Raw genomic sequence first — 245,722 nt, forward strand, 5'->3', positions numbered from 1 at the left:
TGACCTTGGGCAAGTTGATTGTGCTCTTTCCTTGCATGAAGTGTCTGGGCAGTGCCACTCAGACACAGGACATGGGTGGGTACAGGGCAGGAGGTGCTGGAAGGACCAGCAGGATGAGGTTATGTGAAGGGAGGGCTGAGATGACAGAAGCAGGGAAGATGACATGGAAGTTTTGCCAGCGGTTGGACCCTGAACCACCTGAAGCTCTGAGAGTGGGAGCTGTGAACCCTGTCATATCCTGAAGCTGGCACTGGGCAATATGCCACCTATAGCCCTACTGATGGGCTTGGCAAGTCAGGTAGCACCCAGGAAGCTGAGCTTGTACAAGAGTTTCACAGTTTACAAAGTGCTGTTTACACTCCCTGTTTGCCATCACCCCACCATCGTTAGATGGCTTTCAGTGCTGCTAACCCTACACCCTGGGACCAATATAGCCAGAGAGGAATTGACACCAGGGGAGAAAGCCAGACCCTGGGCTGAGCAATGATTTATGAAGGGCTTGCTTGGGGGCGCTGGAGGCACATTCAGCAAACACATGGGTGGTAGAGACATGGGGGGTTAGCGTCTATGTATTTCTGGAGGACAGAACTGTGAGTCTCAAAACAAGCTTAACAGGTTAGAAATATGAACCTCGGTTTTGACAAAGGTCAGGTCCAGCACATGTGTCCCCAAAACCAACTGAACAGAGAGCAGTTATATCCCTCAGGACAGGAAAATGATATATGGGAATGTATGGGTATCAGTTCAGGGTGACTCAAAAGAAGGATGCATGATGCTGATCATGGGAACAAGGCAAGTTATTGAAGCCCTCAGACCCAGACAAGAAGAGTCCTCAGGGCCCAGGGACGTGCATGATCTGAAATCCATACTATCCTCTTCCAGACCATACTGGGTACCTGGAACCCCAGAATCTCTTGTCGAAATGGCCCCACGCCTGTTTCTCCAGCCATTTCCCTGAAGGATGGGTTGCAGAGGCTGAGGGGTGTGGAAAAAGCTGGAACATGTGGACTCGGGTATCCTCATGCATGTTCCTAGTGTATCTTGCATTGAAGGTGGAGGCAGGCCTAAGAGGGAAGGGAACCAGGCTGCAGGACCAGGCAGCAGGGCTGATTTCCCAGCCCTGCCACATCCTGGGACAGAACTCCAAATTTAAGAATCCTAAATGCAAGCTCAGCCTTCCAAGACATTAGGAAAGTATGAAGATCAAAGCAGAACTCATTGAATGGTGAGCTTGAATGATAACCTGTAAACTTCCAGACATGGGTCTGCATTTGTACTCCAGCCCTGGCTGTGTGAGTTCTGGGGTGGGCCTGAGGTAAGCAGCCCCTCTGCGTTCATGCCTAGAATACAGAGAACCCTTCTAGATCCATCCAGGATGTTCTGAGAAGGGCACTAAGAAAACCAGGGGCCAGGAGAGCTGTCACATGAGGGATGTCTGAAGGGATTAAGAGAGTCAGCCAGCAAAAGAGAAGGTTCAGGAAGAGCATTCTGGTTGTCCTTGGGTCCTGATTCATTCTAAGTGCTCAGAGAATAGAATGAGGACAAGGGGATGACTCACAGAGGCCAAAGGGCTCAACTGAAAGTGACCCATTTAGCAAGAACGTGGGGAAGTTGGCAGAAGAAGAAAATTGGACTGTGGTGGGAAGCCATAAGAGCCTTCTTGGTGATCTTAGAGAATTTTCTAGAGGTGATTTAAGCCACAGATAGGTGACCAGGACTTGCTGTAATTAAGCTCTTCCCTGACTGACTGACTGAATGGAGGAGAGGTGCCTTACCAGTCTCTCACAGACAAGGCCTCCCCTCCTGCTATCAAGCACCTGAAAATTCTTTCTATTCTCTAGCAGGGCAAATTCTGAGGTGCAGAGCAGGGAGGTCACAGTAGTATCCAGCAACCCAGCTTTGCCCCACTATGCTTCAGAGGGGACCTGCCATCTACTTCTGTGGGCCATGCTCTCCTCTGGTTTCTTGTGGGTTTGGCAGGGTCTCTGGGGGGTGTGGCAATTCTCACATGGACACATCTTCATGGATATCAGAGTCAGAGTCCTGCGCCAGGTGCTTGGCGGGGCCTGGATGGCCATAGGAGCCAAAGGGAGCTCTTTTTTCCTGTGGGAACTCACTCCAGTTGCCAGAAGAGTGAGGAACAGAGCTGTGTCACTCAGCTTTCTGGTGGTTACTCCTGGCAACCTTGCTTGGCCTTGCCTTGGCCTTGGACAGGGACCCAGTCTACCCCAGGGCTTCTATTTCTCCATTTGTAGAACAAGGGTGAACTTCTGCCCCAGCTGGCCACAGAGCCAGCCAGACCAGGAAGCATGCTGTCCTCTTTGAGAGGGTGAAGCAACAGCCAAGGGAAAGACAAGTGAGAAGCAGGACCTGCCGCCTCCCAAGAGAGGCCCAATTAGGACAGTGAGCAGTTCCCACCAGAGTCTCTGGCCAACCCTCAAAGCCGGCCGCGTGGGCAGGCAGCCGCGGGCTGTGTGATTAATGATGGCAGCTCGGGCTGCCCACTGGGCTTGGCCTCAGGAACTTCAAATGAGCACATGAAGTGCCAAGGGGGAAGCGGGCCAGGTCCCTTTCCTCTGCAGGGAAGCGATGAGAAAGGGCCAGCGTGAGAGCACCCAGCAACAACAAGGCAATGCCAAACAGGGGCCATGCTTTTGCCGCCTAGTGGGACTTCTACACAGGCCTTCCCTGGGGACCCCAAAGATGGGGCATCATCAGGGATTCAGAGATGGGTTCACTCCACAAGCCCCAGTTAATACACCCTGAGGAATGCTCAGCCCTATTCCAGGCCCAGGGCTGTGGATGTAACAAAGAATTAGAGTCTACAATCATTCACTCATTCGTGCATTCAGTAAAGACTGCACCTACCTGCAGTGCCCTGGAACCACTGTTGTGAACAAGACAGGATCTCTGCTCTCAAGAAACAACTATTCCGGGGTGCCTCGGTGGCTCAGTGGTTGAACATCTGCCTTCGGCTCAGGTTGTGATCCCAGGGTCCTGGAATCAAGTGGGGCTCCCCTGCAGGGAGCCTGCTTCTCCCTTTATCTATGTCTCTGTGTCTCCATGTCCCTCATGAGTAAATAAATAAAATTTAAAAAAAAAGAAAGAAATGATTATCCCATGTAAATCAGACAGAAAACAAGTACCCAAAAGTGAAAAACCAGAGAGGTAACAGTGGTGATGAGCACTGACTCTGGAGTCAGAGGGCCTAGGCTCAAATCTCACTTCTAGCTCCACCTTCAGATCAGGAAGAAGGTATTTAACCTCTGTGCCTCAGCTTGCTTCTCCGGAAAGTAGGGGTAATAAAAGCATCTATTGTATGGAGTAGTTACAAGGAACAAAAGAGTTAATATTTGTAACATACTTCAAACTGTGTATGGCATTCAGTAAATACTCTATAAATACTTATTAAATAAAAAATAAAAATAGTGTCCAATAGCGATAAATGTTATGAGGACCCTAATGGGGGGCATGTGTGAGAGGGGAGCACATTAGAGAAAGGGAAAGTTGAGATGCTTTTGGCTTCTAGAAACCTAGAGGCTGCACAGCTCCTGAACTGGCCAATTTTTTTTTAATTTTTATTTATTTATGATAGTCACAGAGAGAGAGAGGCAGAGACACAGGCGGAGGGAGAAGCAGGCTCCATGCACCGGGAGCCTGGTGTGGGATTTGATTCCGGGTCTCCAGGATCGCACCCCCGGCCAAAGGCAGGCGCCAAACCGCTGCACCACCCAGGGATCCCTGAACTGGCCAATTCTTATGCTCAGTGATATTTCTAAAGAATCAGGCACATGCCTGATTGGCATGTGTGGCATGGGTGGCTCAGTGGTTGACTGTCTGCCTTTGGCTCAGGTCATGATCCTGGGGTCCTAGGGTCGAGTCCCGCATGGGGCTCTCCCCACAGGGAGCCTGCTTTTCCTTCTGCCTATATCTCAGCCTCTCTCTCTGTCTCTTATGAATAAATAAATAAAATCTTTAAAAACACACACGCACACACGCAAAAGAATCAGGCACATTCCATTTCTCTGTTTTGTTATCCTTAGCCTTGTCCTCAGGCTAGTGTACCTCACAGTCTCAAGTGGCTGCTGCCATGCCAGGGGTCGCATTCAGGCACAACATATTCACTAAAGAGACCATTGTTTCTTGGAGGTAGGAAATTTTCCCCAGAATTCATCCAGCAAACTTCCCTCATTTACCAGAGCAGCATCACATGCTCAAGCTTAAAACCAATGAACGGCAAGGTGACAGGGATCACCTGGATTGGCTTGCCAATCAGGATCTACCCTGAAACACGGGTATCTAAGAGGAGGCATAATGATGAAGGTTCTTAGGAATGAGATACCATGACCAAGTAGGATTCATCCCAGGTATGCAAGGGTGGTACAACATCTGAAAATCAATTAATGTAATGCATCACGTCAACAGACTAAAAAAGAAAAATAATATGATCATATCAATAGATACAGAAAAAGTATTTGACAAAATCTAATAACTATTCTTTTTTAAAACAATTTTTATTTTATTACAGTTTAAGAATATAGTTGAACATTTTATAACTTAATAAAAGATAACCAAAATTCTCTGTACCACCCTTTTATAATATCTAGTTTTCCTCTTTGTATTAACTTTTTTTGTTTCAAGTTTTTATTTAAAATCCAGTTAACATATAGTGAAATACTAGTTTCATTAGTAGAATTTAGTGACTCATCACTTACATACAACACTCAGTGCTCATCACAACAAATGTCCTCCTTAATACCCATTGTCCATTTAATCTATCTCCCTGCCTAGGAGAGTCTCCTTTATGGTTTGCCTCTCTCTCTTTCTCTCTTTTTAATTTTTCTCCTATGTTCATCTGTTTAATTTCTTAAATTCCACAGATGAATGAAATCATTTGGTATTTGTCTTTCTTTGACTTATTTTCCAATGACTCTTCTTGATAAAACCTCTCAGTAAACTACAGAGAAGAACTTTCTCAATTTTATAAAGATTATCTGGATAGCCCTGGTGGCCCAGAGGTTTAGCGCTGCCTTCAGCCCAGGGTGTGATCCTGGGGGCCAGGGATGGAGTCCCATGTCGAGCTCCCTGCATGGAGCCTGCTTCTCCTACCTGTGTCTCTGCCTCTGTGTGTCTCTCATGAATGAATAAATAAAATCTTAAAAAAAAAAAAAAGATTATCTACACGAAACCTACAGCTAACATCTTATTTAATGTCGAGACATTTGAAGATTTTCCTCTAAGGCAAGAAAAGGAAATAAAAGGTATGCTAATCGGGACAACTGGGTGGCTCAGTCAGTTAAGCAGCTGACTCTTGGTTTTGGCTCAGGTTGTGATCTCAGGGTCCTGGTATTGAGCCCCATGTCAGGCTCTGTGCTCAGAGGGAGGGGAGTCTGCTTAAGGATTCTCTCTCCCTCTGCCTCTCCTCCACTGTCTCTCTCTCTCTCTCTGTCTCTCAAATAAATAAATAAATAAATAAATAAATAAATATAATTTTAAAAAAAGACATACTGATTGGGAAGGAAGATATACAACTGTCTTTATTTGCAGATGACATAATCATCTATGTAGAAAATCTGAAAGAATCAACAGAAAAATGTTTGAGATTCATAAACTATAGCAAGGTTGCAGAATAAAAGGCTAATGTACAAAAGTCAATTGTTTTACTATATACTAACAATGAACAAGTGGAATTTGAAATAAAAAACATAATACTTTTATATTAGCACCCCCAAAAATGAGATGCTTAGGTATAAATCTAACAAAATACATATGATATCTATATGAGAAAAACTATAAAACTTTGATGAATAAATTCAAAGAAAATCTGAATAAATGGAGAGATAGACCAAGCTCGTGGATAGGAAGGCTCAATATTGTCAAGATGTCAGTTTTTCCCAACTTGATTTATAGATTCAATTTAATTCCACCATGTTATTTTATGGATGTTAACAAACTGATTCCAAAGTTCCTATGGAGAGACAAAAGTCCCAGAATAGTCAATACAATATTTCTGGAGAAGTACAAAGTTAAAGAACAGATGCTATTCAATTTCAAGAATTACTATAAAGCCACAGTAATCATGACAGTGAGAAATTGGCAAAATAACAAACAGATTAATGGAACAGAATAGAGACCCCAGAGATAGACCCACATAAATATAGTCAACTGATCTCTGACAAAGGAGCAAAGGCAATACAAGAGAGCAAAGATAATCTCTTCAACAAATGGCACTGAACAACTGGACAGAAAAAAAAGAAGAATCTAGACAGATCTTACATGCTTCATAAAAATTAGCTCAAAATGGATATGGATCGTAAATTGACATGGAAAACAAAAATGTAAAACTAGAAGATGGGCATCTGGCTGGCTCAGTCAGAAGAGTGTGACTCTTGATCTTGGGGTTGTGAGTTTGAGCCGCATGTTGGATATAGAAATTACTTAAAAATAAAATCTTAAAAAAGTTCTAGAAGATAACATAAGTGAAAACCTAAATGACCTTGGGTATGGTGATGCCTTTTTAGATACAACACTAAAGATATGATCTCTGAAAGAAATAATTAAAAAATAAGAAATAATTGATAAGCTGGGTTTCACTAGATGAAAAACTTCTGTTCTGCAACAGACAGTATTAGGAGAATTAGAAGATAAGCCACAGACTGGGAGAAATTATTTGCAAAAGATACAAATGATAAAGGACTGTTACCCAAAATATATAAAGAACTCTTAAAACTCAACAATAATTGGGGTTGGGGGCTAGGAGGATTAAAAAAAAATCTCAACAATAATTTTTTAAAATCTGACTTAAAGGGACACCTGGGTGGCTCAGCAGTTAAGCGTCTGCCTTCGGCTCAGGTCGTGATACCAGATATCCAGGATTGAGTCCCACATCGGGCTCCCTGCATGGAGCCTATTCTCCCTCTGTCTATGTCTCTGCCTCTCTCTCTCTGTCTCTCAATAAATAAATGAAATCTTTAAAAAAAATCTTATTTAAAAATGGGCCAAAAACCATAACAGACATCTCACCAAAGATGTATAGGTGGCAAATAAGCATATGAAAAGTTGGCCTATATCATGTGCCAAAAGGGAGATATGAATTAAAAAAATGAGATACCAGTATATATCTATTAGAATGGCCAAAATCCAAAGCACTGACAATGCCAAATATTGACAAGGATGTGGAGCAGCAGGAACTCTCATACGTTGCTGGTGGAATGCAAAATGGTATCACCACTTTGAAGACAGCTTGGCAGTTTCTTACAAAACTAAACATACTCTTACCATATGATCCAGCAATAGCACTCCTGAGGACTTACTCAAAGGAGTTGAAAACTTATGTCCACACAAAACTCTACACAAGGTTGTTTATAGCAGCAGGAGGGGAGAGGAGCTGGAGATTGAATTAGCTAATGGTTAATGAGGACTATGTCAATCAGGACTATGCAATAAAGTCTCCAAAGAGAGAGAGAGAGAGAGAGAGAGAGAGAGAGAGAGAGAGAGAGAGAGAGAACAGCTTTTTGGTACTTTTTTGGAGAGTCCCATGCTTGGGGAAGCAAAACACCTCTACATGTCACCAAGCTGGGCCCCAAACTCCACTGAGGACAGAAGCTCCTTTGTGCAGGAATTTGCCCAATGTATCTCTTCATTTATTGATTCATATCCTCAATCATATCCTTTAATACATTGGTAAACGTAAGTGTTTGCCTGAGTTCTGTGAGCACCTTTAGCAAACCAGTCAAACCTAAGGAGAAGATTGTTGGAACCTCCAATCTGTAGCCAGTCGTCCAAAGCATAGGTAACAACTTGGGTCTTGTGAGTGGCATCTGAAGTGGAGGGTGGGGGGAAGCCTTGTAGGACTGAACCCTTAACCTGTGGCATCTGATGCTATCTTGGGTAGATACTGTCAGAATTGAGTTGAATTCTCAGACATCCTGCTGGTGTTTGAGAACTGCTTGGTGGTGTGTGTGAGCTCCCCACCCTCACATTAGAATTGGGTCTGGGAAACCTAAAAGATGACCCAATACATTTTATAAGGCTGAAATAACCATGATACCAAACACTTAACAAAGATAGTACAAGAAAGGAAAGTTACAAGTCAATCTAACTCAGGAATGTATATGTGAAATTTCTAAAAATATATGTTAGAAAATAGAGCCCAGCAACAAATTGAAAGGTTAATGCATCCAACCAAGTTATAGTTACTCCAAAATTGCAAAATTGGTTTGACCTTTGAAAAGTCAATGTAATTTTATCTATTAAGAGGATAAAAAGGGATGCCTGGGTGGCTTAGCGGTTGAGCATCTGTCTTTGACTCGGGGTGTGATCCCGGAGTCAGAGGATTGAGTCCCACGTCAAGCTTCCTGCATGGAGCCTGCTTCTCCCTCTGCCTATGTCTCTGCCTCTCTCTCTCTCTGTGTCTCTCATGAATAAATAAATAAAATCTTTTTTTAAAAATAAGAGGATAAAAGACAAAAATCACATGATTATCTCAATAGATGTCAAAAAGCTTTTGATAAAATTTAACACTCATTCAAAGTAAAAACTTCTAGCAAAATATGAATAGAAGGAAGCTCCTTTAATTTGATAAAGGAAGTCTGCAAAAAGCCTACAGAAAACATTATTTTTAAAAAAGATTCTATTTCTTTATTTGACAGAGCGAGAATGAGAGAGAGAGAGAGAGAGAGAGAGAGAGAGAGAGAGAGAGAGAATGAGCGGGGGGAGGGGCAGAAGAAGAGGGAGAGGGAGAAGCAGACTCCCTGTTGAGTGGGAAGCTTGACTCAGGGCTGGATCCCAGGAGCTTGAGATCATGACTTGAGTTGAAATCAGATGCTAAACCAAGTGAACCACCCAGGCGTCCCCAGAAAACATTATTTTTAGTGATGAAAGGTTGAAGACTTTCCCTTTGAGACTGGCAATGACACAGGGATGTCGACTTCCACCATATCTATTCACAATATACTGAAAGGTCCTGGATTATGCAATAAACCAAGAAAGAGAATTAGAATGTATAAGAATTATAAAAGAAGGGGATCCCTGGGTGGCTCAGTGGTTTGGCGCCTGCTTTTGGCCCAGAGTGTGATCCTGGAGTCCTGGGATCGAGTCCCACATTGGGCTCCCTGCGTGGAGCTTGCTTTACCCTCTGTCTGTGTCTCTGACTCTCTCTCTCTCTCTGTGTCTCTCATGAATAAATAAATAAAATCTTTAAAAAAAGAATTATAAAAGAAGGAAAAAACTATCACTATTTGCAGATTATATAATTGTATACATAGAAAATCTAAAAGAACCTAAATGTAAATTATTATAAGCATGCTTATCAAGGTTGTTGAATATCAAATCAATGTTAAAAATAATTATTTCTGGGCAGCCCTGGTGGCTTGGTGGTTTAGCGCCACCTTTGGCCCAGAGCATGATCCTGGAGACCAGGGATTGAGTCCCATATCGGGCTCCCTGCATGGAGACTGCTTCTCCTTCTGTCTGTGTTTCTGCCTCTCTCTGTGTGTCTCTCATGAATGAATAAATAAAATCTTTTAAAAAATAATTATTTCTGCATAAAATACAAAGAAAACAGAAAATTAAAAATTCTGAAGATGTCACTTTAAAAATATTTTTTAAGATATCACTTATAATACTGTAAAAAATTAGGTACCTGTTAAGAAATCTAACAAATATATTTCATGCAGAAAACCATAAAACAATATTTACAGAAATTCTAGAAGATTTTGTAAATGGAAAGATAGACCATGTTCATTGATTGGACAACTCAATATTGTAAAGATCTATTTTCTCCAGAATGACCTGCAGATTCTACCCAGTTCCAATAAAAATCTCAAGGATTTTTGTTTACTTTTTGTTTTGGTGGAACCTGACAAGCTGGAACTAAAGTATATGTAGAAATGGAAAGAACTCAAAGTGACTGAGACACTTTTGGGAAAATGTGAGAGGGCTCAGTATACTGGATATCAAGGTTTGCTGTGAAGCTAGGAACACAGTGTGGTAGTGGCACAGAGGTAGACAAATAGACCAAAAGAACAGTGAAGATCTCAGAGACAGACTCAGACAGACTCATTCATATAAATACATTTGAATAATGTAAATATGATAGAGCATTGGGAAAATGAGAAATGGGAAAATGAGAAATGGTAGCCTTTTCAGTAAATGATGCTGGGCCAACTGGATATCCATTTGAGAAAAAACAAAAAAAACAATGAAATTGCACTCCTACCTAATATCATTTACAAAAATCAATCCTACGTGGATTACAGACAGCAGTGTGCTGCTGAATATTTAACAACCAGCTGCTCCCCAAGGGGAATGATCCCTGACTGTCAATGTTGAGCGAGTTCATGGTGTAAATACTCCTACACTGGCTGACTCTAAGCAACCAAGGTAAGGTCACTGAATGCAGAGAAGGAGAAAAAAAAGGGCAGATAGTGTACATAGATGGTATTTCTAACATATAGATTCAACTGACATAAATAACCTCAATAGCAGAGGTAACAGTAAAATTAGTAGGAAGTGATGATTTTTGAGTATTACCTTGGTTTTAAACATAATCTATTTAATTGTAAGTTTATATAGTTAATTTTTAATAATCATTGTATTTAACAATTGGCTTATATGTTGGCAAATTGAACTCCAATAAAAAAATTGGCTCAGAAAATACATGAAAATTGAACAAATTTCTCCTGAGCCAGTAAGAAGCAGCTCTAGCACACCGCAGATTATAGACCTAGATGTAAAAGGCAAAACATAGTTTTTATTTAAAAAATGAAAGTATTCTACAATTCTAAAAACTTTTTAAAAGATATATATTTTAAGTAATCTCTACACTCAAAAGGGGGCTCAAACTCACCACCCTGAGATCGAGAGTCACACTCCTCACCTACTGAGCCAGCCAGGTGCCCCAGGAAAGTGCTTTCATCATCTTAAGAACATATATATATATTTTTGCTTTTTTTCTTTCTTTTTTCATTTAGGTTTGTTGAGATATGTGCAGAAAAGAATTAATGTAGCTAACTTGAGAAAGAACTGCTTAAAAGGTTGGTCCATGGCTGGTGTCTAGGAACTCAGATTTCAGAAGGGTTCTCACCACTCCCTCTGGTAAGTGGTTCACTGTGCCTACAGGGTTTCTGCAAATGATGTGGTTTACGCTGAACACCTGCTTGCCTTCTGGGAGACTGGAATCTTGGTATGTGATAAGCAGTGGGTGTCTACAGAACCAGTTCTCGATAACAATTCTGGGCAGTGAATCTCTTTGCACTTCCCTGATAGATGACACTTCAAATCTGTTGTCGCAATTCATTGCTAGAGAAATTAAGTATGTCCTGTGTTGACTCCACTGGGAGAGGATTCTTGGAAGCTTGCTCCTTGTTTTCTCTGGACTTTCCCCGTGCCTTTTTTCTTTGCTGATTTTGCTTTGTATACTTTCACTGTAATAAATCTTAGTTGTGAGTGGACTACATGCTGAGTCTTGTAAATCCTGCTAGTGAATCGTTATACCTGGGAATGATCTTGGGGACTCCTGACACATGGTGTATAGTTCACCTTTTCAAAATATACAGTTTTATGGGCTTTGACAGCATGTGCAAGTTGTGCATCCACCAGCACCAGCAAGTTATAGAACATTTCTATCATCGTGAGCTTCCTTATTCATCTCTGCAGTCAACTCTCTCCCTCTATCCTCAGACCTTGATGGCCACTGATCTATTTTCTGTCCCTATAGCATTGGCTTCTCCAGAATGTAAAACAAACAGAACAAATAGTAAGCAGTCTTTTTTTTTAAGTGAATTCTACACCCAATATGGGCTTAATCTCATAATCCCGAGATCAAGAGTCACATGCTCTACTGATTGAGCCAGCCAGGTGCCCCAATATGCAGCCTTTTGATTCTGACTTCTTTAACTCAGCCTATTGTTTTTGAGATTCATTCATATTTATTGTGTGTATAAGTAGTTCATTCCTTTCTGTTGCTAAAGAGGGTCTCATTGTATGACAGTTTATTTGCTCACACTTGGTGTACATTTGGATTGTTTTCTGATTTTGGTGATGATGAATAAAACTGCTATGGACATATACAGGTCTTTGGTTTTTTGTTTTGTTTTGTTTTAAAGATTTTATTTATTTATTCATGAGAGACACAGAGATAGAGAGTCAGAGACACAGGCAGAGGGAGAAGCAGGCTCCATGCAGGGAGCCTGACGCAGGACTTGATCTGGGGTCTCCAGGATCATGCCCTGGGCTGAAGGTGGTGCCAAACCACTGAGCAACCAGGGCTGCCCATATACAGGTCTTTGTATGGACATATGTTTTATTTCTGTTGGGTATCTAGGAATGAATTCACGGATTGTATGTATGTTTATTTTTTTAAAAAGATTTATTTATTTATGATAGACATAGAGAAAGAGAGAGAGAGAGAGAGAGAGAGGCAGAGACACAGGAGGACGGAGAAGCAGGCGCCATGCAGGGAGCCTGACTGGGACTTGATCCCAGGACTCCAGGATTGCGCCCTGGGCCAAAGGTAGGCGCTAAACCGCTGAGCCACCCAGGGATCCCCCTATGTTTACTTTAATAAGAAATTGCCAAGCTGTTTTCCAGAGTGCTTTCTCAGAAGTAATGCTTGAGAGTTCCAGAGGTCCGCATCCTCACCAGAACTTGATATTGTCAGTCTTTTTACTTTAAAAAAAAAAAAAAAGATTTTGTTTACTTATTTGAGAGAGAGAATGCAAGAGAGTACCAGCAGAGGGAGAAGCTGGTGGGGTGGGGAGCCCTACGTGGGACTTGATCCCGGGACCCTGGGATCATGATCTGAGGTGAAGGTAGATGGTTAACAGACTGAGCCACCCAGGGACCCTGCCCCAGTCTTTCCAATTTCAGCAATTCGACTAGCTATCTAATGATATCTTACTGTAGGTCTAATTTGCAATTCCCTAAAGACTAATGATGCTGAGTATCTTCTCATGTACTTACTTGCTACCAAAATATCTTTTAAAAAAATAATTTCTGGGCAGCCCCGGTGGCTCAGCGGTTTAGCGCTGCCTTCAGCCCGGGCCGGGATCCTGGAGACCCAGGATTGAGTCCCAGGTCGGGTTCCCTGCGTGGAGCCTGCTTCTCCCTCTGCCTGTGTCTCTGCCTCTCTCTCTCTGTCTCTCATGAATAAATAAATAAAAATCTTAAAAAAAGAATTCTTTCTAAACAAAAAAATTGCAGGGAGCCTGACGCAGGACTTGATCTGGGGTCTCCAGGATCATGCCCTGGGCTGAAGGTGGTGCCAAACCACTGAGCAACCAGGGCTGCCCATATACAGGTCTTTGGTTTTTTGTTTTGTTTTAAAGATTTTATTTATTTATTCATGAGAGACACAGAGATAGAGAGTCAGAGACACAGGCAGAGGGAGAAGCAGGCTCCATGCAGGGAGCCTGACGCAGGACTTGATCTGGGGTCTCCAGGATCATGCCCTGGGCTGAAGGTGGTGCCAAACCACTGAGCAACCAGGGCTGCCCATATACAGGTCTTTGGTTTTTTGTTTTGTTTTAAAGATTTTATTTATTTATTCATGAGAGACACAGAGATAGAGAGTCAGAGACACAGGCAGAGGGAGAAGCAGGCTCCATGCAGGGAGCCTGACGCAGGACTTGATCTGGGGTCTCCAGGATCATGCCCTGGGCTGAAGGTGGTGCCAAACCACTGAGCAACCAGGGCTGCGTTTATCTTTTCTTTTTTTGTTTCTGAGTGTGGAATAAATAATATTATAATAATATGTATTATTATTAATTATAATTGATAATCATATTATATCAGTTATTAATAAATAATATTGTGTATAAAAGAATAATGGAGGTTGAGGTAAATAGCACTGATGCCCAAAGATGAGCAGGTCTTTTTTTCTGTTAGGTGGTCAGTTTAGGGATCGAGTCAGTCAAGTCAGTAGTAGAGCTGAGTCTGAGCTTTGCTGTTGCTACAGCTTCTCCAGTGGCAAGGTGCTGCTAACCTTTGTTTCATGTGAGGTGTGAGATGCTCGAATATTTTTCCCGGTGTTTCTGCATTCCACTTTCAGTGGGTTGTGTGTGCCTGAACCTCAGAGAAGGCGGGTCTCTTCATGCATTTCCCACTTCCCCCACAGTAAACTGCTGTGGTTTGTTAATCAGGGCAGTTTTTCTCTTTTTTCCTGGTTCAGCTTCACTCTTAGGTAGACTTTGTACCCCTGAGTCTCAAGGTAGGGCTTCTTTCCCCTTCTCGCCCTTCCCTTACTTGCCAGCCAAACTCTGATTTGTATCTGAGGACAGGCTAGAGTGGGAGCAAGCTTTTAGATCCCACTCCCCACAGTGGCAGCAGACCTTTGTATTAGTGCAGGGTCTGCACCTTCTTCCCCCAGAGGAATTGTTCTTGCTTTTACCCTTCCCTCATACCTTTGCTTGGAACCAGTGGCAGAAGGATTTCTGTTCTTTCCTCAACAGGTATTGGAAATGAGGCTTATAGTGGGGAGAAGGTCTTCCTGCCTCACCTGCCCAGGTATGTGGCTTTGTTTTACCCTCTCAGAGCCAGTTCATTTTTCCTGGTTGTGGGAAAAGCAAAATTTCCAGAAGCTTAAGTCTTTCACTTTGATTGCTAGAGGAGTCTGGGAAGTGGGTGTTGTTTTGTCCCTACACACCACTAACTGGGGTGCTCTCAGGTCTCATGCTTCCCACACCCAGTTTTTCTTGTGAGCACCCAGTTGAGGTTTGTGAAAAGGGCATGTGAATTGCTGTAGACAACCTTTGTGTCTGGAGCTTACAGAGATTCTGAACTGTCAGTCTAGCTAAACTTTGCCTTTGTGAATTCATTAACATATGGCTGGTCTTCTTTCTCACTTTTATGGCGCTGCCTCTTCCTCCTGGGCTCTGCCATGGAAAAATTCATGCGTTCTCTTTTTGAAGGGGCTTGTCACCCCTTGGAATTTATCTGGCTGCCTTGTGACCTCGGTTCCATGATGAGCCCAAGAAGCTGTGATTGTGGAGTTACTTACTTTATTCCTGCTATTAGGATGTAAGTGATGTCTTCATGTGATTTTGAGCACCCTAGGTGGAAGTAATTCTTCAGGAATGATTTTGTAACCAGAAAGGAAGATTGAGAAGTTTGACTACATAAAAATTAATTTTAATATTAATTTAATATTAGGAGTATGAAATTATAAGCCATAAAGTGGGAAAAGATATTTGCAACACATATGAGCAATAAAACAGCTCATAAATGTGATATAGGTAGTCTAATAGAAAAAACAGGTAAAGGGTCAAGTAGATGCTTCACAAAAGGAGAAATGTAGATTAATAATCATATGGACAGGAAAAAAAATAATCATATGGACAGGGATGCAATGCACTGATAATTAGGGAATGCAAATTAAAGTCACAATTAATACCATTACATACCTAAAGAAATGGCTAGAAGTGAAAATGTGAGCATGATTTTTTTAAAGATTTTATTTTAAGTAATCTCAACACCCAACATGGGGCTGTAACTCACAACCCTGAGATCAAGAGTTATGTGCTCTGCTGAGCCATCTGGGTGCCCCCAAAATGTGTGAAAATACCAAGTGCTGATGAAGATGTGCAGTAAAAGCAACTCTCATCCACTGTTGGTGGAGCTGTTAATTGATAGAGCCACTTCTGACCTTATCTTGGAAAGGTCAAGGTAGGCTAAATTCCATCCTAGCAATTTTGCTCCTAGATACATACCTCAGTACTGCATGCAGTGTACACATAGGGAGCTGGCCCTGGTGATTGACACATTCTTCTGTTGGCTTTGGTAAACTCTTGGCCAGGGTACTGCTTAGTCTGGCTGGCCATCAAATCCCTTGGGGTAACTGTGCCTACTTCACTCACTTCAGTACACATTATACTTTGTGTAATCTCATGGTGTACTCAGGAGACAGTATTACCTCCATGTTCATTTTGGGAGAGACCCACTTCCCCAGAGTCTCTTCTATACCTGTGATGAGCTCCAGGGCTGAGGGAAGAGCCTCTGCTGCAGTTCTCAATGATGGTGGTGTTCACACACCTCACTGCTTGCTTGACCAATAATGTTGCCTTTATGTCCCTTTCCCTTGAGTTTGGAGGGTGGGTTTGTACAGCCCCTTCCATTTCTCAGCATACATTCACATAGTTTACCTTGAATGAACATCATGACACTGGGATGTAAGCTCCATCCTGCAGGATTCCTGGTCCATTTTGTTCTCTGCTATCTCCCTGCTGCCCAAGTAGTCCTGTGAAGAGGTAAGGATTTTATAGATGAAGAATCTGAGGTTCAGAGAGCCCATCTAACTCTTCAAAGGAGAGGCCTTCTAGCTCTGAGTCCAAGTGTTAGTGCTGTTTTTCAGAGCACAGGCTAGCCTTTCATTTCATTTCTTTTTTTTTTTAAAGATTTATTTATTTATTTATGATAGACAGAAAAAGAGAGAGGCAGAGACATAGGAGGAGGGAGAAGCAGGCTCCATACCGGAAGCCCGACGTGGGACTCGATCCCGGGACTCCAGGATCGCGCCCTGGGCCAAAGGCAGGCGCTAAACCGCTGAGCCACCCAGGGATCCCCTAGCCTTTCATTTCTATAAATTATAAGAGAAAGGACAAAGAGTTGTGTCTTTGGCGTGATGTCACACAGAGGAAAAGATACTGAAATAGGAGTTTGAAGTTTGGGTTCTAATACTGTGACTGATGCTTTCCAGTCTTAAGACCCCAACTCCAGGCTCCAGTGAGGATGTGAGAAGACCACACATATGAACTGTATTGTGTAGGTAGTAAAGTGTGCTTATGGGTTGGACTGAGTCTCACTAAAAAGATATGTTGATGTCCTAACTCTCACTACTAGTGAGCATGATCTTATTTGGAAATAGGGGTTTTGCAGCTGTAATCAAGTTGAAAGGAGGTCATACTGGGTTAGGATGGCCCTTAAACCCAATAACTGGGGTCCTTATAAGAAGGTCTGGTAAAGGCACAGAGACATAGACACATGCAAAGGGAAGACAGCCACCTGAAGCTAGAGGCAGGAGCTGGAGTGATGTAAGTATAAGCCAAAAAGAATGCCAGGGATTACTGGCAAACACCAGAAACTGGGAAGAGGTGAAGATGGATTCTTCCCTGGAGTAGTCAGAGGGAGTACAGCCCTACTGACATCTGGATTTTAGGACTCTGGATTTCATAACTGAGAGAGAATGCATTTCTGTTGTGTTAGCCCTTTTGTTTGTGCTCATTTGTTATGGCAGCCCCAGGAAACTAACACAGGTGTGTTGTATGTGTCAAAGAAATGTCTTGTGGAGACAGATGGCTCGGCACTGCATGTGCACTTCTCCTAAGCAAAGTGATCCATCAGTGCTGGAAGGCCCCCAGACAAATGAACTTCTTCCATGATGCCTATATTTCCCACATTTTTGGTTTGTCCTTTCTTTAGAGAGAACACAAAACAGGCTATGGAGAGGGGTGGAAAAAGCAGACAGGAGAATCTGGAGACCATCACCTGACAGCACCAGGGTGCTAAAGAGGGTATCTCAAGCACTAAATAATCACTGAGGGGTGAATGAGGGAGTTGACAGCAGAGCTGAGGTCCCCAGAGAGGGTGCTGGCTGGCTTTATGGAGCACAGACATTGGAGAGGCACAAACGCCCTAGCAGGAAAGAGGCCCAGCACAGACAGACATCAATATATCCTATTTCAACACAGCAGCCTCTTCATAGGGTCAAAGACTCTTGGCAACATCTGGTAACTCTATTCATTAGGCCTGCTTTGTCTCCTGCTCCCCTTCTGAGCCCTTATGCCTGGATGGGATTTAGAACTTACAAAATACTTCACATACAATCCCTCTTGATTGGGCCTCCTTGTGAAAGGAGCCAGAGGTGCCTAGCCATGAAAGACAGGTCTGTGCCCTGATTGAGAGTACAGGAAATCCAAAGTAAAACCTGCCAAACTCTCCAAAGTGGATAAGCATCAGGTTAGGAAACCATAATACACAAAGGCCATAACCCAACATCCTAACTAGCAGCCCTGTCCAATAGCAAAGAGCAGACTGAGCTCATGGAACCAGCTGAATGCCATCTGGGCAAAAGTCCCAAAATGAAAACAGAAGACTTCTGTTGTTAGTAAATGAGAGACTAGGTAAATTTAGACCAACCCTTCCACTAAGGACAAAGATGTACAAACATCTGAAAAGCATCAAAGAGCTAACAAAATACTGCAGAATTACAAGGCTGATATCCCAGAGAGGACAGGAACTCAGACAGGTGAGCCCAGCATTCAGGGCCACTTCTACCCTGGAGGGACTCACCCATTTGGAAGAGGGGACTAGAATAGTAAGTTGTGTTTCTGAATGTCTGGGGGTGTGTGGAGAGTGGAGTTGGAGTACAGGGCCTACCAAAGGTGGAAAGCTGGTAAACCACTGTCGGTTTCAGGCTGTGACCCCAGAGGATTGTGCCCCTAGACGTAAGAATGACCCAAAAGCAAACCAGCCCTTGCATAGTCTGATAGGCCTGTGGACTGGTTTCAGTGGCCTGGGAAGTCTCTGACCTTGATCTGGAATAATGTGATCCCAGGATTCTAGTGCCCCTGGGCACCTGACAGAAGCAAACAAAAACCCCCTCTCTAAAGGAAGAAATCATCCTAGGCAAAATATTTCAATAAACTATTTTCTAAATACAATGCCCAGCACAAAATAAAAAGTAATGAGGCATTTGGGAAGACAAACCAGGGAGGACTAGCACAAATTAGGCAACAGAAACACACAGGGATTCCATTTATTGGAATTATCACAGACGGAATACAGGCAAAGTTCTAGAAAACTCTCCCAGTAGGAATGCTGGCCATTTGAGCTCCTAATTCTCTCTCTGATCCACCCTCATGTGTTGCCTGCATTGCCTGGATCTCCATTCTGTCTGCCTTCACCACCATCCCCAGAGGTATCTTCATAGAAAACAGATCCGACCTTGCCTTAGCCATGTTTAATGGCATTAAAGGCCATTCACAATCTGTCCTCAATCGCCCTTTCCAGCCTCATCGCCAGGACCCCTCTCTCAAAATCTCTGGTCATATGGCAAGACTTTTCTACGAATATCCTCCCTCTGCCTTGAATGTCCTCTCCTTCCACGTTATCCTGAAAAATGCCTCCTCATCCCTCAAAGTCCAATTCAAAGCTTTCTCCTTGAAGCCTTTCTGAACTCTCACGGCTTTGTATTATAATAATACACACAGTGTATTGACACAGTGTATTATATTTATTTTTTGAAAGACTTATTCATCTCAGAGAGAGAGAGATTGCGAAGAGGGGGACGGGAAAGGGAGAAAATCCTAATCAGACCCCATACAGGGCTTGATCCAGAACCCTGAGATCATGACCCAAGCTGAAACCAAGAGTGGGATGCTCAACCAACAGAGCCACCCAGGTGTCTCTCTAATTATTGGTTTATAATTCTCTTTCTCAAGTACACTGAGGTTAGGGTCTGTCTTTTTCATCCTGAGTTCCTGGCATCTAGCATAATGCTTCGCTAAGTGCTCAATAAATATTTATGAAAGAAGGGAAGGGCATTCTTTTTTCTTTTCTTTTTTCTAGTAAGCTCTATACCCAGTTTGGGACCTTGAGTTCAAGGGTCACATGCACTACTGACTGGGCCAGCCAGGTGCCCCTGGGAAAGGGTATTCTTTCTTCCTTTCTTTTCTTTCTTTTCTTTCTTTCTTTCTTTTTCTTTCTTTCTTTCTTTCTTTTCCTTTCTTTCTTTTCTTTCCTTTCTTTCCTTTCTTCCTTTCTTTTCTTTCTTTCTTCTTTCTTTCTTTCTTTTTTTCTTTCTTTCTTTCTTTCTTTCTTTCTTTCTTTCTTTCTTTCTTTCTTTCTTTCTTTCTTTTTCTGGGAAAGGATATTCATAATAAATCAGGTGCTACAGACTTGTGGACTGAATTGTGTCACCCCAGAAGTCATGTTGAAGCCATAACCCCTAAGTGTGACTGTATCTGGAATAGGGCCTATGAGGAGGTAATTGAGGTTAAATGGATCCTAGGCCAATAGGACTGGTGTCCTTATCAGAAGAGGAAGAGATGTGCACAGGCAAAAGGCCTTGTGAGGACACAGCAAGAAGATGGCTCTTTGCAAGCCAGGCAGGGAGGCCCTGCCAGAAACCAACTCTGTTGGCACCTTGATCTTGGGGATCCAACCTCTATTACTGTTCAAAAATAAATTTCTATTGCTTAAGCCATCCAGTCTATGATGTTTAGTTATGGCAACCCAGGCTAATACAGAGAGCACTTCCAGGATTTCAAACACATATAAATATACATCTTTAGGGAACGTAAGAATTCAACTCAAGCTGACAAGAATGGGTAGGAAGTGGACACACTGATGGAAAATGGCTTTTTAAAAAGTTTTATTTCAAGAACTTTGTTTTTTAACTCTTATTTCAAAAAAAGGTGGGTCAAAGTACAAAAAAAAAGTCAGTTGAATAACAGCATAGGTTTAGAAATCACAGCAGCAGAAGCAATATACAGACAGCACAGACGAAACAACCCGGTGTATGCGATTCTGTTCAGGTTCTTTGCTTATTTTGTGTTTTCTCCCTCCTGTACAAAATACATCAAGGCATGCCATGAGACCAGAAAAAGAAGAGAGTTTAACAAATGGTTACAAGAAATAGACTCTGTACAAGAGGAGGTCATGTTTCTTCCCCTGCCACCCCCCACCCTCCCAATTCCCTCTCTTCTTGCTCTGCTTTAGGTGAGGTTGTTCTGAAGACAGTTCACCTCCAAGTCAGCCTGGTCACCTTTGCCACCCTCCAGTTTGGGGGACATGGAGTTCTGGATGTTAAATGACTCCTCCTCTTTCAGGCAGGACTTGAGAACCTCCTGGATTTTGTGGGAAGCACTGGGATCATCCTGGAAGAGGAGAAAGGGTGAGGGAGGGGGCGGGAAGGAGACAGTGGATAGAGGGGTCAACTAGCCACCCCAGGCTTGAAAGAAAGAAAGAAGAAAAGAAAGAAAAGAAAGAAAAGAAAGAAAAAGAAAGAAAGAAAGAAAGAAAGAAAGAAAGAAAGAAAGAAAGAAAGAAAGAAAGAAAGAGAAATCTCTAAGACTTGAATGAACCAAACCGATTCCTTAGCAGTGGCTTTCTAGGAATGTCATCCTATAAAACACTGGCCAGACAGAGGTGAACACTTGGCAGGTAGCCGGGTTACAAAGACCTTTAATGTAGGCCAGGGCAAGGTTCTCCCTCTGGCAGACACTAGGGAGAAACGTGGGCTGGCCCCTCAAGTCTCACCTGTTGGTGAGCTCCGCCTGGCCTGCCGGGCTGCCTCCCGGGGCCGCCTCTCCCACTGAGTTCCACTCTCCCAGGAAGGTCCTGGTCATGGAGTATGTCTTGTCCGTGCGGGCAGCGGGGCATGGAGAGGCCTACGGTCAGGGATGGAGTGGCTCCCAGCAGAACTAGGGCCCCTCTCCTCACGGCAGATATACATCCTCTGATGAGAGGCCAGAGGTGCGTGTGCCCCTTGCTGGCAGGCATCTATCTACCAAAAGATGCTAACTTACAAAAGTGTTTCCCCAGTCCAAGCCGGGGTGAGTCCAGCTGCCTCCATGGCCTGCCGTACTTTGCCTCAGACAATACTGGTACTACTGGTTCACCCCACTTCTGCGTGTACCAGCACCCTCCTGCCTCCCCAGGTATGTTGCCTGCAACCTCTGGACCTTGACCTGAATTTGCTGGTTAAAGGTTTTCAGGAGACCCACATTGGTCCACAGTCCCCCAGTTGTGCATCCTGGGCATTCAGAGAACGCTTACATCAATGCTTGCCTTCCCACCTTCCCAACTCTTTTCCTCCAGAAACACCTGAGGATTATAGGCACACCTCCTTTTACTGTGCTCTGCAGACACTGCACTTTTTTAAAAATACAAATTGAAGGTTTATGGGAACCCCAGGGTCGAGCAAGTCTATCGACATCATTTTCCAACACCCGTTTGCTCACTTCATGTCTCTGTGTCACATTTTGGTGATTCCCACAATATTTCAAACTTTTTCATTATTATTATATTTGTTATGTGGCCTGTGGTCAGTCATTATGACTCACAGAAAGCTCAGATGATGGTTAGCATTCTTTAGCAATAATATATTTTTAAGTTAAGGCATGTATGCTGTTTCATTGTACACTTAGCAGACTACAGTACAGTGTAGGCATAACGTCTATGTGCACTGGGAAACCATAACTTCCCTTTGATTTGCTTTGTCTCGGTATTTATTTATTGCAGTGGTCTGGAGTGGAACCCACAATATCTTCAAGAGATGCCTGCATACCCATGTGATCTGTGGGCCTCAATTCTTTCTTAGGCACTCCAAATAGCTATTGCAAGTGCTTGGAACTCTACTGGTCAGAGACTTGGGTGGCAGGAAGGGTAGAGAATGTTGCTATCTAACCAGCTAGCTCAGACCTTTCTTACTTTGATCACTTCTGAAATTGAAGGTAATCTTCAGGTTGAAAGAGCTAGGCCTTCCCCAAGCAACTGTGATGAGTTCTTGTCCGTGCTGACTGCTACTCAGTTTGACCCGTAACAGCGCTAGGTCAGGGTAGTGACTGGTTGGAAAGAGAGTAGGGAAAGGCCGCAGGCTTACACAGGACACTACAGGTGTTCAAAAGTACTGGGCACACAGAAATCACCATCACCTCACCCATCTCCCAGCCTCACTTGGCACTTTTCCCAAAGACCAGCTTGAACCAAGCAGTATAGTAAAGTTTCAAAGACCTCAGGAATGATTTCCAGGGAACCCCAGGTGGCTCAGTGGTTTAGTGCCCGCCTTCAGCCCAGGGCGTGATCCTGGAGACCGGGGATCAAGTCCCACGTCGGGCTCCCTGCATGGAGCCTGTTTCTCCCTCTGCCTGTGTCTCTGCCTCTCTGTGTGTGTGTGTGTGTCTCTCATGAATAAATAAATAAAATCTTAAAAAAAAAAAAGGAATGATTTCTAGACAGCAGGGGAACACATGTCCCCCATTCCCTTTACCACAAGAACAAGAAGAAATGAACTTCATACAGTACTGAGGCAGATTTCAAGGACTTGGTAGTTTCTATCACTGCTGGGAGAGATTTAGAAAAAATGTCAATAATGTAAATTTAGATGTAGTGAGATGGAAAGATGTCCATGATACATTAAGTATGTGTGTGTGGATACACACACACACACACACACACACACACACACACGCTGTATGGAGAGGGAAGTGGAATGAGGTTGAACTGCACTTTTTAAGCCATGTACTTTTGTGTTGTTTGGGGAGAGACACTTGGCATGGAGGCTTCAGAGTTGGGCCTTTACAGATCCTGGGTAGAACAGACTTTGGATCGCAGCAAACCTGGAATAGAACAGGCTGGCCTGTACCTGCCAATCCTCTTACAAGGATGGGACTCACTTTGGTGCTGTTTGGTACTGCCACCCCACCGCCGACATCACACAATCTTTGGGGGCAAATAGGCATTGTGTGAGGAAAAGTAAATTTAGGGGTACTTCCAGACCTGGGCATCAAAGCTGTGATGCCATAAAGGTGGGGGCCCAAATTAAGCCTGGGTCATGGGATTTGATGAGAAAATGGACTTCTGGGCCACTAGATGGGATAAGATGAAGGTGGAGGCCCAAATTAAGCCTGGGTGATGGGATTTGATGAGAAAATGGACTTCTGGGCCACTAGATGGGATAAGTATATCTAAAAATTAGGGACACGGGTGTCCAAACAATGCTATTAGACAAGCTAAGTACTTTCAACAAATAGGATAGGTGAGGGAGTGTCTAAACCAAGACAGAGCTATCCTAATTCAAGTGTCTCTTCCAGAACTCAATCCTATTAAGCCTAGGGTTGCTGAATCCCTCAGCAGAAGGCCCATCTGCCTTTGATTTGCCAGAAGTGCCTCATCACAAGGGAGCTGGCCTTCCATCTGGCCTAAGTCCTGGGAACTGCTTGGCGTCCCCCCTTCTTGATATTCCGCCCCAGCCAAATGGGCATCCTTCATTCCAGGAGCCCCACTTGTCCAGACACAAATCCCTATCAGAAGGCAGAATGAAAGAAATAGAGCCTAAGGAGGAAGAAAGATTTCAAGGGGGTGGTGGGTGGGGAGGGGCAGGCAGAGAAGCAAGCACTAAGGGACACCATGGAGAAGTCCTAGTAATTAATGAACTGAAATGCTGGAAAGTCTGTCAAATCTTAGAAAGACAAAGTCATATCCAAGACATTCCTTTGACAGCACAGATGTGAGATCCAACAGGGGAGCTTTCAGTGTTTGCTCGTGGGCTTCAGGTGACTTTACTTAGGCTGTGCTTCCCACACACTAGCCATTCCTCCTGGAAGACTCGCAGGCCTCCACAGCTCGGGTGGAGGAGCACAGGCTTTCCCTTTTCTCCTGATGCTCCTTTCGGGGGCTGGCTCACCAGCTGCAGAACCCAGGTGAGGAGAGACACCAGGAGATTGCAGCAGTGGTGAGGCAGAGAGTGCCACCAGGCCAGGCCCAGAGCAGCACCATTTTTGGTTTGAAATCTTTTCAGAGTGTGACTTGTAGAGATTACTGGAAATGGGTAGGGAAATGACCCACTCAATATCCTTTACTTGTGTAAAAGAAATAACCCCTCTATTGGGATAAGTAGAACTCTTCAAAATCTTTGGAGACATCTATACCACCAAGGACACTTCAGGGGTGAGGGGAAGGGGATGGGAGGGACTACATGAGCAGGCTTGACTTGGATGCCCTGCAGTTCCCCTCCCAGCTCATCTGGAGATTTCCTGGCTTCCAGCCTGCTGCTAGCATTACTTGTAAGCAGTCAATGTGGTGGCTGAAGCAAGAAATAGGGCTTCACTTTAAAGTGGCAGTTGTCTTAACTGCCAATGCCCACAGATCTTGAATATGACCAGGTCCGACTTTTGGGCCAGGTGCAGAGAATTAAGAGCCAAAGGTAGAAAATCCAGGAGGGTACACCCTGTTGAACAGGGGAATCATTCCCTCTCATACTCAGAGCTCCGGCAGAGAGGACAGGATATCCCCTGAGGCACAAATTGAGGGAAAGATGCCAGGTGGAGATGACCTGCAAGATCCAAGAGGTCCCAGAGACCACCAGAGCCTCATCTTCATCCTGCCTCTTCACTGAGGGACGTTCTGAGTGCTACCCAGACAACCCCACAGCCCCAAGGCAGAGCCCACCATAGCTGCCCATCCCTTGCTGCATTCTATTTTTAAGGCTTCGTATTCTGAACCCAAGGTCACTGGGAGCATTCATGGACAAATGCCATGCTTTCTACAAGAAGAATTGGAAACCTCTGTATTGGCTCATGCAACCAAGACCTCCAAGAGGAGCTATTTCCCTCCCCTCCCCTTTTGGGAAGAGGAAAGGTGTCTGTGTACACCTGGGAGACCAGAAAATGTACACATCAGAAACTTTCCTAAGGACTCCTGCACTCTGGACAATGAATACCCTGACTGCGGGAACTACTGTATAGGTCTGACTTGCTGCCCCACGCATACAATGGAACCAGAAGACCCCACAGAAGGCCATCATTTGCCAGTATTCCATATATGGCAACTACATGCATACTACTTTGAGGGGCCGGGTGAGGTAGGGGTGGAGTGTACAGAGATGAGGAAGATTCTTCCTGCCTTCAAGGTACTAATCTTATGGGGTGATTACTGTGTTTATCAATCTTGAGGTTTATAAGACATCTGGTGTCCTGGGTTATTAGATCCATCTTGAACTTACTAATATCTTGGTGTAAAAATCAAGTAAAATCATATCTGTTACTCTCCCCTTTGTACCAAAGACTTTACAAAATGATCCAAAATTAACCTCTTTCATTTCTTCTTTAAAGCCACCTCTTTGCTCCTCTTCCACCAGGCCAAGGTCTTCCCTGGGGTTTGGTGAACAAGGTCATATTTACTATTATTCTCTCTTTCCCCTCTTGGGGCTACACTGTCCCCATCTATAAAAGGAAAACAATGGTCTAGATCTGTGTTGTTTCACACAGTAGCATGAGCCACTTTTCAGAGAGATCCGCAGCTGCAGGTAGCTTGTGGCTGCTGGAGTGGACTGTGCAGACACAGGACATCTCTATCTCATGAACATTCCACTGGACAGTGCTAGCCTCGACTGTTGAGACCTCTATGAGCTCTGATGGTCTGTGCCCCATTATTCCAAAGAACTTCTTCAAAATTTTCTCTTATCGTCACCGTGTCCATCTGAAGAGTGTGCGTTTAGCTCCCTTATCTGTGTATCAATGCATTTACCTTGTGGTATGGAGCCTGTGTCACATGACGAATTCTCAGGCTTGGATATAACTGGTTTTTGCTTTACTTATGGAATTTTCTCTGACAGTACCCAGTACTTTGGTTACTTTTGGTTAGTCTGGTCCAGATTACACACTAGAAGGCCAGGATCTTTAGAAACTGATCTATTGGGATCTTCTATTGAGTTTTAACTGATATTTATGAGCCCATCCTCCTAAGAACAGAATTTACTAGACTTACTATCGACCAGTGTTTTGTGCTCCCGTTATCTCTAACCTGCTCGTTTTTCGGTCCTCAGTGTAAAGGACACTGTTTTCCCAGCCATCCCAAAGAGCAACCACCATTCACTTCCATGACCACCAGGAAGTACCCTCATGATGAAAGCAGAGTCTTTCTTCTTGATACAGAAAGTAGAAAGACACGGAGAAAGACAAATCGTACTTCTACAGTCTAGATGAAGCTAAAAATCACAAGTCATCCTAGAAAAAGGTCTTCAGTACTACCTGTAACTCTGCTTGTCAAGGAAGTGAAGCACTATCCTGTCCCTAGTCCCATGTCACCTCCCCAACTGGTCACTCTAAGCTGACCTCCAGAGCTTTGAGGAGAGGCTCCATGCTCTGAAACAGACTACAGGCCAGGGCAGGGGCGGGGATGTGCCTGTGGATAAGGGGGCTTGTGAAGAAGACAAGTCACCTGACAGATAAGTTATCACAGAGAGCCAAGGTGCCGGCATAGTGGGAAGGAGATACAGAGAGTGTCGTAGTTTCCTTACGTTTGGGTGAGAGCCTTCGGCAATGGTGGAGAGGGAGAAGTTATCGTTGTGGAGCTCAGACGGGGTCCGGAATTTGCTGGTTAGGACATAAGAGAGCAGGGAAAAACATGAGTGCAATGATCATAGCAAAACCTGACGAAAGTTTCCTGGGTCAAATGCTTATTTCATCAAGTGCCACAGAACGTAATAAGATGTGCCGTTATTTGATGCACCACAGAGAAAAAACTTCTACCATTTAAACCATGATCCAGTACTTTCTTATCACCAAGAATTTTTATCATATCCTGGAAGTCACTCATTGAGACTTTAGATTAAGCACTGACAACGATATGAACATCTCTGGCCAGGATCGTGAATGCTAGGCAATTACAACTACATCACGACTGCCATCTGGCCAACAGTGGAAGCCAGTGATTGTAAGACACTGGTAAGTACTTTGTAAGACAACAAAGTACTGGCCAACATAAGAAGCCAGTGATTGTAAGACACAATCCAATTTCAGAGACGTTAATATGTGGTGGGGAAAATGTGCATCTTAGAGTCAGTAAACCATGGCAGTAGCTGGAGTGCATCAAGTACGGGTAGCGTTCTCAGAGCGGTAACTGGGCTTGGGAAAGAAAGCAGGCATGCCTGGGGAAATGAGGCAGCTAGCATCAGGAGCTGTGGGGCCGCGGGGGCAGGGCTCTGGGCAAAACACACAACCTGCTGATGAAGGATGGCTGGGACGGAGGCCCCGTCTCTGGCCACCGCTCTCGTTTCTCCACTCCTCAGCAGCTATCCTGATGGGTGGTCAAACCCCCCCCCCCCCCGCCCCGGGTGCAGGCATGAGGAACCAAGGGTCCTGGCTTCTGATCACATGCACAGATCTGGCCCTCGCTTCAACACACAGTTACAATGGTGAGGCCCCCTCGGCCCCGGGACGCTGAGCTGAAAGGTTCCAGGCGGCTGCCGGCATCTGCACATGGCAGGGCTTGACCCGGCAGAGGAGCAACAGATGGCGTTTTGTCCTTTTCCCAGGACCCAGGGAAAGTCCTTCAGTCGCACTCTCTGGAGGGAGTCTCAGGTCAGCGGGGAGGGGAGTAAGGGGGTAACAGGTCAAAAGGGAGGTGGGGGCAGTTCTGTATAAATTGTCTCTTGGACCCCAAGGAAGCTGAACTGCAACCTCCTCCTTTTGTGACTCCTGTGAAGCTTCAGAACATTCCTTACTTTGCTCAGTGAGAGTGATTCTCTCACAGTGTGTAAGGTCACATCCAAGTGTTCAAGGCATGGACTTAAAGGTAAATGTGTGTGGATTCTCACATGCACACAGCAGTCTCTCCTCTGCTAAGAGAGAAGCTGAAGTGAGACTCTATTCCCATCTGGCCCTTAAAGTCCACAGCAGAGGAAGTTGAGCCTGGGCCCCACCATCCCCTAAACTCAGGAGAGGTAGAGAGGACTTCCCTAGATTCCTTGCACTTCTGTCTGGACCAAGGGTTGAAAATCTTGGACCAGCAATGCCCTGGCGGACCCTTTCTCCTCAGCACTCACTCAGTAAATCTGAGGGAACTGGGGTTACTTCTTGTGATTTGTGAGCAAAATCCCCACAATGGCCGTAGCCACCAAACACCCAGAGGAAGCAGGTGCAGTCAGGTGGTGGAGGGCTGAGCACAGTAACTTACACGGGGGACCACAGCCAGGAGGTCACTGGGTGCCTTTTCTTTAAGCACCCTCTATCCCAGGCTGGGGGGTGTTGGGAATGGAACTATACAGCCACAGCATGCCACAGGGGCTTGGCCTCTGCGACAGTGCCAGTGCGTTCTGTGCAGGAATGGATAAACTCGGGTGAGACTTTGGTATGAAAAACCCAACTAGGGATGCAGAGCAGGTGCCAGGAACCCTGGTGACAATATCCCTGGATCGGATGGAGGGGTGCAGCCATAGGGTCAGGGTGGGGCTGGCTGACCGACTCACTTGGTCCTACGCAGCTTGGTATTCTCTGTCTTGAGCAGATACAGCTTCTTGGCAAAGAACACTGTCATCATGAAGAGCAGGAGCAGCACGAGGGCGGCTGAGCCTACAGCCACGCACATCACCTGGAAGTCGGTGATGATGGACTCGCAGCGCATCCCCTTGTGCCAGATGTAGTCCTGTGTGTTACACCTGTGGCAGCGACAGAGTGAGACTGAGGTGACGGGCGGTAGCCATGGCCACGGCAAGGCTAAGCCCCCTGCTCACGTCAACAGTTTGTTTCTACGTGTCTAGAGGAACTATGATGTCACTGGTCTGTGCAGACCTCATGGTAGAGATTGTGTGCAACCAACCGATGCAGTGAGCAGGACAGCTCTGAGGCCCAGGATATAGATGAGATAACCAGGGAGCCGAGAAACAGAGTGAACTGGTCACTCACATGACTGTTAAGTGACCACAGAGGCTGGGAACCCTGGTTTTCTACCTCGCAGCCTCAGGGAGGACAATCACAGGATTTTCTCAGCTTCCCCTGACCTTGGCTCTGGGTGAAAATACGACAATACGACCCTTGGCTACAAAAGGAGTCAACCCACTGCACACAGAAAAACCGATCTTGCTGTTCTGCAGTCCTGTCTAGCTCATGAGGCCACCCAGACACTGAAATAGAAGGAAGTGACAGACAAGGATGAACACAGAGATGGATGTGTGTTCTCCTCCTATCTCTGCGGCCCCCCAAATTCTGCCCCTAGAGTGTCCTGTCCTATTATCATGAGAGCTGTCGGTCGTGAAAGCACAGTGAGAATCAACCCTCTGGGTGGGTTTTAGTCCTTTTGTTGAGTGACTTTCTCTTGCCCTTGGGGACATTCCCAGGCTCCAACTCTTCCAATGACATTGCTGTTTCCATGGGAACCAGGCTGCTTCAAAGAGGAAAGATGTGGAAGGATACAGAGGCAGGCAAAGGAGGGAGGACATGAACCCCAGGGTGAATGACAGAGAAGAGAAAGGGGTCCAGAAAAGGGGAAATTATGCGTCGGAGAACTGGCTACTCTGCACCCAGAATAGAGTGAGGAGACGTGACCAACGGGAAAGTCTTTCTTTTCCAACTGAGCCTCTGCAGTCATGAGAGGCTACCTGTTTGAAGTCAGGGTTGGGAGGGGGCAAAGATACCGTTAACCCACTGTTCTAGAAGACTTCTGTTACAGCTCTGATCATTTCCCTGCAGTGGGTCAGAGTGACAGAGACAAAGGCATGCTGCAGTCTGCAACTGAGGGCTCGGCAGACTCCTGTGAGCAGAATGCAAAACAGTTTCTGAGCCACAGCCGAGCCTGGGGAGCCTGGGCGTACACAGCCGGAGGAGGAGTTTCTGGGAGGGAGGCCCAAGCATGATCCTGGGAGAGAAGGTGAGCAAAGGGAACCGGTAGGAGGACTCATGGAAAAGCCCTTCTGATGCAGGACCCACCGGAGGATCCCTGGTCAGCACAGCCATGCAGCCTACTGAGGACAAGCTTACTTTTCTACTCAGGAGTCCTAAGGGCTCCAGGAGCTTCTGGGAACTTTTCTAGGTCTCCACAGGCAGCAAGGGCTCTACATTTCATATGGCGATGGGAAGATTACTTGGAAGGTGAAAACTCAGGCCTCCAATAGGACGAAAGATACTGGTTTTGCAGAGATTTCAGCACTCCCAGGCTAAAATCATCACTACAGTCCCACTAACCAAAGCCTGTGGAGCAAAATCACAGGGTTTCCACAGATTTCTGGTAGCCCTTAACCAACTGGCAAGGTCTTGTTGCCACAATTTCTTGATGACAGTTCCTCCTTTCAACAATAACTGGACCCCTCCAATCAGAACTGTGTGGACACAGCCTATATGATTGACCCTAATCATTTCATGATTGTTTATAGGAAAGAAGAAACTGGAAGTCAAGCTTTAATGCCAAAGGCATAATATTCACGCTTTCTACATATTATTCTTCAATTGGAACATCAAGACTTAGAGAATCTGAGTGCTTCACATTCCTCCAAAAAATCCAAGAAAAAAAAAAAATATCAGGAATGACACAGAGACACCCAGATTTCAGAAATGCTCCTCCTAGGACCAACAAACAAGTCCCAGAGGAATCTGGGGGTTCTATAAAGGAAGGAGACAAGCTAAAACTACACAGATCACCCCTGACTTGTGATTCTTCCAGAGTAAGCCAGTGAACTCTCCAGCAGGTTAACTACCTTGCCATGAGGGCAGTGTGTAGGTATTCCTAATGAGGCATGGGATGGTAGGTTGCAGACAATGTCATTAGGGACACTAAATTCTCTGGGTCTTTAAAACATGCTGTGCTGGGGATCCCCAGGAGGACAAAAAAATCAAGGTAGAAGGGAAAAAGCCATAACCTAAAGTTAAGAAAGCCCACCACATCTGCTCTACCAAGAAAGATACTCTGCTTGACTTGACCTACTTGAGCGGCTGCTCTTGGGTGGGCTCCCAACGAGGAGGTCCTCACTGTGACTCTACATGCCCACCCTCTACGCATGCTCTGCAGGTCGAAGGGGTCTCCCTCCCACTACACATGTCTCAGAGAGAGTGCTCAGCAGCCTTCTTTCCTCCAGAGTAGGTTTATAAGCCTACTCTTTGTGCAAGTGTAGCCAAAACTCTCCAACAAAAGCCCTCAAGACAGTGAAGGTGGCTTTCCAAAACCCTTAGCAAAGTCCCTTCACTATTTCCTCCAAGCATGAATAAAGGACGCATGCTTGGAGGAAATACAAAATCTTACTTCTGGGGAATCTCTCCTAGTGATGAGATCACAGGAAGTACATTTAAGAAGTAATTCCCCATAGAAGATATCTGCATGAGCATCTCTTGACCTGGGAATCCCAGGATCCTCTTGGCCTGGGAACGCACCACCTCTTGGAAGTTGGGCCCATCATGTCACCCTCTTTGTTGAGTTGGCCTCACATAACACTCTTTGGGAGTTCTTTTAGAAGCCCCTGTGCACCTGCCTGCCACATCCTTACCTGCAGAAGGCCCCTATGTTGTCCACCAGGTAGCACTGGCCGCCATTGTGGCAGTAACTTGGGAAGAGGTCGCACACGGATCGGCAGGAGCCGTTATGCCGCACAAAGCCGCTGCGGCACTCAGTGCCGTTCTCGCTCGGCGCCAGGTCCCTGCCCGGCTCTCCCGGACGGGGTCTGAGGGCGATGCTGCTGCCAGGGACCAACCCCAGAGTATGCTGTGGGGGGACAGCATGCCACCGACTGGTGGGCTGGCCAGGCCCTGGCCTCAGCCCAGGCTTCTCAGTGGGCGCCAGAAGGTCACTTTCATCTTCCAGGTCTCCACCTTCCGCTGCATCCTTGTCGTCATCCTCTTCCTCCTCCTCTTCCTCCAAGTCATCATAGAAGGATGTAGTGGGGTAGAAGTCAGATTCATCAAAGGGAGTGAAGTCATCGTATAAGTCAAGCAGGCTCCAGGAAGGGGTCTCTCCCCCAGTGTCGGGGTGGTGCTCTGAGGTTCCTGGCGACACCGGGAAGCTCCCCAAGTCGGCGCCACGGCCCTCACCATCCAATCCTTCGAAGTAGTCGATGTCAATGATATCTGAGGCCGGCCGGGGCTCCAGCGTGCCCTGAAAGGGGAACGTGGGCTCTGGCCCATGCGGGTCATGTGTGCTGCCTCCCAGGTTCAGCCACACCTCCAAGGGGCTCTCCTTGGGGAGTTCGGGGCCGGGGCGTAGCTGGTCGCCAGGAGTGGGGGAGGGTGGTCCGCGGGCCTCTGTCGTCTCGGGGGTGGCGGGGGCCACCGATGCACGTCGGAGGGCCTCCTCCGGAGTCGGGAGCGTGGCCGGAAGGGCCTGGGTGTCGCCGCTGCCAGCCTCTACGGTCGCTCCACCCAGGCCCGGGCTGTCAGCCTCCAGCCAGGCTGTGCCGGTCACGGCCGCGGACGCCTCCAGCGCCTCCTCTGGCCCGACCCCAGGCCCCACCACGGCCGGCTGGCCGCCAGCTGCAGTCCACGAGGTCTCCTCCTCCCCAGCAGCTGGCGGGCCAGCCTTCTCCCGCGTGCTGTTGGCACGTGGCTCCCACGCCAGGACGCTCTTCACCTGCTCTTCGGCCTCGACGGCGCTTCCGGCCTCCCGCGCTGCGGGCGGAGAGAGGGGGCACTACGTCAGGGCCCCGCCCAAGGCCACGCCCACCGCCAGGCTCCGCCCCTCCCCCCGGGAGCGCACACCCGGCCCGGCAGTTCCCGCTCAGGCCCCGCCCCCGACAGGGCCCGCAGTGTAACCGGGCGGCCCCCACCTCCCGCCCAAGGCGGAGGTTTTACCCTCAGACTCCACCCCACCTCCAGACCCGCCCCGAAGTCGCACCCTCAGGGCCCCGCCCCGCCCCGCGCCCCGCCCCCAGCTCTCAGCCTCACGGCCCCAGCGCCTCCTGGTCCCGCCCCTTAGTCTCACCCTCAGGCCCCGCCCCCCCAGGCCCCTCCCCCAGCCGGCACCTCGGTCCGCACACCCCGGCGCGGCCCGGGCCCGCCCCCCACCTTTCGGCCTCCGCCAAGTACCCCAGCTCCTCGCGCGCCCCTTCTCCCGCCCCAGTCGCTGGCAGGGCGCTGCCCCGCCCCCTTGCCACAGCTCGCGAACTCCGCTCGTCCCCGAGGCCCGCGGGACCCTGGCCCAGGGCGAGGCGCGAGAGCCGCTGGGGTCCCGGTCGCAGTCGGTACCTACCCGGCGCGGCCCCCGCGGCGAGGACCAGCGTGGCCCCCAGAAGCAGCAGCAGCGGCGGCGGCCCCCGGCCCGGGCCCCCGCCCCCGGCGCGGCCCATGGCGCGGCGCCCCGACCGCTGTCCGCGGTCTGCCCGGCTGGCTGCGCCCTCGGCTCGCCGGCCGCCGCGCCTCCCGCCCGCGCTGCGGCCGTCTCAGCCCACGATGGGCAGCGCGAGAAGCCGCATGCCGCCGCCGCCGTCCGCCGCTGTCCCCGGCGCGCCGCGCCTCCCCGCCTCCCGCGCCGCGGCTGCCGCGCTCAGCGCCGCCCCCACCCCGCCCGCCGCGCCCGCCGCGCCCGCCCCGCCGCACGTAGCTCTGACGCTTGCCCGGCGCGGTCCGCCTGCCGGGGACAGACGGACCCCCGGCTCGGACGCCAGGACAAACGGACGTGAAGTAGCGTGGGTGCGGAGCACAGCGCCGTGCGTGGCGCTAGTCGACAGGTGCACGGGCGGGAGACCTGCGGGGCGGGGCGGGGCGGCGGGGCGGGGCGGGGCGGGGCGGCGGGGCGGGGCCCGCCCTCCCGGTGGAGGGCTGGCACGGGCCACCCCCACCTGCGAGGAACCCACCCGCCACGCGGCGAGCACGGAGGCGGGGGCCCAGACGCCCGCAAGCTCGGGGCGGGGCTCCGAAGGGCCGCAGGGGGCGGAAGCCCGAGCTCGCGCTGTGGAAATGAGCCGAGTCCGGGGCGCGCGGAGCCTCTCGGATTTCTGCGCCAATGCGTGTTCGGGGCGGGGAAGGGTCTCTGGGAGGTATGCGGGTGCGCACGGGGCGGGGCGGGGCGGGGCGGGGCGGGCGCCGGCAGCGCCAGGCAACTGGGCGAAGCCGAGGGCCCAGGCCCTAATCGGATCAGACCTAATCCGTCCACAGCCAAAGCCCAGACCCCGCACAGCCAGGCCCTCCGCGACGCCTCCCAGGGTCAGGGGGCCAGACCTCCCTGAGACTGCGGCTACCCCGCCTTTCTACTCCTTGGCTTCCTTGGGACAGCCTGGCTCCTTCCTCCCAGGATTCATCATCCCCATGTGTCCCAGGCTACCAAAGCTCAAGGTCCTGGGCAGACCCAAGCAGCCTAGATGGCAGCCTAGGGACGCGCGGGCTCCAGACCCCGGCGCTAGAGTAGTCTGCTCAGCCAAGGACCCCTCATCCCCAGAGCCCTGCTTGGTGGGGGGTTGTGGCTAGTCACCTAGCTTATCGCCCAAGGCAGCCATCCACATCTTGGTGTGTTATTGACCCAAATGGTGACATTCGGGGTCACCACCTCAGATGTGACACCTACGGTATCTGAAAGGCACTCCCATTTCTGTCCCTAGGGAGCCAGCCACAAAGACAACCTAGTTGGGGAATCTATCTCCTCACGTCCTAGTGCATGTCTCTGGATGGGATTGCCTTGGTTCCAAGTGTGTTCCCACTGCAGCAGCAGCCTCTCAGGCAGGCTGGCTGGTATTCCCTTCCTTGCCGGTCAGCCTGGCAAACTCAGTTCCTGTCAGTCACCTTTCCCCTCTGCAAAGTCTTCTCAGCCTGTCCCTGAAATTGAACGCCCTCTACCTCCTTCTCCTAGTTTCCCTCTGGCCTGCAAGGCACATTATGCACAGGGCAGGCACAGGGGGGCCCCTGGAGGAAGGCCAGGAGCAGCATGAACGAATGGATGGCAACCAGGTACTCCCACCCCGGAAACCTGCCTCTGTAGCTTCCTTCACAGGGGCTGACTTCTTGAGGCTCTTTCCATGGCTTCATGCTGCCTCTGGGGGACAGTAAATACCAGTTTGGAATACAACCTTCTCTGAGTAGAGGGCCGGGCTGGGCTTTGTACTTGCTGGTGGGCCACAGAGGCACTGTCCAGGCGCCTTCCAACCCCATCTCTGAGGCTTATCTCCATAATTTTTTTTCGAGCTGTGTACAAGTCTCTATGTGTTCCTTTGCTTCTCTGTGTCACCTTGATTCTTGGGTGGTGCTGGTTGTCAGAGTGGAGGATCTTGGTGCCTACTGTCTCCTTCCCCAGACCCAACTGGGAAAGAGGCCTCATGATGGGGCCTTGACGGCTGGGACATGACTACTGCCATGATTTTCACAAGAAAGGTCTGAATGGGGCCCTTCTCCTATTTCTTTGTTAAAACTCCAGCTACTCTAGTTTGTTCCTCATTTTAATATATCTTATTAAATATTTAAGTATTCTTTTAAATTCAATTAAAAAGATTTAAAGTAGGCTCCCACACCCAACATGGAGTCTGAATTCAGCACCTTGAGATCAAGAGTTGCATGGTCCACCCACTGAGACAGCCAGGCTGGCTGAAATTCAATTTTTGAATTATAACAAACATACGGTAGAAGGTAAAACATGAAATGTCACTTTCCTCAACGACCTTCTACCCTACCTTGGAGACAAATTCTTTCAACCATTTTCTTCATTTTGGGGTTTTAAATCAATGGTTGCCATTCACTTTCATTCTGATCCTCCCTAGACCTCACCAGCAGTTTAAGAACTGAGCACAGCACACCTGTGGAGTTTGGAGACACCTCCACGAGACAAATGGGAGAAGCTCCTCAGGCAATGGAGTGTGACAGGAAGAGCAGGATTCGGCATTAAATCTGCATGATGTTGGAGTCAGTAACACGTCTCATTTATGAGAAAGTGGTAATCATAGTGTCCAGTGACAGTAGTCCTTTTTCTGGGCACAGAGGTTAGGATGGGCTAAAAAGGGATCTAAGATGTAGGAACTGCAAAGTGAAAGAAAGGGAAATTAACTTGTCTAGAGCTTACACCCATGTTCCCCACATTTGAGTCTCGTGCATTTGGGCATCAGGGATGCTTTGTGAGGCAAGGGCTTCTACATGCCTTAGAGGTTCCTATTGGGTTTGGCAACCTGCCTCCAGTACCAAGGCAGGCACAAGGCCCATTGCCATGGCTACAGCCCGCCTCTTTGTGCATAGGAAGCCTCTAGCTTAACTAGGGGCTGCTGTCCAGGGAAGGGGCTGCTCCAGTTGCCATGGCTGGGGGCATACTTCAGTCTGGACAGGAAGCAGCATGTTTCTGGCTTTAAGTCCTCAGTAGTAACTAATTAACATTTTTGTGAATTTTTAGTTTTCCTAGTACTCTAATTTGTCCTGTTCTTCACAATCCTGCTATATATCTTACAACTTTGCGTATTTGCAAACTGACACTGAGATCATGCTAATGATGTGGTAAGGCCGAAACTTGATCTAAGATCTTGATTTCAAACCTCTTCATTCTTGCTTCTTAATTTCAGAAGAGGAATCCAGATGCAGAGGCCAGGCCTCACTTGGCAGAATGGAAGCCCTGCCTCTCTCCCCAGTCCCCACACCTGGGCATTTGAGTCAACGCCATGATTTCTTAACAGGCTACATACAACGTGGCAAGAATCTAGACTCATGTCCTAGGTCAGAGTCAGAAAGGGCCATCTAGTATGGCCTCTCCCCAGAGGGGATATGGACTATAGGGCAGTCAGCTCTGACCATTTTTGATGATGGGCTACTGCTAGTGGACCTCCTTGTACCATTACTGGGAAGAGGGGAAGAGCCAAGAGTCAGGGGCCCTGAGTTATTTGTGCTGACAAACACCTCCCTGCTACATGAACTCTGGACTCTCCATTGCACACTCATCCTAGAAAACTGTCACAACCTAGAGGTGGCCATCTTGCCTGGGCAGTGGGTCTGCTGCAAAATTGGAAAAGCCCCTGAATTTCATTATCCCAAAGCCAAGCCAGTTGGGAGAAAGCCACACAGCACAAGCCAGCACAGCCTCAGACATGGTGCAACTAGGCTTGTATGCAGGAGTCCTGCTGTCTCAGCAGGCAACCTCTCCAGGTGGTTCTCAGGAAACCCATAGGTACACACAATAAGCAGACCAGAACAAGGAATGCCAGTCAATCTGGATGACTGTGGGAAATCCAGTGTCAGAGCCAAGCCAACCACAGAAACCAGCCTGTGCAAAGTCGCTGTATTACCCTCCAATGGCACTGCTGCTCCAGGACTACCTGGTCGTGAGGGCACCTGAGGTGGCAGGTTGCCACAGGAGAGTGGGAGGGATTTTCTTTCCAGTCTTGGTTGTGTTAAGGGATGCCTATTTTGCGTAAGTCTGCAAAAGCTGTACCTTAAGGGTCTGTAGTGGTAAGGTGGCTGCCAGAAGTGTCACCTGACTGCTCTCCATGGGTTTGGAAGGGTATATAAAGGCCTCTGGGGACAGTAGGGAATAAAGCTGGTTTCAGTTCTCCAAGGCAGGCCAAGAGCAGGTAGAGGGGATCAGACAAGTCTCTCTCTCCTTGGGGTCCCATGAGTTGAAAAGGGCTGGGGGTTGAGTCACAGGACTCTCTCCCTTAGGCCCTACTGTCTCAGCTCGAACTCAGGGTCAAAGGTGTTTCCTAGTAAGAGAGGTGGGAAGCCTAAAAACAAGCCACAGGGAAGTCAAGTCCAGGGGAGCTGTTCACAAGGAGATCCAACATTGAGGGTCCCAGACTTCCATTCCATTCTGCAAGGTAACTTCCTTAGATGGAGGTAATCCATTAACAGGGGATCAAAGTGCTTTCACCTTGTTCTCAGTAAATCTTTCTTCAACAAGACCAACTGAAGTCAGCTATGCTCCAGGAGTGGTAGAACAGAAAGCAGGGGCTTTACAATAAAGACCACAGGCAGAGAGGTTTGCAGAATGAAATCTCTGGGGCTGGCACTGGGCATCCAGATAAAAGGGTGCTCTGATTATTCAGATGAGGTTCTCCTGGAACGAAGGGGAACCCTCAGGTTACCACACCCAGAACAGAAATCACGTAAACACATCCAATTTGCAGACTATTTACATTACCCCCCAGAAAACTACTGATTACACCATTTCTTTTTCTTCATGAACACTTGGCACGATCTAAGATAATATTTATTAACTATGGTCTTGAATTCCCCCTCACTCCTCAAGAATGTGAGTGGCCTGGAGCATAAGGGTCTTGCTTACCTTATTCATAATTATGACTTCACTGCATGCAAGGTCCAATGCCTGGCATGTGATAGCCTCAAATGTTTACTGTATGAACGGTCAGGAACCATAGATCTTGCTCTACCACACAACGTTCCTAACTAGTGGTTCTCAAAGGATGGTCCCCTGACTAGGTGCATCAGGGTTCCCTCTAGAAATCTATCAGAAATACAGAATTTAAGGGGTGCCTGAGTGGCTCAGTCGGTTAAGCCTCTGACTCTTGATTTCGGCTTAGGTCATATCTCAGGGTGATGAGATTGAGCCCACGTGCAGCTCCATGCTCAACATGGAGCCTATTTGAGACTCTCTCCTGCTGCCCACCTCTCTCAAAAACAATACAACATTCTGAGTGTGGGGCTCAGCAACTTGGACATGAACAATCCTTTAGGTGACCCTGATCTGGACTGAGGTTGTAGAACTACTATCCTAGATCACATGTGGGGGAACCACTCCACAGTAAAGATCTGAGAACCTGTGAAAGACTGGCTGATTATACATGTCCTGTTATGCTTTGCAAAGAACTTGCAACCAGTCTTTAGTTGGATTGGGTCAAGGGTTCACCTTCCTCACCCTTGGGAAGTACAGGAACTCTGGGAGACCCTGCCTGTCCCAGCACCCTTTACTAGAGGTCAGAATTGGAATAGGTCCAGAAAACAAAGCACAACCCACCCAGCACACTTCTGTGAGGAGCCAAACATTCACCTCTCTGCCCAGAATCCACTTCTTTTGCTTTGCTGGGATCATAAGCATCTTGAAAGCAATGGTTTCTTCCTGTTTTCTGCACAGGATTTACACCTGTGGATGCTCAAAGGTTGTCCTTAAAATAAAGGTTTACAGAACCAACCAACCTCAAGGCCTGCCTCCAAATTGGGGCTGTCTATACTGCATCCTGCCAAACAAAACTACCCATTCTTCTCTTGGGGGTGCCAGGATATTGGTCACACTCCCTTCTTCACTTTGGCCAAGGCACATTTAACTGTATGCTCCTAAGCATCATGAAGGTGGTCAGTCAGGAAGCCCTGAATCCCTGAACTCACTGCTGACCAGGACCAGGTGTGGCTGAATATTTAGGCTCTTCAGAGGACACATGAAGAGACTGGTGTGTGAATGCAGAGAATGGGACTAGAATCCAGAAATGTTCCATTTATTCGATGAAAAAGAGGGAGATTAGGTCTTCTTGATCCAATTTCCTCCATCTCCCAAAACTCCCTCCCTTCGTTTCTCTAAAATAACAACACACTGAGAAACAGATTTGTACAAAAACCACGTATTATTCCCCCCCACCCCCCCACAAAATCGGGTGGCTGTATTACAGGAACGAAACCAGATCAAAGACATGAAAAGAAAAAGTCACCACTTATATTGAAACATAACAGTGTTAAGAATTCAGGTATTCTGTAGAATTGTTACCAGCATAGTAAAAATATTTCCACCTGGATCTTTTAAATTTGAAAGTGATCACATTAAAGACCTGAGGTTACAAGGGACCACAGTATGAACCAGAATTCCATTTTCTTTCTAAGACCCCAGTGGAAAAGATAAGTATTTGGAATGCGTTTCCTTTGGGAAAGACTGGCAGGAAAGAGGGAAAACCCTGGCCATTGTCAAAAGGCACTGGGATCTTTCTGGAGGCAAATGCATTGGAACTAAACTCCAGCAGGAACAAGCTCATTTCCACTCCAAGAGTCCAGAACACACACACACACAAGGAACAAGGTCTCCTGGGCTCCAGTATTCTGATGGTGACCAGGGCCACCTGGGTAGAGGCAACACCTGAGGGTTTGAAAGGCAAATCTTAATTGTGGCTTTATTTATTTATTTTTTGCTTTCTGATACTAAGGAAAAAAGAACTGAGGTGTTTTACAAACACCTCCTTATACCCTCTCTTATGTAAAGCTTTACAGAATATATAGAAAAAGATATGCAAAAGGTGTTCCGCTTTGCATTCTAAATAATGAAACTGCCACTTGAAAATGTGATGTGAAGAGGCCAGGTACTTTGGAAATCAAGCTCCACCAAACACAGCCTTCCCCCATCCATGGAAGGATAGAGGGGACGGAGGAAGGACAAGAAGAGAAAACCAAGAATTCTCAAGTCATTCATCAGCAGGGGTAGAAATGAGCTCAAGTTAAGGCATTTTTGTGGCTCCTCGTCTGGAACGGCATTCTGATCTCCCAGTCTGAGTACCCCAAAGTTCAAAGCATGATGCTCTGATTGCCAACTGAGTTCCTTGGTGCCCCCAGAATCTTCCTGATAACCTTGCGACAGATGGAATGTGAGATCTCAGGAAGGGAAGGGAGAAGGTACGAGAGGCCCTTGATCCTGCCCCACTTCTCCAATCCCGTCCCAAACCTAAAGTACCGCTTCACTAAACCCCACTCACCCTGGACTGCAAGAGGTAGTTTGGGGACTTGAACCCCCAGCCATCCTAACCAACTTCCATGAGCTAAAATGTTTAGCACTATCTACTCACTTTTTTTTTTTTTTTTTTACGTTTTAGAGTTTTTTTTTTTTTTAAAGGGGGGGCAAAGAATGAATACAAAGCAGTGACTAGTGGACTAGACTCACTGGGTAGTCATTGCCATAGGCTCTTAAAATGTTCCTGGCTAGTCTAGGGAACAAAAGAATGCCTCCCCCAAGCCCCACCCCTAATCCAACGAAGCACCTGCATAGAAAGCCAGAATCGGTGGGCCTGGGGAAGGAGTGGGTCTGCTCTAATGCTTGTGCGTACCCCTACCGGGGACTAAAGGGGCGTGTTCTGCCACATGGGGTGGATGGAGGTCCTCACATTCCTCACCAGGAATAAAATCAGTGGGGTCCCGTCCCCATCTCTTTGAATTTTGGTGCGTCTATGTGGGGCAAAAGTCTCATGCAACTTCGCCTTCAGCACCAATCTTAGCTCAGATTAGCAGAAATAAGGTCACTTATAATGCCTTTAGGTTTGTCCCCTCTGGCTATTCCCTCTGCCCATCACCATTTTTTGGTTCCTATGAACTTAGGATGCTCCCATTTAAAGCAACAATGACAAAAGAAAAAAGAAAACATAATGATTATAAAGCATTATCCACATAAGCATAAGACAAAGCCAAAAACTGCAGGAGAGCAAAAACAATAGACATAAAATTCAAATGTTGATAGGACCTGCAGAGAAACTGTCAGTATACCCCACACCAGGACACGGGGGGGATGCAGGTTACCATTAGGATGACCAGGGCGCACTGTCACGGCAGGCTCCCCGCCTCCCGGCAGGCCGGCAGAGGACCTAACACAAGAGGTGTGGGAGCACGGAGAGGGGTTGGCAAGAGGAACGGGGAAATATGGGATGCGTGCTTGGGGCCGGGAGAAGAAAAAATCCTAAAAGAAACCCAAGGAAGCTGAGGAACTCAAGTCTCATCATCTGCCCGGCAGCTGGCGGCGCTGGGCGTGGACGCTGCCCCCGTCTTCCAGGCTAGGGGGCTGCCGACGCTGGAGGGCCTGGAGCAGGAGGCGGAGGGACTCCATCTGCAGGCGGTGGTGGTGGTGGCGGCGGCTGCTGCTGCGGTGGAGGGGCATCTGCAAACACATCCAAGAGGGACTTGTCATTGCTGGAAACAAGGGCTTGGGAGAGAGCCCATTCAGAGAAAAGTGATATAGGAAGGCATTTTCTTTATGGCAGGCAATAAACGCAGCCTCTGAGGCACTGCCGCTACCGCGGCAGGCCATCCGGATCAGGTCCACGCGAACCTCCGGGTCTCGGCTCACATGCTGAGGTGTCTGAATCTGTCCCAACCTCCTTCGAGGCCCAGCCCTTCCAAGAATCACTCCAGACCTTTTCAGAACTTAATTATATTTTGATTTTATTGCATTTTAATGGTTCTAATTTTATTTCTTCAGTTAAATGATAAAGCTCCTTCCTGGGCAAGTTCTGTGTCTTCTTTTCTTTCTCTCACAGTGCCTGGCCTAGGTGGGCACAAAACAGATTATCAATAACTTCTTGCGGATTAAGTGTCTCCACCAGGGTCAGAGAGCTTCACTCGAGGCAGCTGCTGACAAGTTGGACAGTCCTGGGAGGCCCCACAGCTCCTGAACTGCAGTCCTTGGATTTTTGGCCAAAACTAGGTCAGGTCCTGAAGGGAACAATTAGTATGAGTGTCTGGGGCTCTTTCCTATTTTCACTTTAGCTGCTTAATGTACAAAGGAACCCTAGAGATTATTTAATCCGGGGTTCTTTAAACCTTCTGATTTTGTCAGAAATGAAAACATATGAAACAATTTAAGTACGGCCTTGCTTACCAATCAGTTCACCCAACCTTTCCCCCAGGAGATTTCCATCGAACTGCTAAAGCTCTTCAAAGCATTCTGAAGCCCACTGATCTAATCCCTTCCCTTTCCAGCGAAGGAAATCTCAGGCTGGAAGAGGGGAACCACCTCACCCAATGAGGCCTACCTGGGATCTGAGAGCCAAGTCAGCGGCTCAGAATCCTGGAAACACTCATTTGTGGCAGGAAGTGGGGGAAGAGAGCACCTGAAACTCAAACCCTCCGTAGTCTCAAGGTACTGCTCCAAGTGCCCTTCAGGATGAAATCCTGGACAGTGCTAAAGACCAAGGATATTGTTTCTGCAAGGGATGGCAAACTGGTTAAACCCTCTTGGCAGGCTAGCATGTTTGCATACTGCCTGGAAGGCAGCGAGGTTAAGTGTTCTCTTGCCAAGGAAAAGAAGTATCTGCTAGACTTCAATCGCTAAGCAATGACTCAAGGGAGATCATGTTTTTCTACACCCAGCTATACTGCTGTCTCTTCCATGCACCTGCGCTGTTCTAGCCCCTAGGGTCCAAAGAAAAATGAGATATGTCTGTGTGCAGAGAGCCCGCCTCCTGGTTCTGGGAAGTCTCCCAGAGTGCTACAGTGTATGCAAAGCACTTCAGAGTCTCACGTACCTTGTAAATCCTATATAGTAACATCTACTTGTTCATTTCTTGTTTTCCCAACTAAAGCCCCTGAAGACCAGGAATTCTTGAGTCCTAGCTCTCTGTTCTGTGATAGAAGCTAACTCCTTGGCACATACATGAACCTGTAAATGAATCAGGATCACAGATGCGTTTGGAATACTTGCATCTTGGGATCATTCTGAGAAGATCTACAGGAGTAAAGGGCAGGGCAGAGCTTCTGAAGTAGGCCTCTGGAGACTATGATTGGGAAAGACCAAGGGGTCTACTGGAGGAAAGACCTGGCTTCACACATACTGTCAGATAGACACGGCTCAGTAGCACCTGTGCCTTCTCCACAGAGCCTGCTAGGACCTCCACTTCCTTTTCAACATAGCCCCTCAATACTGCTTCTACTAAGTCGCTACTACCAATATCCCAGAGTAGCTACAAGAAACTTGTTATTTCTGCCTTAAACCGATTATTTCCTTCTCTGCACCCTCCACTTTTGAACCCTGTGTCCATAACAAGCTCCTATAGGAAAACAACCAGCAGCTGTGTGTATCTACCAAGATTCAAGATAGACGGGCTTAAACAGGAGTGGGTGAGGAATGTCTTTCTGGCCTCCCCACAGACCTCAGTGTTGAGAGTACACAACATAATGGCTATTGCACACGAGGCCAAACAACTGTAAGTATTTGCAGTCATCATCTGTGCACCTGCTCTTCAGGGGTGCTGAAGAGCCCTAATCACAAACCAATCTTCTAGAACCTACTGTCACAGGCTGCACTGTCCATGGACCTGCCAAACTATAAATCTAGAGAACAAAGCCCCATCTCTTGTCTCCAGCCCACCCAGAGAGATACAAGGATAATGTTTCCCCCCATCCATCATACTACTTACACATGCCATTAGGTGCCGTGAGCGGTACCCGGGGTCCTAAGATATTTCCTGGCATGGGAGGCATACCAGGAGCGGCTGGGCCACTCCCAGGGGGGTGGATGTTGGCTGCAACAGTGGGAATCATGCGGCCTGGAATGGGTTGCCCAGGGATCATGGAACCTGGACCTGGCATCTGACCTGTGGAAGGAGATTTAAAGTATTATGGTAAGTGTACTAGGAAGAAAGAGATCAATTCAATGCTCAAGACTGCTAAATACAAATACCTAACCCTCTGAAGGATTTGAAATACCAACAGAGCCATAATCTGTAATAATCTCTATGTCCAGATTTTCTTTTCTTTTTTTTTTTTGGAGGAAGAAGGATAATGGGGCAGTCTATGGAGTCAAAGAATACCCTAAACCCTGGTATAGGCAGGTAGCTGTAAGGAGCAACTACAAGAGCACCCTAAAAGAAAACATTTGTTTTGGTTACTTTGGGTGGATAGTGGATTGTTATACATCTTCCTGAGGACACAAAATGCCAAGCACTGACCACAGGGGATGGAGAGGATCTTTACAGCAAGTTAGTGTGCACTCTGATGATAGCAGCTCAGTTAAGTCTGAGCTTCACACGGGGGTGGGGGGTGGGTGGGGTGGGTGGGGTGGGTGGGTGGGGGTGTAGTAGGCAAGAAAGGGTATTGGTCACAACTGTGAAATCAACATTATAAAGGAATCCTAATCGGATTTCCAAGTCCTGTTGAAATAAAAGTCTCTCCTAACCCCCACCATGAAGCACTGGCCCTGGAGGAGCACAGAGATGGTGGCTGGTGGGAGGTAGGGGGCAGAGCAAGAAAAATGGACAACCCCTTCATCTCTTCCCATTGATTTGAGATTAATGAGAGGAGACACTAGACACAAGAGCAGTAAAATACCTCCCGACTGCAGTTTCACACTGAGCCTTTAGGATTTTTAGCAAACTTTCTCTGTAGAGCCAGACAGTAAATATTTGGACCTTGCAGAACATATGGTCTCTGTCACAGCTATTCAACTTTGTCACTGTAGCATGAAGGCAGTCACAGATGACATACAGGTGTCACAGATAACAAATATGTGAGACTGTGTCCCAATAAATCTTAATTTTTATTTATATAAGATTGATTATTTATTAAGATGATAGATAGATTGATTGATTTATCCATTTATGAGAGACACAGGCATGGGGAGAAGCAGAATCCATGCAGGGAGCGCGATGTGGGACTTGATCCTGGATCCTGGGATCACGCCCTAAGCCGAAGGCAGACGCCCAACCACTGAGCCACCCAGGTGTCCTGAGGTTTTATTTATTTATTTATTCATGAAATACACAGAGAGGCAGAGACACAGGCAAAGGGAGAAGCAGGCTCCTTGAGGGAAGCCATATGTGGGACTTGATCCCGGAACTCTGAGACCATGCCCTGAGCTGAAGGCAGATGCTCAACCACTGAGCCATCCAGGCATCCCCCAATAAATCTTTATTTATGGACTCTATAATGTGAATTTTGCATAATCCTCATGAGATATAAGTATTCTTCTTTTGAGTTTCCCCCAACCATTTAAATTGTAAAAACCATTCTTAGCCTACAGTCCACACAAAAACAGGAGATGGGCCAAAGTTGGCCCACAGGTTGTAGTTTGCCAATCCTACTTCAGATATGAATATTTCTTAGTTCTTAACACTCAGTGGTTTGGCTGCTAGGCTTGGTTTTCAAGAACTACATCCAGAGGAGAATATTTTAATGGGCACAGATCTAGGCTGAAATGTATGCATGTGCTTGCTTTTTTTCTCTCTCTCCTCCACCCTCAGCAAATTATACTCTCTACAGAATAAGGAAAGAATCTATGGTGTTTCGTTGTTATTATTTTTTTAATCTAGGGATTTCAGTATCTCTGTAAAGGTCAGTTGTATGAAACTAAATACGTTTCTAGACATAGTTCTGAGACAGCTGGAAGAAAGAATGCTTTAGGTCCAATCTTGGAAAATTTGGGAGATGGGACTGATAGTTACCAGTCAATTACAACATATAAAGAAGTACTGGAGAAAACTTAAGGGGAATTCTCTGTCATTGTTAGAAAAAGGCCTGTCTTAAGGGAGACACATAAAGTTTCAAGCCTCACACCATCTACTGCCCGTGTCTGTTTCCTGACCCAGGCCCTTCACTACTGGGGGGTTTTAGTGAAAAAGAACTCCACAAGTTCAAAAGTTTGGGGAAGAGGTGGTCTACTGCCTTTCAGGGACAATTTTTATAAAGCAAAATATATCAACATTTTACCTCAGAATAAATAGGACAGCAAGTCTGGGGCCCTCAGGCCCACCTTTCTGGGCTCTATAATGCAATCATGGGAAAGCCCAGCAGAGGAGTCCCCTAGACCCATCCACTAGAGGACAGCTTGGTCAAACTGCTTCAGAGAATGCAAGAGCAAGTACTGGACTCACTGCTGGGCTAACACAGCCACCCACTCTTACACCAACTGACCGCCAAAGCTAGAAGCTGTTGGGTGCCTGTGCCACAGTGCTAGGACACATACAGGCAGTAGTGAAGTCTATCAACCTAGGGAATGACAAGGGGATTAAAGGAACAACTATCTATCAAGTATGTTATACATCATTCCTCCCACAGATGTACAGCATGGCAGGCACATCAAGGGAAAACCACAGAAGGAGCAAGCCAAAAACCTGAAACCTTCCAGTCAATTGAGATAAGCTTGTAGATGACTTGGGATTTTGGATGATGTGCATCAGAGTGAAGAAGGGGGTTAGAGACACGACAGCAGCAGACTATCCTAAGCACAAGGCCTCACCTGAGTTAAGAAATCAGAAAATAATACAAGTGTCACTCCTGTTATTCCTGAGAGCTACCACTTCTTGTGGCATCTTCATACTCACCACTCTCAGAGGTAGGTACCTGCATCACCTGGTTATCTGTCACCTGCATTTCCTGAGGAGCAAGAAGCTCAAAAAGGTTCAAAAAAGCATCCTCGTAAAAGCCACATAATCCACAGTGTGTCTACAGCAGTAGGGCTGGATGAGCCCAACACGCAGAATGGGGTTGGGGGCTTGGTGAAAGGTTCTAGAGAAGGAAGGAATGTGGGACTGATGGCCTGTGTGATGGAGAGCTTGAAAAAGAGATGCAGAGGAGCTGGAGCCTAGAGCAGAGGCAGAGAGCTTCTGAAGAGAAGCAGGGGCTACATGAGGGCAGCTTGAGTAGACAGCAGTGGGAGCTGAGGGGTGAGGGGCAGCACCCCACAGGCAGCCTAAGAATGGGTGAGAGAGCAAGGCAGAGAACTATGCAACAGGAAGGAGAAAGAATATGACACGCAGAGCACAGTGAGGATGAAGTGGAAATGATGGACAAGGACTCCTGCTTTGGGAATGGAAGACACAGGACCAGTCAATGGAAATCACGCACTCGGACCAGCCAATACAGCCCATGTCTATTGGGGTGGTGCATACTGCCTCCTTCTTCCAAATTCAGTCTAGACAAGAGGACTTGAGAAAGTGAGGAAGAATATTTTGCCAGCCCTTCTCAGATCTCTCTCCAGAAAACTGAAGAGAGTAGTAAAGCATGCCTTTACAAACAAACAAACAGGCCAGGAATGAGTACTGGGAAGGAAGGAAGAAGGAAGAGCACATCAAGTGTGTGCTCACATAAGTGGAATGACACACAGCCATGCAGTCCCAACTGCTTCTCATTTTTAGCAGTAAGAAAGAGGTTTATGCTCTGACGTGAAAAGCAAGGTGTGGGTTGCTGTAACTCCTGGCTCAGCAGTGGGCACCCCTATCAGTGACCATCATAGTATTATCCTCAACAGGGAAAGTACAGATGAACTAACCAGACTGGAAAACTAAACAGCGTCATCTTACTTCCACTTCACACCAGCCAAGATGCAATGTTCTTGGGCAAGTCACTGAGGATGCCCAGAGCCTAGGTTTTCAGATATTATACAGAATGAAACTAGATTATCTGCTCCACTCCTACCCTATGGCTTTCTGTATTATCAGGGAAATTGTTTATTATAGTGCCTTATTACATCACTGGCTCCTCCAACATGCTATGAGAGCAAGTTATTTTCATTTTATAGAGAGAAAACAGAAGCTCAGAAAAGTTAAGGGACTTCTTATAGTCACAGAATTTCTAAGAAGTATCAGATCCAAGTCTTCTGACTCTAAATCCAGTTCTCTTTGTACCACGCTATTCTGTGCTCAAATTAAACAGTTCATTGTGAAATGATTTAAAATAATAGCTAGCATTAAAAAAAAATAAAAAAGTGCCTGAGTAGTACAGTCTGTTGAGTGTCCAACTCAAGTTTTGGTTCAGGTGGTCATATAGGGTCACAAAATTGAGCCCTGTGCTGGGCCCCAGCTCAGCAGAGTCTGCTTAAAACTCTCTTTCCCTCTCTGTCCCTCCCCCTGCTTGCACTCTCTCTCTCAAATAAATCTTAAAACAAAAACAAAAAATTAAAGTATATACTTTAGTTCCAGCCACCCTGTTTTCCTCTTTCCTGTATCAGTTATAAGATTACTCTGCTTTCTGCAGTAATTTTTTTAAAAAAATCTGTTGGGGGAGTGGGGCATGGGGATTGAGCACTCGCATATGAGTAGGAGTGGGGCAGAGGGAGAGCATTTTCAAGCAGCTCCATGTGGGGCTTAATCCCATGTCCTGAACCAAAACCAAGAGCGGGACACTTAACTAAGCTACCCAGGTGCCCCTGAAGTAATTTTTTAATTTAACAAACATAATGGCACCCTGCAGTGGGCTGGATGGTGACCTACCCCCTGCAACCCCGCAACAGATACGTAATACATGTTCTAATACCTGGAACCTGTAAATGCAACCATATTTGGAAAAAGGGTCTTTGTAGATGTCATTAATTTCAGGACCTTGAGATGAGGAAATCATCCTGGATTATCTTGGTGGGCCCTAAATCCAATGACAAGTGTCCTTTTAAGAGACACATGACCGGGCAGCCCCAGTGGCGCAGCGGTTTAGTGCCGCCTGCAGCCCAGGGTGTGATCCTGGAGACCGTGGATCAAGTCCCATGTCAGGCCCTCTCAGCATGGTGCCTGCTTCTCCCTCTGCCTGTGTCTCTGCCTCTCTCTCTTATTCTCTATGAATACATAAATAAAATCTTAAAAAAAAAAGAGAGACACATGACCATAAGCCTAGGAATGCCACTAGTCACCAGAAGCTGGAAAAAGCAAGGGAACAGAAGATCCCCTAGAACCCCGGAAGACAGCAAGTCTTGCTAGATAATGAACTTCTAGCTCCCAGAACTGAGAAAACACGTTGGTTGTTTTAAGTCACCAAGTTTGTGAAAGAGGAGACAGGCGAAGTTACTTGCCAATGTCATAAAGTGTAAACAGGAGAGCCTAGATCTGATTGAGTACCTTGGTTCCAGAGGTGGTGCTTGTAACCACAGTGAACCCTGTGGATAAGGGTCTGGAGGAGGGAGTCCACAGATGGTAGTGCAAACCCTGTTGCCACTAAAAGGATGGGTCAATTCTTTGACTCCCATCCAGCTCGAGAAACAATTCTTTGACCAGCAGCTTAGCGTGGGGGAGTTCCAGTGGGGAAATAAACTATTCAAGAAATATTCTGGCAAAGAGGAGAATTAGCTGCAGATTGACAGAGACCCATGAGGTGATGCCTATCCAAAAGGCACCGGGCTAAGCCTGAAGGCTCTTGCTGGAAGGCCCAGTGGGGCCATTTCCAAAGCTACGTGCTCAGTAGCTGTGGCCTGTTTACCTATTTCCCTATATCTTTATGGCAACAAGCTGTGATAGGGCAGCTTTAGGGTTTTCCAAGGCTGTAAGCACAATGGCTGCACAAAACTTCTTTTTCTCGCTATAAATTCCAAAGCCTTTTGAAATCCAAAGTATTCCCACCTTCCTGTCATAACAGGACAATAAAACCACTGGGACATATGTGTGCAGTATACAAGAAAACAGTGACTCCTTAGGAGAGGTAGCAGCAAAAAGGAAGAGCTAGAGAAAAAACAATTTACTTCTGGTTATGGGACTCTGTACAGGCAAACACTTCTCAGGAAAGCAAGGAGCACTAAGAGTGGGTGATGTTCCCATGCCACTCAGAGGTGACTGCTATCACATCCTATACGACTCACAGTGCTGAATATCTAGGGCAGTGGATTTAGGGAACAGATAACGAGGAGACAGGATATCATTCTGAGTCAGGGCCTGCCATTTGCCAGGCAGTGAGTTATTTCACTGAATCCTCTAGGTTGTTGGGCAGATTGTGAGACAGGAAGAATCCAGTTTCAAGATAAGGAAACAAAGTCTCAAGGGACTGGGTAATTTGGCCTGAGTTCCCAAGGAGTAGAGACTGAGTTGAGGTTCAAACCCCGGTCTGTCTGCCCTGAGGCTCATTCTCTTTTCCTTAATACCTAAACCACCTTGCCTTGAAGGAGCAGTTCTCTCCTTCTAAGAGCTCATTGCTAAGGATCAAATTTGAAATGGGGCAGAATTTAAGAGGGCTGGGGAGAAGATAATTAATTTCTCATAATGCAAACTCTGTCCATTTCAAACCTAAACATTCTTGTGTTTTTTTCTAGTGTCTGACAAAGGTCTCGCCACTTTAATAAGGATGACAATGTCTGAATGCCCTGCCATGATCTCTTACTAAACATGAAGAAAGCCACAGGAGCAGACCTTACCAAACAAACTGAAGGATGTATCTCTATGTTCTGCCGGTAAAAAATATAAAAATAAAAAATAAAAAAAACAGGTATCTCCTTCCCTGGTAGAAAGGGAGGTGAGAGAGGGAGAGAGAGATGAAACATGGCTTCAAAACTGTAGCATCAAAGCAAAAACTGGTGGGAGTTTGACCTACATACAAGCTTTAAAAAAAAAAAAAAAAAACAACCCAGCAGGCATCTGAGGCCTGAAAAATGGAAAGGTTTGCTAAAATTAGGTTTAGCCTAGTGGAAAAATCCCTCACACTCTCTCAGGTTTATTAGATCTTTCCCTAAAGCATTCCGCCCATCACGCCTGGTGGAATATTTAAGGATTTTTATTATTTGGGATGGGAGAGGCAGGTGGGAAAAGAACATGGAACTAGGAAAGGGAGCTTGTGAATTTCCAATCTTGAGCACATTTCATCGCTCCCTTTCTAACCGTCCACAGCACATCCTCTGGCTGAGTGCCCCGGAGAACGGAAATAACACAATCAGGGCCAAGTGAGGGGAAGCCCAGGCTCCTCGGGGACTGCTCCTCCCGCAGTGGCTTCCGGGGGGGCGCCCGCGACAGACTCTCTTTGTTGAAGACTGGGCCCTCACTGTTCTCTTTGTGAGGGTAACCTGCTACTCCGGAAAGTGGTTCAACAGCCTTGTTATCACATGATGCAAGCAGGACCAAAGGCACAGCAGATAATAAAAACTTGGCTTTTCCCTTTTTGGTGTAGGGCTGTGAGTCCAGGGGGTGGGCTGGGAAGGGATTACTGTCTGGAAGCATGGTTTCCCACGGGTAGAGTTGTGTAAGTGGGTTTAACTTGGGGGCTTAAAAGCCAAGTGACTAATGTCTTGGTTGAAATTTCCTTAAACAACCAACATTTTACTAATTCTAGTTTTATCATTAAAACATCATCTCTATGGAGTGAACACCTGGGTGGCTCAGTTGGCTAAGTGTCTGCCTTCAGCTCAGGTCATGGTCCTGGGATCCTGGGACCGACACCATGTTGGGCTCCTTGTCACGGAGTCTGCTTTCCTTTTCCCTCTGCCCCCACTCCACCTCGCTCGTGTTCTCTCTCTCAGATAAATAAAAAAATAAAAAATAAAAAATCATCTCTATCATGTCCAAATTCTCATCAATTCAGATCAATCCCTATTTTGTTTTTTTCAGTACTTCTATAAATTCTACTATTAACCACAAGGAAACTATAAAGGTACAGAAGCCAACATGTCCTTTTCCTTCTGGTTTTCACTGAGAGGCTTCCCCAAGGCAGGCAGCTCGCTCCAGATCCATGACAACTCCAGAGTGCCTCCTTTACTCTAAATGCCCAGCGGAGGGCAGAGCTTCGCTGGACTCACATAGTAGATTTCTGTCATTTCCTTTTTTTTTTTTTTTTAAGATTTTATTTATTTATTCATGAGAGACACAGAGAGAGAGGCAGAGACACAGGCAGAGGGAGAAGCAGACTCCATGCAGGGAGCCCGACATGGAACTCAATCCCGAGTCTGCAGGATCACATCCTGGGCTAGAGGCGGCACTAAGCCGCTGAGCCACCTGGGGCTGCCCATGTCATTTCCTTTTGACTCAACTCATTTACCGGTTATGTTCCTGTTAAGAAGGGGCTGAGGCTCTTTGGAGGACTGACATGAAAGAAGACCTCCAGGAATCAGAGGTGTCTTCTCGGCTCAGGTGAGCAGCACTACCAAGAGCACCTCAGGAAGAGGCAGCCACGCCAGGCCACTCTCCTTGCTTCCCCACGTGCTGTCATGGATACTATAGCCCAGGGCATGGTTAAAGGATATATGCATATGCTCACGACTGTTCACCTTGTGCCATCTGGAATGATAGTTTTACAGGGAGGACTAGAAAATGATTAATCTAGAAATCACTTAATGAAATCAGTCTTCCAATTTAAATGAAAATATAAAATGCAGTGGTGTGTATTTTATCAAGATTAGCAAAACCTAAGGGCTATAGCTACCTCCAGTGTCCATTTGCTCACCATACACAAGAAACATACCACTACTGTACATCCTTTGCCTTTCTGTTTGGTAGTGACAGACCAAGCTGGAGTTCCCAGGTTAGAAGCCCAAATAATAAGAGCCTAGGAAAATAAGTGAGAACAGCATAAAGACAGTATTCTCTATACAAGACTTTAAGTATCGGAATGAATTAAGGGGTGGTAGAAGAGGAAAGCTGTGGAGGTACAAACTAAACAGAATATATACTAGTGTTGGTTTATACCAGCCATTCTGGGGCCCAGGCCCACATATCTGCCTGGCAGATTTCATGACATTGAGCCTCTATTTAAATGGGCTCTCCCACTAACTGATGGACAGTTTTGTGGAGAAAAGATTACATGGGATAGATCTATGTAATTATACTAACTCTAAATCAGAGAGCTGGATATATTAACTGCTCAGTGATAAATTTGTCTTGACCTTCTAGCCAACTCCCCAACCTTGCTGACTTTTCAGAGGCTGACTTCCCCCCTTCCTTCATTCACCATAAATTCTGGCCAAATACCAAAAGCTAGCCAAATGACCTGGATAATTATCCTCAGCTCCTAACATAAATGAAGTGTCCTATATACTTTTCTAGAATTTAGGAAATAATAGTTGGAAGGACCAAATGCAAAGTTCTTAACTGACACCCATAGTAAACCAGAGACTGAGGTTGAACTTCACCTAAAATCCTATCCATTTCCTCACCTGTCCTGCTTTGAAAGATCCCTTTAAGCTGATTGCCAGAATATGGCACCCTAGATTCACCTGTTAACAAGCAGCTTTTCTATTGGATTTAATTTTACATGTGAACTTCAAAGCACCCCCACAAATGGGGCAATTATGAAAAGATTACCTTGAGCTGCTAGAATGCTCGAACATTGCAAGTATATAGATCTGTATGACCATTCTGGGACAATCTTGGCAGCATCTACTAATGTAAACATATGCATATCCTATGACCCATTATAGATACTTTGATAGACATAGGCATACATTTCTGTTGTGTGTGCTCCAAGACATGTGCTCACATATGTTCATAGTAGCACTTACTAAAACGAAACCAAAACCTGGAAACTAATCAAATGTCCATCAACAGGAGAACAGACTAATAAACTGGGGTAGAGCTCCACAATAGACCACATACAGCAAACAAGAGGAATAAACTTGCAACCACCGACAATAACGTGGATGTATCTTACATACCAAGTGTTGAGTAAAAAAAACTCAGAGTAATCACTGTGTGATTTCCTCTAGACAACATTCAAAACCAGCCCAACTAGGGGGTCCCTGGGTGGCTCAGCGGTTTAGCACCTGCTTTCAGCCCAAGACGTGATCTTGAAGTCCCGGGATCAAGTCCCACATCAGGTTCCCTGCATGAAGCCTGCTTCTCCCTCTGCCTGTGTCTCTGCCTCTCTGTCTCTCATGAATAAAAAAATAAAATCTTACAAAAAACAAGAAAAAACAAACAAACAAACAAACAAAAAAACCCAAAACCAGCCCAACCAGGATAGTTGTTGCCCTCTGGAGGAAAGGAGATAGGATAGTGGGAGCTTCTGGGTATCAGCTGCACAGGACAGTTCTTTTTGTTAAAATTTACTGAATATTCATGATTTATATTTTTTATATGTACATTATATTTAAATAAAAAACCTTAAGAAAAAAGATGAGCTCATCACACGTTTTAGTCTCATCATACATTCAATGATCCTTTTCTTTAAAATTCACTAAAGAAAAGCTTATTTCTGTGAGAAAGTAAAAAGAGAAAAACACCCTATTTCTATTCTAAATGCTATTTTTACGAACTCTCGTTTCATTGGCATGGTTTCCCTAAAAGAATAGCTGTATCTGAATCTGCTGTAAGTAACCTCTTAGTCCAGTGTCGTGGGGTAGTGTCACAGTAACACTTTGGAATCAGAGCCCAGCACAAATCCCGGCTCCATCAGGCAGCAAGGCTGTGTAGTCCCTATTATGCACTGGTTCTTCACTTTACAGTTGGGTAGGTGGGTGACTGGCCTAGCATGCAAATGCTTGTCCTCACCAGGATATAATTTAGGGAAAAAGGTGGAAAAATCTCTCTTATCTTTTATAAGCTAAACACAGATGTTGGAGCTAAGAGTTCTTTGTGAACAGTTACTACAAGATGCCGCTGCTTAATACCAGCCAGAACTAAGCATCAAGTAGCCAGAAGTGAACTTCCCCCATAAACATTTATCCCAGTAGTTTAAGGAATTTTAAAAATAAGCATTGTTTCTGAAAAAAATCACTTTGTGATCTTCAACTGTTAAGCATTTGTATCTTTTGAAAGCTTAATTGTTTTTTTTTTTTAAAGATTTATTTATTATTTATGATAGACACAGAGAGAGAGAGGCAGAGACACAGGAGGAGGGAGAAGCAGGCTCCATGCTGGGAGCCTGACGTGGGACTTGATCCTGGGACTCCAGGATCACACCCTGGGCCAAAGGCAGGCGCCAAACCACTGAGCCACCCAGGGATGCCCGAAAGCTTAATTTTGAAGAAAATTCAGTATCATACAGAGAATCTAAGATCTGCTCAATCGGACAGGCAGAAAGACTCCTAAGACTCTATTTGCAAACATCATTTAGATCAAGTGGCAAGTCTGATGGCAGTCCTATTTCCACAGCTGTAACTTAACAGTCGCATGTGTGAAGTGAATGTTCCCAATTGAAGTAGACCAAGCCCCAGTTTTGGGTAAAGTCAGGAAAAATTAATACCTAAAACATATTTTGGGTTATGAACTAAAAGATCCATGTTGATAAATACAAGTTGTCAGATCATAGTTTTTTCAGTCATGGCCTTCTCAGGTAAACATGCCTGAATATTTCTATGAGCAGATCTAGAAAAACTGTCATTTGAGGAAGTTAGCTGTTATTATTCATGTTGTTATTCAGGTGTTCCCTGGCTTGCAAGGGTCTGTCTTACCTTAGTTCATTTCTATGTGCCTTGGCCAGAGATTTTGCATCCCATACCAGGAAGCACAAACTTGGGCTCTCCTAGACACCTGGTACATTACAACAGAGTAATTATGAAAATCTTATAGGGGGATCCCTGGGTGGCTAGGTTTGTCACCTCCCTTTGGCCCAGGGCATGGTCCTGGGGTCTTGGGATCGAGTCCCGCCATCAGGCTCCCTGCATGGAGCCTGCTTCTCCCTTTGCCTGTGTTGTGTATCTGCCCCTCTCTGTGTGTCTCTCATGAATAAATAAATAAAATCTTAAAGAAAAAATCCTATAGAATGAGTGTTACTAGAGCAACGTAATACACAGCACACACCCCTACACATTAATGAAGGAAAGGAACATGGTGGGGAGAAAAGCTGAAATTAAAAGTATGTTTTATATTTTCATGATGTTGGTAGGTAGGTTTTTGTTTTTGGTATTTTTTTTGGGGGGGTGGGGGAGGTAGTTAAGTTTGAAAGGGCTGTGAGATCAACTTTCAAAGTGGTTAAAATGTGGTGGTTAGTTGCCAGCTTTAACAGGATCCCATGAGCTAAAGATAGGACAATCTGAGCATCAAAAACAATAATGTCCACAATAGACTGAAACACATAAAATATACAAAACTATGTAAGTTCACAATACTAAAAACATATACACACAAGAGAAAAAAAACTCCTTACTGGCCACGTTTGGTGTAGGCAGTGGTTAGTAACTCATTATTCAGGTAACTGATAAGAGAAAGGATGAAGCCTTTATTCACTCTTCCCTGTAAGGAACTCATTTTCAGAATAACTGAACAACTGATAAAGGTTTTTTTGTTTGATTGTTTTTTAATAAACGAATCCCTGCTAATAAATAAAGAACAAATAGAAATAAATGCAGAAGGAAAAAAAAATCAATGGAGATATCTCACCACTTTGCAATGCCCGATGAAAGAGCTGATCTATGAAGCAATTCTCTTAGGTCAAACCCCTGAAGTCTGATGGGGAACTCTGTAATGGATAGATCGGCCCTACCACCGCCACAGCCACTGACCAACCTTAATGTCACCAAGAGAGACAACTGAAATTACAGTAAAAAAGCCAGCAACCACAAGTGAACCTGAACACCTGGTACACATCCAGAGAAAGCCTCTGGTTTATGTAAGATGTGTGGGAGAGAGAGAAGTGGGGAGAACATGTGGAATGACACCATGTACCTTATGGGCACATTTGGGCACAGTCACAGGTGAAAACTCTAGTTTCTTCAACAAATGAATGGAGGGGAGGTGAACTGTTAACACATTAAAACAGGTTTAAGAGAACTATCAGCAAATGCAGTGTGGGTAGCTTATCTGAACACCGGTCCAAATAAATGAAATGCTCAAGGACATTTAACTAATGGCACTAGAAATTATGGTTACTTTTGCTGGATATGATAATAAATAGCAGTTATGTTAAATAATAAGGTTTCCAGTGTTTAGAGATATAATTTGAAGTTTATATCTCTTGCCCCAGAGTGAGGAGGAATAGACAAAATATTGGTAATTCTGAAGCTGTATAATAGGTACATAATATTCCCATAGGGGGATTCTTACACTATTCTACCTTTGCCTCTGGTAGATGATTTCTTCTAACAAAAAGTGAAAAATGGCAGGAAGGTGATGGGTGTTGATGCTGGGTCCTAAGAGTTCACTGCACTATTATTTTTGGGTGTGTCTATCTTTAAAAACAACAACAACAACAACCTGTAAGTTAAAAAAAAAAAAAAGTGTAGACAATCCAAGGATGAATTTTTAAGGAACTCTGGGATATATTGGCTACTTGGAGGCTGACCAACCTAAGAAAAGGCATCACAGGGCAGCCCCAGTGGCGCAGCGGTTTAGCGCTGCCTTCAGCCTGGGGTGTGATCCCGGAGACTCGGGATCTAGTCCCACATCGGGCTCCCTGCATGGAGCCCGCTTCTCCCTCTGCCTGTGTCTCTGCCTCACTCTCTGTCTCTGTGTCTCTATGAATAAATAAATAAAATGGAATGGAATGGAATGGAATGGAATGGAATGGAAAGGAATGGAAAGGAAAGGAAAGGAAAGGAAAAAGGAAAGGAAAGGAAAAAGGAAAGGAAAGGAAAAAGGAAAGGAAAGGAAAGGAAAGGAAAGGAAAGGAAAAAGGAAAGGAAAGGAAAAAGGAAAGGAAAGGAAAAAGGAAAGGAAAGGAAAAAGGAAAGGAAAGGAAAGGAAAGGAAAGGAAAGGAAAGGAAAGGAAAAAGGAAAGGAAAGGAAAGGAAAGGAAAGGAAAGGAAAAAGGAAAAAGGAAAAAGGAAAGGAAAGGAAAGGAAAGGAAAGGAAAGGAAAGGAAAGGAAAGGAAAGGAAAGGAAAGGAAAGGAAGGGAAAGGAAAGGAAGGGAAAGGAAAGGAAAAAGGAAAAAGGAAAAAGGAAAAAGGAAAAAGGAAAAAGGAAAGGCATCACATCAGGAATAGAACATGGCTAGCATTATGTGGTGATGGCTTTACAACCAGATCTCACTTGCCTACAATTATCTGGATGACAATGGGCATCCTAGTCATAATCTTAGTCCCAAATCACCAATGGTATGGTTAGCTCCTCTAATACTGTGCCACAGGGCTGACTCCAGCCTCATCTGTGAGCAGAGCTTGCCTCTCACCTGGCTGCGGTGGATGAGGTGGTGGCATCTGGTGGTGCATAAGAGGGTAGGGAGGGGGCTGCTGATGAGGCATCATGCCAGGGTGCCCTGCTGCTCCGAGTGGTGCCAGGCCAGGTCCTCCTGAGTGCTGGTGTGCCTGCTGAGGGTTCTGCCCATGCTGCTGCTGTTCCATTTGCTGTCGGGCTCGCAATTCGGCATATTTCAGCTGTTCCATGTGGAAGTTCTGGCGTTCAGTGAGCAGCTGCTGCCTCTGTTGTTCTAACTGTTAAGAAAAGGAAGGGGAAGAGAAATGACACCAAGAGAGGTTCTCAGGAATGGGTGTCACCCAGGACATCTACCTCTACCAAAGATACATGGCCACCTTGCCTCCTGCAAGATCTACAGTGAGAAAAGGCATTGTTTCTCAAGTAGCATATTTCCACTTAGACACCAGTTACCAAGGTCAAGGTCTTTTCTGTATTATGCACAAGGTCTGCCTTTCATGTAACCTTCACCCAGTGGGGTTACTGTCCTCTGAGCCCACTCAGTACACACAGAATCCTCTCTGTCTGGAAGGTCTTCAGATACATAAAAATAGATTTCAGGACTGCCAAGGTAAAAACCTCTTTTCTCCTTTTAAGAGTCTCTCAACTGCTAAAATTTAAAGTCCACACAACTTTCCCAGGTGCCCTCTTCTGGATGTGATTCTTTGGATACTATTTTAGAGCTGAGACAGAGTTAAAGCCTCTGGATGAGCGGACATGGCCTTAGTTGCAAATACGTACATTTTTCTATGTGGAGCTTTGGCAGTGCCACCGTAAATCTTAGCTTTCAAGTACCCAAAATTATACTGGGTGACACATTCACAGAATATTTTAGATGCCTAAATAAAGATTTGCATGAATCTTGGTTTGAAGAATATAAGTATTTCAATATTCGAGATAATCTTTCTGGGACCCAAATTAAAATAAAGAGAAATAAGCTATTATATGTGCCAGGAAATCCAGAAACCATATGCCTGACAGTAGTTCAGAGGAAGAAGCCCACCTTAAGTGCTATCAAAATTAATTTAATTCAGGCCTGAAAAAAAAAATCACCTTGAACATGAAGGAAAATAAAAATCTAGCCTCTGGAAGTAAGAAGTATAAAGATTATAAGGAGGGTTAAAAGATCTCTATCTTTTCAATATTGTTTGATCCTACCATTTTCAATGGCAAGATCTGAGTTACTGTGAGACATTTTTAAAGCTTTTCTGTCCAAGACAGCAGATACAAGCCACACTTGAAATGTGGCTAATCTGAAGTGGAATGTGTTATAAGTATAAAATACACACTGAATTCTGAGGACTTAGTATGAAAAAAATTAATTTTTCATATTGATTACATGTTCAAATAATATTCTGTATATACTAAATTAAATAAACATTATAATTTCACCTTTTTAAATATCGCTACCAGAAAACTAAAAAATTACATATATGGCTTACACTGTATTTCTGTTGGATAGCACTATACCAAGGTATTTAATAGATTTAAAAATTATAACACTTTAGCTTTTAGGAGCAGCCAATTCTACAGATATATACTGCATACTATCACCAGCAAAAACTGGTTGGAATATGCATGAGAGTTGGCCTAAGAATATGGGCTCTCAGCAAAGGGCTGCCTGAGAAGACCCTGTAGAACCAAGTGAGAAGCATTACAGATTATCAGGAACAGTGACTAGGGAATGGTCATGAACGGAAAAGGTGCAGGAGGACAGGCCACAGACAAGAGTGATGAAAACAGGCATGACCAGGTGAGGAGGAGGAGGAGTGGAGAGAATAGATGATAAAGCTTATGTCTCAGGCTGGTTAGCTAGCTGGCAGACAGTTTCCAAGGGAGGAGGAGATTTTCTGAAACAAATGATTCTGTGAGTGGTTGAGGGCATCAGGAGGGAGTGCAGCGGGGTGGTCTGGGCTCTTCATTTTCTGAGGAGGGTGACCTGAAGAGGCTAAAGCCTGGCCGGGTTTCTCTCCTCCTTGTTTGTATAATGAGTGGGGAATTGCAAGATGTAAAAAGCAAGAGAGTTCTCTGGAAGTCCAGCTCTGCAAGAAGATATTTAATTAGTGAGTAAGAGGCAGACTGATTAAAAAAAGGGATCTAAAAATTCTGACTACAGGTCTTAAGATTTGCTTTCTTCTAACTATTCTTTCTAGGAAATTTCAGACTCTGCTGAGGTTAAACGTAAGAGGTTGCCAGGAAAGAACCTCTTATCTATGTTTTGGTCAAGCCACTACTGGTCTAGATGGTTTGGCTGAAGTCCTACAGTTATGTAAGAACTATAATTTAGGTCAAGATCTGTTTTATAAAGAAGCTGAACTGTTACTGGAAAAGATATTTTGTCTCTGAAGGGAAATGTTAGTCTTTGCATTACCTGTCTCAGTGGTTTCATTTTGTTTTTTGTTTTGTTTTTTAAAACTTTTTAAATTTATTTATGATAGTCACAGAGAGAGAGAGAGAGAGAGAAGCAGAGACACAGGCAGAGGGAGAAGCAGGCTCCACGCACCGGGAGCCCGACGTGGGACTCGATCCCGGGTCTCCAGGATTGCGCCCTGGGCCAAAGGCAGGCGCCAAACCACTGCGCCACCCAGGGATGCCTTCATTTTGTTTTTAAACCAAACCAGTCCTTCTTTTGGAGCTGACCTTACTCTCAAGGTATTAACCTCAGACAGAAAAATCTGCCCAATTTTCCATGTCTACCAAATGTACTAATCTTCATTATTTTTTCCTTGAGCTTCACGTCAGTTCAAAACATAGAACGTAATTAAAAGAAAGTAATTAGAAAAATTAAATTAGATGATTAAACTCTCTCTCCCCCTCTCCTGAAAGAGAATGAAGTTTAAACTAAAGCTCCAACATGGACTAAAAAGGTCCTGTGAGGTATGTGCGATGCCCAGACAGCAGGCTACAACTTGGCTCCAAGAAGGCCATCTCTGCTCTGCAGCACACTAAGCAGAGCTGCTGGACACATCTTGGCCTTATCACCCAACAGACATACCTCTCTCATTGTGGGTACCTTATTGTTACTGTGTTCAACTGAAGACTGCATTCACTTCTTGACAATCAGAGACCATGTAAACTGGCAGTTTTTGAGGAGAGTTTGACCGTACTGACCAAATTTTAAATGTACGTAACCAGTGATTCTATATCCGGGAATCTGTCCTAGAAAACGACGTATGTGTGGCTAGGGATAGCCTTTAAGTGCTGTTTTTGACATACAGCTGTCTGAGATACACTGAGAAAAAAAAGCAAACTGTAGCAACATTTATTACATAATCCTAATTAAAAAACAAACTTTGTATTCACATACACACATTATATATACACAGTGGAAAATATCCTAGAAGACCCCAAACTATTAGGTGATTATTCCTAAAAATGAAATTGAGGGTAAGAGAGACTTTTTAATTTATTCATTTCTTTCTTTATTGACAACTTTTCCACCACACATATTTTTGTTAAAAAAACAAACCACTAGGGTGCCTGGTAGCTCAGTTGGTTAAGTGTCTGCTTTTAGCTCAGGTCATGATCCTAAGGTCCTGCGATGGAGAAGAGCATCAGGCTCCCTGCTCCTTCTGTCCCCTTCCCCACTATTTGTGCTCACTCTCTTTCTAATAAAGAAATAAAAATTTTTTTAAAAGATTTTATTCATTTATTCATGAGAGATACAGAGAGAGAGGAGAGACATAGGCAGAGGCAGAAGCAGACTCCCTGCAGGGAGCCGAACGCAGGACTCAATCCTAGGACCCTGGGATCACAACCTGAGCCAAAGGCAGACACTTAACCACTGAGCCACTCAGGTGATCGTAAATAAATAAAACCTTAAAAACACACACACACAAAACAAAACACACACACACACACACACACACACACAAAACATACATACACACACATGCCCCAACAACACTAAAAGCACCCAAGTCAGTCATCATATGCTATAGATAACTTGATTTTTCTCTTCTCCATTTTCCACTTCCTAGAACTGTAGACAAAGTCCCAACAGTTAAAGCTGTTTACGTGTTGTACATTCATGTAAACAGGATGTTAATGATCTGTTCATTTTCTCTCATGGCTCCAATCGGGCTCTAGGGCACCTGGTTCCACACAAAGCTGCCTGTAGCCCCACTCTGAAGACATACCCACCGCATTCAAACTCTGCCTTCCTCTCCCCCTTCACTGCTACACTGTGTGTGCACAAAACAGCCTGAGTTCAAGTGCAACCTGAGCACAAGAGAGCACTTTTCTGCAGAACAACATATGCAGACACAGCTGCAATGTGCAGCCAAAGCTCACACAAAGCTCTTCTCCCAATTTAATGTGCACAGAGCAGGGAGGAGGGGAGAAAAGAGTAAAAGGTGGGGCCAGACAAGTCCATCTACATTGCCATGGCCCGAAATATCAGCCAAGACTTGAAGACTCTGACTACCTGACCTCAGAATTAAGTAAATCATCATACCTTCCTTTGAAATGTTTGGCATCAGTGACCAGACATCCATTTACAAAAAACCAAGTCCCAAACAGACCTATTCATTCCTTCTTACACTTGTGGAAAACAGAACATCACAACTGTGTCCTGTGCTTACATGTGTGCTTCTGAAGGCGAAACCTAAAGGGGCGGCTGCACATCGCTGGGACTTGTCATCCTGTCCTGTTGCCTTGTGCCTACCTCCTGAGGCCAGGCCATTTTTGATTCAGAACTAAACCTACAACTAAGTACAGCTCTCTTCAACTCAACTAAAACTACCCATAAAATAATGGTGCATGTCTAATAATACATTTGGTTACATGACAGGTGGCACAGAGCTGCAATATGCCAAATTCACAGAAAACAAAGTGAAATGTGCTTCTCCTGGAGCAGGAGGAAATTCACTTTCTGGCTGTTTGTTCCTTCTTCCTTAATTTGTCTCAGAGTACAACAAACTTTCCTAAACCTATATCCTATGTGTGATGAGATCTTATTAGCAATATCTTGAATACCTATCCAGAACCTGACCCATTTCTCTCTGCTTGCACAGCTATTGCCCTGGTCCACCACCATCTCACGCAGGCTACCTGGACAGCCTCTCCACCAGTCTCTCCTTTTTAGGCCTTGCCGATTTGCAATTTCCTCTCTACAACACAAGAAGTGCACTGATCCCTGTGAAACTGTAAGGAAGATCAGGCCAGCGCTCTGCATTTAGTCTCTATTTTTATGGAATGCATAAAATAGGTTCTGCAGTTTTTCCACACTTTAATAGAGTAAAAGGAAAAGCCTCTGGATGGCTCACAGGGACTTCTGTGATGAGGTCACCAAATCTGACTCTACCCTTTCACCTTCTCCTCATTTGTGCTCCAGCCCAACTATCTACTCCTTAGTTAGCAAACATGCCCCTGCCTCAGAGCCTCTGCGCTGTGTCTGGACCTTAGAAGCCAAGGCCCATTGTGTTTCTCAGTAGGGCCTTCTCAGACAACACCACTGGAAGGTGAAATCGCTCCCTTAACCCTCCCCTACGCCCCTTCCCCAGCCTGCTCCATACAGTTATGTAGGTACACACAGCACAGAACATCACCTGACATCCTTCATTAATTAGTTCAAGCTCTACCAAGGCAGAGTTTGGTTAGGTTTTATTCACCACTGTATCCCCAGTACCATACACATGCCCAGAAAAAAGCAGGTGCATAATAACTATCTGTTGAATGAATAAACGACCTCAATCTCACATCACCCATGGGGCAAAAGCCATCAGCTCCAGGCAGGCTGACTCTTCAGCCTCTTCCACAATCATGCCTTTCTCATCACATTCTAGACTAAGGCCTCTTTAACAGCTGAGACCAGTCAATCCTCCATTAGGAAGGCTGCCTTGATAATCTCAGCCAACTGTGGCGTCCCCTCTGGATTTCCATTGCCCCATAGCCTCACAGTAGGTGGTGTCTCTACCTTTCCATGTCTCACCCATCCTCTAACCTCCTTGGGGACTGGGTCTGGGATTCCCACAATGTCTCTTCTTTCTATACCAGGTGAATAGCACATATCAGTCAAGAGAGCAGGTTTCCGACATGGGTTACATTGGGTACTGGAGCCACTTGGAGAGAACTGGGGGGTATGGGCTCTGTCTAAAGCATTCCCATTTGTATTACAAAGAAGTAATTTCATGCCAATGAAAATGGATCTGTAGGGACACGTGGGTGGCTCAGTGGTTGCTGCCTTCAGCCCAGGGCATGATCCTGAGACCCAGGATCGAGTCCCACATCGGGCTCCCTGCATGGAGCCTGCTTCTCCCTCTGCCTATGTCTCTGCCTCTCTCTGTCTCTCATGAATAAATAAATAAAATCTTAAAAAAAAAAAAAAAAGAAAAGAAAAAAAAGTAAATGGATCTGTGAGCTGATCTAGTGGACTAAATGCTCTGTATCTGCAGATCACTTGACTAGGTGTATACTCGCAACTCTGAGATTAAGGCCTGAGCTGAGATCAAAAGTCAGATGTTTAACCAGCTGAGCCACATAGGTGCTCCCATATCGGATTCTTAAAGTCTAAGAAAAGATTTTTGACCTCTATTACTATATAAATAAAACTAAATGTTTAATTCAAAAACAGTACGTCTTAGAGCTATTGCTTGTAGGTAAAGATGACCAGAAATGCACCTTAAAGTGAATCAAAGCGATGTGGTGGACAGAGGAATACCAGGCACTGAGTACAAGGCTCTGCTCCTGACTGAGACCTTCTAGTCTCAACTTTCTTAAGTGGTCATAGAGGGGATGGTAAAACCTCGCATATCTCAGAGTCTCTTGGTTATAATGAAATGAGAATGGCTCAGTTCTTTATAGGTTAGGAAATGTTAGATAAAAAAACCAGATTTGACACTAGGCTCTGTCACTTACGAACTGTGACTGGAGATATATAATGAACCCTGTCCAAGCTCCAGTCTCTTCATCCCTAGGAAGGGTCAACAAAGATCTGGCCTTGTATGCCCATTCAGCATCACTGCTGCATTCTTGTCCAAGGAGATTCAAAGTAATCAGTATTTTCTTGCTCATACACATTTTGAGAGATTAAATGAGAAAATCTATATAAAGTGGTTTAACGCAGTGGCTGGTCCAATAAATGACTATAAAGCCAACAAAGGTTTATAAATATAGAAAATATATAATTACTGATTACTGGTGTGCCTAAAGAAAAGGAGGCATGGATGGGGGATCCCTGGGTGGTTCAGCAGTTTGGCTCCTGCCTTTGGCCCAGGGCACGATCCTGGAGTCCCGGGATCGAGTCCCGTGTCAGGCTCCCAGCATGGAGCCTGCTTCTCCTTCCTCCTGTGTCTCTGCCTCTCTCTTTCTCTCTCTATATCTATCATGAATAAATAAGTAAATAAATCTTAAAAAAAGAAAAAAAGAAAAGGAGGCATGGAAATATTTACCGAACACCTACTATATGTTCAAGGCACTATGCAAAGCACATGCCATACTTCTTTAACTCCCATAATAGTCCCGCATGGAAATCACAGGTAGGAAAGTAGCCATGGCTTTGCCTGCCCACAGGAAAGATAGGATAGCAATGCCTGGTGGAGAAAAAGAGGTTATGCCTTCAGTGTGCACAATGTGAATGGGAGCCATTTTGAATTTTGCAGGATTCTCTGCTTCTGAGAGTGAGCCTCCAAGCTGGCCTCAACACACTCACTTCCTAGTATTTACACCTTACCCCTTCCTGAACCCTGTCTACCCTCCAACTTAGTCCCAGAACCAGAGTTGGTCTGGGTGACTGAGAGAACACAACAGAAGTAAAGGGATGGGACTTCCAAGTTGAGGTTACAAGAAGACAGTGTGGCTTCCACCTGGATGCTCTTTCATGTTCTTGCTCTCTTTACTCATTCACCCTGGGTAAGTCCCTTCACGAATAGCACCACAGAAAGGCTCATGTGGTAGGAGCTGGAGCCCCTGCCAACAACCACAGGAGTAAGCTGGGAGATGGGAGCTCCAGTCCTGCTGAATCTCAGGAAGCCTGCAACCTCCTAGGGCCCCATGCCAGAGCCAACTCCCAGAAACCACATGAGACCTGGTTTTCTGTTTTCAAGCACTAAAGCCTTGGGATCATTTTTTTCCATAGCAGTAAATAACTAACACAGCTGTGTTCCTGACAGTCAGTGGCCAGGGCTAGGGACAATACCAGACCAAGGGTTTCCCTGTCCCAAATGCTGACTGAGAGAAGGAGGGCTGGCCACCAAGAGATTTGATCAGAGCAACCTTATGTGGCAGAGAGAGTCAACAGAAATGTGTTCTCATTATACTCAGACACCGGCCACTAAAAGGTTTTATGTGCTCTGATTAGAATATAACAAAAAAAGATTCAAATAAGAAAAACACAGTGTAGCTCTGTAATTTGAGATAATATTTATTACAAATCCACAGCACAAGAGAAACTGTGAAGGGCCAAGAGAAGTGCAGCTATCACACTCTGCCTCTGGGACTCAGTGCAAGAACTGGGAAGGGGCGGAGGGTGGTGCTGATCTAGGAGATAGTTTCCTTGAGAGTTTAAAGAGTGGGAGATATGCAGGTTCAGCCTCTAAAAAGAAAGTGACTTCGAGCTAAGAGCCCCCTGAGAATCTAGACATTGTTCTCTAAGCACCCAGTTAAAGAGTTCTGCCCATTTTCCAGGCTCATACATCAGTTCTGCTTTATGAATGACAGTAAGGCATCTGGTTGCCAGTGGATATGACACAACCATCATGTGAATCCTGCATGTGTCAATAATCCACTGTATTATAACCCTGTTAGTTACCCTGAGTCCACACAAAAAAAATTCATAAATGAATTTTACCACCCTCTCCCTTTCCACCCTCCTCTTTCTGTTCCCACAGGAGCAGTAAACACACACACTGTGCCATCTTTTGTTTACTTGACTGTCTTCCCCATTCAACTAAAGGGTGGCCTTTCCCATTTCTCTAGCTTCTGATGCTGATGCTGGCATCCATTCATTCAATATTCACTGCAACCAGGGCCCATGATGTGCCAGTTCTGTGTTTACAAAGACACTCGATCAATTCTGCGCTCAAAGGGCATATTCTCTGGTACAGGAGAGGAACATGTGAATCAGTAAATACAAAACAGTGTAAATGCTCTGTTAGGCTGCCACAGCAGCAGATGGGGTAGGCAAGTCACCAGAGGGGCAGGGCTGAAAGATGCAGGTAGACGAAGTGGCCTTGCTGGTACAGGAGCAGAATGTAAATAGGTGGCACAGAGAATGAGGCCACAAGGAAAGCCTGAACGTGGCATGGCATGGCTAATACATAGAGGGTGACAGAGATGAGACTGGGGTGGCCAAGAGCTCCTACAGAAGGAGAGAGCCAGTGATGTGAGGGATGCTTACGAGCTCAGGGAACTAGGGGTGGGATAGGGAAGGGAATGGGTAGAGCAGCCTCTGCTCATGAAGCAGCCTCACTGTCCACCAGGGCCAGAATGCCTCCTGAAATGGTAGAGACACTCGTAGAACAAAATGAAAATGGGCTATTTTGTGATACTTACTGGGCTACTCATCCTGAGGAATCTAATTGAATCCAATGTCAAGCTCCCTGCTCAGTGGAAGTGTTTCTCCCTCTCCCTCTGGCCCTCCCCCTGCTTGTACTGCTGCCTCTCAAATAAGTAAATAAAATATTAAAAAAGAAAGAAAGTTACCAATTCCTCTTGTAGTCAACTCATTAAAAAAACTTCTCCAAAAATTACCTTGAGGGGCACCTGGGTGGCTCAGTGGTTGAGCATCTGCTTTGGGTTCAGGTCGAAATCTGGGGTCCTGGGATTAAGTCCTGCATCAGGCTCCCAGTAGGGAGCCTGCTTCTCCCTCTGCCTATGTCTCTGCCTCTCAGTGTGTCTTTCATGAATAAACAAAAATTACCTTGAATAATCAACTGCTCTTCTGCCTCTATGTTTCTTACCTTTTGTTGCTTCTGTCCTCAGTTTTGGCATTTTTCAGAATTCTCTTGACCCTGTTTGGGCCTCATCCGTCTATCACAAGTGTCTAGCCCCTCCCATGCTGCTTAGAGAAGTTCAGCAGAGGCCTAGCTCCACCTGCCATTCACCATGCAGGAAGGGGAGGAAGACTAAGGTCACGGTTGGACCAGAGGAGGGTGTGGTTAAAAGGAGTCCCATAAACAAGACTCCTAACTCAAGATGAGATTAACTCCTACTTACTGAAGAAGACTGGAAATCAAGAAAATTCCTGAATCAGGCCTATATGAATTCTACTTTACTGGCTACAAGTAGAATATAAAAGAAGGCTGAGATCTAACTTTTGGAGAGGGAAGAATTTTATACCATGATGCATCTGGAAAGCTGAGACGTGTAAATGCTGAAGTTTAATTCATTAGTTTTAGAATGAGAACAGTGTTCCTTCTGCTTATCATCAATAATCCCTTTGTTAATCCCTTTGAAAGGGCAAACACAGGAAAAAGGACTAAGAGAGTAGGCTACCATTCATTTTATCTAATTTTTAGTTTATGAAAGGTGATCAGCATTTAATTGTCAGAAAGCCACTATAAACTTCCTCTTACTTACAGCCTCCTTTTCTCTGTCCATGATAGTTTCCAGCTCCTCAAAATGTCGAAGTTTGATCTCCAATTTCTTCATCTGTGTCTCAACCAGGAGGGCCACTAGAGATTTGATCTTTCTCTCTTCCACAGCAGCCAGGTGCTAAGTATAAAAGATCATTCAAATTTTTTAAGAGAACATTTGTTTAAAATACAGTAACAAAATACTGAAGTTGCTATTCAAAGTAGGGATTATATAATTAAGAATGGTGCCCTAGATGACCTTTGTATGTCTCTACCAAACATTTACTTCAATCTAAAATGACTGTTGCTGAATTTCTGGTCCCTATGGGTATACATAACCCTTTTAACAGGGTTGTATTGTTATATTATATATATATATATATATATATATAGTTATTGTTACGTATAATATATACATTGTTATACATAACAATACATATATTGTTATGTAATATTGTTTATTATATATTGTATTACATTTATATATAGTTATTGTTATGTATAACAATACAACCCTCCCATGGTAAACTATTCCTCTCAAAAACAGCACATCAGGAAGGGTTGGTTTAATCAGGGCCCTGATGGGCAAAGAGGAGGACACAAGTAGCCATCTGCCACCCAATTACCTTATACCCTCACCCCTCTACTCTATGTCTCCCCTCACCATTCTTCCCTTCTTAGGAACTGTCCAGGGACAGCAAAGCAGTGGCTTTCCCCCCCACACCCAACACTCAGATGTAAAGCCTCTGCTTTCTCTCTAGTGAGTGGAACTGTGGGGGGAAAGGAAAGGAGGGGGTGAAAAATATTCCACCTCTAAATTTGAGGAGAGGATCTGGAGCAAGAGAAACAAATACACTACAGGGTAAGAAGGTACTCTGGAAGAATGTGCTATTTGCCTGCCACAGGACAGAGGATGAGCCCTATTCATAATTCTTGCCTACTCTGCAGCACACAGAGGAAGGTACCACATTACACAAAGAAGACGAGGGGTTTGTATTTCACTGCAACTACCTAGACCCAGCAGGGGTCAATCCCACCCTCCCTAGACACCATCCCAAGAGCTACACCAACAAACTTCCAACACCATTATGCATTCCCCTTCATTATATCTGCTGAATTTATGTGCCTATTTTTCTTCTATACAAGTGAGAAGTAACCTGAAGCAGTGGTCTTACCAATCTGTTTCAGAGAATCTAGAAGGAGCTAACATGCAGGAGCATTTAATATAGGCTTTTGGGAGCTAAATTAATAGACAACACTTAAATGAGCGTCTTATTTTTCACTCTTTTACAGTTAGAAAAGAGAAATGTAGTTTTATTCAATAGAGATCCATCTACAAGATGCAAAAGTATAAGCAAAAGGTGACAATAAGCAGGTTTTATGAATGAATCTACAGCTGGTTCATGATGCATTTGCCTCCCTAACTATACTTTGAGCTATGTATCAGTAACAAGTTTAAATAAGGATTACATGATTCTAAGCCTGCTATCATTGTATAGTGTTATGCAATTTGTATTTCTAAATAAGAAATGTAACGCAACATAAAATCAGAAGTTTATAAGGAGGCGTCACATGAGAAGCAGGTCTCCCTTTCACGTGTTATCTCCTAGCAACGAGGACTAATGCTATCATTTCCCAAGTGTAATTCTAAGAGAATAGGATTTGTTGAACTTTGATGGCTTTAGTAGGATAAGGGTTTTTTTGAGAATTATCCAGGAAGTTGAGGACATCTCCATGTATTATTAGATCAACATGCCAAAATATTTCCTCTGAAACCTGGAAATCAAGAATTTTCAAATAGAAAGGACCATCAAATAATAAAATAAAAACTAAAAAAATACCCAGCAAGGAGTAACTCTGGAAATTTAAGACCATGAAACAAAGAACAAAAGCAAATAGGAACGATGGAACAAGACTGGCAAGATGTGATAACCAAAGCTGGTGGTGTATACACAGAGAGTCATTACACTATTTGGTCTATTTCTATATATGTTCTAATAGTTTTATAATAAAGTTTAAAAAGGGGGTGGTGGCTAGGTCAACATATAGTTCCATGACAACTGGATATCCAAAGGCAAAATGAATTTGGACCCTATCTCATATCATGTACAAAAAATTAACTGAGTAGGTCAAAGGTAACAGCTAACACTAAAGAATTATGAAAAGAGGGGGATCCCTGGGTGGCTCAGTGGTTTAGCGCCTGCCTTTGGCCCAGGGCGCCATCCTGGAGTCCCAGGATCGAGTCCCGCGTCGGGCTCTCGGCATGGAGCCTGCTTCTCCCTCCTCCTGTGTCTCTGCCTCTCTCTCTCTCTCTCTCTCTCTCTCTATGTCTATCATAAATAATAAATAAATAAATATTTATAAAAAAAAAAAGAATTCTGAAAAGAGTGGCACCTGGGTGGCTCAGTCAGTTAAGGATCTGACTCGAGTTTTGGCTTAGGTCATGATCTCAGGGTCGTGAGATTGCTGCATGGAACCTGCATAAGATTCTCTCTCCTTCAGCCCCTCCCACTCATGTGTTCTCTTAAAAAAAAAAAAAAAGAAATCTGAGAAGAAAAAAGCAGGAGTAAATCTAAATGATCTTGGGGGTGAAGCAAAAGATTTCTTAGATATGATACCAAAAGGTAAAATTGAGAAGTTGGGATTCATCAAATTAAAAACATCTCTGCTTCAAAGAACCGCATGAAGAAGTTCTGTAAAAACACAGCTCACAGGGACACCTGGGTGGCTCTGTGGTTAAGCATCTGCCTTCAGCTCAGGTAGTGATCCTGGAGTACTGGGATTGAGTCCCATTATCGGTATCCCTGCATGGAGCCTGCTTCTCCCTGTCTGTGTATCTGCCTCTCTCTCTCTCTGTCTCTCATGAATAAACAAACAAAACCTTAAAAAAAAAAAAAACAAAAAAAACACACAGCTCAGAGACTGTGAGAAAGTATTTGTAAATCATATGTGTGATGAAAGACTTGTGCCCAGTATATACAAAGAGCTCTTGTAACTCATGCCTTCACTCATCACAGATGAAGTGATGCTGGTTGAGGTATGGGGGAATTCAAATACAAACTGGTCAACATCTCAGACACTTGGTAAATATGGAAGATGCAGAGAGGATGGAAAGCTAAGGAGTTGGGTTCAAGGAAAAACAGAAATTCCTGCAAACTCCCTTTTGAAGTGATAAAAATTGCTTCAAAATTCCAATCTTAAATTCTGCAAAGTCACACCCAAGATCAGGGGTGGTCCTGGAGAAGAATGACCAAACTGCCATCTAGCTTTAACTCAGCCCCTGCCCCTTCTCGTTCTGTTACCACCAGAGAGGAAAGCTGAGTTGTAGAGACAGAATACATCATCACCTGGGCATCTACATCTTATGTATATATATAAAATACCTTTTTCTTTTTATTCGGAGAACAAATTTTTATACATAGTTGGCATTCAATCAAAACAGCTGATCCACAGATGGCACAGACATTGGACTTAGCAAGCTCAAGAATTTTAAAGTATATTAAGATCACTATGTTTAAGAAAATATTGGAAAATATGGATAAAGAGAATTTCAATATATTCAGAATTTATTAATGAGTCAATATACTTGATTGAAATTGGGACTACAATATACGATAACTGAGGGGATCCCTGGATGGCTCAGTGGTTTAGTGTCTGCCTTCAGCCCAGGGTGTGATCCTGGAGTCCCGGGATCAAGTCCCACATCGGGCTCCCTGTATGGAGCCTGCTTCTCTCTCTGCGACTCTCTCTCTCATGAATAAATAAAATCTTAAAAAAAAAAATATATATATATATAACTGAAATAGTAATTCAAATATTAGGTTTAAAAGCAGAAGACTAATGAACCGAAAGGTCAACAAAAAATATTCAAATTGTAACAGAGAGAAAAAGAATGGGAAAAAAACAAAAACAAACCCAGAATCAAGCATAAGAAACGTGAGAAAGAGCAAAAGGCATTAACGTTTCTGTAGATGGGATCACAGGAGAGGACAGAAAATGAGGTAGAAGCCACATAGAGGACACGTGAATAACATATGAATTTGAGCTGTGAAAACCCATTTATACATGTCTTTTCTCTTCCTTATGATTGTCTTAACATTTTCTTTTCTCTAGCATAGTGTATTGTAAGAATACAGTATATGATACATAAAATGTACAACATACATGTTAGTGTTTGTTAATGATTAAGTCTTCTGGTCAACAGCAGGCTATTAGTAGTGAAGTTTTTGGGGGAGTCAGATACTTAACCAACTGAGTCACCCAGGCGCCCTGAACCATAGTTATTTTATTTTATTTACTTATTTTTGAACCATAGTTATTTTAAAACGAAAGTGGGAGGGGTGCCTGCATGGCTCAGTCAATCGGTTAAGCATCTGACTTCAGCTCAGATCATAATCTCAAAGTCCTGGGATCAAGCCCCTTCCTGCTCAGCAGAGGGCCTACTTCTCTCTCTCTTTCCCCCCAGTCCCTCAATCAATCAAATAAAGAAAAATCTTAAAAAAAAAAAAAAAAAAAGTAGAAAGAAGAACATTCTTGTTCAAGGCTACACAACTATCACGTAGCAGAAAAGGGACTTAAAACCTGTTTAAAGACTCTTCAACGTGACATAACAAGGTCTGAGGTAGAAGAGTTAGTGACTAGGTGTCTGTCTAGGCAAATGCTATTTTGCTACTTTATGCACTAAGCATGGTTTAAGTAAGCTGAAATTTTAAACAGGATGATCCTGGGTGCTGGGATTGAGCCCTGAGTTGGGCTACCCACTCAGCCGGGAGCCTGCTTCTCCCTCTCCCTCTGCCATTCCCCCTGCTTGTGTCCTCTCACTCTCTGTCAAATAAATTTTTTTTTTAAGAATTTTATTTACTTATTCATTAGAGACACAGAGAGAGAGAGAGGCAGAGACACAGGCAGAGGGAGAAGCAGGCTCCATGCAGGGAGCCTGACGTGGGACTCGATCCCAAGTCTCCAGGATCACACCCCGGGGTTCAGGCGGCGCTAAACCGCTGCGCCACCGGGGCTGCCCAATTTTTTTTTTTTTTTTTTAAAGAAAGGTGACACATGCAGACTTGGAGGAGTTAACTGGATTATATGCTTCCTTCTCTCTTCTGCTCTTTACTTTTTGATTCTTAAAAATTAGAAATTTAAATCATAGACATGCTAAGAAAATAAAACAAAAACATTTTCTGAAACATTTTCATTAGAATGGGGAATTTTATCAGATTAATGCTTCTGTATTGGTTGGGAACAGCCAGACTCCCAAATCTGCAGATCTGGGTTTTGGTCTTGGCTCTATGACTAGTCACCTAACTTTGGGCTTCTCATTAACTTCTGAGGGTTTGTTCCACATCTATGAGATGAAAGAGTTCAAGAATCTCCAAAATCATCTGTGACATTATGTAGGAAACATCTTTGTCGTTAGGGATTAAATATCTACTAAGGCAGTATTCCATCTATAACATAACTTGTGTAAAAATCAAATATGCAAAAGTGGAATAAATTTATGTATTGGGTATGTAAAAGTTTCATTCCAAGACATGATATGAAACTGTATATAATCCCTTATTCGATCTCACTTGATACTGACTCCTTAAGTTCTATTTCCAGCATTTTTTACATGTTCTTTAGTTTAGTTTGATTTTTCTCCTTCATGACTAACTGTATATCCTAATGGCTCAATCAGAATGTGAGGTTCAAGATTAGTGGGTTGGTTCCTAAGAGGCAGGAACCATCACACATATCTCTTTGGTACCAAACAAACCTCCCAAGGAAGTCAAGTTCAGCACATAATGGACACTCAGATACTGGTTTAATTAAAACATGGCACTTTCCAGCTTTTAGAATGCCTTTTTTAATACTTAATTTGATTCTTATAATAGTCATCTTGTCAGAAAAGCAGATCAGAAAAGCCTTCCAATTCAAACAAAATGATACAAAAAGGCTCAGAAAATTTTAGTTGCCTCAGGTAAATGGCAGAGCTGGAACTAAAAATTAAAACTTGAAATCCAATGGCCTTTTATAGTTATCTACAAACGCCTATTCAGAACAACTGATATTTTAGTGGGCGCTTTCCCTGGGAATTCTTGGAGGGGACTTGTGACGGATTAAAGATGGCCACAAACTCACTGACCTTCCTTCCATGGAGAGGAGGGTCTACATTCCTCCTCCTGAATCAATGAAGGCTCTCTAACTGCCTTACCCAAGAGAGAGCAGTGGTGCCACTCTCCAGTTCCCAGTTTGGGAGCTTCACGTCCTGTCCCATGGAACTTTCCATGTAAGAAGTATGATCAACCTGCTACAAAGACCACAGGGAGCGACTGAGACTCTATGAAGAGGGAACAGGACCCAGCCACCCTTGGCAAGGATGAGGACCTGAAGGATCTGTCTCATATCCCCTGGGTGAACCTACCCGAGAGTACCACTACAATTCGACTCATGCCACATGCTCCAGTGTTCAGGGCTCCAATTCTGTGCAATCATGAGATATAATATAACAGTTGTTTTGTTTAACTACTAAGCCTTGGTTTAGGAAGATAAATCTGGTATCTAGAAACAGGATGCTGTTTTATCAAAAAACTTCAGTGTTGCTTTGGGTCATGCAGTGGGTGCATACTAAAAGGACCTCAAGAAAACCACTGGTGAGAGCTTTAAGACAGAGAGGGAGAGGTTACTGGAGGCTGGAGAGAAGTCAATCTTTATTATACAAACAGCACAAAGTCTGGAAACATTGTCACTTCTAGTAATGTGGACAACAGAAAGGGTCATTAATGAGCTTGTGAATCTGGCTGGAGTGATTTTCAGGCAAAACATAAACGTTCTTTAAGTATTACAAGTAGCCAGAAGAGAAAGGAACCAAAGAAAAACTATTCAGTTTCCAGGCCATCATTATTGGAAGTTAGCAATCTCCTAGACAACTGAGAGCAAACAGAGCAGGAGTTGAAAAAAGAACTGTTTCTCATCGCTAGTTGCTCCTAGCAAGGGTCTGAAACTACCAAATGGCTTCAGGACAAAGATAAAATCCAGAGCACTACCAGTTAACTACTACCTCAGAGTTAACAGCACCAGGTGTGCTGTAAGAGCTTCTGAACCAAGTGCATGGTAGGATTTCTAAGAACCATAAGGTTATATCTGCCCCTTGGACCCTCTCTACTAGATAGGAGGATGTCCAAGTATCTTTAAGAACAGGTCTCCTATGTTCTGTATTACCATAAGCTAATGTTTTCCATCAAGTTGGAAGTTTTTAATCAGCCATAATTCCCCCCAACCCTTCCTTTTTTTCCCCTGTCTCTTTTACTCTCTCCTCTCCTTCTGGGACTCTTCTAACAGGTCAAGAAAGCCCCTTAGCAGCAAAACTGGGCTGTGTTTTTTTTTTTTTTTTTTAAAGGGATGTTATATTTTCTTTTTGTTTTTTGTTTTTTTTTTTTTAATTTTTATTTATTTATGATAGTCACAGAAAGAGAGAGAGAGAGGCAGAGACATAGGCAGAGGGACAAGCAGGCTCCATGCACCAGGAGCCCAACGTGGGACTCGATCCCGGGTCTCCAGGATCGCGCCCTGGGCCAAAGGCAGGCGCTAAACCGCGGCGCCACCCAGGGATCCCTGGGCTGTGTTTTTAATGGAAAAGGACAAAGACTGAGAGGCAGATCCAAAGCCCAGAGTTCCAAGTCAAAAGCTGGAGAGAGTTAAGTCACAGAGGGCAGGACTGGGCCCTGGTGAAGACCGGCAGGAGAAACCTGCACCCGACTAGACTTCAAAGTTGCTGTGAACCACGACTGCTCTCTTGGTGCTTCCCATCTTCACATTTCTTGAACGTGAATGCAGTCTTTTTCTATGCATCCCACCACTGTTATGTCAGAATTTGTTATGTCAAATTCTTCCAACTGAGAATATCAACATGCAAGGAGCTTCACCTATACATGGACTTGATTTAGAGAAGATCTCAGAATCCTCAGATATCATAAACATGAAACAATGGAACATTTACTTTTCAACTGGGAGAAATGTAGGTAATTTGTGACCAGAGGGCAGACTGGGGGGTTTAGGTGGAATGTCTTCCATCTAGAGGTCTGGCCCATGACCCCTGCACCTTGAATCTGGATAGAACTTCTGACTGGTAGAGCTGGGTCGAGGTTATACAGTGCCAGGTTGGAGGCCCAAGCCCCCAAGATGCTGGCAAGTTCCCATTCTCATTGCTCAGGACACTATTCTTGTAACGTTACAGGCTTCCATGTAAAAAGTCCAATTACTGTGATACCATCCTAATATGAAGAAGCCTAAGATTACTTTGTAGATTAGCTGTGTGGAGATGGTGATGCCAGCCAGTCCCATGGTACAAGCACCCATCAGACACAGGAGTGAGGTTACCCCAGGTCCTCCCTCACAGCCCAACCCTGAGCAGACCCAGCCAGTGCCATACAGAGCAGGACTTTTCCAGCTAAGTCTGCCTGAGTTTCTCACTCACGAAAATGATACAATACCAAAAAAAAAAAAAAAGAGAGAGAGAGAGAGAGAGAGAGAGAGAGAAAATGATACAATAAAGTGATGATGGTCTTAAGCTGCCAGGTTTTATGGTGGTTCCACAGCCATGGGTAACTGTGGCAAAAGCACAGCTGCTGATACTTAGGTTATGGATTCCTAAAGGTCTGATAGCAGTGATGACCAGGGACTTCCCAAGAAGAGCTATAGGGAACACCTCTTTTTTCACATACTGTCTTTATGGAACTTAAGAATGACGAAGTCTGGGAGCGTGCCACAGGTGCATGCTATGTGGAGAAACAACCTAAAAAAGCTTAATGATAACAAAGAGGTAACTTGACTATAATAGAGTTGAGGTGAACTTTATATAACAAAGTACGGATTTCAGCTAGTAGAACAGGAGTAGATTCTGTTTAGTCATATAAGGATGAAAGTGAATAGGGCTAATTGTAGGCAAAATGATCAAAGAGGTCAATTTTAACTTCTGTCTTCTCTTCACAGGATCAAGTAAAAAGATACAGTTTCAATGATCAATGTGTATCGTGCCAATCGGTTTCAGTCAATACTTAACTGATAAAGCCTTAGGAACATACAATGAAAATTTCCTATCTCAATAAAGAATTTCAGGTAAAAAGGGAGCAAGTAAGAGTACCACTGAGGGATGAAAAAGAATCTTCCTGTTACTCCAGAATCAACCCTCGTGGTTGGTTCTAGAGGAAACGTCTGTAGTCTTAAGAAAATGTGATCTCAGTTATCTTGGAAGAACCCAATCCTGTTGCTGCTGAAAAAAAAAATATTCTAGTTTGGGGGGTTTCCAGTTTATTCTAGCAATAGTTCTGGACTCTGCCTTCCAGCTAAACCTAAGCACCCAGATGGAAGGGAGGTAGAGCACCTAGCCAATGATGTTCCTTCTCACACCCACACACCACTCTTCAGGTGTATCAATTCACAGCTTGTCAGTAGGTGCAATGAAGAAATGGATATGCTACGGAAGAGTCCCTCATATGGCAAGGATGGGAAAAGCCAAGAAAGCATGCCCACCCTCCCTATGTGTTGTGAAGCTAGATTCAGAACCTATAATTAAGACTCCATGTCAGTGTGACAAACAATTAAAATGTATCAAGGAAAACTCTTAATAACAAAGCTGTTTATAGATACAGAAGAACAAAAAGAGAATAAGAGAAAACTTGGATCGGCTAGATAAGCTGTACTAATTACAGTAATTTCAGTGAATTCCTTACCCTTAATTCCCATGTAGCACAAAGATGATTATGTGTGCTGTGAAATGCATCAGCCCAGCTGTAAGTGGCACTGAACAGTTCACGCATGCCAAGTCATGCATCACACGCATGTGTATTACTCACAGATCTGTGGAAAATGCAGGTGTCATGAGAATAAAAGATCTAAGTTCTCAGTTATCAGAAATAAGAGTGAGGATGAGGGAGTGAAAATTCAGTGACCTGGAAGGAAAATGTCTCTAGATTCTTCTAAACCTCCTACAGAATATCTAAGGACCAGGGCAACTCCATAAAAGCAGTAAAGGAATCAAACAGCTGTGGCAAGGTGGTCAGGAGTGCACAGCACACAAACCTCTGTGCCCAAAGCATTATTAACAGCTACGAGGCCATCATGTTTTCATCAGACATGAAAACATCATGAAGCATCTGTAAAATGTTTATGGAATCTACCATTTTATTTTAGTTCCTTCTCTGGCAACCCCCAGTGAAGCAGACAGAGTGGCAGAAAAGGAAGAAATAATGGAAGGGAGAGAGAGAGAAAAAGATCTCTGTGAGAGGGAAGTGGGTATAAAGCCCAGCTGGAGACGTCACAGTGGATTCTGTCTGTGAGACCTAAAAGCAACAGTTCAGGTCAAACAGACAAGAAATGACACTTGAGAACTGAGAAGGGTCCTGAGCATGAAAAACTCATGAATTCCACAGTGAAGAGTTTAAAATTTTAGCATGAGAGAGTTAGAGAATTTATTTAAGAAAGTATCATGTTCCTGTTTGGATTTTTAAAGATTTTTCTGCATATTGTATGATTCCATTTACATGAAGTCAAAAAAGCAGAAAGTAACCCATGGTATTAGGAGACAGGCTAGCAGCCACTCCTGGGGCAGGGGTGTGGCAGACACAGAACTGGAAGGGAATATGAGGAAAGTTCTAAAGGCTGGAAATTTTATGCTGCTTGATGTAGGTGCTGTAGTGCCAAGCCCATAGGTGGGGGCTCAGTCTGTGAAAAATTCACTGACTGTAGACATATATTCAATAGACTTATTCAAATATAAGTTATACTTCAATGGAAATTTTAAAAATGAAAAAAAAATTACTCGAGCTAAAAACAGAGAATGGGCTAAAACAGGCAACAGATGATGGAGGTCGGCCTAAGGGAGCAGGGAAGGGGCTGGCCATCACCAGCAAAACTGACACACCAGGAAGGATTTGGTGCCTTACCAGCCATGGAAAGTGAAAGAATGAGAGGAGACAGAGAGGATCCCTGCAGGTCTGAAGATTGGGAGGATGGCATGCTGTCTCCTGACAAAAGTCACAAAGGACAAAAGCCCTCCTGGCCTCCAGCTCATTTACAAAATAAGCCCAAGGCAATCTTTAAGGTCCCTAGTAACAGTCTGATCAACCAGAACTTAGCTCAGAGACAAGGAGGTGCCAAAGAGTCCAACCAGGCAGAAGAAAGAGAGGCCCCCAAAATAGCTTCCAATGAAGGAGCAAAACCAAATGAACGTGAAACCACTGTCAAATTGGTGTCCACATGAGGACTCGCTTTGTCAAGAGTGCACCCTCAGTAATTCCAACAGGCAGGGGACGGTAGAGGAGAAGAGAATACCTAATACTGCAACTAAATCACCCTGAAGATCAGGAGGGATCTTTCGAAGAGACTGGGAAGTGTGAACATACAGGACCTCCTGCTACTCAACAGGTCCCGTCAGCCAGGGTAGGGGTCAGGACTGACAGAGCACAGCTGTGCCTGTAAATACCCCTCCATGGTTGGCACCTATGCCCAATGGGCAGACACTCAAAATGAAGGTCTTGTGGTTTTAACTGGGTCATCTGTGGGCTTATTATAAATCATGCATCACAGATTAAACACTTGGAGAGGTAGTCTGCAGCAGCTGAATAGTCTGTGGGTATTAAGGTCCATGAAAGAATATCTTTACCAATGGATTAAGAACAGCTCAAGATAAAACGATTAGGTATGTTCCAGTAAATACTGCTCAAAATGTGGGAACCTACAATGGAAGGAAGCTACTTCTAAGGGTAAGAGATGGAGAAGGGGTGAAAAGGTTTTTTTTTTTTAAACTTCACATACTCATGCCTGGAATGCTTTAAAATACTAAATTAACACAAAGTGGGGAAAATAACATTCTCCTTTCTTCTTAAATATGCTGTGAAGCCAATACTAGGTTATAAATAGAGAAAAACCACCCCCAGAAAAGCTGGCAAATTCAAGAAGGAAAAAAAGTTATTTTAGGTCCCCCTCTCTCCTTTCAGTCTGTAAGAGCAGGGTGAAGTATTTATACAAGGAAACAGATTTTTGTCTTAAAAATCACAAATATTTCAATCAAGCAGAAATTGGAATAATAGCCCAAGACAAGTTCTGCAGGCAAACAAGAGGGACTTTTAAGTTCTGCCTTCCATCTCTGCAGTGTCCACAAGCTGAACTGGGCCGAGAGCTGAGCAGCACGAGGAATGCCTGGAACACACACTCCTCCCACCCAGAGCAGATCTGCAACTTGCTCCCCGCCTCCTGCCTATGAATTCTTAACCTAAAAATGCCGGTCAAGCAGTCATCTCCTGTTGGGTGCAAGGCTCTTTGTACTAACGTTCCCAATAACTGAAAACAAGGAGACCATTCACGGCTGAAGGGAGCCTGGCAAGGGCTGTGAGCGGCAAACCTTGGCTTTGGTTGCAGCGGAGGCAAGAGCAGCTGCTGCGGCCGTGGCCACATTTCCTTCGGAAATTTCGTGCTCTACTTTCTTCTTCCCGAGATCGCTTTCTCTTTCTTTACAAGTATCAGTGAGTTCCTTGTTCTCCTCAGTTTCCTTTTCTTCTGAAAGAAATCAGAAGACTTTATTACCAGTGTGCCCAGTCTCAATAAGCCACCGTACTTCTCACCTCCGTCAGGACAAACTAGGACTGAGGTTACAAAGAGATCTCAGTGCCGCCTTCTTCTAAGATTTTTGCAGAACCATTCCACGCATGCGAGTGTTCCCCTATCTGAGACGAATTTTCTAAATAACATGGTTGTCTCCCGACAGTTCTCTAAGCTCTCTGTGTAGTTCCTGCGGAAATAAAGGGAACTAAGCCCAAACACCAATAAGATCAGTCAATGAAAGGCTCCGGGAAGCCCTGGGGTCCACAGGAAACCAGAAGCTGAGAACAAAGCACTTCCGCAAGCTTTCAGAGCCAGGCATGATGGATCCACTGGCCACTGCCACGGATACCAAAATGGTAGGTCTGTGTGCTGACTTCCGTCTCGCCGAACAACTTGTCTATGTGCTACTGACAATGAGGCATTAGCACTGGTGCTTAGGAGCAAAATAAAACTCAAACTTCAATGGATATTTACTGTTACATTAAGAAATAACCCCAAATGTCTGAGGAAGTATTTCTGTATAATTAAACTGCCCACATTTCTCCAGTGCTATCCAGTTTTACATAAAAAAGTCCAAAGAGGGGCTGCTGCCTGGGGGCTCAGTGGGTTAGGCATCTAAACTCTTGATTTCAGTTCAGGTCATGATCTTGGGGTTGTGGGACTGAGACCAACATTGGGCTCCACACTCAGTGGGGAGTCAGCCTGAGATTCTTTCCTTCTTTTGGTGCCCCTTCCCTTGTTCTCTCTCAAATAAATAAAATCTTTTTTAAAAACCCATTAAGTCTAAATAGTTTCCTTGAATTACCTGATTTGGTATCCTCACTAACTTCACTGTCCTGCTCCTTCTCACTATTTTTTTCATTTTCTCCATCTTGTGCTTTATCACCTTCATCTGTTTCATTTTCCCCTTTGTTTTCTGCCTGAAAGTGGTACAAAAGAGAACAGAAGAGTGAGCAAAAAACAGTCCTTCTACAAGTGACATTACCTTAGAATAAAAAAGACTATTATTTTGGGCAGGAAATGAACTAGGTCCAGAAAGGCGTTGAAGAGAAGAGCTGGAAAAGAAATAAATTTAAAGAAATACCTTTCACTTCCTTAATACCTGAGTGGTCACACGTCAATATGCCTCCAAAACACACAGTCCTTGCCCTCTCTGTGCCCTCTGCTATAAAGCCAGGATGTCCAAAAGATGTCACAGAAATTTGTGTCTATTACTTATTGGTTAAACAGATAAAGGCTTAATAAATAAATGAATTATTGACTACTTGTCCAAAAGGACCAAGAGCATTTAAACTGGACTTTATCAACCGAGAAGCAAGATGGAATGCTGCCAAAATAAAAAAGCGGACAAAGCCCTTTAATCCAGACATCTGCTAATGGTTTTTGGAAAGAGCCACAACAGGGCATCAGTGATGATGCTCTGGGAACTGAAAACTTTAATTCCTCTGGTCAGAATTTGGTTTCATTTACAGATTTTGAAATCCCTCTGACCTCGGACAAATCATTAACATTGTCTATAAAATGAAGAGGGATTATCATCCACTTGCTGAGACTTTTTAGGAACCAGATGAATTCATAAATGTAAAGGACAAAGCATAATATTTAGAAAAGTTTAAGGACTATAATTAATTTTACTGTTATCCTCAACCACTCCTTATTTATATACAATTTTAAAACAATATATGCAATCAAGATCTTAAATCTTAGCCTGTATATGTTCACTCAAATAATGAGTGAAAGCTCATCATGTGCTCCTAATCTTTTTTTATTGAAGTATGGCTGACATACAAGGTTATACTAGGTTCAGGTGTATGACATAGTGATTTGACAATTTTATACATCACACAATGCTGGATCAATCTAGTTACTGTCACCATACCTTATTATAACATTGACCATATTCTCTATGCTGTACTTTTCAACCCCATGACTATTTTTTAATGGGAAATTTGTACCTTAAACTTCCTTCACTACTTTGCCCATCTCTCTAACCCCCTTCTCCTCTGGCAAGCACCAGCTTTTCTCTATATTTAGATTCCACATATAAGTTAAATATTAACAGTAGCAGTCTTTCTCTTATTTCACTTAGTATAATAATCCCTAGGCCCATTCACGTTGTGAATGGCAAGATTTCATTCCTTTGTATGGCTAATGACATTCTTATGTGTGAGATTCACACCACTTCTTTATGTATTCATCAGTGGGCATTTGAGTTGTTTTCATGTCTTGGCTATTACAAATAATGCTGCAGTCAACATAGGGGTGCACATTTCTTTTTGAATTAGTGTTTTTATTTTCTTTGGATAAACACCCAGTAGCAGAATTGCTGGATGATACCATAGTTCTATTTTTAACTTTCTGAGGAAGTTCCACAGTTTTCTAGAGTGCCTACACCAATTTACATTCCCATCAACAGTGTACGAGGGTCCGTTTTCCCCACATAACTGCCAACACTTACTGTCTTTTTGATATTAGCTTTTCTGATTGGTCTCGCTGTGGTTTTGGTTTGCATTTCCCTGGTGATGGGTGATTATTGTGTATCTTTTCATATTGTCTACTGTCCACTTGGATGTCTTCTTTGGAAAAATGTCTATTCTAGTCCTATGCCCCTGAATCTTGAAGAGGCAGTGAAATCTTGTGGTATCTTTCAGAGCCTCTCTGAGTCAGAGATGGGGTCACAAACACAAGAGGCACTCTTATAATGCCTTCTGTACACTGGTTTTTGCATCTCTCCTCCACTAGCAATGGGATCTTTGATACCCTCTCATTTCAATTTTGATCTTTATAGTTCTACCTGCTGTTTAAAATCTACTACAAATATCACCTTCTTATTAAGACCATTTTGATTATTTTCCTGCTGGCAATTAACTCTCCTACAAAAATCCCTTAATCTAGAATTCTCTTCTAGCACGAGTATAGGACCAAACTCTGTAATTCAATATTCATAAAAACCACAATTTTATATTCATTTTCCTAACTGTGCCTGAAAGGGATATAAGAGAAGAGGTTGAGGAGTGGATAAACCTTCCGTGAACAAGTGAAAAATGTCCTATATTATGCTTTGTGAGAATTATACCTTTAAACTGGCGAAGTCCAATGGCTGCTAGAATCATCTATAGTTCCCTAAGAGATATCAAAGACCAAAACCCAAAGCATTATGCTATGAAATGCAAGCTCTTTCTGCATCTTTTCTGTCATAGGAGAATTCAAACGGAGAGGCTTTACCTTTTCAGGCTGCTGACCATCAGTATCTGCTTCCATTTTTTCCTCTTCAGCTCCTTCTACAAGCAAAAGAGCAAAAAAAAAAAAGTAACACAATACAGAAAGAGGCAAAAGCTATCATACAGCTGTGAGTGCTTGAAATACAAGTATGTACGATAACATAGACAACTCTCACAACCCTAAGGCTGAAGTCTAGCATAAAACACAGACTTTATATTAATTTCAAAGTTCAAAAACAGGGATGCCTGGGTGGCTCAGCAGTTGAGCATCCGCCTTCGGCTCAGGTCATGATCCCAGGGTCTGGGATCAAGTCCCGTATCAGGCTCCCCACAGGGAGCCTGCTTCTCCCTCTGCCTGTATCTCTCTCTGCGTCTCTCATGAATAAAGAAATAAAATCTTAAAAAAAAGAACAAAAACCAAAACAGATGGTGGTAATCAACAGTGTTAGAAATCAGGACAGCGCTAACCACAGAAGGGGTGTGCAAAAAGTGGGTTCAAAGTGGGGCCTGAGATGCCAGGAATGATCTGTTTCTTGATCTTAGGGCTGTTTATATGAATCCATTTAGTTTGTGAAAATGCATAGAGCTGCCCACTGAGGGTTCTGTATGTATAAAAATAAAAAACTCAAAAGAATTTTCAGCAAAAAAGAGACCCAAATAATCTATTACTATTTAATATTTAATGAGTATATATTCAGAGTATTTTGAATTGAGTACTGGAGAAATAATGCTAAGCTGGATAGACATGAACCTCTGGAGCATCACATTCTGGCCAGAGAAGACAAAAACCAACAAATTCATCACAGATGTACATGGACGAAATGCTATGAGAAGCACAGAGAGCATGGCTATTTCAGTCAAGGAAGAATAAATGGTTACATGAGCATTTTCTAGGCAGATGCGGCTAGGGATGTGTGGGGAATACAAGTATAGAGAAGGACATTTCAAGGGAAGATACAGAAAGACTAAAGGGTGCGGGGAAAATGTGAGTCCTTGGTGATGACTTGGAAAGGGGGAACAGATAGGAAAAATCAGGAGAAGGGAGATAATCCTGTTAAAAGCCTTATGAGAAAGAGCCTTGAATGTGTTACTAAGGGAGTCTTAACCATATGCTGTGGCTAAGAAGTTAATGATTTTAAAAACAAAGATAACACAATCATATATATTCTCATATATATTTGATTATATGATACATAACATATAATAATACATAATAATATATAATGATATATAATCAAATATATGTGATTAACCAAATATATATATTTATACATATGTATATATACACATACATATGTATATATATTTGGTTTTAGAATTTTATACAGGAACAATTATTTTATATAGGACGGTCTGTTGTGGTTTTAAATAGAAACATTCAAATATCCTACAGCTTAAACTTGAATATTATCCTCTTGTAAATGACAAGACTAATGGTATTTATCTTCAGTGGGACCACTTAAACATATCTAAACAAATATATTTAAAATAATGTTAAAGAAAAAAAAAATAGTGTTAAAGTCATTGAAAAGGAAAATCCTTCTTGCTCTAATTCTTACAGATGGAAGCAGACTGCTCCCAGAATTCTGACTTACCAGGAGCTCCAGGGGACAGGATAGTTTGGGATATCATGAATCTCACATAAGGTAGATTACCACCTTCCAAGAGACTACAGTGCAGGAGGGAGACCAGAGTGTGGAAGAAGTGGAGCCAGATCTATATTTGGATCCTGTACCTGGATCAAGTATTTGGAAAATTGGAAGGGCAAGGTCATATCCAGATGTATTCACTTAGAGTAGCTCAGCACTGGGAAGTAGAATCCTGGACTAACCAGGTCCAGGGCAGACAAATGGGATCTCAAGCCAGTGGCAACCCCTGGCTACTAAGAGAAACAAAATCCTCTGCAGACTGTTTCTCCAACCTCAACTGTAGCCGTCGAAGTGATGAGCTTACAAAGAGCAAAACACCAGGAAAGGAAGCCACGAGGGGATGCCTGGGTGGCTCAGCGGTTTAGCACCTGCCTTTGGACTGGGGCGTGATCCTGGAGTCCCTGCATGGAGCCTGCTCCTCACTCTGCCTGTGTCTCTGCCTCTCTCTCTCTCTGTGTCTTTCATGAATAAATAAATAAATAAATAAATAAAGAAGGAAGGAAAGAGGAAAGGAAAGGAAAGGGAAAAGGAAAAGGAAAAGGAAAAGGAAAAGGAAAAGGAAAAGGAAAAGGAAAAGGAAGGGAAAGGGAAAGGGAAAGGGAAAGGGAAAGGAAAAGGAAGGGAAAGGGAAAGGGAAAGGGAAAGGGAAAGGAAAAGGAAAAGGAAAAGGAAAAGGAAAAGGAAAAGGAAAAGGAAAAGGAAAAGGAAAAAGAAAAGGAAAAGCCACCAGCACAGAGCAGCAACATTAACCGACAGTTTTAGCACTCAAGGATTGCTAAGATGAGATCCGCCAGATACCAAATCTAGCACAGTCATTGATAGGATGGATAATTAAAATGGAGAATCAAAAAGGTCTCCAATCAATAAAAGAGTATCAGAGATGCACAGAGATTTTGTTTTAAATCCAGAAGATCAAAAATTTTTCTAGAAATGAAGGGAAACAATATACCAAGTGTAAAGTACAAAGCTATAAAATATCTCTAAAAGAAATGATCCATACAGAAACCACAAAAATGGGAAATACAAAAGCATAAAAGAAGACAAACCAAGCAAAAGCAAATCCAAGGAACAGTGGCATTTTCCCAGTACTATTACTTAATATATGCATTAAGAGGGATCCCTGGGTGGCGCAGCGGTTTGACGCCTGCCTTTGGCCCAGGGCGCGATCCTGGAGACCCGGGATCGAATCCCACATCAGGCTCCCGGTGCATGGAGCCTGCTTCTCCCTCTGCCTGTGTCTCTGCGCCTCTCTCTCTCTCTCTCTGTGACTATCATAAATAAATAAAAAATAAAAAAAAAAATAAAAAAAAATATATGCATTAAGAATAGAGCATTATTAGAAATGGAAGGTGAAAAAAAAAAAAAGAAATGGAGGGTGACAATGTAATAAAGGTTTAATTCACCAGAAAATTTTAGTTTTTTATACTTTTGGGAACCTAATAAAAGAGAATCAAACTATATAGTGCAAAAACTGACAGAATGGCAGGACAGAAAAGAAAATATGCCTCATAGTGAGGATTTGAATATATTTTACTTAATTAAGATCAACAGTGGGTGTAAATGCAAAAAGACAGTTCAAGTGTGTATGTGTAGAATTCAATGCCCCCCAATCAGAGAATACAGACATATTTAATTTCAAGCTCACAAGTAACATTAAAAAATACTGATCACGAATTAGGTCAAAGAGCAAGAGTTAACAATTAAAAAAAAAAAAGAAATCAATGACACACAGACCAAGGTCTCTCACCATAATGCAAATGAAATGAGAAGTTTATTTATTTATTTTTTTAAGATTTTATTTATTTATTCATGAGAGACACACAGAGAGAGAGAGAGAGAGAGAGAGGCAAGAGACACAGGCAGAGGGAGAAGCAGGCTCCATGCAGGGAGCCCGACGTGGGACTCGATCCCAGGTCTTCAGGATCACACCCTGGGCTGAAGGCAGCACCAAACAGCTGAGCCACCAGGGCTGCCCGAAATGAGAAGTTTAAAACATGTAGATACAGGGATCCCTGGGTGGCGCAGCAGTTTAGCGCCTGCCTTTGGCCCAGGGAGCGATTCTGGAGACCCGGGATCGAATCCCACATCGGGCTTCCGGTGCATGGAGCCTGCTTCTCCCTCTGCCTATGTCTCTGCCTCTCTCTCTCTCTGTGACTATCATAAATAAATAAAAATTAAAAAAACAAACAAACAAACATGTAGATACATTTCTCTATGCTCAGAAATTTAATTTTGGGAATCAGTAAAAATAGCACAAAGAAGGAAATGTAAAGGTTCCTTAAACTTACATCAGAAAAGAAAAACATGCTTGATGTTTACATGCTCTATGTTCCTGAGAAGCAGAAAAAGAATAACAGAATATAGAAGGTACAGAGAAAAAAATAACAATGATAAAAATAAATAAAAAGCAAAAATATGACAGAGTTAAAACATACAACAAAGTCAATATATCCTAAATTTGGTTCTTTGAAATAATAAAATTGATACATCGGTGTGAAAGATCAAGAAAGAGAAAAGTGGCACAAATTAATTATATCAGGACTAGAAGAAAGGTCATAACTAAGGATATAACTAAAGAAACTAAAGAAAGGTCATTAACAAGGAAAAGGTCAAAATAAAAGTGACAAAGTACTCCGAAAAACCCTATGCTAAATAGAAAAATTAGAATAAATGGACAAATTATTAGTAAATGTATATTACCAAAGAGATTCAAGAAGAAAAAGAAGTGCTGAAAATTCTCATAAGAAAAAAAAAATTTTAAAAACTTAGACCAAACCACTACAGGTCCGAATGTTTTTACTGGGGTATTTCTAAAAAAAACTTTTAGGGAACAGAGGGTTACAATCTTAATCTTTTCTAGAGAACTGAAGAGAGAATACCTCATGGAATGAGGCCAGTATAACCTTGATTCACAAATCAGATACAGACAACAGATAAGGTGTATTAGAGCCAGTAGGCTGAATCTCACTCATAATCACAAATGAAAATTTCCTAAGCAAAAAATCTGAAAATAAAATACAGCAGTGTATAAAAAGGTACATTATGACAAGTTAATATAACAGTATCAGAAAGATAATTTAACACTTATAAGTATAGACTTATTTGATCACACCCAGGAAGTATCTGATAAAACTCAGTATCTTTAAAAAAACAACAACAACAAAAAAACAACTCAGTATCTTCGATGACAAGATCTTGGAAGACCAAGGATATAAGGAAAGTTCCTAAGCCCCCAGAAGCCTGTTCTCAATAATCCTACAACAATGTCATCCCTTCCTGGAGAGATGCCTATGGTATCTCCTCCAAAATCAAGAGCATGACATGGTAACAGTATTACCATGTCCCTTCAATGCTGCCATAATGATTGTATCCCAAAGTAGTCAATTAAGAAAACAAAGCAAGCAGTTATTCTATTCTCTATAGAGAATAGAACTGTATTCCTGAAAGAATCTGCAGAAGTTACTAGAAATAATCACACGGTAAGGTAGTTAGCTAGGTAGTTAGCTATAAAATTAATGTGCAGAAGCAACCGCTTTTTCACATGTTAAAAACCAATTCTAAAAATAAAATTAAAAAAAAAAAAAAAAAAAAACAATTCTAGGGCACCTGGGTGGCTAAGTGGCTGAGCATCTGCCTTCGGCTCAGGTTGTAATCCCAGGGTACTGGGATCGAGTCCTTCTTCAGGCTGCCTGGAGGGAGCCTGCTTCTCCCTCTGCCTATGTCTCTGCCTCTCTCTGTCTCTCATGAATAAATAAAATCTTAAGAAAAATATTCTAGATAAAGACAAAAGAAAAGAACAAAACTTGAATATTTTCAACATAACAAAAAGCGTTAATCATAAAATAAAGGACTAACTTCACTCTATTATTTTTTAAAAATAGATTTATTTGTTTGAGAGAGAGAGAACTTGCATGGGGGAGAAACAGGGAAGAAGAAAGAATTTCAGTAGGGAGCCTGATGTGGGGCTCAATCCAACAATCCTGAGATCATGACCAGAGCTGAAACCAAGAGTCAGTCACTTAACCAATTGAGTCAACCAGGCATCCCAACTTCACTCTACTAAAATCAAGGACTTCTTTTCATTAACAGATGCCAAAAAGAAAGTACAAGTAACCAAAGAGGAGAAAACACAGGCAGTACAGCAACTAGAACAATGTATCAAATTTATAAAGCAAACCATACAAACTATTAAAAAGTGAGCAAAAAGACAAAAACTGTTGTGCTACAGAATGAAATATGTATGACCAGAAAACAAGATACTCAAAGGAGTTACAGAGAAGTGTAATTTAAAACCACAATGGAAGGGCATCTGGGTGGCTCAGTCGGTTGGTTAAGTGATTGCCTTTGGCACAGATGGCCAGGTCCTGGGATTGAGGGCCCTGTGCTGGGCTCCCTGCTCTGCGGGGAGCCTGCTTCTTCCTTGCCCTCTGCCACTCCACTTGCTTGTGCTCTCTCTCAAATAGTTAAAATCTTTAAAAAAGTAAAATCACAATGAAATGTCATTTTACACCCACTACATCCACAGAACCCAACACTAGGAAGTGTATGATCAAGTGTTATGATCCAAGTGTCAACTGATACACTCACTGGGGAAAAAACTAAAATCTCCAAAAACCCTACAACTCGCAGGATTAGTCCACCACAAAATAAGAAGTTATAAAAGAATGATCAAGATTCAATGTTCTAACTTGCCTCTACCAAAAAATTCACCTTATGAAAAATCAGTGACAACCAATTTATTTTTTTTTTAATTTTTTATTTATTTATGATAGTCACAGAGAGAGAGAGAGGCAGAGACACAGGCGGAGGGAGAAGCAGGCTCCATGCACCGGGAGCCCGACGTGGGATTCGATCCCGGATCTCCAGGATCGCGCCCTGGGCCAAAGGCAGGCGCCAAACCGCTGCGCCACCCAGGGATCCCGTCAACCAATTTAAACAGAGGACTGAGTGATGCCAACTCCTGGTCTCAAGGAGTCCAAATCGGTCCATCATGCACACTTAGAAGAGTGCTGCATCTAAGTGAAACCCTGGAGAGGTGCCTGTGAGGTAGGTACAAGACTGGACATGCCATATTTGAGATAGAACAGGAACAACCCAAACTGCCCATCCAGTAACAGAAGAATGGATAATTAAACTGGGTTACAATTAAACAACAGTGTATTTTACAGCAGTGGAAAAGCAGGAACTGTGCCTACCTGGACAATGGAACTACAATGGATATGCACTGAAAACCTAAGAGTAAAACAGTCTCAGAAGTCTTTAAAAAAACATGTTCCATAAAGTTTAAAAACAAAATTACACTGAACATATATTAAGTACATTTTTGTGATAAAAGTCACTTAAAAAGTAGTAGAACAGGGATGCCTGGGTGGTTCAGTGGTTGAGTGTCTGCCTTTGGTCAGATCATGATCCTGGGGTCCTGGGATTGAGTCCTATATCCCGCGGAAAGCCTGCTTCTCCCTCTGCCTGTGTGTCTGCTTCGTTCTCTGTGTCTCTCATGAATAAATAAAATCTTTAAAAAACCCCAAAAGCAGTAGAACAATATTCAAAATTAGGATTCTTAGTGCTGGTAGGAAAGTGAAAAGACAAGGGAGAAACAGAGGTGAAAGTTACTGGTAATGCTCTAATTCTTAGTTCAGATGAAATATGTATGCAGCATGCAGGGATGTCTTGGTGGCTCAGCAGTTGAGCATCTGCCTTCAGCTCAGGGTATGATCCCAGGTCCAGGAATCGATTCCCAGATTGGGCTCTCTCTACTTATGTCTCTGCCTCTCTCTGTCTCTCATGAATAAATAAAATCAGAAAAGAAAAAGAAAAGAGGAGAAAAGAAAAGAAAAGAAGAGAAAAAAGAAACGAGAAAAAGAAAAAGAAAAAGAAAAAGAAAAAGAAAAAGAAAAGAAGGAAGGAAGGAAGGAAGGAAGGAGCGAGCATGCAGACACAGTAACGATGAAGAAATCTGAAGAAAAAAAAGGAAAAAACCAAACAGATGGGGTTTTTTAAAAACCTTAACTTCACAAGGTACTGTTAATTGAATGGGCATTAGGCCACCTTTGCTGAGTCAGCTTAATTAACAGTCTGAGTAAATATTATATGGGAGAAATGTGGTATTTTTTTTTCCAAAAGATAATCGGCTTTCAAATGAGGACCCACACCTATAGCTCTACATTCTAAAAAGACTACACACTCACTCTTACAAGGCAAGCCAAATTTGATACTCTTTTAATTAGTTATCAGCCCATGATGTACAGTTACATAATATTAGTGCCTATCCATATAATGATGGTACAGTTAAAGACAGACCCTCTCAAAGGGGAAAAACCTGTGACAAGTGTTCAGGCCTTTAATGAGATGTCTATTAAGAGTTAATCGGGAGTTGTGTGTTCCTCAAGAGGCTATGTGGAGGAGTATGTTAAGTGGTTTCTATCCTACAAAATGTTTTTTCAAGCTGCTTTTAGACATCTTCTTGGAAAAAGAAACACAAAACAACAGCTTCTCTTTGGTCTGAATTCTGGTTGGAACTATAAACGCTTAAGAGGCTGCAGCCCTTCACATATGCCGTGTCGTCTTGTTGATGTCTGTAAACTAGATGGTTGAGAATCCTTCCCTACAAATGTGTAGTCTGACCCATGTCTGCAGAGATAAATGAAGAAGATACTAGAATGAATAAAAAAAAAAGTTCCAAATTTAAGAAGGCACATAACATAAACCAGTGGGCCAATGCCAAACACAAAGGAGGAGAAAATACAAAATCCTCTGACACATAATGGAGCTATGAGAGGAACGCCCGGTCAGCCAGGGGGAAATATCATCACAATTCGTAGTTAGACCTTATAGTAAAGAACAAACCTCTGCAAAGGGCAGACAGTAACTATTCTCAGCTTGGTAGGCCATGTTGAGTCGTAGCCACAACGACTCAACTCTGCCATGGTAGCACAAAATCAGCTATAAAAGCAGCGTGGAAATGAAGGAGTGTGGCTGTGTTTCAATAAAACTTTACAGACACTGAAATGTGAATGTCATATAATTTGTATGTGTCACAAAATGTTATTCTTCTTTTGATTTTTTCTAACCATTTAAAAAACCGTTCTTGTATATTCTGGGCTAAATAAAAGCAGCTGACAACCTGGATTTGGTCTAAAAACCAAAATTTCCGGGATCCCTGGGTGGCGCAGCGGTTTGGCGCCTGCCTTTGGCCCAGGGCGCGATCCTGGAGACCCAGGATCGAATCCCACATCGGGCTCTCGGTGCATGGAGCCTGCTTCTCCCTCTGCCTGTGTCTCTGCTTCTCTCTCTCTCTCTGTGTGACTATCATAAAAAAAAAAAAAAAAAAAAAAAAAATTTCCTACCCCCTGCTCTAGAAGAAGTTGGTGAGTTTTGGATCCAGACTGTCAAACCTTGTCCCTGAATTTATGAGCTGAAGTGACCTCGGGGCAAGCTACTTAGCTGATAGATGCCTCAGTCTGCTTATCTACAAAAGGAGAATAATGATAGTACCTCCTTCATAAGTGCAGTGCTAACAAATTATTTCGTGTAAAATGCTAATAACTGGCTCATAGTAAGTGCTCAACAATATTAATGTTATTAGCAAATTCAGTTGGCTGGACCCAAGTCCTAACTCTCTATTAACATGAGCTCTTGCAATGGCTCTTGGCACTACCTCAGTGACAACAGAGGGCTCTCATTCTGCCCTGAACTTCCAAAGGTCCTTTCCAATCTGAAATGCCATCTGTGACTTTTCCTCCCCATGTGACTTCTGACTTTCCTTTAATGAGTCAGTAGTAAATCACCTGCCCTTGTCCCATTCTCTTAAAATGTAACTAGTGGGCTGGAGGCAGCTGACCAATTTGATTGGGGGTCAGCAAATTATAGCCCTGCTGCCTAATCTTGTAAATACAATTTTATTAGAAGACAGCCATACTCATTTGTTTCAATATAGTCTTTGGCTACTTTTGCACTATAAAGGCAGAGCTGAGTAGTTATGACAGAGACTATCCAGAAGACTGTCATGCATAAGCCTGAAGTTTTTATCATGTAGCCCTTTACAGAAAATGTTTGCCAAACCCTGTGGTAGAAAAGTTCATGCTGTGGCAGTCCTGCTTATGAATAGATACTGTGGAGACATCTAACTCTCACGGTCTTAACTTTAATGTTGGGAATTGAGGGATACTGGCAAATAGGGTATGTGACCAGAACCCGGGAGAAGGCCTATCAAGGTGGCTTGATGCAGCAAGGTGCATGGTGGGAAAGCCTAGGTGGTGAAGAACAGTGGGTGGTCTCTAGTAGTTTAGGACAGCTTCCAGCTAACAGCCAGCAAGGAGCTGGAGCCATCAGATCTACACTGGAAGTAAATTAATTCTAAAGACAGAAGTGAACATGGAGGTGGATTCTTCAGTAGATGAGAATACAATCCAGCCACCACCTCGAGTGCAGCCTCGTAATATCCTAATCAGAAGACCCAGTTAGGCTACACATAAACTTCTGACTCACAGAAGCAATAAGACAATAGATACACCCTGTTTTAAGTCACTAACTTTGCGGTAATTTACTATGCAGCAATAGATAAATATCTATACATCACTGGACTTCTGAATGAAGCTCAACCAAGGCTGAGAGGCAAATTAGCTGGCATCCAAAAAATAACAATATTTTCTCAGACTAAAAACAGGGAATGGTGCAACACCAATCTGATTCCACTCTCTTTCTTGTTGTCTCCTACAGATGCACCAATGATCCCCTCATTTGACTCCAGGCCTCTGCCTCCACATTTGCTCCATGCCCCACCCCCACCTACTTTAGCTATATGTCTCTCTCACTCTTCTTAGAGAGCTGAGCTTCTATCTCCTACCATGCACCAGGCCAAAACACTGTTGCCCGTGCGCACCATATCTTTCTCCTAGCTTCTACAACTGAGTGCTTTTTGGTCTGGTGATAATATTGCCAGCAAAACCAGAATGAGGAGATCTAGAAACCAGCTCCTAAGAGATGAAAAAACTGGAATAGGTAGCTTGGAAGAAAGAATGAAATGCTTGCAAAAATAATAAAGTGAGTTACAAGTATTGATGCTTCCTGGAAAAGGACTATGATTATTTGGTGGGAACTCTTCCACTTCCTGCATGTCATCTGTAAACTGTCTGCAGGTACTTTCTAAAACAGATTGAATCCTGTTATTTCTCTTCCCTGGCGACTTCTTGACATCCACAAGATAAAAGCCCTTCAAATTCAAAGCCTCCTTCCCCACATCTATACAGGAGCACTTGGTCACTGTACCTGTTCCCCACAGACTTCTTGGTTTTAATTTCCAGAATATGCCACATATGTTCATCTTTTCTTCCTTTTTCCTTACTGTTTAAAAGGTCACCTCCTCTATGAAGTCTTCCCTAACTGACCCAAGCATAACTGTTTCTTCCATATGTATATTTCCTCAATCTATAACTCTATTTGTCTTTTTCCTCCTTCTCTTCCTCCCTACCTACCTTTCCTACCTACCTACTTATAATGTCTCCCCACCCGAACTGAATATTCTTCAAGGATACGTGTTTAATTCAGCGATTCACAAAGTGCGGTCCAGGTGCCACCCCCACCCCTGGTGGCAGAAACATTCCCAAGGTCAAAACTATTTTTATAACAACACAAAATGTTATTTGCCTTTCCACTCTCCTCTTCCCCCAAGTGTGGAGTGTGGCTTTCCAAAGGCTACATGACACATGAGGAAGTCAGTTACAGGAACGTGCACCTGTGTACTGTTTTGGTTTACAAGATTCGGTTTTATAATTTCAGATACAGTAAATATCAACTGATATAATTCAAATAAAGCAAAGCATTTTAGGACACTATTATTATTATTTAAAGATTTTAGGGATCCCTGGGTGGTGCAGTGGTTTGGCGCTTGCCTTTGGCCCAGGGCGCGATCCTGGAGACCCGGGATCGAATCCCACATCAGGCTCCCGGTGCATGGAGCCTGCTTCTCCCTCTGCCTATGTCTCTGCCTCTCTCTCTCTCTCTCTCTCTGTGACTATCATAAATAAATAAAAATTAAAAAAAAAATTAAAAAAAAAAAAGATTTTATTTATTTAATCATGAGAGACACAGAGAGAGAGAGAGGCAGAGACACAGAGAGAAGGAGAAGCAGGTTCCATGCAGGGAGCCCGATGTGGGACTCGATCCTGGGTCTCCAGGATCACACCCTGGGCCGAAGGTGGCGCAAAACCACTGAGCCACCCGGGCTGCCCACACTCATTATTTTTAAAGAGCATAAAGAAATCCTGAAACCCAAAAAGTATGAGAACTGCTAGTCCAATAATTTGTGTCTTCTGAGGGAATAGAGAACAGAATACGTAGGAACTCCCTCAACACTTCTGGGAAACTGACCATGTCATTCCCTGTAGTACAGTTCAAGTGTTCCAGAGAGCTGCCAATATACAGTCCCAGCCTGCACCACCCTCTGTGACTCTGCTCCCATCTAGTTATGCATCTGATCTTTCCATGTCCTTATGTGAACTCTGGGTTGCAGCTAACCTGGTTTATGTCCTACCCTCTGCACAACCTTCTGTTACCATCTCTGTGCCTTTGTTCACATTGTTCTGCAGAGCTGAATACTTGCTCCAATCAGGATGAGTGACATCCTAAACCTCTTTTTCAATGTTCAGGTCAAATCTTTTCTTTGTGAAGTCTTCCTTAGTCTAAACTTCCATGTCCCTTTGTGCTAACTCTTACAGCACTTCCCATACTCAGTCCTCCTTAATACTACATATGTACGCTTCATTAGGTCCCCAATCCTTGAACACTGAATTATTTTTTCATATGTGCATAGCCCACCACAAACAATAGTCCCAATTAGTAGAGAGTACTGCTCATTTTTAAAGAGTATCTATTTGAGAGAGCTTGTGTGAGCAAGATGAGGAACACAGGGAGAGGGAGAAGGACAGAAGGAGACTCCACGCTGAGCACAGGGCTCCATTTCACTAACCTGAGATCAAGATCTGAGCTGAAATCAAGATGCTTAACCAGCTGAGCCATCCAGGTGCCGCAAAAAGAGGGTATTACTTATGTCTTATATAGAAGCCCATAGCACGAGATCTCTACTAAGTACCAAAAAGCTAATTTGATAATAGTCTCCAAAGGCATTATATAATTATATCATATAATGGAACCCAATTTCATCCTAAAAATACATACCCTACCATTTAATAAATATGGGTCATTAGGCAGGGCACCTCGGTGGCTCAGCTGGTTGGGCGTCTGTCTTCAGCTCAGGTCATGATCCCAGGGTTCTGGGATCCAGCCCTATATTGGGTTCCCTGCTCAGCAGGGAGTCTGCTTCTCCCTCTACTCCCCCACCACTGCTTCTGTGCTCTCTCTCTCAAATAAATAAATAAAAACTTTAAAAAAAGGGGGGGGGGTTATTAGGCAAGTCACTTAAATACTAGCCAGTATTATTAGCTAATCCTTAAGAGGTTAAATGTTCAATTATGAGCTGCTCAGAAGAGCGACTCTGTATTTCTCTGCCTCTTGAAATAGATCTGAAAGAGCCCTTTAAATAGAATATTGAGAAAGAAAAAAGCTAGAAGCCACTCTACATGATGTAAGTCTGATGATCAAATACTGTCCCACTGTTTAGGTTCATCAGCCTAGCATGTTTTCATGCATGGTGTTTTAGAAGTGCTTGATTTTTTTTTTTTTTTTTTTTAAATTTAGTCGTACCCTTGGTCAGGTCTCCCCACTTCTGTTAGTTCCCAATACAAAGTCACAGGATGTTTTTTTTTTTTTTTTTAAATTTTTTATCTATTCATGATAGTCACAGAGAGAGAGAGAGGCAGAGACACAGGCGGAGGGAGAAGCAGGCTCCATGCACCGGGAGCCCGACGTGGGATTCGATCCCGGGTCTCCAGGATCGCGCCCTGGGCCAAAGGCAGGCGCCAAACCGCTGCGCCACCCAGGGATCCCAAGTGCTTGATTTTTAAAATGTTATGGAAATCCCTGTGATGAGAAGAATGGGGCTATTTATAAGCGATGAATAGTATATGAGGCAAGAACTAGAATAGCCACTTCTGGGCTTTCTGTTCCTAGAAAGTGACCCTTTTGACATTGTTGTCAGGATGTTCTTCTTAATCTCCTAATGGATCAGAGACTAGTTTTTAACCTTCCTGAAAACTAGAAATGATTAATGGAGTCTTCTACACAGAACTGGGACAAATGGCTCAAGATATACTCTTTGGAGTCCTGTATTCCACAGGGTATTAAACGACTCAGTGGACAATCCACTCACTGACATAAAAACCTTCTCCGAACATTCTACTTGTGATTCAATAGCCCCAAAGTATACAGTCAACTGTGGAATAAGGAATAAGCATCAATTAACTTAACCTTTCCAATCTCTCTAAATCAAAATTAAGATACAGACAGTAAATCTACTCAGTAGCAAAAAATTAAAGAAATAAACACTTGAGATCAGGAAATACAAACAGGGGTTACACAAATAAACCTTCGACATACCCTTGAATATGCACACACATTCCAATTCACCACCGGCCTAAAAAAGGGACTAAGATGCACTGTACTGTGACAGTTATACAGGAAAATGTCCTTATTCCTATAAGATGATACATGCTGAATTATCTAGGGTGTCTACAGCTCATGTTGAAACAGTTCACCAACAACACAATAAAAATCATTTAGATCCCTAGATATATTAGTATGGCAAAGTTGAACCTAAATGGGATGCACATGAAATCTCACTGTGCTATCCTATCAGTATTTCAATACGTTTGGCTATAAGTAAACAGGTTATCAGAAAGGCTATTTTGTTTAGGCTCCAGGTCAAGTAAAGAAAAATTTAATAAAGTGTTTAATAAAAGCTTTTGTAATATGGTAAAAAAAAAAGTTATCTTTGATATTCAAATATATTACATAAGTTCTCAGAAAAAAAAATCAATTTAACAATTCCTAGATGGGTAATATCCTCAAACTAATAGAGTTTTAAAAATATAGGTCAGGGATCCCTGGGTGGCGCAGCGGTTTGGTGCCTGCCTTTGGCCCAGGGCGCGATCCTGGAGACCCGGGATCGAATCCCACATCGGGCTCCCGGTGCATGGAGCCTGCTTCTCCCTCTGCCTGTGTCTCTGCCTCTCTCTCTCTCTCTCTGTGACTATCATAAATAAATAAAAATTAAAAATATATATATATATATATAGGTCATAGGCAGCCCGGGTGGCCCAGTGGTTTAGCGCCGCCTTCAGCCCAGGGCATGATCCTGGAGACTCAGGATCAAGTCCCACATCGGACTTCCTGCATGGAGCCTGCTTCTCCCTCTGCCTGTGTCTCTGCCTGTCTCTGTGTGTTCCTTGTGAATAAATAAATAAAATTTAAAAAGATAAAAATAAAAATATAGGTCACACCTTGACACTCTTTTGCTCAAATCCCCCCCATTAGCTCCATCTCACCTACAGTAAACTTTACAATGGCCCATAAGCCCCTCATCATTTCCCATGACCTACTCTACCGTGCAATCCACCTACTTGTCAATGATCTCTCCTTGCTATTCCTCAACTATTCCGGTCAGCTCCTGCCTAGGGGCTGGTACAATGGTTGCTCCCAACGCTTATAGCACTTAGATGTCTGATTACTCCTCCCTTTGCCTTATTTATAGCTTTGCTTGAATGTCACTTTCATGGTAACATACTCCCCGACCTTTTAAAACTGCAATTCCATACACTTCATGTTTATCTTCCTAATCCTGCTTTAAATTTTCACCATACCACTTATCAGCCAACATACTCTTTCTACATATTTAATTTATACAATCTAAGTTTTCTATATCACATATTCCATCTTCTACACCTTGAAAATATACAATGCCTGCAGGCACAGATTTTGGACTGTTTTGGTCACCAGCACCCTAGCACCTAAAACACAATGAAATGACATGGTAACACAACACATTCACAGTCTTATTTATTCCTAGGAGTTAAAAGAAAAAAAAAGAAAAAGTCTACTTTAAGACTGACCTCCCATTCAAGAATGTTTATGTGGTGTAGGCTTGTACACTGAATCACTCTGACTAAATTTTGGCATGGGTTTCTTAACACTCGATCTTGTAGAGATGAATCATCCAGCTGCTCTTCCTAGTAAGTTTGCCTGTCTCCTTATGTAGCTCCTATAGATTTTCAAGAGGACCTGGGTCTTTTCCTACTATATTTCCCATAGGATATAAAGCAAGAGAGTACAATGGAGCTATCAGGTCTTTAATGAACTTTGTTCAATGAATGAACAACACAAAGACATACCAACATACTTTACTTCTGGCAGCATACTACAATAGAAAGAGGTTGAGCTTTAAGATCAGAGATTTAGGTTCAAAATTTAAACAAGCCTATAGTAAGCTGACAAAACTGTTCTCTTGGTTTTACAATAACAACAGTGCTACTTCCTCCAAAGGATTATCAAGGAAAAAATCCTCAAAAGACCAATCAGAAATCCCCTATATAAAGTGTTACAAAGAAATGCTGATTTGCAGCAAGTTCTGGAAAAAATGTTTAAAAATTCTTTTCATTTCTTTTGTCTTAACTTCCCTCACCTTCCCCTATAATGCAGGGCAAATAAAATCTGATAATATTTTTAGTTAAATGTCAAAGGTCTCAAATATCAGTATTATTTTTTCTATTCCCAGAATGGTCTCTGGCCAAACAAAAACAAAAAATCATACAGATTTAGAGAAGTTAGTAGATACATTGGTGAATGACTAGAGTTAAAAAACATGAACTGACAAGCCCCTTCTGAGAAGTGAGCACTCATTTCCTCAAGAATTTCTAGAAGTCTCCTAATGAATATAAGAGGTGTTTCAGATCTGTGTTCATCTACCTTTACTTTTATTTTACCAAACACTACCCCCATTCAAAACCCACAATGAAAACTCAGGTTAATGGGAGAAATCCAAGAGTCCTGTATTTCATAAGGAAATTTATTTATTTTTTTCCTATATTATCATTTTACCATTGTTAATACATATAAGCTAACATGGGCAAAACAGTAAATTAAGTATCACAATAAAAAATATGTCAACTTCCCACTGAACAGCATTATCCTGATAAGGAAAATCCTACATCACTCTATTTCAAATCAATGTGCTATGTGATAAGGCATTATTTTTTATATCAAGTGTCAGTTTAAATGAAAATTTGATACTTCCTTTCCTTGGACTCTCTATCTGGAATGTGGTGGCTCAGAAAGGAGGTACATGTTGACTTCATACCACAATTTTGCTGAGCCAATTCCACAGCAAGAACCATTTGCTGTCTCTTAACTTATTCTATCAGTCACAGCCCAATATAAATCACATTGACTATCATAGACTAGCATTAAGTTACAATTTTATTTACAACTCATTCTAAGATATTCATATTATGCTGGTATTTTCCTTATTAAATGGTAAAAGGATCCAAATTCTGTTGCTACAACTAGTGAGTATCCACTGCACTTCAGAGAGGTCTTCTGATAGGCTGTTTCCAGATACTATGAATGATTTTTACTTTTTGAGCCATTGAAAGAATCATCCTGTCACCTCCAGTGCTTCCTGCAGCAGTCTGACCCAAGCTTTGCACACCGTGGAAACCATACCTTCACTACTCAGTCACAAAAAGACCTCACAAAGACGGAGGTCACTAGATTTTGTTTTTGTCCTGCTAAATTAGAAATGGCTAAGTTTGCAACCGGTTTCTTAACCACTAATGCTTTACAGTATCACCTATCAAAATTTTAAACAGATTTACATGTAAAATCATGTCCCTGATTTTTGCAAAGTACAGAAACTTCTTTGAATCAAACTAAGAAAGCTCTGCCAACCCTTTGCAATTCCATGACCACAGGGAACCAAAAGACCCTGCAAATGAACCAAAACCAAAAGAAAGTAGAGGAAAGTAAGATATTTCCCAGGCAGGCATTCAATAGGCCTAGAGTTCCCCTGCCTGAGCTATGTACTGGCTGGCAGCGCAGAATCAATAACAAGCAAGAGAGATGTGACTTGGCTTGCTAATTTGGGTATCCATCTAAGAAAAATAAGTGAGAGTTTTCAAACTAGGAAATACTGTGTGGGTACTCTGTTAAGATCAAGTCAATGATTTGCTCTGAGGGCCGAAAATGAGAGGTTTGATTAATCTGAAAATCGGTTTCCAGATATAGCTTGCAAAATGAGACTGCTAGATTGACACTTCTAAGAAAGCAGAGGGAACAACAGGAGTAGGGCCTATGCAACATTATGGACACTGTAAGATTTTATGTTTGAAGAGACCTCACTGGAACAGAGCACCAAGACATCAGATGGTATCATCTATGGAATACTGACTAGCAGTTTTACTTTTTACTTCACATAACCTTTATTCTGTAAGGATAAATGAAAGAGACCAAGATAAAATGATTGCAGTTGAAGCATAGTTAATAAATTACATACAAATGAGACAGAGATGGAATTAGGCAAGGTGACAACAAGAAATCTTTAGTTTGGGGCAGCCCAGGTGGCTGAGCGGTTTAGCACCGCCTTCGGCCCAGGGTGTGATCCTGGAGACCAGGGATTGAGTCCCACATCGGGCTCCCTGCATGGAGCCTGCTTCTCCCTCCGCCTTTGTCTTTGCCTCTCTGTGTCTCTCATGAGTAAATAAATAAAATCTTTAAAAAAAAAAAAAAACCAAACCTTTAGTTTGAGTTATTCATCAGAAATTGTTTCATAATGAATGATAAGAAAAAAATTAATGAATATAAGAAATGTTGGGAATACACTACTTATAATTGTATATGAAATATTTTATCTTGGTGTGAAAATTAGCCTTTTAACATATAGGAACACTTGCCAGTTGAGTAGCTAGGTATTGCTTATGAAGATACTTTCCTAAAGTTTTACTCCTCTTCATAATAAAGTAAATAAGGGGGATCCCTGGGTGGCTCAGCGGTTTAACACCTGCCTTTGGCCCAGGGCATGATCCTGGAGTCCTGGGATGGAGTCCCGCATCAGGCTCCCTGCATGGAGCTTGCTTCTCCCTCTGCCTGCATCTCTGCCTCTCTCTCTCTCTCTCTCTCTCTCTCTCCCTGCATGGAGCTTGCTTCTACCTCTGCCTGTGTCTCTGCCTCTCTCTCTCTCTCTCTCTGTCTCTCATGAATAAATAAATAAAATCTTTAAAAAAAAAATAATCGAAAGTCTTTAACAGCAAAAATGTCATCTGATATCACAGACTAGAGTAACTATATAATACATTACAGACAGTACCTAACCATCACTTTCATGTCACACATGAGAGAACTTATAGCTAATGAAGGTAAATAGCTTTTTAAAGTGCTATAGCTATACAAAGAGAACCAAAGGTACAACCCTAAGTGTGCAAAATCCTAAAATCCAAAAAACAATGCTGTCTATAAGAGATCTATTTTAAATCCAAAGACACAAATAGATTAAAAAGTAAATTAATGGAAAAAAGATATTCCACAAACACACTAACCAAGTGAGAGCTGGAGAAGTATGTTAATATCAGATAAAATTTACTTTTAGGCAAAAAAGATTAAAGAGAAAAAGAAAGATGTTATATAATGATAAAAGGGCCAATTCATCAGAAAGACAGAGCAATTATAAATACATATGCAACTAACAACAGAGCCTTAAAATATATGAAGCAAAAACAGACAAAACTGAAGAAATATAGATAGCTCAACAATAATAGTTGGAAATTTCAAGACATCACTTTCAGTGAAGGATAGACCAACTAGAAAAATGATGAAGTAGACAACTTGAACAACACTATAAACCAGACACACCAAACACAGAAGATCCTGTTCAACAATAGAATGCAAAAGGAATGCTCACCAAGACAATATATTAGACAATAAAACAAGTCTCAATAAATTTTAAAAGCTAGAAACCACACAAATTATCTTTCTGAATACAATGGAATTAAAATAAGCAATTGGTAACAGAAAGAAATCTAAAAAATTCACTAATTGGTATATACTAAACACACGCTCTTAAAACAACCCATGGGTCAAAGAAGAAACCAAAAGAGAAATTACAAAATACTTTGAGGAGAATGGTAAAAAAAAATATGTCTGAACTCATGGAACACAGTAAAAGGAGTACTGAGAGGGAAATTTATACAGCTACAGAAGTCAACAGTAATAAAGAAAAATCTCAAATCAATATCCCACCCTCCAAAGTAAGGAAATATTAAAAGAGCAAATTTAGGGGCACATGGGTAAGCCCAGCTGGTTGAGCATCTGACTCTTGTTTTTGGCTCAGGTCATGATCTCAGGGTTGTGGAAGAGAGGCCCATGGTGGGCTCCATGGTCAGCAGGTAGTCTGCTTGAGATTCTTCCCCTCTCCTGCTACACCTCTCTACCTTGCTCTCTCTCAAATAAATAAAATTAAAAAAAAAAAAAAAAGAAGAGCAAACAACACTATAGCGGTGGTAACTTAGAGACCGGAAAAACAACAGGAAAAAAAAATCACTGAAGTCAAAAAAGTTGGTAAAAGTGATGTCTTTATCTAGGTTGATGAAAAAACAATGAGTGGACCAAACTAATTAAAATCAGGAATGAAAATTGGGACATTACTACCAATCTTATAGAAATAAAAAGGAATGTAAAAATACGTTATGAACTTTTTAAACAACAGCTTCACTGAGATGCAATTCATATACCATACAATCAGCCCACTAAAAGATGCATTATAAATTAGATGAGTTTTAGTATATTCCCAGACACATGCAACCATTACCACAGTAAATTTATACAACCCTTCCATCACCTCAAACAGAAGCCCCATACCCTTTAGCTATCATTCCCTTTGCCCGTTCCCCCAGCCCTAAGCAACCATTAGTCTACTTTCTGTCTCTATAAATCTGCCTATTCATGACAGTTCATATAATTGGAATTAAATTATATATTGTCTCCTCTCACTGTTCTTATTTTTCCATCTACAATGTTTTCAAGGATGATCCACAAGGTCACATATGTCAGTACTTCATTCCATTTTATGGATATTATTCCATTATAATATCACATTTTGTTTATCGATTCATCAGCTGATAGACATTAGAATTGTTTACACTTTTGGTTCTTATTTTTGTGTATATGTGTGGCCAACAAATTGAACAATGTACATCAAATAATCAAATTTCTAGAAAGACACATACTACCAAAACTGTCTCAAAGAGAAATATGAAACTTAAATAGACTTGTAACAAGTAAACAGATTAAATAAATTCTTAGGAAAAAGGGGGAGAAAAAAGGGACACCTGGGTGGCTCAGCAGTTGAGCGTCTGCCTTCGGCTCAGGGCATGATCCCAGGGTCCGGGATCGAGTGCTGAGTCAGGCTCCTTAGGGTGAGCTTGCTTCTACCCCCGCCTATGTCTCTGTCATTCTCTCCCTCTCTCTCTCTGTCCCTCATGAATGAATAAATAAAATCTTAAAAAAAAAAAAAAAAAATCAAAAAAAAAAAAAAAAAGAAAGAAAGAAAGAATACATTAAAAAAAAAATTCAGGACCTGGGATGCCTGGGTGGCTCAGTGTTTGAGCATCTGCCTTTGGCTCAGGATGTGATCCTGGGGTTGGGGATCGAGTGCCCCATCAGGATCCTTGCCGGGAGCCTGTTTATCCCTCTTCCTGTGTCTCTGCTTCTCTCCGTGTCTCTCTCGTGAATAAATAAATAAAATCTTAAAGATATATATATATGTAATTTTTAAAAATCAGGACTTGATGGCTTCCTATGTGAATTCCAGCAAACTTTTTTTAAAGATAGATTTCTTTCTTTCCTTTCTTTCTCTCTTTCTTTCTCTGAGAGAGAGAGAGAGAGAGAGAGAGAGAGAGGGAGAGAGAGAGAGGCAGAGACACAGGAGGGAGAAGCAGGCTCCATGCAGGAACCCTGACGTGGGACTCGACCCCAGTCTCCAGGATCACACCCCGGGGCAGGCAGTGCTCAACCACTGTACCACCAGGGCTGTCCTCCAGCAAACATTTTAAATGAATAAGCATCAATAAATTCTTCAAAAAAACTTCAAACTCTTCAAAAATATAAAGAACAATTCCTAACTCATTCTTAGAGGTTAGTACTATCATAACATCAAAACCAGATAAAGTCCCCACAAAAAAAAAAGTACTAAACAAATATCCCTTATGAATACAGATGCAAAAATCCTCAACAAAAGTTGAGGATACTGGGAAAAAAAAAAAAAGTTGAGGATACTAGAACCAAACTAAATCCAACAGAGTATTATTACATGGTTTATTTCTATAATCAATCAAGTGGGCAAAACCATGGAATCAATCATTCCCAGGAATGCAAAAGTACTTTAACAGGCAAGAATCAATCAATACAACATATTTAAAGAAAAAAGTAAAAACACTACGTCATCTCAACTGATACAGAGAAAGTGGTTGGCGAACTCCAATACCTTTTCAGGATAAAAACATTCAATAAATTATGCATAGTGGGAATTTCCTTAAACTTGGTAAAAGGAATCTAGGAAAATCCAAGAGCTAACTAACATCATACTTAATGATGAAATGCTTTCCCCATAAGATCAGGAAAATAATTTCACTTCTAAAAGCATTCAAAAGAATAAAACACAAAGAATAAATTTAACTAAAGGAAATGGAGACTAGGGATCCCTGGGTGGCGCAGCGGTTTGGCGCCTGCCTTTGGCCCAGGGCGCGATCCTGGAGACCCGGGATCGAATCCCACATCGGGCTCCCAGTGCATGGAGCCTGCTTCTCCCTCTGCCTGTGTCTCTGCCTCTCTCTCTCTCTCTCTCTCTCTCTGTGACTATCATAAATAAATTTAAAAAATTAAAAAAAAAAGAAATAGTATTTAAAAAAAAAAAAAAGGAAATGGAGACTAAAAACTTCAAAACAATGCTTAAATAAAGATCTAAATAAATGGAAAGACATCCTGTGTTCAAGGATTGAAAGATTTCATATTGTTAAGATGGCAACACTCCCACTGAATTGAATGCAAGTGAAAACCCACTTCACAAACACATTGAATACTTTAAGGGTGGGGGGACGACAAACAACGCAACAAGACAGGACACACAACTGTTGGTAAGGATGTGGGGAAGTCAGAACATTCCTACATTGCTGGTGAAAACATAAAATGGTACAACCACTATGGATAAGTTTAGTATCTCGAAAAGCTAAACATAAAATTACCAGTTGATTCAGCAATCCCACTCCTAGGTACTGAGAATCAAAAAAATAAAAAAAACCTATGTTTACAAAACATCCTGTAGATCGACATTCATAGAAGCATTATTCAAAATGGAAAAAATACAAATATACATGAACTGATGAATGAATACGTGAAATGTAGTGTATCCACTGACAGACTAGTATTATTCAGCACAGAAAGGAATGAAGTACTGATATATACTAAAACATGGATGAACTTGGAAAACTTTAAGTGAGCAAAGGCAGACACAAAAAGCCCTCATACTGCATGACTCCATTTACAGGAAATGTACAGAATAGTAAAGTCCAGAGAGACAGAACACAGCTAAGTTGTCACCAGGGGTGGAGAGAGGAAGAAACGGGAATACATGCTTAGTTGGTATGGGATTGTCATTTGGGGTGATCAAAGTGTCCTGGAGTTAGAGAGTGGTTGGTGATGGATGCACAATACTGTGAATGTACTAGAAGCTACTAGACTGTATACCTTTAAGAGATTAAAACAGAGAATTTATATTATATGAATTCTGCCTCAATTAAAAAATAACAAAAAAACAACAATGAATAAAACATATCCAACAACATGTAAATTAAAATAATCACTTAAGTCCTTTCAGTATTCTTAACGTCCACATGCTTAAAATCTAGATCTAAAAACAGGCCGACAGGCCTGGCTTGTTCAGTCAGTGGAGTGTGTGACTCTTGATATCGGGGTCATGATTTTGAGCCCTAGTTGGGTGTAGAGATTATTTAAATAAATAGATAAATCTTAAAAACTGGCATGAGATACTTCCCAACTGTGAAGTTATGAACAGTTCTCAGACAACTATTGAATTCTATCTTCCATAAAAGGAAGGAATAATAGAAAAAAAATCATAAACTAATCTTAAGGGACAAGTTATTACTAATTGTTATTCTCCCTTTTAAGTGCAAACAAACCCAATTATTTCAGGAAGCTGACAGGAAAATACAACATCTATTACTCCTGTCCTTGGGGGCAGCCATAACTCACCAAGTTTTTCTGGCTCATCGGGTCCTGTGCCTGCAATACAGCTGCTTTCCAGGCCGTAGGTGGGATCCACTTTCCCAGAGGCTCGTGCTGCTTCTTGTACTTTCTTGACATGAGCTTCAACCAATTCCAATGGGACCTCCTCTCTGACCCGAGAAAACTCCTCTGTTCAAGGATAAAAACGGAACAGTGTGACTTGGTTTTATACAAGATTTTGCTTTAATGTAAACCACTAGAAAATCTAACATATTAGTGTCTTGCATAGTGATCTTTCTGGGGACTCAGTCTTATCCCAGCAAAACAGCAATGCCAAAAGACACAATCATGTATACTGAAGAAATTCAACGATTCTACGTTTTAGCTTACATGTTGTAATATCTTATTATATAAATAACACAGACTTCTAAATTTCCATCAGTAACAATCAAAATTTTTGCCCAAACTAACCTAACTCTGCAGGCTAGACTGATATTAAAGCAAACAGCAAGGATTAAATAGCCAGAAAGTCAAGAAAGAGTTTTTATAGTGTGAGAAAGTTCCAATTACAATAAAAATCCAATAATGCGGGGATCCCTGGGTGGCTCAGCCGTTTAATGCCTGCCTCCGGCCCAAGGCGTGATTCTCGAGTCCTGGAATCGAGTCCCGCATCCGGCTCCCTGGGAGGAACCTGCTACTCCCTCTGTCTGTGTCTCTGTCTCTTATGAATAAATAAAATCTCTAAAAACAAATATTATAATACTTTTCAATATAATAGAGAGGGTAATATGTGATTTTCTTCTGTATAACTGAAATTAACATAGCAGCTGATAACACATAAATCTGAGATAACATATATATGAAAGAAAGCACTAAACCATTATTTGAAACTACTATGTTGCTGACATGCTTCAAACAAGTCCATACCCAAAGCTGCTTTTGCTGCAGCAGATGCCACACGAGGGTCCACCACAGATGCCAAAAAAGCAACAGTGCTCATGACTGGGTTTCCAGACTGACTGAAAGGGACAGGCTGGTAGGCCAGGGGCCCCAGGGAAGCATCCGAATTCTCAAGGTATGGGTCCTCAATAGGAAGCCTCAGAAAGTGGAGGATGCATTCATCCTGAGTACGACTTCCGACGTGCTCTGACACTTTGTTCCAATCATCCTTGTACATCTCCAGGGCCTGTAACAGAAAAAAAAACCCAGGAGCTTTAGGATTAGGTAACAAGGAACCAAGATATGTAATAGTATCAGAAGCCTGTGACTGTTCTTTGGGTGTGTTTTTAAAAAAATAATGAAAATGATTATATGGTACACAAGAAAATGGGTAGGTTTGATTGCTTTCCTAACTACGTTAAATCTCAATCAGGCAAAAAAAATTAAAAGCATACACACATAAAAGGAAGAACTGTCTTTCATTAATACATATAATCATTTATATAGAAAATCCAAAGAAATCTACAAAAAGATACTAAAACTAAAAGGTTTAACAAAGTCACAGGAGAGATGTGGAATAGAAAAAAATTTCAATGAAAAGTTTTAATTGGAAAAAAAAAAGGTATTTAAAATACCACAAAAATGAAGTATGTAGGGAACAAATACATTAAGATATCATCTCTCTCCAAGCTCAGTAACAGGTTCAACACAATCCCATTCAAATTCCATGTCTTTTTTGTTAAAAACTAAGAAACTAATACTAAAATTTATAAAATATATAAATACTCAATTTAAAAATTCATAATTTGTCAGAGAAAAATGCTGAACAACTTTCAAAAAAGAGTAAAAGTAGTCTCCAAAGGGGAGAGAGGCACTACGAGAAAATCAAGGAAATGGATAAAAAGAAGGTATTCAGTAGTTGATCAAAGCTGCTATTCTCACATGATTCTCACCAGGCACAATTTTGCCTCTTTGGGGACATTTAGTAATATCTGCAGACATTTTTGCTTGGCACAACCGGGGAGGTGCTACTGGCATCTACTGAGTAGAGGCCATGGATGCTGTTAAACATTCTACAATGCAAAATAGATCCAGAGCCTGATTTGCTCATCTATGCTATGAGATGAGCTTGCAATGATGATGATTCTTTCTATGTTTATGAAGGTGAATTCTTAACCCAGGGCTCCAACTGCTGCCCCAGGCTTGTCCTCTTACTAGAGAGGCAGAGGACGCCTCACAACTCACATTAGCGAACTGTCTTATTCATTTAATCCCTTGAAAGACAAGGCTAATTCTGGGTTTTCTCTGGACAGCTAGTGGCCTCAGATCGTTCTAGAAGGACTTACTTAGAAAAAAGACCCAGATTGTAACAAAAAAGAAAAATCAATTTCTTTCCTTAGGATCCTCGGGGCCAGAAAGATATAATTGGGGCCATTTTATGCTTCTGATTATGGGGAGATTTTTGGGGATACTATACCAGAGTCTTTTCAAAAAAACTTATTTAAAAATTTTTTCTTTAATTTCCTCAGCCAGAATAAATATAGTTCAGGAAGTTTTTTTCCCAGAATACAACTAAGAAATCCTCTGACAGGCAAAATTCAAGAAAGAATCAGTATCGAGAAAAGCATTAGACAGAGAAAGTGAGGTTCCAAGCCTGGGCACTGATGGTAGTATTACATAACAGGAAACTGAAGATGTTTTCAAACAGAACATGGTGGCAGACTGGCTGGGAAGGAAGGAGAGGGCTGATATATTAGCAAACATTTTATAGTACTACAAAACACCTTCATTCTTTCTGCTATGACCTGGGTCCCTTCACTGCTCCTTACCTGGATTCTTAGAATTCCCTGTTTCTCTATCCTTAAATTCATCCTTCTCCTATTACCAGAATGAGTCATGTTTCACACATGACACTTCTCTCTCCTGCCTAAAACTATAACCTTGCTCATAAATATCTTATGAAATTAAGACCAAACAGGATTGGGGCTCTGTCCCACTCCACCCCGTGCCCTATTCTTTCAAGTCTGAGGAATATCCAGATCCCAAAACACTATTCCTAGTTATTGAAATATTATGAACTAAAGCCAACAACATAGCTGTCCATTCCCAGGAAGCTATCCTTTAAGGGTCACCCAGCCATTGCACAGCCATCCCCCCTGGACATGACTTGTGCTCCGAGTACAGCTCCAAATGTAAAGCTGAGGCTGTGGCACTCATTTTTTGTTTCAACTGCCTATAAGAAAAGACTTTCCTCAAAACAACTGTTTTTAGTGTTTGTTATTAATTGGAAGACATACTCATCTAAAATGTAGTTAAAATTACACAGAAAAAAAGGTATTTCTTCACTGGCATGTAAAAGAAAGCTATCAGGTACATGCAAACCATGAGGAACTCTTTGATGCTTACTATTTTCCACCGCTACTGTTTCTGTAATCTAGCCAGTATAAAGCATGTGAAGAACTCTTCTAGCAATCAGCGTTAATAACCTTCATGGCTTTTATCTGCAGGTACAAGATTTCATTACCACTAATTATCTAAGGGAAAATAAATACATAGCATGAGAAAGCAAAGTAGGCATGAAAAAGACGAAAGTTAACAAAGGAGAACCAGTAAGCTCCCAGACTCAGGTTTTGTCAATTTCAAGGACCAGGAGAACTAAAATGATGAGGAAGACTACTGTTACCAGTTGTAGACCTAAGTACTTGTGATCACTATGGAACAGAATGGCACCATTTCTTCCCCCACTCTGGCACCTTGATCCTGTCAGTGCAATTTCAAACTGATAGAAAAACTGAGTTAGCCTTTTGTGACTTCTTAAACTGGTGATTCATTTTCAGTGAAACACCTGGAATTTCTAACACATTTTACAAATGAAATCTACTTGGACAAGTCTCCACGTTGCATCTTTCTCTTATGCAATATATTTTTTCAAAACCTAATGTAAAGCCTTATGTTGGCCTTCATGTTCACCAACTCAAGGTCTCTTTCAAACTGCATTTATTCATCCAGTGTGTAGATTCCAAGCTGGTTATTTGCAAAACTGAAACTATGCCTCCAATACTTGTAATAAGACAATGAATCAAACATAACCACAGATAATAACTTGCAGCATTCCACACAAGAACTGTGCTCTGATGAGAGACCATATCAAATAACGTTTTTATTTTTTAAAAGATTTTATTTATTTATTCATGAGAGACACAGAGAGAGGCAGAGACACACAGGCAGAGAAGCAGGCTCCATGCATCGAGCCCAGGATCACGCCCTGGGCTGAAGGCAGGCGTTCAACCGCTGAGCCACCCAGGCATCCCAAATAATATGTTTTAAAAAATATAAGCAGGTGCTCTAAGAATAATCTCAAATAGTTGGGATGCTACCTGTGTGACATACCTGTCTAATAAAACGGTGTGATTTGGGGGGAAACTATAAACTTTAACGAATCTTCCAGATTTATACATTTGTTAGGAAAAAATTGACTGGTTTGGGCTATAAATCCATTAAAAGTTTTCATTTGACTTCATATTCTTAAGCTACTAATTACCAATAACTAAATTAGAGAAATAGAAGGTGTTAGTGGTAAACAATGCTGCTGGGGAGCCTCTGTATAATGCAGAAAACACCTGTTGATTCAACTGCATGATTAAAAGAAAAACCAACCACAGGTTCCACCTGCAGGAGAAAAATGCACTATTGTGTTAGGATACTGTGGTTTTCTTGGATATGTTCAGAGTAAACAGCAGCTCAGGCATTCTGTCCACACTCTCTATTTACTATTCACTATTAATATGTGGAAGAGAAGAAAACTTTGAGTATCAGTGTGTAGGAAGAACAAGAACTGATGAGACTGGTGTTCCACCTGGTGTTGCACAATTAAATTTCTCCTCAGAACCCAAAGATTCCCAAAAGGCAATCTGAAAGTTTATTATATTCCAAGTACTGACAACTTTCACGTTAATATCCACAGCAAAAAGACTTGACAAAAGAGTCCTGAAACAAATTAAAGGGTGGCTCAGAAAAGAAGCTCTTTGCAGATCACTGATAATGAATGAGTAGAAGAGAGTACATTAAAATAATGGTAAAAACTCAAAAAAAAGAAATCTTTCTGAAATTTAATCCAGAGAGAGAGATTGTGAATAGAGAATAAGGAAAAGTAGAAGAGGGGTGTAAAAAAGAAAAGGAAGTTGTTAATACACAACTAAAACTTCTTAGAGACACAACTAACTGTTTCAACAACTCGAAAAACCAAATTAAAGCAATATAGAACCAGGTGTCATCAGGTCCAGTGTATCTCAGTGCAGCCTGAAGATCCATAGGGCACATTTTCAGGGGGACCCAGAGATCAACCCATTTTCATAGTAACAACAGGACGTTGTTGCCTTTTTCATTTCAATGACATTTGTACAGTCGGTGCAAAAGCAGTAGTGAATGAACCACCTACTCTCAGTATTAATCAAGGCAGTGGTACCAGACTGTCTTAACAAAATTTTGTCATTTTATTCTTCACTGTCACATACTCACAAAAATAATCCAATGTTACTTTAAAATTATTAATTTTACAAATCTAAACATCAAAGCCCACTTGTTTTCAATATTTGGTACAATGAAATGTGAGGTACATGAGAAGATTAAAATCAACCATCCAAGCATGATGGCTGTCTGAAGGAAAAGCACTGTGCAATCACTTGAGTTTCGAGCTCAACTAGCCATTTTCATAGAAGATCACTTTTACTAGAACAAAGGGCTAACACACAATAGTTTATAGGCACAGATATCTGGCAGACATCTTCTGATCAGTACAGGAATTCCAACCTGCTCCATTTCCCAGTGGGCAAGTTCACCCTGCCTTAGGCATCATGGTCGGCCTCTGTTCTGGGGAGGTCACCATCTCGATGCCAAACGTGATGCAGACACCCAGGTGGCAGAGTGTACTCTTGTGGAGAATCCTGGGCCTTAAGCAATCCTTCTCCCTTAGCCTCCTGAGTATGTGGAACATACTTGCCACCACAATGGCCCACTGCACATTTTCTCAAAAGCAAACAGGACTCTCAAAAATTCACTTCTAGGGGCACCAGAGTGGCTCAGTTAAGCATCTGACTCTTGATCTCAATTCAGGTCTTAATCTCAGGGCCAAGTTTGAGCCCTACATTGAGATCGAGCTTACTTTAAAAAAAAAAAAAAAAAAAGTAATAAAAAATAAAAGGTAATGCACTTCAAAACAAAACAACTATTTGTTGCCAATGATTACATGAAAATTAGAATTCTGAAAAATACGTATTTGCCACAAAAGTCTATCCTACAGAAATATTTATAATTATTTGAAAAGGCCATTGAGATACCCTTCCCATTTCCAAATACATATCCAGGTCATGCCAAATTTTCTCAATATACATAAATTAAAACAGCATGTATGATGGAAAACAAGTATAAAAATCCAGCTGTATTCTAATAAGCCAGACATTACAGATATGGCTAATGCACATCACACTTTTCACTAATATCTTTTATTTTTCCAAGTCTGTTTCTCATAAAAATGTTATGTTAACTTGCAACAGGTTATTGTTATTTTTAAGTGAATTAGTTTTCACAGTTTTAATTTACAACACAGAAAATACCAACAAAAACTCTTTGAAGTCCTTGATATAATTTTTAAGAGTGTAAGAACATCCTAAGACCCAAAAAATTTGAGAACTTCTGACCTAGTCTAATCTTCTATTTGATGCTTGATTTCTAAACTGCAAACATTACATGTGATATACAAGTTTGGACCAGACGAATACTCTACTGAAACGGAGCTCTCTTCCTCTGTCAATTCACTGCTCTAATGTTATAAATGGAGCAAGCACTGTAAGTTACCAGCAGCAATCACCTCCTTCCTCCAAGTTGACCCCACTAATCAAACTAGAAAACCACATGTTTGTTTTCCCAGCATCACTTGCAGTACTTGGTGAGCTGAAACCCATTTTAATCAATGAGGTAGAAAGACTAATGAGTGGGTTCTGATTAAGCTTTTCATTCCAAGAACAGGCTTCAGGAATGCCCTTTCCAATTTTCTTCCTATTTTGAATGGGGATATGAAGCCAGGGAACAAACCAGCCTTCCTGTGACCAGAAGAGAACACATGGGAAACAGAACATGGACATCTAAAGAAAGTGGAATAAAACAATAGAAAAGGCAAGAACCTGATGATAAACTTGAGCAGTGAAAAGAATGCTGGGGGACATCTAAGTGGCTTAGTTGGTTAAGTGTCTGGCTTCGGCTCAAGGGTCCTGGGATCGAGGCCCTGCGTCAGGCTCGCTGTTGAGCCAGAAGTCTTCTCCCTCTCCTTCTACTTCTCCCCATCCTACTTGTGCATTTGCACTCTCTCTCAAAGAGATAAACAGAATCTTAAAAAATGGAACTGCCAATCTAAAAACAGCCAGTTGAACAAAAAACCAGTGTCCTTTTGGTTTGATCTATTTCTAGTTAGATTTTCTGTTCTTTATAGACAAAAGCATTCTTAATAGATTTCACAGTAAACTAACTCATTTAGGTCTAATGTAGATCTCAAATGCACATTCTAACCACAAATACTAAGTAGTGTCAGTCTTCACTTTACCCAATGATTTTTCTATGACAAAAGACAAATGGTCCTTCTTCAGAAATTGCAAATAATTATGGAACCCAATATTCTCTATTTCTTACTATCTAGGATAGAAATAATTGCTAAGATCTACCTGTGTAAGTATTTGCAATAATCTCCAAAGACATGAAGAAATCCAAAAAGCATTCAACAAGCTGAATGACAGGTATCTTGAACTGTCATTGGTTTACCACAGTGTTCTGCATTCAAGAACAAAATAGTTATTTTCAGGGACAGAGGTCTTTATCTACCTCTCTGGGATCCTTTTGAGAAATATGGAGGTTGTAGACTCAAATGCATACATGCACGAGAGAATGCAATGAAGATGACTGAGGTGGGCTAAGTTGAAAGAAAACTGTAATCAGAAGAAACATTCCACTTCAAGGGAACATCTGTTACTAAAGGTCAGCCAATTATTGCTACATGGGAATTAGGTGCCACAATTGCCAGATCTTCCAATTTTGGAGTAAAAATCAGAAATCTAGATTACTCTTACAAAGCTCTAGTATTTGTTTCATAGTGGCAAAGGTTTAAAATAAAATAATCCAACCTGGGCCAAAAACACACACATCCAGTCTTGATCTTCCCTACTGATAGCCAGTACATCACTTCAAGGTATGATATTTAAATAATGATGGTTCAAGAAAATTCTACTGAAACTCAATACATGGTTCAAAAAACTTTAGGACTAATTCCCAAGATGTATTTCAAATGTGAGTCACCCAAACTAAGTACCCATCTCCTGTGTGGATATAGGGTCTCCGCTATCAATGTGCTTACCTCCAGGAGCAGGAGGGTCTCCTGTTCAGTCCATTCTCTTCCGGCACTAGCACCTTTACTCTGAAGAAACAAAACCAGAAGTTAGGTACTCATTCCAGAAGGCTGAATATAGCTTGGCAGGAGTCCCTTCAAAGTATGGGGGCTATTTTGTGCAAACCATCAAATAAATCCCCGAGCAACAGGAATAGAACACTTAAGGACTCTCAACTTCCAACAGAAAGGCAGACCCATTTCAACAGTTTCTTGCTGTCTATCAAGGACTTACAAGACCATTTAGATATATTATTTCTATTGTTTTGACTTTTGAAGATATCTTTTGAAGCTATAAAGGCTATAATATTTTAATGCATACAACAAATTGGCTATATTATAAACATAATGCAAATATCTGGTATGACTTGAAGGAAGTACTTTTTCCAAGATTCAAAGACAAACTGTACTACACATAAATTATTCTGAAGGATTCTTTGTTCCAATTGCAACAAGTTCATATTCTCATTTTTAACACCTCTTGATTAAAATAATCATCAAACGATTCCTTAAACTTCAAATCCCTCTTCCCATAAGATTCTCTTTTAATTGACAGTTCACGGGAGCACAGAAGTAAAAGAAAGCCAACTTTGTGTTATATAAAAATTAGGATTTATCAATTGATTCACACTTCTTGAGTTGTAAGCCCTGCTCCACTCATAGACTAGCAAAGGACTGGATGTGTGGTATACCTGATATTATTCTAACATATCCCTTCTCTCTCTTTTTTTTTCATATCCCTTCTCTGAAAACTATTTGGGAAGATTACAATTTAATAAATGAGAATATTTCTATACTCTGTGATTTCCTTGTTTGTGACAATAAAGCTGCTCAAATTATTCAATGCCACCTTTCTGCATAACTGTGCTACATACCGTGGGTAAAAATTAAATTGTAATTTGCTAGGTTTCTATGGTATTCGATACATATCATTCTGAAATTTTTGCAAAAAAATGTATTAAAAATAACTAGTCCTATAAAGAGGAATCTAAGCATTATAGAATTCAAGTCTTACAGCATGACTCTGCGAGAAGAAAAAATGCATATAGCTGTAATTCATAATACATTGTTCAGTTATTTTTTATGAGATTTTATTTATTTATTCATGAGAGAGACAGAGAGAGAGCGAGGCAGAGACACAGGCAGAGGAAGCAGCAGGCTCCCTGCAAGGAGCCCAAAGTGGCAATCAATCCCGGGGCCTCCAGGATCATGCACTTAACCCAAGGCAGGCACTAAAACTCTGAGCCACCCAGGGATCCCCATTGTTCAGATTACTTAAGGATTACTTTGTAATGATAAATGTTCATCTATTAATCAACCAAGCTCAGAAGTGACAGTCAAGCAGCTCTGGAGCTCCAAGAGGAACAAATTTCATGAACATTTCACCCAAATTCTAAAGAAAGCAAACTTGAATACAGAGAAGATCTGAATATAACCTAAACATGATGGCATTTATTGGGTAGGTGCGCAGCAAGCATTTCTCCACTTCTCAGCCAGAAAGTGTAGTTTTCCCTCTCGATAAAAACGGACTCTGGGAAGAGTATATAATCTCAACAGGGCCCATGAGACGTTTGTGGCCATTTCTGGAGAATTTTAGAAATTGATTCTTTTCTATCTATTGAGGTAGAATGTATGTATAATACCCAAATTTTAGGTGTACAGTTAAATACAATTTCATATATACACCCATATAACAACCACTCAAATCAACATCCAAGGGGTCTCTCCTTTAAACTACAAGTTGACAGAAACTCACAAAAGTACACATTATTCTCAATTCTATAATCACAGGTTAGTTTTTCTTGGATCTGAACTTTGTAAAACCATTCAGTATGTAGTCTGTGGCTTAATATTATATCAGTGACATTCAACCACATTATTCTTAAGAATAAAATTATTTTCATTTCTGTGTTAATATCACACTGTTTGAATAAACCACAATTTACCCATTATTGCTTGATCACTGTTTACAGTTTTTGGCTATCTTAGATAAGGCTGCTAAGGACATCCATGCACATTTATATATTTATTCTTTTTTAAACTCATTTATCTTATTTATTTAGCCACGAGCTTGGTGACTGGGTATACACATATTTAGCTATAATAGTGTTCCCTCCACTTTCATTTCCTAGAAGAGTTTATATAGGTCGGTATTATTTATTCCTTAAATGTTTGGTACAAAAGCATCAGAATCATTTGGGCCTACAGTTTTGTTTTCAGGAAGGTGTTTCACTACATACAGATATAATAGATACAATATTAAGTGCATTAGTTTCCTGTGGCTACTATAATCAAATTATCAACAAACTTAATGGCCTAAAATAACAAAAATTCATTCTCTCACAGCTGAGGACGCTAGAAGTTCAAATCAACACAACTGAGAAAAAAGTCAAGGTGTTAGCAGGGCCACACTCCCTCTGGATGCTCTCAGAGAATTCATTCTATACTTCTCCCGCTTTCTAATGGCTGCTGCAAACTCGTTGGTTTGTAGCCACCTCATTTGAACCTGTGCGCCCAAGATCATACTGCCCTTTCCTCTCCTGTCTGCAAATAATCTCTCAGGGTTCATCTCTTATAAGAATACATGTCAAGGGATCCCTGGGTGGCGCAGCGGTTTAGCGCCTGCCTTTGGCCCAGGGCGCGATCCTGGAGACCCGGGATCGAATCCCACGTCGGGCTCCCGGTGCATGGAGCCTGCTTCTCCCTCTGCCTGTGTTTCTGCCTTTCTCTCTCTCTCTCTCTCTCTCTGCGATATCATAAATTAATTAATTAATTAATTAATTAATTAATTAATTAAAAGAATACATGTCAAGAGGGTACCTGGGTGACTCAGTCAGTTAAGTCTCTGACTCTCAACTTTAGCTCAGGTTATGATGACCTTAGGGTTGTGAGATCAAGTTCTGAGTCAGGCTCCATGATGGATGAGGAATCTGCTTAAGATTCTCTCTCTCCCAGGACGCTTGGGTGGCTCAGTGGTTGAGCACCTGCCTTCGGCTCAGGGCATGATCCCGGGGTCCCGTGATCAAGAAGAACCACATCGGGCGCCCTGCATGGAGCCTGCTTCTCCCTCTACCTGTGTGTCTGCCTCTCTCTGTATCTCTCATGAATAAATAAATAAAATCTTTAAAAATAAATTTCTCTCATTTCTTTTGTGATCTTTGTGTCTTTTCTTCTTGACCACTCTAGAGACTTATCAAATTTATTGATCCTTTCAAATAACCATCTTCTTATTTCATTAATTTTCTATTGTTTTTCTGTTTTTGGTTTCTAGCTTAATTCTGTTGTGATCGGGATCCCTTGGGTTGGCTAGGCGGTTTAGCAACTGCCTTTGGCCCAGAGCGTGATCCTGGGGTTCTGGGATCGAGTCCTACATCAGGCTCCCTGCGTGGGACCTGCTTCTCCCTCTCCATCTCTGCCTCAATCTCTCTCTCCCTCTGTCTCTCATGAATAAAAATTTTTTTAAAATTCTGTTGTGTTCACTCAATGACATTTATATCACATGTATGAAATCATAACAACCATATTTTACAGTAACACTCCTTTAAAATTTCTTGAGACTCATTTTATGGCTTAGTACTAAAGATATCTTGGTGAGTGTTCCCCAAGAACTTTAAAGGAATGTGTTTTAAGGGCGCTGGAGTGGCTCAGTTGGTTAATAAGCATCAGCCTTCACGGCTCAGGTCATGATCTTGGGTCCTCAGTGGGGAGTCTGCTTTTCCCTCTCCCTGCGCACCCACCCTCTCTCAAATAAATAAAATCTTTAAAAAAAAAATGTTTTTACTGTTATTTTGCATAGAGCCTTCTACATACCAAATAGGTCATATTGGTTTACAGTGCTGGTCTAAGTCTTATCTTACTTTCAATCTACCTATTCTACCAATTACTGAGAAGGCACTACTGAAATTTCCAACTATAATTGTGTGTCTGCCTATTGTTCCTTTCTATCAGTTTTTGCTTTATATATTTTGAGGTTTTTAAATTAACTGTATACATATTTAAGAAAATTATGTCCTTTTGATTAACTCCTTTATTATATTGAAAGGTGCATGTTTAATTCTGGTAAAATAACCTGTCCTAAAGCCTAACTTGTCCTAACTTTCGCAATATTAACAGAATGACCCTGGTGTTCTTTGATTAATGTTTAGAAGGTATGCCTTTTCTCATTCTTTTTATATTTCAAGTGGAGTTCTTGTAGACAATGTATGCTTGTACTTAGTTTTTTATGCAATTTGACAATCTCTGCTGCTTAACAGGAATATTAGAACTACTTACATTTAAGGTTATTACTAGCCCTGGAGCCATATGTACACCTACCACATTGCTATTTTCTACTCAGCACATCTATCCCCTGCCTTTCTTCTTCATTCTCTCTTATGGAGTAAAGTTTTTTGGAGTGTCATTATTTTTATCTCCATTATTAATTTATTAGTTACAGATCTTTAAACACCTTATGCTTTATAATATTCATCTCTAACTTGTCCTGGTGTATCTTCAAACACTACTTTACACATGGCATCTAGTAGAAGAACTTTAATACAGTATATTTCCAATTCCCCCTCCTGAACCTTCAGCCATGTTTGTTCTTTAACATTTATATGTTGTAAACCTAAAGATATATTGTTACCATTTTAGTTGGAAAAGTTTTTTTTGTTGTTGTTGTTGTTTTTTTTACTATGAATTAGGAGAAAACCTCTTTTTCACTGACTGAAGTGTTGACCTCTTCTGGCACTTTCACATGGATCCAGTCCTCTTCCAAAATGCTTTGCAAAGTATTACACAGTTTAACCTGAATCAGCATTTTTATCACATTTCTAAATGATATCAGGACTTTTAAGTCCATGTAATTGTCTTCTTTCTGCCACTTTGGTCATTTCTCTAAGGTATAACCCCCCAAAACAATCACCGTTTAAACAGTCCATATTCCTTTATATTTAATCATACTTTCATTCTTTCCCCTGGACCTATTCCTTCCTAGTCATGTGCATCCATCATGGATCAGAGTCCTTCATCCTGAAAAACCTCCCTCAGTTTTCCTACACTGTGTACTAGTAATGCCCTCATCCCTTTATCAATGTCTTTATTGCCTTTCACTTTTGAAAGGTACTTCTACTGGATACAGAACTCCAGAACAGCTTCATTTTCATCGTTTTTAAAGGTTATTATGCTGTCCTCTGGCTTCTGCTGTTTCTGTTGAAAAGTCAGACATCAGTTTTATGACTGTTCCTTTGAATTTAGTGTGTTGTTCTCCAACTTGCTCACTGCCTCAAAATGTGCCTGTTTTTAAGATAAGTTTAAGCATGATATGACTGAACATGGTTTCCTCTGTATCCAACTTTGGATCTGTTCAGACTCTCTTATGAGTTGGTATCTTTTTTTTTTTAATCAAAAATGTTCAGCCGTTACATCTTCAAATACACTTCTGCTTCATTCTTTCTCTTCTTACAGGTGTCTAATGATAATCACGTGTCCCTTGCATTCTGTTTTCTGTCCTCCTCCCTCACCCTGCTGGCTCTACTACCCAGTCTGAGCTTATTTATTTATTTATTAGAAAGATTTTTACTTATTTATTCATGAGAGACACACAGAGAGAGGCAGAGACATAGGTAGAGGGAAAAGCAGGCTCCATGCAGGAAGCCTGATGTGGGACTCAATCCCGGATCCAGCATCACGCCCTGAGCCAAAAGCAGACATTCAACTGCTGAACCAGCCTGGCACCCCCAGCCTGAGCTCATTTAATCCTGTCTTCTGTTGTGCTCAGCCTGCTGCTAAAATCATCCAATGAGTTAATTTCGGGTGTATTTTTTTAATTATCCAATATTCATTTGATTCTTTGTATAGATTCCAATTATGCTGAAATTCTCCACTTTTTCTCATTTTTTTAAACATATTAATCAGAGTTAGTTTAAAATACCTACCATTCTAACCATACAGAAAAAATGGTAAGGTAAATGACTTATTTTATAAAATGTCAACAGAGTAAGTAGAATGTGTACCCTTTTACATTATAGAAAGTTAAGTTTCTTATGAAAAATGACACTTCTTAGGACAAAGAAGAGGACATGCTGGATTGCAGTCCAGTTGTTTCTAGAAAAAAGTCCTTACCTTTGCTAAGGTTTTCTTGGAGTAAATGTCAGTGCGAAGACCAAAGTTCTGCAAATCAATTGGCTTCTCCTTGTTCTTCTCAGGAAAATTTAACATCTGCTGAGCAGCAGGGACCTAGGAGTTGGACAAATGATAGATGGCTATACTAACCTCTACAAAGTCAGGGGTGATAGAAGGTTTTACAGTACTGTTTAATACTGACATGTAAGGAGATTTTATTAAAAAAATAAATATCCAAACCTTTGCCCTACACTTCCAACATTGCAACATACTATATAAGCAATATTTTTCTGCCTCTCTTAAATCCCAGAGAAAATCCCAGAGTAAACAGATTTTCTTTAATATGCTCTACCATTTCATGTAAAGAACAATTCTTGCCCTAGACTCATGCTACTCTAACTTAAGGCTATATAAAATCTGGTTAACATACTCATCTTTTCAAGAATATATGTGTGTGGATATCCACTTTCCAAATGTTAGGAAAGGGAAAAAGTTTCACACATCAATGTATAATCAGTGTAATAATAATGCCTAATACTAGTTTTTTAGTGTAATAATTACTAATACTAAAACTATAATATTAATGTAATAATTAAGTTACCTGAGGTGATCGAAGATGTAGAGGCACAAGCCCAGAGGGGGTATCAGCTAACACATTAAAATGAGGAGTAGGAGGAGGTCCCATTGCCATGGGTCGACTTTCTGGATCCACTTGGTAATTAACAAGACCCCACTGCTCTAAAAAGGCATGAACCCTGGAAGAGTAAAGCTCATAAAGTTAAAATCTAGGGAACGTATCTCATCTCCTTCATAACCATTATCGCATTTCATTAAAAAATAAAAACAACAAAACAAGTAAATGTTCTCTGCAGGCTATGAACATCATAAAGTTAACAATTTTGGTTTGTTGTATGAGGGACAATTTCTGTAAATTCAAAATAATATTGACAGCAAAGCACCCCAAAACCCAGTACAAAGCCTAATTATTTCAATCACAGAAATCAGAGAACAAATGTTCATTGAAGTCCATGGTGAAAGAACTCACACACAGACCAAATTCAAACAAGAAGATTCACATGTGATTTGCTTCTTTAGATAGATCTACTGTACAGAGCTTATCCACTCTCCATCCCTGGTCGTTTTAGGATTTCATTATAAAACAAAAGATGTCAGTTATAAAAATCTTAAAATGAGGAGAAAATGCCACGGTATTAAATATGCTCACAACCCCTAAATAAAAGACATTTGATTAAGGTATTTTATTAAGAAAGAAAAGATCTTGTTTCATCAAACATTAAACAGCAATGCATCAGTAACCACCTGAAGTGAAGTGTCTGAGAAAAAGTCAGGCATCTTTACCTCATCACAGCACACACGTCTCCAGTCAAGTTCCTCCGACAAGCAGTGCTGGTTAAATACTCTTGTGGGTTTAGGCGATATGTGTCAATCATAAAATTTCGATATGCCAAGTATCTAAAAAGCAGTGGCAAAATTCATAAGGCAGACACACATCCTTTCAGAAATAACAACTCATAGAGCCAAAAATTATCATATTCCTCACAACCAAATCCACCAAAAAGTCAATATTCCAACCAACAATAGTACTATTTACAGTCATGAATGTAACTAAGGATAAAAACCCCTAATATGCAAAAGAAAACCCACTATTATTTAAAAACAATAAATAAAATGGAGTAAAATCTGATGAAGTTAATGTTAAGTAACACAGGGGCGCCTGGCTGGCTTAGCTGATAGAGCATGTGACTCTTGATCTTGGGGAGGGGAGATCAAGACCCACAGTGAGTACAGAGTTCGCTTAAAAATGATGATGATAATAGTAATGTGAACATAAATACAAAAGTGGTCACAGTGGTGAATGGATAAATCCTTAATTCCCTTAAAAAAAAAAAAATCCTTAATTCCCTGCAGAATTTCCAAATAACACCTGGTCACTTAGGCTGTCTCCTAACTACTGTGTATCCTACCATAATTCATTTAAATCTCACAATTTCTTCATAAAGTAGGGTTTACTACTATCATCTCATTTATCAATAAGCAAATTAAAGCACAGAGTGATTAAAAACTGTGTCCTAGACCACAAGGCTGGTAACTGTGGAGCTAGAATTCAACATGGTAGAGGGAGATACTCTGGAATCTATGCTCTTAACACATGTTCCATCTCATCTCTATATTCTTCCTAGAGCTACATGTGGGTCAGGCTCTGACAGTGGCTATATACCCAGTTAGGCAAGAACTAGAACCCATGAGGCCAAAATCAAAGCTAAGACAAGAACAGATAAAAAAAAAAAGAGAGACAAACTGATTTTTTGAGTCACAGCAGATTTCACAACATCCCTAAGCATTTCTATGACAAAATATTTAAAACAAGTGAAAAGAAGCTAGAGAGCTAGCAAAAGTTCTCACCACAAAAGTAAAACAAAAATCTAGCAAGTTAAGGGTGACTACATCAGAGTAGAGAAGGTACCCTGCTCAAAAATGCTCTTGTATATGGACAAGTGGATAAACAAAGATCTAAAGATAAATTTTTAGATTTACGGAAACTAAAATGCTAAATTGTGCTTTTAAACAAAAGACTGCCAAGAACTGGAACTATTTACAAATGGTAGCAATTGCCAAGTTAGCCAAAGGAATATACCATGTCTAACTAGATGAAAAAATTATCAGGGTTTCTTATACCAAATCTGTGACTGTGGTTTTAAATGAATCCTTACAGCTTTGTTATAGAAAGGTTGAATTATCTTTGACATCTAATCTTAAAATCTCAAACTATCATGGACAATCTTTTACAAGAAAATATTATTCAATTATTCCAATATGTGTTTTATGTGGACAGTTATCCTTCTCTAACAATTTAAATAAGAGACATCTATTTGTGAAGTCATGTGAGAATAGCAAGCAATGAATTAATACTAAAAGGTAATATACAGAAAAGTATTTATAGTATGATATAGGTATGGATTTATTTTCTGGGACAGCGTTTCCAGAAATGTGTTTTTAGGGGTCACTAGGCAAAGGCAAAAATACTTCCTGACAAGATTCTTCAACCAATACAAGATTCTGTATTTCCAGTGCAAAAACACAACAATGTTTTATGTAATTAGGACCGATTTATAGGCAGCTATGTCATATTTGGCATTCTTTCAATTACTAGTCATTCATCAGGAAAATAAGATAAAGATTCCCACTTTCTCCTAAATTATTATACATAAATATATGTTATCTATAATACATATGTATATACAAGGTAAGGTAAGAATGGTTAGGAAGAAACCTAAACCTGTTTTAGTGAATGCCTGTTACTGAATCCAATCTCAGCTGTTAAGAGCTGACATGCTTGTAGTTCAAGGTTGTAGGTACAAGATGCGAATGAAGGTAGAAAAAATCCAGAACAATTTCCTTACAGCAAGGAATTCTGTGTGGCTAACATATGAACACTGTTCTGAATGGAATAACACATTGGCAAACTTCCACACATTAGCAAAAATGAACTTAAAAATATGCTTTAAAAAACCTCTGCCCAACACATTCAAATGAATAAATTTTCTAGACACTGGCCCCATTCTAAAGTAAGAAATAGTATCAGGATTACATCTTCACATTTCACTCACATTTCTGGAGTCTTGGATTTGTTTTTTCCATTGAAGAACTCAGGAAGAGCACGCCGTTCAATCACGTGAATACTGGGGAATAGAAAAAAGTCCTCTTAGAAAAATAAAATCTTGAAATTTGAGCTGTTTAATTTTTAAAGTAAAACTGATAAATCCAAAAATTGAGCATTATTTTCAAAAATTAATTGGCTTGTAAAAGTTCCTATGTATTAACAGGCTATATTAAAGAAAGCTTTCCCTCTCTCACCCTTGATAGTTAATTGTAGTTTTTCTATTCCTGTAACCAAACTCAAAAACTTCTACCAACACAGTGAAAGTTACAGATTTTATAATGTTCTTGACATAACACATAACAAGCCATAAAATACAAAGAGTTCTTTGGAAATTGGCTGACAGACATCATAGTACTTAGCATGGCAACAAACTAATGAAGTGAACCACTGGTCAAAAGATGATGGCATTTACAATAATAAGTTTCTCAAGCTCTTTTTTTTTAAATATTTTATTTATTTATTCATGAGAGACAGAGAGAGAGAGAGGCAGACACAGGCAGAGGGAGAAGCAGGCTCCATACAAGGAGCCCGACGTGGGACTCGATCCCAGGTCTCTGGGATCAGGCCCTGGGCCGAAGGTGGCGCTAAACCCCTGAGCCACCCAGGCTGCCCTGTTTCTCAAACTCTTAACATCAGTGCGCTCTTTCGCCCAGTCCTCAGAAACTCTATGCTAAGCTGAATTTTTTTTAAAGATTTCAGCAATCTACTGCGTTTAAAAAAATTATAGAACTGATTTTTAATATTGAGATAAAGACACTGATGGGATCCCTGGGTGGCGCAGCGGTTTGGCGCCTGCCTTTGGCCCAGGGCGCGATCCTGGAGACCCGGGATCGAATCCCACATCAGGCTCCCGGTGCATGGAGCCTGCTTCTCCCTCCGCCTGTGTCTCTGCCTCTCTCTCTCTCTCTGTGACTATCATAAATAAATAAAAAATTAAAAAAAAAAAAAAAAAGACACTGATAATTTTAGGGATGCTTGGTTGGCTCAGCAGTTGAGCATCTGCCTTTTGCTCAGGGCGTGATCCTGGATCGAGTCCCACATCGGGCTCCCTACATGGAGCCTGCTTCTCCTTCTCCCTAGGTCTCTGCCTCTCTCTCTACGTCTTTCACGAATAAATAAATAAAAATCTTTTAAAAAAAAAGACACTGATAATATTATAAAATGTTACAATAAGCACTATAGAGATTATGTAAAAATCAGGCCTAATGCACTATACAAATGACCCAACTGTGTATCTATTACAAAGATTTTGACACTAATCAACATTTTTACTGATGACACGTTCCAGTTTCTTAGTGGTTTTCAAGACATGCAACATGTACTGGTTATGCAGGGAAGATCAAATCAATCTGTGAATGTAACCAAAGGCTTTGTCTGGCGGGCTTAGTCAATAGAGTATGTGACTCTAGATCTCAGGATCCTGAGTTCAAGCCCCAAGGTGGGCACAGACATCACTTTAACATTGAAGGGGGGTGCGGCGTGGCAGCCTGGGTGGCTCAGCAGTTTAGGGCCACCTTAGGCCCAGGGCATGATCCTGGAGACCTGGGATCGAGTCCCACGTCAGGTTCCCTGCATGGAGCCTGCTTCTTCCTCTGCCTGTGTCTCTCTCTCTCTCTCTCATGAATAAATAAATAAAATCTTAAAAAAAAAAAAAAAAAAGCATTCAGTCTTGCATTATTTGGGAACATTTAAATTCTTTGAGTGGGCTCTATACTGCCAAATACTACAAATACAATTAACTACCTGAAAGCTCCTAGAAAGATAATTTCTAAGACAAATTAATGCTATATAGATATGTACAATGACTTCCCAAGTTTTACCATAAAAATAGTTGTAAGTAATTAATTATAGAGTTCTAATATACCTCATTGCTTTATTGCTAAAAGTTAGGAAGAGCCAAAAAAAAAAAAAAAAAAACACAATTTCTATATTCACCCAAGAACAAAACACACATGAATGTTTAACCCCAAGGTGCTTTCTTTTTCTGAAGTGCTTGCAGTTGATTCCTTAGGTTCTAAGAAAGAGTCAGGAAGAATCAGAAAACCTGAGTTCTTCCAACTGTCAACTGCAACTGTGGAACAATTCCACTGATGGGTCTTTATCTACTAATAAGCAGGGACACGATTTACATCTCCACTATCCATAAGAGCAAGCTTTGTGACATGCAATGGTTATGATGTAAATGAGTGGTTCTGCAACCTATAAAAACCTACCAAGTTATACACTGTTATGACTGCACTTTTTTAATTTTAAAGGAAAAGTACGCTAGTTTTTCAAGTGTCTCCTTTAAACCATTCTGAATCTGACCATGTAATTACAATTACTAACAGTGAGACTGAGACATCCACATTTAAAAATACCTTGACACATCAATATAATGAAGACTGGCCTTCAAAAAAGAGCTATATACTTATTCTGAGTCCCATGTTCTATTTATTTGAAACATTTAGAAGTGGCATTCAGAGTTGATCTTAAAAGCATGCAGAGAACTCTCAATATTAGACTCATATTCTGTGGTTTCGGGGAAAAATTAGGTATTGTTCCAAGGGATTCATCCATCCTATTCTTTTAAATTGCCTTCTAAAGAAAGCATTATTAGGTAAAGAGAGGAGTTCTTTTTAAACTTTATTTATTATTATTTTTTAAGATTTTATTTTAAGTAATCTCTACACCCAACGTGGGGTTTGAACTTACAACCCCATGATCAAGAGTCACACACTCCACCGACTGAGCCAGCGAGGTGTCCCTAATATTTAAAAATAACAAAGACCAATATTACGAGTATTTTACTATTAATAAATACTCAAATATCTGCCTATCTGAAATGTCACTGATTCTAAATAAGTTAAGCCTAAACCTACAAAGTTTTACAATCCCTAGGTACAATACAACTTAGTTTCCATCCCTCATCTGTTTCTATATATATATATGTATATATATATATTTTTTTTTTTTTTTTTTTTTTTTTAAAGATTTTATTTATTGGTTTAGCGCCTGCCTTTGGCCCGGGCGCGATCCTGGAGACCCGGGATCGAATCCCACGTCGGGCTCCCAGTGCATGGAGCCTGCTTCTCCCTCTGCCTGTGTCTCTGCCTTCCTCTCTCTCTCTCTCTCTGTGTGACTATCATAAATAAATAAAAAATTTTTAAAAATTTTTTAAAAAAGATTTTACTTATTTATTCATGAGAAAGACACACACAGAGAGAGACAGACAGAGACACAGGCAGAGAGAGAAGCAGGCTCCATGCAGGGAGCCCGACGTGGGACTCAATCCCAGATCTCGAGGACCAGGCCCTGGACTGAAGGTGGCGCTAAACCACTGAGCCACCAGTTGCCCCCCTCAACTGCTTTAAAGAACACATTCCAAAGTAAAAATAAAATTCACTTTCCATTTCTCTTCATCCAATTTGACAGTAATTAGTGACATAGGGATTTGGGCAGAAAGACCCAACATAATTTCTGGGAAGTTTTCCCACATCTAAGTACTGTATTTACAGGTATACACGGCCCACTTACCAGTTGTAATCAAACCAAGATGCATAACTAGGAATAATAATGTGATTGGTCTGCTCTGTCACATTATCTTCTCCAGGGTCAAGTGAGCGACTCTGATCACCTTTGCTAGGATCGTCATCTTCCTACAGAAAAGAAGCCAGAGTTTAGAGAAACAGAGAACTACAGAGACATGTAACAACTTTCAAACTTCTCATATTAGGGCACAAATGAAGCTACCTGATCCAAATTCAAGGCTCTGAAAAACAAATTTCAAATGAAAATGGCCTTTCACAGTTTTTAAATTACCTCTATAAGATGTCCAGATGACACAGATTTTATTCCTCTCTTTTACAGATAAGGGAATCAACTCAGAGAAGGCCCAAAATTTTTCCCACAATAGCGTTCTTCTTACTTCCAGTTTTATCGATTCCAAGGGTCACAAATCTAAATGACTAGTTCTCAAATTATTTATAAGGAAGTGACTTAAGGGCAGCCCCAGTGGCCCAGAGGTTTAGCGCCGTTTTCGGCCCGGGGTGTGATCCTGGAGACCTGGGATCAAGTCCCACATCAGGATCCCTGCATGGAGCCTGCTTCTCCCTCTGCCTGTGTCTCTGCTCCCCTCCCCCACCCACCGGGTCTATCCTGAATAAATAAAATCTTTAAAAAAAAAAAAAAAAAAGGAGGTGACTTAACACACTAATAAGGCATAAGCCTTCCCCTACCCAAAGACTGAACAGTAACTATCTGCTAGTGGCCATATGCACCTTACCTCTTTCATTCCTCACAATAACCTCTTTAATGGAGAAGTAAATGCTACACAGAGCTGGGAGGTTCTAAACAAAGCATAACTCCATAAAGCCCAGTTTGAGGACCTTCAATCGCTTTCACTGCTGAAAGTTCTGATTTTTATCAGATTCATTGGAGGTTTTACAGATGATTCCACCTAAAAACCTGGCCTGGCTAATAAAATAATTTAAAAATCACTGCTTTGGGTCAAAACCCAAAAACAGTTCTTACGCTACCAGTAAATACTTTTTTTTTTCCAGTAAATACTTTTAAATAAGAGCATCATGTAATATATAGTTTATATTCAAATGGATCCAATTAACACAGAAATGCCCTATATACATTTTCCTCCCCAAACCAGAACCTGATCAAAGAATCCACTCATTATATGATACTCCCAATCTTTTTAGTTTCTTGCCTTCCTTTGAAAGGGGCTACTTTATGACCTTCAAATGTTTCAAAATTCCAGACCAAACGACTTGTGCAATATCTAACAATCTCTATTTATCTTATTCATTCATCATAATTAACTTTTGTTCACACATTTTTATCAATAACACCATAGGAAATAATTTTTTGACAGATTTTTTCCAATTTTCTACTGTTATACCATTCTATCAACCTTTCATCTATGGTGTTTTACTGTTTTTATTCTTATGAAATTCTTTTCTATTAAGAACCAAATTTTGGGGATCCTTGGGTGGCTCAGCAGTTTAACACCTGCCTTCAGCCCAGGGCCTGATCCTGGAGTCCTGGGATCGAGTCCCACATCGGGCTCCCTGCATGGAGCCTGCTTCTCCTTCTGCCTGTGTCTCTGTCTCTCTCTCTCATGAATAAATAAAATTTTTAAAAAACTAAAAAAAAAAAAGAACCAAATTTTGAATCGTACTCTTTTATACTGGTTCCATGGTTTAATTTCTATCTTTAAGTTAATTCATCGTAAATGTCTTGTGTTACAGTATTTGAAGTGAGGATCTAGTGTTACTGCCTAGAAACTTAGGACAATTAATTTCCTTAAGATTAATGAATATCAAAAAAAATATAATGTATGAAAGCCCCAAGGAAACTCTGGTTGTTACTTAAATGATGTTGAAACAATTCTGAGGACAAGGGTGAGAAATGTTATTTCCCACAACAGGGGAGCTAGTAAAAAATATGCTCATGCGTTAATGCATTTTTGAGGTACAGATGTCAGAAACTCAATTACAATGCAAAAAAGTTCCTTTATAACCAGGAAGAAACTAGCACTGCAATTATTAAGCCAATAATTCATGATTTAATTATCTGAGTGAGGGCATGCATAGGATGACATCATGGGACTAGCAGTCAGAGTAACTACTTCTAACCAGTTTAGGTTTCAGTTATACAATAGACTTGGCCTTGGTTTCAAGATATCCTCTACAAGATAGGGTTTACCCTCCTGGCATAAAAAAAAAAAAATCTCCTACAAGTCAATTTTTTGGCTTTTTATTTTGGTTTTACTATCATACAATAGTATTTACACTAAATGATGACATCTTTTTACAAATATAACAGTTGTTAATGGTTCTTAAGTAGCTCTTTAATAAAGAAGACTGGTTTTAAAGAAAAAAATCATATAGTTGCCTGGCTGGCTCAGCTGGTAGAGTGTGCGATCTCGGGGTTGTGAGTTTGAGCCCCATGTTGGGTGTCGAGCTTACTTGAAAATAGAATCTTTAGGGCGCCTGAGTGGCTCAGTTGGTTAGTGCCTGACTCTTGGTTTCAGCTCAGGTCATGATCTCATGGGTCGTGGGATGACTCTGAGCTCAGTGAGGAATCTGCTTTTAAGATTCTCCTCCTCTTTTCCTCCCTCTACTTGCACAAGCACAGGCATGCACGCTCTCTCTCTAAAATAAACAAATCTTAATATAGTATCTTTAAAAAAAGAATAAATAGAGCAATTAAGTTAAAGAACCTTATATAGAGGAGTTTGTTGAAAGTTTTAGGGAAATTCTATCATAAATAGGTTCATTCCTTGAATGTATTAAAAAAAGAAACAAGGGACAGCCCCAGTGGTGCAGCGGTTTGGCGCCGCCTGCAGGCCGGGGTGTGATCCTGGAGACCTGGGATCGAGTCCCACATCGGGCTTCCTGCGTGGAGCCTGCTTCTCCCTCTGCCTGTGTCTCTGCCTCTCTCTCGCTCTCTCTGAAGGAAGGAAGGAAAGGAGGAAAGGAGTAAAGGAGGAGAGGAGAGGAGAGGAGAGGAGAGGAGAGGAGAGGAGAGGAGAGGAAAGAAAAAAAGAAGGAAAGTCAATTTGGGGGATTTCTCTGACTCAATGAAAAAGAATTATCCATTTTCAACTAAGGAAGTTATTTCAAGGAGATTGCTATTTTAAGGATTAGGGGTTACACTTAATAACAGTCATATATGAGTTTGAATGAACAATGGGCCATGTACTAAAAAGGAAAGGAAAATCCTGCCTTAAATCCAACATCTTTCAACAGCATAATTATTGCTATGTCTCTACCATAGGACTGATGAAACAGAAAGCAGCTGATTGTAACGGTTCAAAAAAAGTTGACAATATGCTCAAAGGTGGTACTGGCTATGTGCTGAAGATGCACTCACAGAAATGGAAATGAGAAAGTCAAGGCAACCAAGATGGTCCCTGCTCATCTGTCCTGTCAGAGAACACTTCGAACACTGTAGTCAACTGATTACTACCTTGCAACCAGGGTTATAAGAGAACCAGAAACTAGAGCATAAGAAGAACACTACATAAGAAGACGGAAACTTCTTTTCGACAAAATTTTAGGAATCAAGAAAGACTTAATCAGGGGTGTGTTTAAAAAAAAAAAAATCAGAAGGACCTCAAAAGTGAACATTTTTTTAAAGGATTTTATTTATTTATTCATGAGAGAGACACAGAGAGAGACAGAGAGAGGCAGAGACACAGGTAGAGGGAGAAGCAGGCTCCACACAGGTAGCCGAGCCCGATGTGGGACTTGATCTCGGGACTCTAGGATCACACCCTGAGCCAAAGGCCAATGCTTAACTGCTGAGCCACCCAGGAGTCCCAAAAGTGAACCTTTCTAAGGACATCTCCAATCAGTGCTTCTACTCCATACATAGGACACCTAGACAGCTACTTCTGCAACAGACCCTAACTAAATTGTTACCTTTCCTCCTGTTGTGACTGTTTCTTCATCCTGCTCATCTGTAAAATCAAAATATACAATTTATTTAAAAAACAGGTAAACACTCTTTGTATTACTTGAAAACTTGAAGGTAATTTTAAAAATTTTAAATAATTGTTACAGACAAAAGGAAAGAAATTGAGCATTATTAAAACAGATCCACCTCTAGTAATTCAGTAAATTGGAATTGTACACAGAAGAAAAAAACTGAGAACTTCAAAGCATTAATAATTAAAAATTTCCAACAACAGGGAATTTATAATTAATTACTGCTGGGGCTACTATCTTAGTCACGATCTTGCTAATAAAAGGTAAGGGACTTGATTAGGGCTCTTGTCTCCTGAGATTTGATGAAACAAAGTAATGACATTTTGGATCTCAGAGGAAATGAATGAAGGAAATGAGGAGTAAAGAAAAGACATGAAAATCTATCACTGCAGACAAAGTCCTGGTAAGAGTGTTAATGTCTTCTAAGGATAGCAGACTCCGGGACCTAAATGCTGGTCTGGCAAAAGAAAAGGAAAGGAGTAAACCCAACTATAATATAATCCAGGCAGCTGATTTCCATAATGAAAAGTTAAAGTGCCAGTGTGTCTACTGTTTATATACGAATGAAGGCTATGTTTGTATTATAATGGCAAAGTTGATTAACTGTGACAGAGACCTTGGGCCCTGTCTAAAATCTTCACTACCTGGCCCTTTGCTGAGTTAAGTATGCCAACCTCTACCTTAGGGAATACACAAAGATGATAATACATGAACAGGCAGCCCCCAAACTTTCAAATGTATTTTACAGAGTGCCTCTACTACATGTCAGTCACAGTCCAAATGCTAAGGACACAATAAAGAACAAGAATAGGGCCCTGTCTTCATGGAGTCTACATTCCAGTTAGGAGTGGCAGGAGATGGAAGAGAAAACACACAAAAAGATATCAGATCGTATCAGAAGAAAACAAATCAATATATTTTAGAGAGGGGCGGGTGGGTGAACGAGGAAGCCTGTCTGAAAAGCTTAACATTTTACCTAAAATGTAAGGAAAAGACAAAGCAAGCATTTCCCATAGAGGATGCAGCCTGGTAAAAGGGCCTCAAGTGGGGCCTCAAGTAAAAGGACCTGACCCCTTCACAAATCTCAAAGGTCACTATGAGCATGAACAAAGTCTGGAAGAAATGAGCACAGCACAAAAGCAGAGTGCAGTCAAAGCATTGGCACGAAAGGTAGACAGACTTGGACCTGAGTCTATGCTCTGTCACTTAACAGCTGTATGCTTGGAAACATTACTGAATCCCTCAAGACTCCACTTCCTCATCAATGACATGGGGCTAACATGGTTTTACAGTGAAAAGCAAACATATGCAGAATAATACCTGGCAGGTACTCATGCAAAACAGAAATGGATACTGTTGCTTGATTTGGAAGTGAGACAAACACCTGCTAGCAGGAATACAGGATTCCCTGTGTGGTAAATAAATTATGGTCATCAGGCTCTACAGAGCAACTACTTTTATTCTAGGAAGGGATAAACAAGATTGTCAAAAATGAACTTTTTGTCCTCTGGATCTTGTTTAACCACACAATAACCAGTTTCTTCCTATATGGTGGGAACACAACCTAATGATCTCTGATCCAAAATATATACCATTTAAATTAAGTTTGACAGATTTCTGTCCCTGAGATAGTCCTGTACCCAATGGAAATAGACTTCTAATAATACTGAAGTAGAAGGGACAGATATCCTGGTAACTGATTCCTAAACGGTAACTATACACATTCTCTTCCTCCTTCCAGATGTGGACAATCACATGCTCACCTCAGCCCCTGGATCTTGTCCTTTCGGATATTTCAAAACAGAACAAAACAGAAAAGGACTGAGTATGTGTAGAGCTAGGTGACAGAATGTGGCAGAATATGGACCAGTTAAAACAATTCCTAGTTGATGGATCAGTCACCTCCCACCATGGTTCAGGTTACACCTAATGTAGAAAGCCAGATGCTTCAGTGATACATGGAGAGCGTGCTGGTCCTTGGAGGGGAGGCCAGGACAACAGTTTCATATTCCACAGGCTCTAGCTCTCCAGCTGTGATGAGCACAATCTTCAGCAACAGGACCCTTACTATTTATTTAGACCTCAAACCATTCACAAATACAAAGGGAAGATCTCTTATTCCCAGAATTAAAAATCTTGACCCAACTGACACCTCTATCCATTTGACTCCTTTGATAAAGTCTATTACAAAATCATTGCTATCTCCACTTCTAAAAGAACAATTATCTACTCCTTTAAAACTACAGATTGATTTTTCAGGATATCTACTTAAAAAATACAAACTGCTTAAAAACTTGTCCCTGTGAAGATAATCAAGTCTTAACAAGCCTTTACCTGGTAACATTATCAAAAATAAAAAAGCCTACATACAGCTGGTTTTGTTTTCCAGACCTTTGATTCAGTGAATAAGTATCAGTTGTGGAATAGGCAATATAAAAATTTATAGAAAACGGAAATTATTAATATTCTATGAATAATGTTAAAGACGATTAAAAGAAGAATAATGTTTTGACATTTCTTTTTCTTTATTTTGTTGACCTAACACCACCTTTACATAAATTGTCGTCAAGACAATTTTCTATTTCTACTTTTGACATAATAAAAAATGGAATCATCTACTGATATTCAGTGACAGGCTTAAAGCCAGAAAAAGGGAGGATGCAGTGAAATGAAGTAGAAAAACTCTCCGAACTACCTACTCAAAGCTGTCATCAAGAATTTCTGAAAAAAGGGGCGGCTAGGAAAGCTCAGTCAGTTAAGTGGCTGATTCTTGATTTTCACTCAGGTCAATGATCTGGATCCTGGGATCCAGCCCTGAGTTGGCTCCGCACTCAGCAGGGAGTCTACTTGAAGATTCTCTCTCCCTCTGCCCTTCCCCTAGCTCCTGTGCTTGCATGCTCTCTCAAAAATAAACAAAAAACTTTTGTGTGTGTTGCAGGGGGGGGTGTTGGGGAGGGCAAGAATCTAATTTGTTTGAAATACAGAATTCACTTAGTGAGGAGATAGAGAAATTAAAATCTCATTTTCCACATCAGGAAATCCTGAATATCCTTCTCAGGTGTAAAATTTCCCTGAAGTCAAAATTTTAGTATATACTGAAAACACGAAGTTCTCCTTTGATTTTTTGTTTTCTTATTAAAGATTTTATTTGAGAGAGAGCAAGCGAGGTAGACAGCAAGAGCGGTGAAGAGGGGCAGAAGGAGAGGGAGAAGCAGGCTACCCACTGAGCAGGAAGCCAGACACAGGACCCTGGGATTATGACCTGAGCCAAAGGCAGCCGCTTAAACTACTGAGCCACCAAGGAGCCCCTGCTTTGATTTTTATAAGAAAGAAATTGAGATCCATATATAACTCAAGAACAAAGATGTTTAAAACTACCTCTATTTTATTAAACCAGAACAACTGACTCCACTCCTCTTTTCTACCCTAAAGCACATCCAATGCCTTCCTTGTGAAAATGTACTCTGTAATTTGCAAATACTGTGAATAGATAATGTGATTCTCATTTTACACTATTTAGAAAGCTAGAAGAAATAATTTAGAAAATAAAGCATTTAATACTCAATAGACTTTTGTTCTGAAGATGCAAAATCAAATCAGTAAAAATGGAAAAAATGAATCACAGGAAATTAAATTTCCTGATATGGCAGCAAAAAAAAACAAATGACAGTGATGCTAAGGGAGCCATGGTGAATGTCCTTTCCAGGATAGCAAGTGGAGCGACATTTCTCAGAAAGAATTTTCAGAGGAGCTGAATCTTTGAGAGAGAAAAACACAGAAGTGTATAGACTATTTTGGTTTTTACCTAGATCTGCTACAGTTCCTCCTTTTACAGGTGTATTTTCACTGTCCTTCTTTGGGTTCACTAGAAAGAAAAAAAAAAGAATCATGTTTTGGGGGAAAGTTCCACTTTTTTAAAAGAAGAAAAAAGAATAAAAGAGGATTAAAAACTACCTAAGTCTCACAGCAAATCTGTCATTCAATGTTCACCTTCATGAAAAACTCCAGGCCCAACAGAGAAATATTAATACTTACTGTAACAGACTGCATTTTGTAATTAATTTCCTAAGCTCCAATATTTTTTCATGACAAATGAAAATACAAAAATACAGAAAGCAAAACCTGAAAGAACCTTTCAATCCCTTCCCTCCAATTTTTTTAAATTAATTTTTATTGGTGTTCAATTTACCAACATACAAAAAAACACCCAGTGCTCATCCCGTCAAGTGTCCACCTCAGTGCCCGTCACCCATTCCCCTCCAACACCCGCCCTCCTCCCCTTCTACCACCCCTAGTTCGTTTCCCCGAGTTAGGAGTCTTTATGTTCTGTCTCCCTTCCTGATATTTCCCAACATTTCTTTTCCCTTCCTTTATATTCCCTTTCACTATTATTTATATTCCCCAAATGAATGAGAACATACACTGTTTGTCCTTCTCCGATTGACTTATTTATCAGCCCCTCCAATTTTTTATTACATTTTCTGTGCATTTGTTGATTCCCATTTTTGATAAACTAAGGAAAAATACCTTTTATACATCTATGTAGACTTTTAAACCCTAAATCATGGGATCCCTGGGTGGCGCAGCGGTTTAGCGCCTGCCTTTGGCCCAGGGCGTGATCCTGGAGACCCGGGATCGAATCCCACGTCGGGCTCCGGGTGCATGAAGCCTGCTTCTCCCTCTGCCTGTGTCTCTGCCTCTCTCTCTCTCTCTCTGTGTGACTATCATAAATAAATAAAAATTTAAAAAAAAAAAACCTAAATCTTACAGAAACATTACACATACTGGGCTTCTTCCTTAACATTCTACTTTTTTCATTCAACAGTATGCCTGTATGACCTGTCCATGTTAAATATTTTTAATTAAATTATATCTCTTTCATTTTTAGTAAATCCACTGTGTCCATGGATGGGTCATGATGTAACAAGCTCTGTATTAATGGTAACTGGAGTTTATTTGCAATTTTCTACTGTAACCTAATCCACATTCTCTTCTGTTCAACTTTAAACATGCATGTAATTACTTAAAACAGGCTCTGAAATTAAAAATGTTACTGGATGAACACATTTTAAAACTGAACAGATACAGCCAAATTGTGTTAAGTGGCTTCATCAGTTTATATTCCCACCAACAGCAATTGAGAGTACTCACTTTCTCAAAACATCAAAACCCAAACATACTTTGGGTACCAACTACTTTTTAAGTTTTGAAAATCTAAAGGATGAAAAATGTTCCTTTAATAATCAAGAAATCGTTGGTTAAATGAGATCGAGCATCTTTTCACAGATTTATTGGCCCTGAAATTTGACAAAATTACCAGTACATAATACTTTGCCCTTTATAAGGTATAAAAATCTTTATACAAATTTAGGGCTCTAATTCTGTTAAGCGACCAATGAATATTTTCCACAAGGCTAACACTTCCTTAAAGTGAATATTTGGAAGTTTACTTTTACTTTTTTTTTTATTTGGCATTTTAGTCTACCTGAAGCTTAAATTCTTACTTATGATACAAAGAAAAGTACTAAACTTTTCCAGAAGTATGTATGGAATAGTTTGGTCTGCTCTCCGCAAATCAGAACTGCCAAAATCACAATCAATTAAATCTATAAACAAATATGGATCTACAGATGAACCAAAAATTCTATTCCACTGATGAATTCAGCCATTCCTGTATCCAAATCATACTATATTCATTATTATAGCTTTAGCTTAGTTACTTATGACTACCACCACCCCCCAATATTTGGGAGGCACCTGGGTGACTCAGTCAGAAAAGCATGTGACTCTTGATCTCAGGGTTGTGAGTCTGAGTCCCACACCTTTGTGTATAGAGATTACATACATACATACATGCATAAATTTAGGGGTGCCTGGCTGGCTAAGTTGGTAAAGCATGTGATTCTTGATCTTGGGGTTCTAAGTTAAAGCCTCATATTGTATATAGAGATTACTTAAAAATAAAATCTTAAAAACAAACAAACAAACAAAAAAGCACAACTGAGAGGTATCTGGGTGGCTCAGTTGTTTAAGCATCCAACTCTTGATTTTGGATCAGATCACGATCTCAGGGTCTTGAGATCAAGCCCTGAATCAGACTCCACACTTATCATGGAGTCTGCTGGAGATTCTCTCCCTCTGCCCCTCCCCCGACATGCTCACTCCCACTCACTAGCTCTCTCTCAAATAAATAAATAAATGTTTAAAAAGAAAAAGAAACAACAGAAGATAAATATTGTAATCTCTACAGCAACAACTAAGGAAAAAAACTAATAGAAATCAAATAGAGAATATGAAAATCTACATAACAGAAAACAGAATAGGGATGCCTGGGTGGCTCAGTGGTTGAGCGTCTGCCTTTGACCCAGGGCATGGAATTAAGTCCTGCATCAGGCTCAATGCTCAGCAGGAGGTTGGATCTCCGTCTGCCTATGTCTCTGCCTCTCTCTGTGTCTCTCATGAATAAATAAATAAAATCTAAAATAAAGGAAAAGAAAAGAGAATAGTAATTGTCGGGATATGGGAGAAGGGGACATTCTGGGCTAACCCCCAGTAAATATGGGGTTTATTTTCAGGGGGATGGAAATATTTTAGAAATAAGAAAGAGGTGATGATTGTATAACATAATGAATACACTAAACAAAACCCCGGAGTGATTAAAATACACTTTAACTGGTCAATTTTATGCTACATGAAGAATATCTCAATTAGAACTATGCTATATAGGGGTTCCCTGGGTGGCTCAGCGGTTTAGCGCCTGCCTTTGGCCCAGGGCGCGATCCTGGAGTCCCGGGATCAAGTCTCGCGTCAGGCTCCCGGCATGGAGCCTGCTTCTCCCTCCTCCTGTGTCTCTGCCTCTCTCTCTCTCTCTCTCTCTCTCAATGTTATGAATAAATAAATGAATCTTAAAAAAAAAAAAAATAACTATGCTATATTTAAAAAGCTGCCACATAAGTTCTAAAATACAAGCAGAGAAGCCAGAACAGAACATTAAAGTAGTGGATTAAGGCAAAAGAAGAAAGGAAATAAGAGAGGGACAAATAGAAAAAATATATCATAATGGCAGACTTAAGCCCAACCACATCAATAATTGTTACATTTCAATGGCCCACATACTCCAATTAAAAACAGAAAATGGGGATTTTGCATGGCAGAGATGACAAACACCAAGGCTCAACAATATGCTATTTAATATCAACACGCTTGGGACACCTGGGTGGCTCAGTGGTTGAGCGTTTGCCTTTGGCTCAGGTCGTGATCTGGGGTCGTGAGATCAAGTCCCACATCAGGCTCCCTGCCCAGGGGGAAGTGTGCTTCTGCCACTGCCTGTGTCTCTCAATGAATAAATAAAATCTTTTTTAAAAAATTCACATGCTTTACATAATCAAAGTTAAAGTAACAAAATGCAAGAGAGATGTAAGTTGGAAATCTAACGTGTAAGAACAAAGTGTGTGTAATTTACAAAACTGCTCTACTGAAGTCGAGTATAGCAAGGACTAATAGAAAAAAAATAGAAATAAAGAAAAGGATATGGTGTGAAAGGCTTTATTATCATCAGTGAACCTGGCCTTCAAAACAAGCACTTCTGTGGCACATAAAGAAAGACACACAAGAGTCGATTCATCAAGAAGACATGACCTTAAGTGTGTATGCCCTTAAATAGCAGAGTTTCAAAAGAAATGCGCAGGAATCAAGAGAAACAATAAATTCGTAACTATACTTAAAAGGGTCTAACACATCCTTCTGTCAATAATGGATTTAAAGAGGTTAAAATGTACATAGATAAGTATGTCACCTTTTCATCTGTATATTGATTGATTCTATTGGGATTTAAAACCATTTATTTTAAAGCATTGGTAAATTTAGAAAAATTTTTTAAATTTTTCTTTCTTTCTTTTTTGAGTAGGCTCCATGCCCAGTGTGGGACTTGAATCACAACCCTGAGATCAAGAGTGGCCTGCCCTACCGACTGACCCAGCCAGGCATCCTATTAGAAAACTTTTTGTTCGGTGTTTTTCCTCAGTAAGTAACAAAAGTATACCAAAAGATTGAGAAAGAGGTAATTTTGTAAACATTTTAATCATGAACATTGGAAACTGGGGGCACAGAGCAAGAAATGATTCATCCCATGGCATTGCTAAGAATGATTAAATCATATCTAATACTCTCATACTCTAGGCAGAAGAATACAAACCATTTTTTGGAAGCACCACTTCCTCTATGTTGGGTACGGGTGTTGGGTCTTCCATGTCCTTGGTAAGATCTTCTTGCTCATCTTCCTCTTTTTGACTTCTGCGCTTCCCATAGAGACTAGCTTGACTAAAAACATACAAGGCATATAAATGTATAAATAAGACTGACTACAGCTGCTCATAGCAGACAATTTCAAAGGCTTTACCCTCATTGTTAGATCTATGCTCAGAACTGCTTTAAGAGACAAAGAGAAATCAAACAAATTAGGTACATTTCCAAATTACATCTAACCAGCCAGAAGGAAAATAAAGGTTATTGGGAGTAAGAAACGGGCCCAGAAATCCTACTACCCAAACTGCAGACAGTATCCTAAAGGGGGCTTAAATCAGTGTAATAAAATAACATCTGCTATGAAAATATGGCAGATATTTTATCTAACATCAACAATCACATAAGAGATTTTCTCAAAAATATGGAGAACTGTATTTTCCTGGCTCTTTATATCATCCAAATATCGAGAACTGCAAAGTAAAATCATTTAGGATGGTAATAATTTTTTGAGTGTGTGTAAAAATTGCCATTGCTCTTTCTTTAGTTTACATTCAAAACTAACACATTCCAGAAAGCAGATTAGGGTTCAAACAAGAATGAAATATGATTCTCTAATTGAGGAATTAATTACAGGGGATACCAGGACAGAAATTATCATATACCTCATATAACATGATGTGTACCAGTACAGAGAAATAAATAAGAGTACCAAAAAAAATAAGAGTTAATCCATATTGAAGGTGACAGTTAAACTAAACCTTGGGAACTGTAACAATTCACCAAAAAGTAAGCAATGTTTCAGGATACTGAGTGCAGGCATTAAGGCATAATAAAAGAGATAACCTGTTCTGGGAAGGAACAGTCAGGAACCCAGAACACACCACAAGTGAAGAGTAGAGTAAACAACTGACAGAAATACACGGTGGGCCAGCCTGAGTCCTTATAGTGCTGAGAGAGTGAGCAAAGCAGAGTACTCTTCTATGACAGACCACATACTGGCATATGTTAGAATCAAGTATACAGGTAAAAATATTTTTTTAATTTTTAATAAAAATTGCATGACAATTTTTCAAAAGCCCATGAACCTAAAAGTGTTAGGGAGATAAAATAAAAACGGAAGAAAAAAATGCAGGAAAGCTCAAATAAAGCAAACATTAGGAAAACAGATGTCAGTGTCTTTTCATTAAAGGAAACACGAAACTTGAATGCTTGCTCATTAGAAGACAGATGTATTCAATTCAAGGACACCCATACATCTATTTTGGGAAACTCAATTTGGTGGGTTTTATACTCAGAGCAGAAGCTCAATGCCATCACTGTGAGCCTCCTGGACATCACATCTTAGTTTGAAGACCACTAGTGCCCTGGCACTGCATCTTAGCCCGTAAGTGGGAAGAAGGGTGCATCAATATCAGACCCAGAACACTTGGAAAAGTTGTATGCTTTTCTTCAAGGATTGTCAGGAAGCTCTGAAATCTCTGCACATCAACCATTAGATTCAGATTGGAGGCTCTTATTAAAAAATGAGGCCACTCTCAGTAATTATTAAGGAAAAATATATTCTTATAGGTTTTTCTTAAATATCATAATTCATGTGTGACTTAACAAAATAACAACATCCTTTTATGACTATGACAGGCTCATTAATATTATTTATAAAACTAAGAGTTTTTTTTTTAACTTCTCTAACAGCTTCTATACATGGTTAACAATGTTTCAGATAACCCTACCCTTCAAAAAAATAACATGATTCAAGGCATGTCCTGGGCATAAAAACACTAATTTGGATATAGAAAAAAAAGTCAATAAAAGGAAGCTAATGGAGAGAGGATAACAAGCCAAAACTTCAATAAATTTCCAGTCACATGAAAAGAATAAATTTTGCATCTGTCACCTTCTAAGACTAAACTTAACTTCTGTGAAATTAAATTAAAATAAATTTTTGAGCTAGACAAGCCAGAAATTATCTACTTAATATACAATAATGAATGTTGAGTATTACCTACAATTTACTAAATATGTACTTCAAGCCAGACACTGCAGGTGGGGTTTAAAGCCTCACTCGATCCCCACAACCACTTATTCAATAGAAACCAAAATACCCACTCAAGCAAAATTTACTAAAGCACAAATGGGATGCCATGAACAAGGCACTGTGCTCAACATGGAAGACACATAGGTTCGTTTCCTTCTAGGAGTCATTCTGATCACAAATGGGACAGGTGGTAAAATCAGAGACAGAAACATTAACTATGGCAAATATAATTTCCTAAATTCCTTACTAAGCCACATTGCTCAATATATAATTAGATATAAAAAAGACTGTATTCAGGGTTCCTTTATAAATATAACATCAGATGGCCACATTATAAAGGAGATGAAGAAAAAGGAAAGAGTAGGGGAAGAAGAAAAGAAAGATGGAGAGCCAAATAATCCACCCTCAGGCCTTGGTAAAGGTGGTGGAATCTAGGCAAAAGGATACAGTAATGGGAAGCTCAGAGTCCAGCTTTGAATCTTGACTCTAAGCAAAAATCTGTGTGACCTTGGAAAAATCACCTCCCTATCCTGAACGTCAACCTCTGTTTCCTAAGATAAAGATGGTTATGATACTTCAAAGATCTCCTTCAGTTTTAAGATTCTGTACATGGTAGGAATGCCTGTGTGGCTCAGCAGGTGAGCATCTGTCTGCCTTTGACTCAGGGCATGATCCCAGGGTCTGGGATCAAGTCCCACACTGGGCAACTGCAGAGAGCCTGCTTCTCCCTCTGCCTATGTCTCTGCCTCTCTTTGTCTCTCATGAATAAATAAAATCTTTTAAAAAATTGTTTTTAAAAAAACATTGTGTACAGTTTCTACTCTCACTAAACTGTGAGCCAAAGCTCCAATACAGAAGGCAAAGATTCATCCTCTTGCTACAGCTAGGCCAGAGAGAGAAAAATAGTTTCTCTCAGAATTTGATCATAGAATTGGAGTGGCTTTATTTTAAATACAGATTAGATATGTTTTCTGTGGAATACAAAGTTAAATGTGGCATGATATGATATATGTGTGTGTGTGTGTGTGTGTGTGTGTGTGTGTGTGTGTATGTATGGATGTGTTGGAATATTATTCAGCCATTAAAAAAGAAGGAAGGGCAGCCCTGGTGGCGCAGCGGTTTAGCGCCGCCTGCAGCCCAGGGCATGATCCTGGAGTCCCTGGGTCGAGTCCCACGTCAGGCTCTCTGCATAGAGCCTGCTTCTCCCTCTGCCTGTATCTCTGCCTCGCTCTCTCTCTCTCTCTGCATCTATATGAATAAATAAATAAAATATTTATAAATAAATAAGAAAGAAAGAAAAGAAAGAAAGAAAGAAACTGGGCAGCCCAGGTGGCTCAGTAGTTTAGCGCCACCTTCAGCCCAGGGCCTGATCCTGGAGACCCGGGATCGAGTCCTGCGTCAGGCTCCCGGCATGGGGTCGGCTTCTCCCTCTGCCTATGTCTCTGCCTCTCTCATGAATGAATGAATAAATACATAAATAAATAAAAAGAAGGAAATTCTGCTACTTGGGACAACATGGGATACACCTTGAGACCATTTTGCTAAGTGGAATAACTCAGAGAAAAATAAATACATTATGACCTCTCCTATATAGGGAATCTAAAAAACAAAAGAACACAAATTCATCGATAGAGGGAACACACTGGTGGTTACCAAAGGTAGGGAGTGGTGGAGAATGGGAAAGTTGGTAAAGAGTATAAACTTCCAGTTATAAAATAAATAAAACCTAGGAGTGTAATATATACAGCATGGTGTCTACAGTTAAGATGGTACTGTGCATGTGAAAGTCGCTAAGAAAGTAAATTTTAAAAGTTCTTGTAACAAGAAAAAAAATTTATAACTATGTGTGATGTTGGATGTTAAGACTTATTGTGATTATCTCACTATACATATCAATTTAAAAAGATTGTATGCAAAAAAATAAATAAAAAATAAAAATAAATAAAAAGATTGTATGCAAGGTGCCTAACCATGAACACAACATAAGATAGCCATCAGATAACATCTGACAAGACAAGCTACCAGTGCAAAGATATCTACCAAGTCAAAGTAAGACAACTTCCCTTGAGCAAAACTTCCAGGATAAATCTGAAAATCTGGAATGCTGTGTATACTTTGTTTTAATGCCTCTGAATCATGCTGCAGTTCTTACCCTTTCTTTCCACTCTTCTTCCGGGATTCTGTGGGTGTAGGAGGTGGAGGGGAAGGTGAATGTTTCCTCTTTCGAGCATTAGCTGATGCTTTCCTATCTCTTCTCTCTGGACTTCTGACTGGCTAGGAATAAATAAATGGAAATAAATATCAGCCAGCTTTTCTGACTCCTCAGTTTCTACAAAACCTCATCCAAAGGTGAAATTCACAAAGATAATACCAATACTACTCAGAGCAAATGAAAGGAACATCATTAAGCATCCTGGACCACCAACAGTCAAGACTCTCCAACTTTCCACGTGATGTACCACCAATGGAAATATCAGAATTATCCCACTAGTATTCAAACTATGCTACAAAACAGACATGCCCCAATCCTGCACAACTAAAAATTGTTCCTATTCACCTTGTTTCCAGATGGGAAAAGCACTTTTAACAACTACTGGAAAATATGAAACATATGCTATTAAAGTAAAGAAATACAAACAATGGCTGAATGATCTTGTGAAAGCGTATCAGAAAATACTCTTGACATATCAGTAAAAAGAATAGGAGAAAACTTTATGACACAAAAGATGCTAAATAAGCTTGCAATTGATAGGGGCGCCCAAGTGTCTGCCTTCAGCTCAGGTGATGATACCAAGGTCTTGGGACTGAGCCCTGCATTGGGCTCCCTGCTCAATGGGAAGTCGGCTTTCTCCCTCCTACTGGTCTTGTGCTCCCCCCAAATAAATAAATAAAACTTAAAAAAAATTATTACAATTTATTATTAGTCAATCTAGGGATGCCTGGGTGGCTCAGCGGTTGATGCCTGCCTTTGAACCAGAGCGTGATCTTGGAAACCCTGGATCGAGTCCCATGTCAGGCTCCCTGCATGGAGCCTGCTTATCTCTCTTTGCCTCTCTCTCTGCCTGTGTCTCTCATTAATAAATAAAATCTTTTAAAAATAAAAGTCAATCTAACAGAAGTATAAATCCCTATTTGCAAATGGCATGATCTTATATATACATAACTCTAAGGAATCTACCAAAAAATTATCAGAGCCAATGAGTTCAGCAGTTGCAGGATACACAACGAAATATAAAAGTCAAACTATAAATCATAATTATGGATTTAACAAAACAGACAAAAAGAATTAACACCTAAGATGATCCAAAGTATAGTACCTAAGGTGCCAAAAAAAAATTCAGAGATTAAAATATTAATTAAACATATATCATCTCTGGTACCCTCATACTCCTTACAACGCTGTATCCTTTCAGAAGCTTGGTAGCAACAAATTAGAAATCTGAGTCATCTTACTGGCCTATAACAAGAAGTTTTAAAGAAAACGTAAACTGCATACACTCTATACTAAGTCTGAAATTAAACTTTTAAAAAGAGATATTAAATGCATTTTTCTACAATCACGCTAAAAATAAGTGAATAAATTACTACATAAACCATCTCAATCTGAACAGAGATGGATATGGACAGGCCTGTTTAATAATGTGATGTAGAAATTAGAATATTACTAATGACAAAAAAGACTTGGTTGGAAACTCATTCAGGGAAGACAAATATGTAAGCATAATGGGGGGGGGGGCTGAATAAAAAATAAAATTGGAAGTCAAACTCGACAGCAAATAAGGACAAATTAAATAAAAATGAAAGGATATGAAAAAGACTTAGTTTTAAAATATTTTTCTTAAAAATAAAAAAAATACGCATTGTATGACAAAGTTTTAGTAAGGAAGTCTCAGGGCAGAAAACAGATATGAAAGGATGGTACATTCTAAGTGAACAGTTAAAAGTATTTCTGTCTCAAAATTTTTTCAAAGAACTACAGTACAAAACAAAAAGCAAAAACTTAATGTGTCCCCACTGAAAAGGAATGAGAACCTTACCTAAGCAGTCACCAGCTGACACCAACACATCTAAGCCTTCTTCTCAGACTCGCCTCCCTCTGGGTGACACACCTACCTCTCAGGTTGTGGCTTCTCAAGAACCATGGTAACAAGTTTTGGTGGCTGGGCTTCTTAAAGAATTAAAGAGTAATAAATACCACATCATCCCACCTTAAAAAGGAGCTGAACTGTACTTCTGAAACCTTTGAGGCCTACATTTTACGTGTATAGTGACAAGACTATTAAAAAATAAGACAAAATCAGCTTTCTATTGAAAAACCAATAATTAAATTGATATTATTTAATTCACAAAATGAAAACTCAGACCTACAAAACAAAATCAGCTGCACCGCTACAACAATGCATGTGCCACATTAAATCTCGATGACCCTTTGAAACTGTCAAGCCCCTTCTTTGGGAATGCCAGCTCCTGAGACAACTGTATGGCCATTTGGTAACTTTTCTGTATACCTGATGGGTGACGGATCTTGGACTGTACATCAGAGTTTATTAATAAGAATCTGACAACAGTGAGTCCTAGAAAGAAGAAACCCCAAGTGGAAAAAAAAAAAAAATGATGCCAAACCAAATACCTCTTCATTCTTTGTTGAAATTCGCTGACGAAAGCTCACAGGCTTCCTGTTCTCATCTACCTCATAATCCTCCTCATTCATCCATTCATTGAAAACATCAGTGTCCAAAATCCACTTCGCATGAACCTAAAAGCACATTCAAACATGTGTATCTATATAAATAATAAATCATTATAGTTTTTACAGTATTCAAAATAAAAGAAGCTTGCTTTCTTATTCTCAGCTCAAAGCCTCAATTATATAGAAGTTAAAAACATGACACTGTAGGGGAACCTGGGTGGCTCAGCTGGCTGAGCTTCAGCATCCTGGTTCTGGTTCAGGTCATGATCTTGATCCTGGGATCAAGCCCTGCATCAGGCTCCATACTCAGTGCAGAGTCGATTCTCCCTTCCGCCCACCTACTACTTGCTCTCACATGCTCTCTTTCAAATAAATAAATAAAATCTTAAAAACAAAAACAAAAAAACCATGAGACTATGAAAGACCTGTAAATGGCAACTTAACCATTTCTAATTGTTATTCCATGTTACTGTATATAGTAAGAAAGCATCACTGGATTTGCAAAAATTGAGGTTTTAATAACTAAGACCCTTAAATTTGATAATCATGTCGTTTTTATTTCAGCTTTATCTATAACAGAAAAATGTAATTGTAAGATATTCAAGGTATACGTCATGGTGATTTGATATGCATACACACTGGGAAGGTTAATTAGCACATCCATCACCTTACATACTTAACTTTTTTATCTCTTTGCAAATTCCAATTACACAATACAGTGTCATCAACTATAATCACGTTTCACATTAGGTCTTCAGACAATTCTCCAACTGTAAACTGGTGCCCTTTTACCAACTGCTTACTTCCCTTAGTCCTTCCTCGCTGGCAAGCATTTCTCTACTATGTTTCTAGGGCTTTTTTTTTTTTTCTTAAAGATTCCATATAAAAGCGGTGTCGTGCAGGATTTCTCTTTTCTCCATTTGGCTTTTTTCACCAATCATATGTCATCTTTATCTTGATGAAAACCACTGATAAAAACATTCAACAGCAATAGGTCATTCAAAGTAACACGCCTACTCATTGCTTTGGGCACGAAGAATGTCTCTATGTCTACGCATTCAGCAAAATTCTAAGGAATGATGGGAAAGGATATTTACACAGACCTATCACCTCGCCCCATCATGTACACACGTGCTCCAAAGAGACTTTTCAGGAATAGTCACGGCTGGGGAGTGGAAAAGTGAGAGTCGGATTCAGGAGTCTTCTAAGCCGTTTACATGACAACTTCTCTTGCTTTTTTGTTAATGTTTCTGAGGAAGAATTTTTAAAATGATGGGTTCTCTGAATGTTGTACAGATACAGATGTAGATATAGATATTGAAACCACAAACCTAGCCTATACATATTCCAATTACCCTACAGAATTTCTCAAAGGGAGTACACCTGAATTTGGGACTAGACAATCCTTCCCTCTGTGGACAAATATGAAACAATTTCAGCACCAAAAAGTTTATTAAGTTACTGACCACTGAAAAATTAGAATTCCATAAACTCAAATTGGTAACAGATGAAAAAAAAAGTAAATGAGGGGAAAGGAAGGACTCTTGCTTATATAGCTCTGAAAGCCAACTGGTAAATGTGGATGGAAGACTGGAATGGAAAATTATCACTGCAATCATCAAAGAAAAGATTGGCTCAGGCAAGAATTCAAGTGGATGCTAAATCTGGGCAACGGATGGAGGATTCTGATGAGAAGCAGATCTTTCTGTATGGCCTAAAAGAATCTCTTACAGATTGCTTATAAATTCCAAGTGGAGAGGAGATCCCTAAGTGGCTCAGCGGTTTAGCGCCTGCCCTCGGCCCAGGGTGTGATCCTGGAGTCCCAGGATCGAGTCCCGTGTCAGACTCCCCTGCAGGGAGCCTGCTTCTCCCTCTGCCTGTGTCTCTGCCTCTCTATCTCTGTGTGTCTCTCATGAATAAACAAAATCTTTAATTAATTAATTGACTGACTGATTGATGGATTCCAAGGGGAGGAAAAAAGGAATTATACAGTGGAGCCAACAGAGCACACCTTAATTGGGTGATCAGTATCACCAACAAAGAGCAGATGGACACAGCATGCCTCCCAATATGAGGCTCTGAAAAAGACACATCACTTACGCGATATTCTGACTAGAATGCATAATCTGATTTAACTATGAAAAATGATCACAAATTCCAAATGAGAAATATTCCTTTCAAATTCAAAAATGTCAAAAAAGGCAGGAGAGCACAGGAGTAATATTTCAGATTAAAGGAAACAAGAGGAGATTTGAATGAAATAACTGATACTCAACAGTTTTCTATAACAGAAAAAAAATGCTACAAAAAAAACATTATTGGGTCAAGTAGCAAAATTAGAATACAGACAGATTAGTGTATTGTGTCAATGTCAAATTTTATTGAAGTTGATAACTGCAAAGTGCTTATGAGTGAGAATCCCTTATTCTTAGGAAACACAAACTTCTGTTTTAGAATAAAGGCCCGTGATATATATGCATCTTTATCTCAAAAGGTTAAGAATAAAAAAAAAAGTATGTATAAAAAAACACAGGGGAACCTGGGTGGCTCAGTGGTTGAGCATCTGCCTTTGGCTCAGGTTGTGAACCCAGGGTCCTGAGATAGAGTACCACACCAGGCTCCCTCCAGGGAGCCTGTTTCTCCCTTTATGTCTCTGCGTCTATGTCTCTCATGAATAAATAAATAAAATCTTTTAAAAATTAAAATTTAAAAATAAAAACAAAGTAGAAGTGATAAATCAAAATGGGGGTAAAAGGTAAACAATAGGCAAATCTGGATAAAAGGTATATAGGTATCCTGTCTACTATTCTTATTCTTGCAACTTGGTTTGAAAATATTTCCAAATAAAAAGGTTTCAAAGAAGTCTAATTTTGTTAATACCATTATCCTCATATAAAATCTGAAACTTCAGCGGTTTGGTGCCTGCCTTTGGCCCAGGGCACGATCCTGGAGTCCTGGGATCGAGTCCCACATCGGGCTCCCGGCATGGAGCCTGCTTCTCCCTCTGCCCCCCCCCCCTCTCTCTCATAAATAAATAAATAAATAAATAAATAAATAAATAAATAAATAAATAAATAAATAAATCTTTAAAAAAATAAAATAAAATCTGAAACTTGAAAGCTAAGTCTTTCTGAAGGTCACACAACTCGAAATAGGGTGAATCAGGTCTCACATCTAATATATTGATTCTATTTAAGTGCTCAGTATACTACAGAGGAGTCAATAGAAACTCTGTTTAATTACCACTGCTCATGGCAAGAACCAGAACTCCCTGCAGAAATACTGATTCCAGGACTGGGATATGGAATTACAAAAAGAGTTTGGAACATCTTTTTGTCCCAGAAATAGAAAGTATGCAAAAATGAATCAAATAATACCAAAAGGTCATAGAAAGCAGCTTAAAGGAGTTCCCCCCAGCCAAAATTTGGACAATTCATCAGAATGAAGAATGGTAATCATATCACTGCTGCACAGTGCACACTGATGCTACAGGCAAATGTAGAGGGAGAAAGGAAACTCATTCCCACTGCAAAGTGCCAATTACAAGCACAGATGGAATGGATAGAATGAGGAAACCACCAGTAATATCTAATTCAGCCAGGCAGGAATTATTAATGGGTAAGCAAACTTTGGGATACAAATTTAATGAAGAAAAGTATATTCATATAATTTCAAAGTATTTCTGTGTAAGGTATTTTTATTCCAAAGAGAAAAATGGGGGACACCTGGGTAGCTCAGCGATTGGGCGTCTGCCTTCAGCCCAAGGCATGATCCTGGAGACCTGGGATCGAGTCCCGCGTCAGGCTCCCTGCATGGTGCCTGCTTCTCCCTCTGTTTCTGACTGTGTGTCTGTCTCTCTCTCTCTGTCTCTCATGAATGAATGAATGAATGAATGAATGAATAAATAAATAAATAAGATCTTTAAAAAAGAGAGAAAAATGGTAATGCTATAATGGGAAAACCGGGCAGACAGCACCTTAAAAACAATCAGCCATAATGAAAAAAATCGAAATATATGCCTCCTGATGTGAGGCACTAAAGAGTAATTACTCAAAATTACTTAAGTAGTTTTACAGCAAAAATATGCATAGCTTAAATACAAGAATGAGGAAATATCCACACAAACTCAAATTCAAAGACATTACAAATTTAGCCCACACATATCAAAAATCCAGAATTATAGGAAAAAAAGAAAGGCCGAAGTTCTACATTAAAGTAGACTAAAGAGGTCTGACAACTAAATGCAGTGTGTGATCCTTAACTGAATCTTAGATCAGGGAAGAGACTTAGTATAAACTTACTACATCATTGGGACAATTCGTGCAAATCGAATATGGGCTCTAGATCAGGTATTAATATTGTTTCAAGAATTAATATCCTGAAATAACAACTGGGGAATCTGGAAGAAGAGTATAAAGTCGAACTTTATTTTATATTGTTCTTACAACTTTAGAATTATTTCCACATAAAGTGGAAAAATAAAAGAGATGATGCATGGACTCTTAGCATTGTAATGGAAATGACTGATAAAATCAGTCTGTTTCATCATGGCTTCCAGCCTTCCTTAATGATATCAACAATGTTCAACTGCACTCCTCCTGCACCTCTCTCAACTACCTCAAACCACAATGTAACTAGACCACTGCAAATATTTCTGCTAAGACCTAGATAATGAGTTCTTCATGGTCATGGATAGCTTAATAGGATGACAAGAAAGGAAGATCCTCATTCTGTATCTCCTTGCAACACTGTTGTGGAAAAGAGCTGAGAAAACTATTAAGTTATATAAGAATAAACTTTAAAAAAAAAAAAAAAGGATCTTTCACCTTCCATGGCTTTTCTGGAATTGGTGGATCTTCAATTTCTGCATCAACATCATTACTATGGACCCAAGTATCATAGCTACAAAGGAAATGAAAAAAGGAAAAATAAATTAGAACCCAAATTCATTCACTAAAATGACTTTTTATCAAAAGGTAAAACTGTGTATATAGTAATAACAATATTTCACATACTTCTGTCTGTCACTCTGACAAGAAAACTCTTCTGTAGAGGTCTATAGTGATCTTGACATTGTTAAATCAAAAGTTCAAGCCTTGGTGTGCAGAATTCTAATGAGGAGATCACTGTGTCCTCAAAGCCTTTCCCTCACTTAGTCTCTAAGACAATGCTATCATCTGCTGTTCCTTCTAGCCACTAGCCTCTCCCTAGCTTCCATGGCCAGCTTCTTTTTTCCCAAACCTCTTCAACACTGGAAGGTCCCAGATTTGGTTTAATCCTCTTTGTCTACTCATTCTTTCGATCTCATGCAGCCCTATGGCTTCAAATATATCCTCTTCTGCCCTCTTCTCTGAATGCTAGACTCATGCATCCAACTGCCAAGTCCACATTTCCCCTTACATGTTCAATAAGGCTTTCAACACTAACACACTGAAAATTCAACATACAATGCCATCCTGATCACAACAATGTCCCTAGCCAATCATCCTCATCTCAGTAAATGGCAACTCCATTTTTCCAGTTGTTCTAGCCAAAATCCCTGGGAACATCCCTGACTTCACTCTCAATCACAACCTAAAATCAAACCATCAACAACTTCTACAGTTCATTCCACCTTCAAAATATGCCCAGAATCTATCTGCTTCTGACCTATTTCTGCCCGAAGCTCGAGTCCATTTTTCACAAAGCAACCAAAGCGATCCTTTTGAACATCAAGTGAGTCCACATCACCTAAATCAGAGTAAGACCCAAAACTCCCACTTTACCCCCCACCTTACTTAAAGAAAAGAGCCAAAATCCTTATGATGGATTGCCAAGGTCTCATGATCTGGTCCTATGACTGTCACCCTATCTCCTAGTACTCTCCCCCATTCATGTTATAGTCAAGCCACATGGGCTTTCTTCTTATCTCTTTGCTAAAGGGTTCTCGCTTTGAATCACTCATCCTACTCCCCCACAATTTTGAAATAAGCATAAGATCATCTACCAAATTGAAATTCTGTCAATGCTACCATAGTGGCCAATAAATTATTGTAGAAGTAAGTAATATCTAAATTAAATAGAAGTATGGTAACAAAGCACTGGCTCCATGAAGCCACTACTCAGAAGTCAGTTCAAAAGCATTTGGAACAAACATGGCTCTATATATCTATTACTAGCACTCCGGTAAGTTTTCTAGGAACACTTAAAACATGGTCTGGAGAAAAAGACTTCCTTTGCCTAGTTATTAAATATACCAGGTAAAAATTACAGTGGTGAGTTACCAACTGCTAACCTAACATTCTGTAAGCCTTGAGTACAAAATGTCACAGAGGGGCAGCCCCGGTGGTTCAGCTTCACCTTCAGCCCAGAGCCTGATCATGGAGACCCAGGATCAAGTACCACGTCAGGCTCCCTGCATGGAGCTTGCCTTCTCCCTCTGCCTGTGTCTCTGCCTCTGTCTCTGTGTCTCTCATGAATAAATAAATAAAATCTTAAAAAAAAAAAAAAAAAGTCACAGAGATAGAAGTGAGGGCACAAACTCCAGCAGTATCCCCTTACCCAGGGTTCACATTCCAAACTTGCAGTTATCTACAGTCAAATGTTGTTGAAAGCAGATGGTCCTCCTTTGGACCTCTCAGGAGGTCCGTAGCAGCCTAACACAACATCACAGTGCCTGCACCACTCACCTCTCTTCATCATCACTTAAGCATTATTATCAGCTCACATCACAAGAAGGGTGAGTACAGTACAATAAGGTATTTTGAGAGAAGAGAGACCACATTCACATAACTTTTGCTAAACTATATTATTACAATTGTTCTATTTTATATTAGTTATTGCTGTTCATCTCTTACTGTACCTAATTTATAAACTAAACTTTATCACAGGTATCTACATATAGGAAAAAATATAGCATATATACGGTTCAGTACTATCTGAAGTTGCAGGGATACACTGGGGGTCTTTAAAAGTAATCCCTCACAGATGACGGGGGTGGGAGACTGCTGTATAGTTAATAAAGAAGTGAATAAGCCTCCCTGAGAAGACTCAAACTAGCTACTATGTTTTATCTGGTAGATAAAGAAAAGGCTAGCAAATAGGTGAATATGTTTTTACTGTGTTATTACAAAATGTATTGCAACTATATACTTACAAAGCTTGCTATCATAAATTTGAGTTTCCATCTAAATGTTTCAAACCTTATTTAAATTAAGAGTTCCTATAATATTGATAGGTTTGCTTAATAGTACCAAGAACTACTTGAAGCCTCTAGACTAGAGATGTTTTGGGGCGCCTGGATGGTTCAGTCAGTTGGGTGTCTGCCTTAGGCTCAGGTCATGATCCTAGGGTCCTGGGATTGTGCCCGGTGTCAGGCTCCCTGCGCTGCAAGGATTCTGCTTCTCACTCTCCTTCATCCTGCCACTCCCCCTGCTTGTACTCTCCCTGTCAAATAAATACATAAAATCTTAAAAAAAAAAAAAAAAAAAAAGACAACATGCTTTATTGAAAGCATTCATTAAAAATATTATTTAAAAATCTGTTACAGACAACTGGGTGGCTCAGCAGTTGAGCATCTGTCTTTGGCTCAAGGTATGATCCCAGGGTCCCGGGATCGAGTCCCACCATCAGGCTTCCCAAATGGAGCCTGCTTCTCCCTCTGCCTGTGTCTCTGCCTCTCTCTCTGTCTCGCTCATGAAAAAATAAATAAAATATTTAAATAAATAATCTGTTTGTTCATTTAAAGTAATCAATTATGGTTCAGCAGGCAGATTCAATCTGGTTCTAACTAACTCAACCTGTATGAAAACTATGCATTTACTCTTAAAATTTTGAATGTATAAAGATATATTATTTCCTTCTTAAAAAGTATCTTGGGGAACCCAGGTGGCTCAATAGTTGAGTGTCAGCCTCCAGCTTAGATTGAGTCCCACATCGAGAGCTTGCTTCTCCCTCTGCCTATGTCTCTGCCTCCTTCTCTGTGTCTCTCGTGAATAAATAAATAACATCTTAAAATAATAATAATAGTAATAATAATAGTAATAGTGATAAATCTTTGCAGGAGTGCCTGTGTGGCGCAGTCAGTTAAGCATTCGAATCTTGGTTTCTGCTCAGGTTATGACCTCAGGGTCTTGAAATCCAGCCCTGCATCAGGCTTCACGCTCAGTGTGGAATCTCCTTGAGATTCTCCACCCCTGTCCTTCCCCCTACTCTCTCTTTCAAATAAATAAATAAACCTTTAAAAATAAAATGTATCTTTAGAAGTAAAATAAAGTTACTCAAATAGATTAACTTAAAAAGAGGACACAACCAGACATTATGGGTCAACAGATGATGATGAGGAACACACACCTGAACTGAAGTAGACTCTGATCAACTCTAGATCCAACTACCAATTTAAAGAAAATACAAAGAATGGAAAAACATGTTCAAATACACATTTAAAAAACACCCACATTGTGGTAAACTCTGCAGGACAAACACTGGTTTCTTAAATAATACAATGCATGTGGTTGGGGGGTAGGGAAGAGAGAGAACCTAGACACTGAAAAATGTGTTAAAAAGTATATCAAGAAAGAAAAAAGAAATGTATCAATCACAAAATGTGGTTGAATTCTACTTACAACAAATATCAACCTTACATTAATGATATGTATCACTTATATGACAGCACTGAATAGATGATATAAAGGAATTTTGTTGGGCAGCCTGGGTGGCTCAGCAGTTTAGCGCCACCTTCAGCCTGATCCTGGAGACCCGGGATCCAGTCTCGCGTCGGGCTCCCTGCATGGAGCCTGCTTCTCCCTCCGCCTGTGTCTCTGTCTCTCTCTCTCTCTCTGTGTGTGTGTGTCTCTCATGAATAAATAAATAATATCTCTTTCTATAAATAAATAAATAAATAAATAAATAAATAAATAAATAAATAAATAAGAATAAAGGAATTTTAGGTTTGACAGTGATATTACCTTTACTAATTTATTTTTAATGAGGCCTTATTTTTTTAGAAATGCATATGGAAATATTTATTATTAAAATGTTGTGTTTGGGGTTTGCTTCCAATAAGACTAGAAGGCTAAAAGTGGATAGGGGTATAGTTGAAAGAAGACTAGTCTGACATGAAAAACCCACAATGGTCAGAATCTCCCACACAGCTCTACTGTAGGTTTAAGAAGATGAAGTTCATGGAAGATCATCCTTATTTGTAAGTGTCCTATGTAGGCATAATATTAATTTAAAAAAGACTACCATTTTCACGAACATATGAACGTCCAGTTCATATTTAAATATTCTTTATTTATAGAGAATGAAACATAGTATGAGTTATGATGATCTCAGTAATAATGACAATAGGTAAACAAATTTCCACCAAGAAGAAAAACTCCATTTTAGACATAAAATAATTCATTCTTAATAGTATGACATGAAGATTTATTGAAAAAACAAGTAAAACAAAACAGTAATAAAATAATAGGGAGAAAATTTCATTTCTTGAAGGAAACAAATCTAGATTAGCAGTCTAATACCATACTGAAGGGGTGTTTTTGGCAAATGCAGCAAATATCAGTTTATTAAGAAAAATAATGCCTTGGGACTTTGAAAGCTCTGTAACTTCAGTAAGAAAAATCAGTAAGACTCAAAATATGAGATTAAGCACTGAAACCAACAAGGCTGTCACTATTCAGAAAATGAAACTATATATAAATAATTCTGGCAGATCTCAGGATATATCAACATTACCTGTCTGGGTAAAACCCCCAATGCACTAACACCTGCTTATCTTTTCTCATCACCGGTCTCAACCATTCTTCTGAAAGGGAAAAAGAAAATACTTTAGTCAAGCTGACAAAATAAATAAATAAATAAATAAATAAATAAATAAATAAATAAATAAGCAAGCTATTATTTAGACTTAATTTCTACTTAAAATTTTTGTTTTGCTAGTAAGCATCTCTCCCCCAAAAATATCCTCATAACTGAACATTTTATCTGTCATATTAAGAGAAAATTTTTAGCCACATATACAGAATTACTAATCTAGGCCTATTATCTATTACCCTTGGCAAATCCAATTGTCCACTGCAATAAAATACTCACCCTCCCACTCACCTGCCTGTTTGTCTCCAATTCCATCCAAATCATGATCACTTTACTACTACATTTTGCATGTAAAAATCTCTTCTCCCTTTTTCTGTGAGGCTTTGTAATTACTGTACATTTTGCAAAGTGTAAATCATGCTTTACGTCCTTTTTTTTTCTTTTATGCTTTACATCCTTGATGAAAGTTTTACCATATATTCTTCTAGATTCACTTTCTCTTGTATCCTACAACACTTCACAGGCTGCTACATCAAGCTTTCACCAATAATACTATTTTTATTATTTTTTTTTAAATGGTGCCCTGCTTGTTAATTTAGCCCTCCCAACAACAACATAATCAACAAGATCATATTAGATCATTGTACTTCGAATTCCCTTACCAAAGACAGGTGTAAATTTATACAAATTTATAGGATGATTCTTATTGATCTGAATTCGTAGTTAGATTATATCTACGTTTTAGTACTTGTTATGCTGTGTTTCTTTGGTAGTCTAAATTTAGCTTAGCAAGCTTGTCTCTAGTGCTCAGAGGAAACTAATAAAGTAAGCTCCTTAAAGCCCAAGAAATAGCAAAATAGAAAAACTAAGTGAAACTAGCTAAGTAAAAATGGCTTTTCATTGCCAATTTCAACAATAAATAGCCCCAGCTTTACCGAGTAGAGGCAAGAAAGCCCACATGCCTATGTTTTTTTTATTTTTATTTGAAGTAGCCTCTACATCCAACATGAGGCTCACACTCACTACCCCGAGATCAACAGTCACATGTTCTACCGACTGAGCCAGCCAGGCGCCCCAAGCTTGTATTTTCTTTTCTTTTCTTTTCTATTTTTTTTTTTTTCCAAGCTTGTATTTTCAAACATACAACTGCTCACCTTACTATCTTGAGAGAAAGTGAAAGAAAGAAATTAAGCCTGGGTCCTTAACATGATATCCCTAAATGGCCAAAGAGAAAATGAACAGCAGTCCAGTGGGTCCTTCATCACTTATAATATAGCAATCAACAAAATATACTATTAAGAGATGCCCTTTAGAATACTAATCTATCTTCAAAGCCTGTGCAGCTTTAGAAGGTAAAGAAAAAAGAATACTTGGGTCTCCTGGGTGGCTCAGCAGTTGAGCATCTGCCTTTGGCTCAGGGCATCATCCCGGAGTCCCAGGATCAAGTCCCATATTGGGCTCCCTACAAGGAGCCTGCTTCTTCCCTCTGCCTGTGTCTCTGCCGCTCTCTCCCTGTGTCTCTCATGAATAAATAAATAAAATCTAAAAAAAAAAAAAGAATACTCATCCTTTTTACAGAGACTCTGGCACTGATTGATTGCCTTCGGAAATTTTCCCAGGAGGAGAAATAACAAAAGGTTAGAAATGTAAATCCACATTCTTCCCAGAGATAACCATACGCTACACAGAACCAATAAAACCACCATCGTTTTGAGTAAAAATTAGTTCAAACTGAGAATATAAACATAACTCTCACAACTTAACAATACAGACACAGTCTAACTAAAATATAAGCAATGGGGGGCACCTCGATAGCTCAGATGGTTGAGTGTCTGGCTCTTGGGTTTTGGCTCATGTCACGATCTCAATGTAATAGGTCAAGCCCCACATCTGGCTCCATGCTCAAAGGGAGTCTGCTGGAGATTCTTTCTGTCCCTTTCCCTTTACCCCCCACCGCCCCCACTCACACGCACTCTCTCTCTCTCTCAAATAAATAAATCTTAAAAAAAAAAAAAAAAAAAAAAGCAAAGGATCAAATGAAACATTTTTCCAAAGAAGATATACAAATGGCCCAAAAGCATATGAAAAGAAACTTGGGATCATTAAACAATTAGGGAAATGCAAATCAAAAACACAAAGAGATACTGCCTGACACCTACTAGGATGGCTAATATAAAAAAAGGAGGAAATAAAAAATGTTGATGAGAATGCAGAGAAATTGCTATCTCCAAAAAATGCTGATGGAACTTTGTAAAATGGTATAGCTACCTTGGGAAACATGGCAGCAGTATCAGAAAATGTTTAACAGACTTGCCAATATGGCTCAGCAATTCAATTTCTAGGTATAAACACAAGAGAATTGGAACCACATGTCCATGTTAAACCTGTACACAAATTATCATAATGGCATTATTCACAAATAAGAGTTCACAAATTTACAATTGACTAAACAAAAGGTAGTATATCCATACAATGTAATTTTATTTGACAATAAAGAAAATAATGTATAGGAAGTAACACCAGCAAAGTAACACTACAGGAGGCCCCAGACCTTGTTCCACCAGAGACACTGACTTAACATCAATATACCATCTAAAAAGTCTTCATGAGAACTCTAGAAGCCAGTTAAGGAGTTGTAGTACTTCAGGCAAGCTCAAAGTCAAGAACAGCTACATTGAAACAGTAAGAAAAGCCATTTCATGTCAACCACAACAGCAATTCTCTCAAGCCACCAGAGCTCAGCAGGATCAGGAAGAAAAGTTCAGCTTGCAGCTTCTCCTTTGGGCTACAAAGAGAAGAGTGAATGTGCATCCAATATCCCAAATTATTGAGGCTGTCTGAGGGATTGGTTTGCCTCACCTGACTTAGAGCACTAATGGAACTGACATATTTTGGATGTGTGGTGGTCAATGAGAACAAAAGAAATCTTAGCGACTTATTGTAGTACTAGAGAACCAGTAATGCCATAGACAGAGGCTGAGTCAATGGCTATGATCAGGAGAAAGCATCCAGATCACAATTTCTCCACTGGTAGGGAGAAAAAGGAATGAAACAAACATCCTACGTTCTGGCATTTCTGAGGGCTGCCCAAGGGACAGGTTTCTGTCTCAAACGACTCAAAGTGCTGATGGGGAACCAGCATTCTTTGGAAGCCTAGGCACCACAACTCAAATGAGAGCTCAGTGGCTCCTTGCAACAATAGAGAATTTGTGGGAAAGCAGAGAGACACAGGGAAAGCAAGATATTACAAGCCCCTGAAAGAGAAATCCGCAAACCTCTTTACACCCATAAGCACACAGAAGATGAATCCTCAGAAACCTTTGAAAGATGCCTAGAATCTCCAGCTGAGCTGACTGGTGAAAGTCTTCCCCTGTACAAAGTCAGACCATAAAGACCAGGAGAGGCAGCTCTTCTTTTAAATTCCCAAAACACAGCAGAAAATAAGATACACAAAGAGAAAGGGGAAATGACCTAATCAAAGGAATAAAATTAATCTCAAAAACCGACCTTAAAAAAACAAATATAAATTACCCGATAAATACAAAATAATCCTTTTTTAAAAAAAAAAAAGTAGGCTCCACACCCAGCATGAAGCCCAACTCAGGGCTTGAACTCATAACCCTGACATCATGACCTGAGATCAAGAGTTGGACACTTACTAAAACTGAGCCACCCAAGCCCCCAAAATAATCATTTTATTTTTTTTAAATAATCATTTTAAATGAAAAACCAACGAGTCAACAGCAATCAAAAAATAAAAATCAAGAGAAATTTTAAAAATCCAAAACAAACACAAAAGAATACAACATACCAAAATTTGTGGGATGCAGCAAAAGCAATTCTAAGAGGGAAGGTCATGGTGATAAATGCCTACCTCAAGAAACAAGAAAAAAATCTCAAATACACAGCCCAACTTTATTCCTCAAGGAACTAGAAAGAGAAGAACAAATGAAGCCCAAAGTTAGTAGAAAGAAGGAAATATCAAAAATCAGACCAGAAATAAATGCAATAGATATTAAAAAGGCAATAGAAAAGCAATAAAACCAAGAGCTGGTTATTTATAAACAAAATTGACTCATCAAGGAAAAAAAGGGCCCAAACCAATAAAATCAGACATGAAAAAGATAAAGATAGTACAACTGATACCACAGAAATAAAAAGGAATGTGTAAGTAGCTGTAAGAAACTACTACGAATAACTAAACACCAACAAACTGTACAACCTAGAAGAAACAGATGAATTCCTAGAAACATAGAACCTTCCAAGACTAAATCATGAACAATTAGAGAATCTGAACAGACTGATTACTAGTACAGAGACGGAATCAGTAACTTAAAAACCCCCTGTACACAGCAGTCCCAGTCCAGATGGCTTCAGTAGTGAATTCTATCAAATATTCCAAAAAGATTTAATACTAATCCTTTTCAAACTCTTCCAAAATATAAAAGGAATACTTCCAAACTTACAAGTCCAGCATTATCCAGATACCAAAACCAGATGAAAATGCCAAGGAAAAAAAAAAAAAAATACAGGCCAATATCCCTGATCAACACAGATGCAAAAATCCTCAAGCAAATATTATCAAACCAAATTCAATAATACATTAAAAAGATCATACATCATGACAACTAGGCTTATTCCAGAGATGCAAGATGGTTTAACACCAGCAAATCAATCAGAGATACACCACATTAACAAAATGAAGGACAAAAATCATATGATCAACTCTAGAGATGCAGAAAAAAACATTTGAGAAAGTTCAACATCCACTTGTGAATAAAAACTCTTGACAGAGTGGTACAAAGGGTACATACCTCAACATAATAAAGGCCGTATGTGACAAGCCCACAGCTAACATCTACTTAATGGTGAAAAATTGAAAGATTTTCATCTAAGATCAGAAACAAGACAAGGATATCCACTTTCACCATTTTTATTCAACACAGTACTGGAAGTCCTAGCCACAGCAATTAGGCAAGAAAAGGAAATAAAAGGCATCCAAATCGGAAAAGAAATGAAACTATCACCATTTGCAGAATTCACGCTACTATATTTAGAAAATCCTAAAGACTGCACCAAAAAAAAGTTTTAGAATAAATGAATTCACTGAAGTTGTAGAATATGAAATTGGTATACAGAAATTAAAATAATGGTTTTAAAGAGACTCAATGCACTACAAAAGAACACATTAAAGGACTAAACAAAATTAGGAAAGTGATGCATGGAACAGTTAACAGAATATCAACAGTGATAGAAAGTATAAAAAAGAATTTTAAAAATTCTGGAATTAATGAATAGAATATCTGAACTGAAAAATCCACTAGAGAGTTCAAAATCAGATTTGACCAATCAGAAGAAAGAATCAGAACTCAATACTGAAAGATTGACATTTGAAATTCCCAGGTCAGATGAACAAAAAGAATGAAGATAAGAAAATCTAAGGGACATAGGCACTCATCTAAATAAATATTATAAGTAATATTTAGTCTTCCTCTTCTAATGAATATCTTGATTTTTAAAAATTCTCTTCATTTACTTTCATCTCTGAGGAAATACATATTCTTTCTGCTAAAATCAGTAATTCAACTCGCGTTCTTAAATCAATCCTCCTATCCCTTCTAGGTTTCAACTCTATTATGTGCTTCAGTTTACTTTAGTACACCCAGAAACACACAATAAAGCCAAATCTTGAAAGACAAAAGTCAGGCCACCTGCTGTGTGGCATCCTCCACTTTCTTTTCCCTGTCATACATTCTGAGAAATTGGTGATCTTCCACCAACTCTACAACTTACTCTCACTTGCAAGTTACCAAAATTTCATTCTCAAAGGTTACATATTATTTCTTACTGACAAATCCAAATGCCTTGTCTCAGGCCTCACTTTTCTTTGTAGAACAGTCCCATTGCCAACCTCCTGCATTTAAAAATGTTTTCTATAGGGCGCCTGGGTGACTTAGTCCGTTAAGCATCTGCCTTCAGCTCAGGTCATGATCTCAAGGTCCTGAGAGATTGAGCACCACTTCAGGTTCCCTGCTCAGCAGGCAGTTTCTCCCTCTCTCTCTCTGCCCCCCTTCATCACTTCTGTTCTCTTTCATTCTCTCTTACTCACTCTCTCTCAAATAAATAAAATCTTTGCAAAAAATTAAGTAAAACAAAATGCTTCCCTTATTCCCCCCATGACTTTTAAGATATGGACCACCCTTGGCTTGCCATCTAATTTCATTTGCTCTCCTGATAAATATATTTATCTAATGACACGACTTTCCTTCACTCAGTAATTTATCTCAGAACATCTCAAAGGGTCTTGCTCTCTGACCAGTTTCCTTCTATCATATATCCCAGAAATCAGCTCCCAGGCAAATTTACCTAATACAGTTACACATATCTGTTCACCAAATTCATCAATATTATCTACCATCACTTTTATCCATCTAATAAAAACACAACTCTTTACACCAGAGCTTTGTCCTCTCACCTACCTAACTCTTCTCTCCCACTACCATGAGATACATAGCCAAACCGCTGTTTCCTTTACATCAAAGTTCATAATTGATTACCTCTATGGTTTTGCTTATTTTGCACCCTCTTCTAGCATGCCATACCCAAAATCTTACCAATAGATCAAGACCCATTAAATATCACCTTTTATTTTAAATTCTGACTAATAATCATTAAAGGTATACTGCATTTTCGAGGGTTTTACAACACAGCTTCTAATGTGTGTGTGGCTGGTACTGTTATCATCTATACACTTACCTGAAATATGTGCTTGTAAGGAGCCTAGCATAAGGTTTTGCTGAGAGTCAACATTTACCTGATAGTTATTCTAAGGTATACTGTACACAGTGTGCAGAATGTCTTATATTTTTAAAAGGCCTTCAATATATTAAAAATTAAATTTAGGGCAGCCCCAGTGGCGCAGTGGTTTAGCGTTGTATTATGGGGTGTGATCCTGGAGACCTGGGATCGAGTCCCACATCGGGCTCCCTGCATGGAGCCTGCTTCTCCCTCTGCCTGTGTCTCTGCCTCTCTCTCTCTCTCTCTCTCTCTCTCTCTCTGTGTCTCTCATGAATAAATAAATAAAATCTTTTAAAAATAAATAAATAAAAAAAATAAAAATAAAAAAATAAAAATTAAATTTAAATGCTATCTCCTAATAACTGCTCTAGCTACTCATAATACCAAGCAAGCATCAGTATGCAGTAAACAAGGCTGTATTAAACAAAGGAAAAAAATAAAACTAGCACCAGTAAGGAATCTCTAAGTAGCTAGATGTAACAATTATAAAAGGCAATTTTTCTCAAAAAGCGCACATGCTAAAAGTTTTATTTGGGCCTTATTAGAGAACAAAGCCTGCAACAGAAATCAGTATTCTAACATCACAGCTATCCACCACTCCCATCTAGTGGACACCAGTTGCTATTACCTAACGGGAAAATAGGCCGAGAAACCACCAGTTAAATACTAAAGGCAGGGTAAAGTTTCTCACTTTATAAAAGCATAATATTCACAGAGCTGAGATTTTTTACTATAACAAATAAAATCAAACCTGTAGCTATCAAACTGATGATAAAAAGACCTAAATGTAACAGCTAAAACTGTAAAACTCTTAGACAAGTTGTAAAATTTATTAACTCTGGATAAGGCCATAGTTTCTTAGCTTTGACACCACGCACAAGCAATCAAGCAACCACACAAACCTAACCTAACATCCTATCATTGTTTTCAATATCTGTAGGATCTGTAGCAATGTCCTACTTCCATTCTTGACATTATTTGTTCTTTTTCTCTTGCTTTATCTGCAGCACGATCTGAATAGCCTTATTGATCTTTTCTGAGAACCATTTCTGTCAATGTTGAGCACTTTGTTCCTATATATTTGCCACAAAATTAATTTTCACTCTTAATTATTTCCTTCTTTTAGCTTTAGTTTGCTGTTATTTTTCCAAACTCTTGAGAAAGATGTATGCATCACTGATTTTTCAGTCTATCTTCTTCCCTAACATACACATTTAAAGATACAAATTTCCTTCTGGGTATAGCTTCAGCTATACAAAATCTAACATTCTTGTACTTATTATTCATTTTATAATTGTTCCATTCCAAAGATTTTCTATTTCCATTGTAATTTCTTCTTTGACCCATGGATTACCTGGAAATATATTTCTTAAACAGGGATTGTCTGCTAAAATCTATTATTAACTTCTTGCATAAATGCACTAGTCAGAAAAAAGTACTCAGCATGGGGTAATAACCAACTCAAATTTAATACGATTTAGCTTCTTATATAGATGTCCTACGGGATATGCTACGTTAACCAAAAGACTTGATCCCTTACAGGAGATCTATTTCTCAAATTAATTTGGTTATTCTATGAATTCATACTTTCTTTCTCAACAAATCAGTTTCTGTAGCTCTACAGAACTCTGGCCACTGACAAAATTGACCTACAGGATAGAAGAGCTAAAGTTCAGAATGTGAACCATTATAAATTCACCAAACTGAAATACTGCTGAGGAGCCCCATTCAGTTAGCCAATAAGCCCATCTTCTCCAAACATGTTCTTTCAATTTTGCCAGGTCTCTTAATTTTCAGAACACAAGCTACACAGGAAACATTAAAAAGTTATTACATAAGGAATATCTAAACTTAACCAATAAAGAAAGAAATCAAAGTCCAATGATCAGAAAGTTGGACATCACAGAATTTGTTTGCTTAGCCCAATTCATCAAAAAACTAGAAAAGACACATAAATAACCTGTGCAAGTGTTTTAATACTTGAAAGTCTCTTTTTCAAAATGCTGGTTATATATTGTTTAAATCTCTGATAAAACTTAAGATCTAATGAAGTAGGAGTTCATAACAAAAAATTAACTTACCATCCTCTTGTGAGGAAGGATATGGATAAATGTGGTGGGAAGCTTTTGACTTCTCATCAGTAAAAGTCCCCTGGGAAGCAAATGAACATAAGAGTAAAGCAATGGCAAACAAACTATGCACTGCCAGATGCAAACTGCTTAAGAATCATAAAGGCATTACTTTATTTATTATGTTTTAAGAGTATAATATTTTTGTTATTTTTAGTCAAGGAAAATAATTATTAATGAGAACAATTAAAATGTAAATTATCTATAGATACACTTTATATTGTTGCATAGAAAAATAATACAAGTACCTCTTGCTAATTCTCAATATATCTCTAGGAAACCTTATCAGTAATAGGAGTATTTCTAATTCTAAAAAGTTACTCCAGGAGATCCCTGGGTGGCTCGGCAGTTTAGCGCCTGCCTTCGGCCCAGGATGTGATCCTGGAGTCCCGGAATCAAGTCCCACATCAGACTCCCTGCATGGACCCTGCTGCCTGTGTCTCTGCCTCTCTCTCTCTCTCTCTCTGTGTCTCTCATGAATAAATTTTTTAAAATCTTTAAAAAATTAAAAATTAAAAAAAAAGTTACTCCAACGTCATCATAAATTATCACAATTATCTGAAGTGAATCAATTCAGGTTTTTGACCATGAGTCATAACTTATACACATACAGGATGTATTTGACTTGTATTTGACATTTGACTTGGGTCTAGCATGTATATACACTACTATTGTTTTAAGTCAATTTTAGAATAGTGGATGACATAAATACTAAACTTAGGTCTAGGGATCCCTGGGTGGCGCAGCGGTTTGGCGCCTGCCTTTGGCCCAGGGCGCGATCCTGGAGACCCGGGATCGAATCCCACATCGGGCTCCCGGTGCATGGAGCCTGCTTCTCCCTCGGCCTGTGTCTCTGCCTCTCTCTCTCTCTCTGTGACTATCATAAATAAATAAAAAATTTAAAAAAATAAAAATAAAAAAAAAAATAAACTTAGGTCTAGCTAGACCACAACTAAACTACTGCATACAATCTAGATTACGATTTGGAAGCTGTTTTATTTAAAGATTGATTATCTATCTGAGAGAGAGTGCACACAGGCAAGGGGAGGGAGAAGGACAAGCAGACTCCATGATGAGCTCTGAGTCCAACACAGGGCTCAATCCCAGGATCCCAAGATCATGACCCGAGCAAAAATCGAGAGTCAGATGCTTAATCGACTGAGCTACCCAGGCACCTCTTTGAAAGCCACTTAGATTAAAAAAAAAAAAGTGTTCATTCTAGAAACCATAAGAATGAGGACAAGTCTTAAAATCAGGCATAAAGAAGGATCTTTAGCATCTTAATATATTTCTGAATTTTTTCTTTGGCAATGAATATTTACTAATTATTACAATCAGTAAAACACAACAATGCTATTTCCAACTGGAAAGAAATTCCAAAATTCTAAAATTTAGGGCTATCTAAAGATGAACTGGGGGTACCTGGGTAGCTCAAGTCAGTTAAGCGTCTGCCTTCAGCTTGGGTCATGATCACAGGTCCTAGGATGGAGCCCTTTATCAGGCTCCCTGCTCAGTGGGGAGTCTGCTTCTCCCTCACCCTCTGGCCCTCCTCTCAGCTCATGCTCTATGTTCATTCTCTCTCAAATACATACATACATACATACATACATAAATATTTTTTTAAAAAGGTGAATTAGCTATAGTAAAGCAAATATAATTAAAATAAATACTTATAAATCATTTTAAGTAGTTTGGGCACACTTCTGAATAATCACAAGACGCCAAAAATGGGAGGTCAACATCTAATGAGCATGAGGCAAAAGTCAGAGGAGCACAGTGTTTGTAATCATGAACTCTAGAGTCCATCAGACGACCTGGGTTTGAACTTCAGCTCTACCATTTTCTACTTGGGTGATATAAGTATTTTAAGTTTTTTCTGTGCTTCAGTGTCTTCTGTGAAAGAGTGGTAATAATACCTATTTCACAAGAATTGTTACAATTTAGCAATGAGCTAAGAATAGTGACAGGTACACTGTTAAGTACTCAAACAATGGAGTTATTAATGCATTTTAAATGTTTGAGCTAAGGCCTAATCATCAGTATTCAATAAATTATTAGCTTATGGTCTCTTCCCTATGATTCTATGAAAAGGAGGATCCTTCTATATCCCTCTATACATTATCCCTAGAACACAAGCACTAAGCCAGACTTTTTAAGAAAAACAAGACCTAAATGTTCAGTATTAACTGTAAGAAAATATATAAGCTTCTCCCAGGATAACTCTGTAGCAATAAGAGTAGGTAATTTCAGCTGAAGTTAGGAGCCAGCAGGTTAATTTGTTCCATTTCTGCTTTCTATCACTCCACATATAATTAAATTACACTTGACAGCCCCTCCAATAAACAGTCCAGAAGAGAAAGGAGAGTTAAGTGACTGGTTCAAAGGCAAAATGCTGGTGGAACAAGGAAGTAAACTTGAAACTGCCTGATCTGACAGCACAATTATATTACCTTTCTCTTCCAAAGGGATGTTTTATATAAGAAAAGTACTGTACTAAATCTCCAAAAGTAAGCAGTATAGGAAATCCTTGCTTTAGGAACTTGGATGATATTTTATAATTACTGAAACATAATACAACTGGCAATCTCTCTTAGAGAACAAAAGAGAAGATATTTCAAGAGGCTTCTCAACTAATCCTGAGGATTAGTAAAACTCCATAACTCAAATGACGTTGTTTCAGAAAATTATCTTCTACCCAGAACTCCTCAACTAGTTTACCACAATACGGGGTTGCTTATAGTTCAGACACATGTAGCCACAAACCTACATGCAGTAAATACTGAAGGTCTCAATCTAAAATGAGGTTAGAGGAGGAAGAGAAAGATGTCTGAAGATAGCACTGGTACATGTGAATCAAGACAAAGTAAGCTTTTGGGAAGGTAAAATTTTCCAGTCCATATATATAATAAATACAAAACTGGGGATCCCTGGGTGGCGCAGTGGTTTGGCGCCTGCCTTTGGCCCAGGGCGCGATCCTGGAGACCCGGGATCGAATCCCACATCGGGCTCCCGGTGCATGGAGCCTGCTTCTCCCTCTGCCTGTGTCTCTGCCTCTCTCTCTCTCTCTCTGTGACTATCATAAATAAATAAAATAATAAATAAATAAATAAATAAATAAATAAATAAATAAATAAATACATACATACATACATACATACAAAACATATCACTGGAGTGGCAGGGGAAGATAGGTTTACTTGAAACAATATTTGATCTCCTACCAACAACTGTGCCATCAAACTTCTATTTTGTTTGATTTTGTGACTGCAGTGATGCTGACCACACTCTCTTCAAATTACATAAGTGCAGGGACACCTGGATGGCTCAGTCTGTTAGGCATCCAACTCTTGATTTTAGCTTAGGTTATGATCTCAGGGTTTTTTGGGTTTTTTTAAGATTTTATTTATTTATTCATGACAGACACAGAGAGACAGAGGCAGAGACACAGGCAGAGGGAGAAGCAGGGTCCATGCAGGGAGCCCAGTGTGGGACTCGACCCCAGGTCCCCAGGATCACACCCCTGGCTGAAAGCAGCACTAAACCACTGGGCCAACGGGGTTGCCCTGATCTCAGGGTTTTGAGATCAAGCCCCACATTGGACTCTGCACTCAGTGGGGAGTCTACTTGAGAGTCTTGCTCTCTCCCCCATCCCCCTGTGTTCACTCATGCAGGAGTTCTCTCTAAAATAAATAAATCTTTAAAAAATAAATAAATTGCATAAGACTATAAATTCATACCTGTGACTATTAAATGCTAATTCTACATACATACGTGGATTAAATCACCACATTATACACCTTAAACTTACACAATGTTAGGTATCAATTATATCCCAACAATGCTAAGGGGGAAAATGCTACTCTAGGATAAAAATTGGAGGTGAATGGACAGAAAAAACTTGCTACTGTAAGAACCCAAAGAGAAATCACTTTCATTCAATGCAGATATACACAGAAACTAAAAGATATTATGATTGAGATTTGTAAGAAACTTACTACTACACAATTTTCTAATGTGATCATGTCTATTACCTGATGTCGTTTGATAATATCTTTCAATTTGTTAGCCAACTTCAGATCAATGTCTGGAATGAGGTAGATGTTGGGTCTGGTCAGACAATTGCTCTAAGGAAGAAAAAACAGATTTTGAAATTCTTTTGGTTTTGAAATGATGTCACATTAATGAATTACCCTAAAGGCCAAAGTTGACAAAGACATAATGCTTAAAATGGGGAATATGTTGTTGAATATAAACTGTGTACAGACTGTAGGAGCCTCATCTCAATATAAAACCTAGGTATCCAGCAGGCCATTAGGCCATTAATGCCATCCCCAGATCCATTTCTCTGCAGTTAAGTACAGCAGGACAAAACATAATATTCAGAATTATGACTTAAAGAAATTCATTGTATTTTTCATTAAGTTATCACATTAACATATTGATACTCATATAGCCATTCTTACCTGAATTGATCTTAACAGTCCAAATCTAATGTAGTGTTTTCACCTACACCTTTTATTGGCAGTGATTAGGGGGAGGGGTGGAGCCCAGGGGAATGAACATTTTGCCTTATTATGTAAGTTACTTAAAAAATAAAGGCTATGGATCATAGCTTTTTTTCCCATCTAAAACTTACAAATTGCAATGGTTAAAACATGCATGATTAAAACTATTATATTATATTATATTATATTATATTATATTATATTATATTATATTATACTATTCTATATTATATTATATTATATTATATTATATATAAAACTCCTCAAATCACCAAAAATCAGTGAACCAACAAAAAGTATTTCACTAGCTAGCTAGTTTATGAGACAAATCTCTGGCATCAAGTTAATGATAATACCTAGCTGAATTTCTGCCAGCTGTCTCCCCCCAGGAAGGCTAATACAGTGATTAAAAATTGCCATCAATAAAATACTAATAAAGAAGAGAATACTAAGTTCTCTCTTACAGGTTACACCTAGTTGGAGAGAAGTAAGATCTATAATTATGGTACAACCATGAAACAAATCCCGGAAAAAAAAGAACATATAAAAGAGTGACCAGTAGTAGATTGAGAGTGTTTATAGTAAATATGAAAGATTCAAATAATGGATTAGGAGAAATAAAGAAAATATCAGGGTGCCTGGGCAGCTCAGTTAAAGATCCAACACATAGTCTCAGGTCATGATCTCAGGGTCATGCGATCAAGCCCCATAAGATTCTTTCCCTCATCCTCTGCCCCTCTCCCCACACTGTCTCTCTCTCTCTAAAAAAAAAGAAAAAAAGAGGGGATCCCTGGTGGCTCAGCGGTTTGGTGCCTGCCTTCAGCCCAGGGTGTGACCCTGGAGTCCCGGGATGGAGTCCTGGGATCAAGTCCCGCATCGGGCTCCCTGCATGGAGCCTGCTTCTCCCTCTGCCTGTGTCTCTGCCTATCTCATGAATAAATAAAATCTTAAAAAATAAATAAATAAATAAATATATATATATAAAAGAAAAAAGAAGGGGATCCCTGGGTGGCGCAGCGGTTTGGCGCCTGCCTTTGGCCCAGGGCGCGATCCTGGAGACCCGGGATCGAATCCCACGTCAGGCTCCCGGTGCATGGAGCCTGCTTCTCCCTCTGCCTGTGTCTCTGCCTCTCTCTCTCTCTCTCTCTGTGTGATTATCATAAATAAATAAAAATTTAAAAAAATAAAAAAATAAAAAAAATAAAAGAAAAAAGAAAAAGAAAGAAAGTATATTTCACCAGAAGTTTAGGATCAATATTCTATAAATAACAAGTTTTACTCAACTTTATAGCTCTAATACCCAAAAACTCATAAAAATAATAGATTTCAGAAAATTTTTCCTCCTTTGATCTTCTGGCAGTCCAATAAAGCCAATCTTAGAAGTGAAAGTATATTAAAAGGAAAAAAATTTAATAATTTAACTTTCTCAGTTACCTGCACCAAAGTTTTTTCAATGTTCATAAACATTTCAACATTCCGATCCATTCGAGATGGATTCTGTAGATCAAACCTCCGCCTAAAGAGAAGAAAACCATTAGTTAATGTATCTTCTACTTTAAACAAAAGTGAAAACTTAGTTTTAACACTCAAACAAATTGCAAAGATTTAAAAATTAAAACAGCACTCTACAAAATATATGGGGGTTATTTATAAGAAAGCAGTGTCAACATCTTCATTCAATGTTAAATATTATATTAAGATCCGCTCCAGGGATCCCTGGGTGGCGCAGTGGTTTGGCGCCTGCCTTTGGCCCAGGGCGCGATCCTGGAGACCCGGGATCGAATCCCACATCAGGCTCCCGGTGCATGGAGCCTGCTTCTCCCTCCGCCTGTGTCTCTGCCGCTCTCTCTCTCTCTGTGACTATCATGAATAAAATAAAATAAAATAAAATAAAAATTAAAAAAAAAAAAAGATCCGCTCCAGTCAAAATGAAGTACCAATTTCATGAAGTTTCCTATTTTCCTTAAATCTAAGATATTTTACACCATACAGGCAAGTAGTCCACTGATCCAAAGGCAGTAAGAACTACTATACCATTCTTTAAGTATAAGAAAAGTTTACTTTATACATGCTTAAAAGCCATGTGTTCAAGTTCATCAGTGTCTGTGCTCTTGGAACCTACTATTGTCCTAAATCTGGTAAATTCATCCATTTACCTTTTCACTCTCTCCAATGTCCTTTTATGTAAGCACTCAAGCATCACATTCTAATGCTGTCTGCCTATCCTTGCTCACTTCCGTATAATTAAATCTTAACAAATTTGAATGCTTTTCTCCAAATTTTTTATTCAACACTCTGATTTTGCTGCATTTTTAATTCCAGAGAAAGCATATACTACTCAGTGATTTAGAGTGTGGGCTGTGGAGTCAAACTGTTCTGGGTTCTAATCTTGACCTCATTTCCATCTATATAGTCAGGAGTGATTTACTAATCCAAGGATCAATTCCTTCATGAGTACCACAGCCCGTTACAGGTTTTTGTGAAGGTATGTAAAGGCCTTCAGACACTATGCTTAGTCTGTAAGTGATCAATAAATGTTAACTATGGTTATAATAGGTTTTTTTGGTTAGTTTTAGGGAGTTTTCTTAAATATTTAATTATTCATTTTGAGAGAGAGCCAAGGGAAGGGGTAGAAGGAGAGGGAAAGAGAAAGAATCCTCAAATAGATTCCCTGTTGAGCATGGAGCACGATGCAGGGCTCCATGAGATGCAGGACCCTGAGATCGTGACCTAAGCTGAAATCAAGAAGCAGCCACTTAACCAACTGAGCCACCCAGGCTCCCCTATGGTTATAATATTTTTAAATCATTACTACCATGTGCTAGCTAGGATTAAGCAGTCCAAGTCCAGAGCTTTATGCTCTACTCTCAGGTTATCCTGGTTTTTTTTTGTTTTTGTTTTTTTTTTTAGGTTATCCTGTTTTAACCTGAAAATGCTTCCCCACCTCCAATGGTTCTTCTAAACTCTGCAGCCTCTCCAGTATGTCACTACCTAGGCTTGATACTACCACCTCCAGGGTCTGCCACAAGCCACTTCCCCTATGAGGCCATTTTTGTCTTCTGTTCACACTAATGATATAGCCCCACAACAGAATCACCTTGTTGGTAAGACATCTCATTAGATGCCTTGAGGGCAAAACAAAACAAAAAAACAAAAACAAAAACAAAAATAGATGCCTTGAGGGCAAAGACCAGGTTTTTTGAAAATTATCCTATGTAGCAGGGATCCCTGGGTGGCTCAGCGGTTTAGCACCTGCCTTTGGCCCAGGGCGTGATCCCGGAGACCCAGGATCGAGTCCCAGGATCGAGTCCCGTGTCGGGCTCCCGGCATGGAGCCCGCTTCTCCCTCTGTGTCTCTGCCTCTCTCCTCTCTCTATGACTATCATAAATAAATAATAAATAAAAAATAAAAAATAAATAAATAAATAAATAAATAAATAATTAAAAAATTTTAAAAAAGAGAAAATTATCCTATGTAGCCCCAATAGCTAACAGAATGTGTGGCTTTAGGGACACCTAGGTGGCTCAGTTGGCTAAGCGTCTAACTCTTGATTTTTGCTCAGATCAGAAGCTCAGGTTTGTGAGACTGAGCCCCATGTCCTGAGATTGAGCCCTGTGTCAGGCTCTGTGCTTAAGATTCTTCTCTCCCCCTCTCCCTCTGCCCTGCCTATCTCTCTCTTTAAAAAAAAAATTAAAAAAAAAAAAAGTGTGGTTTTATAAAGAAAATAGGAAATTAATATTTATTATGACTGAGGTCTAATATTTATTATGACTTTTTCATTAGCATGCTAGGACAAGACTGAAATGTTTTCTGCAAAATTTCAATTCAGAAATTAAGGAAAGTATCCACTAAAACACAGAAATAGGTAATTTGTAATAAATACTAGTTACAGCTTCAAAAATAGCATTTACATGTAAGGAGGACCTTTGTCCCAAGTAACCATATCTTGACGTAACCTTGATACATAGAACTTTTCCTTAAATCCCATTTACTGGGTTGTTTAGTATCCTTCTTTCCTAACTTCTAAGGAAGGGATCAGTCAGAAATTCCAAGCAGTTTCAATTAACTGGCAGAACAACAAAATAACGTGTGAAGAACCAAGACAACCCTATTAGGACAGACAGGCTTTCATTGGTTCTTTCAGCACAAGAAAAGGAGAGAGATGTAAGGAGGGGTAACTCTTTCACAGGCTTCTGATAAAAGAACTATATCCAGAAATGTCTCACTTCAGAACTCCTCACATAAGCCTTTACTCATATTAGTCATGAACAAACTGCTTCCTTAATAAATGATTCAGATAATGAGGCTGAAGAGAATTATCTCTCCCAGAAATCTGAGAAATAGTCTGAAAGTAGTCACTGAACAAATTAAAATAAGGTTGCCTGGATTTACCTGCAAATAAAGATTAAAAGCTAAATGGATCTGGTAACAGAGAATCAAGAATTTATTCTGCCTTTCTGATTACTCATGAGTTAAATTTCTCAGTATTCTAGCTAATAAATAAAGTAGGGATGAGAGAGTAACAGTCTTTTACAAAGAATTACCTAAAAAAACAATAAGAACCTATATTATACATTAGAATAACTACTTTCAAATTTTTCAAAATTTGAACATTACTACTTGGTCAAGTTGTAATGATAGCATGATTCTAAGCACTGAACATCAACACTGGTCTATTACAAGCAGAAACCACCAGACACTGTATGCCTCCAGAGGGAAGAATACAACTGTCTATGAAGTACTGTTGATGGGGGAAAAAAAAAACTAAACTAAATCGAACTAAGCCTCTAGATCCACCTACCACTTTACTACTAATTTAAAGGACTATGTTAAATGATATCTTAGGGAACATATTCACAAAATCTAGAACACAGAAACATCTACAAGACTACTTGTTTCGTAAAAAAAATAACTTGCAAGGATGATAAAGGGGGGAAGAGAGAAAGAAGGAAAACTATTAATTTTCTTTTCTTCTTTTTAAGGTGAGGGAGGGGCAGAGGGAGAGAGAGAGAATCTTTTTTTTTAAAGATTTTATTTATTAATGAGACACACACATACAGAGGCAGAGACACAGGCAGAGGGAGAAGCAGGCTCCATGCAAGGAGCCCGATGTGCGACTTGATCCTGGGACTAAAGGATCACACCCTGGGCCGAAAGCAGGCACTAAATTGCTGAGCCACCCAGGGATCCCCAAGAGACAGAGACTCTGAAGCAGGGTCCCTGATCTCATAACTCTGAGATCATGACCTGAGCCAAAATCCTAACCTATTAAACCACTCAGGTGACACAATTTTCTGAAAGAGACTTAGACACATCAACCAAATGCCATGTATGAATCTTGCTTGAACATTGATGAATATAAATATAAAAATATAAACTAATATAATAAATATAAATTAATATAAAAACCACCCATGAGATAATGAGGGAAGCCTGAACACTAAGCGGGTATTTAATAACACTGAAAAATTATTGGTAATTTTCTTAGTCGTGATAATAGTACTGTTATAATGCTTTTTTAAAAATCCTATGCTGGGGAGCCTAGCAGGCTCAACTGGTTAGGTGCCTGACTCTGGATCTCGGCTCAAGTCTTGATCTAAGGATCAGGAGTTCAAGCTCTGCTTTGGGCTTCACACTGGGAGCCCAATATTAAAAAAAAAAAAAAAAAAAAACTATGCTTTTTAGGAGTACCTAACTGGCTCAGTCAGTATAGCATGTGATTCTTGATCTCAGGGCTGTGAGTTCAAGCCCCACCGTGGAGAGAGATTACCTAAAGAAAAAAATCCTATAAGGCACCAGGATGGCTGTTGGTTAAGCACCCAACTTAATTTCAGCTCAGATCATGAACTCAGAGTTGTGAGACTGAGCCCTGCATCAGTGTGAGCCTGCTTAGGATTCTCTCTCTCCCTCTCTGACCCTCCCCCCCACAAAAAAAACTTATGCTTTCAAAAAAACATTTGGAAGCAATAGTGAAATATTTACATATGAAATTATATAAAGTTAAAGGTGCAAGAAGGTAAACAGCAGTTCATTATATTATTCTCTCTGCTTTTAAGTTTATATTTTCCATAATAAACTAAAATGGTTTGCCAAAAAATGATTTAATAACATGACAGATTAAAGCCTTCCTTCAGCAATATGCTATGTAAAGCAAAAAAAAGTATTTAAAATATATGGAGGGATCCCTGGGTGGCACAGTGGTTTGGCGCCTGCCTTTGGCCCAGGGCGTGATCCTGGAGACCCGGGATCGAATCCCAAGTCGGGCTCCCGGTGCATGGAGCCTGCTTCTCCCTCTGCCTGTGTCTCTGCCTCTCTCTCTCTCTCTCTCTCTCTCTGTAACTATCATAAATAAATAAAGAAAAAAAATATTTAAAAAAATAATAATAAAATAAAATAAAATAAAATAAAATAAAATAAAATAAAATGATATTAAGAACTGAAATGGGGCGCCTAGGTGGCTTAGTCAAGCATCAGACTCTTGGTTTCAGCTGGGGTGGTAATCTCAGGGTCACAAAATCAAAGCCTGTGTCAGACTCTGCACTCAGCACAGCATCTGCTGGAGATTCTCATTTTCCCTCTCCCCTTTGCCCCTCCCCCTGCTCATGCTCTAAATTAATTGATTAAAAAATCTTTTCAAAAGAAAAGCTGAGGGCGGGGTGGTGGGGGAAAAAAAAAAAAAGAAAAGCTGAAATAAAGTCAGATAAATATGGTATAACCTTCAGTTGAAAGATTTAATCTGACTTATTTTGAAATTACCAAAGAGCATTTAAAAAGCTTTACTTTATACAATATAGAAAAAAAGCTCAAACCTACTCATAAGAGAAATGCAAATTAAAATGATAAAACCTTTTTAAATCTTAATGCAGCCCTATAGAAGAGACACAAATGAACCTTTGGCCATTTAAGATGTAAATATGAGGGGTGCCTGGATAGCTCAGTCAGCTGGGTATCTACCTTCAGCTCGGGTCATGATCTTGGGGTCCGTGGGATCACATCGTCAGGCTCCCTTGCTCCCTGGGGAGCCTACTTCTCCCTCTGAATTGCCTCCCACTCCTGCGCTCCCTCCATCCTTCCCTCTCTCTCTCAAACAAAGAAAAAAAGAAAAGAAAATGTAAATATGAGCTCTCCACTGACAACTTATTAATTAATGAGTCTTCTGCTTTGTTTTCCTCTGGCAATATGCTGGGCAGCCTTTCATTCTAAGGCAATACTATCTGTCAAAAGAACCTTCATTAGCTTTATTGCTCTAATTCTGTAACTCTTGGGGCTATAGTTAACGAAGTTCTCTTCTCATCTTCAGCTACATGTAGAAAAAAAGTCTGAATAAAAATAATGGACAGGGATCCCTGGGTGGCGCAGCGGTTTGGCGCGTGCCTTTGGCCCAGGGCGCAATCCTGGAGATCCAGGATCGAATCCCACGTCGGGCTCCCGGTGCATGGAGCCTGCTTCTCCCTCTGCCTGTGTCTCTGCCTCTCTCTCTCTCTCTCTCTCTCTCTCTGTGACTGTCATAAATAAATAAAAATTTTTAAAAAAATCTTTAAAAAAAATAATAATGGACAATGGATCCTGGAGAATAAGTTTAATTTCTGGTAAAGTGGTACAAAGGGCTCCAAAAGCAAACTTGGAAAAGGTAAAAGACAAAATGCACCGAGCTTGGGCACCTGGGTTATCTCAGTGGGTTAAGCGTCTGCCTTCAGCTCAGATCATGATCCCAGGATCCTGGGATTGAGACCCACGTTGGACTCCTTGCTCAGTGGGGAATCTGCTTCTCCTTGTCCTTCTACCCTTCCACCCTGCTTGTGCTCTTTCTCGCTCATGCGCTCTCTTTCTCACAAATAAAAAAAAAAAGAAATTTTTTTTTTAAGTATTCAAGTGATTCTTAAAGTTCAAAAGCAACTACAAGAGACTTATTGTGGTAACATCCAAAAAAAAACAAAAATCAAAAGGAGACTTTGAAGGTAGAGAATAAAAGCTGAACCACCAAGTGTTAAGGTAGAAAGAAAAGTAGGTCTGAGCTTGTCTGCAAGAAATAAATGTCAGCAGCAAATCGTGTCACAGGAAAATATACAAAACCACTTCTCACATTAAGACAAGTCCTAGGGGATCCCTGGGTGGCTTAGCAGTTTAGCGCCTGCCTTTGGCCCAGGGCATGGTCCTGCAGTCCCAGTATGAGTCCTGCATCAGGCTTCCTGCATGGAGCCTGCTTCTCCCTCTGCCTGCGTCTCTGCCTCTCTCTCTCTGTGTGTCTGTCATGAATAAATAAATAAAATCTAAAAAAAAAAAAAAAATCCTGAACTTTATGTTAACTAAGTCTAATTCACCATTGCCAAGCATAACTAAAAAAACACAAAATATTTCCAATCACTAATCTCTTTAAAAGACGTAAAATAGGATGATAATACACAGCAATATATGTAGAACTGTAAGAATAAATAGGATTCTTAGTCTCCATGAAGACACTGTCATTTACCGAGTTGAATTTGGCTATAATCTCTCCTTCAGGAAATGTTTTTAGATTTCCATACTATGTCCAAATCCCCCTGGTTCGGTATCCCTCAGTTACATACAACTATACATGAAATTAGCCCAAAGTTTTATCCTTTATGAAAATCTATAGGGGCGCCTGGGTGGCTCAGTGGTTGAGTGCCTGCCTTTGGCTCTGGTCGTGATTCCGGGGTCCTGGGATAGAGTCCCACATCAGGCTCCCTACAGGGACCCTGCTTCTCTTTCTGCCTATGTCTCTGCCTCTCTCTCTCTCATGAAGAAGTGAAGAAGAAAGAAGAAAGAAGAAAGAAGAAAAGAAAGAAAACCTGCAAATACGGCACTCACTTCTGACTATTTAGAGACATCCAAAAAGATCATATTCAAACACTCTGGAATCTTAATCTATACTGTCTGTTGAATGTTCCCATTCAATCTCATAAATGATACCCCAGCTTGACATCACTGAAAGCTAAAAGAAAGAAGAAAGAAAGAATCAAACAGAAACAAGAGAAAAAAGAACGTTTGGCCACAAGAAGGAAAAAAGTAAAGTTTGAAATTAGACTGTGAGGTTAACTAGAGAACACAAACTAGGTTAAGGACAACAGGCGACTATTCAGACACTCAAATAGGTGGGTGGTTATTTTTATTTTTTATTTTAAGTCTCCCTTACTTCTTTTTTGGCCTCTCTTTTAATTTAAAGACATCTTATTTTACATATCCTTCTTCTAAACCACCTTAAATCCTTTCACCTAAAATTCCATTGTACTAGCACACAAAGCAAGTTCCGTAACATGGTGACTTAGAAGTCATTTCACTTTGAGACTGTCCTTGAGTCCAGGTTAGATGTAGGATACAGTCTGAACAAGAAAATTAGAGAGTTCCATGTGGGAATCTAACAATAGGGTACAAATCATATCTGAGAGTAGTCAGACACGCCGTCAATTCTAGCTCAGGAACACCCTATAAGAGTCACAATACCACAGCCAGAAGCAGAGCTGCAAAACAGAAAGCTATCTCTCATGACAACACTCTCATGCTCATTCCACCAATTAATCAATATCTGTTCAACACCCATCCACATATAAAAAGTTCAGCAAATACACAAAGTCTATTATCAACTTGCTATTCACTGAAAATAAGTCATTTACTTACAAACTTGTCCCATTTATCATTATGAGTATTTATTTATATTTCCTGGCTATAAAGTATTGGATTAGCTTAACTTTTAAAGTACCAAAGTTACATGAATATTCTTCTAGAAAAATGTTAATATAGAATTTCATAGACAAAACTAAAACCACTGAACGACTTCGAGTCCATTACCTCCAACATCCCCTCATAACCCCCTGCACATTAAGGGACTCCCCACCATCCTTGAACTCCAGAACCATCATCATAAAACATTCACTAGTCTCAGCAGCTTCCCACACAGAGATGGCAGAAAACCCAGAGTTCAAGAAAGAGAAGAAAGAAAGCACCGAGAGAGAGAAGACAAGAAAAGGGAAAGAGAAGAGTGAAGGGAAAAAGCTACATCGCAGGAAGAGCAGCAAGGACTCTACTCCTAGCTGCACCACCGCGCACTTAACGGTCTGTGCTCCTGAGCTGGACTCCTTTCATCTATGTCCTAAGGACAGTATGCTAGATATTTCTTATTCTGAAGGCCTGGCTCACCAGAACACCTAAACTGCTATCTTCCAGAACATAAGTTCACAATACAATTTATGTATTTCTATTACCTACATACAACCATATATGAGAAATAACTTGCCTAATAAATGCAACAGTTGTTCAGTATCTTTCCTGATGTAAGCACAAAGAAAATTAGAAAACCAGATAAAACTTCCACTTTGCACATTATAATGTGCCTTTAGAATTCTCTAACATCGGGGGATCCCTGGGTGGCTCAGCGGTTTAGCGCCTGCCTTTCAGGCCAGGGCATGATCCTGGAGTCCCGGGATCAAGTCCCACATCGGGCTCCCTGCATGGAGCCTGCTTCTCCCTTTGCCTGTGTCTCTGCCTCTCTCTCCCTCTCTCTGTGTATCTCATGAATAAATAAATAAAATCTTAAGAAAAAAAAAGAATTCTCTAACATCATACAAAGATAAAAGAGGATTTAACGTTAAATAATTTAAATATCAAAATAATAAAAATAATAATAATAATAATAATAATAATAATATCATCACATCAAAACATATAAATAGGGACGCCTGGGTGGCTCAGCAGTTGAGTTTCTAACTCTGGCCCAGGGCATGATCCTGGAGTTCCAGTATCGAGTCCCACATCGGGCTCCCAGCATGGAGCCTGCTTCTCCCCTTGCCTATGTCTCTGCCTTTCTCTGTCTCTCATGAATAAATAAAATCTTTAAAAACAAAACATATAAACAAACACAAAAACTTACCATCCTTGTTCATTTTTGTACTTGTAAGCAGCCCCAAGAATGTGACACAAGGTGCCTCCAGCTTTGAAATCCATGAAACATTTTGCCTAAAAATGATACAAGTTACACATGAGAAAAAGAAAAGTTCTGACACAATGTTTGAATTCAAAGTTTTACAAACTCAAAAGACATAAACAGCTGCTAACTTAACCTCCTTAAATACTTTCTGGAACCAAATAAGGTATGAAGAAATTTTTTCAAAAGTGGATTAAAAAATTTTTAATTCAACTAACATATTACTCTTTAAGTAAATGGCTTCTGAAAAACAAGATTTAAAAAAGATAATTCAGGGGATCCCTGGGAGGCGCAGGGGTTTAGCACCTGCCTTTGGCCCAGGGTGCAATCCTGGAGACCCGGGATCGAATCCCACATCAGGCTCCCGGCATGGAGCCTGCTTCTCCCTCTGCCTGTGTCTCTGCCTCTCTCTCTCTCTCTCTCTCTCTCTCTGTGTGTGACTATCATAAATTAAAAAAAAAAAAAAAAAAAGAATTTAAAAAAAATAAAAATAAAAATAAAAAAGATAATTCAAAATGCTTCAGCAGAAAACACTAATGGACAGAATACTGATATACTACAAACTCCACTAGTAAATTTAAAATGTGATTTTTAAAATATATAAAATTCCAGTAAGAACATTTCCTACAGGGATCCCTGGGTGGCGCAGCGGTTTGGCGCCTGCCTTTGGCCCAGGGCGCGATCCTGGAGACCCGGGATCGAGTCCCACGTCGGGCTCGCGGTGCATGGAGCCTGCTTCTCCCTCTGCCTGTGTCTCTGCCTCTCTCTCTCACTGTGTGCCTATCATAAATAAATAATAAAAAAAAAAAAGAGAGAGAACATTTCCTACAATATGATTTTCCTGTAGAGTAAGAATTATTAGTATACATTTGAGTTTTTTCCCAATTTAGGTCCCTGACTTTAAATTACTCAAAAATTGTAACTCTTGCAAGAATATTTTAATGACCAAAAAACACAGTGTAACTACAAATTATGTGTAAAATTAAGCTAAAGTCTGTGCAACAATTTGAAAGAGATGTGCACTTTATGGATTATAAAAGTAACACTCAAATAAATCAAATGCTGAATGACTTCTATATTACGGAAGTTAAAAGTTTCATATAAACTGATCATCAAACAGGCTAGTAGGTAAAAGTACTAGAATTACAGCATGCAGGGATCCCTGGGTGGCCCAGCGGTTTAGTGCCTGCCTTCGGCCCAGGGCATGATCCTGGAGACCTGGGATCGAGTCCCACATCAGGCTCCCTGCATGGAGCCTGCTTCACCCTCTGCCTATGTCTTGCCTCTTTGCCTCTCTCTCTTTCTCTGTGTCTCTCACGAATAAATAAAATCTTTTAAAAAATAGCAGTAAGTAAATACATACATACATACATAGGTTTGAGGGGTACACCTGGGTGGCTAGTTTATAAAGCATCTGCCTTGGGCTCAAGGCATGACCTCAAGGTCATGGGATTGAGCCCCACAGCAGGCTCCCTGCTCAGCAGGGAGTCTGTCTGCTTCTCTCTTTGTCCTTCCCCACTTCACGCTCTCTCTCTTAAATAAATAAAATATTTTTAAAAACAAAAATAAAAATTCAAATAAATACATAGGTTTGAGTTCCTAATTTCTTGCCCAACACTATCCCTGGTACACCTCAAACGTTACATGACATATTCCTAAACATATACATCTAGGTGCAATTCTTACTACTAACAACATGTTATTTATTTGAGAAAATACACAAGTTATTACAATTTTATAGTGGTGGCACCTTAGAATAATGTGCTAGTAGGTACCTACAAAGAGTAGAATCAAAGAGTTCTACTAGCCTTCCCTGAACACCCAGAGACTGAACTAAAATGTTCTCTCCAACCACACATGCATATCACTACTGTGCACATGCAAACCACTCAAAGCATAATACTGAAACGACTGGTGTATACACTGATGTGTAATATGACTCCTTAAGGACAGGAGCAGTGTCCTATTCAGGTCTTTAACATCAATATGCAACAGAGCTCCTGACAACATAGATAACCTGTAAAATTTTTCTCAATAGTTGAAGTATACTAAAATCATTTAAAAATTCATAGCCGTGTTACATATTGATCAGACCAGAACAATAAAACACCTAAACACATAATTTTAGATTAAGGTCAATTTCTAGACAGGTAGTAAATTTGAGAAATCATTTTCAGATACATGCTGAAGACAGACACAGTGACTTTATCCACCACGACAGGGACAAGTGATGACTGAAGAAGTCAAAACCGAGACCTCCAATTTTCCAGGGGTAACATCTGAATAAAGGGAAAGAAAGAGGGAAAGCAAGAATTCTTCAAGGGCACCAGTTCTAGTAATGAAGTGCAAAAAGGAAAACAAATCCATAAAGATGTGGCAGAAAAAACCCAAAACAGGACACTCACCAGACATCAAGGATTCTTAGAGCTTGGGTGGGAGTGGATTTGGGACTCTGATCCTAATAATAAGCTCAGTATCAAAATCATCCAGATAAAAAAGCAGTAGATCAGAGTCAGGGGATGGCAAGTTGGAGGCAGAAACAAGAGCCTTTGCAGGGACACCCACCAGGCCCTGACTGTATCCTGCCCTCATCCAACCCACAACTCAACTACCCCCACCCTGAAGAGGCTTGCCCTAACACTAGATATAACACGAATACAAGAGTTCGTGTTCTTAGACATTCTCTGAAGGAGTAGCATGGATTGTTCCTTGTAAATTCCTCGAGTGGTATTGAAAAACTTAAGGAATAAAATGGCAAAGAGAATACCAAAACTTGAGCTTTCCAGAGCCAGCAAAGTGCTGCTTTGCCTGAGTTATCTCAGCAGCTACACACCCCAATCAGAGACTGGGGATCAAGGACAGCTCTAACAGCCTGCTTCTATTCCCAGCTGTGTGACTACACTGCTTTTGATAAGCTGTTCTATCTCTGATTAACTATTTGGAAAATTAATCTAGTCTTATTCTGGATGTACATAAGTGGTCTCAACCTACCTAATTATAGACCACCTAAAATTCTGCTGAGCTGATGAAACCCAAAAAAGATAAATCTAACTGCAATACTTAAAAGTGCTTAAAATTTGTACCATAGTGTCCTTATTTCTTTGGTTTATTAATTTGTCTTAACTGGAAAAAGGAGGAGGATATATACTTATGCAAATAGAACATACACATCTATAATGCTATGTTCTGGTCTATTTAATCAACATGATAGTGCAAGAAAATAAATGTGAGAACGTGAATAAAGGAACAGAAACTGAGTGTGTCCAAGACACCAAGAGCGTTCACAGAAAATCACGACATCATCTTCACACCTTGAAAAGGAATGGGAGGGACTCCTGGGTGGCTCAGGAGGTTGAGAGTCTGCCTTTGGCTCGGAGGTGATCCCTGGATCCCAGGATCAAGCCCCGCATCCGGCTCTCTGCAAGGAGCCTGCTTCTCTCCCTGCCTGTGTCTCTGCCTCTCTATTTCTAATGAATAAATAAATAAAATCTCTTTAAAAAAAAAAAAGAAAGAAAGAAAGAAAAGGAATGGGAAATGGGGATCCCTGGGTGGCTCAATGGTTTAGCGCCTGTCTACGGCCTAGAGCATGATCCTGGAGTTCTGGGATCAAGTCCCACATCCGGCTCAGTGCATGGAGCCTACTTCTCCACCCCACCCCACCCCGCCTATGTCTCTGCCTCTCTCTCTGTCTCTCATGAATAAGTAGATAAAATCTAATTAAAAAAAAAAAAAGATTTAAAAAAAGGCACATCGCTTAGACTCCAGAAAGAACCTCTTTACCTCACAAAATATGAGAATCAAATATTCTGTACATTTCTCTGTATACTTTAACTGCTTTGGAATTCAAATAGTGCTTTCTATAAATTTTTCCCAATGTTATTAATAAAAGATACTGTAGGGCAGCCCGGGTGGCTCAGCAGTTTAGCGCCTCCTTCAGCCCAAGGTGTGATCCTGGAGACCTGGGATCCAGTCCCATGTCGGGCTCCCTGAATGGAGCCTGCTTCTCCCTCTGCCTGTGTCTCTGCCTCTCCCTCTCTGTCTCTCATGAATAAATAAATAAAATCTTAAAAAAATATTAAAAATTAAAATAAAAGAAACTGTTAATAGCCTTATAATTAGCACCTCTAATCATAGGTAATTATTGCTGTAGTGCTCCTATTCTTGGGGAGAACAAAAAGTATTACCATTACTATTGATTACTGAGAATTTTTTTTTTTTTAAAGATTTTATTTATTTACTCATGAGAGACACAGAGAGAGAGAGAGGCAGGGACACAGGCAGAGGGAGAAGCAGGCTTCATGCAGGGAGCCCGACATGGGACTCAATCCCAGGTCTCCAGGATCATGCCCTGGGCCGAAGGCAGGCACTAAACCGCTGGGCCACCCAGGCTGCCCCAATTACTGAGAATTTAAATTTACCATGAGGCACTATATATACATCAGTGACAACTTGTTATTTATCTGAAAAAAAAAAGTACAAGTCATGGCAATTTTTTAGTGTTGGCATTTTAAATGAGAATAATGTGCTTCATTTACTCCTCACAACAATACAAAAGTTGACTCTTTTCATACCATTGTACAGATGAAAAAGTATTGCCAGCTCCAACTATATATGACAGGCTGAGTATCCAGAAAGCCCTACTACTTCAAATATGTTAGACAAAATATAACAAATGTTATTTTAAACATACAGCTGGATTTCTAGGAAGAAAGCAAAACCCTAGGTACAAAAATGAAAGATGGAAAAAAAAAATCTAAAAGTCTTCTAAGATTGGCAGTCTTCTAAGATTAAAAAAAAAACACACACTAGGGTGACATGGGGTCAGATAATGAGACTAAACAGGCAAGTAATGACAGCATTGATAAAGGATAGGGTTTCACTGTCTATACAGGACAGGAAATAAGACTACAGACCTAAGCAAGGGAGGACACTTCATAACTAAGGCCATCACCTACCACACATGCATGGATAGCCAGGGCTATCAAGAGGTTGCAGTAGGGAAAGAATGAGCTAGAAAAAAATACCTGCCAGCAGAGGATAACAAGCTTCCATCTCAACATAATTTGAGTTTGGAACTTAACTAACCACTCAGATAGGAACCCCATGACAAATTAACACAAGAACTGGTCCTATGTTCAGCAGGTCTTCTGGAGTGCCTTAAAGAGCAAATTCTCAGCCCAGGCCAACAGAATTCCCAGGTAAAATTCCACTGAAGGAAGTGCTGCCATTCCAAAATTCAAATATACAGAAATCTCAAATTACGTTTTAAGTCAACAGAAAAAACAAACAGAAGAATCCTAACATTTCATATAAAAGAAAAAATGGTAAGACCTGTACAATGAGAATATGTAAGATGATTAAAGACATTAAGGAGAAAGATTTGAAAAATATATACATATAACTCCTATCACACGTACCGTTCAATGAAACTAAAAGCACAACTGTCAGGTTATATAACAAATTAGAAAATTACACATAGAAGAATACAGTTTAAAATTTATTTGTGAAGGATTGGAAATTGTGAAGGATATAAATCTCTAGCTTCAAGAATCAGTTTTTGGGTTTTTTTAAGATTTGAAACTGCATGCACGCAAGCAGGGGGAGCAACAGAGGGAAGGGAGAAAGAGAATCTTTGAGTCAAGACGACTGCCCACTAGGCTCAGAGCCCACGGCAGGACTCACTCCCAGAACCCTGAGATCATAACCTAGGCCGAAATCAAGAGTCAGATGCCTAACAAACTAAGCCACCCAGGCGCCCCAAGAAATATATCAGTTCTGAGGAATAAATTAAAAATACAGCTAGACACACTGTAGTCCAACTGCGTAACAGCAAAGAAAAAAGAGATTTTAAAAGAAACCAGAAGGAAACAGAGTATCTCTAAAAAAAAACCCAAACTGGATTGATAACATCTCTCAGCACCAGTAATCTCAGTAACTTACAAAACTATTACAACATGTTCTTAATGTAACAAAATTTGAAATTTATAATAAAAAACAATCATTCAATCATCTTTTGAAATAATAATGTAAGCCATTAGAAGTCAAAATAGAAATTAGGAAATACTTTAGGGGCACTTGGGTGGCTCTGTGGGCAAAGCGTCTGCCTATGGCTCCCTGCCCGGGTGGAGCCTGCTTCTCCCCCTCCCTGGCACTCGTGCTCACTCAAACAAATAAATAAAATATTGAGAGAGAGAAATTAGAAAACACTTTAGATCTAAAAGAGTGAAAAAACATCACATCAAAATGTATGAGCCACAGCTGGATGCACAGGTTTTGGGTTTTTGTTTTTTTTAAGATTTTATATATTTATTTGAGAGAGATGGAGAAAGACCAAGAGAGAGAGAATACAAGCAGTGGGAGAAGCATACTCCCCGCTGAGCAGGGAGCCCAACACAGGACTCAATCCCAGGACCCTGGGATCATGACCTGAACTGAAGGCAGACACTTAACCAACTGAGCCACCCAGGCACCCAAGATGTACGTGTTTAAGAGAAAAAGGAATGCTGACCTCTACATCACATAATACACAAAGATCAATTCCAGATGGATTATATTGTAAAGGTGAAAGGCAAAACAACAAAGCTTCTATGAAAAACATAGAATATGACTTTGGAATTAAGCAAAGATTTCTTTAAAAGGGTATAAAAAGCATTACATATGAAAAAAAAATCATATATTAGTTTGTCAAAAATGGCCAAACTATAGCCCATAGGACAAACCCACCCTGCTTCTGCTTATGTAAATAAAATTTTATTGAAAAAAAATAATGCTCATTGTCTGAGGCGATGCCCACACAAGAGCAAAGATGAGAAGTTACAGCAGAGACTGCATATTTACTATTCACATATTTACCTTTAACAGATATTACAGATAAAGCAGTTTACCATTTGGTAAATGGTAATTTACCAGAAAAGTTTACTAATCCCTGCCCTATATTACAATTAAGAGCTCTGTTCAGGGGCATCTGAGTGGCTCAGTTGGTTAAGTGTCTGCTTTTAGTTCAAGTGATAATCTCAGGGTCCTGGGATAGAGCTCTACATCCAGCTCCCTACTCAGCGGGGAGTCTGCTTCTCCCTCTGCCCCTCCTCCCCACTTGTACTCTCTTCTCTCTCTCTCAAATATTTAAGTAAAATCTTAAAAAAAAAAAAAAAAAAAAAAACTTCTGTTCATCAAAAGACATCATCATGGTAATAAAAAGATAAGGCACCAAGAGGATATTTGCAATAAATATTTCTTTTTTTTTTTTTTTTTTTTTTATGATAGGCACACAGTGAGAGAGAGAGAGAGGCAGAGACATAGGCAGACGGAGAAGCAGGCCCCATGCACCGGGAGCCCGACGTGGGACTCGATCCTGGGTCTCCAGGATCGCGCCCTGGGTCAAAGGCAGGCGCTAAACCGCTGCGCCACCCAGGGATCCCATGCAATAAATATTTCTGACACAGGACCCATAACCAGAGCACATAAGAAAAACTCCTTTAAAAAAAAAAATGAGAAAGAAAAGAAACATGTCCACGTTTGGTGAGAATGCAAATTGGCACAGCCACTGTGAAAAACAGTACAGAGGTTCCTCAAAAAGTTAAAAATAGAACTACCCTATTGTCTGGTAATTCCACTATCGGGTATTTACCCAAAGAATACAAAAACACTAATCTGAAAGGATATATGTACCCTTGTGCTTATTACAGCATTACTTACAATAGCCAAATTATGGAAGCAGCCCTAGTGACCATCACTAGATGAATAAAGAAAATGTGGTGTGCGTGCATGCATACACACACACACACACACACACACATACACACACACCAGAATATTCAGCCATAAAGAACAAAAGAATAATGAAATCTTGCCATTTGCAACAACAGGGATGGAGCTAGCGATTATAATGTTAAGCAAAATAAGTCAGTCAGAGAAAGACAAATACCATATGATTTCACTCACATGTGTAATTTAAGAAATAAAACAAACAACAAAGGAAAAGACAGAGAGACAAGCCAAGAAACAGACTCTTAACTGTAGAGAACCAACTTACGGTTATCAGAGGGGAGGTGAGTAGGGAGATGGATGAAATAGGTGATGGGGATTAAGGAGTACAATTATCATGATGAGCAATTAATAACATATAGAATTGTTGAATCACTATATTGTACACCTGAGACTAATAAAACACTGTATGTTATGGAATTAATCTTTTTTAATGAGAAAGATAAATGACTGGATTACAAAACAACGGGCAAAATATCTGAACAGGCACTTCAATAAAGAGACTATCCAAATGTTTAATGAATACAAAAGTGTGCACAACCTCACAAGTCATCAGCAACTAAACAAAAAGCAGTATCATGACAATCCACCCCAAAACTAAAATAAGGGGGCACCTGGGTGGCTTAGTGTCCAACTCATGATTTCAGCTCAGGTCATGATCTCATGTATCATGAGATCAAGACCCACACTCAGTAGTAAGTCTGCTGGAGGTTCTCTCCCTCTCCCCTGCAGGGAGCCTGCCTCTCTTTCTGTATCATAAATCAATCAATCAATCAATCAGTCTTTAAAAAAATAAATCTTTAAAAAAAAAACCTAAAATAAGAAAACATACAAGCACCAGTGAGAAAGGAGAGAATTAGAACCCTTGTACATTGCTTGTTGGAGTATAAATTGGTACAACTGCTCTAGAAAATTAGCAGTATCTACCAAAGCTGAACATGTACATTCCATTACCCAGCAATTAGATTCCTAGAAATATAAGAGAAATACTTAAGTTTACCAAAAGACATATACATACAAAAATATTCACAGTAACACTATTTATAATAGCTCTAAACTACAAATTACCCTAAAAAACAATCAATGGCAGAATGGATAAATTCTGTCCTTTGTGGAAATGGAATATTCCCACAACGGAATATTATACAGCAAGAGTCGAAAATGCCACTCACTTCTTCAATTACACTTTTAATTGAACACAGTCAAGCTTACTCGTTTAGATATTATCTTTGTTTTTATGTTGCAACAGAACTGATTAGTTGTGACAAAGTCTATATAGCTTGCAAGCCTAAAATACTTACCATCTGTTGCTTTTTTTTTTTTTTTTAAGATTTATTTATTTATATATGATAGACATAGAGAGAGGGAGAGGCAGACACACAGGAGGAGGGAGAAGCAGGCTCCATGCCGGGAGCCTGACGCAGGACTCGATCCAGGGACTCCAGGATCATGCCCTGGGCCAAAGGCAGGCGCTAAACCGCTGCACCACCCAGGGATCCCCCCATCTGTTGCTTTAAGAAAAAATTTACCAACCCCTTAAACAGCAATGACATGAAGAAATTTCAACTCCAAGTAATAACATGGTAGAACTGTACAATTATGCTTGCCTATATACTTCAAAAATTTAAGTCATGAATGACAAAAACAGGATGAACTAATTTTTTTATGATTTTATTTATTCATGAGAGATACAGAGAGGGGGGCAGTGACACAGGCAGAGGGAGAAGCAGGCTCCATGCAGGGAGCCTGATGTGAGACTCAATCTCGGACCCCAGGATCACGCCCTGGGCCAAAGGCAGACACTCAACCGCTGAGCCACCCAGGCATCCCCAAGATGAATTATTTCAAACTAAGACTAAAGAAATATAACTAAATAAAATGTGCAACTCTAGTTTGAATCTTAAAGAGGACATTTTTGAGACAATTTGTTGAAATGTAACAACTGATTATATAGTAAGTAACTGTACTGTTCGTCTCAAAGTTAAATTTCCTAAATTTGATCATAGTACTTCTAAGACAATATTTTAAGGAGAGACCCCTTCAGCCTGAGTCTTTACAGCCACACTCTCCCTGCTAGATCAGATATCCTGGCCACCAGGAACTACCTTCTCAAGTGACTTCAAGAATTCAGTCATTGTGGTGACAGACTGGTGATCTGTCTTCGGAAGTCCCTTTATTCTTGCTTCTTAGACCTACATGCTAATCTTGGCTTTCACCCTTCTCTGTTCCGAAAAGTCCAATGATTTTGCACAATCTTAGGAGAATAATACTATTCTCAGATACAGATCATAATACCCAAAGTTGGAGGAATCATCACGTCCACCAAATCCAACAGTTTTCTAATGTTTCTTTGCTACAGATAGAACTCCTTCAGGAGCAGAAAGCTCAAAAAGAAGTCTATCAGGAAAAACTGTTCAAAGGGAAAAACCTGAAAACCAGATTCCTCTCAGATCTTCCCATTTATGCCTCTATCCCTCAGTCACTCAGGTGCTCTGCAAAGAACAATCATAAAACCAAAGATTAGGTCCAACTCTTTTTTCTGAGAATTATAAGCCCCTTTTTATCAACTTCCTTCTCCCTAAAACTTATTTATCACAGAGCATGGTTTACTAAATCAAATGAAGGAAAGTGACTGCCGAAGTGACAGTCCTCTGACTCATATTCTTTCCATTATATCACACTGACCAAGTTCATGAGAATCTCTGCCATGAAGTCAGTCACACTTACTGGATAGAAATTCCAAAGTGTCAGAGAGAGATAGCCTATGGACTGTGACTCATCTAAAATGTTCCAAAAGAGGGCAGCCCAGTGGCGCCGCGGTTTAGAGTCGCCTGCAGCCCAGGGTTTGATCCTGGGGACCCTGGATCGAGTCCCACATTGGTCTCCCTGCGTGGAGCCTGCTTCTCCCTCTGCCTGTGCCTCTGCCCCTCTCTCTCTCTATGAATAAATAAGTAAAATCTTTAAAAAATAATAATAAAAATAAATAAATAAATAAAATGTTCCAGAAGAATACTAACCCAGTCCAAATACACAGCCTCATTTGTAGAAATGGCTTTGACAATAAATTTTATCTTCAAAGTATTTACATGTATTCCAAAATTATATATAAAAACATGTTAAGCTCCTGTGACAGTCTGGAAATATATTCTAAAAAATTTAACGCATGTCCCTGAATATAGATGTATCCATCTCCTACTGAGAATTAATAATTGCACAAAGTTCTGATCATTGCTTTAAAATAAATCAGCAGTGTTTTACATTTTTGTAGATATTTCATGAAAAAAATAAATTTCCCTAAATATTGTTCATTTCTCTAATTTCATTAACAGCCCTTCACTCTTCCTGTCTTTGAGACAGTTACCAACATCACAACAAGGCATGTCAATCAATAAATACATACTAAACACCTGCAGTGAATAGGAAAACAAAGCAAATCTTATCAACATTTAATTGATAAAATTTGACTTCAATTCAAAGGGCACTACAACATTTTGTTAGTCCTCAGATTACATAAAAATACACTGTCTCAGATATGAGTTGAAACAAGACCTACCTCTTTGGAGCCTTCCTTAGGAGCTGGAGGTGATGGCAAACTAGTATAATAAACATTCAAATAGTATGTCTACCTTACACCTATATTTTTACTTTTACCAAGAAAACTGCTAGAACAAGCTGGAATCTATTTTTCATAGTGGTGGTAGTGCTGTTTAAAGATTTATTTGAGGGATCCCTGGGTGGCGCAGGGGTTTGGTGCCTGCCTTTGGCCCAGGGCGCGATCCTGGAGACCCGGGATCGAATCCCACATTGGGCTCCCGGTGCATGGAGCCTGCTTCTCCCTCTGCCTGTGTCTCTGCCTCTCTCTCTCTCTCTCTGTGTGACTATCATAAATAAATAAAAATTAAAAAATAAAAATAAAAAATAAAGATTTGAGGGGATCCCTAGGTGGGTCAGTGGTTAAGCATCTGCCTTCGGCGCAGGGCATGATCCTGGAGTCCCAGGATCGAGTCTCACATCGGGCTCCCTGCATGAAGCCTGCTTCTCCCTCTGCCTGTGTCTCTGCCTCTCCCTGTGTCTCTCATGAATAAATCCAGATATACACCAACACATATCTGGTCAACATCCTTCCAACACACGATAGCTCTAAAATAACTGGATATCCATACTGAAAAAAAAAGAGAGAATATTAGCCCTTACCCTCATACTACACATAAAAATTAACCCAAAATATATGAAAACCTAAAAGTATAAAAATCTCTACAAGAAAATACAGCAAACAGGCTTGCCGCCTCTCCCACCAGCCCAATGAACTGCAGCAGCTCTGGCGTGGGTTCCACGGCCCCGCACCCGGACTCAGCGCCTGCGGTCACAGCCCCCACAGTGCTGCTCACCCGGGGCGCCACTGCAGAGAACAAGGCCAGACCCAGGGGGACTGGGGGGGGGGGGGGGGGTACCCGGGGCTGGAGCTGCAGCGGGGGCTGGAGAGCCGGCTGAGCACCCCCAGAGGGAGCCATGTCTAAGGGGGTTTACATACTGCTGAGCGCCGCCAACAGAGACCTGAAGCCAGTGGTGTCCAGCACACCTCTAGCGGACTTCCAGATGCAGCTGGAGGACTATACATCTAGGATCCCAGATGCAGTGACTGGTTACTACCTGAATCATGGCTGGCTTTGAGGCCTCGGACCCGCACATAATTTGGCTCATCTTCCTAGCTGCCCAGAAATTCATCTCAGATATTGCCAATGATGCCCTACAGCACTGCAAAATGAAGGGCACAGCTTCTGGCAGCTCCTGAAGCAAGCTCAAGGACCACAAGTACACTCTACCATGGAGGACTTGACCCCTGCCCTCAGCGAATATGGCATATGGCATCAATGTGAAGAAGCCGCACTACCTCACTTGAGCCACCCAACCTAAATGTACTTGTCTGTCCCCCTGTCCCCACCCCAGCCTGTTTTCATAATAAACTTTATTGTGACAGGCAAAAAATAAAAAAATGCAGCAGTTTGTGACTTTCGGGTATGTAAAGGTTTCTCTGAACAAATCATAAAAATCAATAAATTGAACTTCATCAAAATTTAAAACTTTTGTTCTTGGGAAAACACTGATAAGAAAAAAAAAGTCAAATCTCAAGCTGGGAAGAAATATGTGCAGTAATATTATAAAGAAATTGTACGCAGAACATATAAAGATTTTTTAGAATTTAATTTAAAAACAAAACTGCAGAAAACACAGCAGGCCTGAGATTACTACCCTCAGACCTGTTTACCAATTGGCCCTTGGCTAGCATCTGGGAATCTGCCTCTAAGAGTATTCCTAGTCAACTGATAAGAAAGGTAATTCACTGAACCTAAACTATTTGCACAATGTGGTTTTTTTTTTTTTTAAGATATATTTATTTATTCATGAGAAACACAGAGAAAGAGAAACAGGCTCCCCACAGAGAGCCTGATGCAGGATTCAATCCCAGATCCCAAGATCAGGCCCTAAGGTGAAATGAAGCCAGTCCCTCAACCGCTGAGCCACCCAGGCATCCCAACAATTTGGTTTGTTGATGAATGATGAATACTACTTTCCTTCTGGGGAGTCTGGAAGTTTAAGTATGTGCCAGGAAAAGGTACCAGCCCCCAATAAAATCCTTGGGCATGAGACTCTAACAGGCTTCCTTGGGCAGAAATTGCCTGTATGCTACTACATTTTCAGTGCTGGGAAATAATGCACTTTGTGTGACCCCTCACATAAGGAAGAGAGCATACAGGGACACCTGGGTGGCTCAGTGGTTGAGCATCTGCCTTTGGCTCAGGTTGTGATCCTGAGGTCCTGGGATCAAGTTCTGCATCAGGTTCCCCTCAGGGAGCCTGCTTCTACCTCTGCCTATGTGTCTCTGCGTCTCTCATGTCTTTTTAAGATAAATAAAATTAAAAAAAGGGGGGGTGGGGGGGGGGAAGCGAGCATACAGAAACCCATAGCATCAATTCCTCCAGGCTACACCTACGTCTTTTTCCCTTGTGACTAGGCTTTGTATATGCACTACACTGCAGTAACAAATCTTAGCTATAAGTACATGGGGCGCCTATCTGGCTCACTGGGAAAAGCATGCAACTCTTAATCTCTCAGGGTTGTGAGTTCCAACACCAGGTTGGGTGTAGAGATTGCTTAACTTAAAAAAAAAAAATCTTAATTATAAGTACAAGTATAGGCTGAGTTCCAGTAAGTCTTTCTAGTAAATCTCTGAAAGTGGAGTGGTCTTGGGACCAAATTAAAAAATTGTTTGAGGGATCCCTGGGTGGCGCTGCGGTTTAGCCCCTGCCTTTGGCCCAAGGCACGATCCTGGAGACCTGGGATCGAATCCCACGTCGGGCTCCCAGTGCATGGAGCCTGCTTCTCCCTCTGCCTATGTCTCTGTCTCTGTCTCTCTCTCTCTATCATTAAAAAAAAAAAAATTTGTTTGAACAAGCAAAGGAAGAGACACAAATGGTCAATAAGCACATAAAAAGATGTTTAACATCACTCATCATGAAAATGCAAATTAGAAGTATGAGATTTCACTACATACCTATCAAAATGAATAAAATTATGAAGACTAATCATACCAACTGCTGACAAGAATGCAAAGGAACCGGAACTATCATATACTACTACACTGCTAGATGGTATGTAAAATGATACAAGCGCTTTAGAAAACAGGCTTAGCAGTGTCTTCTAAAGTTAAATGCTACCAATCCTATGACCCAAACATTCCACTCCTGGGTTATTAACCTAGGAGAAATGAAAATATGTCACAAAAAGACTTGAATATTAATAACAGCAGCAACTTTACTTACAAAGCTGTAAACAACCCAAATTCCCATCAAACAGTAAAAGGATAAATGAACTGTGATTTATTGATACAATGGAATACTAATTACAATAAAGAGGAAAAATAATACACAACGCAGATGATGCACATCTCAGAATCCATTATGATGAGAGAAAGAACTGAGGCAGAAGAAGTATACCCTGTGATTCTATTTATACAAATTTCATGAACTTGTAAATAAATCTGTAGTGTCAATGGTTGCCAGGGGACTGGGGTCGGAGATGGACTTCAAAGAAACATCTGGGAATGATGGAAATGTTCATTACCTTGAACTCATCATATTGTCAATATGTACCATTTATAATACATCAATCACATCAGTAAAATTGGAGGGAGAGGGCAGCCCAGGGCCAGATCCCGGAGATCCAGGATCGAGTCCCGCATTTGGTTCCCTATTTGAAGCCTGTTTCTCCCTCTGCCTGGGTCTCTGCCTCTCTCTTTTTCTCTCATGAATAAATAAATATTTTAAAAATAAATAAAGTTCCACTCTGATTGAAAAAAAAAAAATCAGCCCAAACAGTGAACTCTTATATCAGTACTGCTTATTCAGAAAGAAAAAACAAAACACGTTTAAGGTTAAACAGCTGACATGTTTCACTAAAACATTCTTTGCTTTATTGTCTTTCTTATCCACTTTTACTTGACACCATTACACATTATACAATCCCTTTCATTTGGGAAAATGTTAAACATTATTTTAAGAAAAAGAGAAGTACATCTGGTCCCACTGGCACTAAGCCATGAATATTTTTATTTATGGCTTTTGCCTAAAAATATTCTTCCTTAGTCTTTAAAATCTTGAAAAAAAATAATGGTTTCGTTCCCAAGAGTTAAATATCCCATAAATAAAGCCTCCTGTACATACTATTTTTTAAGACCACTCATACAATCCTAATTGGGAATATCAATATAATGTGAAACATTATATAGAACACTTCACGTAATGGTATCTGTAAATTTTATTCTAGATATTAATGTCACACTTTAAATAAAGTACAATCTACATGTATTATGTTACAGTATGTTTTTTTTAATTTTTATTTATTTATGATAGTCACAGATAGAGAGAGAGAGAGGCAGAGACACAGGCAGAGGGAGAAGCAGGCTCCATGCACCGGGAGCCCGACGTGGGATTCGATCCCGGGTCTCCAGGATCGCGCCCTGGGCCAAAGGCAGGCGCCCAACCGCTGCGCCACCCAGGGATCCCTGTTACAGTATTTTAAATGATAACTTCAACCAGTTTCTGATTTAATAATTCTAATCTGGTTCATAATACACAAGAATAAGAAATAAACTCTCATGTAATTAGAGGTAAAAGAACATGAAACTTTCCAATGATTCAGAAAAAAAATACACAGAGCAAAAGAGTAATAAAGCAAATATAGTAAAATGTTAACAAGCAGGGATTCTAAATAAAGGGAAAATGAAAGTTCTTTGTACTATCCTTGCAAAATCTTTACTTTGAATTAATTTTAAACTTACAAAAGTTACCCAAAAAACATCAATTAGTCACACGGCTCAGAAAATGAAGTTACAAAAAAAAAAAAAAAAAAAAAAAAAGAAAATGAAGTTACACTGATCATCCAATGCAGTAATCCCCATTACTACAAAACAAGCATGTACCTCCAGTATCTAAAAATTTATTCATAAATTATCCAAAATCTAAAAATTTATTCATAAATTATATACAGGTACTTACTACACTAATACATTACACACATATAACATAAATCACACATTAAAAAATATTTTAAAAGGACAAAGTTCTAAAGCAAATGCAAACAGAAGGTATGATCTTATTCCAACTATAATTTAACCAGTACCCAGTAACTCCCAAATCTCGTCTTCTAATTCAACCTATACTCTAAACTCCAGATCTCACTTCCTAGTAGCCTTAAGATTTCTAACTCCAAGTTGCCTGTCAGAGAACCAACCATGACACAGACTAAACTGAGTACCTTTCCCCAGAAACCTGCTTTTATTCTGGCTTTCCCCCTTAGTGCTAAAAGTGTCTGACTGCTAAGTGTAGTGCCCCTAGTAAATTCTTTTTCCAACCCTTATATTGCTCCCCCAAAATACTACTAAGTTCTGCTCCCTTGAGCTCTCAGTTCCTCTCTGTCCTTTCTAAATCCACTGCTTCCTCCATAGGGTGTCATCACAGTGGATTTTGAGAGCAGTTTCTTCATGGAGTATTTTCAAAGCCTCCAATCTCAACAGCTTCCAACCCATTCTTCACACTGAAACCTGTAGGATTATTCTAAAACCCAAATTCAACTAAGCTACCTATTATTCTCTCCCTACTACTCTTCCCCATCGCTTTCAAGATAAAGGTCATACATCCAACACAGTAAACCTGGCCTATTACAACAGATTCTGGCACACTTCTCTGCTTATCTTCCTCCATTCTAATCTTGTTAAACTGTTGCAACTACCTGAAAGTGTATTTTCTCAGGCCTTTATGCTTTTACATGTTGGTATCACTGCCTGAAAAATCCCATCCTTCAGCATTTCCCTGAAGAACTCATGCTGAACTTTCACGTCTCTAATTCAACATTTCTTGAAATCACCAGGTAAGTCAAAGGCTCTATTCATTCACCTCATTCGAGTGTGTGCCCCCTGAGGACAAAGACAGTGCACTGTATTGCTCTTTAAATTCTCAGAATTTGATAAATAACCAAATGCTTAATACTTGCTGAGCTCAAATCAGTGGGGGAAAAGAAGTACTTTTTAATAAATGTCACTGGGATAACCAGATAATTGTAAGAAAAAAGATCCAGATTCAGCTCACACTGAATACGAAGATAAATTCTAAATAGATGAGAAGTGTAAAAAATGAAGCCATATTAGTACTAGAAGAACATCTGACGAAATTCCTTCATCGCCTACGAGGGAAGAAAGCTTTCTAACATGATTCAAAAAAGCCACAATTCTACGGGCACCTGGTTGGCTCCATCAGTAGAGCATAGGACTATTGATCTCAAGGTCATGATTACAAAAAAAACAACAACAACAACACAATTCTATACCTGACTAAATAAAAATAAATGTCTGGATAGCGAAAATACCGTAAGCAAACTAACATTTACTGCAGAATCAGTAGAAAACATAGTCTCCTATTCTCAATTATACCTGAGATATCAATAGATTGTTAAAACAGATCAGAAACATCTGAGATCAGGTAGCCCAGGTGGCTCAGTGGTTTAGCACCGCCTTCGGCCCAGGGCACGATACTGGAGAACGAGAACGGGAACTGAGTCCCATGTCGGGATCCCTGCATGGAGCCTGCTTCTCCCCTTGCCTGAGTCTCTGCCTCTCTCTCTCATTCTGTGTCTCTCATGAATAAATAAATAAAATCTTAAAAAAAAAAAAAAAAGAAAGAAACATCTGAGATTTTTAAAAGGTCTACCAATAAACTGTGAAACTGGAAACTGCAAAAACCCAAATCGGAGACTTGGAAGTAAAAATTATGAGAAAAGCTATGACAAGTACTTCCTGGAAGTCTAATGTTTGTACAGAGTTCAAAAATATAAATGAATATGAGACAGGAGAGAAGACTAACAGACTGAATGATCCTTGAGATAAAGAAACGTAACTGAGTCTTCAGATCATGACTTATAACTAACTAGTTGTATTTCTGAATTGCAAAGATCAGTATTAAAAAGGGGAAAATCAAATATCAAATTTTTCTCCACAAAATCAAATATTAAGGAAAGAACAAAACTGGGGCTCTCAGGTGGCTCAGCCAATTAAGCATCTGACTTCAGTTCAGGTCATGATCCCAGGGTAATGGGGTCAAGCCCCACATGGGGCTCCCTGCTTCTCCCTCTCGGTCTGCCCCTCCCCCAACTTGTGCTCCTGCTCACTCTCTCAAACAAAAATCTTAAAAAAATAAAAAAAAATTAAAAACTCTTAAAAAAAAAAAAAAAAGGGAGGGACTCCTGGATGGCTCAGCAGTGTTGCACCTGTGTGATCCTGGACTCCGGGGATTGAGTCCCACATCGGGCTCCCTGTGTGAAGGCCACTTCTCCCTTTGCCTGTGTTTCTGCCCCCACCCCCCCGTGTCTCTCATGAATAAATAAATAAAATCTTAAAAAGGGGGGGGGGGATAAAACGAGGGCACCTGGATGGCCCAGCCCATAGATATGTGATTCTCAATCTCCAGGTCATGAGTTCAAGCCCCACAGTGGGTGTAGAGATAACTAAAAAAGTTTTTTAAAACTTAAAAATAAAAAGGAAAGCAAAGAACAAAACTACATATTTCAGAAGGGAAAAAAAGCATAACCTAGTATTTGTACACCAAACCAAACTATCAAAGTATCAATTGCAAGGACAATTATATTTTCACACAAGCTTGAACAATCTCACCTACAAAAGATAAAAATTCCACAAAAACGTATCCTAGCCACAAGAATTGAATCAGGAGAAAGAATGGAGAAGACCTGGTATAGTAGAGACTATAAGGAAACTACAACACAGTAAAATGTTAACAGTTGAGTCTATAAATAGTTGTAATATTTAATGCAACTGTTAAATGACTTCTGAAAGTGAAGTTCCTACACTTAAAAAGCAATGATACTCTATAGCTTAAATTCCGTTGAGGCTCTTTGTTTATTCTACAGGATAGTAGCAGTAAAGAGCTATAGGCTGCACTCGAAAGTACAGAAACTGCAGATTCCCCAATTATTCTAAGCTCATGCACTTACCGGGAGTTTGGTGAAGGCCGGATTGGTGACATGCTTCCCAAAGGCATCTTCCTGGAACTGAAGAAGCTGTACCACTAGCCCAGCCAGTGTTTTATTGGTAGGAGCATCCGCATGAACATACTGCAAGACAAAGATGAAGACTCAAAAACTGGAATAATCGTGCAGAAGAGCATGTTAGCTTACTTCCTGTTACCTACTAAGCCAGGTGACAGATTTGCAGAGGTCTGAACCATGGTCTCTGCTGTAAAGGAGCTTACAAAAACAAATGCTGAGGGCAGTGGGGGGCAGATAACTCATCTCTTCAGTTAACAGGTTTCAGAGAGAGAAACCATGTCCAAGCAATGAATCCAAGTCATCTCGTATGCACCTGGACCTAAAATAGATGGTGAGATCCTGAACTTCAGACTTGAACATAATACTGTAACCAGGGATCTCTGGGTGGCTCAGCGGCTTGGTGCCTGCCTTTGGCCTGGGGCGCGATCCTGGAGTCCCGGGATCGAGTCCCGCGTCAGGCTCCCTGTATGGAGCCTGCTTCTCCCTCTGCCTGTGTCTCTGCCTCTCTATGTCTATCATAAATAAATAAATAAATCTTTAAAAAAAAAAAAAAAACTGTAACCAGGTGAGACCTATTAGCAAATGCATTTTGTATGTGGGATGACTATAAATAACTTGTAGCCAGAAAGCAGACTGTTCTGTTTTTAAAACAGGCCTACAAATTTATTTGGCACCCCATCAAAAAGTAGGGTGTATGCCCTCTTTTGCTGAATCAAGACCATCCTTAATTATTAACTTGTAACCATTAAAATGGGGGGAGAGGGGTTTGATGCTGTGGTACCTCTGGGGATAAGTCAAAAGCTTCCATACAGTCCTTTGAGGGTAGTCACCTTTAGAGTCCTGAACTACCTTGAGGCCACCATACTTTGAGGAACCCAGACTACATGGAGAAGCCAGATGCTATAGCCACAAACCCCAGCTGATGCCCCAGAAGACGGATAGTAAAACCATCAGACACTTGAGTAAAGATGGTTCCAGATGATTCCATCCCCAGGTGTCAAGTTATGCCCAATTATCAAATCTTCCCAGTCGAAATCCGAGACACAGTTCTCAGAGACAACTGTCCCCACTGTACACTTCGAAATTCCTAACACAAAGAAACTTTGAGCACAATAAAAGGGTTGTTTTATGTCAAGAAATTTGGAATATCATAAAATGGTTTATATGTGTACTTAAAAATGGTTAGGGGGCAGCCCGGGTGGCTCAGCAGTTTAGTGCCACCTTTGGCCCAGGGTGTGATCCTGGGGACCTGGGATCGAGTCCCACGTTTCTCCCTCTGCCTGTGTCTCTGCCTCTCTCTGTTTCTCTCATGAATAAATAAAATCTTAAAGAAAAAAAAAAAGGCTAGAATAGTAAATTGTTACTTTTTTACTACAATAAAAACATTTTTTTAAAACAAATATATGTGAAAACTTATCCACACTAATGTCGAGAATGTCCTTTTGGACACCGTCTGCCAAATCCAGGCTGCCCTGTTTCTCAAACTTTTTAAAAGTTGATTTAAAAACCTTATAGTTGGGGCACCTGGGTAGCTCAGTCTGCCTTCAACTCAGGTCCTGATCAGGTTCCCTGCTCAGCAGGGGAGCCTGCTTCTCCCTCTGCCACTCCCCCTGCTTGTGCTCTCTCTCGCTCAAATAAATAAAATAAAAATAAGGGCAGACCAGGTGGCCCAGCAGTTAAGTGCTGCCTTCAGTCCAGGGTGTGATCCTGGAGACCAGGAATCAAGTCCCACGTCTCGCTCCCTGCATGGAGCCTGCTTCTCCCTCTGCTTGTGTCTCTGCCTTTGTCTCTCATGAATGAATAAATAAATAAAATCTTTTAAAAAGAAAAAAAAAATGGGGACGCCTGGGTGGCTCAGCAGTTGAGCGTCTGCCTTCAGCTCAGGGCGTGATCCTGGAGTCCCAGGATCAAGTCCCACATCGGGCTCCGTGCATGGAGCCTGCTTCTCCTTCTCCCTCTCCCTCAGCCTATGTCTCTGCCTCTCTCTCTCTCTCTGTCTCTCAGGAATAAATAAATAAAATCTTAAAATAAAAAATGCTCAATATCACTTTGGAAAGCCAATATATTCAGTAAATTTTTTTAAACCTCCAATTTTGAGCAAGAAAAACATCTATACATCCTTGAAACTGAAAAGATAAAAGATAAAATGAATGTTTCTTCCTAGAACAAACCTCTTTCCCAGTATCATCTAACATTTCATGATTAATGTGGTAGGTTTCCATTACAAAAAAATAATTTTTAAGTGAGTTATATACATGGCAAAACGATATTGGCTGCACACTGTACTCTGTACTCTTAACAGATTGAGTGGCTCTCAATTTGTACTACTGCCAAGCAAAGATAATGCAGGATTTAAAAAGGCAATTCTTCTTAAAGGTTAGTATCCTCCCAAATTTTATTTATTCAAGTGCACTAGCTTTCTACTCTAAATGAAACAGCCAGCATGCATTCACTTTGCTAAAGACTGGTATTTTGTTGGAATGCTTTATATTACATGGTAAAATCCAGCCCACTGCCTGCTTCTCTGTGACCCAAACAAGAACTATTTTTACATTTTAAATGGATGGAAAGAAATTTTCATTCATTCATTCATTTCATTGAGAGAAAAAGAACGTGAGCAGGGAGAAGAGGGAAAGAGAATCTCAAGCATACTCCTTGCTAAGCCCGGAGCCGACACAGGTTTTAGATCTCACAACCCCTAACACCATGACCTGAACTGAAACCAAGAGTCAGACATTAAACCACTAAGCCACCCAGGAACACCTAAATAAATTCTTTTTTTTAAGATTTTATTTATTTATTCATGAGAGACACACAGAGAGAGGAGGCAGAGGCACAGCAGAGGGAGAAGCAGACTCCATGCAGGGAGCCCAACATGGGACTCAATCCTGGACCCCAGGATCACACCCTGGACTGAAGGCAGCACTAAACCGCTGAGCCACCCAGGCTGCCCCCTCTAAATAAATTCTTTAAAAAAAAAAAAAAAAAAGATTTCATAACACATGAGTATTATATGAAATTCAAATTTCAGGGTCCATAAAGTTTTATCAAAACAGGCACACTCAAAAAAAAAAAAAAAAAAACCGGCACTCTCATTATGCACTGCCTGTGTATAACAGCAGAGTCAAGTAGTTCCAACTGAGATGGCATGACCTGCAAAGCCTAAAATCTTTACTCTCCTGCACCTTATAGAAAAAGTCTGCTTATTCCTGTTCTAGACCCCTCCTTTTTCATCCTTACAAAAAGTTCTCTTTTATATTATCGGTGTTCCGTGAAAACACATTTCCATAGGCCACAAAGTAAAACACTGATACCAGACACCAGGCAAAAAATGGAAACGAACTTCATACAATTGTCAGTTCTATTGACCTAAATAATGTTTTTCAAATTTTAGACCCACTCCCAGAGTTTCTAATTCAGTAAGTCAGGGCCAAGAATTTACATTTCTAACAAGTTCTAGGTGACACAACTAGAGTGGGAACCCACTTTAAGAACCATTAAAAGGGATCCCTGGGTGGCTCAGAGGTTTAGCGCCTGCCTTTGGCCCAGGGCGCGATCCTGGAGTCCCGGGATCGAGTTCCACGTCAGGCTCCCGGCGTGGAGCCTGCTTCTCCCTCTGCCTGTGTCTCTGCCTCTCTCTCTCTCTCTCTGTCTATCATAAATAAATAAATAAATAAATCTTTAAAAAAAAAAAAGAAGAACCACTAAAATTTTAAAAACCTGTTTCAGGGCAGCCCTGGTGGCGCAGCGGTTTAGCACCGCCTGCAGCCCGGGGTGTGATCCTGGAGACCCGGGATCGAGTCCCACACAGGGCTTCCTGCATGGAGCCTGCTTCTCCCTCTGCCTGTGTCTCTGCCTCTCTCTCGCTCTCTCTGAATGAATAAATAAATCTTAAATAAATAAATAAAAACCTGTTTCAGGTATTACTATACATCTTAGTTAAAGAATACGATTTATTATAATTTAAAAGTTAAAGGGGGGGATCCCTGGGTGGCGCAGCGGTTTGGGCCTGCCTTTGGCCCGGGGCGCGATCCTGGAGACCCGGGATCGAATCCCAAGTCGGGCTCCTGGTGCATGGAGCCTGCTTCTCCCTCTGCCTCTGTCTCTGCCTCTCTGTGTGTGACTATCATAAAAAAAAAAAAAAAAAAAAAAAAAAAAAAAAGTTAAAGGGGCTACTGGGTAGCTCAAACAGTTAAGTGTCTGACTTAGGCTCAGGTCATGATCTGGGATCCTGGCATCCAGCCCCAAGGCAATTTGCTTCTCCCACTCCCCCCCCTTTCTCTGTCTCATTCTCTAATAAATAAAATCTTCTTTAAATTTAAAAAAATAAAAGTTAATAATCAGTTAAATATTTTTAAATGTTGAAAGCCACTTACCTAGCCCTCTCCTATAATATATTGCTAATTCCCACAAAAACTATTAAGTTTACTTTTTTAAGGACTATACATTTACAAGTGACAACTCAGCATCTGTTTTTTTCCAATTTACTCAACATAATAAATCTTTACTAATACTCAGTTATCTGTAGCACTCACATAATATAATCTTTACCAAATTCTTCAAATGTATCCTACAGAACTGAGAAATACAAAATATAATATCCACAAGATAACTTTATTATCTTTATAATAATAAGTTTGTCAAAGAGGTCATATAAGGTACTGCAATTTTTTTGTACACAGCAAAGCAACATGAAAATTAAAGCCCGGGCAGCCCAGGTGGCTCAGCGGTTTAGCGCCGCCTTCGGCCCAGGGCATGATCCTGAAGACCTGGGATCGAGTCCCACATCGGGCTCCCAGCATGGAGCCTGCTTCTCCCTCTGCCTCATAATAAAATCTTTAAAAAAAAAGGAAAGAAAAATAAAGCCTAACTTTTCAATTTTTCAGATACCTGTAGATAACAATGCCAAATCCTTAAACTGAAAAAGACATCATCTTGGAGGAAGTCTGTTCAGTAAAAACCAAATCAACCCTTTAGGCAAAAACTAAATTTAGCAACTGCTATATACATAGCTTCATATATATTCTAAATTTCACTACTATGCATGTTTCATTTGATATACCATCATTCAGAATATAAAAACATGTAAAAGGTTTCATGTGGACAACCTTACAGTTTCAGAATAGAGATGGCCAGGTTCAAAGTTCAGTCAAATTTTTATTTACAAAATATTTAACCTTCGTTACTTTTTCCAAATCCCCCACAAAGTTACCAAACATGAAAAACATGACATTTTTGGGATGCCTGGGTGGTTTAGCGGTTGAGCATCTGCCCTCCAGCTTAGGACGAGATCCTGGAGCCCCAGGATGGAGTCCCACATCCGGCTCCCAGCATGGAGCCTGCTTCACCCTCTGCCTGTATCTCTGCCTTTCTCTCCCTGTGTTTCTCATGATAAATAAATAAAATCTTAAAAAAAAAAAAAAAAAGAAAGAAAAAAGATGACATTTTCAATTCATAAATGAACTATGACATTAATGTATTAGTGTAAACTATACCTCATGGCCACTCAAAAGGCAGCCAAGGTATGATTATAGGGTTTTTTTATTTTTCAAGATTCTATATTTTTCAAGATTTTATTTATCTATTCATGAGAGACTCAGAGAGAAACAGAGAGAGGCAGAGGGAGAAGCAGGCTCCATGCAGCGAGCCCGATGTGGGACTCAATCCCAGGTATCCAGGATCAGGCCCTGAGCTGAACGTGGTGCTAAACCACTGAGCCACCTGGGCTGAGCCCTGCTGAGCAGGAAACCTGATCACAACCTGAGTTGAAGGCAGACTGAGCTACCCAGGTGCCCCAACTATAAGGTTTTTAAATCAACTTTTAAAAATTCAAAATATTAACATTCTATTTAACCACGAAGAATAAAGCAAGTTGAAAAAATAAATAAATAAATAAATAAATAAATAAATAAATAAAGCAAGTTGACCATAGGATATAGGCAAAACTATCATTACTGCCTCAAATTTACATAACCCCATTTTCAACAAGTATCTCATTTGATACAGTCCTATGGAAGTCAATATTACTCTCAATTTACATATGGAAAATTAAACAAGAATCAAGTAATCCTGGGACACCTGGGTGGCTCAGTGGTTGAGCATCTGCCTTCGACTCAGGGCATGATCCTGAGATCCGGGATCAAATGCCGCATCAGGTTTCCTGTGGGGAGCCTGCTTCTCCCTCTGCCTGTGTCTCTGCCTCTCTCTCTGTCTCTCTCTCTCTCTTTCTCTCTCTCTCTCTCTCTGTCTCTCTTTCTGTGTGTCTCTCGTGAATAAATAAATAAATCTTTAAAAAAAAAAATAAAAGAATCAAGTCATCTGCTCAAGGACATCACCAATAAGCAACCAAGAGTACTGAATTCACATTTTCCAAAGTGTAACACTCATTCACCATCCTATGGTGATAAAATAGAGCTCATTCAACGGCTTCCAAAAACATTACCTTAAATATGAAAGGTTCCGGGACACCTGGGTGGCTCAGCGGTTGAGCGCCTGCCTTCGGCTCAGGGCATGATCCTGGAGTCCCAGGATGGAGTCCCACATCGGGCTCCCTGCATGGAGCCTCCTTCTCCCTCTGCCCATGTCTCTGCCTCTCTCTCTGTGTCTCCCATGAATAAATAAACATAAAAGGTTCTTGGGACGCCTGGGTGGCTCAGCGGCTGAGCATCTGTCTTTGGCTCAGGGCGTGATCCTGGAGTCCCTGGATGGAGTTCCACATCAGGCTCCCTGCATGGAGCCTGCTTCTCCCTCTGCCTGTGTCTCTGCCTCTCAAAAAGCATTCCCCTCTCCTCCCTTCTATGTTACGGAGCCACATTTGTCAACAAACTTAAATGAAGATATTCCTAGACTCGTTAGTCTGTTCCTTCACTGAACAAACGGACTGAGCACTAAGGACACGTAGAAAACAACAAAAAAAAGTTCTCTTTTAATTTGAAACCATATGAATTTTACAAGTAGGTGTCTATGTCCACCTTTACCACTACATTTTCTGCTACCTTCCACTCTGTTCCATGAGAAGGACCATGTGTAGCAAAAAAAAAAACTGGGGCACTGGGGCTCTGGGGCCAGGAAGACCTTCACTGAATTCCAAATTTGCCACTTCTAATTGTAACTTCGAGAAATCATGCATATCTGGAGTCTCAGGTTCCGCTCATTTGTAAAATGAAATAAATATTACTCACGACCATTGTAAGGATTTGAGTTATGGTTTAAGTACCCAGATACGTTTAGACGCCCAGTTGTTCATGGAATGCATGGATAAACCCACTAATAAAAGTGGGATTACCAACAACGTGTTTATTTCATTCAGTTGCTGAGACTTATGAATATAAAAATGCAGTATTAAATGCAACAGAAAAGTTTAGTTAATAGCCATCAATGTGTACACCGAGTGGACATATATATATTGCATCCTGGTTAGGTTCGCCATTCCAATACCACTCTGTGAGGCTGATAGGATTCTGTCTCTCAGACATGAGGAATATACAATTCTGAATTTGAGGAAGCCCAAGAAATATACCCTGGCCTTAGGAAATCCTGAGAAGTCAAACCTAACCTTCACTTTAAGGCCTGAAGAACACTGAGCCAACATTTGCCCAATGGCATCAACACTCTGGGACAAATCCCTCGGTCAGCCTCAGAAACAATTCCTCACACACCAAACAAACCCATTCAAGCCTACAGCCGCCCTCTTCAAACTGGGCCCGAAAAGGGACGCCGGAGTGGCCCAGTCTCTGGCTCAGGGAGTGATCCCACATGGGGCTCCCTGCAAGGAGCCTGCTTCTCCCTCTGCCTGTCTCTACCTCTTTCTCTGTGTCTTTCATGAATAAATAAATTTTTAAAATCTTAAAAAAAAAAAAACTTGAAATTGAGCCCAAACAGATGCACAGAGTTTGGAGAGGTAGAAATGACTATTTCTCTTTCTCCTCCCTAATATCCAAAGGAATATTCCTCATTTCTGCTAAAACCACATTGATAAGCTAATAGTGGGATCCCTGGGTGGCACAGCGGTTTGGCGCCTGCCTTTGGCCCAGGGCCCAATCCTGGAGACCCGGGATTTAATCCCACGTTGGGCTCCCGGTGCATGGAGCCTGCTTCTCCCTCTGCCTATGTCTGTGCTTCTCCCTCTCTCTCTCTCTGTGTGACTATCATAAATAAATAAAAATTAAAAAATAAAAATTAAAAAAAGATAAGCTAATAGTTATATGTCAATTATATCTCAATAAAAAAATCCAGACTGGGGGAGGGGGAAGGCCACATTAAGGTACACTGAATTTAAAACCCAAAGAAAGCTTTGGCTGAAGGGCACTGATAAAAATAATACTTTCGTAACATAAATATATTCAATTCCCTTAGCCACTTCTAGAAGCTCTGTTGCAGATGTTTAAACAAAAAAAAGGGACCAATTTATGTAAGAGAGCAATATTCTTGTCTACCTAATGTGTGGATGAGAAAAACTGGCAATCCCAAACGTGACCGCAAAGTTTGAGGGCAAAAAAAGTCAAAACAGCTAAAAATATATTGTAAATAAAAATGTCTCTCACTTCCTAAAACTTCAGTAAGAAAGTCATTTCCGAAAGTACCACAGGGGAATGTCAAAAGAACCCAAGATCCTGCCCCTGCGTATCAATCTCTAGAAACAGACAAACTCCACTGCGCTGCACAACTCAAATTAACAGGTTTTCTAGACTACTTCATCTTTTCATTCACTGAACGAGAAATTACTAAGCAACTACTAAGGGTGAGGCAAGGAGTACCAGTCACGCGGGAGGTGGGGGGGTGGGGGGGGAATGCAGTGAAGAGGCGGGACAAGTTCCTTGCCCCAGTGCTATGGTTCTCAATGGGAAAAGTATGGAACTTGAAAAGGGTGTTCGGAAATCTGGGGCAGAGGAGGTATTTTGGGCTGTCTGCTTCATTACACCTTCTAAAAGAGTCATTCCTATGTATCTACAAGGGGAAGTTAAAAAACACTCGTTATAAATAAAAGGTTAAGTCACAACTTTCAATACCACTGACTCAACGGAACTTACCACCCAAGAGTTAAGAGAAACAGCTAAATGAGAAAAAAAAAATCTCACAAAGTGGTACAAAGAAAATCAAGGTGATGTGAAGTGCGCCAGTCTAGTATAAACGGGGCTCTCAGGGAAGGCCTCACTGAGAAACTCATTAGGTACCAGTAAACGTTCCTTCTTGTACTCACACTACCCAGAACTAAAAGTGCAATAGGGTAAAAACTGTCGTGTTTTTTTTTTTTTTAATATCCGTGCTTCGTCAATACTATCATCCATTATATTGGCCTGCTGTTAACTTCCGAGTACAATCGTCTAGTCGTTCTTCACCGAGCCAACAACAGGTAGTAGAACCTTAGCTACCTCACTTGGCTTTGAAGACGTCTCTGAACAAAACTTGAAGCTGCTCTTACGACACTAGCTCGGACAGTTTGTAATAATCACTGTTCGCACACCCAATGCAGCTAACAAAAGAGATTCACGCCCTCCGGTTTGCTGAGCCCGAGATGCTCCGGCACCCCGGGGTGAGCTGGGACTCCCGCTCGCAGCGCGGGGGCTCCCGGAGGCCTGGCCCCGAGGGCCCGCCGGTGCAGCCCCGGGCGCGCGGGCGCCGAGAGCGGACGGCGGGGGCGTGGCGGGCCCGGCGCCTGCCTTTGTTGTCCCTCGTGGCGCGCGGGGGGGAGGGGCGGCCCGAGGCCCGCGAGGCCAGTAGCTGCGCCCGGCTCCCGTCGCGTGGCCTCCCGGCCCCCACGGGCGCGCGTACCCACCTTCTTGTAGTGCTTGCCCAGCCAGACCCGCACCGAATCCAGCTGGGACACCGTCTCCGGGCTCTCCCAAAACTTGCTGGCCGGGCCACCGTCCTTCCGCCGATAAACGGCCAGGCCCGCGGCCGCCGCCGCGCCTCCCGCGCCCGCGGCGCCCGCCGCCGCCCCCAGCCCGCCGCCGCCCGCCGCCGCGGCCATCGTCGCCGTCCGTCGTCCCCACCGCCCGGCCCGCCCCGGCCCTCGCGGCGTTCCCCGTTCGCACCCGCGCGCGCGCGCAGCCGCCGCTGCCGCCTCCCGGCCCCGCCCAGCCAACCCCCTTCCGGCGCGGAAGGCCGGCCACGCCCCTTCTCGGGACCCGGTCCCTAACTGCAGAGAGCACGCGCGCACGCATGCGCAGCACCGGCGCCGGGCGGAGTCGGGTCCAGCGCTTGCCCCCGCCTCTTCCGCCCGACGAGGCCGGCTGCGCGGTTTCTCCGCTGCTCGCTCTGGGCCTCTACGGGGTTGTGCAGGACCAAAGTTCCTGCATCCCGTCAACCACTGCACGGGGATCCTGTGTCCTGCCCTGCCACCGCCGGAGAGGAAAGACCTGGCGTGAGAAGTTCCGAGGGGGAAGTCCGTTTAGGGTGTCGAGTGCTGGCCGAGGATGGGGAACCTGCGCCTGCTTCCCCTCTGCGCCCAGACCTTCTGCACGGCGTGGTCGCGTAGCCTTTGTAAGCATCCACCTGGGCGCACCGCCCGGAGCTGCTGCTGCAGCACACGCCTTCCTCCCCGTGGTGGCTCCAGCCACACCAGCTCTTTACTGCCTCAGGGCCCTCGCACTAGCTGTTCCAGCAACCGGGACAGCTCTTCCCCTATGACTGACACTTTGGCGCTTTCAAATTCATAGTTTAAAGGTGCTTCCGAAAAAAAAAAAGAAAGAGATCCCTGACTGTACAGTCTTAAGCAGTTACTCAGCATTCTCTGTGTAGCCGCTCTCCCTACGACCTGGGATTTTTCTTCTTTTCTTACTTATCCACATCCATTCCGTGAGAACTTAATCGTGACTTGTTCACGGGTGTACTTTAAGTGCTGGAAACAGAGCCTGTTATCTAATAATGTTCCATAAATATTCGATGAATGAGTGAATGAATGACCTGTGGAGGAGTAGAAAGATTTTAAATTATTAACAAAGTATGATTGGCCATTATGGCGTTATAAGCATTATATCATATAACACCAGAACAGCAGGTGACTAATTGCTTGTGAGAAAGCCGTGAGTTTTTGAGACCAGCTTTTAAGAATGAATAGAGTATGATCAGGAAGGAAAGAACATTTCAGACCCACAAAAACAAATGGGTCTGAGGCTTTAAACTGTGAAATAAGCTGGGTGAAACCCTCCTTGAGCCCATTGTGACAGTAAATTTTGACTTTATCCTGTAAGCATTAGGAAACCAGCTGGAGCAGAGAGAATGACATGATCAGATCTATAAATTAGGAAGATAACAGTTGCAAGTGTGAATGATATATTAGAGGAAGAAGATTTTTTTTTAAAAAAAGATGAGCTGATAAAACACTGTAGGACAGAAGCGATGGGCATCAAATATGAGTAAGATGTGACTCTTGCCTTCTGAGAGCTCAGACTTTAGAAATACAATAGTTGGTGTTTATGGGGCACGTTTGTGTGCTGTGCCCTGTACTGAGTATAGCTGTATTACTGTGAATAAGGAAATTGAGGCAGAGAGAGTTTAAGTAACTGACTAGCAGATATTAGAGTCAGCTTTTGAACCCAGGTGTTAGACCTTGGAGTACTCCTGTCCCCCTCTTCCCACATACACTGTTTTCTTTCTTTTTTTTTTTTAAATATTTATTTATTTATTTATTTATTTATTTATTTATTTGAGAGGGAAAGAAGGGGAAAGGCCGGAGAGAAAGGAGAGAGTCTTAAACAGCCTCTGTGCTGAACGTGGAACCAACACAGGGTTTGATCTCACAACCCTGAGATCACAATCTGAGCTGAAACCAAGTGTCACATGCTTAACCAGCTATGCCACCACTGTGTTTCCTATTAGCACCTTGTGAGTAGAGCAGGAAAAGTGCTCTAGAGGAATTCAGAAAATTATTTCATTTGCCTGGAGCCATAGGGAAGGAAGTTAGTTATCCCAGACCAGTGGTATTACAACTTTTTTGCTCATACAACTTCTAAAATAATTTGGAACACTATATACCTTCTTCTTTTTTTTTTTTTTTTTTTTTTAAGAAAAACATCTAAGGGCAGCCCCAGTGGCTTAGCAGTTTAGTGCCACTTCAGCCCAGGGCACGATCCTGAGGACCTGGGATCGAGTCCCACGTCGGGCACCCTGCATGGAGCCTGCTTCTCCCTCAGCCTATGTCTCTGCCTCTCCTTTTGTGTCTCTCATGAATAAATAAATAAAATCTTAAAAAAAAAAAAAAGGAAAACCTCTAAAATTTTTCATAAAATTAACTGAGGACATTATAAAGATGGGCATTTTTGAATAAAATTATTATATCATATTTTAAAAGTTTTTATTTTGAAATAAACTCAAACTTACAAAAAAGTTACAAATACAACAAAAAAAGTTACAAATGCAGTACAAAGAACTCTTTCTTTTCCTGGGACACCTGGGTGGCTCGGCAGCTGAGCATCTCCCTTTAGGCATGATCCTGGGATCCAGGGCATGATCCTGGGATCCAGGATTGAGTCCCACATCAGGCTCCCCGCAGGGAGTCTGCTTCTCCCTCTGCTGTGTTTCTGCCTCTCTCTCTCTCTCTCTTTCTCTCGCTGTGTCTCTCATGAATAAATAAATAAAAATCTTTTTTTTAAATAACTTTATTTTCCTGAACGATATGATTATGTTGGTGACATGATGCCCCATCATTCCCAAAAATGTTAGTGTATAGCAGCACCTGGGTGGCTCAGTCGGTTAAGCATCTGCCTTCTGCTCAGTTCATTATTCCAGGGTCCTGGGATCAAACCCCACATCCAGCTCTCTGCTCAGTGGGAATCCTGCTTCTCCCTCTGCTGTTCCCCCACTGTGCTCTCTGGCTCTGTCAAATAAATAAAATCTTTAAAAAAAACTTTTTTTAATTTAAAAAATGTTAATATTTCCCACAGAGAAGTATATCCTATTACATAATCACAACACGACCCTCAACACCAGGAAATTAACATTTATACTATCCTCACACCCCTTTCATTTTTTATTATTGTCCCTGTAAGCTCCCACAGCAGAGTTTCCAGTTCAGAATCATGCATTGCAATTAGAGCAGGTTTCAAGTCTTTCAATCTGGAACATTTCCTTGGTCTTTAACTTCACAACATTGACAATTTTGAAGATTTCAAGCCATTTATTTTATAGAATGTCCCTCACTTTGAGTTTGGCTGATGTTCTTCATGCTGTGTTCTTTTCACTGTATATAAATGGCACATGATTTCATGACTTCCATAACTTTGAGGAGTTGATTGCGATAGTATCTGGCAGGCTTCCTACTATGTAGTTATTCTTTTTGCTTTGTAATTCATTAATATTTTCTGGGCAGCCCCGGTGGCGCAGCGGTTTAGCGCCGCCTGCAGCCCAGGGCGTGATCCTGGACACCCTGGATCGAGTCCCACATCAGGCTCTCTGCATGGAGCCTGCTTCTCCCTCTGCCTGTGTCTCTCTCACTGTGTGTCTCTATGAATAAATAAATAAAATCGTTTAAAAAATAAAAAAAATAATTAGTATTTTCTGGGGAGAGATTTTGAAGGTATGTGAATACCTCATTCTTCATCAGACTGCCCACTTTTATCAGACAAAGTCAAATGGTTGCAAATTTAACTACAGGTTTGTAACTAACAAGAAGAAATGTGGCTGCTATTGTTTTTATTATATTTACTTATTTTACCAGTTCACCTACATGTAACCATTCTCCAGGCTGGGCTACCCTCCCATGCAGGTACCTCTATCCTAGGCTCCTACAGTGACATGCAAGTCACCCTAATATGCTTATCTATCTTGCTGACACCACCTAAAGGCTTTAGGACTGAATTATTTGAGAAAAGATGGTAAGGTAATAGGAAAAGTAAGTAGACATCACTCTTAAACCTAATGAAGTCTAAATATGTAAGAATTTGGTGGCCATAGTATAATATAGACAGTCCTCTCTGCACAAGAGTTAAACATTTTTTTTAATCTTTATTTATTTATGATAGTCACAGAGAGAGAGAGAGAGAGGCAGAGACACAGGCAGAGGGAGAAGCAGGCTCCATGCACCGGGAGCCCGATGTGGGATTCGATCCCGGGTCTCCAGGATCGCGCCCTGGGCCAAAGGCAGGCGCCAAACCGCCGCACCACCCAGGGATCCCCTCTGCACAAGAGTTAATACCCTAAAAGTGACTGTGTAAGCAGAAACTATGCAAAGCAACCTTAATAATCAATGGGGAAAATCACAGTTCTTCCCTGGCCTTTAAACTTTTTTTTTATCAAAACATGAAAAACCTTATCAGTTATAAATGTATAAGAAAATGGATATAGTAAAATTAAATTTATTTAGTACAACCAAAAACATTAGAAATATTGGGGTGCCTGACTGGCTCAGTTAGAAGAGCACATGGCTCTTGATTTCAGGGTCTAGAGTTCAAGACCTACATTCAGTGTCAAAATTACTTTTTTTTTTAAATTTTTTTTAATTATTATTTATTTATGATAGTTACAGAGAGAGAGAGAGAGAGGCAGAGACACAGGCAGAGGGAGAAGCAGGCTCCATGCACCGGGAGCCCGATGTGAGATTCGATCCCGGGTCTCCAGGATCGCGCACTGGGCCAAAAGCAGGCGCCGAACCACTGCACCACCCAGGGATCCCCGGTGTCAAAATTACTAAAAATAAATAAATCTTTAAAAAAAGTGTTTTGGTTTTTTTTTAAAGATTTTTTATTTGTTTATTCGTGAGAGGAGAAAGAGAGGCGGAGACACAGGCAGAGGGAGAAGCAGGCTCCATGCAGGGAGCTTGATGTGGGATTTGATCCCAGGCCTCCAGGATCACGCTTGGGGCTGAAGGCGGCACTAAACTGCTGAGCCACCCGGGCTTCCCTGTTTTATTTTTTTTTTAAGTGTTTTATTTTTTGGTCAAAACTTAACCAATAGTAATTTGAACTTCTCATATAAGTTATGAGCAAGCATTTTTTTTCTGTCTTTTGTCAAATTCTCATACCCCTTTCTAAGCTTGGATCAGCTTCCAACATTTCGTACTGTACACTTTTAATGTGAAGCTTTTGGCAAGATTAACTCCTCTGAGATGTCTTCATTTTTTCTTCATAATCACTTTCCTCATTTACTTGGCTAAATTTGGCATAATGAAGTTCCTCAAGAGTCTGGAAGAGCTTCAGGGTCAATATTCCCAAGATCAGCTGTTTCTTCTGTATTGTTATATATATTTTATTTGAATTTCACTTCATAACAATAGAATAAAAAAATTCACAGGACTCGGGGCACCTGGGTGGCTCAGTCAGTTGCGTGTCTGCCTTCAGCTCAGGTTATGATCCTGCGGTCCTGAGATAGAGCCCCACTTTGGGCTCCCTGCTGAGCAGGGGAGTCTGCTTCTCCCTCTCCCTCTGTCCCTACCCCCATGCTTGCTCTCTCAAATAACTAAAATCTTTTAAGAAAAGAAATTAGATATAAATAAATAGAAAAACATATTTATGAATCAGAAGTCTTAACTTTTTTAAAAGGATTTTATTTATTTGAGATAGAATGTTAGAGAAGAAGCACGAGCAGAGGGGAGAGGGAGAAGCAGACTCCCCGCTGAGCCTGGAGCCCAATGTAGGGCCTGACCCCAGTACAAACTTTCCAGTTATAAAATAAATAAGTCACAGGGATGAAAACTACAGCATAGAGAATACAGTCAATAATATTGTAATAATGTTAAGTGGTGACAGATGGTAACTACACTTATTGTGGAGAGTATAGTGTAAGGTATAGAATTGTCAAATCACTATGTTGTATCCTCGAAACCAATAAAAAAAATTTGTTTCAAGGACACCAACAAGAAAATGAAGAAAAGCACAAAACAAGAAAATATTTCTAAATCATATATCTGATAAGAGACTTGTATCTGGAATAATAGAACTCTTAGAATTAAAATATGAAAGGATCAATAACCCAGTTGACTAACAACCAAATAGAATAAACTTAGTACATGCAACATTATGGATGAACATATTGAGTGTTCTCATATTGTATGTTTTGTATGAACATATTGTATGTTTCTCACAAACATATTGAGTGAAATAAGTCTGATCCAAAAGAGTATATACAGTATGATTCAATATATATAAAATTATAGAACAGCCTTGGTTGCCTCAGGGGAGTGGAGGAAGTATAAGGGAGTTTTCTGGGGTAGTAATAAGTTGTAGTTTGAAACGGATTTGCACTTACACAGATGTATGCATACCACTTATGGAATGGTACACAAGATATGTGCATTTTTTTTAAGGATTTATTCATGAGAGAGACAGAGAGAGAGGCAGAGACAGAGGGAGAAGCAGGCTCCCTGTGGACTGCTCAGTATGGAACTCCATTCTGGGACTCCAGGGACACGATCTGAGCCAAAGGCAGATGCTCAACCACTGAGGCACCCAGGTGCCCAACATATGTGCATTTCACTGTAAATTTTCCCTCAAAAAGAAAAAAAAAAGCTCTAGACAAATATCGATCTCTTGTTAAAAATATGCACGCTGAAGGTGCACCTGGGTGGCTCAGTTAGTTGAGTGACTCTTGGTTTCAGCTCGGATCATGACCTCAGGGTCCTAGGATCAAGCCCAGCATCAGGCTCCCCACTCAGAGTGGAGTCTGCTTGTCTCCCTCTCCGTCTACCCTTCTCCCACCTCTTTTTTTGAAATAAATAAATAAATCTTAAAAAAAAACACTGGAGTGTTTAGAAATTAAATATACTTCTCACCTAGCTCTCCAAATTATACACTAAATTTACATAGTGATCTATCAAAAATTATTTTTATTGATCTATAGATGAAAAGTGGATTAGGTTTCCTCAATTTTGAGGAAAAGAATTAGTAGAAACGGCATGATTGTTTACCATCCTTACAGTCATTAATTAGCTTGATCAGTTTCTGGGAAGGATACCAAGAAGGCTTTTTAACAATACATCAAAGACTGGGGTTTGACAAACATTTTCTCTCTTTTTTTTAAGATTTTATTTATTCACGAGAGAGAGGAAGAGAGGCAGAGACACAGGCAGAGGGAGAAGCAGGCTCCAAGCTGGGAGTCCGACGTGGGGCGGGTCTCCAGGATCACGCCCTGGGCCTATGGCAGTGCTAAACCCCTGAGCACACTGGGCGGCCCAAATATTTTCTCTAAACGGTCAGATAACAAATATTTAGCCCTACAGGCCATAGTTTCCATCCCAGTTATTCAACCCTGCCATTGTATTGCAAAAGCAGCTGTAGATAATATGTAAATAAACGAGCATATCTGTGTTCCAGTGACATTTTATTTACAAAAGTAGGTGGTAGGCAGAGCTTTTGCTTCAGATATTGAAAAAGTTCAGAAAATGGATAATGGTGATGGTTGCACTGTGAATATATACTTAATAAATGCCACTGAATTGTGCACTTAAAAATGGTTAAAATAGGGATCCCTGGGTGGTGCAGCGGTTTGGCGCCTGCCTTTGGCCCAGGGCGTGATCCTGGAGACCCGGGATCGAATCCCACGTTGGGCTCCCAGTGCATGGAGCCTGCTTCTCCCTCTGCCTATGTCTCTGCCTCTCTCTCTCTCTCTCTGTGTGTGACTATCATAAATAAATAAAAATTTTAAAAAAAAGAAAAGAAAAATGGTTAAAATAGTAAATAGCATATTTTGCCACCAACAAAACAAAACACGGATAGCAGGCCAAATTGGGCCTTGTGGGCCATAGTATGTTGATCCCTGACAAAGACTGTTATATCTGTTCCTCTGACTTAGAAGCATATTGTTTAACTCAATTTACTCAGATCAGCTTGAGAAAATCACATTATTTTTAATTTTATTAAACTATTGTAATACAGTATTTTTGGTAAAGCACTTTTATCACAAAGTTTAGATGTATTTTCATCTAGACCTTAGAACCACACATTTGGGATCCCTGGGTGGCTCAGCGGTTTAGCGCCTGCCTTTGGCCCAGGGCACGATCCTGGAGACCCGGGATCGAATCCCACGTCGGGCTCCCGGTGCATTTCCCTCTGCCTCTCTCTCTCTGTGTGTGTGACTATCATAAATAAATAAATTAAATAAATAAATAAATAAAAGAACCACACATTTAAGCCCACTCAAATTATGGAAAATGTTTGCCATATAATCTAAATTGACAAAAACAGTCCTTCTTGTCAAGCAAATGAGGAAAACCTTTAATTTTGTCAGAGGAAGACTGACATAATTTTTAATTCAAATAGATACATTAATATTTGTGTCAAGGAATAATCTAAAAGCTACCAAGAAATCAATTATGTAACGCATTCTTTTTTTTTTTTTAAGATTTCATTTATTGGGGATCCCTGGGTGGCGCATCGGTTTGGCGCCTGCCTTTGGCCCAGGGCGCGATCCTGGAGACCCAGGATCGAATCCCACATCGGGCTCCGGGTGCATGGAGCCTGCTTCTCCCTCTGCCCGTGTCTCTGTCTCTCTCTCTCTCTGTGTGTGACTATCATAAATAAAAAAAAATAAAAATTAAAAAAAAAAAAAGATTTCATTTATTTACTCATGAGAGACACAGAGAGAGGCAGAGACATAGAGAAGCAGGCTCCTTGGCAGGGAGTCTGATGTGGGACTGGATCCCAGGGATCACGCCTTGAGCAAAGGCAGACGCTCAACCACTGAGCCACCCAGGTAACATTTTCTTATTTTTTTTCTTTTTAAAGATTTTATATATTTCTTCATGAGAGACAGAGAGAAAAGCAGAGGCAGAAGCAGACTCCTCGTGGAGCAGAGAGCCCAATGCAAGGCTCCATCCCAGGACCCTGGAATCATGACCCGAGCTGAGGGCAATCATTTAACCAACTGAACCACCCAGGCAACCTATGTAACACATTCTATGAGGTCATTGTTAAAAGCAGTCCAATCAATATCAAAAGGATTTAGTTCTAAAACCATTTTTATAAATCACAAAAATGATATAATATACTGATTGATCAATCAATAATCAAAAACCTCCCAACAAAGCAATGCCCTGGCCTTGATGGTAAATTCTAGCATTCATTAAAACAGAACTAATATCAACCCTCCTCAAATTTTTTCAAAATATTGGACAGGAGGAAACACTTCCAAACTTCTGAGTCTAGCATTACCGTAATACCAAAACCAGGCAGAGACATTACGACAGAATAAAACCAGAAACCAGTATCACTTATGAAAATTGATGTAAAACTAACAAAATACTCCAAACCAATAAACCATAAGCAAGTGAGATTTATTCCTAGAACATAAGGATGGGGCAGCTTGGGTGGCTCAGCAGTTTAGCGCCGCCTTCAGTCCAGGGCATGATCCTGGAGACCCAGGATCGAATTCCAAGTCCGGCTCCCTGCATGGAGCCTCCTTCTCCCTCTGCCTGTGTCACTGTCTCTATCTATCTATCTATCTATCTATCTATCTATCTATCTCTCTCTCTCTTTCTGTCTGTCTCTCATGAATAAATAAAGTCTTAAAAAAATAACATTAAGGATGGTTCAAAATACAAAAATCAACCAACATAGTACACCACATTAATGGAATAATGAGAAAACACACATGGTCATCTCAATGCAGAAAAAGGACTTAACAAAATTAAACACCTTTCCATGATGAAAATCGTCAATAAAGTAGGGATAGAAGAAAACCACCTCGGGAAAAAAAAAAAAAAGAAAAGAAAACCACCTCGGCATGATAAAAGACACATTAAGAAAAACCCGCAGTGGGATCCCTGGGTGGCGCATTGGTTTAGCGCCTGCCTTTGGCCCAGGGCACGATCCTGGAGACCCAGGATCCAATCCCATGTCGGGCTCCCGGTGCATGGAGCCTGCTTCTCCCTCTGCCTATGTCTCTCCCTCTCTCTCTCTCTCTGTGACTATCATAAATAAAAAAATAAAAAAAGAAAAAGAAAAACCCGCAGTGATACTTCATGATACTAGATTTGACAATGATTTGTTGGATATGACGCCAAAAGTACAGGCAACAAAGGAAAAATTAGACAACTGGACATATGCTAAGTATGATGGGACCTGGTGAATATTACACTATGAAATAAGCCAAACATACACGCAAAAAAAAATCATACACAAGTAGTGTATGATTCTGTTTATATGATGTACCTAGAATAGTTAAAAATCATAAAGATAAACAGTAGAATGGTGATTGTTAGGGGCTAGAGGAGGAAAAATGGGCAGTTATTGTTCAATAAGCTGGAGCCTCAAAGGATGAGAGAGAGAGTAGAGGCAATAACTGAAAATGATTGAGAATTGTCCAAAACAATTACATCTATTCATAGATTCAAGAACCAAAGAAATCCCAAATGTGACAAATAAGTAGAAATTCTCAACTAGACTCATTTTAGTAAAACTGCAGAAATTCTAAGAGATGTATATCAGACAGAAGAAAGATGATCTCTGATTTGCCAAAAATAAAATACAAAATTAAATATAAAATTAAAAAAGGGATGCCTGGGTGGCTCGGTGGTTGAACATCTGCCGTCAGCTTAGGTTGTGATCCTTGGTATCGAGTCCCACATTGGGCTCCCTGCCGAGGAGCCTGCTTCTCCCTCTGCTTATGTCTCTGCCTCTCTCTCTTTGTCTCTCATGAATAAATAAATAAAATCCTTTAAAAAAAAGAATAAATACAGTGGTAAATAATAGGTAGCTCTTGGGATCCCTGGGTGGCGCAGCGGTTTGGCGCCTGCCTTTGGCCCAGGGCGCAATCCTGGAGACCTGGGATCGAATCCCACATCGGGCTCCCAGTGCATGGAGCCTGCTTCTCCCTCTGCCTGTGTCTCTGCCTCTCTCTCTCTCTGTGACTATCATAAATAAATAAAAAAAGTTAAAAAAAAATTTAAAAAAAAATAATAGGTAGCTCTCAATATTAATGGTGTAAAACAAGAATGTCTTGTGGGATTTTAAGATTTTATCTAAAAAAATTTTTTTAAGATTTTATTTACTTGAGAGAGTAAGAGCAAGAGCATGAGCAGGGTGAGGGGCAGAAGGAGAAGCAGACTCCCCACTGAACAGGAAGCAAGATACGGAACTTGATCATGACCTGAGCCAAAGACATGCTTAACCAACTGAGCCACCCAAGGCACCTGGATTTTATTTTTTAAGTAATATCTTCCCCAACATGGGGCTTGAACCCATGACCTAGAGATCAAGACAAGAGTCATGTGCTCTCCTGACTGAGCCAGCAGTCAGGCACCCCTGTCTTGTGAGATTTTGTGTGTGTGTGTGTGTCTTGTGGGATTTTAAAATAGAGAATCTAAACATTTAACAAGAATAGTATGTAAGTTGTGAGTGGAGAAATGGTAGTCTTCTGAAAAGGTAAATATATTGGTTAACATTTGATAAACTAATGACATGTATTTGATTTCTAGTGCACCACTAGAAGAGTAGAGACCTTGCATATCATCCAAAGTAGTAACGTTAAAAAGTGATAGGCAGTAGAAGAGTGGAACTGACTAAAGCTTAGCTTCAGCCTATAACATATCAGCAATTACATTAAATTTATTAGAATCAAAAGTCTTGATTAAAAGAAATACTTCAATAAAATAAAATAAAATAAAATAAATACTTCATGCTGGATTTTTAATTATTATTTTTTAAGTAGGCTCCAATACCTCAATGTGGGGCTTGAACTCACAACCTTGAGATCAATAGTTGCATGCTCCATGGACTGAGCCAGCCAGGCACCCCTAGACTGTATTTTTTTAAACTAAATGTTTCTCTTTTTGTCCTTCCCTTCCTATCCTGAGCAGTTTGTTCTGGAAACTATCAGGAGATGCATCTGTCTGCACAGGGAATGAGGCTATGGTAGCCCAGATGAGGGTGTCACAGTCTGAGCCTGATGAGAAGGGCATCCATATGGTGGTTGAGGGGGTATCTCTTGTGGGGTGGCACAGTGTGAGCACATTTAGAAGGGCATCCATATAGGGGCAACCTAGCACAGGGTGTCAGTTCCCAAATGTGGTGAGGAGGGTTCTCAGGGAGTTGAGAGGACAAACCTGGCATGGGGTATCAGAGCCTAGGTGGAATGAAAAGGGTTTTCACGTGGGGAGAGCCACTTGGAATGTTTTAGCAGGGCCTGAGCAAGGTGAGGAAAGCCTTTATACAAAGAGAATAGGCTTAAAAAATAATAATTTAAAAAAAAGAGAGAGAGGGATCCCTGGGTGGCGCAGCGGTTTGGCGCCTGCCTTTGGCCCAGGGCGCGATCCTGGAGACCCGGGATCGAATCCCACGTCGGGCTCCCGGTGCATGGAGCCTGCTTCTCTCTCTGCCTCTCTCTCTCTCTCTCTCTCTGTGACTATTATAAATAAATAAATTTAAAAAAAAAAAAAAAAAAAAAGAGAGAGAGAGAGAATAGGCTGACATGGGGTGTCAGAGCCTTAGCGCCTTTTGAACAGATCAAATACTTTATTTCCAGTATATTGTAAACCTTGAAACTAATACAACACTGCATGTTAACTCACTGGAATTAAAATAAACACTTAAAAAGAGTTAATTAATTTTTTTAAAGATTTTTTATTTATTTATTCAGAGAGAGAGAAAGAGAGAGAGGTAGAGACACAGGCAGAGGGAGAAGCAGGCTCCATGCAGGGAGCCCGATGTGGGACTCGATTCCGGGTCTCCAGGATCTCACCCCGGGCTGCAGGCGGTGCTGAACCGCTGCGCCACCAGAGCTGCCCTAGTTAATTAGTTAATTTAAAAAAAAAATTATTTCTAACAATAATCCTTAGAGTCAAGGAGACCTAGAGCCCCAAGAAAGGAAAGAAGTAAAGAAAAAGTCACACCTAAACACATCATAGTGAAACCTCTGGTTGAAAAAAAAAAAAAAAAGAAACCTCTGGTTGACTCCATTTACTCTCAGGTCAGGATGGCTGTGATATTATTTTCTTTTGGAAAGTGCTCTGCTCAATATAGATGGATAAAAGAGCAAATAATGCACAATGATTACCTAGGTGTGGAAGACACTGAGTGCAAAGCTGCTCATCACTCTCAACTATAGTTTCCACTGTCTGCTTTATGGATGAGCCATAGTTAAGTTGGACTTTCTTCTCCTATTCTAAATTACTAACAGAAGAATATCTAAAATCCATAGGGGCGCCTGGGTGACTCAGTGCTTGAGCGTCTGTCTTTGGCTCCAGTCATGATCCCAGGGTCCTGGGATTGAGTCCCCCATTGGGCTCCCTGCAAGGAGTCTGCTTCTCCCTCTGCCTATGTCTCTGCCTCTCCCTGTGTGTGTCTCTCTCTTTTTTTTTTAAGAAAGGTATGTGTTTTGTTTTGTTTTTAAGATTTTATTTATTTATTCATGAGAGAGAGAGAGAGAAAGAGGCAGAGACACAGGCAGAGGGAGAAGCAGGCCCCATGCAGGGAGCCCAACGTGGGACTCAATCCTGGGACTCTTGGATCACACCCTGGGCCGAAGGCAGGCGCTCAAAATGCTGAGCCACCCAGGCTGCCCATCCCTGTGTGTCTCTCATGAATAAATAAATAAAATTTTTTATAAAAATAAAAATAAAATAAAATCCATTGAGGCCTCAGTACGTCTTAGATAACTGTTCTGAGTGATAGGAATGAAGCAGTGAACAAAATGGACCAAATCCCTTGCCCTTATAAAGCAAGCCAGTGTTTAATAGAAAAATAAATACACAGTATGTTAAATAGCAATAAGTTTAAGGGGGAGAATATAAAGCATGAGAAGGGGACATGAGACATTGGGGGTACAAATTTTACATGAGGCTTATGAAGAAAACGTTGGAGAAGGTGGGGAAGACAGTCAGTGCTTCTGGGGAAGAGCAAGTACAAAGGCAATGAGAGCTTGGATTATATTCTCTGGGTCACACACAGCATTCTTCAGTGCCTTAGGATTTTTGCACTTTTTTCCCCTTCTCTGAGAAGACTGTTTCTCCCCACCCTACCCATTGCATGCAAATTCCTCTCCTTGAGGTTTCAATTTGAATGTCACCAATTTAGAGAGGTTTCCCAGCCAGACACTGTTGTCCACCCTCTCAACAGCCATTCTCTGCTGCTTGCCTGCTAGCAGAACACTAATTTTGTTGGGTGGACAGCTTCCCTTTCCCTTGCCCCAGAGTATGAGCCTGTACTGTGTGTTTTTTTCTTTTCAAGATCCTGTTCTGAAAAAAAAAAAAAAAATCCTGTTCTGGAACTTTCTTGGCCCTTTTTGCCTGGAAGTCAAAGAGCCAGGCACTGGCACAGGCCATGGGAAGACTGGCTTGGAAGTTCTTTGTAATGACTGTGGCTTTTCCTTTTTTTTTTTTTTTCTTTTAAGATTTTATTTATTTATTCATGAGAGGCACAGACAGAGACACAGGCAGAGGGAGAAGCAGGTTTCATGCAGGGAGCCTGATGCGGAACTTGATCCCGGGACCCCAGGATCACGCCCTGGGCCAAAGGCAGGCGCTAAACCGCTGAGCCACCCCAGGGATCCCTTTTTTAAAGATTTTATTTATTTGACACAGAGAGAGAGAACGCACACAAACAAGGAGAGCAGCAGAGGGAGAGGAAGAAGCAGGAACCTCATGCAGAACTTGATCCCAGGACTCTGGGATCACCACCTGAGCCAAAGGCAGATGCTTAACCAACTGAGCCACCCAGATTCCCTGACTTTCTCCTTTTTATGGACATTCTGTATGGGTATCATCAACCCTGTCATCTGGGCCAATTTGAGTTCTTCAGCAGAGCAGTCTCCCTCTTTGAGGGCAAAGGGCTTCCTGGGGAAGAGGATGAGTCCAGAGCCTCATTCCTTCAGCTGCTGCCTGTTGGCCTACAGGGGCTCCGTGGACTTCTTCCATCTGCCTTCTTGGATCCACTGACATCCCAATGGTCCATGCCACCTTCTTGTGGATGCCAGCCTCCCCCCTGTAACTCTTCTAAGCCGAAGCCCCTGACAGCTTGCACCTTGGTGTGATTCCTCACCATGGGTCCAATGGGTCCAGCCACAGGGTTCCTGGATATGCCAGAGCTTGCCGGGTCTGATGTCTGTGGATCTTCCACTCTGGCTGATTGAACCATGTGGCTACGTACTACTGCTGTGCTTGTGGAAATTGGGCTTCAGGATCATGTCATTCTGGCTGGGCACATGTGCTGCCTCTAGGCCTGGGGGAGCAAGCAATGGGAGCTAGTCAGAGCCCTGTCCCCTCCCCAGCCATGCTGGGAGCAGCTCTGCAGTCCTGCCTGCCACCAATGGTGCCTGGGTCCAGCATACTCCAGACCTTCACTGTTTTAAGACTGTCATGTAATTCCACAGGGTTGAGTAGAGACAGCCAAATCACCAAAATCTGATTCGTGAGAAATTGGGGAAGTCTGTTGGGATTTCTAGGGGAAATACTTCTCTCTGATAAAAAGGATCAGCAGGTTAGCATCCAAAATCTATAATGAACTTATCAAACTCAATACCCAAAGAACAAGTAATCCAGTTAAGTAATGGGCAGAAGACATGAATAGACACTTTTCCAAAAAAAGACATCCAGATGGCTAACAGACACATGAAAAGATGCTCAACATCACTCATTATTAGGGAAATACAAATCAAAAACACAATAAAATACCATCTCACACCTGACAGGATGGCTGAAATTAACAACACAAGAAAAAATAGGTGTTGACCAGGATATGGAGAAAGGGGAACTCTCTTGTACTGTTAGGAATGCAAACTGGTACAGACAGCCACTCTGGAGAATAGTATGGAGGTTCCTCAAACCTCTATTTTTATTTATTTATTTTAAGTTTTATTTTTAAAGATTTTATTTATTTACAAGAGACACACAGAGAGAGAGGCAGAGACACAGGCAGAGGGAGCAGCAGGCTTCATGCAGGGAGCCTGATATGGGACTTGATCCCGGGACTCCAGGATCACGCCCTGGGCCAAAGGCAGGCTCTAAACCTCTGAGCCACCCAGGGATCCCCAAACCTCTATTTTTAAAGGTTAAAAATAGAACTACCCTAGGACTCAGCAATTTCATTTCTAGGTATTTACCCAAAGGATACAAAAATACAGATTTAAAGGGATACATGCACCCCTATGTTTATAGCAGCATTATCAACAGTAGCCAAACTATGGAGAGAGCCCAAATGTCCCTTGACTGATGGATGGATAAAGAAGATGTGGTATATATACACAATGGGATATTACCCAGCCATCAAAAAGAATGAAACCTTGCCATTTGCAACAATATGGCTGGAGCTAGAGTACATTATGCTAAGTGAAATAAGTCAGCCAGAGAAAGGCAGACATCATATGATTTCACTCATATGTGGAACTTAAGAAAGAAAACAGATGAACATATGGGAATGGAGAAAAGAAAAAAGAGGGAAATAAGCCATAAGAGACTCTTTTTTTTTTTTAAAGACTTTATTTATTTATTCATGAGAGACACACAGAGAGAGAGAGGCAGAGGCACAGGCAGAGGGAGAAGCAGGCTCCATGCAGGGAGCCGGATGTGGGACTCAATCCTAGAACTCCAGGATCACGCCCTGGGCCAAAGGCAGGTGCTCAACCGCTGAGCCAGCCAGGCATCCCACCATAAGAGACTCTTAATGATGGAGAACAAACTGAGGGAAGATAGAGGGAAGGAGGTGGGGCATGGGCTAGATGGGTGATGGGTATCAAAGAGGGTACTTGTTATGATAAGCACGGGGTGTTGTATGTATATGCGCTGCCAAAGCAAGCACCACTGGGTGTTGTATGTAAGCGATGAATCATTGAATTCTACTCCAGATACCGATACTGTACTCCATCTTAACTATCTAAAATTTAAATTAAAAAAAAAAAAGGTGGGGGGGGAGCAGTAGGGATGAGCATCTTGGTGGCCCAGCTGGTAAAACCTCCATTCTTGATTTTGGCTCAGGTCATGATCTCAGGATCATGAGACTGAGCCCCCCATGGGGTCCCATGCTCAGCATGGAGCCTGCTTGAGATTCTCTCTCCCTCTCCCTCTGTCCCTACCCATTGTGCTCTTTCTCTCTCTGGAGAAAAAAAAAGGAGCAGCAGGGAGAAGACCTCCATCCATCCTCCATGTGGTTGAGTTAGGTTAGGATGCCTCGAGTTATGGCAACCATTTAGGAACCAAGTGGGGAAACTGATCCAAACCTACTACCACCTACGTCCACACCTCTTTTAGGTGAGTTAATGTCTTCTCAGTTTATGTCATCTTTGGTTGGCGTTTGATTACTTCCAGCCAAAAGGTCCTACTGATCCTTATCCACTGTTCCTAACTATTCAATTTAAAGGAGGTTATGTCTCCAATCCTGCCTATAGCTGGTACTCTCTCTACCCCCTTATCTGTTTCTTTTATGACACATATCACAACTAGTAAATATATATTATATTAAATATATATATTATATGTAATATATATATTATATTAAATATATATTATATGTAATATATATTATATTAAATATATTATATGTAATATATATGCATGTGTATATGTGCATGTGTGTGTGTGTGTATACACACACACACACACACACATGCTTTTTGTATTTTTGTGTCATTCTTTTGTTTCTTAAGAAATACAAGTTCCTTGAATATAGCAACTTTTCTGTCTTATTCACCCTTGTACTCCAGCACCAAGCATCCTGTCTGGCACAATTTGAGTATCTATTAAATAAATGGAAAGCTGAAGGGATGATGGAATGGATGAACAAACATATCAGTCCATCCTGCTAACTGAACACTTCTTGGGGGTGATGTACATGTCTTATATACTCAAAATATAAAACACAGTCTGGGCATTTAACCTACACCTAAGACATTGTTATTAAACTAGTTAATGCTGTCCAGCTGAGTCTCAGACTGCCAACAGTATCACTGTGTTACAAAGGGTTCTGCCCTCACCAAAGAGTAGAAGGGAAGGTTTAAAAACAAAAAGCAAAAAACCCACAAGCTATAGACCAACTTTTGTTCCATTGCAGCTGTTTTCCCTTACTCCACTTGGGTGTACACATTAGTGAACTCGAAGTAGTTCAGACAACTTTAGGTAATTGAAGTGGAATATACTAGTACTTCCAATAAAAAAAATTATTTGTATTTGTGTATAATCTCTTATTCTTCATTTCAGTACCTTTCTTGTTTTATAAAGAATTTAAAACTCTGTGTTTATAAGTACCATGTTTTTTTTAAAGATTTATTTATTTATTTATGATAGACAGAGAGAGAGAGAGGCAGAGACACAGGAGGAGGGAGAAGCAGGCTCCATGCCGGGAGTCCAATGTGGGACTCGATCCCAGGACTCCAGGATCACGCCCTGGGCCAAAGGCAGGCACCAAACCGCTGAGCCACCCAGGGATCCCCTATGTTGTTTCTTTTTAATGTATTTATTATTAATTTTATGTAGGCTCCACGCCCAACACGGGGCTTGAAATCAGAACCCTAAGATCAAGAGTGGTATGCTCTACTGACTGAGCCAGCCAGGTGTCCCTACAAGTATTATGTTTAAAAAAAAGGTGGGGGTCCTGGGATCAAGTTTCACGTCGGGCTGCCTGCATGGAGCCTGCTTTTCCCTCTGCCTGTGTCTCTGCCTCTCTCTCTTTGTGTCTCTCGTGAATAAATAAATAAAATCTTTAAAAAAAATAAAATAAAATAAAAATTTAAAAAAGGTGGGGGGAGAAAAAGCACCACAAAGGAACTAGAAGAAACATATATCTCTCTCCCGGGATTCTAAGATTAATAAAGTGCTCTAAGGGTAGCCCCGGTGGCACAGCAGTTTGGCACCGCCTGCAGCCTGGGGTGTGATCCTGGAGACCGGGAATCGAGTCCCACGTCAGGCTCCCTGCATGGAGTCTGCTTCTCCCTCTGCCTGTGTCTCTGCCTCTCTCTCTCTCTCTCTCTCTCTCTCTCTCTGTGTGTGTCTATGAATAAATAAATAAAATCCTTAAAAAAAATAAAGTGCTCTAAGTCAGCTCTAAATTTCATTTTTTAAAAGATTTTATTTATTTATTCATGAGAGACACAGAGAGAGGCCAGAGACATAGGGAGAAGCAGGCTCCATGCAGGGAGCCCGATGTGGGACTCGATCCCAGAACTCCAGGATCACTCCCTGAGCCGAAGGCAGATGCTTAACTGCTGAGCCACCCACACATCCCGCTATTTTTAATTTCAAACAAACATACAAAACCAACTAAGGTCTAATGGCAAACCATCTACTATTTCATCTCCAGGATCAGGCCCTGGGCTGAAGGTGGCGCTAAACCGCTGAGCCTCCTGGGCTGCCCTTCCCTGAGTCTTGATTGGAATAAACTGGGGAAGACTTCTCAGCACCACTCCTAGAACACAAAGGAACCAAAATTTTTTAAAGGCAGGGTAAAAAAAAAAAAAAAAAAAAAAAAAAGGCAGGGTAAAGAATACCCTGGAAAATTTTCCTTTACCTGATGGAAATTTAGGATGCAGTTTGGATGAAAGCAAAGCTCAGTAAATAACAATTTTTTAAAATTTTACTGGAGTATGATGTACTTACAAAAATGCCTATAAATCATAAGTACAAGGCTTGACAGATTATGACCAAATGGACATGCCTGTGTAACCATCACTCAGGTCATGAACTAGAACCTGGGAACCAGACTAGAAGCTTCTCTCCATGTCTTCCCCAACTACTACTGCTTCTTTTTTTTTTTTTTTTTTAAGATTTTATTTATTTATTCATGATAGACACAGAGAGCGAGACAGGCAAAGACACAAGCAGAGGGAGAGGGAGAGGGAGAAGTAGGCTCCATGCAGGGAACCTGATGCGAGACTTGATCCCAGCACTCCAGGATTGTGCTCTGGGCGGAAGACAGGCACCAAGCTGTAGAGCCACCCAGGCGTCCCTACTACTGCTTCTTTATCTCGGAGATCACCATTCTCTTGACTTCCTGCACCAGATATTAGTTTTACCACTTTGATGATACTTTAAATTGCTCAGGGGTTTTAATACTGAGGTGTTCTGTTTGTTTGTTTGTTTGTTTGTTTTTGTTTTTTGTTTTTTGTTTTTTTTTTTAAGGGCAGCCTGGGTGACTCAGCGGTTTAGCACTGCCTTTGGCCCAGGGCATGATCCTGGAGACCTGGGATTAAGTCCTACATCGGGCTCCCTGCATGGAGCCTGCTTCTCCCTCTGCCTGTGTCTCTGCCTTTCTCTGTGTGTCTCTGCCTCCCTGTGTGTGTCTCTCGTGAATAAATAAATAGAATCTTAAAAAAAAAAAAAAGGATTGATTTATTTATTCATGAGAGACACACACACACAGAGGCAAAGACTTAGGCAGAGGGAGACGCAGGCTCCTTGCAGGGAGTTGGATGTGGGACTCAATCCTGGATCCTGGGATCACACCCTGAGCTGAAGGCAGACACTCAACTGCTGACCCATCCAGGCATCCCTTAACACTGAATCTTATTTTGAAAATTAAATTGTTGTTGTTGTTTTTAAAGGTTTTATTTATTTATTCATGAGAGAGACACACAGAGAGGCAGAGACATAGGCAGGGAGAACCGGGCTCCATGCAGGGAGCCCGATGTGGGACTCAATCCTGGATCCTGGGATCACGCCCTGAGCCAAAGGCAGACGCTAAACCACTGAGCCACCCAGGCATCCCAAAAATTAGATCGTTTTTTTCCTTTGGTTTTTCTGTGTACAAATAATTCATACCCAAAGTAGAAATTCTGAGAATTCATTACTGGTTTTAAAACTTCAACAAATTGGGGTGCTCGGGTGGCTCAGTGGGCTGAGTGACTATTTTGGCTCAGGTCATGATCTCAAGGTTGTGAGATTGAGCCCCGTGTAGGGCTCTGCACTAAGCATGGAGTCTGCTTGAGATTCTCTCTCCCTCCGCCCCTCCACCCTACTATAAACATGTGCAGATAAATAAAATAAAACTTTAACAAAGACACAGTTAACTTCTGGAAAAGGCATTTAACAAAAGGTGAGTTTTGCAGCTCAACTTTAAAAGTTCTATCCATTGGTAGTCAAACCGGAAAGAAGAGATATCATTAGCCAATTCATACTGATTCTACAATGTTATTAGTTATCTATGATGGGCCATAATAATATATCTCAGTAACACAACAAAATTATGTTCCCACATGATGGTATCAGATAAATGAAGTTAAAAATGAGCTATTGTCTGCTTAAGCACAAGTTAAATATAATTGCTGGTTTTAAATTCAGCCCAAGTAACCAAATGTTCATTGCAGTTGGAGACTGTGGACTAGTAGCCACTGCTGCTAGAATTAACATAGTAAAGATAAAAGTAAAGATGAAATTGGCAAAACTGGACAACTGGCTAGAGCTGAAAGGTGCTCCCCTTTATGAATCCCAGTTCATCTTCTTCTTTTCTAAAACTTGTTATTATTTTTATTAAATATTTTTTAAATTTACTTGAGAGAAAGTAAATGAGAGAGAGCATGTGAGAGAACCCATGAGAGACAGAGAATGTGCGAGGGGGAGAAGCAGACTCCCCACTGAGCAGGGAACCTGATATGGGGCTTGATCCCAGGACCCCAGGATGATGACCTGAGCCAAAGGCAGATGCTTAACCCACTGAACTACTCAGGACCTCTCATTGTATGCTTCTTCTAGAAGGACCTAAAACAAAGTCCAGTAAGCTTGTGATAAAATAAAGAGATGAGAATGAGGAAAAGAATCCTATCTGGTGGGGGATCCCTGGGTGGTTCAGTGGTTTGGCGCTTGTTTTCCGCCCAGGGCATGATCCTGGAGTCCCAGGATCGAGTCCCACATCGAGCTCCCTGCATGGAGCCTGCTTCTCCCTCTGCCTGTGTCTCTGCCTCTCTCTCTCTCTGTGTCTCTCATGAATGAATAAATAAAATAATAATAATAAAAAAAAGAATCCTATCTGGTAACATACCTCCCAGACAGTGAACAAGCCATATGACTTTCCATGGTAACTGTTAGCTGAAAAGAGAACAGCCTTTCACAACAGTAAAGACATTAACATGTATAAATCTAATTGTCCTTAGAAAATCTTATGAAGGCTCTCTAGCTGCCTATGGCCTGTTTGAATCGTCATAGCTAAAGAAGTTGTTCACAGAACATCTAACTGATTCCCATCAATTAAGAAGTGGAATCCATAAATAAGCTGACCTCTGGGTCTGCTAGATCTTCCAGGTACTTAAATACATTCTTGGCCATTTTAGCTAACTATTTTGAGTTAGTTAAAATTCTAGTGCTATAAAAATGGGTTTTTAAAAAAGACTTATTTATTAGAGTTAGAAAGAGAAAGAGAGAAAGAGAAAGAGAAAGAGAGAGACAGTGTGTATTGGGGAGGGGCAAAGAGAGAGAGAGAAAATCCCAAGCTGGCTCCCCATGGAGTATGGAGTCTGACTTGGGGCTCCACCTCAGGACCTCCAGACCATGAACTTAGCTGAAATCAAGAGTCTGATGCACAATCAACTGAGCCACCCAGGTGCCCCCTAAATGTTTTTTTTAAATTTAGAAATGATACTTAGATGAAAGATTGTATGTCAGTCAGCTAGCTCTAAAAGAAACACCTCCTTCATTCCTGATTCCTGAGACTGGGTATATTATAGCAGGTCTCATCGAGGGTTGGGGGTGGAGGGTGGGGGATAGGTAGGAGGAGAGGGTTCAGTAATGAATACTGCTGACCTCTAGTGTTTAATAGAAGTATTACATTTCCCACTCGACCCAAATAGTGCTTCCCAAAAGACCCACTATCTGGCTGACTGGTCGTAGAATTCCCTAGTGTGTGGCCAATAAGCAGGCAAGTTTACGTCTTTTACGTTCATTGTTATCATTGGTATGATTTTTTTTAAAGATTTTATTTATTCATGAGAGACAGAGAGAGAGAGAGAGAGAGAAAGGCAGAGAAGGGCAGAGGGAGAAGCAGGCTCCATGCAGGGAGCTCGATGTGGGACTCGATCCGGTGACTCCAGGATCAGACCCTGGACTGAAGGCGGCGCTAAACTGATGAGCCACCCGGGCTGCCCATCATTGGTATGTTTTAATGTATTACAATCATCTTATATGTTTTTCCCCTGTTTACCATGGTTTTTCCTTGCTGCTTCTGTTCTTTCCTTTTTAAAAATTAAAAAAAAAGATTTTATTTATTTATTCAGAGAGACACAGGGAAAGAGAGAGACAGAGACACAGGCAGAGGGAGAAGCAGGCTCCATGCAGGGAGCCCGACATAGGACTCTATCCAGGGTCTCCAGGATCATACCCTGGGCCAAAGGCAGTGCTAAACCACTGAGCCTCCCAGGCTGCCCTTTTTTTTTTTTTTTTTTTAAGATTTATTTATTTATTTTATGAGAGATACACAGAGAGAGACAGAGACATAGGCAGAGGGAGAAGCAGGCTCCTTGCGGAGAGTGCAATGTTGAACACAATCCCTGATCCCTGAGCCAAAGGCAGATGCTCAACCACTGAGCCACCCCAGGCGTCCCCTTTTCTTTTTCTTTTTCTTTTTTAAAGATTTTATTTATTTAAGCAGGAGGAGCATAAGCAAGGGGGAGCAGCAGAAAGGCAATTTCAGGGATGCCTGGGTGGCTCACTGGTTGACCGTCTGCCTTTGGCTCAGGGAGTGATTCTGGAGTCCTGGGATTGAGTCCCACATTGGGCTGTCTGCATGGAGCCTGTTTCTCCTCCCTCTTCCTATGTCTCTGCCTCTCTCTGGGTGTCTCTAATAAATAAATAAATAAATAAATAAATAATCTTAAAAAAAAAAAAAGGAAATGTAATCTCAAGCCAACTCCATGCTGAGTGTAGAGCCTGAGGCAGGGCTTGAGCCCACCACCCTGAGATCAAGGCCTGAGCTAAAATCAAGAGTCCAATGCTCAATGGACTGAGCATTTGGGCACCCCAAAAGTGTTTTAGGTGCCCCACCTCTCCCAGCCACCCAGGTGTCCCCAATTTTTTTTTTAAAGATTTATTTATTTGAGAGAGAGAGAGAGAGAGGGAGGAGAGAATCTTGAGCAGATTCCACACTGAGCACAGAGCCTGATGTAGGACTCGATCTTATGACTTTGAGATCATGACCTGAGTTGAAACCGAGACTTGGATGCTAAATGGCTGAGCCACCTAGGCGCCCCTAAGTAAAACTTTCTAACAAAATCCTAAATTATGTATTGTCTTTATCTTCCTCCTGCATAAGAGCTGACTCCTCCAGAATCAGGGATGGGCACAATTGCCATAAGGGCAATGCCTCTCATGAATAATAAAAAGAAAAAAAAAAGCTACCTTGACCGAAGTCAGTTTCATTCACGTTTTTATTTGTTTTTATTTTTTAAAGATTTTATTATCTATTCATGAGAGGCACAGAGAGAGAGAGAGAGAGAGAGAGAGAGAGAGGCAGAGACTCAACATAGGCAGAGGGAGAAACAGGCTCCATGCAGGGAGCCCGATGCGGGACTCATACGAGGACTCCAGGGCCATGCCCTGGGCCGAAGAGAGGTGCCAAACCACTGAGCCACCCAGGGATTCCCCCCATTCACGTTTTTAAAAAAGCCTCTATGTTGGCCCTTCACAGTACCATGGTTAACAGTGAGAGCTAAAAAGCAGCCTGGGGGATGCCTAGCTGGCTCAGTGGATGGAACATGCTACTCTTGATCTTGGCATTGTGAATTTGAGTCCCACATTGGGCATGGAGTCTACTTGAAAAAAAAAATCTTAAAAAAAAAAAAAAAGGAGTCTGGCAGCTATACATTCTCTTTCCAGTTTACCAATAAATATTTTCTAAGATTGTGAATAACTGATTTGTACAATTTGGCCAATGATGTTAACTAGAGCTTTTGTCAGAAATAACTGATTTATAGGTGTTTACTGTGTACTGAAAAATGTGATACTCCATTACCCAAATCCCCCTCTTTCTGCAGTTTGGGACCAAAAAATTAACCCAAGGCTTCAAAAGAAGTCCACATATAAATGAAATATATTCATGTTTCAATGTTGCAACAGTACCAAACTTAAAACACTGGTGCAAAGGACCGGGAGCCTTTGAATTTACCTAAAGGAATTTATCTATATTTCAGTATTATGTAAATGATATTAAGGATTTACTGGCCTCTCAAGATATAAAATTGATTTTATGGTTGTGCTGAATAAAATCTTACAGAGATGCACTCTGGTATAATTACAGATGAAATGATAGGATTTGATTGAAAAAATCTGGGGCAGTGGACATTGGGTCATTGTCAGGAACTATGCAAGTGCAGGTCTGGAATTTTATCCAATTTACAAGCTAAACTGGTAGCTACCCTTTTACTATTTCATAGGTGCTGACAGAGACACAAGATTCCTGAGTCAGACACAAAGGACTTCAACCTCAGCAAAAGCTGTAGCCAGAGCTTCATGTTGGTTTGTAACAGTTCCCAATGCCCCCCACATTTCCTGGCTGTGATGCAAAAGTGTTGACCATAGTCATCTGCTCACATAGTGTTTCATTATCAGAGGGTTACAATGAACTTGGGAGATTACATTTTTATAGCAAGTGAAGTTAGGTCTGCCCTTGTCCGAGGGGAGACAATACTTCATCTCTCAAGGTTTCTTGCTGAAAACACAATCCTGAGCAACAGCCTAGGTGAAGAGCAGGTAGGGCCTTACATTCTCGGTATAACCAACAAGAACTTGCAGGGACACTCAAGGTCCATGGCATGACATATACTATCTCGTTACTTTTGTGTATATTTGAAATTATTATAGAATTATTATTTAATTATAATAGAAAGTAAATACAAGTTTTAAAAAGAAATGTACACCTGAGTTTAATATATTTGAAAATGCATGCACGGCTAGCTAGCACAGGTGTGCTAAAGGCTACCATTATAACCAGATTTCTTTCTCAGGAGCCCTGCACATCCAAATGTTTATTATCATAAAAGGAATACATACTTTTGGTCACTCAAACTCCAACAATGTAGAAGAGTATAAAGTGAAAACTAAGAGACTCTGATTTAGCTGCATAGTTAACAGTTCTAATATAGGGGCGCCTGGCTGGCTTGGTCAGTGAAGCATGTGACTCTCAATCTCTGGGTCATGAATTCAAGCCCCATATTGGGTTTAGAGCTTACTTAAAAAAAAAAAAAAAAAAAAAAAAAAACAGTTCTGATATATTCTTCCAGAAATGTTCTATGCTTACATAAACATATATACAAACACATGGTCTTTATTTTTTTTTAAATTTATTTATTTATTATAGTCACAGAGAGAAAGAGAGAGGCAGAGACACAGGCAGAGGGAGAAGCAGGCTCCATGTACCGGGAGCCCGACGTGAGATTTGATCCCAGGTCTCCAGGATCGTGCCCTGGGCCAAAGGCAGGCGCCAAACCGCTGCGCCACCCAGGGATCCCCACGTGGTCTTTAAAAAAAAAACACAGTTGGGGGGTGCCTGGATGGCAGTCAGGCATCTGCTTTCAGCTCCTGGGATTCAGCCCTGGGTTGGGATCTCTATTCCATGGAGACAGTGCTTCTCCCTTTCCCTCTCCCTGTTGCTCCCCTGCTTGTGCGCTCTCTCCCTCTCATTCTCTGTCAAATAAATAAATAAAATCTTTAACAATAAACAAAAATTAAAAACACAGTTGGTTCATAAACATACAATAATAAAACATGTCTTTTTTTTAAACATGCCTTTTTTAACTCAACATTTCTTGGCTATTTTTCATTGTTTGCACACTAGATCTAACTCATTCTCTTAAATTGCTACGTGGGGGATGCCTGGGTGGCTTAGTGGTTGAGTGTCTGCCTTTGGCTTGGGGAGTGATCCTGGGGTCTAGGATTGCATCCTGCATCTGGCTCCTCTCGGGGAGCCTGCTTCTCTTTCTGCCTATGTCTCTACCTCTCTCTCTGTCTCTCATGAATAGATAAATAAAATCCTAAAAAATAAATAAATAAATAAATTGCTGCCTAGGACTTCATTTAATTGATGTTATTATGGACTGATTTGTGACCCCTCCAAATTCATATGTCGAATCCCTAGACCCCAATGTGACTGTATTTAGATAGGATCTGGAAGGGGGTAATTAAGGTTAAATGAGGTCATAAGAATCGGACTCTAATCTGATAGGACTAATGTCCTTAAAAAGGGAACAGATACCACAGACCTCTCTCCATATAAGCACAGAAGAAAGGCGATGTAAGGGCACAGCAAGAAGGCAACCATCTGTATGCCAGGAATAAAGGCCTCAGCAGAAAGCAACTCTGAAGTCACCTTGATCTTGGACTTCTAGCCTCCAAAACTAGGAGAAAGTAAATTTCTGCTGTTTAAGCCTCCCAGACTGTGGTATTTTATTATGACAGTTGGAGGCTAATACAGATAGATTCTATTTAATTCAACCAACTTCTTAATAAGGGATAGGTAGGTATTTTCTTTTAACTATTACAAATAATACAACACTGAATTTTCTCACATATATGGAGGTATGGCTAGATAAATTCCTACAACTGAAAGGAGTCAAAGGGCATGAACATTTCAAATCTGATGCTGCCCAAACCACCCTCTAAATAAGTACTACCAATTTATAGTTCCTGCAATAGGGTATGAGTGCTTGTCTCCCAGGTGGAAGTGTCCATTCAGCATTTACCCAGCACCTGCTTCTGAACAGTGCCAGACACTGTGCAAGGTGTTAAGGAGACAGTGGTGACAAAGAATTAAGTCCCTGCCCTCAAGACCTTTATTCTAGGGGAGAAACAAGTGATAAGTAAGGCTAACACAAATAAATACAGTAGGTGGCCTGGGAAGCTATCTCTGAGATAACATCTGAGCAGAGACCCAGATGAAGAGAGAAAACAAATCTTACAAATGCTTGAACGAAGAATGGTAACTGGGTTTCATAGTTTTAGCTGACTTTTAAAAATAAGCAAAGTTGCGGGGTACCTGGGGGGGCTTGGTCAGTTGGGCATCTGACTGTTGATTTTGGCTCAGGATCATGAGATCACGTCCTGTGTCGGGCTCCATGCTCAGCCCATAGTCTGCTTGAGATTCTCTTTCTCCCTCTCCCTTTGTCCCTCCTCCTGCTTGTGCTCTCTCTCCCTCTCAAATAAAATAAATAAATAAATATATGTAAAAAAAAAAGTTGCAATTCTACTCTTAGGTTTGTACCCGAAAGAAATATGGGGCACCTGGGTGACTCAGTGGTTGAGCATCTGCCCTTGGCTCAGGTCCTGATCCCCGGGGTCCTGCGATCGAGTCCCACATCGGGCTCCCCTCCGGGAGCCTGCTTCTCCCTCTGTCTATGTCTCTGCCTGCGTGTGTCTCTCATGAATAATAAATAAAATCTTTTTTTAAAAAGGGGGTATTCAAACAAAAACATGTACACCAATGTTCACAGTAGTGCTATTCCCAATAGCGAAAAGGTGGAAACAATCCAAATGCCCAGCAGCATATGACTGGACAAACAAAATGGGATATTATTTAACCATAAAAAGAAATGAAGTACTGGGGGCCTGGCCTGGTGGGCTCAGTTGGTGCAGTGTGCAATTTTTGATTTCGGAGTTGTGAGTTCAAACCCCATGCTGGATGTAGAAATTACTTTTAAAAAATTGTAAAAAGGGATGCCTGGGTAAATCAGCAGTTGAGTATCTTCCTTTGGCCCAGGGCATGATCTTAGAGTCCCAGGATCGAGTCTCACGTCAGGCTCCCTGCATGAAGCCTGCTTCTCTCTCTGCCTATGTTTCTGCCTCTCTCTGTCTCTCATGAATAAATAAAATTTTAAAAAGGTTAAAAAAAAGAAAAAGAGGTACACTTGAGTGGCTCAGTGGTTGAGCATCTGCCTTTGGTTCAGGGCATGATCCTGGGGTCCTAGAACTGAGTCCCACATCGGGTTCCCTGTAGGGAGCCTGTTTCTCCCTCTGCCTATGTCTCTGCCTCTCTCTCTATGTCTCTCATGAATAAATAAATTAAAAAAAAAAGAAAAAGAAAAAAGTACTGACATATGCCACAAAATAGATAAATCTTTTTTTTTAAATATTTTATTTACTTATTCATGAGAGACACAGAGAGAGAGACAGAGACAGAGACACAGGCAGAGGGAGAAGCAGGCTCCATGGAGGGAGCATGATGTGGGACTCGATCCCAGGACTCCAGGATCATGCCCTGGGCTGAAGGCAGGACCTAAACCGCTGAACCACCCAGGGATCCCCAAAATAGAAAGATCTTGAAAACATTATGCTAGCTGAAAAAAAGCCAGATATAAATGGCCATATGTTATATGATTTCATTTATATGAAATATCTGGAAAAAGAAAAACCATGGAAACAGAAAGCAGATTAGTGGTTGCCAGGAGCTTTTGTTGGGGAGGGCGGGGGAAGGAGGATGGGTAGTGACTGCTTAATGGGTACATATGGGACTTCCTTTTGGGGTAATGAAAATGTTCTGGAACTAGATAATAGTGATGGTTGCATAACATGTACATGTACCAAAAATCACTGAAATGTGCAAAGTGGTTAAAATGTCGTATTTTATGTTATGTGTATTTTGCCACAATAAAAGATAATACATTAAAAAAACAAGGTTGAACTTTCTCAAACCAATGGCCATATGCAATGCATTTTTTGCTCACTTCCCATTCATGCCCCATACCCATTTTCTACTGCATTATGGATGTTAAAAAATTAATCATATTATTAAGTAAATTAATTCCCCACCTAATAAAAACCGGAGCTCATGGAATTTTCCTATTTCCATGAGATTGGAATAAGCATCAGTTCACTGTAAGTGGAATTCTGTCTAGAGTTCTAAACTTTCAGAATTGAAATGGCCAGAAAAGTCACCTGGTTTGACTTTGTTCTGAATTAAGGATCTTCTAACTCTACAGTATATTTTGCCAAGTGGTCTGCTTTGACCGAAAACAGAAAGGGGGTTTTTAGACTTTTTTTGAAAATCTACTTTGAAGTACCACAAAATCACCTTAGTCTGGGGTAGTAAACATAAGGGGTAGTAAACATAAACATAACATTGAAGAGGGTTTACAAATGAGACTATTGACAGAGAGTGTGGGCAGGTTTAAAGGAATCCAAGAAATACTGTGGGGTTAGCAACACAGAATCTCCTGCAGGCACATAGAAATGGTAGCTTAGAGGTTTAAAAGAGGTCCACCATCCCACTTCTTATGGCTGTAAATCCCATGATAAAAATTATGTTCTTCTTAGTACACCTGGGTGGCAGTAGTTGAGCATTTGCCTTTGGCCCAGGGCGTGATCCTAGAGTTCCAGGATTGAGTCCCACATCAGGCTCCCTGCATGGAGCCTGCTTCTCCCTCTGCCGGTGTCTCTGCCTCTCTGTGTCTCTCATGAATGAATAAATAAAATCTTTAAAAAAATTATGTTCTTCTTCCATCCTATTTTCTGTGGCTGGATGGCTTTGGTAACAAGCTCTACTTCAATATATAAAATAAAATTGGTTCTACCAACATTTCAACCTTAAGAAATGGAAGAAAAGTAACCTAAGTAGCATGAATCCACAGGACAAAAATCTGATGGAGGGAAGCCATATCCAAACACTCCTTGGAGCACTTACATGGCATTGGGACCCAAATTTGACTCCAAGAGGCTGGCAACCTAGTTAGGGAAGACACATCAAAATATGCCCTGAATGCTACCACATGGGGGAGAATAAACTGCTATAGAAGCTCAAAGTAGGACCTTAAATAGTCTGAAGAAGTAGAGGAGTTTCTAGATAGAGATGTTAGCAGAGAAATAAGTCTAGGGATTGGATCCAGGAAAATAAGGTAGTGATAAGAAAATGAACAGGAAATAAGAGGAGAAATATATGGGACAGGGAAAAGGTACTCACTGTAACTCATCTTATTACAAACTGGATCACTTTACCAACTTCACCAGATATAACGATTCATTAACAATAGTTCAAGGCTCAAGAAAAAGGAAAGGTCCCTCAGAAAGAAAACTAAACACAGAAAATCTGTAGCAAGGAAAAGCACTTAGAAGGCTCCACTTGTGCCTCTCTTGCATTGCTTCCCCTAGGTTTTAAGACTTGTTTACATGCTCTTCCCATTCTATCAGGACATCTTTTGCAGGAGGGACCACATGTTCATCACTTAACATTACCAACAGCATTTCATTTAAAAGAAAAAAAAGGTCTTATTTATTTATTTGAGAGAGTGAGAGCCCAAGTGGAAGGAGGAGCAGAGGGAGAGGGAAAAGCAGACTCCCAGCTGAGCTGTGGGAGCCCCACAGGAGGGGCTCAATCCCAGGACTCTGGGATCATGAACCTGGGGCCAAAGGCAGGCACTTACCCGACTGAGCCACCCAGGCATCCCCCCACCCGGCAGCATTTCAAACATAATCTGTGTGAAGCAGAATCCATCATCTTCTCCGACTGTTCTGTCCCTTAATAATGGTTAACAGTGCGCTATCCTTCCAGTCCCCAGCACATCCTGTCACCTGCACGATCAGCCTGGCACTCTACAATCACCCTGTCATAAGCCTTTCCACTCCTGAGCACAGTTGAATCCCTCAGTACCTCTCATTTCATTTGTACCTTAGCTTCTCTTTTTCCAGCCAATTTTACCCTCACACTTTTAGAATAACCTTCCTAAAATCCGCTAGTTATTTTACTTTCCTACTTAGGAGTGTAACAATAATGTCTTACAAAGAGTAACTGCATACAAATAAAGTCAACATCCCTCAGCATAGCATTCCCAGCTATACTTTTTTTGTTCCATGGCCTCTAAAGCCCGTACACATATCCAATCCTCTGGTCACACTGAGCTACTGCATACTCTTAGAATTTGTCTTTTGTTCCACTGGCTGTCTTTCTTCTGTGGTTCCTTCTCCTCGATTTTGCCATCGAGTAACTATATTCCTTTCTCTCAACCCTCTAACGCTATACACTTCCTCTCCAGCATTTATCACTTTCTTCTTGCCTCACACCATATTTTTATATTGTCTACCAGGCCCTAAGCTCCTTGAGGGCAGGCTATTGTAGCCTCAAAACCTGCTTATAACAATTGCTATACGGCTCAAGATACCTGTTCAGGGATCATTCCCCACACACCATATAGGATGGCACCATGCCCTGCTCAGAAAGGGTAGTAATTCTTTGAACGAGTGGATGATGCTTCACACTCACCTCCCCCACCCTGCTGTCCAATGTAAAGAAAGAAAAAAAAGAAAAAGAAAAAAAACCACTTGTAGCATTTAATTGCTTGGACAAAAATAACGGGTTATGGCACTAATTCTTCATATATCCGGAAAGGTCACATCTTAAAAGCATATTCTGGGTCATTCCAGCCGTAAAGTCTTGACCGAGCCTCAGAGCAGCCCCAACTGAGTTCTCTCTTTCTGAAGTTGGATTCCACTGAACTCCCACGGGAGCCCCGTCTAGAGGACCGCGGTATGTACGTGACAGGAACCGGAGCCCAAGGGGCGGGGGCGAGACCTGCAGACCCGCCCAGCGGCGCCCGGACCAGCCAGTGCCACCTTGTCCTTTCCCCAGCGGTGTACGGTTTACAGCGTGCCCTCGCGCTGGTCTCCTCCTAACACTATCCTGAGGCAGAAATTCTCACCTCCCTAAAGAAACAGAAGATCGGAGGGGAGACGGAGAGAAGAGGCGTGGCAACGGGCTGTGGCGGGGAAGGCGGGTGGAGGTCCGGAGCCCGAGCGGGATTTCGTTCCAGGCTCAGCCCTGCCTGAGGCAGCTGTGGGGCCGCGGGGCGGGGGCGCAGAGGACGCACGCG

The 245,722-nt window shown here is 41.1% G+C and overlaps 2 protein-coding genes and 2 pseudogenes across 4 annotated transcripts; 1 reads left to right on the plus strand and 3 right to left on the minus strand.

Moving 5' to 3' along the window:
• Window positions 1–20,357: 20,357 nt before the first annotated feature.
• On the minus strand, window positions 20,358–33,940 carry CSPG5 (chondroitin sulfate proteoglycan 5). The gene is made up of 5 exons (XM_041760427.1): window positions 33,664–33,940; window positions 31,970–33,083; window positions 28,967–29,155; window positions 27,017–27,092; window positions 20,358–20,873 (listed from the first exon to the last, which is right to left on the minus strand). The coding sequence occupies exons 1-5, from the start codon at window positions 33,758–33,760 to the stop codon at window positions 20,712–20,714; spliced, it is 1,638 nt and encodes a 545-aa protein (XP_041616361.1). The 5' UTR covers window positions 33,761–33,940; the 3' UTR covers window positions 20,358–20,711.
• Window positions 33,941–39,804: 5,864 nt separating this feature from the next.
• SMARCC1 (SWI/SNF related, matrix associated, actin dependent regulator of chromatin subfamily c member 1) lies at window positions 39,805–213,094 on the minus strand. Of its 3 annotated transcripts, none has more exons than XM_041762049.1 (28): window positions 212,874–213,094; window positions 203,045–203,164; window positions 183,668–183,753; window positions 174,217–174,298; window positions 172,309–172,401; window positions 168,230–168,299; window positions 159,273–159,342; window positions 154,382–154,457; window positions 149,496–149,621; window positions 147,018–147,139; window positions 142,781–142,905; window positions 138,392–138,451; window positions 134,521–134,558; window positions 130,619–130,740; window positions 127,050–127,121; window positions 124,780–124,893; window positions 124,022–124,175; window positions 123,421–123,534; window positions 117,289–117,348; window positions 109,878–110,136; window positions 108,978–109,139; window positions 85,127–85,182; window positions 82,707–82,821; window positions 81,702–81,853; window positions 69,327–69,461; window positions 58,786–59,047; window positions 44,486–44,662; window positions 39,805–42,228 (listed from the first exon to the last, which is right to left on the minus strand). In XM_041762049.1, exons 1-28 carry the CDS (start codon window positions 213,066–213,068, stop codon window positions 42,125–42,127), a joined length of 3,321 nt encoding a protein of 1,106 aa, XP_041617983.1. In that variant the 5' UTR covers window positions 213,069–213,094; the 3' UTR covers window positions 39,805–42,124. The 3 variants fall into 3 exon arrangements, with proteins under 3 accessions (XP_041617983.1, XP_041617982.1, XP_041617984.1); XM_041762048.1 differs by having other exon boundaries at window positions 81,702–81,856; XM_041762050.1 differs by lacking the exon at window positions 39,805–42,228 and adding an exon at window positions 42,496–42,782 and having other exon boundaries at window positions 81,702–81,856.
• LOC121494510 lies at window positions 188,537–196,479 on the plus strand (annotated as a pseudogene).
• An 11,434-nt stretch (window positions 213,095–224,528) lies between the features above and the next one.
• Window positions 224,529–229,824, minus strand: LOC121495117 (annotated as a pseudogene).
• Between the last annotated feature and the right edge of the window lie 15,898 nt (window positions 229,825–245,722).

This window comes from Vulpes lagopus, chromosome 7 (genome assembly GCF_018345385.1).
Source record: "Vulpes lagopus strain Blue_001 chromosome 7, ASM1834538v1, whole genome shotgun sequence".
In the NCBI taxonomy this organism is placed as follows: Eukaryota; Metazoa; Chordata; class Mammalia; order Carnivora; family Canidae; genus Vulpes; species Vulpes lagopus.

Coding starts and splice junctions, on each gene's coding strand:
- CSPG5 (XM_041760427.1), bottom strand. CDS start 33,760: ATGGGCCGCGCCGGGGGCGGGGGCCCGGGCCGGGGGCCGCCGCCGCTG. Junction 29,156..31,969: donor AACATAGGGGCCTTCTGCAG/GTAAGGATGTGG, acceptor TCGCTGCCACAG/GTGTAACACACAGGACTACA. Junction 20,874..27,016: donor CCGAAGGCTCTCACCCAAAC/GTAAGGAAACTA, acceptor CTCCTCTTCCAG/GATGATCCCAGTGCTTCCCA.
- SMARCC1 (XM_041762048.1), bottom strand. CDS start 213,068: ATGGCCGCGGCGGCGGGCGGCGGCGGGCTGGGGGCGGCGGCGGGCGCC. Junction 124,176..124,779: donor GACGTGTGTGCTGTGATGAG/GTAAAGATGCCT, acceptor TTACTCTTCCAG/GGTTCATGCCTTTTTAGAGC. Junction 81,857..82,706: donor TAGTGAGGATACCAAATCAG/GTAATTCAAGGA, acceptor GATTTCTTTCAG/AAGAAAAGGAAACTGAGGAG.